At 54.4% G+C, this 285,395-nt stretch overlaps 3 protein-coding genes across 6 annotated transcripts; 1 reads left to right on the top strand and 2 right to left on the bottom strand.

Moving 5' to 3' along the window:
- Positions 1-45,300: 45,300 nt before the first annotated feature.
- Positions 45,301-47,923, bottom strand: LOC131480905 (tetra-peptide repeat homeobox protein 1-like). Its single transcript, XM_058667375.1, has 2 exons — positions 47,826-47,923; positions 45,301-45,964 (listed from the first exon to the last, which is right to left on the bottom strand). Exons 1-2 carry the CDS (start codon positions 47,921-47,923, stop codon positions 45,301-45,303), a joined length of 762 nt encoding a protein of 253 aa, XP_058523358.1.
- A 114,878-nt stretch (positions 47,924-162,801) lies between these two features.
- ID2 (inhibitor of DNA binding 2) lies at positions 162,802-204,894 on the top strand. Of its 3 annotated transcripts, XR_009246005.1 has the most exons (4): positions 162,803-163,192; positions 163,379-163,442; positions 163,800-163,866; positions 204,883-204,894. XR_009246005.1 is itself a non-coding variant. In XM_058668305.1 (3 exons), exons 1-2 carry the CDS (start codon positions 162,845-162,847, stop codon positions 163,433-163,435), a joined length of 405 nt encoding a protein of 134 aa, XP_058524288.1. In that variant the 5' UTR covers positions 162,802-162,844; the 3' UTR covers positions 163,436-163,442; positions 163,841-163,869. The 3 variants fall into 3 exon arrangements, 2 of the variants coding, with proteins under 2 accessions (XP_058524288.1, XP_004582646.1); XM_058668305.1 differs by lacking the exon at positions 204,883-204,894 and having other exon boundaries at positions 162,802-163,192; positions 163,841-163,869; XM_004582589.3 differs by lacking the exon at positions 204,883-204,894 and having other exon boundaries at positions 163,800-163,903.
- KIDINS220 (kinase D interacting substrate 220) lies at positions 184,482-267,140 on the bottom strand. Of its 2 annotated transcripts, none has more exons than XM_036498028.2 (29): positions 266,990-267,140; positions 264,986-265,084; positions 263,784-263,882; positions 262,386-262,484; positions 261,297-261,398; positions 257,008-257,106; positions 253,033-253,230; positions 249,985-250,083; positions 247,811-247,909; positions 247,357-247,455; positions 244,730-244,907; positions 244,028-244,192; positions 242,843-243,022; positions 241,511-241,676; positions 240,448-240,599; positions 239,640-239,929; positions 234,917-235,057; positions 233,737-233,980; positions 233,501-233,589; positions 230,558-230,702; positions 229,799-229,961; positions 205,550-205,728; positions 204,311-204,537; positions 201,683-201,796; positions 200,922-200,978; positions 191,243-191,371; positions 189,771-189,869; positions 188,326-188,562; positions 184,482-185,870 (listed from the first exon to the last, which is right to left on the bottom strand). In XM_036498028.2, exons 1-29 carry the CDS (start codon positions 267,095-267,097, stop codon positions 184,608-184,610), a joined length of 5,319 nt encoding a protein of 1,772 aa, XP_036353921.2. In that variant the 5' UTR covers positions 267,098-267,140; the 3' UTR covers positions 184,482-184,607. The 2 variants fall into 2 exon arrangements, with proteins under 2 accessions (XP_036353921.2, XP_004582647.2); XM_004582590.2 differs by having other exon boundaries at positions 261,297-261,395.
- Positions 267,141-285,395: the final 18,255 nt, after the last annotated feature.

Raw genomic sequence — 285,395 nt, 5'->3', positions numbered from 1 at the left:
ATTGGCCAGGTCCCCTGGAATCCACCTCACATGTGCTGGGCATGTTTCAGGTATATTATTTCCCTTCAGCTGGGGGTGCAGTGGTGCGGTCCCCATTCTGCTGAGTGCAAAGCCTGGGCTCTGTGCTGTAAGCCAAGACCTTTCCCCTCATCTTCTACTGTCTCATGACTTCCTCCTTCAAGTTCCAGAGCCCAGGCCTCAGGGACTCTGGCACAGGAAGCTGGGACGCAGGCGGCATGCCGGAGACATCATCTGAATCCAGAGGTCACTGCATAGCCCCAGCTTTTGGTCCTACCTTCCTTCCCGCCTCAATGCCTTTATTAAAGCAGTGATGATGGGTTCAAACAGTAGATTGACATGTGCCAGCCACAAACGCGTGAAGACCACATTGACTACTGCACATCTTCCCGGGTCCTGGACTGGCCGAGACGAGGTGCTGAAATGCCAGGTGTCGGTGTCCACACCAGGCCATGGAGGCATTGTCATTTCTTCGGTAAGCACGAGACCCGAATGCTCTTGATCCTGGGCAAGACTCAACGTCCCTGATCCAAAATGAGGCCAGATTCTAACTCAGATGGGAGCAGGGGCAGAGGAAATAGTTACAGACAACAAACTCAAAACCAGAAAGAAAATGAAGGCCAGCCACAGCAGCAAGCCTTGCAGTGGAATCCAGACACATCGCAGACCACTTTCTAAATGATGTCCCAGAAACGTATTCGAAGCCCAACTCACATCAGTGTCACTCACGCACGTTTGCAGAGAAGCTCGTTCCCCGTGACGCCCAGTGCAGCTCAGTGCTGGTGCTCAGTGCTCAGTGCTCAGTGCTCAGTGCTTCGTCTCATGAGCTGCTGCTGCTGCTGGAGGGACTGCCCAGCTTCTGAGACGAACTCCCCAGATGACATGTCTGATGTCGCAATCACAGAAACAGCCCAAACTCCACCTTACCACAGCGGTTGTGCAGCCTGAGTCATAGAGCAAACCAACTGAATTAAACCCACTCAACTTGACATTAGTGAAGGGCAGGCCCCCGGGAGAGGCCTGGCCCTCACACCACTTGATTAGCAGTCGGCAGAAAGTACAGGCGAGAGCGCGCACACCATGATGTTCCCGTTAGCATCTGTCTTTGCTAGCTGCTCTCACTTTCGGGTGGTTGGTTGGATGCAGCTGACACTTTCAGGATTCGGAAGAAATGTGCTAAGGGTAGAATCGCCAAGTCAGACTGCTCTATAACATTTGAATGGCTTCTACACTTACCTCATCCGGTCCTCCTAATTATTTTAGGGTTCTGAAACTAATGTGATCATGAAAATATTTTGTTCTTAACCTTCCTGAGAAAGAAAGAAAATGAATTGGATAACAGCCTTTGATGAGCACAGAAAAACAGACTGCATTCAGGAAATCATGGATAGAAAAAAAGCTGTAGCCTGTTTTCCCAAAATACTTTTCAAGTTCGTTGGGTAGTTTTTTCCTAATAGAAGAAATTTACTTTCTAGGATATTTTTAAAGATTTGTTTACATATTCAAAAGGTAGGGTTACAGACAGAGACCACAGAGGGAAGGAGAGAGAGAGAGAAGAGAAGAGAAGAGAAGAGAAGAGAAGAGAAGAGAAGAGAAGAGAAGAGAAGAGAAGAGAAGAGAAGAGAAGAGAAGAGAAGATCTTTCTTTCACTGGTTCCTCCTCTAAATGACCAGAACAGGGCTGGAGCAGCCAGAGCCAGGAGCCAGGAACTCCATCCAAGTCTCCTACACAGGTGACAAGAGTCCAGGTATTTGAACCATCTTCTGCCTTCCCAGGCACCTTGGCAGGTACCTGGATCAGCAGCAGAGCCACCAGGGGCCTGAACCTGCGCTGTGATGCAGACAGCAGCTCTTACTGAGAGGGTAAGGACTGACGCCTGCGTCTGAGAGCAGCAAGGGCCTGTTCTGTTGCTGGTTTTCCAATTAGACTTGTAGACACGTACAGGGAAACCTACAAACCTGTTTAAATCCACTTATTCTCATTAGGTGCGTGTAGATGTTTTAAGAAACAAATCAGAACAGAGCACACACAGTCATTTCTACAAACACCACACACAGTGGTTTGCTCTGAAAAGAACGGAAGGAGGGAAAGGAAATGAAACAGCAGCTGGAGAAGCAGAGAGAGAAGGCCAGGATGTGGCGGAGGGAAGGGGAGTGAAGCAGCCGGTTCAGCAGAATCAGCAGTGGGGGCACAGTGAGAACAGCCTCTAGGAAAGCGGTCCTGGGGCTTCAGATGGCCCAGCACAGCCAGAGCCCCTGAGCAGGGGCACCCCGGCCTGGAGAGAGCAGCCAGGCAGCCAGGCACAAACACGGGGCAATCGCCAGATCCCGACTTCCTCTGCCAGCGCAGGCGGGAGAAGACTGGGAGCAGACGGGTGGTTCCGGCCGACGGACATGTCTCAGTGTGACCGGGCACACAGCGGCCCACGTCCATGGGGTGCAGCGTCACGCAGGGTACTCGCATCAGGGGAGTGACATTTCCATCTCCTTGAACAGTTTTATTTCAGAAACCTCGAAACTCTTGCCATCCTTTATAAAACGGGCATCTCTGCTGCAAGGCTGCATGCTGTGTCATGCGTCGCTGGGAACCCCAGGCCTTCCTGCTGCGGGTAGTTTGTGCCCACTCCCTGACCTCTCGCACCCCCTCCCCTCTGCTCTTCCTGGCCTATTCTATTTCTCTCTCTATGAAATTTGTTTCTTTGCTTCCACATAAGGGTGAGATCACGAGAAATTTGTCCTCCTGTGCCTGGCTTACTTTACACCATGTCCTCCAGTTCCAGCCACAATGCTACAAATGACAGAATTCCATTCTTGTTGCTGAGTCACACTCCATTGTGTGCATGTAGCCACATTTTTCTTACCTATTCATCACTCAGTGGACACCATGAATGATTCCTTGATACACAGTTTCTCAATGTGATGTATTTAAAAGCAGGAATAGACAGGCGGAGACAGAGAGAGGTACAGGAACAGGGATCTTCTATCTGAGAGTTCACTTTGCGAAGGCACTGGGCCAAGCCTGCAGCAGGAGCCGGGAGCCCAGTCCAGGTCACACACAGGTGCTGTGAACCCGACTCCTGGAGAGTTCACCTGCAGTTAGCAAGAAGCTATAGAAGGAAGTGGAGCCAGGGCTCAAAGCCAGGCACTCTGAAATGGGTTGTGAGTCCCCAAGTGCAGTCTTGCCTGTTGCGCCAAATGCCCGCCCCACGTACATTTTTGATGAGGTCACACCAGCTGGATATGGGTAAAGGGATTTGGAGGATGTGCTTGGATGTAGAAGAGCAACTTGAAATTCTGAGACTGTTGCTCTAGAATAAGGTGCTGGCCCAGGCCAGGTCCAGGGTGGCAGCTTTGGAAATTGTGGTAACATCTGTATGGCAAAGACATAGCAACTATGCTAATGAGACAATGTAAGGGTGAAGGCAGCAGGTGGTCAGATGAATCCTATACTCAGGGCAAAGGCTCTAGGACAGCAGTGCCAGAAAGTGAAGGAAAAGCAAGCTTTGGGGAGTAGATGCAAGAGCAGAGCCGAGTTTGGTTTCATTATTTTTCATTGTAGGATGCCCATGTCAAGATAGTGTGCCTGTCAAAATGACCCTCCTTGGCATGGGAACGGGTGGGTCTGGCCATCCCATGCCTCCTCCTTTCCCAGAAGGGGTGAAGGAATGCAGGTGCTCCAATCCCTATTCTGCAGAACTGTCACCCTCAAATGGCACACTCAGGGGGCTGCCGCAGTGGGCAACCACACTGCTGAGAAGGTGCCCTCTCCCACACACCTGGGACACCTTCTCCCACAACATTCAGAGAATGAGGAACTGGGACGCTGGAACAGAACGTGGCTAAGCACAAGCTGAACTTAGCTTTCCAGAAACGTGCTGTGTCATTACACAGTCATTAATTAACAGTCTGGGCACCAGAATCAAGTAGCATCATGGCTAAGACCCCCTACTACATATCTATGATCCACTTTCTGAACTTACAACTCAGCAGGTAGCTGTGAAAATTGCGTATAATGCTGAACCAGGTCAAAGGTTACCTTGTGTCTTGTCTAACGCACAGCCAAGTTCATCGCCTTTGACTATTTTACAACTCCAAGTTGTAGAAAACCAATAGTCACAGACTCTTATCCATAACAATACAAACTATGTTTGGTGGTGAAGCCATTGGTCACTGGATTTTACAGCACCTGGAGAAGCCAAAGTTCCTGACTGTGTCTGGGGTGATGGGCATTTCAAACTCCCTTATGAAACAGTTGTAGCATCTAATGACTTAAATTAAAGCCTCAGTTATGGTTATGGGTGTTCGCTTATTTATTCTTTAACACATTTTTATTTGAAAGACAGACACAGACAGATGGAAAGCCAAGCAGATATCTTCCATCTGCTGGTTCACTCCCTGAATGCCAACAGCAGCCAGGGCTGGGCCTGGCCACAGCGGAAAAGCCCAGCGCTCAGCCTACATCTGCCGTGGGAATGGCAGAGACCTACTGTCCATTATCTATAAGAAAAGCTGTCAAGAGCCCAACAGAGGAATCCTCAGGAAGTTATTAGAAGCCGAGAGGTTGACTTGGGCTCAACCCAAGGCTTGCCCGCCATGGCTGAGCCCTGCCATGGGGGAAATGGTGGTGGAGCCTCTTTGTGTGAACTGAGACAACAGGCCTGTAGGTAAGAGGAGAACTCAGCAAGAGCCAGCAAAATAGCCCCCGGCAACTCCCACTACAGCTTTCACTTCCATAAGACCTGGAGTTGCACTTCTAGGTGGGCCCAGCGGTTGCAGCAGGAGACCCGAGGTGGTGGAGCTGTTGGGTGCGGTTCCCCATCAACGCCAGCCCCACCTGCCACTGTAGCAGTCCAGCAGAGGAACTTCAAGTGCAGACTTCACCTGGGCTGAAACTGACCTGAAGCAAGAAATGCCCATAAACCCCACCCCCCTTCCTGTAGGCCAAGGGCCCGGACCCCATGTTAGAGTCCCCTTATCCCCTTCGTGTTCCCAGTGCTACGGTCCTCAGCACTTCAACATGATAAACATTCCTGACCTAGGAATAGCAAACAAGAACTGAGCAGGAGCAAGGGCGTGGGCATGGGCAGGAAAGTGAGCCAGGAAGCAGAGAGAATGGATTTCTAGCCTCAGATTAATCATTAAATACTACAAGTGTGGGACATGGGGGAAAGTCGTGGCAGCCAGGAACACTGTGATATGAGCCCTGTCCACCCTGGAATTCTGCTGGGGGTCCACACCCCAACCATTCCCTGACACTCACAGCAAGGGGGTGATGCAGGAGGCACATTCTCACTCAGGTGTGGACAGCCTGAGCGTGTTGCTGCTGAAATGGAATGCAGCTGAATGCTGCACGGAGGAAGGCTACCAAGGCCGACTGTGGAGGGAAGAACAGGTGAACACACCAGCCATGGGAAACACGGGGTCACGGGCACAGCGTCCATGCATTCGTTCTCTCCCCAATCCCTGTGCTCCACTCCACCTGCCCCGTGATCCCCCGGCACCCATGAGCCAAATGGGTGATCTTACCAATCATTCTTTGGCAAGTAAGAAGGGTGAAGCCAAGAGATACGCAAGCAGCTCAAGGTCTCACACCTGGGTGTGTGCCATGGATCCTGACAGTGCAGTTCCAGCCTCCCAGCTCCAACACTGGCTGTCAGTCCTGCAACAACCCCTACACCAGGGTGTCTAGCAAACAAGGAAGGGAGGGAAGCAGGAACTGAACTGAAGGGATCTCCAACGCAAGCACATGGCCCAGGCTGGCTGCACCTGCTGGATCCGAGAACCACACAGCAGAGCAGGAGGCAGCGGTGAGCTCAGGGCAGGTTGGCGCTCACACTGTGACACCATGGTGTATTCCTGTGTAGCAGCATGCCTGCACCCAGGATACTTCTGCAGCACAGTGAGGCCATAGAGACTCAGAACTGAGCCAGGAGCTGCCAGCTCAAGTGCATGCCCTTTACCACTCACAGGACCTCAAGGGAAGACAAGGCAGAGGTCTCCGTAGCCGGATCTGTGGAGCTGCCCCGCCCGAGGGGTCCATGTCGCTGTGACGGCAGAAGCAGCCTCTCACACAAGCCACCTCCATGCACCCCTCCTGGAGAACTGCTCTTCCTTTCCCACAGCCTCCCATCAGAGCCTACCTAACCAGCTCCTGCTAGAGCTCATTTAGGCTTTAAAAACATCACTAAACACACGCCCTTGCCAGCTGTTCTGTGCCGCAGGAAATCGGGGTGCCCTTTACACTGGCATAGGGGAGCCCTAAGCACAAGCAGAATGAAACAACAGCTACCAGCCGAGGCCCCTAAGATGGCACCATCACCCATGTTCTGCAGTGACACACCACGCAGAAGCCAACGGCGTAGTTTGGGCAAAGCTGCTCAACATACTTACTGCTGCAAGATGCCACAGATTTCAGGGGCTCAAAGTAGTAGAGATTGGGAGAGGGCTGTCTTGCAAGCTTTGTCAACCCCATAAAAGGGGCTTTCGGGATCTATGGCTCTGTGTTGTTAGCAATCTTCATCGAAGTCTTTTTCTTTTACGACAAAAAGTATTGAATCTCGCCTTGCATAATAGCGGATGTTTGTGCAAAGCACAAAAACATGAGCCCCAAGTGGGGCATCGGTCCACATGTTCCCCCACCCAGCTGTGGGTGATGCCATCCCCAGAGAGAGTGGCTCATCTCATCAATCATTGGCTTTCATCCATCCCAAAGTAGAAAATACTTAAAACCCATCCTTACCGAATCCTGGAATGTGGAGCAGCTATGATGCTCAGATGCTAAATTCACTTCAGTTTGCCATGTAGCAGCATCTCCAGGGAGTTACACCTGAGAGCTGTTTACCTATAAAGGGAAGAAAAAAATACAGCATATCCCACTGATTTTTTTTAAAAACTCGTTTTATCTAACCCTGTGATTCTCAGCTAGGAGCAAGCCGGCTCCCCAGGAGCTACTGGCCACATCCTGTCACCTCCCAGTGGATGGGGGTGCCAGGGGAACCTAGGAGGACAGAGGTCAGCAGATACATAGATACACAGAGAGCAGGAGAGACAGCGATGAAGATCTTCCATCCATTGATTCACTTCCCAAGTGGCCAGAGCTGAACCAATCCAAGGCCAGGAGCCAGGAGCTTCTTCTGGGTTTCCCATGTGGGTGCAGGATCCCAGGGCTTTGGGTCATCCTTAACTGCTTTCCTAGGCCACAAGCAGGGAGCTGGATGAAAAGTGGGACTGCTGGGATTAGAACCAGTGCCATATGGGATCCTGGTTTGTTCAAGATGAGGGATTTAGCTGCTAGACTATTGCACCAGGCCCTAGGTTTTTTTTAAAAGTATTTTATTTTGGAAATCACAGAATGGAGAGACAGAGAGAGAGAGAGAGATGGGCAGAGATCTTCCATTTGCTGGTTCACTCCTCAGCAGGCCAGACCGAAGCCAGAGGTTGGGGGGCTTCTGGGGCTCCCACGTGGTGCAGGGCCTGAGCACCTGGGCCACCTGCTCTCCCAGGTGTGTTCTCAGGGAGCCGGATCAGAAGCAGAGCAGCTGGGACTCAGCCAGGGCTCTGGCTTAACCCAGAGAGCACAAGCTGGCGCCTCTTCCTCCCCCTCAGTCCCTGTCACCAGGCAGTCAGGTGCTAAGGGTGGAACTTGTGGGCACGGTGTGTGGGTCAGTCATCAGCAGTCATTCCGTCTACACTGGGCAGTGGAGCGGGGCATGGGTGAATGCAGAGCCTGACTGTTCTGGACTTGGCTGGTAACCTGCTCCAGAGCACAGGCTGGCAGTTTCCCATGCTACTGGATGGATCTCTGTCCCCAGGATATGGAGCAAAGATCCAGGCACCAGGTGGCAGAAACAGGATGAGATGGCGGCTCTTGTGCCAGCTGGCAACTGACAGTCCCAAGGGGCAAGGGCAGCCGAGAACCTCGGCTTTGCAAGAAGGGGTCTGCACATGTGGCATGGTGGGTGGCCTGGGTGCACAGGCAGCAGACAGCTCAGCACAGGGAAGGCTGTGTCAGACCAGGGCTGAGTGCCTCCCCTGGAGGCGGCCTGGCATTGAGAGACAGTGCCCGTGGCTTTTTGTGGCTGGGAGAGACAATCCCGTTCTTCCTTCAGGCCTGAATACCTGGAAGTCAGCATTCTTTCCCACAGGAGTGGCTGGTGGGGGGGTGATGGCTGGGGCCACGTGCGTTCTGTATGTGCATGGGCCACTCATATTTGAGTGGCTGGGGTTTTCAGTTCCAGGCGGCTGCAGTGGGCTTCGCAGGGAGTGAGATTATTGGGCTTTCATTCATGGATGCTAAGACACAAAGCCATGCACCTGTGTCCTGGAGAGCGCGCTGCCTGCGGGGGAAGCAGGGAGGAGCGGGCCCCAGGCAGCTGTGCAGTGAGCCTGGGACTTGGCCGTGGCTCTCTGGCTCCTTCCTGTCTTGGGCCAGCTCTCCTCTGAGGCTTCACCTTGTGCACCTGGGGTCTGTGACTGTTGCCGCAGTGGGGCTGAAGCTGCCCGCAGACACTCGGACTCTGCACTGAGCAGAGGGATGGTCTTGCTGCACCGTCAGACAGCCTGTGAGGAGCGTCCCAGGGCCATGCTCACGGCGGTGCGGGCACAGGAGGCAGAGGTAGTGGCCTCGGGCCTACAGGGACAGCTGTGTCCTACCATCAGAAAGCTCAGAGAAGCAGATTCCAACACCATGGTAGGTTCATCCTTTTTGTTGTGTGTCCAGAGCCCACCCACACCCCCTCCTGACCTTTCCACCTGCTCCATGGACTCCCCCATAACATCTATGGAGACAAGCCTCCATCTGCTCCTAGGAACTCGGTGACAGTTCAGACGGGGTGTCCATGACTCACCCAGCTGGCACCACTCTGCTTACGGCCCCTGGCCCTGACAGTGTAGGACAGTTGCTCTGAGTTGGGTTATGGATGGCAGGTGTGGCCCAGGACTATCGCCAACGGGCATCCTGTGCCCTGGCAGTCAGCCCCAAGCATCATGGCACCTGCATGTCAGGAAGTACTCAACATGCAGCAATTGAAGGAGCAGAGGCAGCAAAACCCAGCCCCCAGGCCCAGGGCTGCCCTGCTGCCCCTTCTCGGCAGATGCCCACGATCACCGAGAGCCAAGAGCCTCGCAGACAGACAGGGGAGGGTGGTGTGGAGCCATCTAGTAACCAGGAGGGTCCTGTTGCACAGGGCCAATCAAGGCTTCCTTTGCTAGAGTAGATACGGTGATGCTACGTGTCGTTCAGTCAGACCCAGGAGAGACAAGGCTGACGGGCCTCTCATTCCCTGAGCCAGCCAGGAACTGGGGCGTCAGACCGTCTTCCCACGGCCTGGGTTCAGGTGGGGCTCCACTCAGGGAAGATACGGAGCAACCAGGCGTACTTACAACAAGCCACTGGCGTCTTGGGTGTGTCCATTGCAGAGCACGCCAAGTGCGGCTCAGTGACAAGCACTCCCCGCACTGATTTAGGGGCCGTTAAAAAGACACAAAGAACCAATTGGTTTATTGAAGAAGTTAAAACGTTGAATTCAGATAGCCTTGCTACAAAGCAGACACTACCTACTTTATTGTAAAACTTTCTCAAAGCATTCCAGCTAAAATAATGTCACAAATACTATCCACCACACTGACACACAAAAATTAACGTAAAAATTAAGTGCATTTCTTAATTCTGAGGGAAAGAGACTGATTTCAGGTGGTGTCTAACTGGTAACAGACTCGGGATGCTCCCTGGCCTGGGCCCATGGCAAGGACCCAATCCTTGTGTTCAACACGGGACGCTGAGCTGCCCGTGAGGACCAGGGCCGCTGTCCCAGTGCCGGAGGACCTGCGTTCCTGCTGCAGGGAGTGCCAGGTAGCCATCATGCTCCATCCAGACAGTCACTGCAAGAATTTCCTGAGCCTCGAGACAGCTATTTCGAGTGAATTTCAGGCTTCTGTACCCCTCCCAGCTTAACCAGAGTCATGTGTGGTTGACTAAACCAGGGGATGCCCAGGGCTTGCCAGGGCCTTGAACCTGGTGACCAGGAAGCCTCTCCTGGACAGGCTTAGCATGTGAGCTGGCAGACAGAAGAAAAGACACCCCTCCCCAACAGGTGGGCGTCTCTCCCCCGTCAAGGCCTGGATAGAGCAAAGAGGAGGAAGTGTGAGTTTACAGCCGTCACCTCTTGCCACCTCACCCCGCCACAGCTCGTATGGATCCTGCCCGTGTGGCCTGGCTCACCCACCAGAGTTCAGTCTCCAGCTGACAGCGGGCAGAGCAGGCTCCGTGTCCTGAGCCCTCCCTGCAGGAAGCCTCTGCCCGGACAGGTACTTGGCCTGACAATGAAGGCATCTAGTAAGACGCCTACATGCCATACTGAGCACCTGGGTGCCATGCCTGGCTCTGTGCCCGAGCCCAGCTTCCTGCCAGCATGGACGCCGGGGGACGGACTGCAGCTCCAGGCTCCCGCTGCGGTCCTGGTCATGGCAAGCGTGTGGGCATTTAGGGAATGAGCTGGCAGGTGGGAGCGAGTGCTATCGCTCGCTCTCTCCCTCAAGTAGATTAAGTGTGTCTCTTCACATGTATGAGCTACAGGTAGATTACATCTACAACACCTGGGGCTCTGTTTCTGTGCCTCGGAATTTATGAAAAACAAGTGCCAAAGCCCCACTTGAATCATCAACGCAGAGCTGCGTCTGACTTCCGCCGTTTTCTTAAGTATTGATACCAGCGATGACATCAGTTCTGGTGGCAGCAGAAGGTCAAGCGCGTGCAACACCAAGGGTCAGGAAAGGCGGGTCAGAAGCAGAACCTTTCCCACTGTCCTCAGCGCCCCATAAGCCCTGAGGGGTCGGGCACCAAGCGCCTGCTTCTTCCTCTCCGGAGATGCCCCTGGAAGCCCCAGGGCCCTCCCAGTCAGCTCCTGTGACTGCCAGGGAGTTCCTGTGCTCATCCCAGCTGGACCCACCTGCCGGTCCGGGTCACCATGACCTTTCCTTGCTGTGGGTCACCACGAGAACAGTAGAAGGCTGAGGGGCGGAAACGCCGCCAGAAAAAGAGAGAAACGCAGAACCTCCTCGGCCTGTGAATCTGAGCAGGTGCCTTCACCTTCCCAAGAGCGTGAGCCGCAGGTGAAGGCCCGGAGAGAGATTATACCGGCCTGACTCAAAAATAAAAAAACATTGAAAACTTAAAAAAAAAAAAAAAAGCAGCAAACAATGGAAGCACACGGAGCCACAAAAAGCTGAGTCATTTTCGACAGAGTCCAGGCCAAGGAAGTCCCCTCCAGGGCCCTGAGGGTGCTGTTGGTCCCCGTGGCCTCCGAGTCGTCGCGGTGGGCCCCGGCCCGTCACAAGGACGTGCTGGTGGCCCCTGTCATGCAGAGGAGCGTGGGTCCTCCTGGTCTCAGCGGCATCGGGCTGCACCCTCCACACCGCGGGAGCCAGAAGCCACAGCGGCTGCAGGCAGGCCAGCCTCTGGAGAGCCAGGCGGCCAGGCGCTGCTGGAAAGCAACGCGGGCATTAGGTGAGCTTCATCCTCAGGCTTCTCTCTCAGCTCTAAAAACCCAAACACAGCGTCCCCGGAGCCAGAAAGTAAAACTCAGACTTGAATAGGATGTGAAACCAACACAGCAGGTGGCCTGTGCTGCACCGTGATGCGAAATGAAAGTGCAGAAAGTCCCAGCCCCAGCCGTGCCCTGGCCGCACAGGGTCCCCAGGCCGCCGGAACAGCTCCTCCCCGTGTTGTTAGCAACCATCGGCGGCACAATTCAAATACGTGACTCCGGGATGCTTTGAAAGTGCATCTGGGGTTCTTGCTGAGAGTTCTAAAATTTCCACGACGGCTGTGTGCTTCGGGTTTGGTGGCACTGGGGGAAGCTCTTGTCAAATCCATATTTGGAGCCCAAACTGCCTGTGTGAAAGACACATTTTTCCCCCTATTGTCAAGTAAAAATTCCAGGAGTGAAAAATTCTTGCATTGCATCCAGCAGCAACAGGTCTCCCCACAGAAAACATTTCCCTAATGAGCGGGAGAGTGGTGTTTACTTTGGAGATAAGCGGCAGAAACACTTCTGCCAGGAGCTTACTTTCCTCTCTTGGTTCCCAGGGTGAGAGTCCGACAATAGGAAACCAACAGTGACAGAACTTCTGTCCTAGGAACCAGGGGCACCCGTGTGACACCAGGCACCACCATTCCCCAGCATTCTGCAGTGTGACACACGCAGCATTTTACCAGAGAACTTGCCAAGCGTCTGACTGGAAACCATGGAAAAGGTCACACACCTGCAGCCAGACACACCGGCTGCCTGCACAGTGTGGAGCTCAGCTGCCATCTGCAGCTCCCATCGGAGCCAGAGCCCGGAGCAAGGTCCCAGAACGTTTGTGCCTGGGTCAGGGTCCACAGAGGCTGTGCAGCCCAAGAAGTGCAAAGGCAACCACAAACAGGGCTGGGCCAGTCGCCACTCCCCTCTGCCCTAAGACAAGAGGGAAGGTACAGCTGACAGGCTTAGGGGCAGAGCAGTGCAGTGGGCAGGGACACAGGAGGCTGGAGAGGTGACCCTCGGGGACAAGGAATCCTTACTAGACTGAACTGAACAGCAGGTGCTGGACTCAGCGTCTGCAGAGAAACAGGGTAGAGGCCTGGAGGTCCAAGGGCACAGGGCACCCAGGTACACAGTGAGGGTGCGCTCTGCTTTTGCCACTCGGAGGAAGGCTGCATGGGAGACATGAGGGGTGGCAGGGACCCCGAGGGAGGAGACATCATGGCAGGTGGGCTGCATGGATCCCCCGGCTGCCGAGGGAGGAGACATCATGGCAGGTGGGCTGCATGGATCCCCGGCTGCCGAGGGAGGAGACATCATGGCAGGTGGGCTGCATGGATCCCCGGCTGCCGAGGGAGGAGACATCATGGCAGGTGGGCTGCATGGATCCCCGGCTGCCAAGAAGCAGGAAACTGCAGAAAGGCAAAAAGCCCCCAGGATCCTCTCTCCTTTCCCTCAAATCACTTATTAAGTACCTACTAGTGCAAGTGTTTATGAAGCACCTACTGGGTGCAAGGCAGACACCGAGATGAGGTTCAGCTCTTGGCCTCCATCCAGGGCTTCAAGACGGGAAGCAAAGTGCGATGCCCCGGCACTTGCTGAGCAGAGGTGCGTGGGAGCCAGAGTCCTGCAGGGTGGAGGTGGGGCCCCAGCTCACCAGGACAGACTTGGGAGCCCAGAAATGGACGACAACCAGGTCAGAGCTTCCTTCCTTCCCTGGTGCCCTCCCAGGGGTCGGGGAGGTGGTGAGCAGGAAGCTCTGGGGTGCCACCAGACAGGAATTCCTGGAGACAGCCGGCACTGGGCACATCTTGGCCCAAGGGCTGCCACTTCTGGAGGACCCCCTTTCCTTCCACATTCACCACTCTCCTGAGCTTGCTGTGCCACCCAGGACTCATTGCTCAGCTGAGCTTTGCCCACACCGCCACTCTGGGGCATGAAGCTGGCGAGGCCAAGGGGTGGCACAGCGTCCTGCTCCAGCCTTCACAGATGGGGCTCCAGGCAGCGCCCAGCACTGAATGGGCGGCTGCATGCTTTGCCATGCGTGGTGGTTGCTTTACTGCTGCTAAGCGTTCCCAGCCTCACTCCCCACTTCTCTGTCATTTCTCAGCAGACACCCGAGTGTCCGTGGCACAGCTCTGCTCCCTCCTGGCAGCCTATTTGTCAGCCACCCTGGAGCTCCGACAGGTGCCTCCACATTTCAAACCCACAGGAAAGAGGGCCCATGCCCTGCTCTTAACCTTGCCCCCGCCCTCCTCCCTGAGGAGAGAACGGAGGAGCCACCAGCCTTCACCCCCAAGTTTAACTCAGCCGGCCAACTCAGCTCCAGCCCTCTGTCATCTGCACCCCCTCTCTCAGGGGCCAGCCTGCTGCCTCCTCTCTCTCACGCTGCCTTCAGGCTCCCATCTGAGCCTGCTGCCCCCAGGCTGCATTCCCCACCCCCACCAGCGGATGCCTGGGGAACGCTCACAGCTCAGCTGCCTTGCCTTTTGGCCCAGCTCCTGTAGCTCTGTCTCCACACTAGGCAAAAAGCAGCTTCCCAATACGATGCCTTGGAATTCATGATGGACAAGCAAACCTTCCACAGTTCCACCCTCAGAACCCGCTCTCAGGTCATTCTGAGTAGACGTCATGCCTGGACACAGCATCCCGGAAGCCTGTGTGGGTATCTCCTCACTTCTCCCTGCGGAGCCCTGCCCCAGGCCGAGGCAGGCACCCGGGCCAGGCTCCCCACCCACCTGCTGGCTGCCTGAGGTCAGGACTGGGCTGAGGCAGGCTTCCATCCAGGGCCTGCTGCCGGCCGGCACGCCAGCTCACACAGTCCCAGCAAGGGGACACTCAACAAGCACTTCCTGCTCCCTTTCGCCTTCGTGTCCATGGCACCTGCCACAGCCTGCTCTCCCTGTCTTGGGGGAACAGAACCTGCGGCTTCCCCCCTCCACCCCCACCCCACACCCCCTCTGCTTCCCGCCAGACCCTCCGCTGGGCTCGCAGAGCCCTGGAAGTCCGCACTGTGACAAAGACCTAGCATGACCAGCTAGGTGAGCACAGGGAAGGCCAGCCTGTCCCCCGCAGCCTCCAAAGCTGACAATGGAAGCATCCACGCAGCATCCACGCAGCACAGAACAGGGGAAACAGAGGCAGGAGAAGGGCCTGGGGCGCTGCAAGAGCGAGCCTGCCTGGAGAATGTGGGGAGACCGTGTTGGGAGGCTGCCACACAGGGACGCTTCCCAGTGCCACACAGGAGACACTCACAGCATGCATCGCCAGGCCTGGGGCTGAGCTGGGAACAGCAGCTGCACACTCCCGGGACAGGTGTGTGCCACTGCCCCAGCCAGCTCCACAAAGGCCAGTTTAAACCCCCTCACCAAGGAGGGCAGGAACCAGTAGTGGGGCAGTGCGTGGGCCTCCTCGGCTGTGCGACTGAGAGCTGACCAGGAGGAGCCAGCGCCTGAGGTGACCTGGAGGTAAGCACTTTGGTCCTTGTGCCAATGACGACTCTGAATGCGACTCTTTCCCGCCCAAGGGCTGGTGCAGCTTCACAAACACAGTCAATGCTCGGCAAAAACCAGGGGAAACCGGGCCCCTCTGGGGTAAAGTGTAAGCCATGGGTGCCAGGTGGGCTCTAAGCAGATGAGGAGACTTCCAAAAGCAATTATGGAAAAGTAAATTAAATATTGTTTATTCTGGCAAAAAATTGATATCTATGCTTTTGCTTTTTATTTTTTTCACAATACATAGTCCATGGACTTTTTTGAATTTTGTATTTTGTCCAAATCAGGAGATTTGGGCGGTGCCTTGGCCTGCCCCTCACCAATCCTGTGCTCCAGGAACAGCGTGGGGAGGTGAGGACGAGACAACAGCAGCGCCCGGGTGTTCAGGGGTGGCCACCTCCGGGCCTGAGGCTCTGCTTGTTCCCACCAGGGTCTCATAGCAGCCCTGCCGGGGCACACCTCACTTCCCTCCCCCTCCCCTTTTTAAAGATTTATTTAATTGTATTGTAAAGTCAGATATACACAGAGGAAGAGAGAGGAAGATCTTCCATCCGATGATTCACTCCCCAGCCAGCAGCAATGGCTGGAGCTGAACCAATCCGAAGCCAGATGCCCAGAGCCTCTTCCAGGTCTCCCACACAGGTGCAGGGTCCCAAGGCTTTAGGCCATCCTCAATTGCTTTCCCAGGACACAGGCAGGGAACTGGATGGGAAGCAGGACTGCCGGGATTAGAACTAGCACCCACATGGGATCCTTGCACATGCAAAGCAAGAACTTTAGCCACTAGGCTACTGCACCAGACCCTCCCTCTCCTTTTGGAAGAAACGCTGAAAATGGAAGCTGTGCTGCACACAGCCGGGCTTCCACACCCGGGAGTCCGGCCCACACGCCAGTCAGGCGACCCTGAGACAGGATGGGGAGGATCCGACACTGTGTGAGTGGAACGTGAAGTTCCCCGAGCCCGTTACTGCATGCGCAGTGGACTCCAGGGCTGCTCCCTCTGCTCTCAGTTCACTTCTGAGCCAAACCACCTGCAGAGACCTCAAGTCCAAGGCAGGCGCCCAGCACTGAGGCTGCCTGGGCCCGGGCTCCACCGCCAAGCACTGGCTCCACTGCTTAGCCCTGCGTCCAGTGGCTCCACTGCCAGCTCTCTGGGCAGCAGCAGTGCGGTCCCGGGGACCAGCCACGTCAGAGACGCAGCCCGAGTGCCCGCTGCCAGCTGCCCGAGTGCCCACTGCCAGCTGCCTGAGTGCCCGCTGCCAGCTGCGGGTCGGCCCAGTCCCGATCGCTATAGGCATTAGGGAGTGAACCAGCACGTGGGAGTCCTCTGTCCCTCGCTTGGTCACCCCAGTAAATAAAATGTTCAAAATTCAAAGATAGGGTGGCCATGATTTAATATTTTAATGATATTTATTTATTTATTTAAAAAGCAAGTGTGAGAGGGACAAAGTGAGGCGATTTTCCATCCACTCAGACCCTCCCCAAATGTCTGCAATCTCTGGGGCCAGGCCCGGAGCCCAGGAGCCCAGCAATCAACCGGGGTCTCCTACGTGGGTGGCAGCCGGCGTGCTGCGTGCCAGGGTGCCCCAGCAGGAAGCTGAATGACAAGAAGCAGATCCAGGGGCCAAAGCAGGGGCCACAACAGAAAGCCAGCAAGTGCTGCCGAAAGCAACACACCAAAGCAAGCAAACAAACAAACAAAAAGGAGTTGCTTGGCAGGAAGGTCTTCTGCTTGGTGGTCGGATTTCACTACTGAATCTTCCATCAAAACCCAAAGGTATAGAGCTGAGTCCTCTTGGCCCATCCTGAATTGCAACCCCGAGGAAGGAAGCTGACTCCCCGGCACTCCACCTGGCCCTCCACTGGCCATGACGCCACCCCGTGTCACTCCATGAGGTAGGTGACAAAAAAAAACCCTTAGTCAAGATGATCATGGGACAGGAGGGCTGTGCAAGCTGAACAGCAGGAAAGCCTGGGTGGGCCCTCCGTTCCCGGGAGACGCCCGGGTGGACCCTGAGCGGGCCCTCCGTTCCCGGGAGATGAGGCATCAGTGCATGTGCAAGGAGCAGGTTGCTGAGTGTTTCGGGGTGAGGATCTGGGGGGATGGAAGCTGTGGAGTCTGACCTCCAGTGGCTACCCTCCCCAAATCTACTCACCCATAAATGTTACTTTCACCACTTCTTCCCCAGGATGTGTCACATTTTAACCAAGTAAGCCTGTTCATGTGAATAAAAAATGGCAAGACATCAGAAATGGCTGAATTGCGATCATCAGTGCTAGGCTCAAGTTGAACTTCATCCAGCAACCACCATCCCACAGCAAGTTAAATATACACTATTCAGGAGCGGGTATCCAAATGTATCGAAGTAATTTCAACACATGCCAACTCACAAACAATTGTTACCAGAAGCAAGTCAATGTTAGATATTGAGTAGGGGTAGCTTGCTCAGGACTCCCAAAGGGCAACATTTGTGTCTGGGTTTGGCTATGGACCTCTGGTGAGGGCCCTAGGCTGTCCCAAATGTCCTCTGCATCCAGCAGGATCAGAGCGCAAAGGCAGCCCATAACCAGTCAGCATTCACATGAGTGACACAAGGTGCTGCTTACTTGAAGCTGAAGGCCCCAAAGCCTGCAGATGCCCCTCAAACAGTTGCTTGGTTCACCCTCTGCCCCACCCCATGGTCTGTTCCCTGGAGGAGGTGAGAACCTAGGTGGGGAGGCAAGACCAGCATGTAAGAGAACCAGATCGGAAAGTCTGCAGCGCGGAGACGCGCTCAAGGGGCGGGGCTGGAGCACAGCATACCAGGGCTCGGAGGGCTGGCGGCCTGCAGCCCTGGACGCCTGAGCTGGAGCACCTTGCCCTCCCAGCCACCTGTGCTGACCACAAAACTCCACCCCACGACCTTACCTGGACCCTTGGACTCCGAGCCATGAACTGCTCACAGCACCAGCACAGCTGCCGTTCACCTGCACACGCTCCCCTGTGCCATGCACGGCGGGTCCAGGTCCCATTGTCCTGTACTGAGCCTCTCTCTCCACAGCTATGCCCCGGGAGCCGCCAGTACCCCAGAGGCTCCTGGTCCATCATATGCTGTCAAGACAATCTTGTGGACTGACCGACTGCAGAAGCAATCAGGCGTATTCCTGTTTTCTTCCTTGCTGTGGAAATAGCCTGGCTTCCAGAAATTAAGCAGAAAATCAGGGCGGCCACATTTTTGCCCAGGATGCGTTCTATTTGGGGGTTTTGGTAGCTCTGCTGAATGTAACCATGATTCCTTTAAAAATTTTTACTTATTTATTTAAAAGTCAAAGTACAGAGAGAGGGAGAGAGAGAGGTCTTACATTCATGGTTAACTCTCCAAAGGACAAGAGCTTCTAGGTCTCCCTCAGGTACAGGGGCTCAGAAGCTTGTCCATCTTCCACTGCTTTTCCAGGTCATTAGCAGGGAGCTGGACCAGAAAATGGAGCACCCGGGATACAAACTGATGAGAGACGCCAGCAGTGAAGATGGCAGCTTCACTTGCTGTGCCACAGTAGCAGACATCATTCTGAAAGGCCAGGGTCACCAGGCGCTTCCAGAGGCTCGCCGTGTCCTAGAGCAGACAGCCCCCACCAAGTGCACAATGAGCTTTCCGTGCCCGGGACCCAGACCTGCAGTCGCTCTGCCTTCCCAAGATCTCCCTGCACTGTGTGCCTGCTCAGCGGCCCCTTCCACCTGCTGCCTCCTCCTGGCGCATCCGGCAGCATCCTCTCTGTGCTGACCACATTTCGGGGCTTCACTGCCTACTGGTAACCACAAGTTCATCTTCCTGAAAGAGTGGGTGGTTGATGAGTGAAGGGCCATGTTCTCCATGGGGCTCGCCCCAGGACTCCGACATGCAGCTGGTTGCCGAGCCCGCAAGCTCACACGATGAGCAAGCGCCTGAGGCAGAAGGATAGCTTCCGCGCTTTCTTGTGTCATCTCAGGGTTCTCAGCTCTCTGACTCCAACAGTCAGCTGAATGTGACTCTTTTCTGACCTGTTATAGTGTTTCCAGGGTCTGCACTGTTCCCCGACTTTGGCCAGATTTCAGCTGAGAATTCTCGTTAAACTCCCACATGACCTGTGCTTCCATGCACCGCCTCCTCAAAGAGCCCTGCGCAGCCAGCACAGGGTCAGCTGGAGTCACTGGGTTAGGAGGAAGAGGGCTGCTCTGGGCACTGCCTCCCACAGCCAAAGCCCTGCTGCCAGTTCTGTCCCAGGGCCAGGCGGTCTCAGCACACTGTCTCTCTGCCCTGCTTCCCTTCCTGCAGACAGGATCAGAAAGTGCTGGTGCTAGCACCGTGTGGCCCGTCAGAAGTGAATCCTGTCCTAAAAGGCAGATGGACTGCATCAAGGCCAGTGCCTCGGTTTGCAACAGCATCGCCACAGACGCTCACAGCCATGGCCCATGTAGGAGTCCCGGAGAGGAAACGCTATGTTCAGATGTCCCGGGGAGGAAATGCTACGTTCAGACGTGCACATTAGACTCGCTTGAAAAGCCAATCGGGTCAAGGTTCACGTTTACACAAAACCACACTTGCTCTGGACTACAGATGTTCCCAGCAAGCCCAGTGGGGGGAAAACCCTGAGAAAATGTGTCATGGTCATTCTCTTACTGCATACTCATCAGCCAGACAGCAGGCCAGGGACAATGCCACCAGCCAGCGCCTGCCTTCTACCAACATGCAGAGCTACGTGGGATTGACCAGATGGAGTGGAGACTCCTTCACTGAGAACCTTCCCAAAGCGGGAGCTGGGGGGTCCCCAGTGCCACCATGAGCTCCAGAGCGTTAGTCAAAACCCCATCCTTCCAGTCCTTCCACAAACACCCCTGGGGGGGGCACCATGTGCAAAGGCTGCCCTGGAGATGGCAACCTGGGGAGAGCCTGTTCCCCAGGAGCGGTGAGTCCCAGAGCCGGCTGAAGCACCACGTGACTCCAGGGGAGGGCAGGGAGGTGACCTTGACTGAGCTCTGCTTCTCTGAAGACCGGGACAGTGCGGATCCTGCTGCAAGAGCCTCTCACCACTGCCTCCGCACAGGAAGGACCTGCTGCCCTCACAGTCCACTCCAGCTGCCCCTTTCATGAGTCCCACCCTGGAAGGCACAGCAACTTCCAGAGCCTTCTGCCCTGCCCAATGCCAGGCAGGTCCTTGACGACAAAGCCACATGGTTCTGAGTAGAATTCCTCCCCACGCTTCAGGTCCCCTGTCTAGGAGCCACAACCATTTTTCTCTTCTTTCCTTTTTTAGATTTATTTATTTTTATTGGAAAGGCAGATTTAGAGAGAGAGAGAGAGAGAGAACAATCTTTCATTTGTTGATTCATTCCTAAGTGGCCACAATGGCCAGAGCTGAGCTGATCCAAAGCTGGGAGCCAGCAGCATCTTCCAGGTCTCCCACACGGGTGCAGGGTCCCAAGGCTTTGGGCCGTCCTCAACTGCTTTCCCAGGCCACAAGCAGGGAGCTGGATGGGAGCTGACATGAACCAGTGCCCATATGGATCCCAGCACATGTACCAGGCCAGGATTTAGCCAATGAGCCATTGTGCCGGGCCCAGCAAACGCCTTTCGTGCGGAGTTGCTTTCCTCCTGTCAGTCAGTCTGGTTCGTGCAATTAGTCGCAGCCTACAGCAGATTGTTTTTGTTTGTGGCCTTTTAAGGAAAGAGATTCTCCGGAGCTGTTGGAGAAGGTCACGTGGCACCTTTACACAGTGGAGGTGATGGAAGAGCGACTTTCAGCTGTTGATCCACAAGGCCACTCTTCCATCCGTCAGCAAAGCTCTGCAGCCCCACCCCACACCAAGACTGTTCACACTTTAAGTTAAAACTTCTGCGCCCTTTGAGAAGCTGGTCAAACACCAGCTCTGTTTTCACCTGCAACAGACATCAGCGATGGGGTCTCCCATCAACAGCTGTGATGGTGAGGACCCTATCAGAGGGACCCCAGGGCCAGGCGGCACCACAGAGACCAGCGAGCAGCCCCATGTTCACTGGGCACCTTGCCTGGGCAAGGCAGACAAAGGCTGCCACCATCGCTGGCAGCACATCCGCAGGTCTTGTCCTTGGAAACCACACTCCTGACACCGACCCCGCCCCTGCCACGCTCTTTCCTTCTTTCTCACAAGTCATTTCATCAACAAACTGCCAGTGGACAGAGAGAATCTAGAAAGCATTCTTTAGAGCGGTGCCCCTATTTTTGGCATCTCAGTTATGATGTTGATGGAGCTTACCCCCGCCCCATTTCCTCTCCAAGTATGTACTGTAAGGAAGCCACTTCTCCCAGTCGGAGCCTCATGATGCGTGAGTGGGGGCAGGAGGCCCAGACAGAACCCATGTAAGGCTGCAGCTGTGACTGAGATGCCAGCGCACATGCAGCTGCCTAGGGAGAGTGGGAGGACGGTCTGCCCCGTGCTTCAGGAACCAAAGCATCTCCCGGGACCCTCAAGGTTAGAGGAGGAAGTGAACTTGAACTCCGCCAGGGAACTGTGTGCTGAGATCCATGAATACTGAGTACCAATGCGCCTCAGCACAGGTGTGCCCTTCACAGATGCCTGAGTGCACACTGGTTCCCCGAGCAGGTGCACCAGAGAGCAGGGCTCTGGGCTGAAGGTGACACTGGCTTAAACTAACCTGGGACCTGTTTTTCTGGTTCAACAACCCAGAGCCGAGGTTTCCTGTAACTACCTCAGCCTTTCCCTTCTGATCTCCAGTTGGCAAGAACCATCCTGCACATCACGTGGAATAAGGAGATCCTAACACTGGAGGGACAGGGACTGAAACAGTGAGTTCCGGTTTGTCTCTTGGCAGATGCTCAACCCACGTGGCCAGGACAAGGGCAAAGGGGGCAGGGGGACAGGCGTGGAATAGGGACCAGCAGCCAGCAACCTGCCCTGGAGTGGGGGAAACCGGAACCAAACATTAGGTCTTACAGCCAGCGGTCCCTCACTGACACCCATGATCCAAGGCAGGAAGCAACTTCCCCCCTTCAGCAAAGAACAAACCACGGGGTGGGCACAGCGAGCCCGGCTCACTGGTGTGCCGCACCTCTGCACAGGTTGCTGGAGAAGGCCTAGGGGAGCTGTACTGCGTGCGCAAATCTCCCACAGAGCCTGAGGAACGCGGGGAAAGCCTCATCTGAGAAGAGAAGGAACTGCCACGGGTCCTTAAGAGACTCTTCTGGAAACAAACAAACAAAAACCCACAAGAAAACAGTCAGATTCAGCCTGGACTCCCAGTCGTGTGGCTTCTCAACTTGGAGGAGACACAGGAACCCCCAGGACCTGGGATTCCCTGATCACATCACCAGGTAAGAGACAGAATGGCCGTCAGCTGGAGCGTTAAATGGAGAATTTGTTTGTAGCAAAGCAGGTTTTCTCTCTGGTTGAAGTAACAGGAAGTCTGTAGCGCCGACGGCATGCCCGACTCTGCACGGGTACCTTCTCTGATCCTCACCACCAGCCCACTGACGGGCAGTATTTACATTTACCGAGAAGAAACAGTTCATAATGCGTCTCATCACTAAGCTGAGAAGCAGGGCTAAGCACCACTGACACGCTCTCTGGGCTGAGCGGTGGGCTTAGGGTACAGGATTCTCCTGCCACATTGGAGCCCTGGGGTCAGTGCCCGGATCTGGCTCTGGACTGCAGCCTCCCACCAACGCAGACCCGGGAAGTCACCGGGAAGGGCTGTGCTCTTGGCTGACTCCCCAGCCCCCACACTGGCTTGCACCCAGCCCCTGCCATCACGGGCACCCACTCCCCAACACTGTCAGCATTCAGGTGACTCAAATGCACAGGGGCCGGTGCTGTGACGCGGCAGCCACATGCAGTGCTGACATCCCGTCACGGTGCTGGTGTGAGTCTAGGCCGCTTCACTTCCATCCAGCTCCCTGCCCATGCGCCTGGGAAAGCAGTGGAGGACGACCTAAGTGCTGGAGCTCCTGTGGCCATGTGGGACACCTGGGAGAAGCTCCTGACTTCCAACAGACCTAGCCCCGGTCACTGAGGTCATTTAAGGATGAACCAACGGATGAAAGATCTGTGTATGCATCTCTCGCTCCCTCCCTTTCTCTTCCTCTCTCTCTCTCTCTCTGACTCTGCCTTTCAAATAAATAAAATAAAAAAATTTTTAAATATATACAAATGTCTACACAAACCCATGATGAAGAGCATTCCAACATTTTCACTGAAGACAAGTTGCTGTTGGTGTTACCAGCTGTGGTTCCCGGCTCTGTGGGTACCATGTCCCCAGAGGGCTCCCTACGGCCAGCCACCTGGGACCGCCTGGGCTGTCATCGTTCCTGAACTGCAGAGCTCCTCCCACGCTTTCTGCTGGGCCAATGTGGGAGGAATCCTGGAAAGTAGATCCCAGATGTGGATTCTTCCGGCTGCCTCAGGCTCCGGTCTGGCTGCACGAGGTCCTGAACCGGCTCATTGTTTGTCAGCTGGGAAAGGTCCCGACCAAGAAGCAAGGAGGAGGGCCCAGGACAGAGGGGACAGCTTACGGCCTCCCCAGGCTAACCACCGAGTGCTCTGCAAGTGTCCCTGTCGCTGCGAGGGGTTGTCTTTAAACACAGCCCTGGCTGTGCCGGCAACCCTTACCCACAAGGCTCTCAGGGAGCAGCAAGCAGCCTCACAACATGCTCCTCCTGCACAGGGGCCCTGATCACTGCTGGGACGGTGAGAAAGACAGGGAGGGGCACTGAGCTGAGAGCAAACAGGACCAGATTAACTTGCATTAAAAAGGTGTCGGAGTAACTAGCACCTCATGAATGTGATAGAAATGCTCATATTGCTCCCAAGTGGCCCCAAACTCTTTACACCCAACCCATGTGGGCAGCATTTCAGGAAACCCTCTGGGTGCAGGTCACACACACCCGTCCAGCTGGGGCAGCTAGCAGCCCGGCTGATGGCAGGGTTGCCAGCGTTCACAGGGGAGCTGGGTGGCTGCACGCAGTAGGACCATGACCAGGCCATCCTCTTCAGCTGGCAGGACAGTGGCCGTGCTGGAGCGGGGACCCCCGCGAAGCCCCCCAGCGCACCCCCCAGCTGCTCTCCAGCACAGACGCACATGCGCAAGGAGAGACTGCACCGTACACTGCGAGGTGAGGGCCTCGGAAGCTCCCCACAGGCAAGGGCCGGGGTGCAGCAGGGGGGTGCAGTGCTCCCAAGAAGGAAAGTCCCCCCGCTAACCCCCCAGAGGAAAGTGGGGACAAATGGGAATGAAGTGTAGGGGTGAGTGAAGAGGGGGGTCCCCGAGGTGGGGACAAATGGGAATGAAGTGTAGGGGGTGAGTGAGGAGGGGGGTCCCCGAGGTGGAAAAATGTTCCTCTGTGATTGTCCCCTCCACCTGCAGATGGGCTGACCCCACATGTTCACACACATGCACACAGACATATCCATGCTCACACATAAGCACGTGTGCATGCTTGTGTATGTACAGACACACATGCACACGCAGATACATATAAACAGATGTGCACATCTGTACACATGCTCAAACTCAGACACACATGTGTGCATGCACAAAATACACACTCACATACATGCTCCCATACACACATGGGCTTGCATGTGGAGGCGTGCACACACAGAGGCATACACACTAAATACGCGCATGTTCCCACATAAACACATGCGCATGCATATAGCAACATATGCACATACTCGCACATGCACACACACATACGCAGTCACACACATGCGCATACACAGAGCTTTGCCAGAGCCTGCCTGCAGTCAAAAGGCATCCTGGGTGTTCCCCTCGCACCTATGTGGCAAAGGTTTATGTAACCTGACCTGTGGAGGTGAGGCCACAGCCCCTGACCCCTGAGCCACCGCGGCATGTCCTCGGCTCTTGGGGGGAGACCTATAATGCAGAAGGAAAGACCCCCAAAACAGATGAATCCCACAGATATGCTGGGAACCGGGAACACCCGGAACCCACTGCAAGGCCCTGGGGGATGGGGGGCACCGGGGGAACACAACACAACAGGGAAGGAGATGGCAGAGCCACGAGGCAGCCACAGCAAGTCCCAAGGCAGGAGCCGAGCCAAGAGTCAAGGCAGCTGGCTGGAGGGAGGAGAGTTGGAGCTGGGCCCCGCACAGAGGGCAAGAAACTCCCCACAGCCCAAGAACTTGTCAGCATGTGCAGGCTGGAGGAGGGAGTGGAGGCTAGAAGGAGGGAGTGGAGGCTAGCGCAGGAGACACAGCCCTAGGGGGGTCACGGCTAGCTTGGGGGCGGATTCTGGGTCCAAAAGAGATCTGCAAGCAAGCAGGACACGCAAAGGAGAACTCTACTCAGAACGGAGCGACAGGCTCCACGGGCAGGTGAGCCTCCAGCTCGGCTCTGGGACCTGCTCCCCACAGGCCATGCTGCTTCATGAGGACTTTGTGTGGGCGCTGAGTTGGTTGTCTTACAGAGAACAAAGCTCATGCCAGTCCGGCGGTAGGCTCAATGACAGTCCCAAGTGACCAGCTTCCTAACTCCTAGAGCCTACGTGTGCTCCCCTATGTGCAGAAGTGAAGGCTACTGACCTGGGTAACCAGGCAGCTCCAGCAGCAGGCACTCAGGTGTCCCTCATGTCCCCAGGCAGAGGAGAACACAGTCCGTCCCCCAGGCAGAGATCAGAGCAAGGCAGCCATAGCCCGGAGGCTGAGCAGCGTGGGAGGGAGAGCAGCACTGCCCACAGCCTGACTTGCGCGATGCTCAGCTCGGCTCTCTGCCCTCCAGGGTGAGGGAGGCCAGGGCTCCCTCTTTCCAAGCCACGCAGTATCTGGAGGACGCTGCAGCTGCCATGGAAGCTCTGGGTCATCCTTCAACAGCTGCTAGTGGGACAGGCACGCGGCAGGCCAGCTCCTGCACCGTCAGCCTCTGGCTCGGGAGCACGAGGCAACAGCAGGCAAGGCCAGGCGGGTCCGAGGCTCGTACCCAGGTGCCAAACACTACTTGGCAGGGCAGTGGGAGCTGTTACAGGAGACACCAGCAGCCATTGGCAGGCTTCTCAGGGGCCAACAGACCATTCCCCCCCACCCCAACTTTGCTCACGGACCTAGAGGCGCTTGGCTCAGTGTGGTGTGCACAGCAGGGGCACGGGGCACTGAGGGACACTTGGTAAAATTAACTGACCCACTTTCTCTATAGCTACATGGTCACAGGCGCGCTGTTAAGCAGCCTGAGCCTAATCACCACATGAGTGGCCAAAGGAGCACTGAACATGGGGCTTGCAAAAGGGTCCTATGAAAGCCAGAATCATATCTCATTTATTTAAAAATACACAGCATTAAAATAATTTGATATTTTTTTTAATTGTATGACTGTTAAATTACTTTGTCTAGACAGGTACTTTCAAATCATTTAAGAGAAAAATTGCCTTTTGAAGATTTATATGAAAGACAACTTTGATATCTTGAAATAAACAATTGAAATTTCATGCATTTCTTAATTCACCCTTTAAAGAAAATGAACTGATATTCCATGTGCCTTGAAGGCAACTGCATTTGACTACTATGTGAAGAAAAAATGCAGGGAACTTTGAAATACAACAATAGAATCTGCTAGGTTGCTGAAATGAGGGCAGGAAGATTTAGGGTAAGCGTGGGACAACCCATGAGTTCTGTGAGTCTGATTTTATCCAGACTTCAAGCCCCACTGGTCCCTCGATGAGACCCGAAGTCAGGGCTGCGTCAGGGTGGACGCACACTCAGGGCTGACTGAGGGCGCATGGGGCAGGCCACACAGGGATAAGCCACAGGGCAGAGGCCTGACAGCCCAGCCAGGTCAGCCAGGATGTGACCAGAGCACGAAGGACAAGGCTATGGGCACTGGCTGAAGGAGAGGCCGGCCTTGGGGACCAGCTTGCGTCCAGGAAGCTCACCTTCCCACTGCTGGGTACCAGGAGGGTCCAGATCTCGAACATTTGCCCCTGCACCAGCCTTGGAGATGGAGCATCAGTCCCAACAGGAGTTCATGTATGTGCAGCCCCGCCCCATGCTCAAATCCTGACGCTCTTTGTCTGCAACATGTCTAATAACGGCCATGCATGAAACAGCCTCGTACTGTGCCCACATGCCCCTTGGGAACGGCCCAAGTCCTCAGGCCCCTGTACCCACGTGGGAGGCCCAGAAGAACTTGCTGACTCCTGGTTTCTGAGCAACCAAGCACTGGCTGCTGCAGTGAACCAGCAGATGGAAGACTCTGTCTCTCCCTCTCTTTCTGTGACTCTTCCATTCAAATGAATAAAATACATCCTGAAACATAGAAACAGTGAACGAACACAGGCATTGGCTTCTGCATCAACCCAGCAGCCACAGCCGCCACGCCTGCGAGCTTCTTTGCATGCCAGGACAGCTCTGCGGAGTTCTGTGTAGAGACTGCCTATAGGATGAGGAAATGAGCACCCCGGCGACATGAGGCTAACCAGGAGCCCTGCGAGGTGACGGGCTGGATACAGCTGGACCTCATGGGAAGGCGTGGACTGCTCACTGCCAGCACATGCATGCTTTGCTTGGCCATCACGTCTCACACACACTAACAAACGACCCTTGGGGTGGTGTGTAAGGCAAGAGGGGCAGATAGCGCAGGGACTCACCCACACCAGGCTTATTCCCAAAGTGGGGAAGGGCTCACTTCCGGAAAGCCCACGGCACAGAACCTGTTGGCTTATGTAGCACACAGTATGTGGGAGGCCTCCATGTCTGGGCTACGGTGGGGAGAGGCCAGGAGGGATGTGGGTGGGAGGGGCAGGCGTAGACTGGATTCTGGGGATAATGGAGAGGTGGGGCTAGTGGGCTGGCAGTCAAGGCCTCAGAGAAGGATGGTGGCAGGAAGGGGCCTGAAAGCTCAAGTTCGGCTCTAGGCACCCACAGAGCAGGGCCCCTGGGGAGCCGCCATCCTGGTCCCTGTCCTGAAGCCAGACACTTGCCAAGAGCAGAGGCTCAGTGGGCCCTGTCCTGGGCTATTGCCAAGCCACCACAACACAGCCGAGCAACGCCTGGGTGCCAGCTCACTCTCCCACGGCTGACTCTGGGCAGAGCTGATGTAACCCCAACATGAGGGAACTGAAGTGGTGTGCACCAGAAGCAGGGTGGGCACAGCCGAGCCACTAGGGTCATTCAGCCTCAGCCGGAAGGAGCCATTCTGGACACAGTGATGGACTTGGGGCACCCAGGAAGCCTCTGCTCACTCTGCACCTCCAAGCTAGGGCTTCCCCAAGAGGAGCAGTCGAGGGATTAAAGCAACTGCCCAATAACAAGCCCGACTGAAGCCCAGAGCCTCAGGCTGGTTTGTAAACCCTAACCACACTGAGACTGTGGACCTCAGGAGAGAATGAAGGAGAGCGTGGATATGCCCAGCAGGAAGGGCCGGCCCCTTACACGGCGAGTACGCATGTCAGCGGATTCCCCAGATAATGTCGAGGAGCACACATGCCCAGTTAGTCAGCAAAGCAAGGGGAAGGCCCAGACATTGTGCCCCACAGACTGCTGGGCACCAGACTGGAGACGACACTGGGGCCTGGGCCCCGGCAACCCAAGCCTGCACTCCTGAGAAAGTGGCTTGCATGGAGCCAGCCAGTTTAAAGCAAGATTTGGCTGTCCTCTATCCAGAGTGGCTCTCCCGGGCGCACAGACCCGAGAGGGGCTCTTCCTCAGTCCCTATAGGAAGTGTAAGTGCACCAGATCTGGGCCATTTGCAGAACTCCCTAGGGGGGGTCTTGGAGCAGGTGCTAAGAATAAGGAGAGCTTTCTGCAAAGGCCCCTTCCCCATGCATGTCAAAACAGAAAATAAATATAATAGCAGAGGGCACGCAGAGCTGACACCCACAGGACACAGCACACACCGTGGATGGCACCAACCTGGCCCCTCCAAATGCCCCAGACCCCAAGAGACATAAGAGACGCCCCCAGACTCCAGGTGGTCAGAGCCTGCTGGCACCTGTCTAGCTCTCCTAGAGCAGATAACCCCAGATGCCTGGGGAAAGGGGGTCCTGGGAATACACCCCCCGACCTGGGGAGTGCATTCTCTTCTGCTTGATCTGAATGGAGACCCAGAGTGGGCTTTGTTCACTGTGGGATTCTGGAGGGAAGTGGGGCAGGCGGGCAGGACCTAATGGAAGCACAGGATGGGCTGGGGGAGTGGACACTGTCAGCGCCCACTTCACCCATGAAAGCCCTGCCTTCGCTTTCATGGGACCTGTAAGTGAATGGGTCTGCCCATTCAGGTCTCACATAGTGAAAAGCAGACCAGGCTTCCTGCCTCACAGCTTTGTAGCACCCACCTGTCGCCACGCAGGAAGCTGCTGGCCACCACAATCAAGACACCGTCTTCCACTGGGAGAAGCCATCCTGCAGCTGGGCCATGACCCTGCTCTGTCCCCAGCAGGGAGAGCACATGGACTCAGTGGCAATGGGGTGCATGTTGGGTGACCACACCACCAATTCTGGACACACTGATCTAGACCCCTTAGATGCTCCTGCACGTCACCTTCCTGGGTCAAGTGTCCAACAGGCAATTTGGGCAGGGGCACCCTGTTCAGCAGGTGGAGCTTCAGGAGGGCAAAACTATTTATGCAAAAGTCTGGGACCAGGGAGAGCCACCCAGCATTCTCTCAGGAGTCCCCTGCCCTCTCCCCACACAAGCGGGAGCCATGGCTTTGGAGGAAGGACACCACAACCTTGGGGCAGGAAGGAGAGGAGGTACAGAGGGAGGTGGAAATTCATCCCCAGGGCCTTCCTCTCAGGGCTGTCTCCAGTGCATCTTGGGGATCTGCACAAAAGGCAAGTAGACCAGAGTGGTCCCAAGGAGCAGAGTGCCCTCAGCAGGCCCAGCACCCTGGGCCTACCTCTTCGTTTACCCTGGCTCTCAGGGACCCAACCAAAAGCACCAGGGGGCTTGAAATCCCTAGGAATTGGCCAAACACCAAGAGGACAGATGCAAAGCTAAGCTCTGAGAAAGCTGAGCCTTAGCAAAAGCAGAGTAGAGACCAGAGAGCGGGAAGCGAGAGTGGGGAAGCCAAGACGCTAAGGAGCATGGCAGCAGGTGACCGATCTCAACTCCCAGAGCACTTCAAACACTGCCGCAAAATGTGTATGATGAGAAAGCCAGGCACGATTTTTCCAGACATTTTTGCCACCAGGAGCTTTGATTCCATTTTCCCAAGAGCCTACGGGCATGCTCTCCTGCCTTCAGCCGGACTCCAAATGGGCTTGTGTTTGTGCCCCACCACAGCTCAGGACAAGCTTGGCAGCTGTGTCGCCCACATCCATAACCTCCCACTGCTGTGGGTCAGGAGTCCAGGTGGGCCTGGACAGCTGTGTGGCCCTGGGTCTCACACACAAGACTAAAGTCAAAGTGTCAAACAGCCAGGGCGTTTCTCTGGACCCGGGGAAGGGGTCCCCAGGGCAGATGGACATGCTGCTGGTGGCCAGAGACCTGAGTCACCCACATCCCTTGTCTCGTGGCTCCTCCATCTTGAAGCCAGTGGCTGCAGGCTGAGTCCTTGTCTTGTGTCACATGTCCTCCGTGTCCATTGTCAGTGTATCTCAACTTCCTGGAACTGCTGGGATTGCCTGGGTCCATGCAGGGGACAGTGGCACCACATTAAGGCCTGGCCTTCATCACATCTGGGCAGGCCTTTGGCTGTGGAGGCCAACTCCTGCCCCAGGCTCCTGGGTTTGGGGCTTAGAGGTCTCAGCAGGGAAGGACGGTGTAGGTAGAACAGGCCAGCAGCAGCTGGGCAGGGGCAAGAAGCAGGAAATGAGATGGAAGAGGGAGAAGTGCTTTGGCACTGGCCTCCAAACATTTACGCTGCTGTATAAGCACTAAGCTCTGGGGTGCAGCCCAGGCCTTCCAGTGCGCTCTGCTGCCTGCTCCCAACAATGAAAACAATCCAGTTAATGCCTCAATTCAGGCTGTGAGGCAACTCAGCAAGTTGCCCTAATTCTGCCTGATAAGTTGGTGAGAGCTCTGGGGATTTGGGGAAAGTAGCAACTGTAGGAGACCCCTGACCCTGCCGAGTTGTGCTCGGAAGAGCCACCTGTCGGCAGGAACGGCCCACGTGCCCCAAGCCTGCAGGCTGGGGGAGGGATCTGCGTGACAAGGTGACACACAAAGAAACCACATCAAGCACCTTCTCCCCAGCACAGGCTCCATTCATGAGGGCTCAAACGGAAAGCACGGTCATCCAAAAAATGAAAGGAACTATAAGGTCAAGGTAAAGAAACAGGACAGCTGACCCCGGGCAGAGAAGTGACTGTCCATACAGAAAGGGAACTGTTTAAAATGCCTTAGAGGGGTTAGAACCGCCTCACCTATCTACCTGAAAGGACCACACGGCTCTGCAAAGGGACCTACAGAGCAAGGAGGCAGGGGTTTGAATATGCAACATGCACTGCACACATTAAGAAAAGGTTGAACATTGCTGAAGTTCACGTCACACAGGCTAAGTCAACAACATTTCCAGTAACACTCGCCAGACAGACTCAACGAATGCGCAATAGGAAAGTTCCACAGAGAGCCCAGACACTGAGGGTCATCTAACCCACCTTCAGAAGCAGAAGACAACGACAACAGAGGGAGAAAAATGAGGAATTCCTACAGGGGAATAACCTCTGGAGACTTTCAACAAAGCACACACCACACGCTAAAATGGCTGGGTCACAGACCTAACCTGCACCTGCTGTAGACACCAATGAACAGGCTCTTGTCCTCACGCAAGAAAGAACTCAGACCTGAAACAGAGAGGAGTGGTCAACAGGCAGCGAGCTGCAGTGGGCGAGGGTCAGAGCACACAGGGCCTCTCCAGACAGAATCCCAGAGAGAGACAACGCGATCACTCAGACACCAGAAAGCCAGACGGAGAGCTGCTGGTGGGCAGGAGTGGGAGAGAGGGAGAGCCGAGCTCCTGAGGACGCAAGGTGACATGGTTCAATGGAGAGAAGCCGCTGGCAGGCAGGAGCGCACGGACAGCTGAGAGCAACAGCTTACACTTAGACTGGGGCTCCTACAGGAACGGGCTCCAGTTCTTCCCACTTCTCCCTGGACAGAGGGTTTGCTGGGTGGGAGGTAGGTTAACACCCTTCCCGAGGTCTCCCTACTCAGGGCTCTCAGAATGGGCAGCCCACCTGGCACCTGCCGGGCAGAGCAGCTTCCCCGGGCAGCCTTCTGCAGGGGGAGACTGGGTAACCCACTGGCTGCTGAGCAGAGATAACCCTCCTAGTGGCTCCTTGTGTGTTGGGGTGGGGGGAGTAGGGGAGGCTGGGGGCAGCTGTGATGCTCTCAGGGGCTGGGCAAGGTTTCTTGTATGTTGCAGGGCAGTGGGGGAGTCTGGGGGCAGCTGAGGCCCAGGCAGGACCCTGCCATGGTTTCCTTTCAGCACAATCTTGGTGCTTTCCTCCAACCCCGCACACACAGGCTGGCTGTTGATGTCCTCCCTAGCATACCCTGTAACATTGCAGAGCCCTGAGTCAGTCAAAGCAAAAAAGCCCAGAAGCCTCTAGAAGGCAAAAGTATTCCTAAAGGGACAAGAGCGAAGTCGGCCTCAGAATGGCCAGAACACAAGGGCACAGGGCAGCTGAAATGCGAAGGAAAGGCTACTTTGAAGCTAAAATTGTTTTCCAAACTATCAATCAAGTGGGACAGTGGAAAATGAAGATATTTTAAAAATTGGACAATGCAGGGAGTTTGATTTTCCATTATCCAAAAACAGCAGTGAGCAGTATATGCCCGTAATGTGCACGTCCCGGCTGGCCGTGTGTTCACTGCCTGGCTTGTCCTATCAACCCTACCACACCGCTGTTCCTCTGAGACCGCCGGTGGGGAGATGACGGCAGAGAAGCCACACTCTGGTGAAAAGAAAGGGGAACTCAAAGGGAGGAAGCACTCTAACACTAACGCACGGGGCCTGGCACAGTAGGCTACGAGGAACGTCCTCACCTTGCACAAGCCAGGATTCCATATGCATGCTGGTTCTAATCCCAGCAACCCCGCTTCCCATCCAGCTCCCTACTGTGTCCTGGGAAAGCAGTCGAGGACAGCCCAAAGCCTTGGGACCCTGCACTCACGTGGGAGACCCCAAGAAGGCTCCTGGCTCCTGGCTTTAGATCAACGCAGCTCCAGCTGTTGCAGGCACTTGGGAAATGAACCAGCAGCCAGAAGATGCTTCTCTCTTCGTCTCTCCTTTTCTCGGTATATCTGCCTGTCCAACAAAAATAAGTAAATTAAAAAAAAACTGTAACTCACAGGGAACCAAGATTGGTGATGAGGAATCTGTGAGATTGACAGAAAGCAATCACTGAACACATGCTATTAACAAGGAGTCTGCAAGGCTTGCTGTCCGTTGCCCTCTGTTGCTGGCCCTGAGAAAGGAAGCGTCAAACACAGGACTGTGGGGAAAGGTGAGGAGAGCTGTACACCAGGTGTGGCCCACAAGGAGAGCTGCATAGGGCTGGCATGGTCCACGTGGAAAGCTGTACACACCAGGTGTGGTCCACGAGGAGAGCTGTATAGGGCAGGCGTGGTCCACGTGGAAAGCTGTACACACCAGGTGTGGTCCACGAGGAGAGCTGTATAGGGCAGGCGTGGTCCACGTGGACTGTGCAAAGCAGGCATGGTCCACGTGGAGAGCTGTGCATGGTAGGCGTGGTCCACGTGGAGAGCTGTGTGTGGCAGGTGTGGTCCACGTGGAGAGCTGTGCAAAGCAGGCATGGCCCACAGGGAGAGCTGTGCGTGGCAGGCGTGGCCCACAGGGAGAGCTGTGCATGGCAGGCGTGGTCCACGTGGAGAGCTGTGCATGGCAGGCGTGGTCCACGTGGAGAGCTGTACGTGGCAGGCACACAGGTGGCCCTATGAAGAGCACAGCAGGAATTAGGGAAAGCAAAAACGCATGTGGTTCTGGACCCTTAAAGATTATCAAATATCACTGGACATTTGATCTTTTTAAGTAGTCAAATATAAATCCCATTTTTGAACTTTTTATAAAATAATGGATTCATAAAAGCATTATGAAACTGATTTATAGGGACTGACACTTTGGCACAGTGGGTTAAGCCCCGTTGCCATGACAGCATCCCAGATGAGCTCTAGTTGGAGCCCAGATTGTTCCAGTTGTGTGTTAACGCACTGAGACAGCAGCACATACCGGCTGCATCCATGTGGGCAACCCACATAAACCTGGCTCCTGGCTTCAACCCCACCCAGAGAACATTCGTGCTTTGAACCAGTGGTGGAACAGCTCACTCACTATCCATATATCTCTAATTCTTTAAAATAAAAATAAAACTTTAAAAAATAAAAAAGAAAGCCTACTCATTATAATTAAATACAAATATTTTGAATTCTGATGGTGTAAAATTGGTGACACGGCCAGCCAATTAGTAAAGAAAGGGAGAGTTACACCTGTGTTAACTTTCTCACCTTTAACGGAGAATCCACTAGTGATAACAAAAGTTGAAATATCCATTAAAATGGAAAACCGTCCAAAGTATGAGAAGAAAAACCCCAGTCTGGGAGTTTTCATGAGCTGATAAAGAAGTATTATCCAGAAAGTTCAAAGAGCTCTTAAAACTCAAAAACAAGAAAACGAACAACTCAGAACATAGATAAAAGATCTGAACAGGCGCTTCCCCCGTGGAAGAACACAGATGGCGAACACAAGAATGAAAAGGCACACTGGGTCCATGTGAGCTTGAAGACATCCAAACCACAGCGCCTCCCTCAGGACATCGAAGTTGATGAGTCGATACAGCCGTGTATCACTTAGGCTTTGGAGCCCTGCTGGGGCTACGCGGCAGCTGTCAACCTGCAAAGCAGACATGCAGGGTGAGACAAGGCATGCAACGCCCTTTGCCCTGGAAGGCTGACACACTGTGCCAAGCTGGCTGGCCGAGAACGTAAGATACGAACAACTCCACAGGAAATCACAGTGGTGAATGCTGGAAGCGTCACTGTTTGGGCCACAGGACTGTGGATCAGTAATCCACGGAGACATTTTTGTTTAGTATCCTTTTTGCTGTCTGGATTTTTTTGAACTGAATGTGCACATAGCGTTTAGTAATTTAAAAAAGCAATGTTTTAATCATCGGTAATTTTCCTGTTAGGGAAGCAAACAGCTGAGAGACGGTGTTCATGGAAATGTTCCTAAGAGCTTAATAATAGATGTCGATAATACAGCATTTCTAAAATAGAGAGTTTTTGAGTTGTGAAATGCCTTCAAGTTTCTCTCCAATTGCAACTCCCCTGAGGAGTTCCTCCGTCTCCCACTTCTCAGACGGACTACTAAGTTCAAATTAAAAAATCTTACCTGTAATTGAAGCCAGCTGCAACCTTTTTGACAAGGACTAATTGCTGGTAATGATTAAAGTGCTGTAAATTCACATGCCACAATTGTTTTAAATAGGAGAGCCTCACACAGCCTCCCCTGAAAAGAGCTGCTGACTTATCAAATCCTTCAGTCACCTGTTTGCCGTCATTTTCATGAGCTGATAACGTGTTTATTAGAGTCATAATGTGCAGGTGGGGGAATAAAGGTCTTGTTCAATGGCACTGAATTTCAGCTGACATTTCCACAGAGGGAACAGGCAGGGAACATGGGCTCTGCTTTGCAGGGAGACATGAGAAGGGCACATATGGACTGATGTTGAAGTCAAGGCAAATGATAAGTTAACCTTGGCTTAGCATCGATAGAGTGGGCATGATCCAAGGCCTGTGAAGCTGACCATTAGGCTTGCTGCAAATCATGGCGCCAGGACCCAGCAAAGCTGCACGGAGCTGGTCTGGGGTGCGCAGCCACTTTGTCCCAACCTCTGGTTGTGAGGAAAAGAGCAACTTGGTAGCCAGCATGCAAAAGTTAACCCAGGGCCTGGCATGGTGGCACCATGGGCATATCAAAGTGTGGGCTCCAGTCCCCGCTGCTCCGTTGCCAGTCCAACCCCTTACTGATGAGCCTAGTAAGAATGGGCGGATGGATTTCTGACCGGCCTGATCCGACTCCAGTGGTTGTGGCTGTTTGGGCAGCAGTCAAGGGGATGCAAGCTCCCCAGCTACTTTCCAACAGGTACAAGTGAAACTTGTTTCAAAAGACATTCACACACATTTGAGACTTTGCAGTTGTACCCTAAAGGGATCCTGGGGAAGTTTGCAGCTGTGAGGATTTTCAAAAGAATGCTGTTTATGATGGCGGGAAACTGAAGACAATCAAAAGAACTGGTCCTGTGGTGTGGACCCAGCCCTGGAACCTCAAAGAGGGCAAGGCAGTGTAGGCACAGGTGGTCCTAGCAAGCTTCAGCCGCGTGCTGACAAAGCACCCCGCGGGGTGACTGTGGACACAGGGGGAGCGGCTCCCGGCCTCCTTAAAAAAGACTTGGCCTCATGAAGATGGATTATCGAAGCGAAATGCTTCTCAGGGGAAGTGGTGGCCAGTGTCCCAGGGCTGGCTGGGTGGTAGACAGCCAGGGCCTGGGGCAGGAGAGGACTCGGGCTGCTGCCATTGCCCCTCGGTGACAGCTGGTCAGGCAGGTCGAAAGACAACCCACTCACCTAGTGACTCCCCATCCATCATCCTTCCACCTGCCTTTCGGCAACTTAAGAAATGTGACAGACCTGCATCCATAGTTTTCACTCTGTTAGTGTGTTCGAGGTTTTAACTCATTTCGGACTGAAAACACTTTTCCTAAGTGCCCATTGTCAAAGCACCAAGCCAAGCGCAAGCTCTGTGGAGCCCATCCCCCTCCTGTGTGTAACTGGCAGTGTCCTGTGTCTGCGTGAGTTCTAGCACAGGTGAGGTCGGCAGGTGCACAGGTGACACCCTCACAAAGCCACGCTCCCCAGGGGACTCTGATGGATAACCAAGTTTGACAGCCACTACTAGCAGATGACATTGGGTAATCTTGCAACAAACCTAGCCGAGTTTCAAGTGTGGCATCCTCCCGACATGGGTCTCCTATCCTAAGTGAACCAGCCAAACTTCCCAAGCTGTTCCACTGCTCAGGGAAGACAAATGCCTTCCTTCAGGGTGGACACGTGCATTTTCCCAGAATGAACTGTTTTTGCTGGTTTCAAACTTCTGTGCAAACCAGCAGAGCTGTGGCTCTGTAGTCCACGCCCCCGCTTGGCTCCACACGTCACCTGACATCCATCGTTTAGTCAGCCTCCCTTTCGCATCGTCTCTGCCTGATGCTGTTTCGGACCATGGAATGTCTGTCGCAGTCGCCAGAGAAAAGCACCTGCTCCCACAGGTGGGTCTGAGCACATCCTGGGGGGTCACCTGTGCCCTAACAGGTGCAAAGAAACCAGTCACTACACATTCACATCGCAGGAAGGACTCATACCCAAGGGGCGGCTTGGCACTTCAAAAACAGGTGATCTAAAAATGCCAGTTTTGTGGGGAGGGGGATTTCTGCACTCTTCGGTTATTGCCATCTGTATGACTCAGGCCTGGTAGGACCCAGACAGTTCACAGGTATTCACATCTCAACCATTCATTGGCACTAAGCACAAGCGTTCAATAGTTGGGACACCAGTGCAAACACAAAGCGGCAGGAGCTGCATGTCCACTGTGTTCTAGCATGTTCTTCACCTTGTGTGGGGACAATGCACACCCATAAGCCTGTTTTGAAACACGAAACTGTGTCCCAAGGACACACTTGCATCCTCGGAAGGCTATATACTTAATATCTGTCACTAGGGTCCAGAGTGCGGTGACCTTCCTGGGCCTGCTTCGTGCACACCCTTGCCCCGGGGGACCCCTTTGCGCTGGCAGTGAGCACTTGATGAAGCACACAGCTATTTTAAGAATGGAGAACCAAGGGTCAACCAGAGCGAGGCAGGAGCTAGTGCACTGAGACACAGGGCAGGAAGAGACAAAGTCACCTTGTCCTCCTGCCTGAGGGGCCTCTCGGGAGCTTCACGGACAGTGGGCATGCAAGAAGGCCAGAGCGGGGTTCCACGGGGCCCTCCTCTCCCCATGGGGCAAGGATTTCAGACCCGGTTTTAATTTTAGGGTCTTATAGAACTAGAACGCCAAGGGACACAGCAGGTCATTGAACCCAATGCTGCTTTATAAGTGAAACAGCAGAGGCCAGAGCAGTGACTGCAAGGGCGGATAAGGCCAGCACCAGAACTGAACCGCAGGGATTCTCATGATGTCTGACCTTCACCAAGAGCCCTCATGCCCTGGGAAAGAAGAGCAGGCGTCAGCGAGCCATCCTGGCCCACGGAGCTGAATGCCCAAGAAACAGCTCACCTGTTGTCACAATAACTGATGCTATTTCTGGTCTCATGTCTTCTTATGTGATACCATTAAAGCCCTAGGATCCTCACGCCAAGGTGATGGGGGCAGGGGAAGCCATGTGTGCACCCAGGCTCCATCACCACCTTCTGTATCCACCCGGGTGCTGTCGCTCCACCTGCCTCAGCCATCAGTGTGTATCATCGATCAAGCACTTGACCCATCAACTGCTGTGTCTTCCGGTCTTGCTCACACCCCTGCTTAGGAGTATCTTCAGGTGCCCCGGGCCCCTCTGGCTGCTGGTCAACATTTTCGCTCTGGCATGTTCAACCTGTGGATCGGAGTAAGCAACAGGGGGACCCTGTGCCCCAGGCATGCCCACCTAAACCACCAAAGAAGCACAGTCCCCTGCTGGGTCTGGGATACTGTGAACCAGGCTACTCACTCAGCCCCTGCCCATGGAATTTCAGGGGTAGCAAGAGGATTCTGTCTCGCTGGTGCTCCCTAGCACATCTGGGGTTCTGAGTTAACATTTTCCAAATGGCTGTTCACACCTCGTTTCTGTTTCAAAATCAAAAGCCAAGAGCTAGAACCAACCCTGACACACGGTGAGTAAAGCCCTAACTGTGATTCCATCAACCCATATGGGCACCAGTTCTAGTCCCAGCTGCTCCCCTTCCAATCCAACTCCTCGCTGGTGGCCTGGGAAAACAGCAGAGCAAGACCTAAGTGCTCAGGCCTCCTTCCCCATGTGGGAGACCCAGAAAAGAAGTTTCTGGGTCCCAGCTTCAGACCAGCCCACCAGTACCAGCCATCACAACCATTTAGGAGGTAAGCCAGCACATAGAGGATCTCTTAATCTCTCTTTCTCTCGCACTCCTTCTCTCTCTCTCTCTCTCTCACGCTCTTGCTCTTGCTCTTGCTTTTGCCACATCTACTTGAGCCCCATCTGCACCCCCTCGCCCGGACAGCTGGATACAGATGTCAACCGCAAAGAGAAATTGAGATGAGGCAGCAAATCGGCACCTTCATCCTCAGTCCATGAAGGATGCGTCAGCAATATTTCCTTTGACCCCCCAGGGCCCAGGGCAAAGGAACACAGTCTCACCCACTGACTTCCCCCGTCTGTACATGGCAAAACAATACCTACTCCTCAGCGTGCTTACACAGGCCGTAGAGGGAAGATGCGAGCCGGCAGGTGTTGCCCAATGGATTGGAGCCACTGTTGAAGCCCTTCTCTGGTACCATCATTAACAACCTTTCTAAAGATTGTAAATTTCCAATTGGAATCCTCTGGGCTTACCAGCTGACAGGTGCCAGCAAGGGGACACCAGGTCATCACCTGGGCCACTACATGCCACGTGGAGAAGAATGTGTTTGAGAGAAACCTGCCTTGATAAGATTATCTAGAAAATGTGAAAGATTGCTAACAGAAGCGATTTGACAAGGGCAGGAATGACTCAAGGCTAGCCCATTCCTGCTTCTAGATCAAAAGCAGCTCAGCCCACTCTCTTGTCAGCCACACAGTGGCCGCCCACAGCCCCTCCCAGCTCACCGTGCTGTGTCAGCACAGCTCCGGGGATCCCCGCAAGTCTCCTGAGTCCTCCCCCACCCTCAAGCTCCTGATTCAGAATCCCAGCCATAGAGGGCTTCAGGCAGGAGAAAGGATTTCAGAAGGCATTGCAAGAATTACACCTGAGAAGGAAGTACAAGTGAGAACAGGTGCAGCCCAGCAGGTGGCACGTGCACGCCTTGCTGGACACCAACAGCCCACCGTGCTGTCCGGCACCCACTCAGGCCAGAAACACATGGCAAAGCTTTGCCCAGTCCTCGGCTTCAGTTGGGTGTTCTGGAAATCTCCCTTGGGCAAGCCGTGCTACCCTCAGAGACCTGCCCTGAGCCATCACACTGACACGGTAGCTGTACTCACTCATATGTCAGAACCAGAGGACCCATGGTGTGTTGACCAACCATTTCCTGGAACTGCATCTGATGGAGGCCTGGAGCCAGCAAGCACTCACTGTATCCAGGCCAAAGCCTCTTGGAAAAATGTCCCCATTCAGAGACACCTCTGCAGGGTAAACAGTGGATGGCCCTAATGTTCAAAGCCGATTTCTTCTAGAATCCAACTCTCATCATTCCAAACAGTCTAAAGATCGAAGACGCGGTGAAGCTCACCAGTTAAGACCTAAGGGAACCCAAAAAGCATCTGCGAACTGCACAGTATACCTCAGCAAGTGGTTTCCATTTGGTCCAATAGTGAAACAGGTGAATCATATTTCTTCTCCTTAAAACAGGAACGAAAGGGAACAGGAGGGAAGGGAAGAGACCCAGTCACACACCTACAACTGCTCAGCCAAACAAGGGCAAGCTGAACTAAGAGCCCTCACTCCGCACTACTCTGCCCCCGGTTCTCCATCTACACCAATGCCAAGCACTTAGTCCTCACAGCTGGCACCGAAACTTGGCTCTCACAGCTGACTGTTGGCAAAGCCCAGCCCCAACCCAAACAGCACAGCTCCTGCATCCACACACTCCTTACACAGGTGACCCGGAAGCCGGAAAGGTCAGCACGGAGTCCTGCAGGACAGGGCACTTTGGGAGGCACAACAGTCATTCTACAGCTATCCCAAAGCCACACCCCTTCCAAGGCAGCAGCACCCAGTCCTCACACACAGCGCCCATCTGTCTTTCCTCGGTTCAGCGCTGCACCAAGCAAGGCACATGGAGTGGCCAAACCCCAGGTTACATGGCCCACCAGTGTGTCACTGACCGTCAACACCCACCCTTACCCAAGCCCTTGGGCTCCCTAGAAGGGAGCTGACTGGCCCAGGAAGTCAACGGCAATGGCCCCTGTGTCCCAGTTAACGCCCTCCCACTGAAGCCTCCCTCAATCTCTCTACCCATGGTAGGTGCCATTTGCACACAGCCCGCTGAGCCCAGGCACCCCAGCTACAGAGGCTACACCAAAACCAGGCCAACAGCACACCAGAAAAGCCCCGACTATGATCTGACCACAGCTGGCCCCCACCTAGTCTCCACATCTGAAGGCTGTCAGCCGCTGTCAGGACAGGGGGAGGAGCACAGGGGCAGCAGACAGTGTCTCAGGGCCACCCCATCCACAGAGGCATGGCAAGGGCGCCAGGCTGGGGAGAAGGCCCAGCCCCCAGCACTGTTCCCTGTCCCCAAGACAAGTTACCACGCTGGATGTAGGACAGCACCAGCCAGGGATGGAGCAGACAAATGCGCCCTGAAAGCAGGAGATAAGCTGTCAACAGGAACCCCAAATCTGATGACACCAGAAAGCACATCTCCAAGCTTTACTTCTAAGAAAACTTGTAACCGAAGAGCCTGCTTTTTATCTCAACCCAGATCTTCAAGAGCACATAATTGACATGGCCACCATCATGAGACACCAGGAGGGGCTCGGATGAAGACAGGCAGCTGACGGACAGGTGGTCAGCCCACACCTGCCTGCCAGTGACCCTAAGGGGAAATCTGTCCTGAGGCCAGGAAACAAGGACAGGCTCTGCCTGACCGGCACCCGCAGCACAAGCAGTGGGCAGTGGGCTCGTAGAGGTCATCCTGGGCCCAGGCCACCCTCCTGCAACACTGGCGACACCCAGTGTCCCTGGGAGGGGCTGTCCTCCAGCTGTCCAGGGTGTAGCGGGGTGTAGCGGGGCAGGGGCTCAACCCCCACCTTCCTCGAGCACAGGGCGGAAGCAGAACATCAGCAAAAAGATCAGAGTTCCAGGCCCAGCAGGAAACGTCAAAGAGCGAGCTCTCTTGATGAAGGCAACCAAGAGCATGAATCAGTGTGGTCTCCCAAGCTAAGCTCCTTCAAAGGCTCCCAGACGCAGGCCCCGCTGCGCGGATGCATCCGTGCACCTGCTGCCAGGCGCAGGCCCCTTCCACGGATGCACCTGCTCCCCGCCTTCGCCAGCAGTCAAGCTCCCACCACCCACGCCCCCTGCCCCTGTGCAAAACCAGAGGCGGAGGCGAGGCCTTGGCTGGCTTCTGAGGCAGAGGGCTCTCATCTCTCAAGGCAGACTTCATTCCGCGACTTCTTCGTGGCCGGGTCAGGCCACCTGACCTGACACAGGCTGTCGGGCAACAACCTGCCACAGCCTAGGGGTGGAGGCACCTAAGAAAAGGCAAAGCAGGATGCTCTGTGGATTTGCTGGGGATGTGGGCTCTTGGCCGAGAGCCTACCAGGTCTGCTGCCAGGTTGGGAAGCACCAAGTGCAGGGACTACACAGCCTCAGACCCCATCAGAGGGAAACTGAGTCACAAAACAGCAAGCGACAAAATTTCCAAGAACTCAGTCCCACAGAGTTTTAAAATGTACACTCTGGACTGACCTGGGTCCCTGGGTGGAGCACAGGCTCACACCTGCTGACCGGCTGTGAGAAACTGCTGGAGATGGCTCAGGAGAACCGGGGGTCAAAAGGTGGGAAGGGGCGGTGGCTGCCTCCCAGCTGCACCCACGCCTCAGGTGCCTGCAACACCTGCCAGGCAGCTGAGCACTCTCCCCACCCACGCCTGCCACACGCCCTGGGACCCGCAGTCCCAGCTCACAGCTGAGCCCAGCTCATAGTCCACATGGAGCAGGCAGGCGTGGGGAAGGAATGAGCCTGCTGGACAGGTCTGTGTGGCAAGCACGCAGCTGAGCCTCTGCAGGCCAGCTTTTCTCTTCCCCGAGCACGCGCAGGGATGTGTACTCAGTCACGCAGTCGGCATCAAAGGAGAGTGGAGAGAGGAGGATGAGGAGAGGCGTGTGGTCCTTGCCGTGCCCAGGGCGCTCAGGGAACACCCATGAGGCCAGCCTGGCCCCTGCTAACAGAGCCTGCCCACAGGAGCAGCCCCACCCCTCCCCAGCTGGACATGTGGACCAACAGGAACTGACAGTGCTCTTCCAAATGAGATTTTTCCAGCAGGCAAGCTTACCCATGATTTATCTCCTGCCTGCTTGTGAGAAATGGTCATCCTTTGCCACCTGCCGTGCTACACTCAGGATGAGTTTGTTGGGTCGCAGGTCCTTTCCAAGCTGTGCATGTGTGAGTTCTCCTGTTACCTGGCTGAGCTGAGCAAACACTTGTATTTCTCTTAAGACCTGAGAACAACTCTCATTTCTCCCCCCACCCCCTGCAGTCTGCCCTCTAAGCAAGTCCCCATGTGTCATGTAACACCAATGACAGGATCGGCCACCTGTGTCATGGCAACCCTGGAGAGCCGGGGGCACGGCCAGGTTTCTCTTTGCCTCTCATGGTGATACTGACCCCTACCGGAGTTCTTGTTCCCAGTCTTCGCACCCACACACACGCACTTAGGCATTGGGTGCGTCATATCCCAACAGCTCGCTGCTCCAAGTCATCAAAGTGCCCAACACACCACTGATACTAACAAAGCCAGCACGGCCAGCCAGGAGCTTGGGCTCGGCCTGCACACGTCCGGCTGCAGGCAGGGAAAGCCTCTTCCGCCCGCCCAAGTCTGCAAGTGCCCCAGCGCTCCTGGGCCTCCCCCTGCCCCCTGAAGACAAGCCCCGCTCTTCACGGGAGTCTGCAGCGTGCTGTGCCAACTGCCTGATCCTCAGCATAAGAATACATTAAACATGGGGCTGAAAAGACAACCAAAGCACTAATGGGGCTGGGATGAGAACATCGCCAGGGACATCACGAGGAGACCATCCCCCAGGACAGAGGCTGTAGAAGGAAGCACTGAAGAGGGGGTCCATCAGACAGGCTCCCCGCAGTGGCAGTGGTGTCCAAGAACAGCGTGACCTTTGCTCCCACTAGAGATCCAGACCATGGGCATCACTTGGGCCTTGATGGCAGGCACTGGCCAGGGTTGCTGGGCGGGGTGCTGTGCACGCTGGAGTTGCATACGGGACAGTAGTTGTTGCTGCCTCCCCAAGCACACTTCTTACAGCCAGTAGCACCGCTCCTCACCCCCTGCCCAGGTAACTGAAGATTCCCTCCACCCCTGCCATGAACAGCTACAGAGTGGTCCAAGTGGAAGCCAGACTAACCAAGCCGCATGCTCCATCTCCCAGACCCTGCTGGCTGGTCTGTAGGTGGGCTGTCGCCTTCATCTGGCTAAACAGGGTCCTTTAGACAAAGCCGGGCTGGGTGGGAGCTGTCGGGGTTCATGGTGAGTGAGTCACTTCTCTCATGCCCTGCCCAGCGACTGATGATTAATGGTGATAAGGAAGCAGGGAGGTGAGGAAGGAAGCTCTGTCATGCACATGTACGCCCACCTCATCACTAGAACCATCCCCTAAGTGTCAGGCAGAGCCACAGCCTCGCACACAAGCCCCACGACTCTCCAGAGACAATGCTTGTACGAGGGCATCTCCTGGCACTCCAGCCTCAGACCGGCACCAGCCTTGGTGTTAAGCCTTGAATGTTCTTTTCAGTTCTTGTGCCCATGAATGGTAGGTGCAAAATAACTAACGTGCGTCATCCTCGTTTTGCCTTTCATGGTTTCCCTGCACCGCTTTTCCTTTAACACCCCTTGATTTCCACGCCTTTCAGTTTCCCCTTGAACACCCCCGATTTCCACAACGTGCATACTCTGCATGCCACTGCTCCCTGTTTATTCGCAAACACCACTGTTCTTTAGGGAGTCTCTCTCTGAGTTCCTTATATTAGCACGAGCCACCCTGCTGGACTCTGGGAATGCCCACACATCCTGCACGTGACATTGGATGGTCCCCACTGTATGCCACAGTACGACCAATTGCGATGTAAGAGTTCGCCCGCCCAGGAGTGTGAAGTGCATCCACATCGCCGTGCGTTTAGCATCTGTCTCCTGACCTTCTCCATCTTCCCAGAAAGGATGAGCTTGTGAGACTCCCCACCAGACCCCCAGGCCCTGGCAGCTGCTGGTCAGCCTTCGGTCCCTCTGAATGGGACTGACGGCCCTAGATACCTCGCAGGACAGTCACGGCTAGTCTTTCACGGGTGGTTTGAAATGTTTGTGACAGTGTAGCTTCCTGTTCCTGGAACCAAGTTCCTGATGCCAACTGCCTCATCTCATGGGCCAGGACATCGATGAGGCTCCCGGAACGGCCCAGGGGAACGGTGGGACATCGATGAGGCTCCCGGAACGGCCCAGGGGAACGGTGGGACACCGATGAGGCTCCCGGAACGGCCCAGGGGAACGGTGGGACACCGATGAGGCTCCCGGAACGGCCCAGGGGAACGGTGGGACACCGATGAGGCTCCCGGAACGGCCCAGGGGAACGGTGGGACACCGATGAGGCTCCCGGAACGGCCCAGGGGAACGGTGGGACACCGATGAGGCTCCCGGAACGGCCCAGGGGAACGGTGGGACACCGATGAGGCTCCCGGAACGGCCCAGGGGAACGGTGGGACACCGATGAGGCTCCCGGAACGGCCCAGGGGAACGGTGGGACACCGATGAGGCTCCGGGAACGGCCCAGGGGAACGGTGGGACACCGATGAGGCTCCCGGAACGGCCCAGGGGAACGGTGGGACACCGATGAGGCTCCCGGAACGGCCCAGGGGAACGGTGGGACACCGATGAGGCTCCCGGAACGGCCCAGGGGAACGGTGGGACACCGATGAGGCTCCCGGAACGGCCCAGGGGAACGGTGGGACACCGATGAGGCTCCCGGAACGGCCCAGGGGAACGGTGGGACACCGATGAGGCTCCCAGAACGGTGGAGGAGCTGAGCCGGTGGAGGAGCTGAGCCGGTGGAGGAGCTGAGCAGCACCTGAGCAACTCACCTTCCACTGGAGCTTCACACGCAAGGATCTGTCCTTGGCAACCTAGGCACTGTCACCCATTGATCCATTCACCCTTGCAGAACTTAACCAGGGCTCTGAGTCCAGAAAGCAGCCGAGGAGGACCCTGAGCCATCCCTGCAGAACTTAGCTGGGCCTCTGAGCCCCCATGTGTGGTCCATGATCACAGCCAGCAGGCGGGAGCACAAAGAAGGGTGGGGCGGGAGTGCAAGGGCCCGGGTGCTGGGTCAGAGGCTGTGGGGAGAACTGTGCTGACTCACACTCACCAACCCACAGGAAACCACAGCGCACAAGCCAGCATGCCAACGTATTCACTTCTGGCTGAAACGCAACAGGAGCCCCGAAGCAACATGCACGCACCTCCTTCCAGCGAACGTTGGCTCCCTCTGGGCAAGCCTCACAGGAAGGCCTACTCGGAAGTTCTCTGGATGACCTCAGAGTGGGCAGGGAGAGCAGCTGGTGATGGCACTGAGCCCTGTGTCTCAGCCAGGCCAGCAGCAGGAGGGCAGCTGCCCCTGCAGAGCGCAGGCCCCTCCTGGCTGCCTCCCAGGCAGCTCCTTCTAAGTCACTGCCTGCCTTCAGACACCATCACCCGTGGATCCAACTGCATCCATGTGTGTGCAGAAGAGAGCCAGAGTCCCCGGCTCCTCCGGGTTGACTCAAACGTAACGCTTGAAATGAGAGCAGCCCAGGGTCCTGGGGGCTGCATCCGTAAGAGGCTGGATGAGGAAGGGACAGTCCGGCCTTGAGCACACACTTCAGTGTGGGATGACGGTGTCACCGGTGAAAGCTTCAAGCCACTGCACCTCCAGGCCATTCCACTTTCTTCTTGGTGTCCCACTGGGCCTCCAGACCTTTCTGCCCCTACTGGGGACATTCTGTCATCCTGGAATGGCTCCCGTGGTCCTCGGATGGTGGTGATCCTCAAGGCAGAACTGGTAGCCCTCCCTGACCCAGGCCACTCACACTTCCACGTGTGGCCTCTCCTTGCCAGCTGAACCTCTGTGCGCGGAGACATCCTCCCTGCCAGGACTTCAGAACAGAAAGAAATTCCACATGGCCGCATGCTGGGCAGCTCTTTGCAGGTGTTTGTGGGACAGAAGCAACAAAGCCCCAGCTTTGTCCTCAACCAGCCATGTGACCTCTCTTTGCCTTCCTCTCCGACTCTGCATATGGCGTGTTTCAGTGTTGGGGGAAGGCAGGAGAATACAAGTAATGACTTTAGTAAAACCGAGGACTGAGAACCACATTGTGCATCCAACGAGATGCAAGCACTCTGAACATGACTGCACGAGGCGGTCGGGTGAGGCGGGGACTCTGGAAGGCCTGCAGCGCGGCTTGGGCAGCGACTGCTCTGGGCACAGAAAGCCAGAGGAGGGGGCGCTGCCGCAAGGCCCCAGCACATGCCACTGAGCTGCCGTGCCTGCGGGCAGACCACTGACGGGAACCACCATAAACACGGACACTAATGTGAGCTCGCTGCGCCCCAGTACCCCTTGCAGACGGGGGTGGGACCGCCGTTCTGTTTTCAAGTCTGTTCCCACTAATGGTCGCTTCTTTTCTGATCTTCAGGTTCCTCTTTCTCTTCTCAGGGGTCCCTAAGCCAGGTTCCACACATGTAGAGAAGCTTCCAGGCTCCCTGGCTCCCCAAGAATGTGTCTTCTCTGACCTCATTTAGCTTGACTTTCAGAGGGCCCTGTAACGCCTCCCACATGACCTCTCTTATGCTTGCTGGTTGTACAGCGGGACGAAGATGTCTGCGCAAGCCCAGTGGGCACACAGAACCTTGATTCTGACATCTGTTTCACATGAGCCTGCTGGCTGAACTCTGGAGATGCGTTCCGTGAATGCCGCGAACCTCGGGGCCGCCGGTGCCACAGCATGACGGTCCTGTGGGATGGCCACAGCACGGGTGACAAGGCCGGCAGACTTCATACACACCCCAAGCGTCCAGAAAACCCAGAGCCGCCTCCCCGGGAGCAGCTCCCACATGACCAGCTCAGCCACTGGCCGCGCTACACAAGGCTCTTGCATCAACATGGTCAGCTAAGCAAGCGACAGCTGAAATGCAAAGCTCCTCAGTCTAGACTGGTGTCATATGTGCAGCGTGGCTGCCATGCAATTGCCATGAGAGCTGGCGGGGGACCTGTGAGGCCACGCGTCCCAGCCCTGGGGCCCAGCACCCACCATGCACCCCCACCCGAGGTGCCGAGGCCTCCCACCCACGCCCACTGCTGCCAGCAAAGCCACTTCCTTGCCCTCGAGGCACTGCAGGATCCACGTCCCCGCCCTTCTCGACTTTCATTTCTCATACCTTGTCTTGAGCCACATCCTCTGTGCTAGAAGCAGCTCCCACTTCCTGCTGGCCCCGCACCTCTGTGCACTTCCTCTCCCTGCCTGGGCTCTCTGCTTGCTGACACCTGATGGGGAAGCTGGCGCCTCAGGAGGTCCTTGAGAGCCCAGGCTGGGCCACAAGTACCTTCAAGAGGGCTGCCCCACTGCCAGCTCCAGTTTGGCGCTCACAGACCAGCTAGTTTCCTCCTGTGAGCAGCAGCAGGCTCCTCGTGGGGCTCCGGAGCCCTGACCCCGTGGGAGGAGGGCTGCTGTGGTCAGCTGTCCACCCCAAGCCCTGCCACCTGCTGGCTGTGGCCTGGGGCCTCATCTACGAGCCTCAGTGTAGCAGACCGATAAGACACAGTGCACAACATGGGGGGTAGACTGTGGCCATGCCAGCGCCGAGCTGCAGGAGAGAGGCCTGGCGGACTGAGCCCTTCTGATCTTAACGCATGCGCTTCAGAAAGTCGTACAAGATTGAAATTCATAATAAGGCTGTAGGAGTCACCGTGTCTAGACGATGTGCGTGAGGCCAGTGCTAAGCAGGCGTCACTCCTGGCCTTGCGCCCTGGGCTTCTGACTCCCCTGTCACTGCTGTTGGGGGGGTGTGGCTCAGTGCCAGCGGTGTTTCCTCCCAGTCCTACCCACGCTGTCTAGTGCCCCCAGCCCTCCTGGGGCTGTCCAGAAGAGGTCTCGAGGGCCACAGGTATGGTCAGGTCCTGCCCAGGATGATGCCCCAGGACACCTCTGGTTTTTCTTGAATCTACTTTGAGATCATTCTTCTTTGGGACATGGCCAGATCTGAATTCATGGAAAGAACAGTACAGAGCCAGGGAAAGTGGACACTCAGGTCCTGGCTGGCACCTGCCTGTCCATAGCGGGCTGCCCATGCATATCAAACACACCCAACTTCATGAGTCGTGATGGCACCGTGGAGGTCTTGTTCCCTTCCCTGGGCAGCTAGACACCCCACCAAGGCATTACAAGTGCTCATATCTGGCCAAAGGACAGTGTTCGGCTTTTTCGACTTCAAAAAATCTGTGGATCATCAAGCAAAACAGCCGCAGTACAGATCTTTTCATAACACAGCCAGAGATCTGTGCTTTGAGCAGGATGCTCCTGTCCCTTGGCCAGATGGATGAACGCAACCCCTGGCAAAGGCGGAGGAGGGTGCGTTCCCTGACCTCTCAGCCCAGCAGGTGTTGCCAGGTGAGAGAACAGCCCCTGAGACCAGAACCAAGGGGTGGGCACCCACAGGGGCCACACAAGCTGCCAAGGAAGCCCTGGGGAGTGCCCATCTGAGGGACGATCCTGGAGCAGGAACAAAGGCACTGTGCCCGCGTGGCTCCCTGCTCCCACGACCATCAGCTCTGTGGTCTAGGCCAGTTGACTTCTGTGTCTCTTCATTTGCTCACCTCCAGAGCAGAGTACCCAGCACCCACCCTACCAACACAGCAGAGAGAGGTGGCAAGGTGCCAGGGACGTGGCCACAGGCGCCCAGTGCAGGGCTGGCCTTGCCATCTCTGTGGTGAGGGCCTGAACGGGGAGCCAGCTGCAGAAAACCCCAAGGAGAAGTCCCAGTGCCCCAGGGAAACCCTGTGGCCCACAGCGGTGAGCCGAAGTGCCACCCTTCGCCTAGGGAACAGTGGTGGACTCAGGGGCCCCTGGAGAACTGTGCAAACCACCCCCCACCGCTGTGCCGTGCACGTCTTAGAGACAGTGGCTGTGCCGAGTCTCTCCCTTCCTGGCACTTCCAAACTCCAGGACCCTGAGAAGCCACGTTCAAGAAGGCTGTGAGCTGCCCAGATGTAGAGAAATCCTGGCCAGGCACAGTTAGCAGAACTGCTTACCCCAACCCCTCCCAGCGGGGGTTCTCAGAGGACTGACAGTCTCCATGACAACCGCTGATGTTCTGCTCACCTGGAATTCCCTCCCCCTTGCATTCCTCCCATCCCCGCAACTTGCAACTTGCTTGCAGTGCAGTGTCCAGGGACCAGGCCGCGTGAATCCCTGAGCAAAAGTCCCTCGGAACCAGCTCAGGCTGCTGGGGTGAGTAGCTCATTCCTGAAACCAGGTGCCCAGATGACAAACACTTCCCCTTCACCGTTGGGGTTTTTGTCAAGCAGGGCCTCCCGGGTCTGAGGTGCCGTGGGACCGTCAGACGCACTGAAACCAGAGCGGTGGTGTGGGCAGTTCTGGAGAAATGCGTGCCCAGAAAGTTCCTCTGATTCCACAAGCAGCCACTGTCTGTGACGGCAACGTGGTGGCACCACCTGAGGAAGCAGCTGCTTCTCTTGGGACTTTGGAAGCCCGACTTCCCTAAAAGCTGCCTGGTGTCCGCTGGTGCTATGGCACCTGGAAGCCCCTGGGGCTGTGCCGGGAAAGGCCTGGGAGCAGGAAAAGCCAACCAGACCCTCACGAGCTGTGCCTCTGGACTGAGGGGGGTGGCAACCAAGCTTTCCTCAGCCACTCAGCTCCGTGCCAGAAAAATGACAATGACAGGGATTGAAACCGAAGGCGGTGGAGGGACACAAGGTGCTGTAAGGGCACGAGGTCTGAGCTTGTAGCACACTTGGCAACCCGTCCCAGGGCTCTCCCCAAGGAGGAGACGGACAACAGCTTTGGAAATGCAGCTAAGCTTTGGCAAGGTGCAAAGTCTGGCATGAGCATGAGCTCCAGGATAAAAGAGCATTGCAGGAGGCGAGCCTCGAAATAACACTCCCCACCCCCCCAGAGCACCCCAACAAACGAATTTGCAGGAGACTTCCACCGTGCATCCACCCACCCAGCATTCACTCAGCCGGTACCTCCCGACTGCCTGGAGCCACGTGGGTAGCGCCAGGTCTGCCCACGTGGGAAAGTGTGTCACTCAGCAGTGCCGTGACTGCCTGTACCTCACGGATGCAAACCACCCCCCACGGGGAGCGATCCGTCCAGGAGGTGGCTCCCGCACAGAGAGGGGACACAGGGAGAGGTGCATGACCTTGGAGACCAGCAAGTGAGCCAGGGCAGCCTCACCACGGGGGCAGCCCTGACGTCCTGGGCCCCTCGGGAGACCTATGCCTGCTGACCAGGACGAAGAGCCAGCAGGGCTTGGACGAAGGACACCGCAGGCATTCCAAGTGAGGGCTGCTCCTTATTAACAAGACTTGGGTCCAAATCACCATGATTCCATCTGGTTCAGTTTGCACCATGGACCACAATCCCCTGCCATTTCAAAGCCAAAAAAAAAGGGCATTTATTTTCTTAACCATCTTCAAATGTGTTTCTGCATTTTGATGGATTAAGGAGTATTTACCAACACCTCCCATGTGCCATATCCTGTAGACACCTACAAGTACATCTTTAAAAATGGCAGCTGAGCAAGGGCATGAGGGTGGCGCAGCTGTCTGGCTGTCCTTCCCACCCCTGTCACTCTGGGACTCTACAAGAAGGTGCACTTTCCTCTCTGAGAAAAGACTCCGGCCCATCAACCTTCTCCCGGTTTGGAGTAAGGAGTCTGACCTTGAGGACACGTGTTGTTCACGGGAACAGAGGTGCACCATGCCCAATAGACAGACACACAGCCAATGCTGCAGGCTGGCCTCTGTAGCTCTTCCCGTGAGGGTCACTACAGAGCAGAAAAAGGAAAGTGGCCGCAGCCAGAGGCCAGCAGTCCATCCAGGAGGCCCACGCGCCACCACCCAGTGCAGCCAGCACCAAACTCACCTCACGTCTGCTGCTGGACCCCTCAGGAGCCTTAGGACCCCATACTCTGGACATCTCCATGACGACACACTGGTTCCCACCCCCAGTCCCCCTACACAGACACATACACACCGGCTCCCCTCGCCCAGCTCCCAACCTGTCCGTGTATGGCTTGGCACTCTTTGTTTAAGGGGACAGAGCAGGCAGCATGCCAAGATCACTGGTGCGTTCAGTGATTGAGAAATGCTTGCCATTTAAAGCCGTTTCACTTCCTGCCTGATACCACAAAGAAGCCTTTTAATTAAGTTAGCCTCTGCTTGCCTCAAAGCCACTGTGAGTCTGGCTGCTTCTGCCCATTTTCCATTCTCAAAGCCCGATACGATAAGGAAACATTTCGTTTCCATTGCTTGAAACAACTGTATTTCAAGTCCATCTACTGAGGACCATCCAGAGAGACATGGGGCAGGACTGGAGTTTATGGGGATGGCCAAGGCAGCCAGATACAACACGCAGCAGGCCCGGGTCTTCTCCCTGCTCACAGCAGGCCTGGCTCCCAGAGCAACCAGTCACCTTTAGCCAGCAGGTGCCCTGACACAGTCAGCCCGAAGCCTGGCAAACCACTTCTCCCGGCTATACTCATGAAGGGAAACACCATGAATGGCTCTGAGACCTCCAGGGTGGGGAGGTCAGATCGCCCAGACACAGTAGACACCAGGACCAGCACTGCCCCAGCCAGAACTTGGCCTTGCTAAGAAGAGGCCTCCACGTGGAACCCGACCAGCCTGAGGAATCACACAGGGAAGGCACAGGTGCGGGGTCGGCGGTGGGGCAGGCAGCCTGTGCGCACCTGGCTTGGCTCCAGCTGCAGCATGGGGTTGGATCTGCCTTCCCCTTTGCCTGGCAGTACTCCGGCAGGAAGTTTTTCAGATGCCAAGCCTTCCTCCTGCCCTCTGCAGAGAGGGGCCAAGGTCCACCTGCCTCACTGCCCACCCTCTGCCCTAGCCCGGCTGTCTCTGCAGTCGATGCTGGGCCTCTCCACTGACTTCCTCCTTCCTCCCCGCCCCAGCCCAGCATTCTGCAGAGCACAGTGAGATGTGTCTCCCTGCCCCATTGTGCCAGTGAGAACAAAGCTAAGGAGCAGGGTCTAGAAGACATCATTTTCTGAATCGAGCAGGACACACCAGGGCTCAAAATGTGCCCCTGCTGGTCGATCACCCCCTTGCTGCCTTGTGCTACCTGTGGGGGAGCACCCAGAAATTCCAGGTTAGCATGGACGTGCCTGAATGTGTGACCCTCCTGTAGGGAAAGGCAGACCCTTTAGTACCGAGAACAGCGTAGCCTGACCAACAGGCTCTCCCTGCAGCCCCTGCCACCTGCTGCTGCCACATGAGCCAGACCCACAGAAACTGCTCGTCCACAGCACAGGCAGTCCCAGGCCTCACCTGTGATTTCAGTGCCATCTCAAGGTGTCACTGTGTCCGTTTGAGAGGTGGGGACACTGAGGACTCAGAGGACTTTGAGCAGCCTTCTTCTTTGCACATAAACGTCGCCACAGAATATCGTGGTGGAGATCATACCAGGGCAGGCACTGCCAGCGGCGCCCAAGGCGCCTGGGGCACTCACCTGCTGAGCTCAGTGCCTGGGTTTCCCGATCAGGCTGATGCACGCCCTGGGAGGCAGGAGTACATCCCCGCCACTCAGCTGTGAGGTCCGGGTGCACTTCCTGGCCCTTGCCTTCAGCCTGGCAGTCCTGAGCTGGCATCTGGGAAGTGAACCAGAGTGTAAGATTGATCTCTCTCTTGTCTACGGCCATACCACCCAGAACACACCCGATCTCGGAAGCTAAGCAGGGTCGGGCCTGGTTAGTACTTGGATGGGAGATCTCTCTCTCTCTCTCTCTCTGCCTTTCAAATAAACTAAACAAATAATTCATTTTAAAACCATGGAGGATACTTTATTGCCATGCATATTAAATTACATTACAGATACAGTCACTTCAATCATTCATTGCTAAAGAAAGCATTCGCTCCTTCGCTGTGATGGATCTGCCTGCTGCCCACACAGCAAGGCCCTCGCACCCTCTCCAGCGCAAGCCCAGCTCTGCCCAGGTAGCGAGAGCCGCAAGTTCAGCATAGCTAGATCCCTCCGCAGCGCAGTGAGTCCTCATTGGTCAGCTGACGTGACGTTTTCCTTCCCCAGGCTGGTCCTGGGGAAGTGGAATTCTGGCTGGGCAGCTGAAAGAGGAAGGGCAAAGGAAATGTAGCGGCCCTGAACCAGCAGCCACCCGGCTGGGAGGAGCCTGCCGAGTCCAGGCAGGCCCGAGGGGCTGGGACTAAGGCCCCTACAGCTCCTCAGAGGCCTGGGCTACATCCCTTACACAGCTGCTGGGGTCACCCTAGTGGGTCTGCAGGTAGAGGAAGCCAGGCCTGTCTCCCTGGACAGCATTCCCGGAAGGACCAGCCTGGCCTGGAAACAGGTGCACTGTTGTTGGATGACCCCAGTGGAGCATGCAGCATGCCCCTCTGTTGACACCTAGGGTGTCCATCAACTCACATGTGGATTCTGCAGGACGGTGCCCTGAGTCAACAGGACCAGGTGTGTAAGTGGCCCTCAGGGTCCCATCCTTGGCCACACAGACATACCAGACCACAAAGGAAGCTAGGAGGCAGGGCCTGGGGCTGGGAAGCCACACAGGAGGCTGGGAGGCTGGGAGGCAGGACCTGGGGTTGGAGGAGCTCAGAAGGCTAGGAGGCTGGGGCTGGAAGAGCACATGGGAGGCTGGGAGGCAGGGCCTAGGGCTGGAGACCCGTGTTCATAACTGCTATGATTCCAAACAGCCACCGCCAGGCACCAGGTCCACGGCAGGACCCTCTGGGCACTGTGCCCAACACGCCAGAAACCCAGCTCCAGCAGAGGAGCTCCCCACCTCCCAACAGTGCAGGCACCCCGGTCTCCTTCCTCCCAGTTCCTTGGAGTCCCACCTGCATGCATCCGGGCACTTGGACTGGCCAGCTCTCCCCCTGATTCAGAAGGACTCCAAGTGTTCAGAGTAGCAGTGTCAGAACAAGAACACACCCAGACACTGGCACCGGGGAACCCTGTCTCCTGGAAGGACGGGCGGGAGTGCCCAGCTGCTCCCCAGGGTGGCTCAGCATCGCAGCGCTGTAGCTACAAGAACAGAGTGCACCACGCAGTCAGACTGAGCGTCTGGCAAGATTAATAATCATGCTTTAATTCACACTTCCCTAAAAATATAACTGCTTATCTAAAGAAAGCCTTTTGCTCTGTTCACAGAAATTAGCCAAGGAAAATGTATTTCTACTCCACAAGTATATCGAAGGTTCACAAATCTGGCTTTGCAGGAGAGAGACACAGAAATCAATATTTTGATTTATGAGAGTCAGAAATCAAGATATACTGTTTTCTTGGACGCTCAAACCTTAGCAAGATTCACACTGGTGAAGGTGACAAAATGATCCAACTCACCTGTTATCAACACACCCACCTCGTACCAGCCAGGACTAGGAATGGCTACTGACTCTCAGGTACGCGCTGTGTGGATGCCTCCGTGTGCTTATGCTAACACCTCTGTGATGTGGGCAGCATTTCTACCAGACGGGTGATTTTGTTAGATGCAGGAAGAACTCCTCACGTGAGCTTCCACCTCCTCCCAAATGCCGGAGTGAGCGGGAGGTAGGTGGCTCCCTCTTGCCCCCTCTCTGCCTGCGGGTAAAGAGCCACCACTCTGCACTCTGATTCTGCAGAACTGAAATCCTGTGCAGTCTCAGATTCCTCCCACAAGTGGGTTCATGTGACACTTGCCTGTCAGGCACTGGCTGGTCTTCCCCAATATGTCACCTATTGCTGAATCTCCCTCTTTTTAGGGTCAACTAGTATCCCCTGGCAATCACACACCTCTGTGGTATGTCGCCCAAAGTCAGGCATACAGTGAGTCCTCAAAGCCCCGTGTTCATGGCATTAACACAGTAGAAACGTAACCTGACTGTGATGCTTGGCTGGCAACCTTTGACAGTCATGTGGTTAGGCCACTGGGAAAGGGGTAGATTAGATGCTAGTGCTTTATATGGGAGACACAGACATATACAGATGCCCAGCTCTGTGCCAACCCCAGGACACTGCCAGCAAGAAGCCATTGGCAGATGTGAGCCCTTGCCAGTGCATCAAAGCGAGGAACCAACCTGAGTCTGTTTTTGGTGTGAAGTTAGCCTGGGCCAAGTATTTTGTTCTAATGAGCCACCCTCTTCAACACAGGCCAATACAATACGATTCCTCCATGCATCCATCTTTCGATGAACATTTGTGTGGGCTGTTTCTACATCCTGGCTATGCAGACGCTGTTATTAAGCCTACTTCACAGATCAGACCACCGAGTTCAGGCAGATCTCATGGTGTCAAACTGCTGCACATTTAAGCCTGATGGACATGCACCACATGTAAGCAAGAGGTGGAAAGTTGCTGGGCACGCCTTCTGTTCTGGGTGCTGGATCCAGCAGCCCACCTGAGAGGAGGCAGCCTGCAGACCTCACACCGCTTCCTGCCGTTCCCAGCCCGGGGCCCAACTCACAGGGCTGCCGCCCCCACCAGCCCAGGCCGGGGCCCAGGCTCCTGCATGAGTTTGTAAAACTCCTCTGAAAGTTCTGACTCTTCAACCCCAGGGAAGCAGGTGGATTCCTGCCACAGGCATCTTACTTTAAAATATATATATTTTTATTTGAAAGGCAGAGTTACAGACAAAGACAGAGTGTGTGAGAGAGATCTTCCATCCACTGATTCATTTCCCAAAAGGCTGGAGCTGGTCCTGTCTGAAGCCAGGAGCCAGGAGCTTTCTGTCAGTCTCTTATGTGGGTGTAGACACCCAAGCACCTGAGCCATCCTCTGCTAACATCCCAGGCACATTAGCAGGGAGCTAGTTTGGCAGTGGAGCAGCCTGGCACCCAAATGGGATGCCAGCACTACTCTACAGTGGCAGTCTCTCGGGCATCTTTCTTTCCTTGCCCACAGCTTCGTCCCGCCCTCAGGCTTGCAGGCTCAGCTCATGTCTGGCCGTCCAAGGTCACCAAAGGAGCTAGGACAAGCTGAAGCTGGATGGGCACTGGCAAATTCCTCCCTGCAGGCAAGAGGTCGGTGGGAGCAGGCAGGAGAGAGGCAGCTCAGAGGAGACACTGGTCCCGCTGAGGAAGCGCAGGGAGAAAGTACGACCCCCGTCCCCGTTAGAGACCAAGGCTGGGCTGGGGGTGGGAGGGAAGCAGAGGTGTGGCAGCTCCAGGCCTGGTGGCCTCAGAATGAACTCAGGTACCCAGGACTCCCGGCCTTCTCTTCTCCTTCCGGCTCCGAAGAGCATACAACATCCGGTGACAAATCGGTATAGATTTTTCATTCTAATTGGGAGGCTCACCCAGAGAGGCTGCGAGAGCCCAGACTATCAATCTTCCGGGTGAGTGTGACAGCAGAGTCACTCCACTCAAGACAGGGATAAATCAGTCGCTTGGCAGCCAGGCACAGGTCCCAGGAAGCCCCCACCCCAAGCACAGACCCTGCCTCGCCATCCCAGCCAAGAGCCCAGCGTGCAGTCAGCTCCTGGGGGCATGATTCAGTCACCTGTTCCCGGGTTCCCTTCCCTATTCCAGCAGCAGCCACAAGCATGCAGGTTAAAAACCTCAGCAATGAATTGGGGACAAGAGGAATTGAGAACTAGGTCAGCCCGTGGGGCGGGAGGCAGCGTGTGGTTTCGGGGTGCTGGAAAGCCCCGGGCCCAAGCTCAGCCCTGACTCACTGGCTCGCTGTGGAGCCACAGCTGCACGGCATCCGTGGATAGAGGATGGGCCCTCATGGGAAGGAGCTCAGGACCACGGAGACTGCTAGGACCACACACGTGGGAGAGGCAGCAGGGACACAGAGCTTGACAGTGCCTGCCTCTGCCCCTGACAAGCTGCTGGGCAGGGAGCAGGTGGGCATGGGGGAGACCCCCTCCCCAGAGATAGGGAGGCAGCAGTGTGCTCACAGACCAGTGGGCCCAGGACTGCAAAGCAGCAGGGAGCCAGGTGGGGCTGCTGGCTGGCTGTCTGCATCCCATTCTGGGGTACCTGATTGGCTTCCAGTTGCTCCCCTTCCTGCTCAGCTTTCTGCTAATCTGCATCCAAAGAGAGTGGGGCCTGCCACCCACATGGGGGACCCGGATGGAGCGCCCAGCTGCCCCTAGTCCAGCCCTGCTGCTGTGGGGTCTGGGGGTAGAGCAGAAGGTAGAAGGTACCTGTGTGTCTGTGTGTATCTGTGTGTCTCTAGCACTCTGCCGTTCAAATAAATAGGCTGGGACTGACAATGTTGTCTTGCAACATGAGGAGGAGGAGGAAGGCGACGGCCTGCCGGGAGACCCTGTACAGTGCCTGGGAGGCAGCACTGCCGCTGAAGGCAGCGGGACATTCTGGGTGTGTCCCTGGTGCCGGGAAACCTGCACAGATGCACGCTTCCAGAGGGGTTAAAGAGGAGACACCAGGTGTCCCCGGGCACAGGCGCTTAAGTAGGACTGGTCAGGGCGACTCAGACTGCCCCAAGACGGCGGATGGGGAGGGGGAGGGCGCTCGGCAATGCAGGATGACCGTGGCATCAAACAGCCCCAGCTCTGCATCCCAGCACCTGGCCTCTTTGCTTGGCATCATCTTCACAGTGCCTTACCCCAGGAATGGGGACTATCTCCACTTGTCAGGTGAGGAAACTGAGTTGCAAAGCAGTGTAAGGTACAGAGTTCGGAAATCCAATCTGAGACCATCCACTCCCAGGGCCCCCGCACCCCGGCCTGGTTTGGCCACCAGTGACCAGTCTGAGCAGGGAACAGGGTGGGCGCCAATCATGAGGAAGGAGGAGACAAATGGAAGACCTGAGCTGAGACGCCAGGGGAACATCTGTGGCAGTGGTGCCAGTGGGAGTCCCCTGTGAGATGGTCTGAGATTGTCACGCCGCACTAGTACAGTAACAGCAAGTCCCGTGCGGCGGTTGAAGCATGGCTGCTCTCACGTAACGACTGACTGTAATATTCCTTGCCACATCTGGCAACTGGCTCCTCTGTTGGCCAGGGCAGATCTGGGACTGCAGTCACCTGCTTTATGCATTCACAGATCAGCAAGGCGCTGGGCCGCACAATGGGCCATGTTTCCCACACAAGCAGCCCCAGGTCCTGTGGCACCTGGCTCACACATCTCCCTCTGTGAGAAGCTAAGTGAGCTTCACGTGCGACCAAGCCCGGGACAGCACCAGCAAACCCAGGGCTTAAAAAACAATCTTGAAATGTCAAGAAATAGAGAAAGACCTTCTGTCCACTGGTTTCTTCCCTAAATGGCTGCAACAGCCAGAGTCAGGCCAGGCCAAAGCTAGAAGCCTGGAATTTCTTCTGAATTTCCCACCTGGGTGGTAGGAACTCAAGTGCCTGGGCCATCTCCCAGGGCGCACGTCAGCAGGAAGTTGGCTGTAAAGGCGGGGATGGGGATGTCCCTGCGGCATGAGAGGTTTATGCGCCTGTTAGGACACCTGCATTCCTTACCAGAGTGGCAGTCTGAGTGACGGCTTCTTGCCCATGTGCCTAGGAAAGAAGCAGAACATGACCTATGTACTTGGGGCACTCGAACCCATGAGGCACACCCCATTGGAATTCTGGGTTCCTAGTTTTGGCCTGGCCCAACCAAAGCTCCTGCAGGTATATGTTAAGTAGACTGGCAGATAAAAGATCCTCTCTCTTTATGTTTCAAATAAACAAATGAATCTTCTGAGTCCAGCGTGTTGCCCAGCAGGTTAAGCTACCACCCACAGCACTGGCATCCCATGTTCTGCTGGTCTGAGTCCTGGCTGCTCCAATTCAACTATATAGCTCCCTGGGCCCAGTGCACTGGCCTAGCAGCGAGAGTCCTAGCCTTGAACTTACCAAGATCCCATGTGGGCACCGGTGCTAATCCCAGCAGCTCCACTTCCCAACCAACTCCCCGCTTGTGGCCTGAGAAAGCAGTCAAGGACGGCCAAAGCCTTGGGACCCTGCACCCGCTTGGGAGACGTGGAAGAAGTTCCTGGCTCCTGGCTTCAGATCAGCTCAGCTCCGGCCATTGCGGTCACTTGGGGAGTGAATCATTGGACGGAATTAAGCTGGGGTGGTCTGTGTGAGAGAATGAGGACCCCAACACGGAGCAGGAGCAAGATCATCGTCTCCATCACTGTCACCAAGCTTGAAGCCATCGGGAATCATCGGCAGCAAACGGAATAGAAACAGGCCACTGGTCAGCAAGTCCATCGTCTCAAAGGCCGCCAGGACACACACCACCAGGGCCGCCTGTGGGCAGGAGAGGGCGCAGTCGCCATCTCTTGTCCGGCCAGGCTGCACACAGCAGCCCTCACTGAGGACGGAATGGGCTCAGCGCCTCACTTAACAGAGCTCCCAGGTGGGGCCCAGAGAGACTCAGTGCTGGAGACGAGCTTTAGGCGGAGGTCTATTGAAGGAGAAATGCCGCACGATAGGAAAAGTGCCACTAAGTGTGTTCACAAAGTCACTACTCTGCTTCAATCATACATCAAGCAACCCTGGTTTTATTTTGGAAAAGAACGGTTTGAGCAATGCATTAGCAGCATGTCAGGAGAAGCCTGTGGGTTGGTCCCACCAAAATATCACCTGCCAGAGGCGAGTCCGTATGTACTGTGGCTGTTGTCCGTGCCTAACGCATGCCAGGGACCATGGCACGTGGCCAGCGGCTTTCCCCTCTGCCAGCTGCCCTGGTACTGTTTTAACTATTTCAGAGAAATCAGCTTGAGCAAGCAAAATGGAACTTTTAAAGGAGACAAGAAGTGGACTCTCAGACACACGACATCATTGCCCCGATTTCCTTGTTGGAAATATCAGATTTTATTTTAAGAAGGGTGTTTAATGAGGCAAAGGTGGTTCATGAAATTATTTCACTTCAAAAAAATCGTACTTTCTGCGAGATTTCACACACAGAACACACAGCCTCTAATTACTGCCTTTCGTGTTCCGAGAGGGAGCTTTTCTTCTGACCGACTAAGAACGCTCTTAGTGGAGGTAATTAGAGCGCAGGTGTCTGCGGTCAGGAGCACCAAAGGGCAGCGCCGAGGGCAACACTCGGGGTCCGGCTCCGAGAGCGGTGTGGGGGGTCAGGGGAAGCACTTCATCCTCACTGCTGTTCTCTGATCTTTGTTTTGAACTTGAGGCCAGGGGTGGGGAGAGAGAATGTAGAAATCAGTCCTTAGCTGGGTGAATTTCTCCACTTCCCAGAAAGCAAGAAAACAATTGTTTCCTGTAATTGGACAGTTTGATTAGAGGCAGGTGGTGCGGCGCCAAGGGAGCCGGAGCCACAGAGCCAATGTTGGCTTCAGGCACATTTCCTTTCCTTCTGCGCTCCAGCAGCACAACATGTAAATTGGCTCCGCCAAAGCCAACTATAAATTTAGTTCCCATTTCTCCAGCAAGCACCTGATCAGCAGCGAGGAGTCTGGGCAAATGGTGCCCAAGCGCAGCTCTGACACCATCACAGATAGCCCCAGATGCCCCGGGGCTCTCCTGTCAATCGCACTGCTCCATCTGCCACAGGACAGGGATTCCACAACAACCCTGGGGCAACCATGCCCTTGCCCTGCGCGTCTCCTCAGTCTCCAGGTTAACATGCCTGGGCTCACGCCGAATCATCTTGAGTTCATATCTGCTTTTGATAGATTTTAACATTATTTTAACAAGCTCTTCCATTCATCGGTTCCTTTCCAAGTGGCTGCAGAAGCCCAGGCCGGGCCGGGCCAGGCACCGGAGACTCCATTCGGACCTCGCACTGGGGTGGCAGGAGCCCAAGGACTTGGCGGTGGCGTCTGCTGCCTCCTGGGGTGCACGTTAGCAGGGAGCTGGAATTAGGACAGAGGCCCAACCCCAGGCACGCTGGTACTGGTGTGGGCGATGGGAGTCTTAACTGCTCCCATGTGGGAACTTGCTGATCAACACAGGTTACAGGCGTCAGACTTGAGGAAGGGCCCAGGCCAGAGGGCGGAATCAAGGCGAATCGCTGCTCACTGGCTGCTGCTTCCCCGCAGGGTCTCAGCCTTCTCCCTGTCTCCTGCTAGCCCCAGCTCGCTCACCTCACCCCCGAGAGCGGCTGACGAGGCGTATTCTGCTTTTGCAGGTGGAGCAGTTGGACCCAGAGACATCCCTTGCTTTTGGTAAGTCCAAAGTGAGGAAGCCTCAACTGGGTCAGGTACTAGCATCCCAGCCCACCACTGTGTGTATAAACCCTCCCTCCTGCAAACTGGGAATAGAAGACAATCATGCGTGAGAAATGGTGTGAAGAAAGACAGAAGGGAGTTACTATTATGATTGGATTTGTTATATTATTCATCATATTATTTTACTCTGTTTTATTATTAATTTCTTGTCATGTGCACTAATTTTTAAAAATGTGAATCTAGTTTTGAGCAAGAAGTTCAAACAACCTTTTCTAGGCCCAGATTAACAGCTGCAATCAGAGTCCCCTTCTCGGATAAATGCCATCCATCCCTCTGCCCGTCTGCCTAGAGCTGTGTCACACCAACAGATCCCACACCTGGCGGGTAGGGAGCCGTGGAATCACCACCTTTGCCTTTCACAGTGGCTCCGTGAAAGTCGGTGCCTCTGAGGCCCCTCGCTGAGCCAGTGGCTGCCCTCAGTTCCAATTCTTGACCTTAATCATGAAAAGCTCAGAATGGAAAAGCACAAGGCTCCAGGGCAAACAGTGACGCCCTGGAGCAGCCTGGATGATTTTACTCTGAACCGTGCTGGTGTGATACCGGGACGATTTCTGGCCCAGCCAGTTCAGAGAAAGAGCTCTCCTATTCGGGCTATTACCATCACCCCATGAACAGCCGCAGGGAGCTGTGAGCCCAATGTTTGCAGCTGGCGGGTGGGGACAGAGAAAGGACACGGACACCAATTCTGTGTACTTTTGGGGAAGGGATCACACACCGATGGGACCTGTTAGAAGGCAGATTGAGCTTGCACGAGAGCGCCAGTCAAAAGATAACTCAGACGTCTTGGTGTGGTGACAGAGCCAATGTTGTTGCAGAGGTGACTTGGCCTGGAACGGTGTGCTCCACGTACAAAGCGCAGGCAGCCCCACCACCACTACCCAGCAAGGGTGATCTCATTTGCCATGGATTTCAAGCTCACAGGCCAAGCAGAGAGAGAACACACAGGAATCAGGAAGCCGTTGCATGCTCTTGTCCAGCCGCACAGCCGCCTCTCTCTGCTGGACACAACCTGGCCACCCCAGGATGAGGCCGGCTGCAGACCTCAGCCGGAACTGGCTGACGCCGGGTGGTGCGTTCCTGTGCTGTGCCCGGGGTGTCCAGAAACAGCCTTGCAGACTTCAGCTCAGCAGCATGAAGCCACAAGCGCCCCGCTCTGCTCCCAGCAGTGCAGGCAACATGCCCTCTTTCTCCTGCTGGGCTGTGACACAGTCATGGGCAAGTGCAGCCTTAGCAAAGCCAATGCCACCTCCACTTCACATCACCTCCCTTTTCCTATAGGTAGTCAGCCTGACCCTCCCGTGTGTTTGTGTGTTTCTGGGGCTCAGGCTGCAGGAGCAGCTGAGGAGTGACATGCACCTGCTTGTGGCAGGACTTCCTGCAAGCCACAGTCAGCATCAGTCTCCCCAGTGGATAGGCAGTGCTAAGGTCAGGACTGCCAACGTCGGCCGCAGGAGGGACGAACTGTTGGTTGAACGTCCCTGAAAGCCCTGGTCCCTCTCAGGGCAGACCCAAGCCCTCCATCAGGGTAAAAAGAGAAGGTGAGAACACCTGGTACAGGGCTGGGAACACAAGGCACTGGGAGCCCATGAGCAGGGCGGCGAGCACAGAGCCCCTGCAGGGCCTTGGGGTACAGCCAGCAGCAGGTAAGCACAGCTATACTGCAAGTATCCCCAAAGGCCCCACTGCCCACCTCTGACACCCCAGGAGCCCCTGCTCAGGCTCACAGCACTTCTTGTCCCCCAGGAACTGAGCGCCCAGGGCGCATGTCCATGCCACTGAACCCTGGCTCCTCCACACCAGGCCAGCCTGTCTGATTCACCCAGCTGTGCACAAAAAGATAAAGACAGAGCTCCCGCTGGGTGCCCTGCAGGATCTGAGGATGAGGCTCCCACTGGCTGCCCAGGAGGATGGTAGCAGGGCAGCTGGGCTCCCACTGGGTGCCCTGCAGGACGTGAGGATGGTAGCAGGGTTCCCATTGGGTGTGCTGTAGGGCATGAGCATGGTGGCTGGGTTCCCACTGGGTGCCCTCTGGGACGTGAGCGTGGCAGCAGGGTTCCTACTGGGTGCCCTGTGGGATGTGAACAGGGCAGCTGGGCTCCCACTGGGTGCCCTGTGGGATGTGAACAGGGCAGCTGGGCTCCCACTGGGTGCCCTGCAGGATGTGAACAGGGCAGCTGGGCTCCCACTGGGTGCCCTGCGGGACGTGAACATGGCAGCAGGGTTATTACTGGGTGCCTTGCGGGACATGAGCGTGGTGGCTGGGCTCCCACTGGGTACCCTGTGTGATGTGAGCATGGTGGCAGGTGACATGAGCTGCTGGAGCAGCTCTGCAGCCAGACCCAGCCCAGTCCATGCTCCCCAGATGCCTGCATGACTTGGGCAGAGGTCAGATGGAGGGGGTGCCCCCAACACAGGCGAGCTCAGTTTGTTTTTCTGCTGGGCAATTTGCCTAGGGAACCAAGGGGTCATTTTGGGCTCTGATGTCTTCTTACCTTCTCCCAGGGTGTGGGGGGGGGAGTATCCCGTTTCAGTTGAATTTATTTCCATTTTTAACCTCTAGGGTCAATAACTCCTACCCATGTCTTACAAGCATCTCACCCACAAACGTGCAAAACGTCAATCCAATCAGGAGAGCTATCAGGGACCTGTTCCTCCTCGCTGCGCTTTTTTTTAAAAGATGGTGCTTATTCAGTTAACAGGTGGAGTCACAGAGAGAAAGGGAGAGATATTTATCCTCCACCCACTGCTTCACTTCCCAGTTGGCCACAATGGCCAGATCTGGACCCATCCAAAGCCAGGAGCCAGGAGCTGCTCTGGGTCTCCCACGTGGGAGCAGGGGCCCATGCACTTGGACCATTTCCACCGATGTCTCAGGCACATTAGCAGGAACCTGGATCAGAAATGGAGCAGCCAGGACTCCTACTGACAGCCCTCTAGGATGTGGGCACCACAGGCAGCAGTTTTACCCACTATACCAGAGGGACAGCAAGATGATATGGCCCATGTTTCTGACACACGATGTGTGACTGTGCAGAGAGGAGACAGCTTTGTGTCCTAGCGCCAGGCCACCTGGAAGTGGCATCCAGTGGCTAGTACCAGGCCCTTCATGTTTTCAGGCTACAGCCTGCCTGTGAAAGGGCATGTTCCCGTGCCTGGCTCCCAGCACATGGCTCCTGGGACTTGATGCTCTGCAAGCCCAGCACTGGCACAAGGAAGCCCCCAGCATGCCACAGCACTTGGTGCACACCCCTTTGCCTATGTGTGTGACATGCAGCACCCTGCATGCTCAAAAAACACCCAGGGTTGAATGGAAGACTGGGAGCGTGCATACATATATAGCAGGAAGTGCCAGCCACCACCCACACCTGCCTGCCTAGCCGAGCAAGGCAGCCACTGCTGCAGAAGCTCCCGAATCTGACGGAGATGAGAGAGCAAATGGCAAGCAGCAGCGGTCCACCTGCTGCACCCAGAAACAGCCTGCAGCTGCAGCCCACTCCAGTCCTTGCTCAAAGGGGGCTTAACAGTGACACTGATGTGACCCCAAGTGGCCTCTGTAGGAGCTGAGCCATTGCTCCCTAACACCTGCAAGCTATCCCCATTCTGGCCCAGAACCCCCAAGAGTAGGAGTCCCATCTGGTAACACAGAGAAATGCACAGATCGAAGAGGTGGGGAATGGGGAGAGAAAAGGGCAGAGAGACTGTACTGGAAGGTGTGTGCTGTGCACAGTCTTCCTCCCAGGGACCCCTGCCTGATGCTGATACCCCAGCCACAGGCCTGCGATGTCCCACCTGTGTCTCCAGGTGGTTCTGACCTTAGGCTATGCAACACGAGAAAGACTTGCTGCTCATTTTCCATTACTTCTTGACCGAATCCTTTAGCATACAGTGCACTAGAAGCCAAACAGTCAGGCGAGGGAAGCAAACCCGGTCACTCCTCCAGCCTGTGAGAAGCTGGAGATCAGACTGAAGCTGGTTGAGAAGGTGTGCAAGAGACCACACAGGGACAAAGGGCTGAACACCTGTGCACAGACACAAACCGGTCCAGGTGAGCACGCCTGTGCATAGATTCACACCGGTCCACAGGTGTGCACACTGAGTCCAGGTAAGCTCACTGAGTCAGGGGAGCACACTGAGTCAGGGGAGCACACTGAGTCCAGGGGAGCACACTGAGTCCCAGGCTAGTGCACACTGAGTCAGGGGAGCACATTGAGTCCAGGGGAGCACACTGAGTCAGAGGAGCACACTGAGCCTAGGGAGCACACTGAGTCAGGGGAGCACACTGAGTCAGGGGAGCACACTGAGTCCCAGGCTAGTGCACATGAGTCTCAGAATGGCACAGGCACAGGACGGCTTCCTCTCCGCAGGTGCCTTGGCTGCAAGGCCTGTCCCAGCCCTCATTCAGTTGATGCTCACAGCCCCACAGCTGCTGCTGCCACACCTGTCTCTGTGCAGAACCTTAGGTCCAGGGTCACTGCTTTTCCCAGATCAGCTGATAGGAAGTGACAGCACCATGTACTGGAGTCCAGTCCTCACGCTAGGCCTCTCACTTGAACCCCTCACTGGACTGCTGGGAGAATGGTTGGTCCGACAGATCGAAAGTTGATGGGCAGGTATCCCCCAATAACTCATACATGTATGTGACCTGTGAAGTTCCTTCTGGGGGCCACCTGGACAAGACGTCCCCGAACAGCACAGAATATGCCAGAAGCAGAAGTAGCTCACTTCCGGTTGTGCATGATGGCTTGGCTCTCCTGCTTTTCTGTTTTACTGTATTAACATAAAACACTGCTTGCTGAGACACAGTGTGCTTCAGGGTCCAGTCCTCCCTCCAGCCACCCACCCGCTCCCACATTTCCCCGGTGCCTGGCCGTGGGTGCCTCCCCAAGGGCCTTCCAGGTCCTGGAGCTCAGCCACATACCTCGTGGGGGCACTGAGGCCCTGGGCAGAGGCTGCCACCTTGCACGAGGATGGCTGGGAGTGGGTGAACAACCCCAGCAGGGGACGATGCAGTGCACACAGTAGGTGCCTCACTGATACGGGCTGTTATCTGTCCAATTCACTGAGCCCAGGTCCCCGTCGGCAAGCCTCTCTGGCCCAATCGCTGTGCTGAGTTTCCATCTGGCAAATGTCACAGAACCTGACTTTTATCACATCTCTTACAAGTGACTCTAGGACTGAGCACAATGTCCTAGGAGTTTTCAAGTGGCATGGACAGGACCTACAGGGTGACGGATGTCTACCCCCCAGGAGAGACCCAAAGCAGCCCTGCTGCTCTCGCCACAGCACACACTGCACCCTAAAGGCCGGGCTGGGCCTCTCAGAGCCAGGAGAGCTGGAAAACAGCACACAGCCCTTCCGTGGGACCCTGCACCCCAGTAGCTTGCTGCCCACTCTGTGTTCCTTGCTCTGGAACCTGCAGAAAGCTCAAGTGTGACTGGCACCATGGCCACAGTGTGACCTGGGCCATACCACACTCAGCAGGCAGGCAAGAGTGGCTGGCTGTTCCCACAGTTCCTGCAACAGCGAGCAAGGGTTGGAAGACGCCGATCCCAGAGCCGGGGTCCTCGTGCTCCAGCAGGAGCTCCAACAGGGCTGACACATCTGAGGCTGGCACCCTTGTCCGCCTTGGCTGCTTCCCACTTGAGTGTGACCCAGCCCGTGCCGGGCCAGGTCAGGAGGTGTGTCCGTGCCCAGGGTCGTATGGCCCGGGTGCTTTCCCCACCCACATCTATCACCTGCAACCACCTGCAAAGCCTCCACTGGGAGCACACAGTGCCCCAGGGGCCATCAGCTCTGCCCAGCAGCCCCACTCCAGCGGACGAGCTGCCCCCTGTACAAGGCCACGGCCACTCCCTTCTCTCGACTTTCTCTGAGCTTCACGATAAACCTCTGCACTTCCTTCTGGTCACATGTCCCTGCTCATGCCATGGGTCACAGTGAGGGTGTCCACATGGAGGCTGGCCTCCTGAGCACCAAGCCCAAGCCCCCAGGCTCCAGAGACCTCTCTAGCCCCAAGCCCACCTCAGGGTAACCCCAAGGCTGCAGCGCCCAGCTGGTTCCTTCAGACTGAATCTGCCTCTTCAAACCCCCTTCCCTCTGCCCTGCCCTGAGCGAGGTGCCTGCCACGCCCCAGCCCTCTGGAGGACACTGGACCAAAGACACAGACTCACAGCCTGATCCGCTCCCCAGCTACAACTCAGAAGGGGAGCGTACTCCACAATGCAGGAAGCCGGAACCCCAAAGTCTTGGTCTGAGTGTCGGCATGGGTGTGCCCATCGGGGCCAGTTCCCACACAGTGTAGGGGCCCACTCGGAATGCACCTGCAATATGCTTTGCAAGTATAATTATGCACAATAACCCAAATTAAGTTGCAGATAATTCTGGGACAATAGGTCTGCCCTGAAAGGTTGTATTTCCTGGTTCCTTAATGAGATAAGAGATGAACCCAGTGTATCTCTTTCAAAGGCTGAATGTGTCTTTCAGCCTTGTGCACTGAAACAAAAAAAAGTCCAACTGCATCAGAAGCCCTCAGGCTTTGCAGCCTAGTGCAGGTGGGTCTGCGCCCCGAGTGCAGGCTGCAGCTGCCCCGCTGCTGGCCCCGCTTGCCGCAGGGCAGGCCAGCCCGCCTCGTCCCCTGCTGTCCCCACAGGGCAGCTGGGCCACACTGATACCCTAGTTCCTCTTCCTCTTTCTGAGGAAGATTCTGATAAGGCAGACGCTGCCCCGGCTGGTGCCACTCACTCACCGCCTGCTGTGGGCCTCAGGTACCCACACAATGCCAGCCTGGCGTCCCAGCCTTCAGGACAGCCACATCCAGCTCCCGAGGCTCGGGAATTCAGCAGCCCACCCCTGCTGATTTGTGTGCTAAAAAGTTGCCTGTCTGGGACGCTGTGGCTAAATTCTGTAATAATACCAGAGTTTTCACCAAAAAGCATGATAGTGCTAACTGAGTTACACTGGGAACATGTTTGGGATAACGGCCGATTGTAGTTCGAATGGATGGGTAGTGGTGTCAGTGACATTGTTAGTGCTCTGCGTTCATTAGCATAATCACTCCACTGGTGAACAAGCGAAAGCATAAACATCGGTCTGTTAAGGAGACGGCGCAGGCAGAATGAGAGTGTTAAGCTTTGCACGTGAACAGGAATTTAGCTGTCCATGAGCACAGTACAGTAGAGAGTAGAAGTCGCCCCAAGTTGGCCTCTGAAGGCAGCCGCTGCAACCTACCAGTAACCTGCCCGCTGCCGTAGCCTCTGCGTGCCACACACCGCACGCAGGGAGTTCCGCAGCTCGTTCGGCCTGCACTCCTGGGAGGTGAGGGTGGTAGCCCCACGGAGAGAAGGTTGGTACACCTGAGGCTCCAGGTTCGTGCAGTGGCTTGTCCAGAGCTACCCAGCAGCACTCAAGGTCAGATGCTCCTCCCAGGTCTGGGGCTCCCCCTCCTCCAGCCATGCCCGCATCCTCCTGATCACCCCGAGGCCTGTGACTTTCAGAAGCCACAGAACACTCAGACAGAGTACCTTTGGTAGAAGTGGACCCAAGGGGCCTCGGGGCAGAGTGGGTACTGGCCTGGGACCCTGTCGCCTGGACCCCCAGGGACTCGAGCTGTGAGCAGCTGCTTCAGGCCATCGTTATTGCAGCTTCCGAGGTTGGGGGTCCAAGACCAAGGTAGTGGCTGGTGTGGCTGCTGGTGAATGAGCCCTTCCCAACCTGCAGACGGGTGCTCCTCCCTGCATCCCCCACAGCCGTTCTTGCAGAGAGTGAACAAAAAAGCTCTGGTGTCTTCCCATAGGACAGGAATCCTGTCTGACAGGGGTCCCTGGCGATCTTATTCAACATTAGCGATAGCCTCAAAGGGCCCATCTCCAAACTCAGCCACCTTGTGTGCCAGCCCTCAGCACGTGCGTTGACGGGGATGTGAACATGTTAACCACGGCACCCAGACGTGACTCGTCTGGCCCTGGCACACAGATGTGGTTCAATGCTGACAGTGCACAGTGAGAGGCAAAGACCAAACGGCAGCACAGTTCAGTTAGGTTTTGACAAAAGGCTCAGAATCCGCTGTGCTCTCTCCCCGTTCTCTGGTCTGGCTGTTGAACACCCCTCTCTGATCCGGCCATTAGATGTGCCCCTCCCCGACTCTGGCCCGGCTGCTGGAAGCACCTCCCCCTCGCCCAGCCACTGGACCTTCAAGGTACCAGCTCCATGGCAGGTGCCACCAGCAGCAGCTGGTTGGCTGCACAGCCATGCTGGGAGGCCAGCACATCGTGCCCATTTCCTGCGCTCAAAAACCAAGGCCCAGCTAGGAGCTGCAGCAGGATCTGCTGGAATCTGTCTCATCTGCTCTGCCAGCAAGCACCTCTCCTGCGTGAGACGTGTGTCAGACAGAGATGAGAACAAGGCTTGGCTCAGGTTTGTGAGAAAGACACGAAGCCACGTGCTAAGCAGAACAGGGGTGCTCAGTCTTCCAGGGGCTGGGAAGCAGGCAGCTGCTTCTTCCTTCTTTGGTTTGTTATTAACTTGTTCATCTGAGAGTTAGACAGACGGAACTCCTGTCTGACAACTAGTTTGTTAAGTGTCCAGAACAGCCAGATCTGGACTAGGCCAAAGCCAGGTGAGACCTCCATCCCACCTACATGGGTGACAGAGACCCAATTACTGGGGCTGTCACTGCTGCCTCCCAGGGTGCTGATCAACAGGGAGTTGGGAAGCAAATCTGAGAACTGAACACAGCACTTCCACATGGGAACCACGTGTCCCAAGAGGTGCCTTAGCTGCTGTTTCTGATGCCTACCCTTGGGAGGGCTTCCAGTGGTACGTCCCACAGTTAGAGGTGATCTGGGCAGGAGGGGACAGGCCAGCCTCAGTCGGGTGCTGTGCTCCCTTCTGCAGTATGGGAATACCAGGCAAGAGGTCAGGGTCCTGCCCCAGGAGGCCGTGGCCATGACCAAGGCAGGGAGCCCCATGGCCACAAGGTCAGGGTCCTGCCCCAGGAGGCCGTGGCCATGGCCGTGGCAGCGAGCCCCGTGGCATGAGGCCAAGAGATGTGCTCTCTGTCCTGATAGCTTTGAGGTGGAGAAGTGGGGAGGAGACAGGTCCTACACTGTAGGGGGTTCCTGAGAGGCACGGGTGGGGCTGGGAAAGAGCAGCCTGGGGGAGGCCGGCAGGGAAGGGGGACAGGATCAGAACAAGAGGCACGGGGTAAGAACCCAAACCCTGTGAGTGGTAGCAGGGAAGCCCGGAGGAACTGGGCAGCCGTGGGCCACAGCCAGGAGGATGGCTCCAGCCCCAAGCAGAGCAGCCAGCGGCTAACTTCAGGCCACTTGTCTCACCAGACCCCGGTTCTTTCCAGGCCAGCCGGCCCCATCAGCTGTCAGCCCCAGCGCCCCGGCAGAGCTGTTGTGGAGGTGGTCGGAGGCGGTACCCCTGAGGCATGGACATAGCGCACAGCGCAAGGCAGATGCTGCACGGCCAGGATCTGGGCTGGACACAATGCACACAGCCGAGCTCTTACCCTCAAGTTACACCAAACTTCCCCCAGAAGATGATTTAAGGACAAGTTGCCATTTGATTTCCCCTTATAGCCAAGCAGGGTTGGACTGCTGAAGCTCATGCCCTGTGTAGGGCACGCAGGGCGCTAGGGGGATTCTTGGGAGAGGTTGATCGGAAACAAATACAGTGAGAGGAATCATGAGCACCACGCCCTGGGGCACCAAGCATGCGGGCAGCCCAGGCGTGGGAGCTCCCCTCACCCTCTGCCCTGGAAGGCAAGCAGTGTCACCCCACTTTACACACGGCATACTGAGACTGCCCTCAGCCTGATTTGCAAAAGCTCCTGCGGTCTCCACGCTTTTGTCTGCATCTGACGAGAGAAGCGATTCGTGTCCCTTCTAGGAATCAGGAGCGCTGTGGCTGAAAGCATGTACAAACAGCCTCGGCTTGTGCCCGTGCTTGGGACGGACTGACTAATCGGGCAGTCCGCTGGAAACCTTCATGGGAAGACCTCAGTTCCTGCCAAAATGTCACTTCTCCCCCGGGCCCTTGTGGGGCAACCCCAGCAAACCCACAGAGGACAGAGACAGAGAGAGAAAAGACAAGAGAGATAGAGAGGCAGGGAGGTGGAGGCAGAGAGTGAGAGTGGAGGGCGGAGGGTGGGGAGGACACGCCAGCCCGGAGACCTTGTGCCCAGCCCTGCAGGCTTGACGGGCTGAGGCCAGGGGCACGCTCGAGGCTAAGGCGCCGCTGTGCAGCAAGAGCCCACACAGGGCTTGTTTCCTGCCTTCTAAATATACCCTGTGCTGACGCTATCACATCCCGTGCGTCAGGGGCAGCAGCGCCCTCGACGGCAGATGTGTCAGGAGCACCTCCGGCGAAGGAAGCTGCAGAAAGACAGCTGCAAGCATGGCAGGTTTGGGTCCTCCTCCTCCTCACTGTTCCTCTCCAAGCTCCGGTTCCTTCTCCAGGGTGCCTCCGCAGCCCAGCCCGGTGGGCAGCACGCTCTCTCGGAATGTTATCGGAGGAAACACTTAAGACCCAAGAACCAAACAAAGCCTTCCACACCTGCCACCCACCTGCTTCCTCCCGGTCCCCACCCTCCACCCATCCAGGTGTCCATTCAGATGCCCCAGCCCAGCAGGTCCCACAGGAAGCCCCAGGAGAGGGGCTTCGAGCGCCCCAGAGCTGTGCACAGTCCCCAGCCTTACCTGACTCTGTGTCTTAGGTCAGAAAGCCAGTGGCCCCCCCACAGGTGACTGAAGATGGAGAGAGTGATGGCCAGGAACCACGTAATGCAGCACCGGGCGCCACACCGGCCCCAGAGCCCAGTGCACTCAGCCCACCTCCATGGACAGCTGCATCAGCCCCGCCTGCCTTCTCACAATATGTCCCCAAGGACCCTCACCCATTCGGTCTTCCTAAGGCCACTTAAGCCTTGTCCCACCAGCCCCTGCTCCTGCGTCACCCGGCCTGGTCACATTTGGCTGTCATTGACTCAAAGATCTGTCCCCAGAGATGGAGTTATCTCGACCCCAGAATCACCTCCACCGGCGAGAGCCGGGCCCACAGCAGGTGATCGCTGAGGCTCCCTCGCTGTGCCAATGGCATCAGGACTCAGAGGGCGGGCAGGGGAGGGCCAGGGCCCGAGCTGCTGTGCCGTCACCTCAGGGGAGTAGAGATGCTGGTTCCACACACAGCCCTTGGGCCTCACAAGGCCAACGAGATAGTGCTTCCTGGGAAGCTGAGAGGAGCAGGTTGCCAGGGCCACACCCCTTGGAAGTGGTCAGTCGGGGTGCCAGCCCCCACAATGCCCCCCCAGTGTGCCACTGGGATTTAGTGTTAATCAAGAGAGTCACCTGTGATAACACACTTGGAGGGGATGCGGGTGCTTCCTCATCCCCTCCGTGACCACCCATGACTGTCCCTCACCTGCTGGACACCACCCCATCCTCCCCTCCACCCACTACTGCCCTGGAGCCACAGGGAAGCAGGGTGAGCCTCGGGTCTGGGGCAGGAGACAGGTTGAGGAGCACCCAGCCGGTGCTGCTGCCAGCACTGGGCCTGCAGCAGCAAGCACCAGCCTCAGCGGGCGCTGAGACAGTGAGGCGGGAGCAGGGTGGGAAGCGGGGCTGCTTGCTGAGCTCTCTGGTGCTGAAACTTGCTACAGGGGCCAGTGAGCCATGAGGGGCTTCGGCCTGCCCTCCCACGCTACCATCACTGCCTGCTCCTCTCTCCTGGGCTCTTGCCCCCGCTGGCCTGCCTGACCCTCAGGCCCATCACCTGCAGGCAGCACAGGGGACTTCTTTTGGTAAGAGAGGGACTTGTTCCCACTAGGCCTCCATAGCTGGCTGGGGCTCCTCCTCCTGAGGCCACCTTTGGCCCTGCCCACCCCAGAAATGCCTAGAGAGGCAGTGCCCCCATTGCGCTGGTCAGTGCACACACCATGGACCCATGCCCCAGGGTACGGGTGCTGGCTCTGCTGCCCCATGTGGGCATTCACTGTCTAAGGCAGGAGTCAGAAGGCATTGATTTCCACAACTCACATTCCCAAAAAGTGACACATCTAAATCAAGCTTTTCATGAAGAGGTAACTTTGTACAACTCTGCTCAGTCATCCAGCACCTGGCGGGATTGCACCCAGCTCTCTGGAACAATCCATTGCCCTCTCCCTGCTCTGAGATCAGCTGGGGAGCTTCCCCAAGGTCTTCTGCAACCAGGTTCTGGATGGTTCCAGTTTGCATGGACTGGATGCCTGGGGGAGGCAGAGAGCAGGAGCCCTGTCCACAGGATTGGCTCTGCTGTGGAAGCCACAGCTGGTAAGCGACAGCACAGGACCAGAGCCAGGCGTCCCCAGCCCCAGTGGCAGCCGTGGGAACCCATTCTCCATTGGAAGCAGACACATCAACAGCTTCCCACTCCCAGTCCAGTCTTAGCAGAAGCCTCTGAGCGAACAGTTCTCTCCGCGGCCAGGTTTAGATCCTTCCAGGGTGATCCAGAGACCTGGCCCACAGCCTGCTGCCTCCACCCTCCCCAATTCTATGAAGGACAAGTTCCCTGTATTCAAGCCCCTTCTGCTTGACGCACTCCCACTCGGAGCTCAGCTCGGTCACCTGCCCTCGCAGTTGCTGGGCAATGTGCAGGTTGTGTGAATCGTAGCTGAAAACCCTGCAGGGCTCTGGTATATCCGAACAAGTCCTCGTGTCCCCTCCTGCAGGGTCATCTTTGGTCAGTATCAAGGGACTTGGGGTGGCATCCACAGGCCCTTGGCCTTGCCTCCTCCTGACTCAGCCCACATGTCTAAGAGGACAGATGTCTGCCCACGGCCTGCCGTCAGTGGCAGCACCCTAGGAAGAGCAGACCCACATGTTCCAGTCATCTGATTCAGGCACTGATTTCAGATCTTCCCGTTTCCGCTTCGCCTGGTGCTGTCAGAGACCAGCGGCAGACTGGTTCGCAGACTCACCAGTCCCCATCAGCCTCTGAGGCAGAGCCAGAAGGGGCTTCCTGCCAAGTCGGTTTCAACACTGCTCACTGGGAGCTAAGGCAGTAGGAAAATCATGAACACACACTACAGTGAACACGTGGCAGACAGAGGCTGGCCTGGCCCACTCCCTGCCTCAGGCCATCGGGTTCCTGCAGCCAAAGTCAGCAGCCTACCCCCTGCCTGCCCAGCGTGCTGGCTGTGCCCTGGGGCTAGGCCACCCTTTCTGGATTAGGCCTAGGGATTGGGTTTGGTTTTGAAGTAACCGGGTTTCTCCACGGAAGGCATCATATGAACATGGCAGGACAAAGACAGAAGGATATTTCATCCAGAAGCAAGGCACGCTCCTGGGCCAGGTGGGCCTCAGCAGACAAGCAGGCCACACCCTCACAGCCCAGTCTTGCGCAGGGGAGCACAAAAACAAGAACTGACGCCGGCCTAAGTCTGGAACCCCCAGCCAACTTGCTCCTAGCCACCCATTCCTCCAGCCTGCCACACTTGGACCTGCAAGGACCAAGGCGCAAGGGAGGAGCCTGCAGAGCCCACCTGGTCCCCTGTTCTACAAAGAGACCAAGGTGCCAAGAGGTCAAAAAGGTCACCCAGGCACTTAATGATAGGGCTATGAATGCTCCAGCCGCCGCCACAGAGCACTTCCCATGAGCCAGGTGGGCATCCACGTGCCTTAAGCTTTGCAGCTCTCCTCTGAGACTCAGAGCGTGGTCCGCGCTGCACAGGGAATGGAAAACCAAGACAGACAGAGGTGGGTGCCAGCTGCACTGCACACAGCTGCGGAGGAACAACGCAAGTAAAACTCCCCTGAGGGCTGCCATGCCACACCCAAAATGAGAGTGAGACCCAGGGCAGGAGCAGAAGGCAGAGAGCCCGTCTGCAACAGGTGTGGTGATAATCAAGCAAGGAAAATGCAAACCAAGAGCCCACAACAGCTGTTCAGTGAGAGCGCCTTTCTCCCGCCGCGGGAAGGAGCTCAGAAACAGGACAGGTGCACTGTAGAGGCCACGGCAGGGGCGGAGGGCAGGGTATGGGACAGCTCCTAAGGTCACCATCACAGGGCAGTTCCCACTCACAACCCGGAGCCGCAAACAGATGCTCAGGCCACTTCCAGGCCCCTTCTGGGCTGCCCATGAGAGAGGTCAGACTGCCCGCCCCTCTGTGGGGCTGGGGATGGGCTGTGCCCAGACACCTGCTGCCCAGAGAGAAGGAAATGCAGGCAGCAAAGGGCTTCCTGGCAGAGTCCAGCAGCTCCGTCTAGCCAGGTGGGCAAGGGCCGCATCCACTGTGAGGTCATCGTGAGGCCCCTGGCTGAGCCCTGGCGGGAAGCTCAGCTCAGCCCATGCTGAGATCCCTCTGTGAAACACCTGCCCCATCCTCACCGCCACCATGCAGGTGGCTCCACACCTGCCAAGTCTGACAAGCTGTCCCTGTCACAGGCCAAAGCGATGCGGGATCCCACAGGGCACCCGTGACAGAAACCCCAGAGAAACCTAGCTGATGAAGACGGCCCCGGGTGGCACTCAGTGGCGACCGGCGTGTAACAGAGACACGAGGTGCTGATGACCGGGGGACCCTCCTGGCTCATTCGCAGTACCTCTGTCAGGGCACAGCCATTCTCAGCGAGAAGTTTCTAGCAGGTAAGTGCACTGACACAGCTTGCTGGCCTGTCCTTCTCAAGCACATGAAATGACAGGAGAGCTGCAAGGTGCCACGAACAAGGCCCTAAAGGAATCCAGGACTCAGAGCAGATGGGCTCTGGCCCTCAGTTCCACAGTGAGGCCAGCAGCCGTGGCACCGACAGAAGTTTAACCCACAGGCTCCCGGGAAAGTCAGAGGGCATTGCAGGGAATTCCAGAGAGCGGCCCTGAGCTGCTTTCCTCTGGTTCCAGATCTTCTGCAGACTGCAGTCAGCCCCAGCCTCTCCCACTGCCCTAACTTGGCTCAGATTCCCAATGGGTGTGAAAATGCAAAGTGGCCAGGGCCAGCCTTTCATCCCGCAGGGATCCCTTGTCCCACAGAGGTCCCAGGCCCTGCTCCTTGAGATGTGGCTGAACTCCCAGAGGTGGTCCAGCAGCCGCCAAGCCACAGGCAGGCAGGGCAGAGAAGGCAGGCATTACCGATGGGCAGGTTGGCCCACAGCCTGCAGGTCCCCAGATGCCATGTAGCACGCACCTGAGCAGCTAAGAGAAGAGGTGAGTGTAAACAGTGTCTGAAAAGGAAAATAGCTGTACAAACAGAGCGCTTGTTAACACAGGTGTTTACCGGTGGGAGCACCGCTGTCTCCCAGCGTCTCTGTGAGTCTCCGCTCACGGGGACTTTCCTGGGCAGTGGAGGCGCCAGGGTGGGTGGCACAGGGGGCAGAGGGTCCACATGGGTTTCACTCCCAGGAGGCCGGCGACCAGCATCGGCCAGCCCTGCTTGCACAGCCTTTCCCTGGCTGCACTTACCCAGGTGGTTTCCACCTACTCCAACAGGATCAGGCTGGTCCCCCACTTCCTGTTTGGCAAGGCTGCCCAGTGGGTGGCCACTTTGCTTTTCCCTTTGCTCTCCCTGAGGGAAGACACTCAGGACAAGCAGACACCTGACCCAGGTCACAGGGCTGGTAAGTAGAGAGCCTGCTGTCCAGGTACAGCTGGCATGCTGTGCAAAGCGGCCATGGGAAGGGTCCCCGTGCGTGCCCATGAAGACCTGGGCAGCACTGGTGAGTGCCTGTGAGCACAGCCAACGGAAGATGGCCTGAACCCTGGGCCTCCCGTCCCCACCCCACCGTGCGGGAAGCCGCGATGGTGGTCCAGGCTCCTGCTTTTGACCTGGCCTAGCTCCGGCTATTGCAGGCATTTGGGGCACTGAACCAGCAAATGGAAGCTCTCTCTCCCACTCCGCTCTGTGTCACTCCACCTTACAAAGAGAGAGGAGGGAACAAAGAGAATGATATTCCATCCGTGATTCATTCCTCAAAAGCTCACAGCAGCCAAAACAGGGCCAAGCTAAAGTCAGGAGCCCAGAACAGCATCGGGTCCCCTGTGCAGGTTCCAGAGACACCGGCACTGGAGCTGTCATCACATGCTGCCTCCCGGGCTCGCTTTAACAAGAGGCTGGAGTTGGAAGTGGAGCTCAGACGCAGCGCCAGGCACTCAGACGGGGGCTGCGGAATCGCCAGCAGAGCACGGCAGCTGCTCCGGACGCCCGTCCAGCATGTGGGAATTTCGGATTCCGCTGCTGGAAGCCGTGAAAGGTGACATGTCTCCAAAGGCTGGAATGCAGTCTAATTAGACCTTCTCTCATGCCGTTCTAATTACAGTGACCTCATCTTCTGATTGCAGAGCTGCCTCGGCGCTTGGCAGGCATCAGGGCACCAGGCTGGGTTCTCTCCCTGCCAGTCAGGAAGCTGTGAGCTTCTCACGGCTCTGCGAGCCATCACTGCCCCCCATCCAAGCTGCCCTCAAAGGCGACAACGAGAGGCAGGTGCAGGAGGGCAACAGACCGCCGGGTGTTGAGAACATGGGCCATGCCCAGAAACTTGTCGTTGGCACTAGGACACGGTTGTTTACCTTCCAGCCCCTTACCGGTCACCACCCACACACGTCGACATGTGGGCACACATGCACACTGCAGCCCACCCACCCACACAGCCAGTTACTAAGTACTAAGTACACCTTGGGCCCCTGTCTTTCTCCCCTGTGCCAGGATGCCGCAGGACACATACCAGGCCCTGTGCAGGTGGTGGCAGGGCAACCAATGGCCACCACTCCCCTGTCATGTGTCAGGACCTTTCCTGGCTCCCTCTGTCACCAACTCCTGTCTCCTTTCACAACACAGTGACATCCACGTCCATGAATAATCATGAACTGGAGCAAACGTTTAGCCATGTCAGGGGAGAGCACTCAGGGGAAGCCGCCTGGCCGTCGGAGGAGCTGGTGCCCATCAGCTGGAAGGCACAGCTAACTGGGTATGTCAGCAGTGGTGCCAAGGAGCCGAGAAGCCACTTTCACGGGATGGGCAGGAGGTAAATAGGTGTCTCCCACCCGCTACTCACACCAGAGTCAAGTTCAGAGCCAGGTTCTCTGAGCTACAGGAGATCCCGAGGGCCAGCCCTCTGCCTGCCTTCCAACCTTTCCCTCAGAAATCTTGAATCCTCCAGGGACGGACACTCCCTCCCTCCCTCGGCTTTGCGACAAGAGAGCAGACGCAACTGGGGCCTGGATGCCTCACAGGCCAGGGGCAAAACCCCTCTGCCTCCAGCCCACCCCTCCTCCACACTGTGCCCGCCTCCCTGGGGAAGGACTTTGGTGCCACTCAGCACCTAGGTGCTTCCGGGCTGCCCCAGCACCAGCCCTGAGCCTAGCCCTTCTGCTCCCCATGGCCCCTGCCGCTGCCTGCCCCACCAGATCTCCCCTGACGTTCTACCATGGCTCCTCACTGGGACCCTTCTTCTCCCCCTTTACTCCCCCACCCCCCAAATCCATTCTCTGAGCTGCCCCTCGACTAAACCTCCCAACCAACACTTCCAGCCACCTACCTCCCCACAGCAATGCCGTGTCTGCCTGTGCACTGCACTGCCCAGCAGGGAGCCTGGTACGCCACACTTGGCCTTGGCACCTGCTCCTGCGACTTCTCCAGCCATGGTGTGACTCACCCCAACCCCAGCCCACAGGTGCACATGTGGGCACCCAGGTACACACCTGTGTCCACGGGGGTTCCCTCTGTCCCTGTCTGCTGCCAGCAGCTCAGACCACTGACAGCCATGCCTATGGTGCACACAGACACAGGCGGGTGGGGGAAATGCATGAGTCATGGCAGTAGGCAGTGGCACCAAATGGCAGCAGCAGCCACTGAGTTCCTCCTGCCACATAGGCCAGTGTCACTGATGGGTGTCCTTGATGAAGAAGGGGACAGTACCAGTGACATCACGTCTCTAATTTTAATCACACAGTTTTGACCTCTGCCCCATGATGAAGTGAGAAGGACACACGAGCCTGGACGTGGCAGGTGCTGGAGGGAAGAGCTATCGGAGTTCATATGTGTTTGCGGGTTACAGGCTCAACTAGCCGCCACCATGCTCATGACCCGTCACTGTTACCTCACAACTGGCGAGTGCTCGCTCACAGACTAACAGAAGACAGCTGGTGTGTGGATCGCCCATGAGCGAAGCCTGAGATTCCAAGGGAAAATGAGCATTTGGGAAACCATGCGTGAGCATGGACTCGCCATGGCTCGTGTGAGGTGATGTAACGGAGGTGGCTGTGCACCTTGCAGGATGGCGGTCACCATGTGGGTCCTGCGAGTGCCCAATCACGTGCTCACTACTGCAGGGACCCCCACTCCAGCCCCTCGAGACCACAGTCCTCTATGTAACGAAGTATAGAACCACGCCACCCCAGGGTCTGGCTGTGGGAGACACGTGACTGCTCTGTGGGGTGTCTGCAGCAGCAGTGGGTGGACGGTGGGACCCACAGTCCTGGGTGGGTGCACACAGCCCAGCACAGCACGCCCTGAACGGCCCCTGGCCTCTGCGCTTGCCCAGGCTTCGGTTGCTGGAACCCAGCACAGCACTCACCGAAGCGTCTCCACCCACAGTGGAATGAGCAGCTGTGGGTGGCACAACTTCCTTCCAGGCCTGGGCTGTGAGTGTGAACAGTGACATCAGCCAGCGGGGGCAGGGTGTGGGGTGTGTCTGTGCCTCTGCACACAGCATGGCTGGAGGGCACCGTGAGTGACCCTGGACTTGCTCTGGGTGACGTTCTGCACACGTGGGGTGGCATGTTCACCGAATGTTGCCAGCTCCCTCCCTCCTGACGTGCCTGCCAGCTTTTGGCTGCGCACACAGTTCTTTAGATCCACCATAGTCACAGTTCAGCAAAGCACAGTGAGTCTGCAAGGTGGTAGATTCGTTCATCGGCTTGATTTACTCATGTCATGCCGTGAGCCCATGGAACACACACAGTTGGCGATCTGACCACTACAACACAGAAAGGCCTGAAGGAGCGCCGAGCTCGTCACCTGGCTCTCCGCTCGCTCGCTCATCTCAGCCGGAGCCAGCCCGGAAAGGGGCCGCAATGCTCCTCCACGGTCAGGTGTGGGGCTCCGACTTCACAGCCACTGCCATCCCAGTAGTGGCTGTGTCCCCCGCTTCATGCCACCACGCAGACACTCAGAGGCTAGCCGTGTCCACAGCCTACAGTCAGTGGCCAACAGGCAATGCTGTCATCATTGTCACTGCACTACGGGGTGTGTCTGTGTTGAGGTTACACTCTGCAGCGTCCGCCCCCAGTACACTGCGTCACACCCGCCCCATCCGCCACAGACTGAGTGAGGGTGGGGACTGCAGCCTTATGGGTGCTTGTCCTTTCTTCTGCCCCAGCCTCCTGCTGGTTCCGGGGGCTTCCTTCAGGGCCCTGCCTGTCTGGAAGGAGCTGTGCTCCCTAAACTAAAGCCCTGGTGTGGTGAGATGGACCAGTGACTCAGGAGTGGACCCCAGCAAGGGCCATGGGCAGAGCTCCTCACCCCTCTTCTCCTCCCCAGGACCCCAGCTCAGCAGCAGGAGGGAGGAGTCCCAGCACGCCCCCTCCACCAGCACTGTGCAAGGGAGGCCCTCGGCCTGGGTCCACGAGCGGCTGCTGAGGAGGTATGGTGGCCAGGGAGGGGGTCCCTAGCCAGGTCAGGCCCTTCACAGCCTTCCACCCCCAAAAGCCATGGCCTGCCCTGCTGAGATCCTCCCACACCTGCTACCCACGCCTCCCCAGGAGGACAGAGCCACCCTTGCAGGCTGCAGAGGACTCCCACACCGCTGACAACACAGCTCAGCCTGTATCACCTGATCTCTTGAGTTTCAAAATAGGAAGCCCTGGGTGTACCAACCAACCAGACGCTGCCCCTCTGGCCCGCCCCAGGCCGGAAGCAGCTGAGTCAGGCTATCCCGGAGGACGGGTCTGGGGAAGGTCCCCAAGTGGGTGGAAGGGGAGCCGGAGGCCAGGCCCCCAGCATCATCGTCTCCACCAGAGAACTGGGAACTGGAGCCCAACCGCCAGGGCCTGAGCGACTTGTTCCACTTTTGCTACCTCCCCACTTCCCCCCTTCTGTCATCACCCTTGTGCCCTGTGTGACTGCCGGGTGCCCCTGAGAGTGGCAAGGTGGCCTGCAGGGCCAGCGGATGGGTCTGAAAGCCCGCTTCTCCCTCTGCCCTTCTCTCCCACCCTTGTGCAAGCCCAGGAGGGACAACTCAGGTATAAATGCACAGATGGTACAACTGTGCCCCAGGGCCCAGGCCGGGGCCCGCACCAGCCCATAGGGGCCTGCCAGCTGGTCCCCTCTAATGTCAAGGTACTTGTTCTGCAGAGAGAACAGTGGCCATCAACAGCACCTCAGCCAAAGCTGATAGCCACGCACTCAGTACCCAGCCCACGGAAACCCTCACCCTCACCCACTCCTGGGTCTCAGCTGCAGGGACCAGGCTGGCTGGGGCAGAGAACCAGCTGAGACCTGCTGTCAGCATGCTATCAGACTGTGAGTGCCTAAGGGAGTCCTCTGAGAGTCCCCTGCTCGCCCCCCTCCAAGCCCCAACCTGCTCCCTCTGGGTGGGCAGTGGAGGCCCCACCCACTCCACCATGATCCAGTTCCGGTTTGAGAATGGAGAGCCTTGTTGGGTGGAGCCAACACCCTAGCCAGCATGCAGTAGGCTCCACCCACCTGTCCCTGCCCAGGAGGGTGAGACCAGCAGGTGCCCAGGCATCGAGCATCAGACACCTGACATGGCTGCCCAGGTCATCTTGAGAGCCAAGCTCCTTCACCTGCCCCAGCCATGCTGTGTTTTCCGCGAGGTGGCCCTGGCCTAACTCCAGCTCATCACTGCTTCTGGGTTTCCTGGAAAAACTTCAGCCTGGTGTTACAAAGTCATTCTCCTGTGTCCTTACCACCACCTATGCAAGACTCAGCCGCAGGCCCAGCCTCTCCCCGCACCCCGCACCCTGCAGTCTGTCATCCTGACACCTGCTTCCTAACCGGCACCCCATGGCCCCGGGCTGGTGGCTTGAGTGGCACCTCCTGGATACGGTGCCAGCTGGCCTGTAAGCTCACTCCTGACCCCAGCTCCTGGGGTGCGAGGCCACAGCTGCCCCAAGGTCACTCAAGCCCTCAGAGCTGAAGGCCCCGAGAAGGTTCTGCGGATGTGGGCCTCGCCTCCCAAGCCGCTGCTGCCTGCCTATGGAACTAAGGAGGGTGGAGCCCAGGCCGAGGGCGCCCCTCCTGCTCACCCCAACCAGCACCCCTTGAGCCGGGACCTCCACCCAGGGTCTCCTCTATTGCACCAGCCCCCACCTTGGGTAAGAGCATGCCAGTCAGGAAGGGCTTGGGCTCCTGGGCATTCCTGCCCCTGGGCAGTGGGAGAGGCGAGAGGTGCCTGAGTGGAGTGCCCGAGGGAGTAGGCGCAGAGGTGCAGGGCCGCAGAATTGGGATGGGACAAGGGATTGCAAATTCCACTTCTTAAAAGCAACCCAACTGCTTCTGTCTCCTGCTTTAACAGTCCCAACCTCGGGGCGAGTAAACGCCCTGACAGTATCCCTGCCAGTGAGCCCCTGCTAAATCCCCCCTCCTTCTCTCCTCCCCTCCCCCTTCCCACCGCCCTCTCCTGTCCACCCCCAGCCTGCCCATCACCCACAGGAGGCTGGATCTGGGGCCACTCTCCCCACCCTACCACCATCTACAAACACCGCCTTCATTCACTCGAGGACGAGGTGCCGGTACAGAGGTTAACTGTCTTTCCCTGACACGCTTTTACTGAATACATCTGGGTGACAAAATTAATTTCCTCATTAGCTATTTTTGAAAATGGAGCAAGCTGAGAGGGAGTTGGGGCAGGGAGACTGCCGGGCCCTGAGCTGCTCCAGCCGCGCCCAGGTCCTCCCCTGCCAGGCACTCACCAGCCTCACAGCCCAAGGTCGAGGGGCAGAGGGACATAGCTGGGCCTGAGCTTTCGGGGCTTTTCAGACCCAGGAGGTCCACTTGGCTGCCCCATGCCTGTCCTCCCTGCTGACCCAAGAGGCCTGTGTCCTGCGTGTGCACATGCCCATGGGGCTGCCCACAGTGGCCCCCAAGGAGTCCTCCCAGGGCCCTGCTCTGAAGAGAAGAGGAGCCATGAGCTGACACAGGCGCCCAGACTAGGACATCAGAGTGCCCACAACTTGAGCCACCTGCCAGGAAGGCAGCCGCTGGGGAGACCTACACCTGGTGTAGATGGGCGTTAGGCGGCTAAGGGTATTTACGCACCCCTTATGCTTAGCCTCTGCCAGCCCTGCTTTCCCCACGGGGGAGGGCAAGGCTGGCCCGCACCCCGCCAGCTCCTGCACCGAGGTCCCTCGCAGCCCCAAGCCTGGGGTGTTGAGCCTTTCCTTCCTCGGTAAGCCCCTCCAGGGTCTTACAGCACCAAGCTCCCTCAGCACCAAGACAACAAGAATGCTCAGCCAGAGCAGCACATCTGAATGCACCTGCTCCAGCCCTGTGATGTCTAGGCTGCCCGGCTATGGGCTACATCTCTGACCTCAGTGCACAGAGAAGGAAGCAGAAATCTGGGGGTGATGGGGGCGTGTCAGATGCTACGGCGAGGCATGCCAGGAAGGCAGGTGTCCAGAGGCCCCTTCCTTGGGCCACCCCAGCCCCCTGTGTCAGTCTCAGCTTCCTGGGTGACCCCAGCCCCTTCCTTTCTAGGAAACAGTCCTGGGACACAAAGTTGGAACTGGCTCAAAGACAAATCCTGAGTTTCCTGTTTCTTGATGCGGTGATGTCACCCAGGGACACTCCTGACCTGAACCAGAGGAACCTTCACTCTGCAGCAACTTCAGGAGCTGGAAAAACCAGACTGGGGAGCTTGGGGATGTGACCAGGCTCCTGGGATGGGGCGAAGCAGGCCCTGCCTGCCTGGGGCCTCTCCTTTCTCACGCCACACCCACGGAGGTAGCGGCCAGGGCAGAGGAGCCTGGAGATCAAATCTGTTTCCGGTCCTTCCCAGCTCAGGTTGTACTTGAGTGACAGCTCCTCCGGGAACCTCCTCCACCCCTCACCAGCCCCGCCCCTCCAGGAGCAGCTGGATGCAGTGCAAAGCTTGCAGCAGCTGGAGCTGTGCTGGGCCCTGCGCAGACAACCTGTCCCACCCAGCCCCAAAAGGGCTTCTCCACTGTCCCAAGGCTCTGTTACCAGCTGACCCTGGGATACCGCTGTCCCTTGAGGGGCAGCAAGAGGCGGATAGGGAAGTAGACAAAAGAAGGTTCCCTCCTGCTTCCCCAAAGCTGGCCCCAGGAGGAAGGGGGCACTAGGAAGGGGCCTGGGTGCCTTATACCACTGACACTGAGCCTGCAAAACTGGGTTCTGAAGATCGAAGAGGAATTTGCCAAACCCATCAGAGTGGGAGGCTTGCCAAGAGGGAGCCACCGCTGTGGAGTGGAGCCCAGCCAGCAAGGCAGGAAGAACAGCATGAGGTAGGAGAGGCCTTGGAGACAGGGCAGGGACAGAGACCGACTGCAGAGGCTCTCCTTGAAGCCAAGGCATGCTGCCGCTACAGAGATGCAAGGAGCAGAGAGTGCCTGCCAACACGGTCAGTTGGTTGAATTCTCACAGCCCAGGGCGGGTGGACGGCAAGTGGAAGATGCCCCTGCCACCGCAGAGCAACAGGTTCTCCTCCCACCAGCGGGGGCTTTCCCCAGGAGTTCCCAGGGAATCAAAAAGGCAGGGGCCAGCACTGTGGTGCAAGGGTAAGGCCTCCACCTGAGATGCTGGTATCCCATGTGGGCACTGGTTCCAGCTCCAGCAGCTCTGCTTCTGATGCAGCTCCCTGCCAACGTGCCTAGGAAAACCAACAGAGGATATCCACTCACTTGGCCCCTGGCACCCTCGTGGGAGACCCAGGCGGCATGCCGGCCTGGTCTAGCCCCTTGGGTATGGAATCAGTGGGTGGATGGGAGCACTCACTTGTTCTCTCTCTGTAACTGCCTTTCTAATGAATAAATCTCAAGAAAACAAAGAAAGAAAGCAGAAAATTAGACCATGCTACATTCTAGAAATAAGGAAACTGAGATGGGGAGTCTTGGGTCACATCCTCCTGTGCCAAGAATAGTCGCCGTCACCCTGGGAGCCCACCCGGACCACAGCCTGTGATGTGGGCAGCAGCTCTGCATAGCTTCCTGTAGATGCACCTGCTGGCCTGCGCGGCCTCCAACTCCAGCTCTGGTTTCCCCCAAGGCCCCTGTGTGGGACACCCCCTTCCTCCCAAGTCAACAGAGTGAATGGCTTGCTAAGAAACAGGTTTGAGTGAGACCAGAACTGTCCCATCAGTGGCTGGGAATTAGGTGGGGAGCAGGCAAGTGGGGAGACAGTGATATAGGGTGAAAATGGGGTATTGAGAATGACTGTAGTTTGGACCAATCTGGAGCCTCTCCAAGCCTCAGTGTTTTCACCTACGTAATGGGTTTACCAGCATCACCTTTTACACTTGTTGTGAGACCTGCATGAGATAATAGCGCAAAGTGCTTAGGTCAGAACGCACTAAACACAACGAAGATAATAATTAAGGCATCTGAGGGCACTGGAGAGTTACTACAGGGCCTTTAGCTGGCGGGGGACAGGACCAGCATCCTTCAGTCATTCCTAGGAATTCTTGGCATGTTCAGAAGCTCTTCCTTGAACATGGGATGCAGTTGGGAGTAACTTGGAGGAGCCGTGCACAATCCTGACACAAGTACTCCCTTCTCCATCATCGCCTCCAGGTGCGCGAAAGTCAGCCCAGTGTGGAGGCGCAAGTCCCCATGGGTTGGGAGCAAAACCACAGTGCTATGCCTTATTTTCTCCCTCTCCCAAAGCCACAAGGCCCGAGTACCAGAAATCCACAGCTGTCAATGATTCTGGCTCCTCGGAAGGGCAGCAAAAATGTCCCACCTCCCGCGCAGAGGGTCCAAGAGCCCATGGAGCATTTTTTGCCCACAGAGCAGCCCTGAGCTGGGCCAGACTGAAAAGCCTGGAAGAGGAGAGCTCACAGGTACAGGAGCTGGGACCTGGCTGTGCTGTGTGGGGCTCTGCCACCAGAGCCCGGGCCGAACTGCGTGGGCTTCCACCATGCAGGGCTACCCCAGGCCTCCCAGAGCACTGTGAAGTTTCTCTTGTCTTGGGTCTTGCACAAACCGTGTTCTTGCTGAGTCATTCACTCTATGCTGGATTGGAACAGGGCAGTGAGCCCCAAGAAGCAACTCGAAGGTGCAGGATAGAGGTGGCACAAGCCAACAGGTGCATTTGCAGGCCCTCCTGGCCACATCCCTGGGCCCGTCCCCTGCTGTGCTCCTGGCGGCTGGGCCCAAGTCCAATGGCAGAGCACGTCCTCACCAACCTTTGTTGCTGTGCCCACTGCCTCCAGTCTGCGCAGCTGGACTCCCAGCGCAGGTGTGGCTCAGAGCTCAGAGAGCAGGTCCAGAACGAGTCACTTCATTTCATGCTGCAGGCTCTTCCTCTGTCGTCGAACCCCACAGCCATTCATGGAAGAAACGTGGGGTGGTGCTTGTCACCCCAGAGCGACTCAGATGCACTCAAGGCCTGAGCCTCAGCAGGGTTCTTACGCTCCTGCTTGCACCTCCAAGGGGCACCACAGTCCCCGGGGAGCAGCCTCAGTGGCCGTGAGGAGCTCCGCATGCAGCTCCCGGCTTCCGCCTGGTCCATCCCCAGCTGCTGCCAGAGACAACAGGAAGTGAACCAGTGGGTGAGATTCTTTCTGTACACCTCTTTCTCCCCCTCCTGTTTTGCCTTGCAAATAAACAAACATGTTTTAAAATGCAAAGACACACACGGTTTTCTCCTTGGCAGGGCCATTTGCTATAGCAGGGGTTTTCCTCTTCACTTTTGGAAATGCCAGAAAGTGAAACGTGAAGTGCGACCGCCTCTCCTCACTGGGGACCCAGGAAGCTCACCCCGCCCCGCCCCATGAGCAGGCCCTCTCGCCTGGGGTTAGCGGACTTCTAGAAGCAAGACGTCATCGGTGTGGTTTGTGTGTTATCAAAGCAAAAGTATTGCTTGCATCGCACACACACACACACACACACACACACACACAGTGGCAGCTCTCCCCAGTTCGACTTCTCTGCCTGCACGCCCCCAGGCCTGAGTGGCACGCCCCTGCCCTCTCCTGGGGTCCGCACCCACCTTCTGGCCAGCCACAACCTGTGAATCACCAGCCCCCAGCCCCTTCCGCCCCAGTGAGCCAGAGCAGCTGGCAGGAAATGGTAAGAGCACTGACCACCGTGGGCACCACTGGGTTGGGGGCCGAAGTGGCACTCCCACACCCAAGGCCCCCACAGGCACCACCTGTTAGAGCCCCCTTGGCTGACCTACCAGGTACCAGGCAGCTACAGTGGGCAGTGGCATTGAGAGATGCAGCCACAGCCCCTGGAGGGACAAGAGCGGCCCTGGGACACTCAGTGCAAGGTGCCCAGCAGGCAGCTGGCCAGCCGCCGAGCAGCCCACTGCTGCACACCTGAGCCCCGCTCAGGAGGGAGAGGCCGTGACCAACCCCGCAGGGGAGCTGGGCCTCAGCCTCCCGTGGCCATAAGCAGCGTGGCCACGTCCTCCCCTGGGTCCCAGCCTCTGTGACTCACAGGAGCCAAAAGATAACACGGGACAGTAGTGGGCGGAACGGTGGGGAGTCTTGGCTGTTCCCTGGAGTCCTTGTTGTGCCCCATGCCATTATGACTGGACCCTAGGATCTGACTGTCCCCGTATGTTAGATGGGCAGAGGCCTGGGGTCAGGTCTATGTGGCCTGGGCTGCAGCCTGGACAGAGCAGGACTGCGGCCTACACATCACCTGCTGGGTCACATGTCCTCTGCTCTCACTCCCGGTGCCCAGGAGGGAGGCAGCAGGGCAGGCACCCAGCTCCCCTGCCAAGTGGTCAGGGAAAATCCATGTGACTTCACAGAGGCCTGGGGTGGACCCCACCCTGGATACTACCTCAGCAACCCAGTTAAGGACCCAAAGCAAACCTGGGGAACCTTCCAGGCAGCCTGGAGGTGGTGATCAAAGCTCTGAAGCTACCAGCTCCTCAGTGACAAGCAGCTGCCGCATCAGCACTTGAACTTGTAACTGAGCTGCCGTCCTGCCCGGGGGAGGGGACACCATGGGCTAGGCCAGGTTTCGGTGGTCCCTGGGCCAGAGGGCGAGGCACCTTCCGGTCTCCGAGGTGCACCTGCCACAGGCACTAGCTGGGGCCGAGCCTCGAGGAGTAGAACGGGGGTTCAGCTGGGCCTGACTCATGCCCGTTCCTGGAACTGTCTGAAGTGGGGAGGATGCTGTGGGCAGGCTCCAACTGCATCATCCTGGCTGGGGACACAGCAGATGGTCCTTCTGAAAAAAACACTTCCATGTGAGCTGAAAATAGCACAGCACTCACCCTCAGCTGAATGGGGAAATGGACGAGCCAGCCGTTCACGTGGGAGCGGGTGCCCTGGCCCCCCGCACAAGCCCCAGGCCTGGAAGGCAGAGGAGAGGGGCCTGGCCTCCATAGGCAGGGGGCAGAAACAGGTCTCCCTGCAGCCAGGAGACCTCTCTGCAGCCCCAGACATAACAGGTGGCAGAGAGGGACAATCATTATAGAGAAGGCGGGAAGCTGTGGGGGTGGCCAAAGGTACAGGGTCAGCTTCCTGGGCCTGGGAGCAATGGGGCAGCAAGGGACAGAGCTGCCCTGCAGACGCATGTGGCTGGAGGCAGATTCCTCTTTCTGTGCCTCTGTTTTCTTATCTGTGAAATGGAGCACATACAGCAGGGCAGTTCCCAGGGAGGCAACTCTCCAAGGCATGCAGCAGGCTGCCCTTCCTCAACCCGTCCTTGCTGGAGCCCTGTTCTAGGCCGGCTCTGGATGTCTGGCACCCTGCTGCGCACACTGAGAGGCCAGAGGATGCCAGGTACCTGGAGGCTGTGACTGCAGGTGGACGGGGCCCACCTGACAATGGGGGGCCAGGGCTCCTCTGGGAGATCCCCCCAGCCTCTCCCAAGCTTCCCCTGCCGCCCAGCTCCTGCTGTGCTCGGGCCTACTCTGCAGTCGCTGTGCAGGTGGCAGATGCCCCCATGTCCCATGTACCCCTAGCTGCAGCTCAGCTGCAGGCGGTGCTGGCGTCCAGCTGGGGCAACTGGCCCAGACCCCAGCAGATAGCTGCTGAGTGAGTTCACTCCAAGTGCCTGCCCCTTCACGCAGCCGATCCTGCGTTAGAGTTCATATACTCCCACCACAGCCAATGAGTAAGGCCCCACTCCACCACAGCACCGGGAAGGACTGCAGGTTCTTCAGCTCCAGGACTCTGCACTCCCAACTATGGCGACAAGCATCCTGCATTTACACTGATGCCGGGTGGGCCCCCAGGAGTTGCCTTGCCATAGGAACCAAGCAACAGGGACAGGTCCCAGCCACAGTGCGCACTCATTAGGTGAAGGTCAGCTGGAGGAGTGAGCTGTCTGCCAAAGCCACTGTCACAGGTAGTTTGTGCTGGTACCAGGGAAGCCATCTGCCCATGGACAGTGACCCTTGGCACTGACCCGGAGCTCTGCAGCTGCAGGTCTCTCTCTGCGGTCGGCCTCAGCTTTCTCTCTTGCTGCCCACAGGGATCTGTACAGCCCAGGAGGCAGTTGCCAGGCCACCACCAGGGCACTGAGGCCACTATAGTCATTGCCAGTATGGTAGCCTCACTGTGGACTCGCTGTTATTCTACATCCTCCAGCCCCATCCTCCAGCCCCCAACCACCCTAGGGGGTCCTTGCCAGCCAGCTGAAGCTTACATGCCCCTGAGCAGCCAGCCCCTCAGACCGGCCACCCCTTGCCTCATGCCTAGTGCCCAGCCCCACTCATATTGGGCTTCTTGTCTTGCACACCCACGGTAAAGCTTACACACAAGGCATGCCCAGAGACTAGCTCAGCAACAAAGAATAACACCAGGGCCCGGCACCGTGGCCTAGCAGCGAGAATCCTCGCCTTGCATGCACCAGGATCCCATATAGGCACTGGTTCTAATTCCAGCAGCCCCACTTCCCATCCAGCTCCCTGTTTGTGGCCTGAGAAAGCAGTCAAGGACAGCCTAAAGCCTTAGGACTCTGCACCTGCCTGGAACACCTGGAAGAGCTCCTGGCTCCTGGCTCAGGTCGGCACAGCACTGGCCATTGCAGTCACTTGGAGAGTAAATCATCGGACAGATGTTTCTCCCTGTCTCAAAAGAGGAAATTAAAACTGAGCAAGACACTCATTTTCATCAGAACTAGTCATCTTGACATGACCCGCGTTCACAGAAATTTCATATTTAAGAAAGAAAACCGTGCTTCCCCAAATCAAAATTGGCAGAGAGGTGGCCATGGTGGATATCCGTCCAAAGCTCTGTGCTATAGGACTTCACAGGGAGCTTCTCAGATCTGCTTCTGCACCCAGACCTGGCCATCGTGCAGCTGAGGCCAAGCTTTGCAGGAGAGACTCCAGCTCAGAGAAATGTGGAGACCTCTCAGGTCACTGTGACATGGCGTACAAGACATGGAGGGGCACTGTTTCTGAAAGATCAGCTGTCCTCTTGAGTCTGAAACAATTTCAGCTAATGTCTACCCAGGTCGACGACAACACACGAACTTCCACTTGTTTGGAAGAGCTAGGTCTCCTCACCTATTGGTTTCTTTGGCAACCCTGTGCCTCGGTTGTCAGACCGGCCCCGACGCAGGACTCTGCAGCCTCACTCCAGTGTTAGCTAGCTACCCAGCAAGCCGGGCAAGTCCTGGCCTTCACTTGGAAGCTTTGGTTTTCCCAGCAGTGACAGAGCTGTCTTAGACTAACAGGGATGATGGTTGCTGGACACCAGGCCTGAATCACCCTCCTGGCCCCACAGGTGGTCCTTTCCCTCACAGGGGAAGGTCACGTTCAGTGACATGGCCGTGAGGGCAGCCTGGAGTGGCAGTGCCCACACACCAGGTGTCTTCCTTCCTCCTGCCCCCACGTCCTCCTCCATGGCACAGGGACACTCTCACAGGCATTCCTCTCCTGGACCACACAGAAGTCTTAGCACCCATGATAGTCTCATCTGGTCAAGGACACGAGTACGGAACCACTGTGGCACTGTGACGATGGCCAAGAGGAACACAGCAGCTCCCAGAACGAGAGTCAGAGACCGGTGCCTATGAAACTGTGTCACATAATGCAATGTAATCAATAAAAAAATAAATAAAAAATAAAACATAAAAAAGAAAGCCAGCAACCCTGTGACTTTCCCTTGATGCCTGCTGGAGCGCTGGCGACAGCATCAGTCCAAATTGCAATGTCAGTTCAAATCCCGGCTGCTCCACTACCCTCCCAGCTCCCTGCTGATGGGCCTGGGAAAGCAGCCGAGGATGATCCAAGTGTATGGCCCTTTTGCCACGAGGAACATCACCCAGAGTGGGCACAACCAATGTGAAGGAAAGTGTCACTGAGTATATCCCACCAGACGTCATGAAGTCACAGCGCGCAGGAGAGAGCCACGGAAGACTCGCGAAACTAAAGGCGGTCAATGAAATGCTGACAGTAACTCCTTGCCTATGAAGAACTGCTCCAAGCGCAAGTGGATTAAGAACAATAGAAAGTGGCTGAATGGATTTTTCAAAAGCAAGATCCAACCAGATACTGTCTGTCACAGCCTCATTTTAGGCTTAGGGACACACATAAACTGAAAGTGAATGGACGGAAACATATTTCATACAAATCATAACCACAAGAATCAGGAGTAGCCATGTGTATTTCACACACAGAGATAAAAAAGCCGCTATATAGCGATAAAAGGCTCAATCCTGTAGGCAAACAGAACAATGATCGTACACATGGCCCTGACGGTTCCTTCGAATGGACAAATCCTCCAGAAAGAAACCCCATAAAGAGTGAGCAGACTGGAGCAAGGCAAAGGCCACCCACCAACGCTGCCCACGTCCTGACCTCTGCACAGCAGAAGGCACACGGAGCCGGCCTCAAACCATCTGAGATGCCGACTCCTCCCAAGCACCAGCTGACCCAGGGAAGGAAGTCACACAGCAGCAGCTGGGAACTGTCCAATGACACACTTTGCTTAAAAATTCAAAACGGAAATGAGGGACTATCCACCAACAAGCAAAAACAAAAATACAGCACCCCTGAGGCTTATGGGGTGCAGCAAAGCCTGGAGAGAGGGAAGTTTATAGTAATAGCTATCTCCATTGAGAAACAAGAAAGATCTCAAGTGAATTACCTCGCTTTACGCATCAACAAAACAACACACCAAGCCGAAAGTCAGTAGAAGAAATCATAAAAGTTGGAGCAGAAAATATTAAATGGAAAATGGGAGGAGGAAGGAGAAATCAACAAAATTAAGAGTTGAAATTTTAAAAAAAAACAAACGCAAAATCGGCAAACATTAGCTACACTGTCCTTGGAACGTACACAGATCACCCAGAGAGAAAACCGCCAGGAAGCCGGCAGACTGGACCAACAGGGCAGATCGGGAGGAAATGAGAGAACTCCCTCAAGCTAACAAGCCTTGTGGAGACAAGGAACAAAATGAATTGAAAACCTACTGAGTGGGGAAATATTGGCAAGTCATATTCATGTGTTGGACACAGACTTAACATTCAAAATATATAACCCAATAGCAAAAACAACAATGACCTGGCTAAAAAAAAAAGAATGGGCAAAGGGTTTCAAGGCACAGTTCTCGAAGCAAAACATAGAGAGAGCTGAGAGGTGTACACAGAGCTGTGCGCATGCCGGTCCTCGGGGAAGGCTGCTCGAAACCGCAGGGAGCCAACGTCTCCTAGCTGCTGGAGCGCAGTGAGAAGGGAGCTCCTATGTGCGCTGGTGGTGTGTAAATGAAGGCACTTGCTGAACAAAGCAATGTGGAGGTTTCTCAACAAATTAACAATAGGATTACCATGTGATCCAGTAAGCCCAGCTCCAGGTGTATGCTCACACGGGCAGTCATAGAACCCACCTACCTGCCCAGCATCATATGCACGGACGATGAAAACGCAGCATTGCTCAGCCTTCAAGGAAACGCTGTCATTCGCAGCCCCATGGACAAAGTTGATGGACATTCCAGCAAGTGAAATGAGCCAGGCACGCAGGAACCCACGCGCACGTGCATCTAATAGAGTTCGACTCAGGCTGGTGTTGGGCAGGCTAAGCCCCACCATGACGCCAGCATGCCATGTGCCTGCTCGTGCAGTTCCAGCTGTTCCACCTCTGATCCCTGCTATAGCACCTTAGAAAGCTGTGGAAGTGGCCCAAGTGCTTGGGACCCTGTAACCTGTGTGGCCATGTGGGAAATCCAGAGTTCCTGACTCCTGACGTCAATCTGGCCCAGCCTCAGCCACTGCAATCATTTGGGAAGTAGACCAGTGGATGGAAGATATGTGTGCTTCTGTATCCCCTCTCTATATGTATCTTCCAAATAAATAAACACACCTTTAAAAATAACAATAAATCGGAAGTTGCGGTCACAGCAGCAGAGAGCACAAAGTTGGTTCCAGGGGTTGGTAGGTAGGGATGCTGGACGGAGAGCCATCTGTCAAGTGTACAAAGCCCCCGTCCCCCAGGCTGAGTGGGCTCAGGGCTGCACGATGCAGTGTGGTGAGCCAGCTACTGCTGAGAGCCACACTTGGAGTTCACTACAATGGTGAGTCGTCTCTCCCCAGACAAGAAAAGCTGGCTAGCTGCAGCTGCATTGGTCTTGTCTGTCTCTGATCACAATGCCACAACTGGGTGAGCTATAAATAAAAGTGGTTTGTGGGCCAGTGTTGTGGCACAGGTTGAGCTGTCATTTCCAGAGCCTGCATGCCACTTCAGAGACCAATCCAATTCCCAGTTACTGCACTTCCTGCCAATGTGCCCAGGAAAGCAGAAGACAGAGCACTTGATTAGGCCCCTGCCGCTCCTGTGGGAGACCCCAACAGACTTCCTGGCTTCAGCGTGGCTCAAAGCTGGCTGTTGTAGCCTCTTGGAGAGTGAATGAGCTAAAAGCGGACCTCTCTCCCTCCTTCCCACCCTCCCTCCCTCCCTCTCTCCCTCTCTCCCTCTCTCTCTCTCTCTCTCTCAGTCTGCCTGTGTATAGTGAAGGCCTTCTTTCTGGCAGGATCCCACAGCAATGCAGGACAACACTCCTGTCGAGGGTTCAAGGCGAGGGCTCCACCCCATGGTGCTCTTAACCCAGTCACCTCCCAAAGGCCATGCCTCCCTAAACATCAGGCTGAGTTCCCACCCTTGGCGCCTTGCATGGACTTACAACGTGTCTCCAGCCACATCCAGACCCTGGCAGGGGCGAGGGAGAGGCTACCTGGCTTCAGCCTGGTCCAGCGATGGTCACTATGGCCATCTGGGGAGTGGACTAGTAGATGAATCTTTGTTTTAAAAAAAAAAGAAAAAAATTAAATGTTTTCAAAATCAAGCACAGACTATGTTCGATTTTGACGAAAAGACATTCAGGTGGAACTTCATCTGCGTTCGTAGTGTGGGAAGCAGCAAAGCAGTTAGCATTGCCAAACATGAAGGGCATTCACCAGCAGCAACGGCATCATGGGTTCTTTCCTGCTGATTAACGTGTGTGTCTTCCAAACCAAATGCTACAAACATGTGTCAATGCTATATTCTGGAACAACACGCATGTGAGGTTTCATCGCTCCAAGGCCTGGGAACTCAGACCATGGCTATCACCTGCAAAGGCCTCTGCATTCTGTCACCCACAGTATCCCAAAGCAGCTAAGAGTGGCTCTCTGTGTCCACTTGGTAGCTGGCGCAGGTGAACTGCTGGATGGCACAGCTAATGCCCTGGGCTCTCCCTCCCCCCAGGAAACCAAGGCAGGGGAGCAGAAAGCAGAGGGTGCCGACTTCAAGACAAGCAGGCTCCTCTCCAGCTGGACAGTCCCTGAACATGGTGCCTCCATGTCTCCAACAGCTCCTGCTGTGGCACCCTGGCGTGACTTGTTGGCTGGCATGGGGTGGCGTAGCTCTCAGGGGCCTGGCGGCTGTGCCCAGCATGCCCAGGTCATGCCCTCTTCTGCTGTTCTCTGCTCTCCTGACCTTGGCCATCCAAGGAGCTGTAGCCCCAGCTGCTTCCGAGACAACTTTCTGCTGACCTCGGTGAGTATCTGAGAGCTGTGGCTGCCCGCTCGTTTGCTTCAGGCCAGGAAGCAAATCACAGAGGCCTAGCTAACCAGCCATGGCCAGGCTGCTGGTCGGGACACGGACGGTCTTACTGGGCACAGATGAAGACGGCCAAGGCCTCGGAGTCACCCTCCTGGACCCCCCCAGCCCCACCCCTCTCTTCTTAAGGGCCACAAGTCCGATAGCTTCATGCACACCCTGGGGAGGGCACCTGCATTGAGCCTGCAGTGGTCCAGCCACAGGTCAGGTTTCCAGAACCACCCACTACGTCACCCTGTACTCCTCCCTGGAGGTGCACCCCCTTTCTGCATAGTCTCCTGATGGGATCCTGAGCATCCTTGGAGCTCCCTCCACCCCCACCTTCACCTCAGCCCCTGGCCCTGGCCACCCGAGCCTGTCCCAGACTCAGCCTGTATCTGGCTCTCACACAGTGGCAAACTCAGAGTTAGTTCCTAACTCAGCCTTTGGGGCCACTATGCACACAAATGATCCAAGGTTTAGGGCAGCATGTCCTGCTTCCCTGGGGAGCCAGATGCTTTTAGCTTTATCTCCCTACTTTAAAGATCTGGGCCTTGGGCCCGGCGGCGTGGCCTAGCGGCTTAAGTCCTCACCTTGAAAGCCCCGGAATCCCATATGGGCGCCAATTCTAATCCCGGCGCCTCCACTTCCCATCCAGCTCCCTGCTTGTGGCCTGGGAAAGCAGTCGAGGACGGCCCGAGGCTTTGGGACCCTGCACCCGCGTGGGAGACCCGGAAGAGGTTCCTGGTCCCGGCATCGGATCGGCGCATACCGGCCCGTTGCAGCTCACTTGGGGAGTGAAACATTGGACGGAGGATCTTCCTCTCTGTCTCTCCTCCTCTCTGTATATCCGGCTTTCCAATAACAATAAAATCTTAAAAAAAAAAAAAAAAAAGATCTGGGCCTTGTTCCCTTCTGAGTGGGTGTGGTCCCAGCTGAATGTCTTTCTTGGGCTGTGCAATCCACACAGTCACTCAGGGCAGAAAGCAGAGCCCACTCGGCAAAGCTGCATATGTGCAAGCAGAGGCCCCGTTCTGGGACCACACGGAGAACTCCTAGCAACACAGCTCAACTGTGAAGCTGCACTCCCCAACAGCCCCCGTTGCCAAGGTAGCCAGCCCACCTGCCATGGCCTCAGAGACAACACCCTATCACCCTGCACCTCTGGCATGCTCTCTTGGGATCTTGGGCCACTAGAAGATGTTTCCCCAGGAGGAGGTGGCCCCACCCCCACCTTCCTGCAGCAGCCTCTGGTGTGAGTCAGGACTGCCCCCACCACACTCCGTGTTGGCCCTATACCTGAGGCAGTCACACACAAGCCAGTCACCATGAAAACTGTAGCTGCCACACAGCCCGCTTGGCACGTGGGTCCCTGCTCCCAGACTCCCACCTGTCTGTTGTGGGTGACAAGAGCAGGAGCAAGCCTGTCAAGTGCATGGCCACACCTGCTCCGGTCTGGCTAGCTCACTTTTGCAATACCCCAAAAAGAAACACTGCTTTTCATCATGCCATGCACGGACGCGATAACTACCTTAGAGGGGGTGAAGTAATTCCCCGGTACTTCCAGGGAGACGTCAGCAAGTAGCCCTGGGCGGGGCAGCGAGGGAGGTCCCAAGGGGTGTGTGAACTGCTTCTCCCAGCCTCGGAAACACCTGGGCAGCCAGCCAGCCCTTCACATGGCCAAGTCCTGCCCAGATGCTGAATGCTTTGCAGCCTCTCCCAGCCTCCTCCCCAAGGAGCGCCCTCAGAAGGGTCGTCTCTGCTCAGCAGCACACAGGGTACCCCGCATGGCACCACCGGGCATGACACCACTGGGCATGGAAACCGTCTCAGCCTTCCTCCTGCTCTGCCTGGCAGGTGCCAGGTGGGCTGCCCATTCTGAGAGCCCTGAGTAGGGAGACCTCGGGAAGGGTGTTAACCTACCTCCCACCCAGCAAACCCTCTGTCCAGGGAGAAGTGGGAAGAACTGGAGCCCGTTCCTATAGGAGCCCCAGTCTAAGTGCAAGCTGTTGCTCTCAGCTGTCCGTGCGCTCCTGCCTGCCAGCGGCTTCTCTCCATTGAACCATGTCACCTTGCGTCCTCAGGAGCTCGGCTCTCCCTCTCTCCCACTCTCTTGCTCCCTCGTGCTCTCCCTCACTCTTTCGCTCTCTCTTCGTTCCATCAAGAGAGATGCCTGTCCATTCTCCCCAATGCCCCACTTCCCTGTGCCTTGCTGCCTTGCTGACCCTCCTTGTGACCCACTTCTGAGTTCTCTCTTGCATGAAGATGAGAAGCTGTGCCCCCATGTGAGCTAACAAGTGGAGGTGCACAGACTTGACCCACTCTCCTCCACCATGGCCTTGGGCAGCTCCCACTTCCCTCCAAACCCAAGAACCAGGAACCTGGGAGCCTCCCTCCTGACCAAGAAGCCTGCCCAGGCAGGGCAGCCCGATGGCACAGCAGTCGGTCCTGCTGGAATCCCACCTAGAAACTGTTCCGTGTGTTTGCAGAGGATGAAGCCTGGCTGTATAAGCATCACATGCAGATCCTGTTCAGGTGCAAGCTCTGACCTGCCAGGCCAGGCTGAACACCTGTCAGGTGATGGGGGTGCTGCAGTCCTCAGCCCCAGCTGTAGCAGTAAGGGGACCAGCTGGGTCCCTCGGCAGAGGAGACAAGATGCTCCCAGGACAGTCCAGGATTGTGCCAGCCACTGAACCTGTGCCACTCTCCCACTCCACGCCCACTGACAGCAGCAGGCAGGTCCTGGAATACGCTGGACACCGGCCAACGGAAACAGAACCAAGAGGCAGGGAGGTGCAGCTCATGAGAAACAGCACGTGCAGCAGAGGGCTCCAAGGGAAGAGCTCTGCTTGCAAAAGGCTCGTCCTTGACAGAGCCAGGCCAGATGGCCGCTCCTCGGCTGGCCATCAGGGCACAGGAAGCCCTCCGCCTGGCTCGCACAGCCCCACACAGTCTGAACCCCACCTGGCACAGAAACCTCCAGGCACCTGAAGGATGCTGCATGAGGGGCTGTGATGGTCCTTCACTGGACACTGTCCTCCTGGGCATCCCCATGAGAGTGTGTCTGAATGACAGTCAGCGGACTTTGAGGGACACAGGTGCCCCTGCAGATGTGGGCAGTCCTCAGCCGATCGGCAGGAGACCTGAACAGCTGAGGTTTACTCTGCCCTGAGCAAGCTGGGGCTGGGCCAGCAGGTGACCTGAGGCCACCCACGGCAGGCGCCGCCCCTCTCTGCCTCCTTCCTGGAGATTCTGGACTTGGCTGGGATCGTGTGCAGCTCATCCCCAGGTAAGCTCCGGGGTGCACGGATGGCTGGCTGCACAGACACGCACAAGTGTGGGGCAGCACCTATCTACCACGTAGAGGCACTTCCAGAAGCTGCTGGAAATGGAAAGAATAAGCATGTTTAGGAACCAAAAAATGCTGGAGAGAGAGAGAGACAGCGAGAGAGAGAGAGAGATAAATTTTTTTATAACCTGCCTTTCTACAGCCTTTCTCCTTTTGTGCGAACAGAAGTGCCCTCATGTGAGCACACACACGCATCCTGCAGGTCCTCTCTCTCACGAGGTCCTGGCTACCACTGGCACTGCTCACCTCAAGGTTCCCAGCTGGGCCCCACGCAGACAACAGCATACGTGGCTGTAGGCCGTAGGTGGAGCCACAGGTGCATCTCAAAGCTGGCAGGGGGCAGCTGTGCCTCCAGACACCCTGCCGGGCACCCATAGACTCCAAGCACCGCCAGGTGAACCCAAACAACATGCTCTAAGCATCGCCAGGGGCCCAGGGGGTTCTGGACGCTGCAACAGGAGCCAAAGCCCTAAAGAGTGGAGCTAGGAGAGGGAGGAAGAGGTGAGAGAGCCCGGGCATGGCTCCCAGGAGACAGGGTATCATGGGAAGCCACAAACCCTACAACTGGAGGACAGATCCAAGGAGCGGAAACCCAATATTTGACAACCTCAGTTGCAGACCAGCCATGTTTGGGAACAGAAAGTGGGAGGGGTCCCTGGGTCCTGCCTTGTGACTGTTCAGAGCAGGCAAGACCTCACACCTGCCCCCCACGGGCTGCAGGTGAGGCATGCTCCCAGGAGCCTCCCAGCCTGAACATGGGAAAGAACGGACTTCACCATCCCTGTATGCTGCCTGCAAAGCACCTTCCGCGGGCGGATTTCTGAAGACAGGGAGGCCCCGGGGCTCCCACCCCCGCCCCACCTGGCGCTGGGGTCTGTTGTCATAGTTGGCATCTTCAACGTCAAGGCAGAACACAGGAGCTCAGCTCCCAGCTGTACTCACTGTACCCACGGGCAAGACAGGAGCGCAGTGTGTGCAGGCGCAGGCGCACAGCAGATAATCCAGAAGCCAAGCTGCTGCACCCCCCTCCTGGCCCTACAGCCCGGAATGCTCCTGACACACAGTTCCTCTCCCTGTCGAAAGCTGAGTCCCCTTCCAACTCATACTCCAAGTGTCCCCCGCTCTGTGGAAGACCTCGAGTCTGCGGCGGCCATCCCGGGGGCCTGGGTCTGGGGTCAGGTACGGAGGTCCATAGCCCTGCAGCCAGGTGCTGCCCATCCATTCTGGGCTGGCATAGGCAGTGACCCCAGGGATGACATTCCCCAGCACTCAGGATTGCCACCGCACAGGCGACGGTGACTCCACACACCTGCTAAGCAGCACCACAAACCGTGCGCAGGTTTGGTTCCTTTGGCCTCTAAGGAGAGACACGGCTTTTTGCTGTGACAGGGTGCTGGCAGCCTAGCTGCTTCTCCTCCCTGTCAGCCCAAAACTGCTCAGGATGGATTACACAGCAGCAGCGGCAGCTGGGATAAGCCGGCGCCCTCTCCCTCCTCCTTGGTCTCCTGCTCGGCTCTGCCATCTGAAGAATAATATGATGTGGCCTGCAAAGGGCCGCATTGCCAGCCCCAGTCCCACACCATGTTGGCGCCCAGCCCCTGCCCAGGGTCTCCTCCAGTCTCAGGCTGGCCAGGAGAAAAGGGCAGTTTGGGGTCGTGCCTCCTGGGCACCGGTGCAAAGCCAAGTGTCTTGGGCCCTTCAGTCTCCGCAGGAAATACCTCAAGACATCTGTTTCTGCCAAGGTGTGACAATGTCCTGAGGTGCCACAGGCCAACACACACATTCCTGGGCCCCCACAGAACCAGACTGGACTGGGTGGAGCCAGGAGTCTGCACTTGCCCTCAGGACACGCTGGGCAGCTGCTGTGAAAAAAGGGTCTGTGTGTGGCCCCGACGTGACAGCCAGCGAAAGCCTATGCCAGCAGCTGCCAGTGACAGCATCTGTGTGTTCTGGAGCCACAGCCGGGCGGCCTTCTGCCCTTAGCAACCCCCAAACCCCTGCATCCCCCTTGACACACACCTGCTCGGAGACCCTGGGGCCACTGCACAAGTCCTGTTCCAGTACAGGGGGACACTGTTGGGCCCTGCCCGGCTTCCCCGCCTCCAGCCCGCCCGCCCCTTCTGCAGCCTCATCTTGCTCTTCACTGAGCCCCAAGAGGCCAGGGACGCAGTAAGTCAATGTTTGCTGAACAAACTCACCAATCTTACCCTGCTCTAGGATCTCACTCCCCTGTGCTAGGCCCCCGCCCCAAACACAGCCTGGTACAGCGCCAGGGCCCCTGGCTGGCTCGCAGTGTGGGGGCACTGCCTCTGGCTGGGTTGGCTGGTGTGGGGAGGGGAGGGCACTGGCCGCCTCTTTATGCAGTGGACACCTGCTGAAGCTCCAGGCTGGCTCAGGCACCCGCATGTCCAGGAGAGAGGTTAGGAGGATGGGGTCCCTGTCTGCAACCTCACAGGCAGCCGAGTCCCATGCTCATCTCTCCTGTTGTCCAGCTGCAGACCGTATCACACACATGTGTGCACACACATGAACCCTCTGACAGACAAGCAGGGAGGGCTTCTCCCAACCCAGAAAGACTTGCTGAGTGACCAAGGATAGAAGGAAGCCAGACTACAGCTGTGGTGGCCCCTGTAGGTCTGCCTGGTAAAAACTGACAACCCCAACAGCAGCGTGCGCTCTCAGTCACATGCAGACTGGTGACAAAGTCAAGATCATAGGGTCGTGCACAGTCAAGCTGGGAAGTACCGCCAGGTGCCTGTGTCTAGTCTATGATCCCACACCCTCCCCCCACCTCGGGGCCCAGGACCCACCTGCACATGGGCAGCCCCCTGGGCTGACCAGGCTCCCTGTGGGCTGTGCTGCTGCCTGGGGGGAAGTCCTGCAGAACACTGCTCAGCGAGGTGCCTGAGGCAGGTGTAAAGGCAACCACCCACCCAGATTAGCAGAGCCAGCAGAGTGGGACAATGCAACTGCTGCTTGAGCCAAGCACAGGCTCTCCCTGCCTCTGCCCAGAAATCCTGGACCACGCTGCTGCATGTCTGGACTTCAGTGCACTCACAGGTAAGAGGCCAGGACGGTGGTGACCACCAATGAGGAGGCACAGCCAAGGACTGCCTGGCCCTCCAGGACCCTCCTCCACTGGCTCAGTCCCCATGCCAGCCCCAGGGCCAGCGTTGGACTTCACCCAGGTCAGCAGGTGTCACCGAGGTCCAGGCCTCCCATCCCCTGCTCCCTGACCCTAGGTGGGCTCTCCTTCCAGCAAAACTGCCCAAGCAGCCGTGCCTACCTGGTGCCAGCATTCCTGGGTGGAGGTGTCTGGAAAGAACCGTGGAGGAGGGGCTGCCAGACAGAAAAGCCCCAGGTAATGTAAATGGAAACTCTAACCGCCAGCCCTGCACCTGGTGTTTTTGCATTTCCCAAGACTGGAGGGATGCTGTGCAGCTTGGCAAACTCTGGCTCCAGCCAGGGGCAGCCAGGAGGAAGCAAGCTACACCCCCATCACCCATGGAAGGACACCTGGCCTGTGGCCCCGAAGCCACCTCACCTGCCTGGCTGGGCATTGATTCACATCTGGTCCCTGGAATCTCCCGTGCCTTGGGCTTGGAGCCAATTGGGCTGCCCACACCCACAGGACCCTCCATGCCACATTCTGCAGGCTCACTCGGCTCCAGGCAGGAGAGGTGATGCCTCTTCCCTGTCCCCCGTCCCCTGTCCACATCCCTAGGGATCTGCAGCATCCTGGTTCCTGTGATGACAGCAATGAATATGTCCTAGCAAGTGGGGCTCAGACAGCTTCGGCCACTGGCTCAGCCAGGCCTCATTCCAAGGCTCTGCATTCCGGCCAAGCGCGGGAACTGCCGCCGCTGTGCGGTCTAGGCATCCTGTGACCAGGCCTCAGGCCCAAGCCCCGGCCCCGGGGAAGCCCCAGATGCACAAAAGAAAAGTTCCCTGGCCCTGACTTACAACCAGCAGGCAGGGTGCACCCAGCTCTGTGCAAATGACCAGAGCCCAATTTCCGCCCCAGCAGAGCCTGGGACCAGCTGTGTGTGCCACCTGACTGCCCTGTGCCACAGCAGGGACACAGCCAGGCAGGAATGGGCAGAGCACGGGCGGGCCCAGCAAGGGTGGCTGGAGCGGCATGGGTGCTGGCAGAAAAAGCACCAGTCCCCATCCAGTCTTCACCCAGAGGAGGCTCCAGGAGACAGCACAGCTTTCAGGGACATACACAGACAGCCTGCGGGACCCATGTGCCCAGGCCCTGCCCGAGTGGGTCTAACCAGCACCCCTCTATCCGCCCACCCAGAGCAGGTGGAGCAGAGTGACTCATTGCTCTGCTTGCCACTTCCCCAAGCCAGGCCCCGCCCCGGGGTGAGAGGAGCTGCTAAGCCTGAGCTACCAACCCTCTTGCCTGCGAGGAGGCAGGCCGGCCACAGCTTTCCCCTGGAAAGCCAGGACCAAGAGTTCTAAAAGCAAACACCAGCTGGAGGCTGTGCCAGAGGCCCCGCAACTGACAACCAGCAACTTGCAAGTGACTCACCTCAGAGCCCTCTCACACCTGTGCCCTGACCTTGGGGCCCTACATCTCCCTCTCTCCACTCTCAGCACCCACGTGGGTCCTCCCTCCTTCCACCAGCCGCCCAGCTCCCCTGCCCAGGGACCTGAGAGTGGATTGGATCAGAGCAGAGCATGCTTCTTCCCACCATCTCCACGGCTAAAGCTAATGAGTCACCAAATATTCCCAATGGTTACTGCCATCTGAATGAAGAGGGTTGGCAGTGGGCACACGGTCATGTATGATGGCTCAGCGGCTCTTCAAGCGGCTCCAAGCTGGGTCCGCTGGCACATACCTGTCTCTGACCCTGACAGAAAAGAGAGATCTGACTGCTGTACCTGCTCGGCCAAACACCACTGTGGTTAGCGGTCGCCGACTGTGCTGCATCCCAGTCCAGAGCGCCCAGGCTCCGCGGCCAGCTCCGGTCCCTGGCCCCAGCCTCCGGCTAACAGGAGCAGCGGTGCAGGTGCAGAGAGTGAGCAGGTCTCTGCTACCCACGTGGGAGACCTGCATTGCATTCCAGCTCCAGCTTCAACCTGGCCCAGCCCAGCCTACAACTGCTGTGGGCATTTGAGATGTGAACCAGTGATTCAAAGGCCTCTCTATCGCTCCAACAAATAACTAACATAAAAATTTTAAAAGTCACATGTATCTTCTATTATGCACACATTGCACATAGCATATGAACTTCATATATATAATATGCATATGTATATACACATCATGTAGATAGCACACTCACCTGTGCATCTACACAGCAATCAACCACACACAAAGCACACACATGTGACCACATGTACTTGACATGAACACTTGCATGTATGCGCACACAGCTCACACACCATGCAGTCCACACATGTATGCACATCCATCATAAATATATGCACACAAACACACTCACACACTCACACCACACCACATATACATGCCATGCACACACACACACCACACCATGTATAACCATTATGCACACATACATGCACACACCTTACACAGGTAACCCTTGCACACGCATCTGTACTCATACACACGGGGTACATCCAAGACCCCAGGATGTCTTCACCCACAGCTCCAGCACGCAGCTGCCCCAGGTCTCTAAGCTCTTACCTGGGGGGGCATTTCTCTGTGGCAGCAGAGGAGGGGAGGGGTACAGGAAGATCTTGGCCCCTCAGGAGGCCCAGGGACCCCAGGATCACCCCCAGAGAGTCCAAGACTGGCTGTGGGGCTTCAGACCGGTCACTCACCCCCAGAGAGTCCAAGACTGGCTGTGGGGCTTCAGACCGGTCACTCACCGTCTGAGGGATCTGGGGCCATCCTTTACAGGGTCCTGAGGCAATGCCCTCCAAGGGGTTTCCCTTCGGGTCTAGATCTCACGGTCACCCCTGCCTCCCAACCCCACCCCTCCCCACTCTCGCCTTATTTGAATGAATGCCAGGAACTCACTGCCTGGGACTCCCCAGGCACTTCCTCTCTGGGCGTGGCTTAGGGCCTCCCACTGTCCTGGCAGCCTGGCCCAGGGAAGTGCAGCTACAGGATTGCCATCAAGTCCACGTGGGGAATTCTGGGCACCGCCCCTCCGGCTGCAGGGGCGAGCCTGCTTTCCCAGGCAATGACTCGTGAAGTGTTATGACAACATTATGCGGCCGTCCTCATCCGCTATGTGTCAGGAAAGGGTTCTGTGTGTGCAGGCCGACCGTGTATACGGACATGAAAGATCATGTGCCCGCGTGGACAGCTCCCTGCGTACACATGCATGCATGTATGGACAAATGCACACATGCCTTTAAGAGCCCCTATTTGCACCGGACTGTCACATACCAAAACTGCTCAGACATTCTGGAACAAATTTAACTTTATTGCTTTTTAAAACAAAATGAGTAAAGGGGGAAAGTAAACAGAAGCAGTCCCCCTTCACCCCCCTTACAAGTGGCTTTGATTATACATGGACAATTTTGGAGTTGCCCATATGTACAGAGCATAAAAGTGATGTTTGATTTTTGCATATAATGTGGAATGATTTGATCGCTTAATCTGTCACCTCAAATATTTGACATTTTTGCGATAAGAAACTTGGAGACGCTCAGTGAAACTGCAATGCCTAAACACCCAATCCTGGCTAGAGTCGCCCCGCGGGACCACAGACCTCAAACCAGCAAACTGGCTCCCACCTGCCTGGGATGCTGCACCTGTCAGCATCTCCTGACTTTCCGGCGTAGGTGCCTGTACCCTAGCTCTCCACACTTCAGGGCCAGTGTGTGAGGCTCTCCATGGAGGGGAACCAGTATGGGTTGCACACCTCTGTGCCTGGGGACTACGCCCCCTTGCATGGAAGTGGCCCTCAGGCCCCCAGGTGGCCCAGAACTGGCGGAACTGCAGGGGACTGCTGTGGCACTGCCCCTGCCTCCCCGGATTGGCACAGAAGGGCATGCCAGAAAGGGAAGAGCAACCCCTCCTGCACGGCCTTCCACATGTCTGCTGGCCCTGTCCGAGGAACAGTGGGTGGGCAGGGTTCAGGTCGTTCGCAGGCCCATGGATCGCCTCCCAGCAACACCAGGGCTGCAGACCATGTCCAGAAATCTCAAAAGGAGTGGCAATCAAGACAACCTCCTTCATGGTCAATAACACAGAAACAAACTTACTAGCTGATGTTTCAGGCTTTTTTGTTTTGTTTTGTTTCCAGAAAAAGAGTTTGCCCAAGGACAGAGAACCCAGCCCTCCCAGGACCGTTCAGAAGAAATGTTGCACAGTGTACCCATGCTGAGGCTACAGTGAAACAATCCACTCCTGGGCATGGGTCCATCCGAGCTAGGGAGATCCAGAGAGGACAGCGGGGACATGGGGTTGGAGGCTCCACCATCAGGACCCCACATGGACCCCCAGGACCCCAGGGGACCTCATGACACAGCCAGACTTGGCAGTTGGATGGCTTCAGCCAAGCTGGGACCCTCTCCTTCCTAGTGGTCTGGGAGCAGGACAGGGGCCCGGCAAAGCTCGTGGCAAGTGGCCCATCACCAGAATAGCACGTGACTCCAATCTGCAGAACATTTAGCACTCAGTATCCCAGAAAGCACCCAAAGATGGCGGTGTTTCCCGGGGCACCCTGAAGCCCGGAGATCCAGGCAAGCCGGCTGCCGGGGCCTGTAGGACAGAGCCCACAGGGAGCCTGGCTTTGATCAGTGACTGGCTGGCCCACTGCCTGCGGAGGTTGGCCGCTGCGATAAATTACATGCAGCGCCTGCCCTTTGCCCAGGCCTTCAGGCGCTTGCTCCGTCTCATGACGGGTTAATGGGTTAAGGATTTTTAATTTTAGAAACCACTGCCAACAGTGGAACAGCACCCCCTGGCTCCGTGTCCCGCGCCTGAGGGAGACGGTCTCTCCAGGCACGGGAACCCATTCAAGCCATCCTGCGCCCACCACTGCTGCAGAGGAAATATTAATGAAAGGTTACCTTTGCAGCCTTCGGAGACAGTCATCACATTCGCCCCCTCTCTGTCATAAAGCTGCACCTTGCTGGGCAGAGGAGTTAACACCGCCAAGCCCTGTGGAGAGAGAGGCAGCTTCAAAGCCGAGACAGGAGCCATGCCCACATGGGAAGCAGCCTGTGGGCAACTTCAAAAGAGCAGGATTCCACACTCAAGGCCAGGATGGGCTCTCAAGGTCATTCCCAGCTGGGGCTCTGTCCAAGGCTGGCCCTGCTGTCAGGGCACAGGACATCCAGCAGAAGCACAGAGCCATCACCTGCCTCCTACAGCCCCACCGTGCCTGCCCAGGCCCCTAGGCCCTCAACCACTGCGCCTGCACAGGCCCCGCAGGCCCTCACTGTCCTCCCAGGTGGGGATGCTGCCATGCAGGGCGGCGGGGTCCCAGGGCCAGGAGTGAGTACCCAGCTTCCCAGGCAATGGCCATGGTGAGATGGAAAAGAACAGCCTGGGAATGGCACCAGGGGGACATGGGCCAAAGACCAGGTGGGACAAGCGGGCAGCACAGGGGTGGAGGACATGGGCTGAGACTGGGTGAAGCAGGTGGGCAGTGCGGGCTCTCCCTCCCCTGTGGGATCCGGAGAGGACCTCACTGGGTGGATTTTGCTGGGGTTGTGATCCCGTAGGCTTCCTACACCATGGCAGGTTCTCAACCAACTTCACTGCAAAACTCCGCAATTCAGCAAAGTGGAATTGAAAAAAAAAGTGGTAACCTGAAAGAGACTCAGTGGTCAGGAAGGAGGAAATTCATGAACCTGGGCTTTCAGGGGGGTGGGAGCAGCACCCCGACTGCCCTTTGGGGGTGAGCAGCGGTTGCACACCCCCTGTTGCTAAGGTCAACACTGCTGGCTGCTGAGCAGCAGGAAAGCAGATGGCTGAGGATACCCGTGCCTCCAGACCACAGGCTACAGCTGTGAGGACTCCAGGGTGCCAGCCAAGCAGGCAGGGACTGCAGCAGCTACACCCATCCTACCGTCTCAGGAGCTCTGGACAAGGTGGGACCCCAGCACAAGGGCACCCCTGCACCAAGCCAGGCACAGGCCCAGAGCTTGTACAGAAGCTGGAGGCCTTCCGGGAGGTGGCGAGGGTGGCATCTTCGCAGCTGTGAACGTGTCCTTCCGGCCCTGCAGGCCTATGGGGCTGCCTTATCAGATCACCCTGTGCCTTGAGGGCACCCTGGCAGGAAGCAGGGATAACGCCAAGGCCAGGGGCACTGCAGGGGAGGGAGGCAGAGCTGGGGCCCCAGCTGACTCATGTTGGCCATGGACACCTGTAAGTGTGTCACAAAAGCCATGCCAGCCCTGAGCGCCCTGTAGGGGAGGGGGAAGGGGCAGGAAGCCCGTGGCCTTCAGTGGCCATCGGGACCCCCACCCTGGCCTCGGGCCCATGCCAGGGGCTCCTTCCTGGTTCACTTGCTGCTGGAATCAAACCCTGCAGGCAATCCTAGGCCCAGTCCTGTGACCTCAATGTATGAGCTGCTGTTTCCTCCACAGCCCTGCTAGGGGGTGGCAGAATGATAGGGCAAGCTGGTCCCCAAGGTGACACTCTGTGGCTGCAATTCCCTTTGGTCTCCCTTGCCTTGGAATGGGGACACCCAGGTGACAGGGAGGTCCCATCCTCCATGCCTCATCTGCTGCCACCTGCAGAGAGCAGGACGCAGGGGCACCTGTGCCGACACGCCAGGACCCAAGGAGGCCCATCCCCCCGAGCTGCCAGTGCCCACTGAGCTGACACTCCCTTTCCGCATCCTGTCCTTGGCCTCCAAGCCCTTCCCAGGAGGACTCCCAGGAGGAGGAGGGACAGACAACACCAGCCACAGGCAGGAGCAGGCTGGGCACAGCGGCCTGTACAAAAGCTCTACCTCGAGGTCCCCCTACAGGACCCCCAAGACCCTCACTGGCCCTCAAGGATCTGCCTCAGGGTTGTCAGCAAGTGGGGGAAAGGCAGACACTACGGGCCCCTCAAACAAGGCACTGGGAGGTACCCTCTGGAAAGGGGCAAGCCAGGGCGGGGCTCCTGGTGGCGGGGCTCCTGGTGGCAGGGCCTCTGGGCCTTGACCTTGGACAGGGGCCCTGCACATACCCAGCACCCAGGCCAGGAGGCCACAAGCTTCTTCCAAGAGGCAGATCCCCCCACCCCTCCTGCTGGTCAACAGAGCCCATTTTTTCGGGAATGTTGAGAAACTCAGCAGCTGCCCATCACATCACTCCCAGAGAGGAAGGAGGCCCCTCCCCATCACAGGTGCCAGCAGCAGGGAACCCAGGAAGCTGGACTCAGGGCTGCAGTCTGTCGGGAAGCCCTGCAAACCCCAGCCACCAGGAGCTGGGAACACTCCAGGGCCTGGGGTGCAGGCACCTAGGAGCCCAGGGCCCAAGGGGAGAAGCAGCTGGGCACCCAGGTGGGAGGAGACGCCCACCTTCCTGCCAAGGAGCAGTGACCCTGAGGCCTGCACCTGTTCAGCGGGGATCAGAGGAGACAGGAATCCTGCACTCCCAGAAAGTTGTGCCACAGACACTCAGAGATCCCTCCACGGAGGTGCCAGGCCCGCACCAGGAGTTCCCCAAGGACGCAGACGCCAGACGGTGACCCAGCTAGGTCTAGACAAAGGTGCCAGGCCTTGGCCTACCCTACCTTGGGCATAGCCTGGGGGTGCAAAGGAGAGAAAGGCCACAAGAGGGGGTGTGGCTTCTTGCAGGGAACTCCAGGTGGGGTTGCGTGGGAATGTGCTGCCCAGCCCCGGCCACACTGCTGACCCCCGGCTTGCCCAGGGCTTGGTTTGAGGAAGTTGGGGTTGGAACTCCAGGCTGGAGTCCTCCTTGCTAAGTTCCCCTTGCAGACTTCAGACACAAAGAGGAAGTTTCACACAGGTTGCTCTCTCCTGCTGGGCTCGCCAGCAGGTTCCCCTTCTGGGTCCCCCACCCCCACGGGCTCCGTGGCAGAGGGTGGGATAAGCTGGGAGCAGGGAAGAGGCTTGGGGTGAGCCCCACCCTCCACAGCAGTGGGGAGGGGTCCTTCACCTGTGCCCCTTCACTCATCCCATTTCCCTCCCCATTTGACATCACTCTGGTCTCCCAACACCCAGGGGTCAAGACCACCTCTCCCTGCTGAAGTGTATGTCCTGGCTGGGCCTGCATAGGACCTTTCTGCCTTCAACGCCTGGCCCCCAACAAGCCTGTCCCCTCCTTCATGGTCTGCGCTCACATCTAATCCCGCTGGTGAGCCCGTCAGCTTCTAGCACATGACTATGTGAAGAGGTGGCTCACCATGAGTGGAGAAGGGGCCGGGGTGCACAGCAGCACCAGGCAACAGGGTAGCCGTATTGTCTGAGTCTTCAGTATGCCCAGGGCTGTTCCTGCTCTTCCAGGCAGGCCCATGACCACTTGGCTGGCCCACCAGCACACAGGGTGGGTCACCTCACCAAGAACCCCTAAGGGTAAAGTGCCTGGCACTCACAGTCATTGGCAAAGTGCAGCCACCTTTTGCATGGAAGGTACAAGACCAGGACCCCAACCTTGTGTGTGGCCTGCATCCCTGTGGCAGCCTGCAGAGACAGCAGCCGGGGTCAGGAGTGTCTCATGGGGCATGGGCCACAACCTGCCTGGCTCCGAGAGGGACCCACAAGACCCAGACTGGCTCACACCCACGCTGCCAGGTGCTCTCGGGCACCAAGAACAATGCCCCAGCCTTTCCCTGAGGAAACAGAAGCACGACTGGGCATGGGGACCTGTGAAAGTCTGGGTTTTCTGGGGCCTTTTTGCTGTGTTCTAGGATCCCTTTTCAACGTTCGTACTCAAACCACACAGAAACGTCCAAACTTTCCTTTTCAGCCTCTGGGGGTCAGCGCCACTGCGTGAGAATTCAGGTGCTTGATGTTTGAGATGCCGTCCTGCTCCCACAGGGTCAAGCAAGAAGACCCCACTCCAGGGCACATAGCAAGCCCTGCACCCCCAAATGGCAGCACCCCCGGAGCCTTGGGCACCTCTGAGACACATGCCTCAAGCCGGACCCCTCCCTCCCCACTACAAGTGTCCAGCTTCCCAAGCAGGGAACTCCCACGAGCCACCGGGGAGAGCAGAGCTGCTGCTGAGCAAAGAAACAGTAGCTGGCAAGCAGGGTGCGGCATCCATCCAGGGGCCCCAGGGGCTCTGCCTGCCTCTTCCTAAGGTTGAACTCATGCTTGACCCTCAGGGAAGGGGAGGTCAGGGTGAACGGGGCTCCACCAAAGAGATCCCAGTGCCAGGTGCCAGAAGAAGGACCCAGGCTAGGACCCAGGAGCCCAAGCTGTTGGCATGTAACAAAGCAGCTCCCAGTTGATGCCCACAGCTCACAGTGCAAGGGAGGCTCAGGGTAGGCACGGGGCTGAAGCTGGTGGGCGACCCACACCAGCCAGAGAACATGACATGTGGCCGCCCAGGGAAGGCGCCACCTTAGTGCAGTAACATCCTTGCAGCCCCCAGACACTCCAGAGGAGAGAAATAGAAAGCCATCCGGGGTCTCCCTCATTTCCTCCCTCTCCCTCCCCCAAAACCAGGTCCATCTTCCTCTGAACAGCAGCCTTCGTACTCATTCCTGAGGGATCTCACGGCTGTTCGGCCCGGCACAGCTGGGGACACTCAGCACAAAGCGGCCGCACCAAGCCAGTCACTCTCACAACAGTGACAGTGTGCTCTGAGCCCAGCCGTGCGGCTCCAGGGTCTGTCTTCCCCCAAACTGGCCCACATCTGGCTCCGGCTGCTTCCAAGGAGGCGTGAGGAAAGCGAGGGTAGCACAATATCTTCTGGACCCTGTGAAGCCGTGCACTTGGCGGCTTCCAAGGTCAGTGGTCAGAGCTCCAGGGCAAGCGGGTCATCAACACCCACTTCACAGGCTCACACGCCCATGCCTGCAGGAGCTGGGACCAACGCACCCTGCAGCTCCTGAACGAGCTGCTGGACAGCCACTGGGTCAGCTGGGCAACACACTCAGCCAGCAGGCTCGCCCCGTGAGCTTCATGCAGGCATCCTGGGACTCATGACCCCTCATTACGGTGGCCAGAGAGGCTGCCTGCACATGGCAGACAGGGTTCAAGGCAGGTCGGAACACTCACACAGCTTTCAGCTTCCACAAACCAGAGAGGGTGCCCCTCTACGGCCCCTAAAAGGGCCATGTGAGAGCATTGCCCTCGTGTATGTGCGTGGGTGTGTGTGTGTGCATGGGTGTGTATGTGTGGACACAGACTCACACGTACAGCGCAGGCTGCCACAGGTTTTGCAGTAAGCAGCCACCTATGCAGGTCTTCACCTGCCCTCCCCCCGCGCCCCGACCTTGTGGTTTCCAGCAGGCTCAGAGGGAGCCATCGCCCAGGTGCGTCTCGAGCCTTCCAGGTGGTTCTCTGTTGAGTTCCAGCACTGTCATAAAGTCATGAAGACGTCACCTGTGTGGCAGATCTTGCTGTTTGCAAAGTTTTTGTCTTGTGAATGAAAACAGGTTCATGTGACTACCCGGGTAAATCGCCGCACGATTTGAATCAAGTGCCCATGAAGCAGGCTTCCCCTTGCTGGTGGCCGGGATGAAACCAGTGCCGAATAAACTGAATTGTTGACCAATTTGGTTTTCACGATGGACCATGAGAGGCTGGGTTTGTTGTAGGCAGGGTTGACTGGTTTATTTATTTACTTGGAAGGCAGAATTACACAAAGAGAAAAGGAAAAACAGAGAGAAGTTCATGGAGCCAGGCCAAAGCCAGGACCAGAAGCTTCTTCCTGATCTCCCACACGGGTGCAGGGTCCCAAGCGCTTGGGCCGCCCTCTGCTGCTTTCCCACGCACATTAGCAAGAGCTGGGTTGGAAGTGGAGCAGCCAGGACTGGAATCAGCACTCAAAGGGGATGCTAACACTGCAGATGGCAGCTTAACTCACCCTCTGGCCCGGCGCCAGCCCTGGCAGGCTCGGCTGCAAGGGAAGCTCTCTCAGGCCCACAGCAGCCACAGTCACTCGGACAAGCGAGCCTCTGGCCCCTCTCCCACCACAGGCACTGCCCCAGGGAGACCACTGTCAACACTACCTCCCCGAAACTGCCATCTAGAAACACAGGCCAGCATCTTTCAGCAAGAGGTAACCGTGAGCAGCTTTCTAATGTCGAGTTACAGATGGAAGGCAGGGGGCGAGAGAGAGGAAGAGGAGGAGACAGAGATCCTTCATCTGCTGGCTCACCCCTTAAATGGCTGCAGCACCAGGGGCTGTGGAGACTACAGCCAGGAACCAGGAACTGCAGCCATGTCTCCCACGAGGGTGGCCCAAGCGCTGGAATGTCTGCTACTTTCATGTTAGCAGGGAGTGGTTCTGAAATGGAGCAGCCGGGATGTGAACAGACAGCCACATGGGATGCTGGTACACGTGGCAGTTCCCACTGCACCACAGTGCTGGCCCCTGGGCTTGGATCTAACACATGTTTGGGCACGCTTTCTGTGCAGAGTCTGCCTCATGTGTGCAAACAGCTAAGATTCCTTACACACAGGCAGTGCCCTTTCCAGTTGTCGCAGTCACAGATCTCACCGCACACGGCTTTGCTTCCCCTGGTACCATGCATCTGCCGGGCGTGTGGGGCTGGACATGCATGCACCTGTGACACTGATGGGTGAGGACAAGCTCTTTCCACACAATGTGAGCCTGGACCAATCCCGGGGCCTTGCAGCCCCATCCCGTCACACCCTGCTCACTGCTGCAGAGACAGCGTTGCCTCTGCCTATGCAATTGGTTTAAAAAGCACCTGGATCTGGCTGCATTTATGAGGCAGGAAAGCCGAACACATTTTCCTGTATTCGCAAGAGGCTGGACTGAGGCCAAGATTCAGAGGAGTGAAGTGACTTTTTGAAATGTTGTTGGGTTGTAGCTGCCACCTGCCACGCCACCATCCACTTCATGTCCCAACTGCTCCACTTCCGATTCAGCTTCCTGCTAGGATGCCTGGGAAGGCAGTGCAGGACAGCCCAAATGCACCCACATAGGAAACCAGAAAAAACTCTTGACTTCAGCCTGGCCCATTCCTGACTATTCTGGCCTCTTAAAGAATGTAAAGGGGGATGGACAATCTCTCTCTGTCTCTCCCACTCTCTCTCTATAACTCTGCCTTTAAAAATAACAAATAAATACTTTTTTCTAAAAAAAAAAAAAGCTGCCATCAATAAAGCAATCAGTGGGCCCGGCGGCGTGGCCTAGCGGCTAAAGTCCTCGCCTTGAAAGCCCCGGGATCCCATATGGGTGCCGGTTCTAATCCTGGCAGCTCCACTTCCCATCCAGCTCCCTGCTTGTGGCCTGGGAAGGCAGTTGAGGACGGCCCAATGCATTGGGACACTGCACCTGCGTGGGAGACCCAGAAGAGGTTCCAGGTTCCCGGCATCAGATCGGCGCGCATCGGCCCGTTGCGGCTCACTTGGGGAGTGAATCATCGGATGGAAGATCTTCCTCTCTGTCTCTCCTCCTCTGTGCATATCTGGCTGTAATAAAATGAATAAATCTTTAAAAAAAAATAAAATAAAATAAATAAAGCAATCAGCTGCACCTCACACCAGCCCCACAGGAGTGACTCCCTAGGGAGCACAACAAACATGAAGAACTTGCTGTTAAGGCCCACATGCTCTCTGCCAAGTTCACCTGCCAGCAACCTGGAAAGCTGAGCTGCCTTGCTCAATGGTGGATGGAGTAGGTCATGCCTCTGGCCTCACATTGTTTCCCGGAGAGAGGGGGCTGCCACCGGGCACCAGCTCACCCTGGCGAGGCCACGCCTGGGGATGCTGGGGACAGGTGTGTGCTGGAATCTCTGACCCTTAGCCCTACCAAATGAAATTTATCTCTATCTGTCTTGCTTCTCTTGCTTTTGATTCTAATCTTTCATTTGCTGTGGCTTCCAACAGGCCACCCACTCACGTGGCTCCAGCCTCAACACACCATGGCTGCGTGATCACCAGTGTGGGGTCAGGGGTCACCCATGAGCCCTGTAACTGCCCTTCCCAAGGTCACCGGGGCTTCCTTGCCACCTTCTGATTACAGAGCCATCTAACCTTGCATGGCCTTTACAAGCCATCTCAGCCCCACCTTCCCCTCTGTAAATTACAAAATTCAAGATCTGCTTGTGTTCTCCAAAGATACAAGTTTTTCTTTAATTTGAGTTCCTTTTTTTTTTTTTTACTTTTGCACAACTAATGTTATTTGGGAATTCAGAAGCAGCTCCACAAATGAGTCCGACACGCTAAAAACTACGAACATCCTCCAAAGCTACAGAAACCTTAGATGAGTGATCTGGATGAGGGGATGGTCCGTGCTGACATCAAACGTCCACGCAAACAAAGGGAAAACATATACACTAGATGACAACCAAATTCAAACTGTCACGCGCCAAAGCACACCATCAAGAGAGTGGAAAGACAGAATGAGAAAATGTACCAGAAAGGGTCTGGCATCCAGAATGTTTGAAGAACGCTTACAGTTCAACAAGACAAAAGGCAAAGGTACATGTGAGCACCTCCCGGGGAAGGCGGAAGTCAGGGTGGGAAGAGGGCAGTGCCCTCGGTCATCAGGCAAGGTGAGGCCTCCCTGGGTGCCTCTGGACGCCCCACAGATGGCTGAAGCCGGGATGGTGGGCAATGAGGACGGCTTGGGAGACGCAGAGCAAACACGGTCCTCACAGCATGGCTGCTGAGAATGAAGTCGATGCGGCCACTTGGGAAACCATGTGACCAACAACGTCACACTGGGAACACCCCCAAGAAGACAAAACTTGCACACAACTACATGAATACCTCACTCATGAACAGAACGTGGAAGCAGGGCCCAGCCCGCAGGGCCAGCATCCCCTGTTGGAGCACCAGTTCAAGTCCCTTCTGCTCTGCTTCCACTAACGTGCCTGGCAGAGCAGTAGAAGGTAACTTGAGCGTTCGGACCCCTGCTACCCTGTTGTGAGGGACGTGGATGGAGATCCAGGCTCCTGACCTCAGCCTGGCCCAGCCCCGCCACTGGGCCATTCGAGGAGTGAGCCAGCAGATGGAACATCTGTCTCTCCCTCTGCCTGTAATCTGTTTTTCAAGTCAATCTTAAAAAAAAAAAAAAAGTGGAAGCAACCAAACACGTAGCAACTGAAGAGTGAGTCATCGAGACACGATCCGTCCACACAGCTGAGTACAGCCTGCCTCTAGCAGGAGGGACTAACCCAGATGCCCCCTAAAACCACGATGCCAGGCACCCAAGGCCAGAAGCAAAAGGCGGTAAGTGACTGAAGTCATGTGGAGTGTCTCGAAGGGGCAAATCCAAAGAAACAGGAAGCAGACGAGGGACAGCCAGGAGTGGCAGAAGGACGAGGGGACTGGGAGGGGCTGTGTGGGTCCAGGGACTCTTTCTGGGTAATGAGAACATTCTAGAATTAGACAGCGGCTGTGTCACACCTTCAGGCACATCATAAAGTCCAGGTCATGGTCCGTTTCACAGTGGGACATTTTATGAAGGGTGAATTATGTCTCCATTTTACAATTCTGACAGACACACATGAGTAAGCCATGACGTGTCACGCCATGCACGTTAGCTTAAACCCAGATGGCGAGAACCCGGTGTGACCAGCCAGTCCCGTGTGAGGAGGTGGCCTCTGCCGGAGGGACAGAGCTGGCCCAGGTCACTGACGGCAGGGCTCAGGAGGCTGGTGACTCCAGGGAGAGGTCTGTCCTGGCTCTAGGTGACCAAATCTACAAAGACGTGCACGCAAAGGGGCATTGCTAGATGAAGCTTGCTATTATTACCATTGTTTCTTTATGTATTGTTGATAGTTTACCATGAACCTAACAGATTGAGTCATGTGGGCACAAGTGCAGCCACGGCAGCTCCCTGGGGATCCCGCTGCTGCCCCACTCCACCAGGCTCTGTGTCCACTCCCGGTCCCTGTGCCTCTCCAGACATTGTTTCCCACTGCCCGGGGACAGGTGCACACACGGCCTGCATTCTGAAGCCACCAGGCATTGGCTCCTGCAATCCACATGTGTCACACCAGCACTGGCCCAGGGCCCCGAGGGACAACACAAGGACACCAGGGCAGGATGCAGGCCCACTTCGCCCCACCTGCTATTGCATGTAACACAGAGAACATTCTAGGTGGTGGTCATCTCACCCCTGAGATAACATCAGAAAAACCAGAGGGCCAGAGGCCCCCAGAGACAAGGGGGACATGGACACTCCTGTGTCCAGCTCTCCAATCAAAACAGGGGTCCTGTACCAGCAGCATCCTTAGTTCCAGGGGGGCCAGCAGACAACCTGGGCCACTCTGCCCCAACAGGGCACTCCGCGCCCTGCTCTGGTACTACGCTGGAACCCACTTGAGTGTGACAGCAAGAGCACCAGGTGCTCCTTCTGCAGCAGTGCCCAGTGCCAGCCTAGCCCAGACTCACGTGAGTCCAGTAGATGTAGGAACACATCCACCAAGTCTAGGCCATGGGCTCAGCAATGGCTCAGCAACAACTGAACACATGAAAATGGGCTGAGGTCAAAAGACACCAGATGCTGTTCCAAAGCACTTACTCTTTCACTTGACAGAGCAAGAGCCATCTTTCATCCACTGGCTCATTCTCCCAGCGGCTGCAATGCTTGAGGCTGGACCAGATGAAACGTGAGAGCCAGGAGCTCTGTCCGATCTGCCAGGTGGATGGCAGCGACCTAAGCACTTGGGCCATGAGCTGCTGCCTTCCCAGGCCATCAGCAGGGAGCGAGATGGGACGAGCAATAGCCAGGACATGGAACAGTGCCCAGGGAGGGGGCCGGCATCGCACTGCGTGGTTTAACTGCACCCCACCACCAGGTCCCCTTACACAGCAGTGCTTGTGAGGAGGGTCCTGGCACCCCCGGGACTCAGCATCCTCGCCTGTCAGGGGAAAGCACTGCAACCCAGGGTCCCCTGTCCTCATCCTCCTGGACTGCCTGCCCAGTCACCCACTGCAGGCGCTCCGAGCTGCAAGGATGCGGTGGGAAGTTGAAGTGGCCCAGCTGAGGCCCTCACCTCTCAGTAAGGGTTAGCCTGGCCCCCAGACAGCTCTTTGCCTTGTTTCTTACAAATAAAAAGCAAAACTCCACCCCCAAATTAATCTCTCAGATTGACAGTCCAAAGCAGGTGTTCCCTAGAATGATATGTACATTGGTACAGGTGAATCAGGGGCCACCAATGCCACACCTGCCATGGGTGTGGTCACATGGCAGCCCCATGGCTAAGGGTCAGCAGGCTTAGGGGCTAGAGGAAGGGCATGGGAGTGGTACCCATCCCAGACAGCCAGAGACCCCAAGTGCCAAGCCCCGTTCTCCAGTTCCTGCTGTATGGCTCTTGGCGTCCACGGCACAGGGGGCAGCCATGCGCTGTTTCCAAGGAAACCCAAAGAAGCCTCAGATCTCAAAGTTGGACCTTTGGACCCGCCCAAGGCCTGCATAAGACCCCGACCCTGCCAAGTGGGACTGCAGGTGGGACTGGAAATCCAGGCCATCAGAACAGCTGACGGCTTTGTGTGCCTGCTGAACAACGCCATAAGTCCCCAAAGGCCCTCAGTCCCAGTGGCAGCATCCTCGCTTAAGCCTGGCCCAGGCCCTGGCCTGAGAGTGGCAGTGGAGGGGCGGCCAGGCCTCTGGGAGGATCCAAGGGGGGTGCAGGTAAAGTCGTTCATGAGGAAGCAACACAGCCTGGGCTGGCCCCCAGGGCGGCCCCGGTCCCCTCTGTGGGTGCTGCAGCCTGCCAGCCTCACAGAGCCCCTGAGGGGAGGAGATGCCGTCCCTGTTTTCCAGGTCAACAGAGGCTGAGGCAGGCGGGGTTACCAGCAGCCAAGTGGCAGTGTCCTGCCTGCCCAGCACCCTGGAGTCCACGCTGTGGGCTCCCCGTGAGGGAAACAGATCCAGGCACACTCCCAGAGATGGCGTAAGAGAGAACTCTGAGGATCACCCTTCCTTTTGGATTTGGATGCTGAGAGTTTTAGAGTCCACCAAGGAGGGGCTGCCCCTGGTCCGGGCAGGGCTGCCTCTGGCCCTGGCCTTGCTCTCCTACATTCATGAGTCCTGGCCATGCTGTGCCCTGCAGTGGCTGCCAGGGATACGCCTGTCCTCCGGCCCTTCCTCCAGCCACTCACAGCCACTCAGCAGTCACCTCTGCTGAGCCCTTCCTCAGCACCAGGCTTGGGGGCAGAATGCAGACACCACGGCCTGGGGTGCTAGAGCTCACAGACTAGCCAGCAAGTGGAGACAGCCAGTTATGCCATGGCTGAGTCAGGGTGCCCAGTGTCACCCTGCACGCTGAGGCAGCACCGTGGGGTGCACTGACTGGTCTCAAGTGTCTGTTGGTCAACCTCCTTCCAGATGCTCTGGGGCACTGCACGGACTGTTTCCTGTGGCACCCAGGGATTCTGAGAGCCAGCAGAAGTGGGGCTGGGACCAAGCCGGCTGCCTCTGCACCCCCTGGCAGTGCTGTGATGTCCCTGCAAGTGTGCCTCTGGTTGTCCCACGCTGGCTTATTGGGGCTCGGTCTTTCCAAGTGCCTCTCACTAGAATTACGCAGCAAGAGAACGCCTTTGTTCAGATTTTAAAACACAGATGGCTTCCTTGCTGGGGTGTGTGGTTAGGGACCTCAGTTCCCAACGTGTGAGGCAAGCCAGAGAGTCTATTTCCCAGACGTGCTCCAGCAGCGAGGCCGCGGCAGCCGCTTGCAATCCAGCGCACACTGCAGGCCAGTGGCCTTGAACACCGAAAGCCCCGTGTTGCCCAGGTGGCCAGAGCAGTATATCTGTCTGAAGTGATGCCTTTATGAGGGTGTCGAGGAGTTTGGAAGCTGTAAAGGCAGGGTGGGCTTGTTTGAGCCCTCCAGGCTGCTGATAAGGAAACTCAGACCCTGAGAGGTGAGGTCTCGTCCAAGGCCACAGAGGATGCAGGGCGGGGAGTGACCAGCGCCTCAGCCTGGCTGCCCACGGCTGAGCCGTGTCGCTGTAACACGCATGTGCCGAAGGCCAAAGCAAGGGGCTGCCTTCGGAGACGGGACCTCTAGGGAGGTGAAGAGGTTAGGATGAGGTCACTTGGGTGGGTGGCCAGTCTCCACCTGAGACACGGAGGGCAAGGAGGGGGGTATGTACCAAACACAGAGAAAGGCCTCAGAAGGGGCCCACCTGGTGACGTTAGGAGCCGAACCCAGCCCCCTCCCCACCCAGCACCTGAGGCTGTGTTAAGGCAGCTTCCGGGCCCTGGTCTGCTTCCCTGAGATGAGGTGGCCCCTGGGGAGCGGGAGTCTAAAAAACCTCACCTTCACATGAAGATCAGCGGGCGAAGCACTCGCCACCTCGGGCGCACACCTGGAGCCGTCGCTTCTCACAGCAAGATCAAGCTCACGTGTTTGAGCCAAATCCAGAAAGCGGCTCCCGAACCCACTGTCTTGCTTCTCAAGTTGCAGGAACGGAGGAGCGAAGACAGAGTAGGGGCCTGCTCAAGCAGTCACAGCTGGAAGTGGCAGAATGAGAAAACTGGCTCCACGTGCTCCTGACGGACCCCAGAGAGGACAGACCTGGCACACGCAGGTTCAGATGGACATGGAGTTGAAGCGCTACCCACAACAGGGGTGCCCACCCGTCCCCCGTGCCTCAGTTTCCTTACATTGTTAGTACATTGTTAAGCAGAAATCCCCCCAAGATCCCCCATGGGATGGTTGTGAGAAGCCATTGAGCACACATACAGAAAGCCAGTTCCCCACAAAGCAGTTACAATCACACACCAAGGGCCGGCCATGCTCCCTGGGGGCTGTCCCTGGCAGGCAGGCTTCAGCTGGCCAGGGAGGAGACAGCACCCCAGGGTCACATACGGCTCAGGGAGGCCTTGCATGGAGTTGGGTACAACCAGAGAGAAGGCACATTGGGTGGGGTGGTGAGCAGGACAGCACCCCCACCAGCTTCATCCCCAGAGCCAGGGAGCAGGCTGAGGCCCTGACGGGTTTAGCATGAGGCTGTGTGCTCAGATGCACAGTGGCTCCTGAAGCCGAGAGCAGAGTGACGGGGCCAGGAGCTCCCAGGACCTACACATGCGAAACCTCCCTAACAGACAGCTGAGAGACGGGGGCTGGGCTCTGTCCCGAGGGATGGCACAGGACTGAAACAGCCTCCTGGCAGGCAGACCTCAGGCAGGAGCTTCCTCTCATGCAGGCCCTGACGCTGTGAGCTTTAGGTAGACGCAGCTGAAACGTACTGCACAGCTGCCTGGAGAAAGTGGCTTCAAGACAAGCCGGGCTCATGCCTGTCTGTCACCACAGCAGGGAGGGCGGGTCTGATCAAGGCCCACAAGTACACCCAGGCCATGGCCAAGGGGACCTGAGATCCCACAGCAGACACAAGCCCATCCGTTGGGCAAGGCCTGGTACAGAAGGGAGGTGGGAGCTGGGAGACTTAGGAGCCAAAGAAGACAGAAGTGTGGCCCAGAGAAGGGCAGGGAGTAGACAGCACTGGGAAGACAGGAGGGGCACTGAGCGCCAAGGAGTACAGAGCAGGGCGCGAGCAGCGGCGGGAACCCCAGACTGCCAGGGCCTGCCCAGGGTCATCACATCCCTCTAACCCTCCAGGAGGCTCTCACTTCCCTGGTAGCATTTGGGCACTGCAGTTTCAGAGAGACCATAAAGCCCCTTAGCCAGGCTCAGGAGGGGCCTAGTAGGCATAGCAGGCAGGCCAAACTGGGCATGGAGGACAGAGCATGATGTGGCAACGGCACGGGAGGTGCAATGAGGCGAGGTCTGAACAGCTGCCTCGCTCCCCGCGAGAGTGAGTCAATGGTTGGACAGGTGCCTCATCTCCCATGGGAGAGGCTCAGCATCAGACAGGTGCCTCACTCCAAGCGGAAGAGCCTGGAAGGTTGCCCGAGGACCTCAGAGGAAAGTCCTGCCTGCTATTGGGATTAGCACGTAATGTGCAGGGCAGGGCCCTGGGGCCAGCCCACCCTGTGCACTGCGGCCTCCTCAGGTCCTGGAGCACGGTGTCTGTCCTGCCCCGCTCCCTTCTCAGATTCCACAACTGCCCTTCCTATGGCCACCATGATTATGTGGCCTTGTAGCAACACCTCTGCTCCTGGGACGACAGACAGCCAGGTGGAGCAGATGGGGTGACCAGAGCTGAGTTGGGGTCTCCATGACACCTGCTGGGAAGGAAGGACCAGAGCTGAGTGAGCCTTGCCAGCTCCCCGCCATCAGCAAGCCTGGCTCAGACCATAGCACCGCGATTCCTCCTGCTGGATCGTGAAAACTCGGCGAGGTGGACATCTCTTCCAGCGTGTCTTCCAAACAACCCTGGAATCCAGCTGCGAGAGGGTCCCCAGGGCAGTAGGTGGAGGAGGCCAAGACATCTGTTGGGGTGCAGCAGCTGGGACACAAACTAGTACCCTGACACTAAATGTCGGCACGGCAAGCTGTTGCTTAACCCAGTGAACCGCAAGGCTAGCTCCCAAGGTCGGATTCTTTTTTTTTTTTAAGATTTATTTATTTTTATTGGAAAGGCAGATTTACAGAAAGAAGAAGATACAGGGCCCGGCGGCATGGCCTAGCGGCTACAGTCCTCACCTTGAATGCCCCGGGGTCCCATATAGGCACCGGTTCTAATCCCGGCAGCTCCACTTCCCATCCAGCTCCCTGCTTGTGGCCTGGGAAAGCAGTCGAGGACGGCCCAAAGCTTTGGGATCCTGCATCCACGTGGGAGACCCGGAAGAGGTTCCTGGTTCCCGGCTTCGGATCGGCACGCACCGGCCGTTGTGGCTCACTTGGGGAGTGAATCATCAGACAGAAGATCTTCCTCTCTGTCTCTCCTCCTCTCTGTATATCTGACTTTGTAATAAAATAAATAAATTAAAAAAAAAGAATACCAAGGAATGCCCTAGAGTTTGAAACTTTAAAAAAAAAAAGAAGAAGAAGAAGAAGATACAGAGAGAAAGGTCTTCCATTCACTGGTCCGCTCCCCAAATGGCTGCAATTACAGGAGCTGAGCTGATCCTAAGCCAGGAGCCAGGAACTTCTTCTGGGTCTCCCACGCGGGTGCAGGGTCCCAAGGCTTTAGGCCGTCTTCCGCTGCTTTCCCAGGCCACAAGCGGGGAGCTGGATGGGAAGTGGAGCAGCTGGAACACAAATCATTGCCCATATGGGATCCCGGTGCCTGCGAGGCGAAGATTCAGCCTTTGAACCATCACGTCAGGTCCCCAAGGTCAGATTCTTGAGCCACACACTCAAAATGGGTCAGTGGCCAGGAGTGGAAGCCAAGGGGAGGGCCCAGCCTACTGGGGAAACATTCCTGCGGGCCTCCAGGAGCACAGGCAGAGCTCCCTGGTTTTGGGAGCCGAGGAGTATCACAGCAGGTGTAAGGTGAGAGTGAGGGCCTGGACACAGCTGGAAGTAGCAGGAGCTGGAGGGCCACAGTCCGCAGGGTGGGGGGCAGGGGGCAGGGCACCTCCCCTCTGTAGATGGGGCCTCCAGGCACAGCTGCCCACACAGCCAAGCCCTACACCCTCACTTGCACTCCCCCAGCCACAGACAATAGACACCCCCAACCCAAAAACCTGTCCTGCTGGCTGCCCCTGCCCTACATAAGGCTCAGTGGGGAAACCCCTCCCCACACCCAGGGGACAGATACAGGGGACACCAGTGACCCTGAACAAGACACACTCCAGTGAAGTATGACCTTGGCTTAGCTAATTATACCCACAACGACCTTACGTCCAAATAAGGTCACGCCCAGAGGAACCCGGGTTAGGGCTCACTGTGCCTCCTAGGCTCCAAGCTTCTAGCCCTCCGAGGGCTGTGGGCCAGGCCTCTGCCCTTCTGCCATCGCCAGCGGACACCTGAAACCCTGTGCTCCAAACACAGACGCACAGGAGTTCTCGAGTTGTGGGATGCCAGACTAGGTTGCAGGCCAAGGTGATACCGGCCATTAGGGCCACAGAGGCTTGGCACAAGTGTGACCCCACCTGCCAACCCAAGCCCCTCCTCCCGACTATCTCCCCCAAAGAGGGACGAGGGTATCCTTCCTGGTGAACCCCAGCCCACTTGGGGGAAAAGAGCCAAGACCCCCAAGGGGGGAGCACTGTCTTCTACCATGATGGCCTCAGTCAGCCATCTGATTTCTATTTTTGTAAATTACTATTTACTTGTATTTCTACTTGAAAGAGAGATTTTGTGTCCACTGGTTTATTCCCCAGATGTCTACAGCAACCTGAACAGGACCATCTTCAACACTGTGCCAAACACCTGCCCAACACAGACCATCTGAGACACCATCCAGCAGGTCCAGCCAGCTTCCTAGAGCCCCTCCTAACCGTGAGCCAGGGCCCTGGGGTCTCAGATGTCTAAGGACAGCCCGTGGTGAGAGAGACAGTCACCAGAACGTCAGCTTGGAGGAGGCCAACGAGGCCCAGGGAAGAAACCCCAGAGAACCAGAATGTGTCCCAAGTGTGCCCAGATGGACAAGAAGACAGGACATCCATGAACTTGCTTGTTTTGAGCAGGAAAGGCGTTGAGAGAGCAAAGGAAGCCCCCATGGGGTTAAATGTAGTGTCATAGGGAGAGTTCACTAGGAACGCTGAAAGATCAAGCAAAAATATTCTGAAAAGAAAGGGAAGTGTTTGCTCAGGAAGAGCAAAATGTGGAAACAGAGTTCCTGGTGGGCCAGGCCAGAAGAAAACCCTGGGGAAGCCAAAGACATGGATGTGAACCTGCTGGCCCCAGCACGCATCGGACGCAAGCATGAGCCAGGCAACCTATGCCCGCTGTGGGATTTAAGCATGAGCCAGGCAACCCATGCCCGCTGTGGGGTTTAAGAACAATAAGGGCAGAAGCAGATCTGCACATTGCCAGAGAAGCCCAAACAGGGTCCCCGGGAGGACCAGGAACCGCCGGTTCTGACTCCCAGACCAAAGCCTGGGTGCTGGACCGCAGCAAGCAAAACTCTAGAGGGACAAAGCAGTTCCAGGCCAGGCAGCTCTGAGGGTGAGGGGAGACAGCATTCAACAGCCCATGAGTCTCGGGGAGCTACCGGAAAACCCTCTTTCTCAAAGCCAGAATGAAGGCGGTGACTGGCACAGCCACAAAGACGCCCCTGGGACACCCACATCGGAACACCCAGGTTCAAGTCCACTTCTACTTTGGATTCCAGCTTCCCGATGACCTGCGCCTGGGGAGGCAGCCGGGACTGCTCAAGGGCCTGGGCCCCTGCCACGCACGTGGGAGACCCGGATGGTGCGCCTGGCCCAGTCCCAGCATTGGGCAAATGAACCAGCAAAAGGGAACACTCTCTCCCCTTCTTTGCCTCTGCCTTTCCAATAAAACAAAAATAACTGAATAAACAGAACAGAAACCATGAAAAGAAGCACTCGATGTCCCTGGGTGTTCTATCACCCCCTACAATGGAGTCTGAAGAAGCAAAACCAGCGTTTTTCCTTTCATACACTTCCTGATTCACCGTCATCTGACTGACGGGTACTCGCTCTAGGAGCCACAACAATGAACCCATTCAAAGCCCTCTGGAATTCCTGGAGGCCAGTGTTAACCCCACACTCGCTTTCAGCTGGGAATGAAAGGCCTGTGCATCCCACTTGCTTGCTCTCTGTGCACAGATCGTGTGTGTGGCTTGCGTTCCGTTTCCACTATTTTTGTTACAACAGGCAGAAGAAATGATCACACGGTCTCCTTCCCGTCCCCCCCCAGTCCAGCTACCGGCTCACCTGCCTCCTCTAACCAGCAGTATAAGAGCAAGCGAGCGAAGAAACGGATGCAGCAGACCCGAACACCTGTATCTCCTCGTGCCTCCTACCCTCAATTCCCCACCACAGTTACTGATGCCACAGAGCCCTAGAGGAGCAGAGACACGAGTAGACCATCAGAGCGGACCCAGACAAGGGACCAAGAGACCAGAAGGAGCCAGAAGGGAATGGCACAGCTTGTCATTCAAGGTTGACTTATTCATTTGACAGAGTTAGAGAGAGAGATTGGTTAATTCTCCAAAGGACTGCAACATCCGGGGCCAGGCCAGGCCTAAACCAGGAGCCAGAAGTTACATCACGGTCTCCCACATGGTTGCAGGGGCCCAAGCACTTGGGCCATCTTCTGCTGCTTTCCCAGGCATGTTAACAGGAAGCTAGATCAGGAGTGGAGCAGCTGGGACTTGAACCAGTGCCCATGTAAGATGTTGGTATTGCAGGGAGGCCATAACACCCACCAGCTCCCTGCAGTGTAGTTTTTCTAAATAACTCCCCAAAATCTATAGAAAAGGAGCTACTGTGAAGATTGCAAAGTAATGATAAAAATTCCATTTCCGAGGCCACATTCCGGGCATGCTTCAATATTCACCTCATTTCTTCCTCCCTATGCTAACTGGGAGTGAAATCAATACTCACTGATCCACTAGGCCTTCCCTTTATTGCCAGTCTCTGGGAGGCTGATGTCTTGTCTGGCTTCTTCCTTCTCCTCCACACACAGACAGGTAAACTGAGGCCCAGGACAAGCAGTGGTTGGCCCAGGACCTGAGCAGGCCAGAGAGGGCTCAGGCCTGCTTTGCAGCCACTTGTGCTGTCTCCAAGGAGCTGAGCCACCCCAAGACCCTCTGAGTAGCCAGTCCCAAGTGAGTGACAGTGGCCACCCTCACGCCTCACAGTTCAGATGGGGTGGGCCTTTGGCAGTGTGGGTGCTTCCTGTACCCCCTCTTGGATGGGGTGGGCTTTGGCAACATGGGTGCTTCCTGCATCCGCTCTCAGATGGGATGGGCCTTTGGCAGTGTGGGTGCTTCCTGTACCCCCTCTCGGATGGGTGAGCCTCTGGTAGCGTAGGTGCTGTCTACACCCGCTCTCAGATGGGTGGGCCTTTGGCAGCGTAGGTGCTGTCTGCACCCACTCTCAGATGGGTGGGCCTTTGGCAGCGTAGGTACTGCCTTACCCCCTCTTGGATGGGTGGGCCTTTGGCAGTGTGGGTGCTGCCTGTACCCCCTCTTGGATGGGTGGGCCTTTGGTAGCGTAGGTGCTGCCTGTACCCCCTCTTGGATGGGTGGGCCTTTGGTAGCATGGGTGTTGCCTACATCTCTTCTCAAAGTGCCTGTTCTGGGTCCCCCAGCTCTACTCCAGCTCCAGCTTCCTGCTAGTGTACTCCCTGGCACGCAGCACTGGGGGCTCAAGCACTGGTCCCGGCTACCCACACACAACACTTAGATTGGGTTTCAGGCTCCCAGCTCTGGCCTGGCCCAGCTGTGGCTGTTGCAGGCATGTCATAGGAACTAAACCAGATGGAAGGCAATCTCTCCTCCTCTGCCTTTCAATAATTAATTACTATATTTTTAAATTATTTCATTCAAAAGCATAAGCTTCATCTTGAAAAGACTCAGAGCTGCCTCTTCCTGAACCTTGGCAGCTTTTCACCCAGCGTGACCTCACAGAAGCCCCCCAACACCAACTGTAATAACCACTGCCACTTCCCCATCGAGTCCCTTGGTACCAGAAGCCTGGAATGCAGGCTCAGCCCTGGACCTGCAGCCCCCAGCCCCGACAGCCACTCCCACATCTCTTCCACCTTCCTGCCAGCTGCCTGCAGCCAGCCCAGATCACCCCCGCCTTCCTCCTCTGTCCTTGCGCTGGAGCCCCAGCCCAACTTGGCGGGCCTCCCCCCTCTCTCCCTCCACCTGCAGAGCCCAGGACAGACACTAACCCTCATCTGGAATGCCCTCTGGAACATCATCCCTTCCACCAGTTCACCTGCAGGAAGGTGAGAGCTCTCGACCTCGGCACCCCAAGGTTGCAGCCCCACAGTCCCCTAAGCTTCTCCTCTTGCTGTGCCTGAATTCCTTGTGTATCCCCGGCAGATCAGGCCCTGTCCCCTCCTTCCCAGTTATGCCCCAGGCCTGACATGTGCTCCCCGCTCTGCCTTCAACCTCGAGGCCACTGGGTACTCACTTGGACCTCAGCTAAGGGACCACTCTCACCAACTCCCCTTGGACTTGCCAAGCCAGCCTCAGGAAATGCTCCCTGGCCACACCCATCCAGTGTGCAAATGCCAGCTTGCTCTCTGCTGCATCCTCAGCCCTGGCCTCGCCCACCCCAGGGCAGGCCAGATGCCCCTCAGTCCAGTGACGTGCCCGATCAGAACACAACTTCCTGGTCACTGTTGTAGTCTTCACGAAGTCCCCTGTAGCAGCAGGCCGGGTTCCAGGGGACCCTGGGCAGAGGCAAAAGCAGCACCTGCCATTCCCTTGTCCACCAGGAAGCTGGGTATCCCCTGCAGGGCGCAGCCACCAGCTGTAGCCCGTGCCCAGAGGCGTGGGGACGCCTTGGCCTGACAGCTCGTGGTCACACCCAATGTCACCTAAGAGATGCTCCTCTGCCTGGCTCCTCACCCTCGCTCCCTGGGGTGGTGGGACAGAGAGCAGACAACCCCAGGGGGACATGGTATACCTTCACTGGCCTTTGGCTCCTAAGCCTTTAGGGTGATGAAGTGCTCCGCCCAGGGCTGGCTCCTGGCTGGGAGTTGTCTAAGACAGGGGCAATGTTCTGGGGTCTTCCCTGCAGATGGAGAAACGGCCACCTTTCCAATGTTCTGAAACCAACAGAGTTTCAGAAAAAGATCTGCCATTCCTGGGGTTGGTGTCTGCCTTTCAAAGTCAAGCCTAAGGCCCAATATCCCCCCATTCATCCACCAGAGAGACTGGTTGCAAAGCAACCCTCTAGGGGAAGGGGAAATGGACAATAAGCTATAAGCTTAGCACAGGATGAGTTACACAGTAGGTTAAAGGTCCCAGGATCACGGAGGTGGGGAACTGTAGTTGGGGGGCACGCTGAGCAGCCAGCAGCACTCGTGGAGGGACAAGGTTAGAGCAGCAAGGAGGTGGGAAGGGGGAACTGAGGCAGCACAGGGGCCTGTGGCCCCTGGACATCGATTCTGCCCGGAACCCCAACTCTGGCCTGGGCAGCCCCTGGCACCAGGGAGGGAAGCAGGAGCTGGCCAGGGCCAGCAGCCGAGATCCTGTCTCACCTGCCCTCCAGGACCTAGCTCCACCCACATCCACGCTGTACCCCAGCCATCCTGCAGTTGGTCCATTCCCTCACCTAGTCCCTTCCCACAGTGGTTCCGCAGCCAGGTCTGGGTCTGGGTCCGGCTCCTCCAAGCATGCAGAGAAACACGGCCTTTTTGCCCCACACACCCGACAGCCTACAGGGCTGGTGCAGGCAGCTGGGGCCACCCCAGGAAGCGAGGGAGCTTGGGGAGGAAATGGCTGCTGGGATGGACCACAAACACACAGGCAAGAAGGGAAACAACCCAAAGCATCCAAAAGAGGAACCGACTCCGGTTCTGTTCCCCCAAATGCTGTCCCCATGTCCCCACAGGCCGCAGACACTCAGCATGGACCCTGTGGACCACCAGTGACGTCAAAGGGTTCTCTCTTCAGACAAATCCTCCCCCAGACTCCCACAAAAGGCAGAGTGAAACAGGTCCCATCGGTGAAAACAGCATGTTTGGAAGCCGGCTGGAGGCCAGGGCTCCCAGCCCAGAGCACCCCAGGGCTCCCACAGCCCATGGGCACCACACACATGGGGCAGCTGCTGCGGGCCTGGGAGAGGGACAGGCCCAGCAGGAGACGGCTACAGGCTGCTGGCAGGAGGAGTGTGAATGTGAGTGTGCTGGTATGTGTGTGTGTCCGTGTGTGTCTCTGGATGTGTGTCCGTATGTGCCTGCATGTGGACATGTCTGTGTGTGTGTGCCTGTGTGTGAGACACAGGGTGAGACTACAGTACAATTGCACTTGACAAACTTCGTAAAAATGTGGTTTGTGAAAAAACTATGCCTGGGTTTCAAAGCTGTCTTTGAATTTCCTTTCCCCACCCACTTGCTGGAGTACCCTCGGAAGGAGAGTGAGGGGGTGAGAGGGAGAGACCTGGAGACCTCAGTCAATATGTAACTCAACTCTACAGCTAAGTACACAGGCCAGAGTCAGGGCCACTTCAACACAACCATAAAACTAGAAGATAAATAGGAAATCCCCAAACGACAGGGATTTTCTGGGTAGGGTGTGGTGCTATGAAGGCAGAGCCAGCTAAGCCAAGCCTGCCGAGACTCAAGAAGCCCCATCAAACAGAGGGGGGCCCCATAAACCCTCCAGCAGGGCCTGGCTCCTGGGGTCAGGGCCAGGTCCCCACCGCTGAGCCTCCTGGGAAAGGGTCCCCAGGGGTTCAGGAGCCATCCTCCATGCCATCCTTATGCCAGCCTTGTCCGGAGGGACCACAGCCAGGCCCATCAGCGATGGGTCAGTGTCCCAAGGAGTTGAATCCAGGCCTCTAGCAGGGGTCCCCATGAGGGGGCTGCCAGCAAGCCAGACCCTGGATTTGAGGGGGAGTGCCTTGTGCACCCCCCTACGCTCTCCTGAAGCACCCTGACCTCCCGGCAAGCAAGGCCAGGGAGGGTTGGGTCCCCAGCCTCAGTGCCACCCCCACAAGGTACCAAGGAAGGGCTGTGCCCCAGGTCTACACTGCAACCACACTCTGCCCAGCAGCAGGGCTGAGCACCACCGGAGCTCCACCCTGTGACTCCAAGAGCTGCTGCCATTCCTGCTCACTGGCCCCTGTCCAGACAGCGAGATGACCAGGAAGAACCCCATCCCACGGGGGGCGGGGGGCCCAGGGAGGTGCAGCTCTGCAGGGGCCCCAGGGCTGAGGGACCAAGCCCCTACTCTATGTGCTGCAGGAGCACTGCACTTTCCCAACCCCAGGAGCTGCCCCAGGCCCAGTGCCCCTCAGGCCCATGCACCAGTGCCCATTACTGCAGTCACCAACAAAGCTGGCTCACCTTGGGCTGAAGCCGCCTCGGATGGAGGGACTCCTCCTACTGCCAGTGTGTGCCTGGGACCTCCCCACCCAGCTCCAATGCAGGGGACGTGCCTGGGACCGGGCAGAGGTCCGGGACAAAGCAGGCTTCAGAGTGCACTGGCAGAAGTGGGAGACACAACAGGACAGGGGCTGGGGAGACAGTTTCTGAGGACAGCAGCAGAGTGATGGGAGGTAGCTCTGCCCCACGCACCTGCCCCAGCAAGGACCGACAGGAAACCTGAGCAAAGGAATCTTGCCACTGGCCACGAAATCCTGACTGTATTTTACCCCAAGGTAAGGGAAGTAGATACGTTCACTCCCAGGAACACACATGCAGTTTATAGCGACTCTGTGTGTGAGTTATCCTTTGATTTGAAGTCTACTTCCCACAGTGCTGAGTGACCACTGTTGTGCGTTGCCATGGCACTGGAGGGACAAGCTGGCCACCCGAGGAGGCTCGGGCCAGGATTCACTCACAGCAGAGCAGCAAACTGCTCAGGGATGTGCTGCAGGCACGGGGCCTGCGTCCATCCCTTGACTTCTAAATCCCCAGATCATGTTTTCTAGAAACATCCACTTTACAGTGACAGAACTCACTAAGCTCTGTCCAGAACCAGTGACTTCTCCTTCCAGAGCCTGCGGATACACAGGGGCCCACCACAGGGAGCCTGGGAGGGGTCTCCAGGAACACAGAAACCTTGGGCGAAGGGCTCAGCATTGAGACCCTTCCCAGGGGTGCGGGAGATGGACCACTCTCCCAGGACCTGCCCCCAAACCAGAGGCCTCCCACAAACCAGAGCGCCCCAAGCGCTCTTTGCAAGCCCCGGGCTTGTGATCCCTCCCAGCCAGGCAGACCTCTCCGGGTCAGCAGGAGTCTCCAAAGGGCCTCCCCTCACCACACCACCCTGGCTGCGGGATGGGGGCCCTGCACCCCGCTCAGATGCGCAGCTTCTGGGGTGTAGGCCCTCCTGTCTCCTGGCAGACATGGAGAGGACGGCACACAGCCCCTAGCCCTCCTCTGGGTGCCCAGGAAGAAGGAACACACGAGAGAACGGGGAAGGACCAGGAGCAGGTCCTCCTGCTTCAGACCCCCCCCCCCCCACCGCTCAGCCCTGGGTTCACATCACAGCTCTCTCTGCCTGCTGCTCACTGTGGCCTCCTGGGCTGCACCCAGGACCTTCCCTCTTGTTCAGCTCCCACCACCCCACTAGGCCTTGTTTTAGGGTCTCCCACTGAACAGAAGGCATGCTCCTCCCTCTGCCAGCCCCACACGTGCCTCCAGGACGCCACACTCGGCTCAGCAGAGCAGTCTCAGGGCCAACGGGAGGGCAATGGTGAGACCCCTGGGCTGCCAGGCAGGTGGGACTGGCCCCAGAACCTCATCTCAAACCCCCTGCTGCTGTGGCTGGCTCGGGTACACACAGGACCATCCCCCAAACCTGCCACCTGTGGTACTGACTGTCCATGCCTGCTGCAGCTGGTGACCGCCAACCTCAGTGGTGCCTCCCTGGGCCCCAGCCAGCCCAGGCAGGGGCTGTATTCCTTCTAGAAACTCCAGGGAGTTGGGGCGGGGAGGGGGGCTCTACTGCCTCCTCTTCCTCAGACCCTGTGTCCGGCAGGGTCAGCAAGTCCCACTGGGACACCAGCGTCTTGGCTCTGCTTCCGGGTGTCATGGTCCTGGTGACAGTACCCAGCTCACCCTCCTCCGAGCACCCCATACTCAGTCACGCCTAAGGCCCCGGCCACAGGAGCTTCTAAGGTCTTAGGTCAGCCTGCAGACTCCTGGGGCCGCCATTCTGCCCACCACAGGCTGGGGCGCTCAGGGACCAGGACACCCCAGATGCACTGCTTGCAGACCTGAGACAGAGCGTGGGGCAGGACACAGCAGTGCCCAGACAGGAAGCCTAAGGTTGCATGGGGAAGGACAGGGCCGGAGCAGTGACAGGGCATCTGTGCCCAGGGATCCAGCTTCCCACTACAGAACCCGGCATGTTCCACCACCGAGGCACCAGGCGTCCACTCCACCCTGCACAGCCCGTGGAGCAGCCTCCTGAGTCATCAGTGGCAACAGGTCCCAAGGGAACCCGCCAGGTGCTGGGGCCACAGGCACAGCCAGGACAGGGTCTGGGCCTTCAGCACCCTGCCCAGATCATGCCCTCTGGGAAAGTCTGTGCTGCAGGCTGGGGGTGGGGTCCTGGGGCTTCCTCCCGGCACCACCTCCCTTCCCAGCTGCAGAGCCTCACACCCTCTCTGAGCCTCAGGTGCCCCACTAGCACCAGAGACTGGAGGCTCCACCCGGCCCGAGCTCTGGCCGGGGCTGGCCCTTCCACCCCTCACTTCTCCAGCCGAGAGTCAAGCCAGATCGATTTTCCCAATCAGCCGCTCTCATTTCCGGCCTTGGCAGCTCCCGACACTATCGTGCCTTGTTGTGCAGGGCCCCCGGCTTCCTGCGGCCTTCCCGTGGGGGCCGCATACCGACAGGGCGTGAGGTCAGCCCCGGCCGGCGCCAGCCACGTCCTGGTGCAAATGGCTTAATTATTAACTCTTCCCCCGTGCATGTGCTGGCCTCCTCCGCGTTCACCAGATACCAACCCCTTCATCTGCTTTGGCATAACTCGACCGCCCACTCGGCAAGGGCACCAGCGTGCCTGGCGCCTGAGTCACTGCCCAGTGTGGGGCATCCCGGCCAGCCGCAATGCATGGTCACAGCGCCTGTGCCAGCCTCGCCTGCCTGCTCCCCTCCTCCCCACGCCTGACCTGCCCCTCCCCGTGCCCCTTCACTCTGGAGCCCTGGGTCCCATAAGGAAGTTGATGGTTGTCTTCCCTCTTCTGGACACACCATGGCTGTCACAGGGGAAGGCCATTTCCTTCCCCCTGGTCTAGTCCCTGAGCAGCGCATATATTTTGTTTAAATATATAGATGTTTATTTAGAAAGTCAGAGTCACAGAGAGAGAGAGAGAAATCTTCCATCCTACACTGACTCACTGTCTAGATGACCACAACGGCTAGGGCCGAGCTGGTCTGAAGCCAGGAGCTCCATCTGGGTCTCCCACGTGGGTAAAGGCCCAAGCATTGGGACCATCTTCCACTGTTTCCCCGACCGTGAACAGGGAGCTGGACCGGAAGTGGAGCAGCCGGGACTTGAACCAGTGCCCACATGGAATGCTGGTGTTACAGGTGGTGGCAGCTTTAGTTGCTACGCCACAAAGAGCTCCCCCATCTCTGCACCTTTGCCACTCCTGCTGGGCCAAAGCCGCCCACCTCACTGCATGTGGCACCAACGTGCCAGCCCCTGGCTGCAGCCTGGGCATGTGGGCACTCCCCAGTCCCGGGCACAGCACATGCTGCTGGCTGCAGTCAGCGCCACCGCCAACCTGCACAGGCACCCCCTCTACCCACAGAACTCCCACCCCTCCTTCCTTCAGGTCCTGCTCAAGCCCATCCTAGGTCTTCCTAGTGCTGGAGCTCCTGGACCAGCCTCTGGCTCAGGGCAGGCAGTGTCTACTGCCCAGCTCCACGGGTTTCCCAGCATGGAAGGAGCCCAGGACCAAGGCAAGGCCAGCATTTGGTGTGATCCCTGGGGGCTGTGGGAGCAGTCACCCAAGATCAAGGTGTTTCACATCCAATGTCAAGGGCAAGGTGTCAGTGGGGCGTGCTCCCTCTGAGGCGCTGGGCAAGGAACCTTCCTGCCGTCTCCTTGGCTCCTGGTGGGCTGCAGCCCCTGGTACTCCATGGCCTGAGGGGGTCTTCTCTCTGAGCCTCTGCCACTACCCCCACCACCAGGTGTTCCCTGTGCCCTGGGCAGGGGTCTCCCCTAACTTGATGTGGGCTACAGAGACCCCACATACAACGCAGGGGCAGGGTGAGAACCAGAACTGGCCAGCGAACAGTGGACCCTGGACAAGTCGCGCCATCTGCCCGACTGTGGGTGTTCTGGTCTTCAAGCGGCATCCCTCCCAGGGAGGCCATGAGGCACAATGAAGCCCTCAGCGGGCAGGTGCGCCCCAAGCATCCTGTCACACACCTGACCGCCTTGTCTGTGGCTGTGCAGTGACGCATACGTGTGTTTTGTCTTTAAGGAAGCAGTGACAAACTCACCACTAATAATCAATCACTGTTACCTGCAGATTCACCAGCTGGCCCTAGGCACTGGTGACTCTGAGCTCCGTGCACCAACACGCAGTCCACAGTGGGCGTCCCTTCTCTTGGTCTGGGCAGCCTGGAGCAGCAGGGCTAGGGTCCGACTGTCAAGGCCTGGGTCCCACCATCTCAGCACTACTAGCCTATTTTCTGTCCCTCGGGATGACTGCAAGGGTGACACGGAGAGCCAGTGTGCTTGGTGGCACATGTGTTAATTGGCTCTCAGCTCTTTTAAGCAACTCCAATGTGGCACACTGTGTCAGACCTGAGAGTTCATGGAGAAGGAAGGCATAAAGGTTGTGCACGCTTTCCACAAACCACGAGCTGTCCTGCGGGCTTGTTTGCACTGTTGAGACTGGCCAACAAAGGAGAGACCACAGCATGCACCCACAGGCACCTCTGGGCCAACAGAGGCTCCGCTCAACACAGCAGCTGCTGGCTGAGGTCCCCCAGCCCTGGTTTCCGGTCAGCTCCTGAGAGCACACTGAAGGCCACAGAGCCCCAGGGGACTGACCAGACCTGGTCCCTAGGGCCCTCGCCTCCCAATGCCTGTCTCCGTGCAGATCCTGGTGCTCGGGTGGCTGACCTCAGCCTGTATCTAACGAATGCCCATCAGACCACCTGTGTGCTGCAGCTGCCGGATGAGGCACCTCTGCCAGGAACCCGTGTCTCTGAGTGCGGTCCCATGGCCAACCTGGGTCCTCCAACATCCATCATCCATCACATGAAATCACAGACAGGGTGAGAAGTGAGAGGGAGGAAGGACACGGGAACCACCCTCTTAGGAGCAACTGACATCACTCGTGACGTGTCTGTCCCTGGTCCACAGCGTGTGAGCTATCTGTAGGCTAGGCTGAGTCAGCAGCAAGAGCTCACCCCAGGTCCCCCACACAGCTTCAATTGCTGGAACCATTGCTACTGCCTCCCAGGGTTCCCCCGGCAGGTGGCTGGAGTCGGGAGTGGCAGCCAGAGATCGTGGCTGGGCGCTCCCATGCAGGACTGCCTGGTGGAATGCCCTAATGGGCATTTGTTTCATTTTGCTGATATAGGAATTCTTCCGTCCTCATTGCTGCTCTTTATTCTCAGCACACAGTTGGAGGCGAAGAACAAACGTTTGCCCGCAGCAGGTCTGGCATGGACAGGCAGGGCAACGAACCCTGGCAATGTCCCCACACCCCAGGGTCACCACTTCCCACACTGAAGCAGTCTTCAGCCAAGCCCCCAGCCCCTGACGGGACCTGAGTGTGGGCGCGGGGCCTGTCGGTGACGGCGCATGTTCCAGATTTAATTTTTCTTTTTTGGTTTAGGAGAGACGGAGAGAGCGCCCATCCGCTGCTTCACTTCCAAATGCCCACAGCTGCCAAGGCTGATGCAGTGTCAGCAGAGCCCAGAACACAACCAGGTCTCCCTCGCAGGTGACAGGCTGTCCTGCAGCCCAGGGCAGGCGGCAGAAGCTGATCAGAGAGCGAGTGGAGACGCGAGACAGTCAGATGGCCCGGGCGCTGTCCCTGGTTCTCCCAACAGCCGTGGGGAACAGCAAATGTACTCATATGGGCATCAAATGTACTCATATGGGCATCATACTTAGCTGTGCGAGTGGAAGGTAAACACGCAGGCTGTGTTGCAGACCAGACGCCATATATGCAATGAGCTCTCCTACAGGTGCACATGGCCAGGGGCCTCCTCACATCGGCACACGGACACAAGACAACAATGACACTTGCAATTGGAGTGGTTACTGTGTCCTGCAGCGTCGACAGGACACAGTCCCCACAAGATCTACCCAGGAAAGGCTGCGTCCACTCTGGGTTTCTGAAGCCTGCCCACATCCCACATCGTCTCTACCCTCCCCACTAATGCTTTTCAGCGCCCCCTGCTAACACTGGATTTGGTGAACACCACCCCCTCTGCGGGGGTGGCTGCAGGGAACCCCGGAAGGCAGGCAGACTGGGCCCCCTCTGCACCCATCCTCTAGGAGCTCTGAAGGCCATGGCAAACACAGGAGGTAACTTAAGCCGCTTTCTGATAAGCTCCCTCCAGGCTGCCTCCTTCGCTCTCTTGCCGGGCTTTGAACTCTGCACAAAACCCCTCCTTCCCTCCCACAGGCCAGCGGGTCAGCGCTGCTGCTGCTGTCACACTTCCAGGTGTTTATAATGGAGCCTTTCTCTGCTCCCCCGCCCCCTCCCCCCGCCAGCAGGTGACGTCACTGGCTGGAGGATTCAGCCTGCTCTTCGCTAGGTGGCTCAAGAGCGGCCAACGTACCCACACACGTGACGGCTTAGGAGAGATACTGATGCCCACGTGTGTGGCCCAGGCCTGGCAGCACAGGTTGGGAAGCCAGAGGGCACTGCCGGGCACTGGGATCTCCCTGCCCTCCTGCCTGCCGCGTTTCCAACAAACACTGGGAGGTTCGATGGCTGCAGCAGGCCAGGAATCCCAGCCCTGCCAGTAGGAAGCAGCGAGGCACAGGAGGGCCACTCCAGGTCACTCCTCGAGGCCACGCCTCCTCCACCAGCGCAGGGCCTCCTGTGCATGCAGATGAGGGGTCCCAAACTCACCAGCAATGGAATGAAAGGATGATGTATATTTCCCATAAACTTCCAAAGCTCCGTTCTGTTTGTTACCCCAAATACACAAGACGCACTCCCACAAAGTGACAGGAGGTGACCCCAGGGGCACTGCAGAAGCAGTCCCTCGGGGTCAGCTGCCAGAGTGACCCTGGCCTTCAGAATCTCTCCCACTCCACACCCAGATCAGCCAGAGGAGGCCAAGCCACAGGGGCCATGCTGGTGCAGCCACTGGTTCCTCTGGGCCTTAGCTCCCCAGCTCCTCGGCTGTACTCATCACCCCATCCACAGGGTCACCACGGCCCCTTAGGTACCATCTCCCTCTGTTGCCACAACATCCACTGGGGAATATTCAGTGCCATAGTCCTGTCTTTAAAAACCAAACAGAAATTTCCTGTACGCTGACGCAAAATGGAATTCATGTTTATCCAAGGGGCTGTAAAATCCCACCACGCAGCCCACCACGGTGCGCCCTGTTCGCTCATCATGGATCTCCGGTCATGTGCCTTATGGCTTTCTGGCCTTAGCGCCACTTTGTTAACAGGCCTTGAAGGCATGTTGTCCAGGTCACTGCCGAAGATCGCCGAGAAAGAGGACATGATGCAGGAGACATTCCTTCCCCTTTAAAATCTGGAATGCAGGGGTCGCAGAAAAGTGGAGCATGGGGGAGGGGTGTGCCCTGGCTGGCTGCCGTTCTGAGGCCTCTGTGCCAACGTCCTTTGCTGCTTCAGCAACAGAACAGCTTCTCTTGATTAACAAGAAAAGGTTTTGTTGGGATCAGCCGCCGGTTCCCACCATCACTATGCAAACACCCCCTACCCACGGCACTCCCATGCCTCATTAACATTCGATCAAGGCACCTGCCATTAAGCATGGCAAGAAAAACCCTTCTTGGTGGGTAAAATCCACTTCATCCTCTCCCGTGACATCTGTTCTAACTTTTACTAAGGAAAGGGAAAAACCAGACAATGCCCAGAGACCTTTGGTGTACAGGACTCAGCCTCGGCCACTGCTCCAAGCCCCACCGAGAGCCTGGGCAGGGCGCTAGGCGACTTTCCGGCACACCAGAGAAGCCAGGAACGAATTGTGAGCCTGCCACTCCAGTGTGCGACTGTCCCTCTTCATGCTCTCGCAGGGAAATAGGCAACCAGCTTCTAAACCTCACAAAACCAAGACCTTTCAACCTGCATGTAAACACACACACACATGATTACAGCTCATCTCTCATGCTCTCAAAGCTAACGTGGCTTTAGTGGGAGGAGCAAGCGGAGGCAAACTCAGGCCACCGAACTCATCCATGGCAGCACAGGGCAGAGTCCCAGCCTCTTGCCACCATCCCGGCTACCTGCTCGCGCAGGGAGTCCCTTACTTTGGGAAGCAAAGCAGAAGTCCGATTCCCAACTGTTCCCCCGCACTGCTCAGGCAGATGCAGACTCCGTACGCATTCAAGGCAGCTGCCATGCTAAACCACCCCAGCAGACACGGTGACGAAGTCACCCAGAGGCTATGTGGAAAGACCTGAGCGGATTCCACAACACCACCACTTCTGGGTGTTTCAGAGCTGGCATAGATCATGGCTCCCAGCCCGGACACACGCAGGGTAGGGAGCTCACGCAGGCTGGGGCTGGCCGCCCTGGCCCAGTGCCCGGCTCCTGGGGTCCGACCTGCCTTAGCACTCCCACACCATGCACCCGCAAGTTTTGGTCGGTTGTTTCCGGGTGCTGACAGCAGACCAAAGAGTTCGACTATCGCCCAACTCCTGAGTGCACCTGGACTGGACTTAAACTGACGGCCCAGGTCAATCAAAGGTTTCTAGGGGACACCACAGAGGCAGGGAGATATGGGGAAGGGTCGCACAGTGTCCACAGCCCACGCGCACTCTGCCCCAGTTCTACAACTTCATCAGAGCTGACACAACCTGCTGTCGCCTCACCTGACAGTGCACTCTGTCACAGTCACTGCCTGGCAAATACTGGAGGGTCACCCTAGCCAGGCCTGACTCGGTCAAGGTGGCACAGGGCCAGCCCCAACCTCTGCTTGAGCTCTCAGCAGAACACTGGCAGCCAGGCCCATGACTGCAACTGCCTCCCTACGCTCTTGACCACCACCCTCTGCCCCGTTTCCCCTCCAGCTGGGCTTCCCAGCAACCCTCCTGCTGTCCCACCAGGCCCTCTAGGGTACCACCTGCATCAAGCTCCGGCCGCTGCTGCCCACACTCACAGCCTCAGGGCCCATGGAGGCCTTCCCTGAGAGCCCTCCTCCCAGCTCCTTTCACACCCCCTTGTCTTTAGAATCCACAGCAGCAAGACCCCTCCCCTGGGCCCAAGCTTGCTCAGCCCCACACACCCCTTTGCTGGCCAGCTGAGAGCATTCTCATGTCCAAGTCCCGAGGCCCAGCCATCCCAGAGGGCCCCAACACCCACACATGTGCACCAACAACAAGGCATGTGTGTCCAGGACTGACATGGGCCGGGGCGTCCAGGGGCCTCAGCTCAGCACCCTGTTGCCATCCTTTCTCTGTGCCCATGCTCCCGAGCCAAGGACCTCAGGGGAAGGGCCGAGCAAACACACCTGGGCCTATCCAAGGTTCCAAGGTTCAGAAGTCCCTGGCTGTTTTGACCCGACCCCGACCTGACTTTTGACCAAACAAAAGCAGCTGGCCTGCACTATGGGGATGTTAGAAGCACAACCTCCAAAGTCCGCCTCAAGGCTTCTGGGGGCCACAGCTCTCCCCTGCCCCAGGGTTCCTTCTGCTTTTTATCCATTCTGCCCCAGAAAGTATGTGCTGCAGAGCCCACCCCCTCCCAAAAGTCAAGGCAGCATGATTCCCACAGGTGCCCAGGGACCCCTCACGGCCATGGGGAAAGCTGGCCCAGGTGCCTGCAGCCTTGCACCCACGACAGGCAGCAGCAGAGGCAGGCTGAGTCCCTACACAGATGCCAGAGACGGTCAGACTAAGTCCCTTGAGCCCTGTCTGTCCCTTCATCTAAAGTGCCCTCGCCCTGTCTTCTGGGAGCAGATCAGCCTCTGTTGACGTTAACTCACTGGAATGAGGGTGTGATTCAGCTAGCCACAGGGTTCTGATTTCTGGACCCATAAAGCCACTGCTTCTCCCACAGGTAACACCTCATGGTCAGGGTCAACTCCAAGGTTTTCTTCTAAGGGAACTCCAGACTGGGGTGGAAAGTAACTCCTATCTGACATAGCCCCAGATTGGCTCAAGCCCATCAAGATTCCCCCGTGGAAGGACTCAAAGTGGACGACAACAAAGCCCATCCAGAGTGCAGCCCTCCTTCCTCACCCAGACCACGCCCGCGAGGTGCCCGTGGCCTTGGCCACGCCCACGAGGTGCCTGTGGCCTTGGCACCCTGGGTCTTGGGGGCAGTTGACTACACAGCAGGAAGTGACTCGCTTGGGCCCAATTCATCTGCAAGGACTCAGCTCACCAGAGCTTCTGCTTCTGTTACCTGCTCTCCGGACTGCTATGCCCACCCCGCTGGGTGCCCACTTGGGGCTGCCCTGCTCATCCAGCCTGCAGGAGCTGAGTGTGCTGTGCCTCCCTGTGAAGCCTGCTCCTCGCCCTCAACGACCCCAGCAGAGAGTCGGTAAAAGTGGCACAGAGCCACTGTGGCCGGAGCTTCAGCAGGTCCACCCCGATCGACTTCCTGTTCCTTTGACTTGAGATTAGCATGGGGCGGAAGTGTATGACTATGTGTTGCCTGTTTGTGTATATGCTCATATAAGTGAGTACACGTGTGTGCAGTGAGTGCATGTGTGTATATGACTTGCATGAGTGCATTGTGTATACACGCATGTGTTGTACATGTGTTTGTGTGTGGACATGTGCTGAGATGTGTATAGACTGCATGTTTGTGGATATACATGTAAGTGTATGTGCAGGATGTGTTTCTACATGACTACACGACGAGATGTATATGATCATATGACGAGGTGTGTTTGCATGTATGTGTGTAAATGTGCGTTACATGTATATACAACTGTATGAGTAAGTGTATGTGAGTGGGTACAGTGTAAGTGTGCATAAGTGCATAATTGTGTGTGCCAAGGAAGACTGTGTGAGTGTACATGTTGTGTACATGTTGTGTACATGCTATGTATGTGAATGTGTGTGGAATGTGCATAGGGCTCTGCGCAGCACATGTGTAGCTGTGTGGCTGTATCCACGTGTCTGTAGCTGTGTGTCAGAGTACGTGTGTGTAAGTGTTGTATATATGAACATGTGAGAGAATGTGCATAGGGCTCTGCGCATGTACGCATGTGGCTGTGTGACTGTACATGTGTGCCTATGACTGTGTGTGCAGGTACTCACACAGACCACTGGAGAGCCACTTGGTGACACACACGCCTCTCTCAGCATCTCTTTCCTGTCACACCCCTCCATCCAGTGCCCGCAACGCCCCTCGTTCCTCTGGGCCCCTGGCCTCGGGGCCTCCCGCCTGGACTGCCTCCTCCTCCCTGCAGTCCGGCATTGCCACGTGTCTGACAGCTCATTTCCAGTCAGACCCCACATCTGCTCACCAAAGCTTGCCAGAGCCCTGCAGGGCAGTCGCCCGCACAGCCTCCCGACGTAGCCATTAGGCTTCCTGTTGTGACCTGCCCACGTGTGCCCATAGTGCACACAGCAAGGCCACCGTAGTGTCCAGTGACGCTGTGGTCATCATGGGGTGGACGCCCCAGCCACATGCCCAGAAACCCTTGCAAGCCCTAAGCGTTGCCTGCACCCAGCTGTGACGACATGGAAAACTGTACCAGGCAGGAGGGCGAGGCTGGCACCGAGGCACACAAGGGCATGGGCAACACAGGTGGGCATCCTTGGAGCAAGGACACAGAGAAGCAGGGAGCTACAGAGCAGCAAAGGGAAAGCAGGCCAAAGGACTAGGTTGCAAGGCAGCTGTGTGGGGGCACTCCCCAAAGGGGGTTCCCCTGCAAACAACGGCCCCAAGCACTAAGGGCACAGGCAGGCAGGGAGTACAGAACGTAGCAAGCTGCCAGAAACCTGCCATGCAAACCACACTTCATTCGCTGTTAAAGAAACTCTAATGGATTTTTAGAAGCCACTCTGGGGCAAAAATATGGCAGCTTTGGCTCAAAGGAGGCCACACAGACCTGGAATGGAGGAAGGAACAGCAGGTGTGTGTGCGCAGACGCGTGTTGGGGGAGACCTGAGCCCAGGGGAAGTCACGGATGTACAGGGCAGACAAGGGCGGGACAGCGCTGGACAGCAGGAGGCCAACTGACAAAGAGGGGTCCAGGGCTTCTCCCACCCACACACACACACACACACACACACACACACGGAGCCGTGCGAGGGGGCCTACGCTCCACATGCATGTCGGAGCATCACCTTCGGCACAGGTCAGACAGGAAACCTGCCGCCCACTCCTCCCCTGGCTCTCACGCACACGCACTAGCAAAATGCAACTTTCTGATTCTTCAGGGTTATGGCTGTTTGTGCACTTGTTTCTCTTTTGGTTTTTATCGACATCATTTGCTTTCTTGCTGGGGAAAACGAGGGCTAGCACAAGTTCAAGCTGTCCCTAAAACCCTACAGCCTCCGGTCTGGGCACAAAGGGCAGGTGCACACAGGGCACGGTACAGGCCGGCCTAGCCCAGGGGTGAGTCCCCGGATGCATCCTGCCAGAACTGTGCAGCCACCCTGCAAGGGGCGGGGCCTCGCAGAAGTTGGACAACTCCACCTGGGTAAACTAGTGCTTATCACACGAAGGTGTGGGGAGGTGGGGGCTGAATGAATCAGGCAATTAACATTACCGTGGATTTCGGAGGAAAGCAAGGAGGCCGACCTGGATGGTCCAGTCCTTGCCCTGAAAGCCCAGCAGACCAGATGCCAGCGTCAGAGCCCAGTTCTCGGCGACTCCACACTGGCCCCCTCCGTGCTGCCCAGCGCTGACCTGGGAGCCAGTGGCGGGCAAGGTGCCCTCTCTCCTCGCATGACTGACTCCCCCTTCACTCCTCGAGATAAAGATCATCTGGGCTGAAGTTTCCGACTCCGGGATCTCAGCCAAGGCATGAGCTTCTCAGAGGTTAAAGATGACTTTCCAGTGCTTCCAGGGGGGCTCCAGTTGAAGTTAATTATTTCAAAAATGCTTAAGGGTCAAAATGGGTATCTCCATCCGAACAAATCCACTGTCTGTCTACAGGCCTGCGGGGTCCACAGGATTGCCAAGAGCTAGGGTGGAGGCTGCCCTGAGGCTGCAAGGGGAGGATGGCGCCTTCTGCTTGCCAGGGATCCCCGGGGACCCAGCCGCAGCCACCGCAGCTGGCCACGCGTGGGAGCTGACAGAACCGCCCGCTAACCCAAGCGAGCCAAGGCCCCACGGCTGGCCAGTCAAAGCCCACAGGTGCCCACCAGAGCGGAACAGAAGGCAAAAGTACAGCGATGAAAGGTTGTATCTGTTCCCTGAATTCAGACCTGCTGTAGCCCGCAGGGCGGAGGTAAAGATTTAGACAAAAGTCAGCCTGTTCTACCCTGAGGCAGGAGGCGCTGAGACCTAGGAGTGAACAATGCCGCTGTGCAGTGGTCCTTTTGGCCCTCCAGATCTTCCTTAGGCCACGGGCTGGGCAGATGCAGGGTCCCCCTCCATGCCCACTCTGACGACCTGGCCTCCTCCCTTCTCCCTCCATGCAGGCTCCCAGGATGTGCGTAGCGTAAGCCCTACCATGCCTCCTGGGAACTCCTGTCCCCAGGGTGGTGTCATGCTCTGGGTCCCAGCCCGAAATGCCACTCTCAGTGCCCATCCTAAAAGCAAGGCCAGGCACTGGTGCTGGTGTGGCAACTCTAGGCACCACCTGCAATGCAGCTCCACTTCTGATCCAGCCCCCTGCTCACCCACCTGGGGAAAAGCAGTAACAGATGGCCTGAGTGTCTGGGTCCCCGCTGCCCAGGTGGCAGACATGGGTGAAGCCCTGGGTTTCTAACTTCGCCCTGGCTCAGCCCTGGCCATGGCAGCCATTTGGGGAGCAGCCAACAGGTGGAAGATATCTAACTCTGACTTTCAAAGAAATAAATTTTTAAAAATAAACAGAAGCAAGAGCAGGTGGGTGGGGCTCTACAGCATCCTAACCAATGCCCTCCAGCCCTCTCCCCTTGAAGCATCACTACTGTAACTATAACACCTGCCCAGTGCTGTAACACCAGATCCCATGCCCTGTGCTCCCCAGGCGTTGGGGAGGGCACCCCAGGCTCACCTCTCTGCAAGCTCCCCACACTGCCCTGCAGAATGCCCCTAGTCCCCTTCCCGTCCCCCTCCCTCTGCCCGTTTCCTGTGCTGCGTGCTGAGAGCACCAAGGTGAACACTGAGCGAATGGTGACTGAGCACGTCCACCTGGCAGTGGGCATCCAGTCACTGTCACATCCCAGAAGACATCCACAGTGGCCTCTCACGCAGGCTCTGAGGTCTGCCCCCACCCCAGGCCTCCCGCACCCTGCCTCCGCCCACTCCTCAGGGAGACTGGGGGCTGTTTCCCAGGAACTGTGACCTGGGGCAGAGGGCCTTGAAATAGCCCTGCTGTAGTTCCTCCTCTCCTGGGATGAGGGAGCGCTGGGTAGCTCCACGCAGACAGACTGAGCCTGCAATGGCGGGCCTAGTCCCTTAGCTGTCCCTCAGCCCAGGGCCCTCTGCCTCCCGATCCTCCTTCAAAGGGGGCATGTCCACAGCACTCCAGAGAGCAGGGAAGGGCTGGCTCTCTCCCATGTGGTGGAAGATCCACAAGACTGGGCCAGCAACGTCACCCTCCCAGAGCACATTCTCTATGTCCAAGTCCCCGTTCCCGCAGGTGACTCTGGAAAGTTGATCGTCCTAGGAGGACATGTTTGCAAGCACAGCACACCACGGCCAAGAGGCTCGCTGAACGCTCGGTCACAGGAGCCACTCCCACAGCACCTGCAGCCCTGCAAACCAAGCCAGGGAGCTGCCAGGGAACACTGGCACCGCTTCCATCTTGGAAAGCCACAAGGTAGTCACCTAAGTTGCTCTGCCCCCGCCTCCCGCATCTGAGGATACCACAAATTCAGCCTGGCTCCATGTCTGTCCCTGCTCCGGGCCAGCTGTGGTCCACAGGCACACACAGCCAGATCTGAGAGCCGCACGCACGTTCTCAAACCCAAGACAGGAGCACTACAGATGCAGAATTGGTATCAGTGAAATGAGCCCAACACAACTGTGGCTTCAGGATCCAGAGAAAGACATCTTAGTCCAAGCATGCGGTGTTTCATGAAAAATCCTGGATGAAACACATTGTACATGAATTTAAAATTCACATTTGCACCCAACATGCTTGTCTTTTAATTCCTTTTTCCACTAACTTTTTGAAGACCCCTTCACATATCCAGGTCTGAAGCCACAGCTGTCTGTGTTCTTGCTTGTGTCCCTGGAAGACACTGTGAGGTAGAAATACCCTGGAGAGATGAAGGAGAAATAGATTCCATTGACTCATAGCTATTCTGGAAGCTTCTGTGGTTGCTGGTCACTGTGGAGACAAGCAACGATGAGAAAGGACCACACAGCAGCTGGCTGGCGGGACAGGACACTACGCGTGACTCTGACACCTATGCTCAGGACCAGAACACCCCGGGGAGGCAGCGTGAAAGCCACCAAGGGCCCAGGCGGAAGTTAACCATGCCTACTCACCTGGGCAGTGTACACTAACCTCTGCAGTACACGCTAACCTGGGTGGCATATGCTAACCTGGGTGGTACACACTAACCTGGATGGTACACACTAACCTGGGTGGTACACGCTAACCTGGGTGATGTATGCTAACCTGGGTGGTCCACGCTAACCTGGGTGGTATATGCTAACCTGGGTGGTACACACTAACCTGGGTGGTACACGCTAACCTGGGTGGTATATGCTAACCTAGGTGATATATGCTAACCTGGGTGGTCCACGCTAACCTGGGTGGTATATGCTAACCTGGGTGGTATATGCTAACCTGGGTGGTACACGCTAACCTGGGTGATATATGCTAACCTGGGTGATATATGCTAACCTGGGTGGTACACACTAACCTGGGTGATATATGCTAACCTGGGTGGTCCACGCTAACCTGGGTGGTACACGCTAACCTGGGTGGTACACACTAACCTGGGTGGTACACGCTAACCTGGGTGGTACACGCTAACCTGGGTGATATATGCTAACCTGGGTGGTACACACTAACCTCTGCAGTACACGTTAACCTGGGTGGCATATGCTAACCTGGGTGGTACACACTAACCTGGGTGGTACACGCTAACCTGGGTGATACACGCTAACCTGGGTGATATATGCTAACCTGGGTGATATATGCTAACCTGGGTGGTATATGCTAACCTGGGTGGTCCACGCTAACCTGGGTGGTACACGCTAACCTGGGTGATATATGCTAACCTGGGTGGTACACGCTAACCTGGGTGGTATATGCTAACCTGGGTGGTATATGCTAACCTGGGTGATATATGCTAACCTGGGTGGTACACGCTAACCTGGGTGGTATATGCTAACCTGGGTGGTATATGCTAACCTGGGTGGTACACACTAACCTCTGCAGTACACGCTAACCTGGGTGGCATATGCTAACCTGGGTGGTACACGCTAACCTGGGTGGTATATGCTAACCTGGGTGGTATATGCTAACCTGGGTGGTACACACTAACCTGGGTGGTATATGCTAGCCTGGGTGGTACACGCTAACCTGGGAGGTACACATGGAGGCACTAGGTCCACTAACTGCCTGTGAGGGTCGATCAGTGTAGCAGCGATTTTGAAAGTCTGCCCAGCTGTCAAGATGGACCCCAGCATTGTTCCTAGTTGACCCTGGTGGTTCATGGTGGCCACTCTGTGTTCTCATGAATACACTGGAAAGCTTTTAACACCAATCCTGATCCCCCAACCGTGCTCATGTGTGTTGCGGGGTGCAGGTGTGTGCACTGCCGGTATTGTGTGCCTCTGTCCACCCCTCTGACCTTGCTCTGCCACATGGGGGGAGAGTGAAGCAGACTGAAGATGTCCCCTGAGGGTGACAGCTGAGGGAAACAGGGGGCAAAGCACCCCCAAGTTCTGCCCTCCTTCCCACCTCCACCTCCAGCAGCCCCTGGAAGAAGACGAGAAAAGAGGTGGCTGGAGAGCGGGGTGCCCGAGGCAGGTGGAGAAGGGCACCCGGGGGCCTGGAGCTGCCCACTGCCACCCTCGACTGGCCATCACCCGGGCCCTGATTCCTCCCGCTCCTTCTGCAGGCCAGCCCCAGCCTCCACCACAGGGAGAGGGCACTGGGCATGCCCTTCTTTGAAAGACAGATTTGTTCGAACACCCATCTGCTGGTTCACTCCCTGAATTTCACAAGACTGAAGTCGGGTCAGACCAAAACCAGGACACCATCCTGGTCTCCCACGGGACAGAACAGACCCAACAACACCTGGGCTATCTTTTGCGACCTCCAAGGCTCATTCGTAGGAAACCAAGGCAGAAATCAATCCCGAGCCCTCCAGTATGGGGTGTGGGTGTCCAGGTTAGCATGTACCACCCAGGCAGCAGCTCAACCAGCAGCCCAGGGAGGTGTTAGCCGGATCACAGCTCCTGAGGGTGCCTCCAGGACACCACACCACAGCCTCAGTAGCTTCAGTGTGTGCATAGATGGTCCCCTCGTGCTGCCTCAGAATCCAGTGGCTCCCACGAGGGCAGACATGGGGCCAGCCTGAGGTTCAGATGCAGGGGTCAGACAGCGGGCCCAAGAAGCAGCATTTCTCCCAGCTTTCCTGCGGACAGGCATTCCCACCCTCACACATCGAGAAGATCCCCAAAGACAGGTCGTGCTGGTCCCGGATTCTGTGAGGAAGCCCCTGCCCTGGACCGCCACGGTCCCTGTCCTTGTGGACAGCTTCAGCAAGGCAGCCCTGCCCAAGCAGGCTCAGGTGCCAGGACACGGGCAGAGGGACGGGTGCAGGCCGCCTTAGGGGACAGAGGACGTTTCAGGGGAGATGGCACTTGAGACCTGAAAGACAAAGAGTCAACAAGGCAGTGAGAGCAAGGATAAAGTGTGTCCCTGTGTGCAGCCAGCAGGTGTGGCCAGCGTCGTGGGAGAGGAACAGGCAGTGGAAGCTGAGGCTAGAGAGCTGGCCAGGCTGTACCTGCTGGGCTCCGGGCCAGCCCTGGCCTGGGCATCATCCGGGTGGCCTGGCCGAACACCTTGGCCGCCGGCCACCTGCCAGAGGGGGAGGGGCTGACCTTGTCCAGGTCAGGGGCGACTGTCCCAGGATCCTGCACTGAGAAGGAAGGGGGTGAGGGGCAGGGGGGGACACAAGAGCCGGCGTGTCTCTTTTCTCCAGAAGCAAACTTAGAGGAGGCATTGTCAGTTAAAGAATAAACAACGAAATGTAACTCTACCACTATGCTGCCAAAAAAGCAGGACTCACGGGGTTCCTCCAGGTCCCTGCAGGACCGGATAAACTTGGAGTCACGGTGGGGCAGGTTCTGCAGGCTGGGTTTAGCCTCAGATGTTCGCTGTTCCCTGCACTTCCCAGGGCACACCTGGGCCTTCTTGGGACCCTGTGTTGCCGATTGGGGACCAGGGACCCTGCAGACCTCTTCATTAACCTCTTCATTAAACTCAAGCGTCGCAACTGGACCTTGAGGCTGGGACGCACTGGCAGCCAGCTTGCCCGGCGTGCCTTCACTCACTCCTGCCGCATGCCTCCCTGCACTGGGCACTCCTGAGGTGGGTGGGGCAGCATGACTGAGGGAGATCACCTTGCCTGCCTGCCTGCCAGGCCAGCCGGTGGACAGGGGTCCAAGTGAGGCCCTGCCTCCAAGTGTCTCCACTCTCTGAGGCCTGGCTAGGCCCCCAAGATAATCAAGACACTTGAAAGCTCATCCAGCCCCGCCCTGTGCTCTGTGACTCACAGCCCCACATCTTACCGAGGTGAAACGCACTGACCGCACCAGCTGACACCCAGCCCCGCAGGCCAGGAGGCCAGCTTGCCCTCGATGGGATCCGATGAGCAACCAACTCCCAGGAACACTCCTGACCCTGGAGGTCAGCCTCACCCACGGCTGGACACAGTGGGGACGAGGGGCTCACAGCAGGATTACAGCATTCAAATGTCCTTTACGGGGCCGGGGTTTGGTGCGTCAGAGTACATGGCGCAAGTCCCAGCTCTGCTCCCAGGGCAGTTCGTTGCTGCTGCACACACGCACGCACACACACACACACACACACACACACACACGCCAGGATTCCCCAGCAGACAGCTCCAGTACTGTGGCCCCTGCTACCCACATGGAGACCCACACCCAGTTACGGGCTCCTGGCCGCCGCAGGCATGCAGTGGATGACAGGCCTATTTCTCTCTACCTTCTCAAATATAGTAAAAATAAATCAGTATAATAAATGTAATCGCACAGGCGGAGGCCGCCACGTGTGAGTGGCTGTGCCGTCCTTCTGAAACAGCCAGAGTGACGTCAGCTAAAGAAGTAAGAGGAAGGAAAAGCAGGCAAGGGGTCACTACACTTGGACGCCGGAATGAATGGTGGCCTCCCTGCAAGTCAGGCTGACACGGCCACAGCGGCGGTCACCCCGACAAACAGCCACTTGCTTCCTGTCTGTGCTTTAACGCACAGGGCCATGCCACTCAGTCCGTCTCCACCAAGAGGCGCTCACCATCCCCCACTCACCTGGGACCAGCATGGGGCACCCGCTCACCACCCCCCACCCTCCCACCAGTCAGTACAGGGCACCCGCTCACCATCCCCCACCCTCCCACCAGTCAGTACGGGCACCCGCTCACCATCCCCACTCAGGACCAGCATGGGGCACCCGCTCACCATCCCCCACCCTCCCACCAGTCAGTACAGGGCACCCGCTCACCATCCCCACTCAGGACCAGCATGGGGCACCCGCTCACCATCCCCCACCCTCCCACCAGTCAGTACGGGCACCTGCTCACCATCCCCACTCAGGACCCGTGGGGCACCCGCTCACCATCCTTCCTGGGAGGCCAGAACAGGGAAGTCATTAAAAATGGTCTGGCAGGTACAATGCCCTCAGGGCTTCTTGCAGGGCTAAGAGGAAAGCAGAGCTAAGAGGGACCAAGACTGGGTTGGATCCAAGCGCCTAGTGGAATTTCAGGCTTTCTCTGCAGCATGCCTTCCATGTTCTCAGATCCTGTGCCCACACACACAGCCACCCCTTAGTGCCACACGCATGGGCTTGGTACATGCTGTAACATGGATCTGCCCACCTCCCCAAGGGCCAGGAGCTCCCTGAGCAGACCATAGCCCAAACTCTGCAGCTCTGTTTTCACCCACATGGCAGGCACTGATGCCCTCCACTTCCAGAAAATTCCACCTAGGAACTTGACTCATACCTACTGTGGGTGTCCCCTGTCAGTGCTGAGGGGGCTGGGCTGGTACCAGGGGACCCCGTCACACAGAGCGATCGGTGCAGTTCTCCTGGTTATCCCAAGGACAGGCCCCTTGAACCCACATCTGGCCCCTGAGCTCACTGGCCCTTCCACCTTCTGCCACAGCCTGAGCCCCCCCCCCCCGGCTGTGGCCTCCTGACCTCGACCCCCCAGCCTCCAGCCCCAGGAGCCACTGTCAGCCTCTTCACTTCATAAATGATGCAGCTGATGCTGGCACTCTGTACAGCAACAGGAAGCAGACCCAGGTGACCATTCTGGTATGACAGAGAGCCAGAAGGCCTGCAGCCACCCACAGTGACTGTGGCAGCAATCATGCTCATGCCATGCCCGCGACTAGCATCCCTGGGTCCAGGACAGGCCGTCATCATGGTCCACTCTTCTGGGAATGTCACTTCTGGGCACAGCATCCCCCACCCACCTGCCCCTGGCAGGATTCCCAGCGCTCCAAGTCCTCCCTGGCCTCGTTGTTGTCAGACTGCTGCATCTTGATCTTTGCCCACTTGCTGCTCCAGGGCTGGGTCCCCCACATGGGTGAAGGGGTCCAAGCACTTGTCTCTTCCGCTGTGAATTTCCTGGCCGTCAGCAGGGAGCTGACTCAGAAGCGGAACAGATGGGACTTTGAACCGGCGCCCATATGGGATGCTGGTTATGACTTAACCAGGCATGCCACAACGTCAGCTCCACCAGGACTGCACCATTGTGAACCAAACCCTAACCACTGTCTGCAAGTCTGATACCATCTGGTTGCCACAATCCCAGCCCACACCTGCCTGGGGCTCACCACACCCCCTGCCTCTTGCGTGTGCCAAGAATTCACCAGGCACTCAGGCCGAGGAATGCTCACCCTGGATGTCACCCCTTCCACAACTGCAGCTCCCCAGGTACTCTTAAGGCCCTCTCCTCACCTCCTCGGCTCAAAGGCCCCCTTGTGAGTGCAGCCTTCCTGGAGGGTGCTGCGCCCTGGATCTGCACCGCTCGCTCCCGAGCCTTGCTCATGGCCACCCACTGGGACGCTATGCAATTCACACGCCCTCAACCTGCCTCCCCCGGCTCTTCTCCCAGGGGCCTGGTACCCCGGGGATGGGAGGGCTCTGCCACTCGTGCTAGTGTTGCCAGATGCTTTCTAAGCTCCCACCAGTGCCTGCTGCAAAGGAGGCAGCTGCAGTTCCGGAGCCTGCAGTCCGTTCTCTGCTCCAGCTGGAGGTAAGAGCAGAGGGACTGTCCGCTTTAAGACCAGCCATGTGGGCTCACTGACCTGTTTTCATTAGACTGTGTGCGGGTTCATTAGTACGTGCCAACATGAATAACAAGATGACGACAAGTGGCTTCCTCCAGGCCTGCCCTGGCTGTCACTTGGGTGGGACGACAGACACACAGTGTGTTGTCTCCACGGCCAGGCTCCTTCCCTTATCTTCCAGGGGCCAGCCCCTCCTGGGGACACAGCCAAAGCCAGGTGCTTAAGTTCCCCCTGCTGCCCAAGCCAGGGGTCCTCCAACTGCCTTCCCTAGAATATCCCCACAGACCCAGGCAGGGCCTAAGAACTCAAGTGCTCTGCAGGGGTGGGCACCAGCGCAGCAGCTGGCTGCTTGTGATGCCCTTATCCAGCCGCAGAATGTCTGGTTCAAGTCCCAGCTCCTTCACTTCCGACCGCACTTTCTGCTGCTGTGGACCCCGGGAGGCAGGAGGGCCGGTGAGGAAACTCAGGGTCCCAGGGCCCAAAACTAAGAACAGGTGCCCTGTTCTGACTAGGCACTAGCAGGGAGCAAACAGTTCAGGGATCTCCGAGCCCCTTCCTCATCTCCAGCCCCTGTGGAAAAGCTCCACACAGTCCCCTCTGGAAATCTCACATGGATGGTAGTCATTGCTGGGATGGGGGCAGCACCTGCTCGGGAGTCAACCCAAAGTTAACATGCAGCATGGAGGAGTGCTGGCTTGCCGGCCTCAGAGCCCGGCACCGCTTTGGCAAGCTCGCTGGCCACTTGCTTGCCACTTCAACATCGACCCACCTGAGCTCTGCAGAGCTGAGAGGGGTCCCTGAGGGGCTGTCAGGAGAGGCTCCCTGGGCTGTTCCAGCCCTGTAAGACCCCAGAGCAGAATTCCTACATTCCGCAGCCTGACAGCAGCATGGAGTCCTTGGTTCTGGCAGCGGTGACGTCCTCCTCCCCCACCCCCACCTTGCTATCTGAACCTGCCAGCGCTCAGCTGCCTGTGTCTTCACAACTGTCATGGCCCTGTCATAAGGGGCTGCGGCCGCGATCACAGCGGCAGCTGAGAAAGTTCTAGATCCAGCAGACAAAATACGGGGCCATTCACTGTCCCTATAACACTGACAGGCTTTACTCTTCATGTATCTATCCCAAATGCAGAGACCAAGAGATTTTTTTATCCACTGTTTCATGACCCCAAATAACTTTCAGCTGCTGCAGCTTGGCCAAAGTCAGAAGCCAAAACCTGAACCTGGAAGATGGTGCAGTGACACCGGCAGCCCCAATAGGCACCAGTTCAGGGTCCGGTTGCTTCACCTCCAATCCAGCCCGCTAGTGATGTGCCCAGAAAAGCAGCAAAGGTTGACCAAGTGCCTGAGACCCACAAGAAACTCCAGGCCTCTTGATTTCCTGGCTCAGGCCCTGCCCATTGAGGTCATCTGGGGAACGGACCAGTGGACGGACGATCTCTTCCTTTCTCTCTCCGTGTGTGTGTGTGTGTGTGCGCGCGCATGCGTGCGTGGCGGGTACAGAGCGCCCCATGCCTGAGACGTTACCTGTTGCCTCCAGGGTGCCCTTTTTAGGAACCTGCAGTTACGAGCAGAACCAGAACTCCAACCGAGGCCTTGGCCCAGGGATGAGAACTTGGCTGTCCCCACATGCCAGTCTCAACAGCTTTCTTGTAGTTAACACTGAGCACACACATGCTTCCAACACTGGCAACACTTGGCAGCAGGAGGCAGGTCCTGCCCACGGTCCCATTCCACCTGCCACCCCTGCCAAGTCTGGGGACTCTTGGGACTCAGGGATCGGACGAGCACTCTGGGAAAACCCCCAGGGAAAGTTCTGTGGCTCAGAGCATCAGTGGCAGCAAGTCGTGGGATGGGGTCAGCACACACCTCTCCTGCATATAGGCCACGCCCCACAACCACAGCAGAGCCAGGGGCTGAGAGATGGGGTCTGCTCTGCCCGCCTTGGCGGCTGCTCCCTGGCACTACCAGCCCTTGGCTTGGAAGAAGGACGTCCTATGCTGGAACCCCCAAAGCCCCACCTGACCACCTCCTCAGATCCGGCCCGGCCACTCTCTGAGATGGGGTGCCGGGGTCCCCACACACAACCAAGTCTCCGTAGCATCCTGAGGAAAGGCAGCCGTGGGCAAGGCACTTCCAGGATGCAGGCTGCTGCAGCTCTGCCTACCCCCAGGCCTGGCACAGGAGCTCTTGTTGGCGGAGGAAGACGAAGCCTGCATTCAGACGCAAAGCAATCAGCGCTCCGAGGGCAGCAGTCAGTGGGATGCACCACAGGACATCTGCTGCCCCAGAAGAAAGGGGTCAGCCTCGTGGCACAGTGTGTCAAGCTACCACTAGCAATGCCACATCCCAGAGGGGCGCCAGTTAAGAGTCCTTGGTGCTGCGATTCAGTTCCAGTTCCCTGCTAACATGCCTGGGAAGGCAGCAGTGTTGGGAGACCAAGGTGAAGCTCCAGGCTCCAGCCCCACGCCTGGCTGCTGCAGCCACGGATGGTGAGCTAGCAGACGGAAGATCCACCCCCCTCCACCCCTTATCTCGCTCTTTCTAACTCTATCTCTTCCTCTCTCTCTACAAAGTTTTCAGAACAAGAAATAAAGCTCTACTAAATATCCAAGATCACACCACAGTGAACACACAAGATCCAAGATCACACCACAGTGAACACACAAGATTGTAGTGAGAAACTTGAATTCTCCCGTTTCTCTTGTGGAAATCACTTCAGCTATCACTGTAACAAAGCCCCACTGTGCGACGCGCCCAGCGCCGGGAAAGAATGCCACAGCCCAATCCGTAAAAACAACGCAGGTGGCCTTTAGGCCAGAAGACCGCAGGCAGTCACACGCTTCCCCGCCCGTCTAGCAGAAAGACAGACGGTCGGAGAGGGTTACAGAGGAAGAAGAGTCAGGAAGAGCGGTGCGAGGGAGATTTAAACTAAAGTGGGGGGTTGCTTCCACCCTTCACTGATGGAGTGGTCATTTCACTGCCTCAGGTGGCTGTCAGAATTCAATCCTTCCAGGTTGCAGCCTCAGGTGGCTGTCAGAATTCAGTCCTTCCGGGTTGCAGCCTGAGGTTGGGCTGGAAGCAAGCTCCGCCCTCCTCTGGTTACCAGGGCATCCATCAACCACAAAACTTACTGGCTTAGGAGAATCATTTTGGGGACTGCCATCCCAGCTGCTCTAGTTCTGACCCAGCTCCATGCTAACGGCCTGGGAAGGTAGTGGAAGATGGCCCACAGGGACCCTGCAGCCACCCGGGAGACCCAGAAGCAGCTCCTGGCTGCTGGCTCCCATCTGGCCCAGCTCTGGCCATTTGGAAAGTGAACTAGCAGGTGGAAGATTCTCTCTCTCTTTCAAATAAAAATAATCTTTTTTAAAAACTCATTTTTGGCTATTTATTTGAAAGCCAGAGTTACAGAGAGAGGGGCAGCAATCCACAAGAGCCAGGAGCCGGGGGCATGGGTGCCAGGGGCGCGAGTCGCTGAGTCTCCCAGGCACACTGGCAGAGCAGAAGCAGAGCAGATGGCACAGGAGCCAAGCAGTGGCATGACCCACTGCACCACAATCCTCACCCCAAAACAACAGCAGTGGGCTCTAGTGGGTTGGTGTGTGTGTGTGTGTGTGTGTGTGTGGTTAGCTGTGGCAGAAGCCAAGGTCACCTCACTGGGCTAGACATTCCAGTGTCGTGCTTCCCTGCAGGCGCATAGCTGGGAGGAATGGGTGGTGGGGTAGGTCTCTCCTTGAGTCCTCTATTCCTGCTGCCAGCTTGTCCTTCCAGGCCTCCCTGGCCTGCACCGCCCACCCTGGGTCCCAGCTTGTCCCTCCAGGCCTCCCTGGCCTGCACCGCCCACCCTGGGTCCCAGCCGCAGCATCTCTGCCTCAAGACTTCAAGGATTCTGACACCGTTGCTTCTTCTACCACAGGGTCAGCCCAGGACACCCTGGAGCCTGGGCATCCACCCACTAGTGTTAACTGGGCAATGCCCTATCTCCCCACAGCGGAGATCTCAGAGATGGCTGAGCGACACCTGTGACACTAATTACCTACCCCCCAGCACTGCCCCTGCCCAAAAATGTCCAGGTTTCAACCACAATGTCACTCATCCCGAGCCAGGATAGCACTGTAGGAAGAGATGACAACACACACTGGAGCCACGTGACAGCAGCTTTGCAGCAGGGTTCGCCAAGGTCCGCAACGGGCAGGTGTGCACCTGCCGGGCTGAGCTGGACAGCTGAGAAAACAACTTTCTCTCTCAGTGAAGGCCCAGAAAGCCCAAAGAGGATCCAGAACTGAAAAAACACAGCAACCAAAGCACAGAATCGAGTCGCGGGCTCAAGAGCCAGCAGCCAGCAGTACTCACAGCATCCCCTGTGCAAGGACTGCTGCAGGGCTGCCCCGTGGGCCGAAAAAGCTGGGCCAAGGCACCTGCAAACTCCCGGAGAAGGGCTCCAGGAGGAGCCGAGCGCTCCAGCCAGGTCAGCGCTGCAAACCCTCACAGCCAGACACAGCACAGCCAACAGTCACACGCAGATGGCAAACCACGAGGCAAGGCACCTCCACTTGCTGGGATCCGTAGGGGAACCATGGTGGACCCTGCACTGCTGTTGCAGCCGAAGAACTGAGAGGATCTGTGGCCAACAGACCCGCCCTCAATGACCCTGATAAGACTGCCTAGGAAGGAAATGAAGCTGGCAGGGGGCCGTGTGGACGGAGGAGGGCACCAACAAAGGAGAAGGGAAGGTGTGGACACAGATGCAAGGTTCCTTCCCCGTTCCTTCTGACCCAACAGCCTGGAAGCCCCTGGACTTATGCACTTATTATCGGGGCCTCCTGAGCGGTGGGCCCTGCTGGGAGCTTACCCTGCCACACAGCCACACCTGGGAGAGGTGGGCATGGCAACGCAGGTGTGAGACCTCCTAAAACCTGGGCCACCGCAGGGCAGAGGAGGGTGAGGGCCCCACAGCTGGCCCCTCCGGCCCCCAGCAGCAGCAGTGTTGGCCTGGAGCCAGGGAAAAGGGGTCACACAGCCTGGTGGCCAGCAGGGTGTTGTCCCCGAAGGGGCGGGCCTCAGTGTCTGCTTCCATGAAATGGGGACATTGGCCTTTGGGTCAAGGTGGAGGGCAAAGGCCTGTAGGGTGCAGCAGCTCGTAACCGGCCATTCTGTGCAACCGGAGTGTCTACCAGGCCGTTGACCAGGACGGCCCTCTCCCACGCTTTGCTCCTTTCCGTGGAAAGTCTCCGCGCAAAGTCTCCATGCAGTCTGGCATGCAGCTTGGGACCAAATGCGCCGCCTCCCCGTCCTTGTGTCCCAGCTGTCCGCACTGGCAGTGGTGGGCAGACCACCACAGAACTGACCCAACCCCGCACGGTTCCCACTCGGCCTAGTCCCCACCACCCGCGGAGTCCCCACTGGTCATCTCCTGCAGGACAGCGCCCGTGGTCAGGATGCGTGCGACACAAGCGTGGCTGAGCCTACCACCCTTCCAGCAAGCCCTCCCTTCCAGCAAGCTCTTTGAAGACAAGTTAGGGCAGTAAGGACCCGCCTCCAGGGCCCACGGACAGGGCGCGCGGGGCACGCACGTGGTGCTAGGCGGCGGCTTCCTCCTCACTGAAGTCACAGACTTGGCTCGCCACGGCGGGACCAGCGCGCAAACGCGGCTGGAGCCAAAAAGGAAAAGAAAAAAAAAAGTAAGCAAAGTGCACACAATGTGTTTCTTGTTAGGGATTCGCACGCTGGGGACTGGGGTTTTGCTTTGGGGGCCGCATTATAATACGAAGACGCATTCTGATCCCGGCCAAGCCCGCCCTCTTCGTCGGCTGCTGCGGGTTCCCACGGGCGCCGGCGGGCGGGCAGCCGGGCCAGCACGGCCAGGGGTCCCCGCGGCAGTGACCCGGGCTCCCTGCGGAGGCCGAATCCGCAACACGCGCCCGGGTGTAGGGGGAGGTGGAGAAGGGGGTAGCAACGCAGACTCTGTGACGCCTGCTCGCGGGCGGCCCAAGATTGTTTTCCAAGTCCTTATCTCTCACTCAAGTTAATTTTCTGTTTTAATGTGGTGACCGGAACGAAAGTCAAGGGGCAAATCCTAGGTGAAGAGCCAGTTGGGGTGTCTCGTGGCCCTGGGAACACAGAATGTCCTGGCGCGCGCTCCGAACTTAGCTTTCTTTAAACAGAGCTGACAAGCGATGTCCCCCAAGACCACCGCGAGCGTCTGAGTGTCCCGTGAGGAGGGACCCAGGGGCGCGCGGCCGGGGGCGGGGTCGCCGCCAGCGCCTGGCCAGGGGCGTTCTTAGCCCTGTGCAAGGCTACGTGCCAAGCAGCCAGACAGGTCGCCAGCAATACCCAAGGGCAGAAAGACAAACATCCCCTTGTTTGCTTTCTGTGGCTTCGCTCCTTTTCTTTCCCTCGCTTTGCCCCTCGTCTGAGGCCCGTTTTAAACCCAAATTCGGTTATCTGGTTTCTGGGCAAGGGCTCCCCCTTTGCCAAGGCACTGAATAAACAAGAACAAAACTTGGACTCCTTATGAAAGCCAGATGCTGCTTTCCTCGAAAACTTAAACTCTAGGGAGCCTAAAAATGGGGGCACGGAACTCGTGCGCCCCCACACTCGTCCCCACCTCCTCCTGCCGCACCCGACCTCAACTTCTCGGGAGCTGGGACATTCCCGCCACCACCGCCCAGTGGCTCCTCTCCGGGACCCACAAAAACCAGCGCGAATGACACTAAATCACAAGGGTATCCGCCAAATTTCCCCCTGAGAGCTGGGACCGACCCAGGCGGCGTCCCCAGGCCAACTGCGAAGCTCCTGGCCTCTGGCCGCTCTCAGCCGGACAGATCTGGGCCGGGGTTCAGCCCAGTCGCCGAGGACGCACGGGGGGCGGGGTGTCGTTCTGGAAATCTGGGGCGGGGGTTGGAGCGGTGGTGGGCAACCTCCCAGCGGTCCAAGCAGGGTGGCAGTAGGACCCAGGGCTCGGGTAGAAAAGGGGACAAGGAACGGGCATTTCCAGGAGGCACACAAGGTCACTCAACCCGGTGAACAGCTTGTGGGACCCTTCTGGCCCTGCACTAGTTAAGTGACCTCCCATCCGCCCTTCCCTCGCGCCAGCCTCACCCTGGGCGCTCCAGTTACAAAAGCAAATAAAACCCAGCAAAATGTTTCGCTTTGGCAAGCTCCCGACCACATTACATCTCCTTTCGCCAAAGGAACTCTCCCTCTCCCGCTTTAACCCCCAGCCCCCAAGCCTCGCCCCCAAGCTCTTTTCTCTTTTGGGTCCTCCTTCTGGTCCCCTAAACCAAAAAACTGAAGCCGCACAGCCGCTGCAGGTGCGCGTGGGCCGGCGGCCGCACGGGGCGAGCCCGGGACGCCAGGGCATTGATCAGCTGAGCGCGAGCGCTGAGTGACGGCGCGGTTGCCATGGCAGCCGCCTGAGCGGCGCCACGAGGACACGGCTGCGGGGCGGCGTGAACGGGCGGCGTCACGCGCCTGGCGCCAGCGAGTCTGCTCCGGGGCTGCGGCTCCGGCTCCGCCACGGCCCGGCCCGCGCGCCGCCGCCCATTCATCACCTGTCAGAGGCCACGTGGGGGTGGGGAGGTGTCCCGGACCGAAGGGACACAGCTGCGAGCACCAAACTGCGGGGAGAAAGGCGCGCGCACCCCCCAGCACCAGATGTGCGGGGCGGGCCTGGAGACGCGGCCCTGCGCCGGGACTGCAGGGCGGCCTGGGCGGAGCTGCTTCTGATTACCTAGCGGGGCCCGGCGCGCGGAGGGCGCCCAGCGTCGGGAGGAGACGCGCGCGGCTTCCCGCGCAGGTCTGTGCCTTGAGTGGGGGGCGTACCCTCGTGGGAGCCCCGGGCACGCACCCCACCCCCGCCAGAAGTTCCTCGCGCCTTCCCGGCACCCGGCGCTTCCTACAGCCCGGAGCATTTGAACTTGAGTGGCCGCAAGTGCCGGCCCGCCTTCGCCCCTGGCCACATTTTGAAGTGCCCTTTCACCCGCCAGGCGAGTACTCGGCCACGGAGTCCTCCCCTCCCGCCCCCAGGCAGCTTCGTGCTGAGCTTAGCGAGACCTACCAGGAGTAGCGCAAGCCTTTCCCCCTCCAATCATTAACTTATACAGCCTCCTAATCCCCTTAAAATGAGCCTAAATGAATGCACAACCGAGCAGCTTGCCAGGGGACTGGAAGGCGACCCGCTCAGCGGGCACACTGCAGCCGGAAAGCCTGCGCCGTCTTTAGCTGTTTTACTACACCAGGGCGCGGACGTCGCGCGGCGGGGGACAATGTCCCGATTCCCAGGTGGCAATCTGAGGGCCCCCAAGGGGTTTGCTGACGTTGGCTAGTCCCGTGCAGTTGTCCCAGGGAGACCGTCGCGAACCCAAGCAGTGCCAGTGCACAATCTGTTCCGCCGCGGCGCGCGCGACCCAGACGCACGCTCGCCGTGCGGGGCTGGGCTGGGACCCGGGCGCAGCGTCCTGGGAGGCAGAGGGGAGGGACTCCGACCCGAGTGGCCGGCTGAGTGTTTGGGAAGCGACAGGCACCACCCGTGGGGCACAAGGTCTTCATGTGGCCACCGGGCCCACTGGAGGAGGAATCATTCATTGGAGGGGAGCGCGGGGTTCCCCGCGGGAAGCTTGGCTTCCTGTCCCTTGCTGCCCGCTTTCTCGGCGCTACACGGAGGGCCCCGTGGATTTTACACTCCCCGTTGCATCTTAATTCGGAGCTTGAGTAAATAGCCGGGCACTTTCAGCTACACTTAAGGAAGGCGTTCATTGAAAGACTGGGACAGCAAATCCCAATACCCTTCCTCCCCTTAAAAACCGCGGGAACAGGCCAGGACTAAAGCTGACAGCACACCAAAGTGAAAGGCCCGCTGCCCCGAGCCAAGCGACACCTGTCAGTCAGGCGCGGGGCGCACGCAGCCCTCCAGGTCCCTGCGCGCGGCAGGTGCAGCCCTCCCCAGGATTCCCGACCCGCGGGGTCCAGACCGTGGGCCCGCACGGGAGCCGAGGAGAGCCCGGCGCGAGGTGCGCGCGGCCTCGGGTGGGGACCCCCTCGCTCGCGCCCCCCGGAGGCCTCGGGCGGGCGGGCCGGAGATGGGAGCGTACATGGCCGTGTGGGCGGGATTTTGGGGGGGGGGGGGGGTCTCCAGGCTTTTTCTTATCTTAAAAAGGAACTGCTTTTGCCAGCGTAGGTGCTGAGTGGTGAACGTCTGCGCCTTCTCACGTTGCCCTCCGACGCTCCTGGGCGCTCCTTGGCCCTGCTGCCCGCGGGCTGCAGGCCACCGCGGCCTTGCCCCGCACCGGGACCCACTCGCCCGCGTCGCTGGGACTCCCAGGGCTCCCGCGAGCTGCAAGGTGTGCGCGGGCAGGGCCGTAGAGCGGGGTTACGCGCGCGCGCGGGGACGGAGCCGCCCGCGCCTGGAATGCGGGGCCGTGGCCCGCGCCCCGCGCCTACCCTACTCTATTTACCACCAGCTGGGCGCGCCCCGCCCACCCCGCGGGGATTGGCTGCCAACGCGGAAGGACCCCGCGCCCGCGCCCGCCAGTGGGAGCGCGCGCTCGGCCTGATGGACACGCCGCTCTCCGCCAATGGGGACGGGAGGCAGGCCGCTGGCGTGGCGCCGGCGAGCGCGGATAAAAGCCGCCCCGCCGGGCTCCGGCTTCATTCTGCCGAGCGCGGTGCGGCTCGCGGGCAACTCTGCAGGCGGCGGCGGCCTGAGCCCCGGGCAGCCCCAGCGTCTCCCTCGGCGTCTCCTCCCCGCGCGCTCAGCATGAAGGCCTTCAGCCCCGTGAGGTCGGTGAGGAGGAGCAGCCTGTCGGACCACGGGCTGGGCATCTCCCGGAGCAAGACCCCGGTGGACGACCCCATGAGCCTGCTGTACAACATGAACGACTGCTACTCCAAGCTCAAGGAGCTGGTGCCCAGCATCCCGCAGAACAGAAAGGTGAGCAAGATGGAAATCCTGCAGCACGTCATCGACTACATCCTGGACCTGCAGCTCGCCCTGGACTCGCACCCCGCCATCGTCAGCCGGCACCACCAGCGGCCGGCGCAGAGCCCCGCGGCGCGGCCGCCGCTGACCACGCTCAACGCGGACATCAGCATCCTGTCCCTGCAGGTGAGGCCCGCGCCCCCGCCGCGCGCTAACTTTACCTTCCGAGCCGCGCGTGACACCGCTGCGAACTTGGGGCGTGTGCGTGCGCGTCGGAGCGTGTTGGGTGCAACTTGGCGGGTTTGCGCGGGTGCAGGGAGCGGGGGTCCCTTCTCCCGTCGGTGGTCCCTAACGGGCTGCGTCTCTCCCCAGGCTTCCGAGTTCCCCTCCGAGTTCATGTCAGACGGCAGCAAAGCGCTCTGCGGCTGAGCACCCGGTGAGTGCGCGCGCGGTCTGCGCGTGTGGCTGCGGGACGCTGGCCTGGGGACGCCTTCGCTGCAAGCGGTTGACGGCACCGAGCGTTAAAATAGAAGCTCCGGGGGCAGCGGCCGGGGAGGGCTGCGTGGCCGCGGCGGGGGCTGGCACCGCGGAGCCGGCGCCGACTCCCGGCGTGTGTGGGAGCCAGACTTGCCTGCCCGCTAACCCGAGGGCTGTTTCCAATCAGGCTGGCGCCTGGGGTGGGGGGCCCCGCCGCGGAGAGGCCGGCTTGCCCGGCGCCAGACCGCCCACCGGCCCCGGCCCCCGCGGGTCCCTGGCGCTCACGGGCACGCCCGTCTCTGCCCGTCTTTTGCAGGTGTGTCTGAGTCGCTTCCCTCTTTCCTTTGCACAACACAGACCCACAGGACCTTGGAAGGCGCCGACTTGTCAACCATTTCGCAAGGAGGACAAGTGGAGTGGACTTTCTCAGAAAAAAAAAGAAATGGAAGGAGCAGCAGGAGTGCCGTCTTCCCGGGGTGTCCTCTGGCCAGGACTGTCAGCCTCATTATTTATGAAAAGACTTGTCAGCCCTTTCCGTAGGTGGACGGCGTAGCTTCTTTCTAGTCCCACCGTGGCGAGCGGAGAACCTTGGCCTTCGAGGGGCTGCCCCCCCCCCCCCCAGCTGTGCAGACTTTGCCTTTCTGGAAAGGCAGAGCGTGAACCCCAGCAGGAATCGGTGTGGAGTTCTGAGAGCAAGTCTCTGGGTCAGAGGTTGCCTTTTGGACCTAAGCCGACTGGATGCTGTGTATATGTTTATATATATCTATATCTATGGAGTGAGATCTCGCGAACTCTCATGAGAGTGTGCCTGTATAGTGGCAGAGACGCGTGTCTCTGCGTCAAAATGGCTAAACTTTTTATAAAAGTTTGGTTGTAAACTTCACCGTTTTCTACGAAATAAATACCGTGTGTTTATGGAGTGGTGCCTGCTTTGGTGGTGTGTGTGTTTTACTGATGCTATGTTCTAAACACAAATGCATTTCAAGTTCCTGTAGACTCTGTACCATGATAATAAAACGTATCTCCAAGTCCACACCAGAATTCCGAATGGTTTCTAAGCCGTCCGTCGCTCCCACCTGCATCCCGACCCAAACCTGGAGCTTGGCTCCAGCCAACCCCGCCCGGTCCTTGAAGGCGGCCTGGGTACCTAGAGATGAGCCCTCCGCCTCCTCGGGGCTGTGACTCCGCCAGGGACACAGGCCGACCCGTGCCTTGTGCAGCCCCCCGGGCTGGGTGCCACTGCGCCTTGGCCCAGGAGCCAGCAGTCACGGTGCCTACGCGCGGCCGACTCGGGCTTTTCCCGCCACCTGCGCCACACCTGGGTCGCCCTTCACTCTTGACCGCGCGAGGCTGTCGGGGCCGGGATGGGGGAGGCGACCGCGTTCCACCGTCCCCAAGCAGGACCACCCCGGGCGCTTGGCGCACAGCCGCGTCCGCAGCGCCGTGCACCTGCGCTGGGGTCTCGCCGCCAAGTGGGAGGGCGCTCGGGGCGGGCCAGCGGGGAGTCCACCTGGGGCCCCTTCCCGGGCCGCCGCAGGTGCTGCAGTGGCGCCGCCGAGTCTGCTCCACCGGCGGGGGGCGGCGGCGCCGAGTCCTTATCCGGACTCCATCGGGGGTCCGGGATGGCTGCGGGCTCCGAGCCGAGCCCTGCGGGCTGCCGTGATCTGTGTGGGAAGCGGGGCCTGGTTCCGTCGGCGGCTGCGGGCACTGCCCTGCCCGCCTGGCCCCGCCCTGGTGGTGTGCGGTGTGCGGCGCGCGGCGGGGACGGCCGGTGCCTGCCCGAGTCCCGCGCTTCCTGGCCGGCCCGGCGGTAGGGGCCGGGCGCCACCTGCGGGCGGGCTCGAGGACTGCGCCCAGGGACCCGAGGGCGAGCCTGGGCACGGAGGCAGGTGTCCCGGGTGGGCGTGCGGGTCAGCCTGCACCGGACCCCACACTGTGCGGAGAGTCAGCCTGCCGGAGAGTCACCCGGAGCTTTCCCTGCTTACCTCCCGCAGTATTTAATTAGTGTTTCTGAGCCTGTGAAGACAGGTTGAAAGAATGAGGGGAGCCCAGAGGCCACTTTTCTCCTTTCAGGTCCCAGTTAAAAACAGAGTTTGCATCCGCTCTGGAGCACGCACGGTAAGCCAGTTCTGAGGACCCCTTCGGTTGCATGGCCTTGGGGTCAGCTTGGTATTGTTTTTGTTTCATGATTTGGAAGTGTTTGGTAAGATACCTGTTGCCTTTCTGTACTATTTTCCTTTGGTGGATTTTTCTGGTACAGAGGTAACCATGCATCTCTGTTGGCCAGTATTTTGAAACTCATCTTATTGTACAGCCTTTAAATATATCTATAGATGATAGATAGATAGATAGATAGATAGATAGATAGATAGATAGATAGATAAATGCCAAGAGCTTCCTCTGGTCTTTCCCATATGGATGCAGAACCCAAGGACTTGGACCATCCTCCGCTGCTTTCTCTGGCCATAAGCGGGGATCTGGGTCAGACGTGGACTGCGTGGACTAGAATTGGCACGCCCTGAGGACCTGAGGACCTGAGGCTAGGGCTGGAACAAACGGCGCCTTGGAACCGTGTCCGCCCAGATCCACACATACGCATCAACTGTTGGGTTAGGGACACAGTGACGGTGAGGGTGGGCTGGGACCGGGCAGTGCCCGCGGTTGGCCTGGCGGTGGTGGACACAGCCCCCCGGGAATGAGAGGACCATCGTCAGGGCAGACCGCCCAGCACTCGCACGACGGCAGAGTGCAGGAAGCTAGGAGCCAGCAGAGAACAGGGACAGGAGACGGTCTGCGCTGACCCGGAGTGAAGGTCACACACAAGAACGAGGAACCCCACAGAGCCAGAAGCCACCGAGCAGGAGAGAGCGGTGTCCCAAAGCACGCAGGGCAGCCTTGGTCCAGGCAGCTGTGGCCATCCAGCAGTTTATAAAACCAGGCAGAAAAGCTGCTGGAAAGCGTTGGAGGGAGGCAGAGCTTGCTTTGCCAGCCTGAAGCCGCGGCTTCCTGAGCTCTCCCGCCCCGCCACGGGCTTCCCTGGCCCTCACCCACGACTGTCTCAGGCACGTTGGCAGGGAGTGGACCGGAAGTGGAGCAGCCAGACCTGGAACTGGCATTCATCGGGATGCTGGCGGCCGGAGGCAGGCAGCTCAGCTCGCCGTGCCACGATCCCTCCCCCCCACGCCCCAGAGGATATATTCTGTGGACAAAAGGGCTGCAAGGGAATCATTGATTTCATTTTGTTGTCGTATTATCAGCAAGTGTGTGCATTGTGATTTTATTCCATGATATGGCTGTTGTAGGATAAGCAAAGAAGTAGAAGTACGAAGATTAAGACCCAAGGTTTTCCAGTTAAGAGACACGAAAGTTTCAAGTGTGAAGTGAAGGGAGTAAAAACCGTGGGATCTGGTCATTTGAAGTGGAAGCATTCACTGACATTTGTTTGGTTAGCTTTCCACTGGAATGCCGGGAGCGGGGGCCACAGCCAGCCATAACTCCCGGCCTTTGGGGTTTTCTGGGGGAGGAGACTGGACTGAGACCACGGCAAGCAAAGCCAACAGAGGGGCTCCTGGTGGGTACGTGCAGCGCCCCACGACCCGTCCAACGGATGGACGGCAGTGAAGACCCGGATGTGACGGACAGGTCTTGCTGGGATGGCTAATCCTGCACAGGACACTTTCCTGACAGCTGAGGACAGCAGGGCTGGGCCGCGTGGCACAGAGGAATAAGGAGGCAGCAAGGCAATGTGCGTGGGGCGAAAGCCCCGGGGAGCGCTGGAGGAGAGATGACATCCCGTACATCATGACGTCATGATGCCCTCAGGAAAGAGAAGGGGGGAGGTGGCACAGAGCTGCTGAGTGACAGGCGCTGCGGGGTGGTCTGTGCACCTGTCATGTGCGTGTGTGTATGTGTGTGTCCCTGGCGAGTGCTGGAGTGTGTGTGTGTGTGTGTGTTGGAGGTGTCACTGGAGTCTGGATGTGATCTGCCCATGCTTAAGTTCGGGGGCACACGTCCCCAGTGCCGAGGTCTGGATGTCCTCTGTGCGTGCTGCCCCTGAGGGATGAGGGGAGCAAGATCCATGGTTTGCAGTTTGCCCCTCAGGGGCCCATGTACTTGGTGCCCGTCCCAAGGGTGGTGGCCCTGTTGAGGAGCCTTCCTTTGTGCAGGGCATTTCCTCCTGGTCCCTGGTGGCTTTTCGGGGTAAGGACTTGGGGACCAGCCTGAGTCTGGCCTCTTGGCCTCCCACCTGGCCTGAACACAGCCCCACAGCTGCCCTATGCATCCTAGCCGACCTTCTGAGCTTGCAAACCTGACGGCAGCAGAAGTCAGCAGCCCACCTGGGGCATCTCATCGTGGCCAGTGGACGAGTGAGGAATCGGGCATCCCTTTGCCCAGCGGTCTCACTCTGCTGGATGCCCACCCTGCCCTCCCGCGTGCCTGCGTCTCTCGCTTGCTCTGCCTTCGCACAGCTGACACAGGTGCACCTCTGGGCTTCTCACCGTGTGGCTCAGAACACGTCCAGGCATCCTTCCTGTGCCTCCTCTACTCCCCGCTGCTGCCCAGAGCAGAAGGAACAGCGTGCCCTCCCCAGAGATGTGCTGGTACGGGCCAGTTCTCTGCCACGAAGAGACCGTGCTGTTTTGCAAATACCATCTCCTTTACACACCAGGTTCTGGTGAGATGCCACGCTGCCAGCCTCTGCGATGTCCCGCGGAAGCAGAACGGGCAGTGGGGAGGGCGAGGCCCTTGGAGGCGTCCTCACTTTCTCGGAGTTTGCCAAAACCTCGCCTCCAGAGCTCAGCAAAAATGTCAGCTGAAAGTTTAATTCTCTAAAGGAAGATTTAAAAAAATTTTTAAAAACCTCAAGTTTAAATTTAATCCAAACTGATTGAGCTGATTTCCTGTTAAAGTGCCCAGATTTGTCCAGCCCGGGCACGTGCTTGATGGGACGTCGGCCTCTATCCTCCCACACACCCTGTCCCAGGTCGGGAGTGACACACCAGACTGGCTCAGCACGCGTGACAGCCGCAGCGGCCGTGAGGGAAGGAGTCCATGCCGCTAGAACCAGCGCCAAGTCCTCAGGCTGGAAAGCCAGGGTCGAAACACGAGCACCCCGCCCAGCAAGCTCGCTTGTCTGCAGCTTCAGTTACTGGCAATTCACCTGAAAACGCTGGGTGAAAAATTCCAGAAACAACGATGGATGTGTTTCACCTAACAGTTGCGATAGTACACTTTGTTGTGACTGCTTCATTTCGTCCATGGTTACTGTGGTCACTCTGCCTATGCCTGACTTACAAGCTGCACTGTAACGTACGCGTGCGCCTGAGAAACGTGGCCTGCACATGAGGCAGGTGCCGGTAGGCTCCAGGGAGCTCAGATCCTGTCCTGCATGCATGGGCAGGGCTCTCGTGTGCCATTCTTTGCGTGGCATATCCTGTTGTCTGTGGCTGCTCTGTAAGGAGATACTTCTGCCCACTTGCCACCGTGTCAACAGGGACACGTTCCTTTGGCAGTGAATTCACTCATGGTGTGCCAGTTGTCTCCTGGGCACCAAGTTGCATCAGAGCCAGGGCAGAGCAGACACCGTTGCAAACGCAACCCCTGGGGAGCTGGGCCAGGGACACTACGCTGTTGTATCTTGCGGGTGGTGGGAGCCAACCAGAATTGTCAAGGCAGGGAGGGGGAGATGGTGGCGCAGGCCCAGTCTCCCAGCTGCAGCCCCTCTCCCAGCGCTGGCCTGGGTGCCATGCACGGCTGGCCTGGGGCAGCTCTGGTTGAGGAAGGCCAGGAAGAGTGTGGGAGAGCAGCTCCCAGCCTGAGATAGGAGCAGGGAACCCCTTTGCTGCTCAGATCCCCCAAAACCTCAGATCCCCCGCACACCTCTTCCCAGCGGCCTTGCCATAGAAGGGGGGCCACAGCTTGAAGGCAGTGCCCCGCGGGACAGCCATGGGCCGCAGCCCCTGCCTCAGGTTCCAGACTGGAGCCCAAGGGAGCCAGATGACCACGTGGTGGGCAGAGTGGCCCCAGGGGTGTCCCCCTTCCCCCAGAGCTGTGCGTCCCCCACATGAGGACTTTGCTTCTGGGCTCAGACTGGAGGCGGACGTCTCTGAAGGCAGGGCCCTTTTCCCAGGGTGATGGGGGAGAGGCCTCCAAAGATGCAGGGAGGGACCCTCAGAGGCTGGGAAAGGGGGGGAACCTCAAGAAGCAAAACCAGCCCGTCTCCCAGGAGACGTGGTACAACTGAGGGCCTCCCCAGGAAGTGGAGTCAAGCCCACTAACAGAAGTCAGCGAGGGGACGCCACGAGGCCAGGTCTCGGCCACGCCTAGGGAGTCCCAGCAGCTGAGACGCAATGGGATTTTAGACCTTCCTGTGGCATCACGAGTTACCCCAAACATAGTCACTTACAACAGAGCATACAGGATGTGGGACGGTGCAGGGGCCGGGGGTCTCACCTGAGCCCCCAGGCTGGGATCTGCTCAGCTCGCTTGCCGGTTGCTGCAGCCCCAGCCTTCTCCAGCGGCGCCATAAATTGTCAGCTCCTGGACGCAGGGCCTCACCTCAGGTGGCTCAAATCAGGACAAATCTGAGGGAGAGAGCGCTACCATTGTCACACACAGACTCACCTGGGACAACGGGAGTGGGTTCTGCCAGGATAGCTGGGACCCTCTCGGGGGTGGGCTGCACTAACACAGGTATTTTTTTATTAAAATCTTCGGGTTGTGGGTGAAGTTTGGACTAGGGCCAGGCGAGGGGGTCCTAGTTCTTTTACCACAGGTGGAAATGAGTCTGGACCCCAGCAGGTGCCATCTCCCAGGGGGCCCAGCAGGTGGAGCTGCCCCTTTGCAAAACGCTGGCTCCTCCCAGCCTCCCCTGCGTTCCCCGTTCCGCCCCACATGGAGACAGTTGGTGGAAATGGCATGGGTAATTCTGGCGTGGAGCTCCCCCTCCAACTCCTCCACTCCCCACCCGCAGCGAATGCAGCTTTGCCACTAGAAGTCTCAATTTAGGAATGACGGGAGCATTTGCTCCTGCCGCTGAAATGTCAGCTGTCCATGGTGTCTGCGACTGTTTTTTGGTTGTAGCTAAGATATTCCACATGTACTTGCTAGGCCACAATCAGCTTAGCCTGTGAGCCAGGGAGAATAGCCTATTAGTTGCAAGGTATCACAGAGCATCATAAGTCATTAGATCTTTCTGCTTCTCCCAAATGTGACTGCCGGCTGATTGACAGGCCCACCCCAAAACCCAGTGACCACACAGTGGCATCTCGCTACCTCTGCAATGGCCGGGAAGAACGCCACCCTATCTGGAAAACTCACATTTCATTATATTCCACATAACTTGCATTCTTCATTGTCAGGAAGAACAGACTGATTTCATGCTCTCTATCAGCCACGCCCAAGCTCTCCCGGCCCGTGCAGGGGCACACGCACTGGCGGACAGGATGTGCACCGTCTGCCAGGAAGATCCCGCTGGTGCCTGCCTGGGGACGAGCATTCCCGCACTTGAGGGTAGTCTGTGGGTGGGCCGGCTGGTGGGAGCGGAGGGGTTCTGAGCCGCTACTGTAGTTCCTGTTTGCACCTGAGGCCACACCAGCTCACCACAGAGAGCGCGTGTGAAGGAAAACTCATTCCGCTTGTCCCTGTCTGTTCCACATCTGTCAATCAAGTGAAGACACCTGACATAGAGCCCTGCCTTCTGCGCCTGCCCCGGGAGTGGAGGGGGGCGCAGGCAGTGGGCTCTCGGATCCTCCTTCCGGCTGCAGCCCCTCCCCTCCCCTGGACCCTGTTCCCCACTCCCACCCCCAGAATCTCCCAGGCACGGGGCGGAGCATCCGTCCGTCTCCGGCCTTGGTGGGATCTATCTGCAGGACAGGTGCTTCTGGTCTTGCTGGACTCGTGTTCCCTGCTGCTGCTACCCTCCGTTTGAGCCTCCTCAGGCTTGCAAGGGCAGGACCTGGAGCAGCTCTCCCAAGGGCGACAGGAAGCCAGTGGCCAGCCCTGCCTCTCAGGGGGCCAGGAGAAGAGGCCCTGCGAGGGGGACAGGTGTGCTGTGGCCAAGCTCTAGAGTCCTTGGGCCAAATGCTGCCCCTGGCAGGGAGCGTCTGTCTGCTTTTCCCCGTGGCAGTTTGAGTTCTCTGGGATTTTGCAGAGGTACTCGCGGCTTCACACTCCCCTCCAGAGCCATGCCGACCCCACGGAGAGACGGGACCAGGAACAGGCTGGGCCTCACGGCGTCTGGGGAGTGAATCAGTGAAAAGCACAAACTCTCTCTCCGTCACTTTCTTTCCCCTCCCTTATTTCCAGTGTGTCTTTTGAATAAAACAAGAAAAAAATCTATAATTTGATGGAAGAATGGAATTAAAAGATAAGTTTATCTTTTTCGTGAACTTCTTGAAGTACCAATATATAAATATATAGGGACTTATATATTACATATATCTGGAATCACAAGGAATTCCTCACTGATGCTTCTGTTTTTAAAGATCTGTTCATCCATTTGGAAAGCAGAGCTCCCCTGCATTCTGGAGTTCACTTCCTACATGGCCCCAGGCTAGAGCTGGGCCGGGCTGCAGCCGGGAACTCCATCCGGGTTCCCAGGGTGGTGCCTTGGGTCCAAGCACTTGAGCAGTTTGCCGTTGCCTCCCAGGCACCTTAGCAGGGAGCAGGATCAGGAGTGGAGCAGCCGAGGTGCGAACCCGTGTCCATGCAGGATGCGGTGTCCCAGTCCCTGACTTCACCTAGGGTGCCACCACACTGGCCCACTTGCTCTGTGTGTAACCGTGAGCACACCGTGGCGGGGGGACTGTGCAGAGGTCCCTGAATGTGGGACCCGAAGACCAGGGAGACAAGTCCCCGAATGAGCCAAGGGCTGAGTCCGGGCTGCCTGGGGTGTCGCCCCTGCTGTGTTTGTGCACACAAGCAAGCAGGACAGCAGCTTGGGCAGAGCAGTGGTACCTGGTTCCAGGCTGGCAAGGGCACAGGAGCACCGCATCGGACGTCACCCACCATGGTTTCTCAAGGACAACAGGACATCAGTGCAGAGGCCTTGTCCCTCAGCTTCCCCACCTCTGGGAGTGGCAGGGGGAGGGCCCCAAGTCTGCCATCATCCGCAGGCCCCTGCCTGTCTGCCTGGCCCCACGAAGTTTCCAGAAACTAGCAATCTCTGTCCTCCCACACGACAACATTGGTAGAATGCCTTTTCTCTTACACACTTCACATTTTGTCAAAATTGGAGCCACAGACAAAGCTGGTTGTAGTACAAAAACAGCCTCATAGAATTGGGGTGTTCAGCCTGGGGTGGGGGTTCCTGGCCTGTGACCCTGCCCTAGCCCACCTGTGCCCTCTGCTTGGGCTCCAGCCAGAGCTTTAGACCCAATCCTGTCACTTTCCACAGTGCCTAGGTGTGCCCCAGCTCTGCCCCTGTAGACCCCAGGCTCAGCGTCCCCCAACTCCCACCCCAGGGTGAGGGGCGCTGGCCACGTCACTGGGTGAGCTCTCCCTCAGGGTGGGGGTGAGGGGTGAGGGGCGCTGGTCACGTCACTGGGTGAGCTCTCCCTCAGGGTGGGGGTGAGGGGTGAGGGGCGCTGGCCACGTCACTGGGTGAGCTCTCCCTCAGGGTGGGGGTGAGGGGTGAGGGGCGCTGGCCACGTCACTGGGTGAGCTCTCCCTCAGGGTGGGGGTGAGGGGTGAGGGGCGCTGGTCACGTCACTGGGTGAGCTCTCCCTCAGGGTGGGGGTGAGGGGTGAGGGGCGCTGGCCACGTCACTGGGTGAGCTCTCCCTCAGGGTGGGGGTGAGGGGTGAGGGGCGCTGGCCACGTCACTGGGTGAGCTCTCCCTCAGGGTGGGGGTGAGGGGTGAGGGGCGCTGGCCACGTCACTGGGTGAGCTCTCCCTCAGGGTGGGGGTGAGGGGTGAGGGGCGCTGGCCACGTCACTGGGTGAGCTCTCCCTCAGGGTGGGGGTGAGGGGTGAGGGGCGCTGGCCACGTCACTGGGTGAGCTCTCCCTCAGGGTGGGGGTGAGGGGTGAGGGGCGCTGGCCACGTCACTGGGTGAGCTCTCCCTCAGGGTGGGGGTGAGGGGTGAGGGGCGCTGGCCACGTCACTGGGTGAGCTCTCCCTCAGGGTGGGGGTGAGGGGTGAGGGGCGCTGGCCACGTCACTGGGTGAGCTCTCCCTCAGGGTGGGGGTGAGGGGTGAGGGGCGCTGGCCACGTCACTGGGTGAGCTCTCCTTCCGGTGTTTCTCTCCAGGCCTTTGCTGTCAGGGTCTTGTCCTCAGGAGCCACACCTGCCTTGACAATATTTGAGGGACACAGAGAAGGGAAGAGATGAAGTGAGAGTTTCTGTCACCCCTGCGCCCCTCTCCACAACACACCCACCTGGAGAGCACCCCAGGGTGCCCCCCATAGTCCTGGGCTAGCCCAGCCTCCCCAGAATAGAAACACCAAATCCCACCACTGGGGCTTCAGCCTCACTTACAGGGGACATTTCAGGGTCCCCCAGGACTTCACCTTCGGGACAAACACAGCACGGAACACTGAGGCTTGCACATGCCCGAAAGGGAGGTGGCCAGGGCAGGGCTGCGCGCCTGCGCTCTGAGCCACGAGGTGTTCCCAGGCCCACTGCGTCCCTGAGAGAGCCCAGAAGGGGGCGCTGTGAGAGTTCACCTGTTACTCCCCATCTCTGTGCCTGCATGTCCCCAGACGGACGGACGACACTGACTGTGAGCTTAGCAGCCATGTCCTCTACCCCGTGCTGCCAGACCCAAGTGCTAAGGACGGCTCAGGCAGTGCCTGGAAACCCAGGGGAGCCTGGCTGGCTCAAGGTCGGTGACGAGCATCATTTGAAAAATCCCTGTCCACAGCCTGAGGCTCATGATGAAGGCCAGCAGGCTGCGGGTCCTGCCTCTGCCCCTTCCCTGTGCCCCACAGAGCTCAGCAGTGCACACCTGAGCCCTGCTCTGTGTCTGCGCCTCTCACTTCTTACATCTGCCTCCTGCCCTCTGCCATCTCCCAGTCCCAGTCAGTGCCAGCAAGCACCACACCCACACCACCTGGGTCCCAAGGGGGCAAATCAAGGCTGTGCCCGGGGCCTGCATGCCCTCAGGCTCTCTGGAGCTCTCATCACCTGGACACTTGTTCTCAGCTCGCCACGGAGTCTCTGGTGATCAGAACCGCCTCCTGCTTGTCAGTCTGCCTCTCGCCAGCCTCTCCTGCCCTTGAAGGCCCGGGAGCAGAGCAGCCACAGCACCCTCCTTGCTGTGGGGGCACACTTGGCTGCACCTTGGTCTATGGCAACTCCCTGCTTTCCTCTCCTTCAGCTAGAGTTGGTCCACCAGGAGAGCTTCCCAGTGTCTAGCAGCAGTTGGTCTGCCTGTGCCCTTAGTCCTTGTGAGTCAATGGCCACGCGAGGCTGGGCAGGACAGGCACACGATGTGGCTGTTGGTTCAGAGCCCTCCCAGGCAAACCAGGGACTCGGCCAGCTGACTGTTCCCAACCGTGAAGAAAGCTCTTGTCTTTGAGGACGGATTTAGGCAGTGACACCATCTCAGTTCTGTCTTTAGCGGTTGATTTTGTTTTTAAATAAAGGCAGAAATAGAGTTACACAAATTCAAACAGCGCGGCCCTGTGCTGGTTCAATCTCCAGATCTCCACAATAGCCAGGCCGGAGCCAGAAGCCTTAACTCAACCGAGCTCAGCCCTGTGGGCAGTGGAATCCAGCTGCCTGGGCCTGCTGCCCCCCAGGGTATGCAGCGGCAGGAGACTGATCCACCACGGCACTGGGGCTGCAGCCCAGACAGCCGGATGGGGGTGTGGGCACCCCGACATCCTCCAGCGTCCCAGGATTGTTCATGGCAGGTTGGAGTCACTGGAGTTCGCAGGAGCCACATGGAGAGGACAGCCTCTGGTGAGGCCAGGCCCTGTGCAGGCTCTTCTGAGGAACACGGCCCAAGTGTTCCTTGGGCTGATGACTCCCGGGACAGGATGTATTTGGAAGCAACTGTATGTTATTGTCTTTGCCGGGGTGAGCAGGTCGCATGGTGTACATGGAAAGTTCCAGGTTGTATGGTGGATTTTCTAAGCTTGCCAAGCCAGTGATGCAGCCTGTGCCTTGCACCTGCTCAGCTGCTCCTGGAGCAGGTGGAGGGAGGGAGGAAGTGCTGGGCCAGCGCAGCCTGGTCACGTGGGGACTTCAACAATGCCACGGCATCCAAGGAACAAGACCAAGTACTGCTGGCGATGGCGATGTGGGCTTGTTTGGGGATCTTGAGAACAGTGCCATTTAAAAATTTTTGTTATTGATCTAAAAAAGAACAGATTTCATGTGCCCCACAGGTGCAGTTCTAAGGAGAGAACAGTGGGGTTCTCCAGGGCAAATTGAGCCCCTCATTCCTGGTCACAGAGTGCCACCTTCTGTCACCCATGATGGTTCCTCAGGGCCAGTTTTCTTTGAAGAACTGAAACACCTGCTCAGCCTCAGGCCTCAGCAGCTGGCTGCAGGTGTGGACGCCCGGAGGGGTGTGTGTGAGGGTGGGGAGCACGCTGGCGTGGACAGCGTCAGCTGAAAGCTGCGTGTACACGGGAGCAACCCGGGCTTGCCAGGCTTCCTTATCCACGGGAGGTCACTGGCCGTCTGTCATGCACGGTGACTGGGAGTCCCTGCCATGCAGAAGGGAAGCGGTCAGGACAGAGTGTGTGCCTGCTGGGGCTCAGTGGCTGCTGTGTGCTGCAGGCAGGTGCTGTGTGGCAGGGCCATGTTCAAGTGGACAGAGTGGGAGCTAGCTGCTGAGTGACCCGCAGGTGGAGGCAGGGAGGGAGACAAAAGGCACACTCATGGTTCCTGTGATCACCATGGTACCCAGGCAGCTGCATTGCAGGAGAGGTGCCAGCCTCTCACCATGGTGACATGGAGGCCTGGGCACAGCCACCTCCACCATGCCCACCACATTCTCAGAGCCTTGACTCACACCTGTCCCCACCTCACATTCTTCCAGACATGGAACACAATTCTAGACACTCCCTTGTAGGCTGCAGGCACATGTCTGCATGGCCTCAATGCACACCCCTAATGCTACTCTTACAGAAGGGCTCAGGGCCTCCTGGCACCCTGTCTCCAGCTTGTGGGATAGACCCTAGTGAGCATCTGTGGGTTGGTGTGCATTCGCCAGCGTCTGTGCCCACACACAGAAGCAGGACACCCAGGGGCTCACAGGCTAAGACCTCCCTCCAGGGGCCACCCTGAACGTGTCTCCAACACCTGCTCAGTGGCCCAGCCAATCATGGGTCTTCCTCTCTATAAGCCTGCAGGCTGTCCTTGCCAAGGCCTAAGCCCAGAGCTGTGCACATGGAGGGCTAAGAACCAGGAAAACCTGACCCCGGGACTGAGACATGTCTGAGTTTCTGGTCTCAGCACTCACATAAGCAGATGGCACAGGAGGTCTGGGTGTCCCCCATTGCAAACCTGCTAGCAAAGTGAGCAGCAAACAGGAGCAGGGCAGCCTGAGCGGGCGTGCAGGCTATTGGGTAGGGGGGAAGCCTGACCAGGGACTGCAGGCTGCTACAGGAGCAGGGCAGCCTGACCGGGGGTGTAGGTTGTTGGGTGTGGGGCAGCCTGACCGGGGGTGCAGGCTGCTGGGTGAGGAGACACCTGCTCCAGGACCTGCTTTCATACTTCCGGTCTGTTCCTGTCCTTTCAGCCTCTTACAGCTCCCACACCAATCCAACAAAGCATTTGATCAGATCAACCATCTTACAACCTAAGACTGAAACCTGCGGTCACGTGCACCACACCCAGCCTGGCAGGTCATTCTGTTTGTGCAGCTGACAGTGCTCAGCTTAGGAGGTCCTGCCTGGAGGGATGGGGTGGCCAGGCACAGGAATGCAGACACATGAGCACTGGAGCTGTGCCCTGCCACAAGCTGCCTGTGCACCTGATGTGGCCCACGGCAAGAGTGGGGCGCAGGGAGGTGAGAAAGCCCGGGAGTGAATCATTTCCAGTAGCCCTTCCACAACTCAAGGAATGGAAACCCCCCGAGGAGACAGTGGCTGTTGGGGGAAGTGGAGCAGGCAGTGCAATGGGCACTGCCCAAGCCACAGGACTGGGACTCAGAAAACCAAGGTGGGTGTCTGCTTCTACTCTGCAGTTGGGCAGCCTCGAGGTGCAGGGGGATCTCCGCTCTGCAATGTTCTGACCAGAAAGAAAGGCCATGATGGCATGGCTTTAGAGGACAGTTACACAAATCAAGCGCATCACTGCTACGCACACCAGCAGCCCGGCTTGTCACCTGTCACCTGGGGCTGACAGCAGGGTGTCTGTGGAGGTAACTGGGGTGCAGGAACTCACCCACATGAGGTGTCTGGCTCAGAGTCAGCAGCCCTCCCTAGGGAATGGTGGTGGTGCTCTGAGATGCCACCAGGCATCTCCACCTGACCTGCCTGCCGGCTCTCAGCCTTGCTGACTGGGGAGTGGCAGTGATGGTTTTCAATAAGGAACGGCACTGCTAACGCTGATTAAGCACGGGCAGGGACGCACACAGTGATGTTTAGGGTCGTGATTGCACACCGAACCTTGATAACCAACTCAGGAAGGGACCCGGTAACTGTAGGATTGAGGGAAAGATGGAAGCCTGCCACGGCAGCCACAGGCCGAGCTGGTGACCTCGCCGGCGTGGGGATAATGACCAGCATCAAAGAAAGATGAGAGATGTTTAGCCAAACCTGGAATGCTGCCTCAACAGCTAGCAGAACCTAAGATGATGGTTTTCTTTGTAAGTCAAGACTTTCTCTCTACACGTAAAATTCCCTCAGCGATAGATTTCTGAGAGATTCGCTCTGTAAGATCCTAAACCCTAGTTCAGAACATGTGGACTAGGACTGAGTGCTGGTAAATTAAATAAAACTGAAAAGCTGAAGTTGACCTGGATCCTGGGGCGATAAGGGCCGACTCACCCCTGCCTGGGAAATGATGAGTGTCCAATCCAGACACGGCGTTTGGGGGCCGCTCTGCCTGGGCCTGGATCCTCACACTGCCACTTCGCCGTCTGTGGGTGTGAGGCTCTGGGGACTTGAGGACAACAGCGACTACTCCAGGAGGCTGTCATAGAGACACTCTTAGTTCATTTACATGTATTCCTACAGTTACACGAGAAAACCGGAATTAAAAGATTACTTTGTGGGCCCGGCGGCGTGGCCTAGCAGCTAAAGTCCTCGCCTTGAAAGCCCCGGGATCCCATATGGGCGCCGGTTCTAATCCCGGCAGCTCCACTTCCCATCCAGCTCCCTGCTTGTGGCCTGGGAAAGCAGTCGAGGACGGCCCAATGCATTGGGACACTGCACCCGCGTGGGAGACCCGGAGGAGGTTCCAGGTTCCCGGCTTCGGATCGGTGCGCACCGGCCCGTTGCAGCTCACTTGGGGAGTGAATCATCGGACAGAAGATCTTCCTCTCTGTCTCTCCTCCTCTCTGTGTATCTGGCTGTAATAAAATGAATAAATCTTTAAAAAAAAAAAAAAAGATTACTTTGTGCAAAAATGTTGACATTATTTCATATTATGTATTTCTCCTGATTTCCTAAAGATCGTTCTTCTTTGAAGACCACTAACCAGAGCTGAGACGCACCCAAACCGTGCTGACCCTCACCACAGTCTCATCGTAGTGCTACGTCACCGGCTAGAGCTCACGGAACACAAGACTCACTAGTTAGGGAAACGTCGTCTCTGTGGCTTCCAAGAAAATGAACACCGAGCCATTTTAATGACAGTTATGTTCCTTAACAAGATGAGTGACGTCACAAAGGACGCGACAAAGGCCCCGAGGTACACAGGCAGGCTTTTGGCACCAAGCCCACCCCTGCCCTGCACAGTGACATGGCTCAGGCCCCGTGCTAAGGCTCCATCAGCTAATTCTCTGCCTTGCACACACCAGGATCCCACATGGGCGCTGGTTCATGTCCTAGCTGCTCCACTTCCCATCCAGCTCCCTGCTTGTGGCCTGGGAAAGCAGTGCAAGATGGCCCAAAGCCTTGGGATCATGTACCCATGTAGTTGACCTGAAAGAAGCTCCTGGCTTTGGATCGGCTCAGTCATTGCAGACACTTGGGGAGAGAACCAGTGGATGGAAGAGCTTTCGGTATCTCCTTCTCTCTGTAAGCCTGCCTTTCCAATAAAAATAAATTTTTTTTGCCTAATGGCCCAGCTCATCAAAACAGGCTGTGACCCACCATTCCTGGGAGTTTTTAAAGACACTGTTTAGAAAGGACCCTGGAAGCACCGACAGAAAAGCTGCGAGGCAGGCAGTAACGGGGTGCCAGTCAAGGCGGAGTGGGGCTGGGCCAGCACGCTGACCCAACGTGCCCTGGCACAGGAGTGGGCTGTGCCTCCTACACGTGTGAGCTTTGTGGTACCGGCTCCCAACCTGGCTCCCCCAGCCAGCTACAGCTCATTCACTCAGCAGCAGCTACAAGGCTCTCACTCAAGGCTGTGGAAGAAGCATGTCGGCTCCTCGCTCCATTTCCCACGGGTGTCTCTGTGGGGCCCGGTGCTGGAGGGCAGTCCACGATCATCTCAGGCTCAGAGCTCGCCTCTCCACTGTGAGGCAGCTCTCTCCCTGTGAGGACTGCTCTACCACAAGACAGGAGGCGCCCTGACAGCCGAAACATCACTCCAGACACAAGACTGAAAGGAACTCGGGAAAAAAGGGCGTGGGGGGAAGGAAGAACTTAAAAAGGAAAATCATTTTTTTCAAAATCCAAAGTGTTTAATTTGCAGTAAATAAAACAACACGCAGCCTGCACGCTCCAACAGCTGCAGGGGGTGGGTGTCGGGAATCAGGACACTTTCGGAAATCATTTTTCTTAGACGTCTGACTGTAACTACCGAAGGTCAGACTGGGCAGCGCGTCTGCACACTTCCTGCTGCCCCTCCGGGCTTCCGCCTCAGGTGTTGCGGAAGGAACCTGTCAATGGCTCTTAAATTCTGCAGCGGCGCAGAACCAAGGAGGGGGCACACGTGAGCCAGTCTCTTCTGCAGCCATCATACAGCAGGGGTTCTGCCCGCAGCCATGCCCACAAACGGTGTCTTCTTCACCCCTTGACTGCCAGCAGGGCACCAGATTGGCAGGAGGAACGAGAAAGAAATACAGCTTGGGTCTATGAACAGGGTACTAAGACCTAGAGCCCCGTTGCCTTGGAAGAAAATGAGGTAAATCAGTATAAGGTAGGATAAAGTTGCAAGCGATAGGCTAATGAAAACTACAGGGATTATTCCAAAAAGCTTCTTAATTTGAATAATTCAGAGCATATACTACCCCCTTTCAAACGTAACATTTCACTTATTCAAGGTCCAATTACTGGGTTGGCCATGCTACTCTGTTATGCTAAAGCCCAGCGACCTGAAGAGGACTGGCATACCCATCAGCAGTTACACAGTTAGCAACAGCAGCTGGCCCGGGTGGACCAGCGGCTTCGGGGCAGGCTTGCTGGGCAGCTGCAGTTCACAGCGCACTTCACAGGAGGAACAGCGCACTGACCCCGTGCCACGCCAGGCATCAAGGCTTGCTAACGGAAGTGGGTCTTCACTCCAGTCAGCTTCAGCTTCGGACCCACCTTCCAGGCTCCTCCCAGGAGTTCAATCTCTGACCTCCGAGCTTTCAGCTTTGACACATGGCTCCCCCAGGCCACAGTGTGCCCCAGCACCCTCTCGCAGTAGTCACCAGGGGGACCCCCGCACTCTGCCATGTGCTGTGCTGCTGAATGCCACTTGAGCATGAAGCTAGGGACAAACCTACTGTCAGCCAAGGGGCCACTGTACCTGCTCTGCCTTCTGGAACAACCCAACTGTTCTTAGAAATTGCTTATTTCCCAAAACACACCACGAAGTGGAGATGCAGGAGGGGGCACTAAAGTGAGCGTTTCGCCCGCAGCATAATGCGCAGCCCCATCCCCGGCAGCGCCAGGCCAGGCTGGGACTTGCTACTCAGCACACAGATGCGACTGTGGTAGCGGTGTGCTGCTGGCCATCGCTGGCCAAGCTGCCTCCTCACCCCTGCTTGGCCAATAGCGAGAAGGCAGGCTCTCCAATGGATGAGGACTGGTTTCTCTAGTTGATCTTGTAAGCTATGTTTTTACATACCTCCGTTTATACTGGCTCCTCGGAAGATCTATCTATCTCAAAGGCAGCGTGTTCTCCCTAGGCACGAAAGGGTTCACAATTATGTAAGAGTTTAGATTCTCTCCTTCATCAGCTCTACCAGGGATTCTCAACCTTTGTGAAGAGAGGAGCACTCAACAGACTCCCTGCTGCAAAGCTCCAAGCTTCCATGCACTGCCATTGCCATGAGTCAGAGGCAGGGCAGGGCAGGGCGGGCGATGGCCTAGGCACCAGCAACACCGTCACTCCTGCAGCCCAGGGTCTGTATGTCTGCAGGAGCAGGTGACTAGTCCAGAAGTCTCCCCGAAGCCGCCCTCGAGGACTTGCCAAGGAGGCTCCCTGTACTGCTCCTTCCCTCCTGCCCCGAAGTGGCTCATGCACTCAACAACAGGAGACAGCTGCGCAGCTCCCTTCCGCTGGTGGTTACTGTGACTTAGGAGCTGCCAGCGTTTCTGGGACTTTTAAACTCTGGAATATTTCTAAAGAGGCTGAGAATTCCTGGTGTAGCCAAAAATTACACGAAGTCTTAAAACCTTTTTTAAGTTTAGCATTGTAGCCAGAAAAAATGATTACAAACATATTATAGTACTACAGCATGTAAATTATTAAAAGGTTCTCAAGTTGAGAACTGTAGCAAGAATCCAAAATCCCTTGGCTAGGCAATTACAATGATTCTGACTACTATGTGAGTAAAATGACATGAAGACCAATTTTCTTCTTAATATTGAAGCCACTGGTTCTGGGTGTCTGAGCTGCCCAGCATGGGCCAACTGGGCCTCCGATACCAGCTTTGTGCAGAGAACTCAGCTTAAAGCCCCCGGGGCCTTGGCCCACTGACCCAGGCTCCGGACACGGGCCCCACACCAGGGGCCGAGGGCAACACCTCACAGGCCACAGTGCTCACACAGCCCCTGCTCTGGCCCCAGGGGCAGGTACAGGCTTTGGGCTCCACCCGGTGCTCAGCAGGGACTGCACGTGTGAGAACCAGACCAGGCTGCTGTCGTGAATGGACAGCAATATGTGCGGGCACAGATTCAGAGGGGGGTGTGACCCCACAAGCCAGCTGACTCATCGACTTCTGTGTCGGTACGGAAAAGCTGGCTTTCCCAGAACATTCCTCAAAAGTTGGCATCCTCCAAGAATCTGGGCGACCGAGTTCTGCAGCCACAAACAAACACTGCCCAGGGCTCCTGGGCACGGGGCATCACAGCTGCACCAGGCAGGCCCCTCGGAGCCGCCTCCCTCAGGCGACCAGCAGCGGCAGGCCAGAGCCAGCCCAGAAGTCTGCAAGAAGCTTCAGACAAACAACAAAGAAACACCCAACATCTTACTGTTCATCACAAGCGGAATCATCATCACCGTAGTGAATAAACATTCCTAAGTCAGAGAGCATGCATTTTTATTATTTCTTCAATCGAGACACATAATGCTTCAGCAGTGATTTCGCAGTATGAAGAATGTGTTCACCAATGATATCAACCTGCCATTACACGGCGAAGCAGGACAGAGCACGGCCTCTGGAACGGGGACCAATTACACAGTGCTCCAAACTCAGGAGCATTATCAGCACTAAAATGCTAACGCTTCAATATGGCAATTATAGACTGCCTTTTTCAATTACTGAAAACATTTATGAAAGATCACGCAGAATAAACACCTAATGAAAATGCTAGATTGCACTCAGCTATCCACACAAGGAAATGCAGAGGAGCACCTACAGCAGCGCTAGCCAGCCAAGCAAGTAATGTATTCCACCTGATTCCACCTGCTCACAGAGGGCCCTCGAGGACAGACATCGCCAGTGGAATGCTGCATGTGGGGCTCACACACCTACTGTCTCAGCGGCCACAGCCCTGGGGCCTTGGGGAGACTGTCCATCTCACACTACCTACATGAGCTACACTACAAATAACACACTTTTTCAATGCACAGTGGCAGGAACAGTTCCAGTGTACACAGTAATAAGTATGATCTCCTTCATTCTGCTAACGCTAAATGAAAAACACAAAGTCTTGCGGCTTCATCAGTTTGAACTAGTTTTTGCTATCACTTTGTTTCATGTTTTAAACATTTGTTTCAAAAAGTTTTTCCTTCCTTAGGCCCTGCTCCCTCCTCAGGACAGCAAGATGACAAGCAGGTGTGGGAGCCAATGGTTCTGGTTTGTCCTAATCACTTCCTGGCCATGCGTCAGTGGCCCCTGCCCTTGCTGCCGGAACCAGTTCCTCACTGACTCACTCCCACAAACATTACTGCCATTTAGGACCCACGTCCCACAGTTCTAGAGACAGAAAGCATTGTTTTTTTTTCCTCTCTTGTGGCTAAGCCCACTTAGCAAAGTTGGACACTCCATTTTATAAAGCTGCAGGAGAGACGTGGTGGCTCGCTGGGCCAGGTGAGCACCGCAGGAAGCCAGGGCAGCCAGAGCTGGGATCCAGAGACAAGAGTAGCCAGGGAGGGGTAGGCGGACACGAGGGCCATCCCCCACCTGCCTTCCTACCGACCACGCTGGGTCCTGCTCACTGTCATCTCTGGTTTTAGGAACATTCTGCGTATTAAAATTTAAAACAGCTTTGATAAGCAACATGCCCATCATCTGTGACCACTTCCAGTTTCTGGGGGACTCCAGAACCTATGAATTCTGGCCTCAATTAAACCCTACATCATCAAGTCTTCTATCTCTCAGCAGGAACCGCCCCACTAAAGGGGCCTCTGGTCTTGTAATTACTGGGCAGATGAAGCCCCTTAATTGGGACATTTCCGAACTGCCTTTGCTTTTAGATCTCCTCTGTTTTAGGGTATCACTCGTCAGGGAGAGGTCTGGCTAGAGAGGCAGGTTTGAGGCCTCCTCAGGAAGACACCAGGCTGGCGAAGCCTCACGGCCACTAGCGCACTGCACACATCTCTCTGTGGGGATGACACACACACGGGTGGCGTGTGGGTTCTGGATCTGGGACGACGCTGCCAGGAGGGGGCCTGTTCTTCTTACAGAATGCTCTCTCTCTCTTCGCCAAAGCCTGTGCTCTCCGGAGAGGCGGCGGCGTGTAGCTCCGAGGCCTCCTTGGACAGCCTGCTGTAGCTCGCACGCTGGCCCCGCTTATGTGCCACGCCTTTGAGATTTTCATTCTGAATAGCGGTGGGGTTGGGACCAGAACTGGGCCTCAGAATGACCGGCACGGTCTCCCTAATCCCCTCCATTTCGTCAAAATTCTGGTTGGCTCGGGTAGTCGGGGTGCTGTTGTTGTTCAGAGTCACGGTACTGGGCGTTCGGTTCAGATTGTATGCCTTCTGGCACGTTGGCCAGTTCTCTTCGGGGCTGCTGGCAATCAAGCTGCATTCTGAGGGGCTTTTCTTGTCTTCGGAGCAAATGGACATGCGGGCCAGGCCCGGGTCCTGCAGGCTGCTCAGGCTGTGCGGCATGCCCCGCCCGGCGCTGCGCCCGTCGTCCTCGAGCTCGATGAGGTTGGCCCTCCCCAGCTGGCCGTCGTCAGCCGCATCATTGTGCAGAGAGTGGTTGGGGGAGCTCTCGTTGGAGCGCACGCCGGAATCGGAAGAGTCCTTCTTGTCCAGCAGGGCATCGGACAAGTACTCCTTGGCCTTGATGAAGGTGCGGCCTGGCTCGGCGCCGTGTTCCGGGGACCTGGCCGCCCGCTCTGCCCTCCCTGCCACAGACGCGTCCTTGTCGTCCCTCAGCAGGGGGGTCTTGTCTGACTCCTCTGGCCCGGACTCATCCTCGTCGCTCGGCAGCTTCTGGTAGCGCAGGCCACCTCCCTTCAGCTTCAGGTCTGTCTGGAAGAGACTGGATCTCTCCGAGGCCTTCTTGCCTGGCAGCAGCTTGCTGCCTGACTGATCCGACTTCTCGTCCTCCTCTGTGATGGGGTCCAGGGGCGAGGCGTCGCTGGTGGACACCCCCGAGGAGGAGTAGTCGAGGACGTCAGCCCGCTTCAGGAGGAAGGCCTTCCTCCCATCCTCCTGTCTGGGCTCACTCTCCTTGCCTTTCTCTTGTTCTAGGTTGGAATGGATTGAGCCCCCGGAGGAGCTCTGCCCCAGGTAGGACATGCTATGCGGAGACGACCTGCCACTCAGTGTGGTGGACCCCGGGCCCCCTTCCAGCTGGGACATCTGAGCGATATACTCGCGGTAGGCGTCTCTATACTCAGCCTGCACCTTATCGGTCAGCTTTGAAATTTCGATGCTGGAATCCTGGGAGTTGAGGCTCGAGAGACTTGGGGTTCTGCGAGTCTGGGACTGTGAAGACAGGGAGAGAACAGAGCACTCTCAGAATTGCAACAAGCTCCAAGAAAAAGATACAAAAACAGCACAGAAAACATGCACACTGACAAGTTCAAGTTACTGAAACATCCAGTTCATTTACAAGGACTCCGTGTAGCTTAACAAGTGCTGTGAACTCATCAGAATTCCATTATTCGAAAGGTTTATGTAAATTTAAATTTTTTTAAAAAATAATTATTCATTGTTATTGGAAAGGCAGATTTAAAGAGAGAAGACACAGAGAGAGAGTGAACCATCTGCTGGTTCACTCCCCAAGTAGGCCACAACAGCCAAGCTAAGACTGATCCCAAACCAGGAGCCTCTTACGGGTCTCCCACGTGGGTGCAGAGACCCAAGGCCTTGGGCCATCCTTGACTGCTTTCCCAGACCCTAAGCAAGGAGCTGGATGGGAAGTGGAGCAGCCAGGACATGAACCGGCACCTCTATGGGACCCCAGCACACACAAGACGAGGACTTTAGCTACTAGGCTACTGTGCTGGGCCCTCACATAAATTTTAATGAAATTAGTTTTGTGGTCAAAATGTAAAAGTCTAAAGGTTCATTAAAAAGGATTCTCAACATGTGCATTTATAACTATAAATATTTAGCTTTTATTTAAGGCAAAAATCACCATCAATCCTATTCACTGAGAAATGAATGCATCACCCCTGGAAGGCAGAGACACAGCTCAGAACCCAAGAAGGGCGAAAGCAGCCTCACACCAACTCGGCTGGCAGCAAGTTGCTCTCAAACTTCGACTCAGGGAAGAAAATAGACTCAGCGCCATCAGCAGGCAAATGAGGGGCTCCAAGAGGAGCATGGGAAAAAAGGGGAACCCTCAGGGAGCAGAGACACAAGGCACGAGGCCACCAAGAGGGCACGGCGTGGAGAAATGGGGCACTCATAAAGGTGATGTCAGGCGTGAAGGTTGGAGGTGAAAACTCCTTCAGATCCCAGAAAAACTAACAAATGAGGAGTGGAAACACAGATGAAGGGTCTCAGAAGGGCGAGAGCAAAGCATGAAGACCAGACACAGCAGCAGGCTGGGCTCTCCTCCCAGTGTCCCTGCGATGGCTCAGGCACCATGGACGGCCTGGGAGCGCCTTCGAGAACCCACGGGGCGGGGGCCTTCTCCCCTCACGTTCCCAAGGGGGCCCAGGCACGTCCAGAGCCCAGCAGGAGGCAGGGAAGCAAAGGGATTTGTCAGACAAAACCACTGTCATGAAATTTTGTCTGGAAAAAATGAGAGGACTTCAAAAATTCATGGAACAGGAGCAATCTTTTACAACTTCTCTAAAGCCCCCTGTAGTCGTTTTCATAAAACAGGGTTTGGGCAGCTTGTTTAACTAAATGAACAAATATTCAGAAAGCACTTCCATCTTCATCCATAACACAGTGAACTTGGTAGCAACACTGCTGTTCACAGAAGCTCTCTTGGAGTCTTTAGGGTCGTGGTCAGTGTGGAAAGGGGTCCTGAGTGGACAGAGTCTGGAGCTACGGCACAGCCAGTTCGCAGAGGGGCCACTCCACCATGTCCGCTGGTCTCAGGGCCTTGGCCGCTGGCTCCCAGCTCACTGTCACTCCTTGTCCCCTCTCATGTCTTGCTTTGGCTTCTGTGCCTGTGTCTCACCTGCCCTTCCTCTTCTGAAGGCACCTCCAGGACCTGAGCCGAGCCTCAGCAGGCTAGGCTTGCTGCACCCGCACCCCACAGTGAGTGCTGGCCAAGTCCCAGCTCATCTGCTCCAGTCCAGCTCCCTGCTAATGCATCTGGAAAGGGAGAAGGAAGCGGCCCACGTCCTCGGACCCCTGCTGCCCACACGGGAGACTGGCCGAAGCCTCAGGTTCCTGGAAGCAGCCTTAGCCCAGCCCTGGCCTTGTGGCCAACTGGGAAGTGACCAGCAGTGGAAGATCTTGCTCCTTCCCCCTCTCTCAGTGTGTGTGTGTGTGTGTGTGTGTGTGTGTGTCCCTCTATCATTCAGCCTTTCATATAAATAAATCTGAATGACAGGAAGAAACAAGCAAACAAATACAGAAAGAATCTAGGAAGGGTGTGTATGACTGAGAAGCCAAAATCCAGCGCTCAGCAGAACGAGCAGACAGTTTCCAGGGAAGTTCACTCAGCCAGGGTCAAGGACAGTCACATGAGAGCAGCAAGAGAAAAGCCAGCCTGCACCTAACTGCCAGGCCAAATTCCCATCCACCCACCAGGCCGCAGCCCTCTTTCCTGGTTGGCATAGCTCTTTCTCCTTGCCTTGCTGGCTATCCCTGTCCCTGCCCCGGGGAACACAGCTCCCTGAGAGCCCGCGCCCCTGCTGAGTCCACGCAGGCACAGCGTGCGTCTCCATGACACCTGGGGTGAGGCTGCAGCAAAGCATCCTTAGCCCAAGCAGCCCTGCGAGCTGAGTGACAGGACTGTGCCTGCAGTACCCACCTGCCAGCTCAGGTGACCGTGGCGCGGGGCCCCCTCGTCCAGGCCCAGGGTGTTCAGCTCCTCAAAGCTGAAGTTGAGTGTGTAGGGGGCCTGGCTGGCCAGCTCGGTGTGAGGCAGCTCGTTGTGTGAGGAGCGACGGGCAGGCTCACCATGGGCCACAGAGCCGCCGGCATTCTCGCCAAGAAAACGTGGGTCTTCAGGGACCACCTGGCTTTCTGCATTTCTCATCTCCAGTATCTTAACAGAAGGGAAGAATCATAACCACCTACACTGACAAATCAGATCTTAGATGCTTTACAAATGGTTTTAAAAGATCACACTTGACAAAGCTATCTGTTAGAAGCAAGCACACACTTCCGAGAGACTTTCCAGCGCATTCACACATTTGCTTATCTCTCCTTTCGACTCTTACTACAGGCAGCAGTGGGAGTCTTATTCATATTCATCACATTCCTTTAAACTAACTTGAGAACAAAACAAAATGCAGTTAGTGTGTATCTAATCAAACCAGAGCTGGGGCGGAGTTGGTGTAGGGAGAGGACTTACCCAGGAAGCCTCACCATAGGGCAGAGGGCAAGGGTGCTCGGGCAGCCCTGGACTCGGCTTGGAGGCCAGCAGGGACAAGGCAGCACTCCAAGCGCAGAGTGGGGCAGGCTTAGCGGCCAGTGAGACCTTCCGAGACCGCCACGCCTCCAGTGGATGGAACAAGAAGTGCCCAGCCGTTCCTAGCCGGCTGAGACCATTCTCCTACACAAGGAGAGGTCAGGGAGCACTTACAATCCCAAGACCCCTCCTCCAACCTCTGGCCTCTCTCCCTCTCTCCTTTCCAGAGGCCCCCCACCTCCTGGCTCTCTCCTGGGAGGGGCTTTCCCCTTCCCTCTCCTTTCTACACTCACCTGTCACTTCCCAAATAAAACTTCTCTGCCTGCAACTGGTTCCCAGCTCTTTATTTCTGTGCTGAGCTGAGCAAAGAACCCACTGAGCTGTTCTGGGAACAGATGCGCCAACAGGAAGCACAAGTGCCAGGAACCTCACTGGCAGCAGCTCAGGGCCACCAACCACCAGGAGGATGGGGCACGCACAAGGGCTCCTGTGAGAGCTGGGTGATGCCGGCCCAGGAGGGACACCAGCAAAGACCCAGGCCCAGGGGTCGATGGGGCTGGGAAGGCTCTTCAAGTGAAACCAGGAAGAACTGGCGGGGACGTCCCCCCGGCTTCCTGAGTGCGATGCCCACAAAGGCTAAGGGTGACGAGCGCTGTTGCGTCTACTCTCCATCAACAGGCTTGGGCACAAAGGCCAAATGCAGCAATTAAACTCTTTTTTCGTAAACATAAAAAAGTGTCATATGTATCAGTACTTATTGGTACCAGTCTGTACAAGATTACAGGTTATTTTAAATGTTACAATAAAATACTGTAACTATAATAACATTATAAATTTCTTACTGTGCTTCGGAAAAGGTGCCAGTCTCCGAAATTCATATTCATCTCTTTCTTTAGTTCATCAATGTTACATTGAGCTAATACACGACCATTTATGTTTGCCTGGGTAAAGTAAAAGCAAAAACACAAAGTGTGAATATTTGGACTTGTAGTGATTTAGAAAGTGTACTTACATTTAGTGTTAGAAAAGTGAACTGGAGACCAGCCCCAGAAACACCGCCCCGCTACTTGCAGGGCACCTGTCTCGTCACAAGCAACACGCCATGCCTCTGCTTTCTAACCTTGGCCAGCGGAGCCAAGGCCCTGGTCCTGCCAGGAGCGCCGGGCCCTGAGGCCAGTGGATAGACCTGCTCCACCTGCTAGGTGACAGCATCCAGCAGCAGGAGTGCCTGCTCACTGACTCCCAGGTTACTGAGCCCACACAAAATGCACAGCACCCCCAGGTCCCCAGGGCTTCTTCTTAAATAAGAAAACTAGTCTTTCTGCTACTAGCAATGAGTGCTGGCTGAGTTTAGAAAGAGAAAATTTTATGTCATTACTTGCAGTAAATTTTCGGAATATTACGGTGAAGGTCGGCAGAGCCCCAGCTGTGGCAATGGAAGCCAGGGTCAGCAGGAGGACAGCAGGGTGCTCCTGGATGCCAAGTGGCTACAAGGCGTTTCTGCAGGAGAGGTCACCCCGTCCCCTCCATACACACAGCAGACAGTTGCTGCAGGAGGACAGCGGGGCAGTGCTGGCGTGCAGACAGGGACACACAGGGACCATCAGTGTGAGGAAACGGCCACGACCTGAAACCATGACTTAACGCTGACACTGACATGGTAACATGGCGCCTGGCCAACCTCAGAAGCGTGCCAACCTCAGAGGCCTACTGGGAGTGTTCCATTTCACCCCAGCACCGGAGAAGTGCAGCTCAGTGGACAATCCACTGACAGGCGGCCTGGCAGAACTGTCCAGTGTCACGGTCACCACGAGAACTACAAGGACAGGGTCTCAGAAGAAACACAAGTCCACTAGTGCATCAGCTCCACATACCCAAGGAGGTCATCCACAGGACAGAAAAGAAGACCTGTATGACACAAAGATGAGCTTTCTGGGGAAAAGCAGCAAGCTTGATTTACTTTGATAATTATGACATTATATCAGTGTTACAACGAAAGAAAATGTAACGCCCAAGAAAGGCCGTCCCACCTCCTCTGCTCCCCACTGGACACACGCCCAGGCCCCTCGAACCTGAACTTCTCCCTGTTTGCTTACTGTAGGGTCCTTTCCTCAAAAACAGCACTGCAAGAGCTGCTTCTGTTTCTTACACACTTACAAATTCAGAGGCAACAAAGCGATTTTACATATAAGACTGAAAAACTCAGTTTCCGTTAGAGCCTTCCCGTTCCAGCAGAGACCCCCTTGGCAGTCCCGAAGAGGCGGCTCGGTGCCCCCTCGCCCTCGCCCTGGGCAGCCCACGGGGGAACCAGCACCTTTCTGATGGTCGTGCAGTACTGAGGCACCAGGCTCTGGTCCAGGCCCTCAATTTGCTTCAGTTTCTCACACACGGCCTCCACGTTCATCGCGTGCAACGCCGCCGCTCCCGAGGCAGGGCCACATCCCTGGGCAAGGCACGAAGAGCACACGTAAGCCAAACTCACAAGTCACATCATGGAAATAAAAACAAATGTGCAGTGTGGCAAGGAAACGCCATTAGGGGAGATCTAGCGACTGCGACATCTTACTAGTAGCTTCTACGTATCTTAGAGTGATCAAACACACTCTTCTAAGATAGAACATTCCAGAAACCAAACCTGCACCCACTTCTCAAATGTTTACAGCAGGATCTCAAGAGAGAAGGCGGCTGCCACTAAGAAGAGGAGACAGAGGGAACATGACTGCTGTCTACATTACAGGAAGACAAAAGGTAAATCTATGAGGTTATATTTGAGCGCCTACGTTACTCAGGAAGCTTTAATGGGTCAAATGTTATAGCCAAGGCATTAGAACTCTCCCTTTACAAGCTGTACAATGTCACTACAAAACCATTATATTACTTTTTTAAACATGTGAAAGTAAAATGCACCCTATTAAAATTTGTTCTGAACGACAGATAAACCCCTGCATTGTTGGGAGACACCTCAGTGGCAGTGGGATGGACTTCTGAGGGTACTGGAGAGACTGGAGAGAACAGTGGGGGGGATGAGGCGGAGGGGAAACCCCAATGCCTATTAAGTTGTGTCCTAAAACAAAGATTAAAAAAAAAAAAAAGAAAAATGTGTTTCATTTAAATAACTCAAAACAATAAATAAGCCTAGTGTTTAAAAGAAAAACATTCCCGGAGTAAGGTAGAATGTTCAGGAAAGCCCTGCCCGTGCTCATGGACACACACGTCTCAGTTACGCCTGAGATCCAGCGAGGCTGTGAGGGGCGCACTGCGAGGGAGAGCGCCCCGGGGGCTCGACGGCACAGAGACCAGGGCCGGTGCCCAGCTGCACCAGCTCCCTGACTCAGTTGCTCTCAGAACTTTCTAATTTCCTTGCTCCAGCTGTCTGTTTTTAAAATGTTATGAAAACTAGGACTGCAGTAAAGAGACAACAAAGCAACTACCATGAAGGTAACGTTCCAAACAAACTAATCAAGTGATAACTAAACTGCTTATATCCTCGAGGTCACCTACATTTGTAATACATCTATTGTAGACCACCACACAGCCAAAAACGGCTGCTGGACATTTCTTGAAGCAGGAAGGATTCCCTGCTGAGTGATACGTAAATATACGCACAGACTACCCCTGCAGCACACGTCCATGATACACTCCTGAAGACAAACAGCTGTGGCAGGAGGACAGTGGACGGACAGTTCAAGTGGGAACTGAGGGAGAGGAATTCGTGCCAAGGTTACAGACGTAACACACACAGGTGCGCAAGAAACCCCGGGGAGTGCTGCACCAAGCACACTCACAGCTTTTCATTGTATATCAACTTAAAACACCCCACAGACTACATGGCCCAGGGTTCAACTGCTTAAAGACACTAACAGCAAAACACTGATCTTTCCATAATTCATTTTCATCTCTTCATACATAGTACCACTTTCTGTCTAGATAAGTATATCCAATACTAAAAGTGTCCATTAGCCATGGTGTACTGTGCAAATGCTTTGGGAGAATTTTAAATAACCATGCTGGTTTTACCTTTTAATTGAGATGAAGTGCACAGGCCACGTGCTTCTCCCATTTCAAGTGCCAAGCTCAGTGACTCCAAGAGCCTCCCCACCATCACCCCAAAAACAGCCCCTGCCACACCAGCGCCGCTCGCCTGCCCTTCTCCAGCCCCAGCTCCTGGGCCCACTGTCTACCTCTGCAGATTCATCTTCTCTGGACATTTGTCTCACTTTCTGTGTCTAGTCTCTCACTGGCTGTATACCGTATTCAAGATCCATTCATGTAGTAACACGAGTCAGTACCTCACTCAGTACCGAGTGATGCTTATCTTCTAAGCGATAATGTGGACACCTCCATGTCTCCTTGCTCCAATGTGTTTAGACCATCACAGGAGAGGGGCAGGCGCTGGGCCTCTCGGTTAGGACCCACGTCCCACACTGGAGAAGCCGGGTCACGTTCCTGCTCCTGCGGCCCCCGGGAGCAAGCAGGGAAGCTAAGGGAATGGGCGCAGTCTGGGATCTCCCAGCAGGCAGCGTCAGCCTCCAACCACCTCTGCACTTAGACAGCTAGGCAGCGAACTAGCATGTGGGTCGGCCGTTTCTTTCTCTCCCTCAAATAAATACTTGCTCAAAACCCATAAAGGAACAATTTGGCCAATAAAATAATCATGGGGTTGCAATGCATATATATGCATATGCAATATTCATAATTAGTAAATAATTGGATAAGTAAATGAACTAGGAAGAAAACCCAACTTTGCATTATAAGTATTCTTAAACTGGAATAAATTTATAAATGTAGAAAGGGAAGAGAAAATTACTGTTACACAAACACTACAGTAACAGTGGTGTCTGCAGATCCACTGATGCACACCGAATTTAAAGGAAAAGCAAAACTGGCTATTTTCAGAGTTTCAAAGCATCTTCTCCAGATAGTCACTAAAACAGAAAAAAATGGCCCTCACTGTGTTGAGACCCGGCAGTTGGAGCTTTGCCAAGTGCCCACGTGAGTATCTCCAGCCGGGAAGGGAACGGGCACCAGCAAGCCCCTCACCCGATGCCTGCGCAGGGCAGGGCGGCATGCCTGTGGCTTTCTGATGTCAACCAAAAAAAATTGTCAAGTTACGTTTCTGCTTTTGGTAATTATACTACGGTTAATAAAGATGTCACCAATAAGAAAATGCAGTATTTACCTTTCTATAGGCCTAAAATTACTTTTAAAATAAAAAGTTCTTTTAAAACTCCCCCAAAGAATTCTATTTTTGAGTATACAGGAAAGAGCAACTATAGATGACCAAATTAAATCTTGTCAATTTAAGGTGAAAAACAGAAAATATTAAAGCGTATGTTATTTCCGTAGAGAATCTGAGAATTCAGCAACAAAATTGTGCTTAGAAAGGTATTATCCTTTTCTTTTAACAGAAAAGCATTACTTTCAGGAGTCTTTAAAACTTTCACATTTTACCAGTCAGAATAACTACCTCATTAGGGAATAGGCAGAATATACAAGTTAATTTATATATGTCCATATATACACACACATATCAGTGACTTTTGAAAGCTTCAGAAGGACACACACACACACACACACAAACAAAGGTTCCTAAATTTTATCCAAAATACAGTCTAAGCACTGTCTGTGTGTGCACAGAACTTCATCAACGTGCTTGTCCAAGTGGAAAGGGCGTGACAATCCCGACAGGCCTTTTGTAAAACAGCCATGCACAATGAGGTTATTCTGAAACCAAATGAACCCTAACTAAAATACTGATTTGGGGGGTAACATCAAGAAATGCAGAGAGTGCAAGAGTGATACGGGAACAGCAAGGAGAAACCATGATCAGCAGGTAAACTCAAAAAGTGATACTCTGAGAACAGTCTAATCTAAAACACTGGCCATGCATTCTTACTTGAAATTTACCTATTATCAAGAACACATCATTTCAGTACAGTGGTCTTCTACGTCAGAACCAATTAAGAAGAAACACTAACTCAGAAAACTAAATGCAGAAAATGTTAGTTTAAGTTATTAAACTTCAAAATGCAGAATTTCCCCAGGCTGTAAAACATAACACAACATGCAGCCTTCCGTGAGAAAACTGTTCTCACTTTACATTGAAATTAGATGGAAACTACGCTCTGGAACATTCTCGTCTTTGATAAGCTCAGACTCGCTCAGCCAGAGACACGGGCCATGCGGAGCTGAACCACTACTTAGCGGAGACCCAGGCACTGCACGAGCCGAGTCAGGCACAGCCGAGCACGGAGCTGCCTCCGGCCGCTTCTAGTGATCTAACAGGGACAGCGAGCTCGGGGCTCCTGCACCTGGCGGTGAGCCCAGAGTCACCTGGCTTGGAGGAGAAGCACAACAGAAGAAAGGACACAGTGTGGAATGAAGCATCAAGTGAGCATCATATTTCCCAGCAGATTCTGCCACTTCCCTCACTTCTCCAACTGTGAACAATCTATCCCAGCAGGATCTCTCTCTCTCTCTCTCTCTCACACACACACACACACGGACTGGAGTCTAATTTCATTCCTGTGTGCTTGGTAGTTATAACTGTACTCTCAAAATTAGTATTTTTTCCTGTTAAAAGACTAAGTAATGGGCCATACACTCAATAGGAAAACCAGGCAAATCAAACTGGTATGAAATGTTAAGAATCCTAACACACACAAATCTAAAATTAAATTTAAAACATTAATTACTTGATAGTATATCTTATGATATCATAAGATAAAATATCTAATCCTACTACAGCCCATGTTAAAAAATACACTTTGAAATTTGATTAAAGTCCTCGCCTTGCACGCACCTGGATCCCAAACAGGCACCAGTTCGTGTCCTGGCTGCTCCACTTCCCTTCCAGCTCCCTGCTTGTGGCCTGGGCAAGCAGAAGAGGACGGCCCAAAGCCTTGGGACTCTGCACCCACATGGGAGACCCAGAACAGGTTCCTGGCTCCTGGGTTGGGATTGCAAACATCTGGGAAGTGAACAGGTAGAAGTAGTTCTGACTCTCCTTCTTCCTCTGTAACTCTACCTTTCCAATTAAAAAAATAAATAAAATCTTTTTTTTTTAAGATTTATTTCTTTTTATTGAAGGGCGGATATACAGAGAGGAAGATCTTCCATCTGATGGTCCACTCCCCAAGTGACTGCAACGGCTGCAGCTGAGCCAATCCGAAGCCAAGAGCCAAGAGCTCTTCCGGGTCTCCCACGCAGGTGCAGGGTCCCAAGGCTTTGGGCCATCCTCGACTGCTTGCCCAGGCCACAAGCAGGGAGCTGGATGGGAAGTGGAGCTTCCGGGATTAGAACCAGTGACCATATGGGATCCCGGGCATGCAAGGCGAGGACTTTAGCCATTACGCTATCGTGCCAGGCCCAATAAATAAAATCTTTAAAAATTTTTGTTTAAATAAAAAAAATCTTAAAATCACTTTGTAGAAAAAAATCTCTGAAAATCTTATAACTCATGAAATCATTAATGTAATGGAGGAAAAAACAATTGAAGATTGTAATTAACATAATTTTAATGATGTACAGTTTTTAAATTTTTTAAACAATGATTGGCACCAACTATGCTGCTGTGCTTAGATTGGTGTCGGAGATTCCTAACCTACAGATGACAGTGCCGTATGGAGACAACCTACAACACCATTCCGACATGACAAGAGAGAGGGCAGGACTTTCCCGTCCAACGTCAGACATCTCACAGCACATTCAGCATCAGGAGAACTCCATGGGACCTCGCTCTTAGTTCACACTATCAACTTCTGATTAATAAGGTTTTTAAAGCTAATATTTTATATGGATGTATCTGTGGAAGTCTACAGAAATATAAACAAAAGAAATACAATGAAATTACAGTTTACTACAAAACACAAAAGAAGACTATTGTTAATCAGTTGGGAATTTGTAACTTATTCTACCATAAACATTTTATTACCTAAGTCTAAGTTGGCAAATAAGATTTAACATTACATTTTTAAAGGCCATCTTAAAAAAAAAAAAAAAAAAGACCTAAGGGCTGGTGTTGTGGCACAATGGGTTAAGCCTCCACCTTCAGTGCCAGCATCTCAGATGACCACCAGTTCAAATCCCAGCTGCTCCATTCTGATCCAGCTACTGGTCCCGGGAAGGCACTGGACGATGGGCCGAGCACTGGGGAGATGCAGAACGGAGCTCGTGGCTTCAGCCTGACTCAGCGCTGCCTGCTGTAGCCATCTGGGGAGCAGACCATCTCTCAAAGACCTCTCTCTCTAACTCTGCCTTTCAAATAAATGAATAAATCTTCTTAAAAATGTGTTACTGGCCAAAGTAACTGAGGAATCTGGGAGAGCGACAGGGAGCGTCGGCCCCGAGCCCGAGGCAGCCCACCGCTCGACATCTGCAGCTCCTTCCCCACGGCATCGCCACCTGCCTTGTCCACGTCTTCCCCTGAACACAGGGAGACAGCTTGGCTTGTTCACACACGTGTTTGCCAACAGGCTGCAAGGCTAACCCAGTGGTGGAGATAGAAACGACCTGCAGGGGGCCCCCTTTGACTTTAGATGCTCACTTGTGGCTTGGCTCCCGTGTCAGCAAACCGAGGTCTTGATTTTAATGTAACTCAGTAACTTTCATCGATCTTCAAGGTAACAGCACACAGGAGATCATGTGGTGTATTAACAGTGCCTTTGCAAATCTGCAGTTGTTGACAATGCCATGTGCTGGTTATTGTCATGTCTTTTCAACAAGGTACAGCTGCCTCGGGGTCAGTGCTGTGGCAGAGAGCTGAGAGAACTGACCGTGCTGGTGCCAGCCTTCAGCCCACAGCCAGCGAAGGCAGGTCGACCAGTGCTGCCCCTGCTCGGACCCCGTGCCTCCTGTGCCAGCGAATGCTTGCTGGGCCAAGGGACCACCACAGAGACACTAGAAGTACTCAACATCAAGTCATTCAACGAAAGGGACAAGAAACGCTCTATCATTTTGTCCTTTGGGAGAAAAAAAAAGGTGCTTTTTAATGAGTCACAGCTGGCAGCAGCAGTAGTTTGTTTTACGTTAGAAGACCAGACACCACCGAGGGGAGCCGGACCACCAGGGGCCCCAGAGTAGGCTCCCTCCGAATGCTGTGGAGTCGTCTGGCTGGCACTGCTTCCAAGGAGCTGGACTGAACTAAGGGAGAAGCACCAGGGAAATCGCCCCGGGAAGCTTCCAGATTGCGAAGTTCTGTCACGCTGTGCAGTGACGCTTCAGGGTCCCCGATACCGTCTCGTGACCTCACAGCCGTCTCGGTTGGAGCGAAGCACTCCATTAGCCACACACTGCTCAGAACATTCTCCCGCGGCTGAGCCGCCAAACAATCTAGACGTGCTTCGGGATGCTGAGACAATCAGCAAACAGACATGCTTTCAGGCTTAGGAAACAAGAGCTGAAAAGGTGGGAGTCAGCAGATGGACGTGAACAAGGTACATCACTGACTTCAGGATCTCTAAGAGCAGTTCTGCCCCTCAATCTCCACAGCTGCATGCATTCTGGCCTCTGGGTGGCTCACAGTAAGGTACAGGAACTATTTAAAGTACTGAGGCTAAGTGCTCCTGGTCTGCTTCTTCCATAGCAGAAGGCTGGGACTCACAGCAACGCAGTGAGTGCCCAAGGCCGGGGGGCTCTGCCCCAAGGTGGTCTTCACTCAGACCAGTAGGGATGACAGCATGCTTGGTGCCTGACACAGAGAAATAATGCTGTGAGGTGCTACTTCCAAATCTGGCACGCAGGCTGTGTGCCTCAGGTCAGCTGCACCCACTTCATCCACGCCACGAGGAAACAGGCCAGGAGCCTCAGAAGAGAAGGCAAGGCCACGGTGGGGCCAGAGGCCTGCTGCTCCGGGCACCCTGAGCCGCAGCTCCGAGGCGCCTCCCTCATGACACTCTCCTGGGCGGATACCTATCCTGCTTCGCACAGAGGTGCCAGGAGCACACCCCGATCTCGCACTAACATTTCTGCGTGGATTTACAACGCTGGGTATAGATTTCTCCCCAGTTAGAAAATTAAAGGAAAGAGCTGGAAGGGAGCATCTCACCAATTCTCCCCTTTGTGAAACACTTGGATATATCTATAATTTATCTTATCAACTGGATTTCACAAGCTATAATCAGCAAGGCTCCTTAATCTGAAAAAGCCAGATTATTTTCACAAGGACTTGATCTACAAAGTTTACAAAATCTTCACAGAAAATTCTCACAATTTAAAAAAAAAAAAACAAAAAGATGGGATGGCCCATGTTTAAAAAACTCCATAGCTGGTTACCCATTTATGAACTCCCTTTTTAGTTTTTTGTTTGTTTCTATGATGACATGACAGTTTGTCCATGTTCCTGATTTATCACGGACAGGAGGGCGAACAGGTGCAGACTCGGCTTCAGGGTTTCCCGGGAGTACAGGAAGGCCCTGCTGCCCCGAGGACTCTCGCCTGGCCTGCCATGGAGTCCCCCAGTGTCCTACGTGCGCCTCCCCCACATTTCCACCACTGCTCTCACGGCTTGAACCAAGCATCTACTGACTTCTAACCTACAAACACAGCTTATGTGCTACTGGCATGTTAATTTCTTAAAAGTAAAAGAAAACTGGGAAGCATGTATTGCTCACTCAATCACAAAACTATCTTTTAATATTTTTTAGAAAAACAGTGAATAGTAATTTCACTAAACAAAAGCAAGCACCTTTATTCTTTGTTACTGAGTTTCTAAACACATCTCAGGAACTGCATCATTTCCCCTTCCCCAAAAACTGCTTCAAAACTTGCTGATCCCCCGTCCCTGGTTCGACAGCACCTGCAGCATCCTGAGCTCTAAGTGTCTCCCTTCAAACTCGAGCTGGGCAGCAGCAGCTACGTCAGCACATTCGTGGCAGTGAGCCCTCCAGTTCTTCAGATATCCGGCTTGCATAAAAAACTGGCTAAAAAATTTTAGCTTAAAAATTGCATTGCTCGTACGAATTTGCGTATGGGAGGTTCTCTGTCTAGCCGAAGTCATTCTGGTACACAGCGTGACGACCCAGCAACACCTGAACCCATTGTTAACTGTTTACACTGCAAGTGGCCCATCACTCAACCACGTCAGAGGAAATGCTCACGACTTAAGAATCTCAACCCTTCAATGAAGACACAAAATGAATCCTTTTTCTCTTGTTAACTTCAAGGAAGTTTATGCTAGAAACAGTTTTTTTCAAATTAAAAACTATGGATAAACTTAGGATGTATCAATCCCCCACAGTAACTAATGCTGTACCACTTCTCAGCATAACTCTAGCTTAAGCCAATTGTTTTTACATGTTGTGCAGATAAAATAAAAGAAGTGAGGACATGGTGTTTATCCTTCACATTGGCTGCTCGAATGTAGCTTTAAAGCTCAATCGCTGCACAAAGTGACATGCCCAACAATTCTTTCTGAACGAATCTATGTCCAGATGGTGGCACACAAAAAGGTTGAAATAACCACCTCAGCTTGCTGATCTCGCCATGTGCTTTCCTAGAAATTTCATTTTAATAAATACACAGAAAACAAAAGTAGCCCTGCACCGTGCCACTGAGTCATCGCCAGCTCTGCACGGAGCGACACTCATCTGCTCCCATCGTGTTTCTGGTCTCAAGGGGCACAGGGCCAGCTCTTACACACGTGGGCTCTTACAGTCAGTCTCAACCACAGCCTTTGTCAAAACGGAGCTGACCGTCATGTCTAATCTCACCAACACTCCCAATGATGCTGGAAAAATCCCTGCCTTACCAGAAAACGAGAAAGGTCCCACCTCTCATTGAGAAAAGGGAAAAGCAGGAGAAGCAAGGGGGGTTAGGGTTACATGTTAGCTTTTTAACTCATTTATGAGCTGCAATCATTAGCGCCCAGCTGCTCTCCACTAGCCGCCAGCACACCGCAAAGGCAGAGTTAGCGCACGGCTGTCAGCCTGTTAAGCCAGTCATTACTGCTGCAGAAGCACGCGAGGCAGCTTCACACCACGACACTACTCCATTACCCGCGAGGGGTCTGCGGGCACAGCCTGCCCCTCGGCAGCATCCTCCTTGATAACCTCCTAGCAACACAGAACAGAGAGTGTGTGAGAAGGGGAGGAGAGCCAGACCACCAGCAAGCAGGAGCACGCAGCGCCCGCGCGGCCTCCTGCCAGCCGTGGGGCCTTCACACATGGCCAGACAGAAGCAGCACTGTCCGTCGGTAGTTTGTCTCCTAATTTATCAGAATATTTTCACAGAATTGCTTTTCTTAAGTGAAACGAAGCTGATCACCAAGCAATCCACAATACTGGGCACAAACGCACTTTGTCAGGTTCGCTTCAGCAGCATATCAGAGTCATTTTCCTCGTCCTCCTTAACTCGTGCCATTACACTGGAGTGCCCTTTAGATAGTCTTTCTTTTTTATACCATAGTACTAACATAAATATGTATGCAATATAATATATGTATATATTTTTCAAACAGTATCAGAAATTAGCAGATACAAAGTTTAGTGTTAGAAAGTTTTGGAAACAGACATTACTCTCAGCCAGAACCTCTGCTTTTAGAAATGCGACATTTATTGCTGGCTAGCAGTCATTGCCTTCCACCAAAATTCACCAGAAATGAAAATAAAATACATCTTATGTTAGCAATCATTTCTATTTCTTAAAACTGTTTATAAAATAAATTGCACTCTTACTACCGAAAACAAATGACCAAACTTGTAATGCTCCTTATGTTTGCTATGAGATTAAGATTTGAGATACCCCTTTTTATACTTACTAGGCCATTGTTCTGATCCCTGGGCAAACTCGCTTTTACGGATGAGCGGGAGATGAGGTGTTGGGAACTGCCAGGGTAATACCTTGGCGTGTAAAGGTAGGGGGCAAAGAATGGCTATGGAAAAACACGTAACAAAACAGGGCATGAACAATTACAGAAATCAAAGCATAATGAGATTTATCAAATGAAACCAGCCAAACATGACCCCAAAACTGTTAACGCAAATGGGAAAACAAGAAGAATGCCTCTGTCGTATTCTACCACAAACCCAAACTTAGGACATACTACTTCTACCTTTATGTTGTTCATTAATATAAACATTAAAACAGAGTTCTGCACCCTACCATTGGACTTACGAGGTGATCTTCACACGCTTACAGGATTATTACGCATCAGGCTCTAAGTGATTTCCATTATTAACTCACTATTTCTCCAAAGATTCGACTTTAAAGAGTAAACTGAGATCTTAGGACCCTATTGCTTAACAAACCCTCCCCCCCAAAAAACAATTAGTTGAAATAGGATGTGGTCTCCCACTGCCCACCCCATCTCCCCATCCCTGCCAAAAACAGGCTGGATGGTATAAACACTGCTGTTTGCAGGAATAATGTTATTCTGAGTTCCCGGAGTTTATACCTTACATGTCAGTGGTATTATCATAAATAAGCAACTATACTTCTCATAACTATTGTTCACAAAATTTCAAATGATTGCATTTATTTGTAGCAGATTTACATAATTAGGTGACAGCTAATTATATCCGATTATATTAAAACCCAATCAGCTGGAGCCAGTGTTGTGAGGCGGCAAGTCACAGCATGCCTGGGACACATGGATCTCATTCTGGAGTAGAGCTCGTGTCCAGGCTACCCTAGTTGGAGCCAGCTCCCTGCTCTGCCCCGCGTGGCCGGGGATGACGGCTCGAGTGCTTCGGTCCCTGACCCAGAGGAAGTTCCTTGCCCCTGCCTTCAGTTTGGCCCAGCAGTCTCTGAAGAGTCAGCCAGCAGATGAAATCTCTCTCGTCTCCTTCTCATTGTACCTTCAAATAAGTGTACATTTTTAAAAGTAAGAAAGCACTGAAACTATTTCTAAAATAACTTACTGAACTTCATTATACTAAGGTAACGCCTTCCCCTATCATTTTTACTTGTTACAGGTCGAAAAAATTATTCTGCTTTAAGACCAAAAGTTTCAAATACCTATAGAAAGAAAATCAATTAACATAAAAACAAGAAAAAAAATTATAAAAGTTTTTACAAAGATAAAGTACCACGATAGCACTAACATACTGCTATCCATAAAATCGGTGAACATGAAATCTCAGCCCAGTTTGTTGTTTTTTTAATACATTTCTTGGCTCAAAACTTGCACTGGTGTCAGTTGAGGTGTTGTATGTGAGCACACAGCAGATTCCTATAAGAGAAAGCCTGCGTCTCCCGCTGCCCACCACAGGAGGAAGGCTGCTGGTCACAGTCCTCGGGCAGCGTGCCTGCTGCACCTAGGAACAACACGGCCTACACCTTCCAGACCTGCGCGTCAGACGGAAATTCAGAAGCTGCATTTACACTCCCTTGGCTCTCTCCCCTTTCCCCACAACCCTGATGTGGCTTCAACGGGCACTGACCACAGAGGGAGGCAACAGGAATAAACTGATGGATCTTACAGTGCAGTTGCAAAAAGCACATTAGAGCTCATGCTGCATGTTCCTCCAGAAAATATCAGTTAAAAGTGAACCTAGGTAAGTTGCAGTCTAAACCCAACGGGATCTGAATCACTGGGATTAATATGCTCTGTCTTTTCACTAGAAAATGTGAGTGTCTGGGGCTGGGATGGTGACACGCCTAAGGGCTGGTTTGAGTCAAGAGTTCCAGTGTGAGTGGTGGCTACTGGCTGATCCAGCCTGCAGCTGATGTGCCTGGACAAGCAGCAGAGGACAGCCTCAGGCTTCGGCCCCTGCTACCATTTCTGGGAAACCAGAATGGAGTTCCTGGTTCCTGGCACTGGCTTGGCTCTGGCTTGGCCCAGGCACAGGCATTGTGGCCACTGAGAAAGTGAACCAGCAGATGGAAAAGTAATCTTTTTCTTTCTTCTTTCTCTTTCCTCTCTCTCCACCCTACCCTGCCTTTAAAAGACAAAACAACAAAAAGTTGTCATGTTATACTAAGCAAAAAATTATGCCTGACAATTTGAAATAAAAACCTAAAAACAAGCAACTGTGACACTGGCAGTAACCTGATTACCACAAGCAATATTATCCTTTGGTTACCTCACATTTAAATGATATAAATCATATTAAACATAGGAATACTTAATTACTGTAGGAATTGAAGCTTATCACTATTTCAAATGTCAACATAAAAATCCTATACAAGAGATAACTAAAAGAACACTTGTTGATAAATAAACAGAAATTGATTTCTTTAAAAGAGGCTGTCACTGCTGGCCCTGGCAAGTTCACTTTCCGATCAAGGAAATAAATAAAAGTAAACACCATCTCTAGTATTCAAATCTAGAAACTGCACATTTTTTCCTATTTTAAACCCAAAGTACAGTTTTGAGATGGTGACAGGGACAGACCCCCAAGCGACGTCTGTGGTGTCAAGTCTGACGAGCTCAGCTCCCACTTACCCTGTTGTAGAACGGGTGCTGGGGGCCCGTGAGGCCGCTGTAGTAGCTGCTGTGCGGCTGCGGGGAGACCACCCCGCCAGCAAAGGGCCCATTGAAGGAGGCAGAGGACGAGCAGACCGACGCAGCCTGACTGTACCCGGAGGGCGCCCGCGGGGCAGCTTCGTGGAGAGGGAGCGGGGGATACGCCAGTCCTCCAATATTGATCTGTTCTCTCGCGGCACGAACATCTGGATGATTCCATCATATTCCAGGAGGCAAAAGAAACAGGACACTGGGGGTCAGTACAAGCACCACTTCCTGTGTTAGTGACTGCTCAGAAACAGCTGTATCCCTCAGGCCAGGGACCAGCCGAGACTGAAGAAGTAGCCAGGAAACCTCGAACACTGCACAGGCCTGTTCGCGACAGACACCCAACTACTCTGCGTCAAAACTTCCAACACACCAGGATTCTCTCCTTCAGTCACCGCAACTATTAGTTTTTTCCTTCCTTAGTAACGATTTGTTCATTTCTGACTTTTTGAAAATTCTGATGATCCATAAGGTGCTACCAAACCGCTAACTTTTTAAGTCATACTTGTCAAGCAGTACCAGAGACAGCATCTAGTAAGACTGGCCACACTATGAGACCCATTCAAGAGCCACAATAAGGCTCCAAGACAAAATCCACCTTGGACACGAGCCTTCTGACAGGAACCAGGAGGAAGCGCACAGGCATGGTTAAATGATCTTGTCTAACGTCTGGAAAACTCAGAGGAGCTTGGCACAGCCTCATCGCACAACAGCGGCTGCACGTGCGTGTGCGTCTGCCATGGGATCTCAGGAACTTCATTTGCTCCAAAACCTTAACATCTCCACAGTCAAGTTCTTGTTCACATATTTAAGCTAAATTATAGAAAGTAATATAAAGGTCTTCTTCCTCCTATCAATTAAGGACAGAAGACTGGTAAGAAGAGCTTGCAGCGGACTGGTGTCTTTAAGTCACAACTATGATAGCAGAGATTTCGTTCCAAAGCCCCACAGTCAGAGTTGTGGGACTAGGGGTTGAGAACATTCTACAGTGAGCTTGGCAGTAAGAATTTTTTAACATTACCAAAAGGATTCAAGATTCCTAATCCCTACTCATTTATTCTCCTGAGCAGTACCTGGGTCCGTATTTCTTGGTTTTCCATGGAAACATATGGCCAAGTTAGAAACAGCAAGTGGCCCGAGGAGCTCCGAGCAGCGGATGTCAGCACTCACCCGCGATGATCTCCCGCAGCTTGGGGTCCAGGTTCACAGTGCAGGGCAGGAAGGTTTTCACATCTCGAGACACAAGGACCGGGGTCCTTGAGGACAAAAATACTTCAAAATTTCTTATGTCACTGTCAATTTCAAGCAGTGGCTCAACATCTTTAGTCGTTGGAATATTCTTTGATACTCTTCAAGGAATAAACAACAAACGAAAAAGGTCACTGATGTCACTATTTTAGAAAGATGAATTCTACAGGTAACAGAAATGATGCTATTTATACAAACATTTTAAACACTTCACTCTTATTCCAAAACAAGTTCTCAGAAACCAAAGAAAGAAAAGAAACCAAAGTGGTCTTGTTAAAAACCACTAAATTAAAATGAATGTGTTTACACTGCCTTTGGCCAAAGGCAGGAAGCGAACTGGGAGAGAGAAAGCAGAAACACCCCCACACCAGGTATCCCAGGTAAGTCTCTTCCCAGTGAGGGCGAAACCACGAGCTCTCCACAGAGGAGCACAGGGCGCGGGCAGCACAGAAACAGCTGTCCCGAGTCACACAGCTGGAAGGCAAGAGAGGTCTCTGCTTCCAGGTCTTTCACAAAGAAAATAAATACAAATTTTATCTTAAAATGTACTTACTAAATTCTCAGGCTGAACTAATAAAATTGTTACTTCTGTAGGTCAGAAATAAATCTCTTTAGCTAAAAGTATAACCTCTGATGAAAGAAATCATCAAAGACACAAAAAAATACAGACGATATCCCTTGTTCATGGATTAAAGAATTAGTATTGTTAGAAGAGCCACACTGCTTAGGGCAAGCCTCAGACGCTGTGCAAGCTCTACAAAATACCAACGACATGCATTACAGAGAAAGCACACTCCGAAAATTCATGAAGAGCCACAAAAAATAACAGAACAAAGCAATCCTGAGCAAATAAAATAATCTGGTTTCAAAGCATACTATAGTGCTGTAGTCATTGTAACAACACGGCACCGGTATAAAAATCAAAGTTCTGTAGACTAGAACAGAGAACCTAAAACTGAATTGATACATACACAGTTGAGTGATTTTTTTAAAAAAGATTTGTTTGTTTGTTTGTTTGTTTGTTTTAAAGGCAGAGAGACAGAGAGATCTTCCACCTGCTGGTTCACTCCTCAAATGGCCACAACAGCCAGGGCTGTCAGGCCAGAAGCCAGGAACTCCATCCTGACAGCCAACTGATTTTGCCAAAAATGCTGAGCACATACACTGGAAAAGGATAGTCTTTTCAATAAATGGCGAACTAGATATACACACATGGAAGAATACAATTAGATCCCCATGTCTCATCACATGAAAACCCAACCCCATGTGAGTCAAAACCTCACTAAGCAGCTCAAATTTGATCATGTTTAAAGAAGAGAAATGATTATCACCCTTTTTCATCAATACACTATAAGCACATATCAAAATGTTACACTGTAGCCCTAAATATGTACACTTAACAATTAATAAAAAAAATTTAAAGGAGAAACTTCTAGAAGTGATGGCTATGTTCACTTTCCAGCCTGTAATGGTTTTGCAGGAATCGCCATGCATCGAAACTTGTGAAATAGTACAATTTATACATGGCAGTGTGCTGTGTACTCATGCCACCCACACGCCTCACTTCCCGACCAAGCCAGCGGTACAACAGCTTCCGAGGAGCGTGACATGTTCGCAGCCTTCCAGATGGGAAACTGGAGCCTAACACCAGCATCTGCCACGTTGTTTCTTAGGGACCGGAACTTAAAGCTCAGACCACACACATGCCTGGGAGTCAAATATGAAATATCACCTCAAGGCAAAGCCAGAGAGCAAAATCAGCAAATAAGCACTTAACAGGGTGCTGGAGAGAACAGAACACAAGCAAGGGTGTCTGCATGGTGTTCAAGAGGGCCCTCTACACACACAGAGGCAGGAAACTGAGACACTCCGGTGGGATGACCGTAATGAATTGATACTGAAACTGGTGATTAAAAATATTTTAACTGAAATGGAAAAGCTGAAGAACTGGACAGCATCATTGCTACAAGTGTGAAAACCACCTGAGCCTGCACAGTAGAGTGAGCTCATCAACAGCTGAACTCCCAAAACACCAGGGGCTTAGTACAAAACACAAGCAAGTCCCTGGAACAGACCTGGGCAGCGCCGATGCCAGTTCTGCGGAGTGGCCCTGGGACAGTGCTCTCCGTGAGAGCCCACACTGCTGCTCGCCAGCACAATGGCTGCTGTGGCCTTCCAGGTTGGAACCACTCTCCTTTCCTCTGCAGCTCAGTACATCAAACTTTTCACTCAAAGAGATACTTATGTAAATGATAAGCTTTGGGCAGTGGGCCAGCAAAATCATATGGGCCTTTATTTTTCAGATATTTTTCCAAAGGCTATTAGCATTTTAAGAATTTAAGTAACTTTACTTTTCAATTAAGAGTGAATTTAAATTTCTAGTATTATGAATCATATGAATTAAGACTGCCAGCAGTTAAATGGCCCATGGAGAGCATTATAAAACCTCAGCATCAAGGAGCTCCCAGGAAGTTCAAATGAGACTTCTTTGGATGCTACCAAGCATAGATGTTGTCCATGCCAACATCAACGTAAGTTACAAGCATTTTGATTATAAATGACAGTGGCTTAAAGAAAAGTCCATATGGGGCCCGGCGGCGTGGTCTAGCGGCTAAAGTCCTCGCCTTGAAAGCCCCGGGATCCCATATGGGCGCCGGTTCTAATCCCGGCAGCTCCACTTCCCATCCAGCTCCCTGCTTGTGGCCTGGGAAGGCAGTTGAGGACGGCCCAATGCTTTGGGACACTGCACCCGCGTGGGAGACCCGGAAGAGGTTCCAGGTTCCCGGCATCGGATCGGCGCGCATCGGCCCGTTGCGGCTCACTTGGGGAGTGAATCATCGGACGGAAGATCTTCCTGTCTCTCCTCCTCTGTGTATATCTGGCTGTAATAAAATGAATAAATCTTTAAAAAAAAAAAAAAAAAAAAAAGAAAAGTCCATATGAATTCCTTGGCAGAAATTACATAAGCCATTCGTATTATTTCCATTCAAAAAGTTACAAAGATTTCTATTTTAAATTAAAATATAAGCAGTTCTTACAGTATAACTTATGAAGAGGGCATTATTTATCATCCTTTAGTAGTTGCCAAATAACATTATTTAGTAGGACTTTAAAATCAAGATAAATTTTCCTTAAATATTTTAAATGGAAAAACAAATACCTTGGAATTTTTTAAAAATTTATTTATTTTTATTGGAAAGTCAGATATACAGAGAGAAGGAAAGACAGAGAGGAAGATCTTCTGTCCAATGGTTCACTCCCCAAGCGGCCGCAATGGCCGGAACTGAGCCAATCTGAAGCCAGGAGCCTGGAGCCTCTTCTGGGTCTCCCATGCGGGTGCAGGGTCCCAAGACTTTGGGCCATAAGCAGGGAGCTGGATGGGAAGCAGAGCTGCCAGGATTAGAACTGGAGCCCATATGGGATCCTGGTACATGCAAAGCGAGGAACTCAACCACCATGCCATCTCGCCGGGCCCAGTACCCTAGAATTTTAAATGTTAAAATAAATTTTACTGCTAGCAGAACCAACTATTTTCTACTGTTGAGTGCCTACATATCAAACACCACCCCACGAGAACACTCTGGAGATTCTGGGAAGCAGAAGGAACACACAGAAAAAACTCACTAAGATTGGAGCGTGGGAAAGAATGGATCAAATGGCATTCATTTGTAAGCCCACTATCCTCCAGGGAAAGATAACAACAAACCCTTAACAACCTCAAGAGCTAGCTAGAATCCTCCAGGGAAAGATAACAACAAACCCTTAACAACCTCAAGAGGTAACTAGAATGTTCCCTTTCGTCTTCACCCATTCTTTACACTTAGGGCAACTTTCCCCTTTAGGAAATCTCCCTGGAGACCAGCTTATATTTCTTTATAACAAGCTGCCAGGGCATTTTATTATTATTATTTTTAAATTGGAAAGTCAGATTTACAGAGAAGGAGACACAGAGAGGAAGATCTTCTATCCACTGGTTCACTCCCTAAGTAGCCACAAAGACCAGAGCTGAGCCAATCTGAAGCCAGGAGCCTGGAGCTTCTTCCGGGTCTCCCACATGGTTGCAGGGCCCTCTACTGCTGCTTCTCCAGGCCACAAGCAGGGAACCGGAAGGGAAGCAGAGCAGCGGGATACAAACAGGCACCCATGTGGGATCCCAGCACATGCAAGGCAAAGACTTTAGCTACTAGGCTACTGCACCAGGCCCAACAGAATGATTTCCTTATCATCCATCTTTTCCTCCAGACTATAAATCCTACTGGCATGGGGATCAACTTGTTTTGTTCTCCATTGCTATTTCCGGTCCCTAGCACAGGGACTATTACTCAATAACAATTTGTTAATCAAATAAACTACACAAAACATGATCTTCCTGAAGAATTAGGATGAAATAATTTTCACTTTAATAATCCTTTCTGATGCTAAGAAAAATGAAAGAGTAGGTCTATGCCTTTTGACTTAATTTGCCATACGTGGTGTGAGGTAGGGATCCAACTTCATTCTTTCAGGGACGGGGGTATCTGGTTGTCTCAGCATCATTTGTTTAAAGACCACCTTCTCCCCATCAAGTTGACTTTGCATTTCTAACCCTAACCCTACTTGCCAGACTCTTCTCTCCCTGCACTGGAGTCATGCCTGTCCTTGGGCTAGTGCCATGCTGTTTTGATGACCTCCATCTTGTAACATGCTCTGAAGCAGGAAGTGTGGGTCCTCCAACTTTGCTGTTCTTTTTCAAGATTGGGTATGTCAGGTAAATTGCCATTTCATGTGAATCTGAGGATCAGTCTTCCGCTCTGTGGAATTCTGACTGGGACCCACACTAAATCTGTAGATCATAGAGGTAGTATTCACATTCTAATACTTAGTCTGCTTACCCATGAACAGAATGGTTTCTCTAATTTATAAGCAATACTTACTAGTTTTCAGTACACATATCTTCAACCTATTTGATCACATTTGTGCTTATTTATTTAGATAATTATTGCAAATACAACCACATTCTTAACTCCCTTTCAACTCACTCACTGCTTGTGTCTAGGTCCACAATTGATTCCTCTGTGTCATTCTATGCCTTGAAAATTTTGATAAATGTATCAGCTCTACTAGCTTTCTTGTGGGTTCCCTGGGATCATTCTGTTGATAGCATCATGCTCTCTGTGATTTCAGACAACACTACTAACTTCCTTTGTTTTTCTTGTCTAACTGTGCTGGCTAGGACTGGAAGCACCATGCCGCACAGCAATGGCAGGCTTGGGAGTCTCGGTCAACTTAAGCTACTCTAACAGTGTCAGAAACCAGGTGAGTTCAACAGTGAGCATTTATTCTCCATTACCCACGAAGCTGGAGGCGTTTGGACTCTGCTGAAGGTCCTCTTCTTACCCTGCAGGGCTTCATGCTGTGTCCTCCCTCATGTGATAGAGAATGACAATAGTTCCCTGGTCTCTTCTTAGAAGGACACTTATCACTTCCTGAGAATACCACTCTAAGGACCCCGTGTCAATCCAATTATTTCCTGAAGTCCCAATCCCAAATAACATCGTGTTGGAGTCAGGGCTTCAACACTCAGGTTTCTGCAGCCTCTGCGGTGGTGCCTTCGCCTTGCCCGTCCCAGGCAGGGGATGCGCACCTTCGGCCACTGAGGGTGATGGCGGCTGCAGGTGTTTCACAGATGTTCTTTACCCACACTCTAAGTCCCTTCTACTCCTACTCCTCAGTTTTTATTAAGAAAGCAAAGCTAGCAAACGTCCTTTCTATTCTCTTGTAAGTACTCTCTAGTATAATTTCTGTAACATTGGTATTAGTATCCCCATTTTTTAAATTTTAATGATTGGCAGTATGAAGCACAACGGAGTCCAAAGGGCTAGTGATGTAATCTGAATTTCAGAGGAACAGAAGTGAAGACTGTCTCATCTGTTCTTTAACATATCAGTTAACCACTTAACCATTCCAATGCTTCCCAGGGTGCACATCAGAAACAGCTGTGGAACTCAATCCCAGAGACCCCCCACATGCGATGTGGGTATCCCAAGTAGATTGGCTGTGCCATAGCACCCCCTCCATGCATGTATTTTTTTCCCATTAATTGTTTTTATTTTTTGATGATTTTTACATAGTTGATTAGGGTGAAAAGGGTTAAGAAAGGTGAGTGACATCACCACTTCCACATTGTCTTTTTTTCCTTCCTGTATCTGGGGGAGGGGAGCAGACAAGGCCTCCCAAACACCTCTCCAGCCCCTCAACAGCACCCCAGAGTCCCCAACGTGGGGCATGCTCTGAGGGTCCTGCTCAAGAGGTTTTGATAGTTTAACAGTTCTGAATTACTGCCAGTCTCATCACTCCAAGCATGATGAAATCTCTCCAGAATCCACTGGTTGACATAGTCCACCTCAGAGTCTCCGTTTGCCCAGATATTCACTGCCAACACTTGGCTGGGATAGTTGATCAACGTGTTCTGTCCTTGGTCCTGTACCAGGTGTTGTCGGCAGACTCCAATGTACTGCCACGTTCTCAATGTGCACCTGGATATGCCTAGACAGAGCACCAATACTCTAACACACTGAGGAGGCCCAGCTCTGACACATGCACTCTACGGTCAGACCATGGAACCTGCAATTCTCTCCATGGTTGGGGTTCTGAGTCCAGCAGTTCAGCTGTGGGGATCCCCAAAGAAACTTCGTCTGAGGTGATCCCAGACCTGATTCCTGTGTGTGCTTGCCAATACAGGGTTTGGCACAGTCTGTCACCCCAATCAGCTTATGCACATGCTGGTGGTTGCAACTGCTGGGTCAGTTCTACCTCCAGCCCTGTCTTCTACACAAACCAATGGGTACTGCAGCCAAGGCTGATCCTGCCCACCACATATTCAGCCTTCACATACACCAGTGGGAGCTGCAGCCTAGTCGAAGCGACCCACAACAACCCCCACCAGCCCCCCCCCCCGCCCTAGTTCCCAAGCTTGCCAATATGTACAGGAGACCTGTCCAGTCTGTCCCACAACATCCCATTCAGCTCTTACACATGTCAGTGGGCCCTGAATCCTAGTTCAACCCAACCAGCCCTGTTATCCAGCCCAAACATGTACCACTCTCTGTCTAACCATGCCTATCCCAGTCCTGGTTCTCATGCTCACCAGTCAGAGTGAGGTGCCCAAGAGGGAGGGTGTCCAAGAGGAGGTGCCCACTGTTTCCCTACCACGCCCACTCCAATTCCAGGATCTTGCATACTTCAGGTGGTTCTGCAGTTTAACTTGACAGAATTTGTACCCCATGCTAGCATCTGCCAGCTGATGCTGTGGCAAAGCCCAACCAAGCCTCACCCACCCTGGCTTATACATACACCAGAAGGAACAGTCAGCCCAGCCTGGCATTTCCTTAATCCAGCTCACATGAAGCCACCAGGTGTTGTAGCCCTACCCGGCCTGGTCTGCCCCCATCCTAACTCATGCTCTCCAGTGGGAGTGGCTGTCCAGCAGGGGAGCCCTCCACAGCTCCCTACTGGCGTCACCCCCTCCCTTCCTGTGTGTCTGTGTGCTGGTTGGGTGCTATGACCCACTCTGGCATGGCCTGACTCACCCCTCAACATTAGCCAGTGGCTGCTATAGACTGGCTGGGCCTGGCCCACACCCAATTCCAGCTCACACTGGTGGGGGGCTATAGCTAGCCTAGCCCAGCTGGCCCCTAATCATGGTCCTCATGTGAACTAACTTGTGTTGCGACCCAACCTGGCCCGACCCACACGCCAGCAGGTGATGTGAACTGGCCCAGCTTGGTTCGTTCCTGGCCTGTGCCAAATGTATGCTGGTGGGTGCCATTCCCTGGCCTGGTCTGGGCTGTTCCCTATTGTGGTTCCTACACTCACCTGCAGGGACTGTGTCCCAACAGAGGAGTTGCCCAAGCCCCTCCATTAGAACTTCTTCCAGTGTCAGATCTTGTGCCCATCAGTGGGTCCATGAGCCAGCCCTACTTAGTCCACCTCCTGTCTTGGCAGGAACAGTGGCCTTTCCTGACAGGCCTTCATCCATCCAGTTTTTACAGTTGGGTGCTACAGCCCAGCCAAGCCTGGTCCACACCCAGACACAGTTCACTCATGATTCAGCAAGGACAGAGACCTAGCCCAGCCTGTCCTATACCTTCCCTGGTTCTCCAGAGCACCAGATGGTGCTGGAGTCTAGCCCAGTCTGGCACACCCCAGACTCAGTCCGCACTTGTGCTGAGGAACACTGCAGCCATGTCCAGATCAGAACACAGCCCCCACTCTGGTCCTCATACTCACTAGCGGAAACCACAACCAAGCCAGGGCATCCCCTTTGCTCCCCAACCAGGCCTGATCCCAGCCACAGATCTCGCACATGTCAGCGGTCGCTCTGACTCAGCTTGGCATAGCCCCCCACCTGTCTTGGCCTTTGTCTTTAGATGCTGTAGTCTGGCCTGACCCAGCCTGCCCCCAGTCCCAACTCTTGCTGGCGGGTGCTGGAACCTGGCCCTGCTCAGTCTGCTCCCATCCCTGGCTCATGCATCCAGTAGGTGTGACAGCCTAGCCCGGCATGACCTGCGCTGCAGTCTGGCTTCTGCACTTGCTGGTGAGCTAAAGCCCTGCCCAGTCCACCCCCTTCCAAAACCAACCCACACATTTCATGCATGTAGTTAAGTGATCCTGCCAGCATGGCCCTTGCCGCCCAACCCCACAGGGGGTCTGAGGCTTTTATATACTTAGTGCCCTCCCAACATGAACTTCAGTGGCAGGAAGAGCAGTCATGGTTTATGGACACCTGTGATCTGCAAACAGTGTGCATTTCCCTGTTCCGTCTAATCTGAGTTACAATCCAAATTTCCCAGGTTCTGAACATACTGGAAAAAAAAAATTGAAAAAAGTCTGCTATGATTAAAAAGTGCCTGTGTGGGGCCAGCACTGTGGCATGGCAGTTAATGCCACTACTTACATTGCTGGCATCCAGCACGCCAGCTGTTCCACTTCCCATCTAGCTCCCCGTCAGTGCACCTGGACAAAGAGCAGAAGATGGTCCCAGTGCTGGCCCTGCCCCCACAGGAAAGATCTGGAAGACTGTGGCTCCTGGCGTCAGTCCGGCCCAGCCCCCAGCTGTGGCAGTAACCTGTGTGTGTCACTCCCTCTCTGCCTTTCAAATACACACATCTTTATTTTAAAAAGAGAGTGTGTGCCTATTTGTCTTTACCAAATCCTTAAACAGACCCCGGCCTTGGCAGTGACACATTCTTGCCTTCAGCTCCACCACCATCACCCTCAGTTTTTCCAGTCTTTCTAAAGCAACAATTTTCGGTTTCACTGCCTCTGTTACACCAGGCTCTGTTTTCTTCACCTCCATTTTCTTGTTTCTTTCCTGCTGCTAAATTTTAAAAAACAAAAGAATTTTATTTTAAAGTCAGAGGGAGAGGGAAAGAAAGAAATTCCTTTTACTAGTTCACTTCCCACAAGCCCACAGCTGCCAGCGTTGGCCCACGCCAAAGCCGGGCGCCCCCTCCAAGTCTCCCACCTGGGGCAGGGATCCCCACGCGCTGGCCATCCTAGCTTTACCCAAGGCCAGTAGCAGCCAGCTGGACTACAAGTAGAGTGGCCAGGAACAAACCGAAACCCACAAAAGACGCTGCTCTGACAGGAGGCAGCTTTACCTGCTACGCCAATGCGGCCCTGCTAGCTTTAATTTGCCCTTCTAGTTCCTGCAGGTATAATTAAAAACCGTTCTTCATTTATAAAGTAGGCACTTAACAGCCACGAATTTCCCTCTCAGCACTACCTTTGCTACATCCTGTAAGTTTTAATCATCCCTGAGATTCTTACAAATGTGCCTTGATAGCTATTTAATTATTCCACGAGTCACTTTTCATGAACTATTGGGAAGTGGGTTAGCCTAGGGGCTCAGAGAGCACAGCTTCCCTGCAACAGGTAAGCAGCACGGTGAGAAGGCTGCAGGCCCCTTTCAAGCACAGCAGACTCACCGTGCACACAGCATCTCTCAGGGCGGGGAGCGGGGGTCTGGACACGCACAGCCCAGAGGCAGGCCCTCACCAAGCTCACTGAACACAGTTTAGAGGCGATGCCTGCAGGAGCCACACTAGGGAGCAACAAAGCCTGCTCACCCTCAGCAGCCAGCTACAGAATCACAACACACTGCCCGTGGATCTGCTCCAGGTTTTCAAAAACACATCTGCAGGTAGTTAATGTGAACCACTGTACCTGTTCTTACATGTTTAAGGGTAGTCTAATGAGGGTTAAATAATGCAAGCTGGAAACTATTTATCTAAATTGCCACAGAAACCAAGTATAAAGCTAACCTGTTTCACTCTTTGACTTACTAGAAGAGCTTTCTATGCTTAAAAAACTCTAAAACAAACAAAAAACCCCTTCCCACTGTGGGATGAAGGAGCTGGCCAAACCAGCACAGCCCAAGGTTACTTCTCTCACCAACCAGGGACAGTCTGTTGTTTGAAGCATAGAAAAGGGTCCAGTAAGTACACTCAGCAGGACGCCAGCACCCCCACAGCTTGTCTCCCAGCAGTCAAGCTCCAGCCAGACTCCAGCTCCCCAACTCCTGCAGCAGAGGCACCCCTAAAGCCCACTCGCCCCTCCCGGCGGGGCAGTTCTCTGCTGGCACTGTCATGGTCATACATTTCGGCTGTGCGCGCTTCATGCATAAATACGCTCCAACACGGAGAGGTCAATGAGGACCAGAAATAATGGGCAAAACCTTATGATCATGAGATTCATTTGTAATAACTTTTAAAGCATTTAATCACCTGACATAAAAGAATTCACACACAAACAGAAATGAGGAAGACTACAATGTTGGTGCAGCTGGGGTGGGCCGAGCTGCAACTGGAAGGGGCGGACTGGGCAGGGCCAAGCAAACCTTAACTCACAAGGAAGAACAGAAATCAGGATGGAGCACAGGCCATGCTGAGCTAGGCTCTTACACCAACTGGTCTGAATGAGCCAGGGATACTAGGCCACAGCATCTAAGGCAAAGGCCAAGACAGGTGAGGGACTATGCCAAGCTGGTCAGAGCAACCACTGGCAGGCGTGCGATTTAGGGTTGGGCACAGGCCGGGCTGGGAGCTAAGAAGACACCCTAACTGGGTTGGGGTTCCCACTGGTGAGTGCGGGGCTGGAGTGAGGGCTGCATTCTGGTCTGGACATGGCTGCAGTCTCCCCTGGCACAAGTGTAGACTGGGACTGGACACACCAGGCTAGGCTAGACTCCAGCACATCTGGTGCTCTGGAGGACCAGGGTAGATGTAGGATGGACTAGGCTAGGTCTCTGCCCCTACTGAGCCGTGTGTGAGCTGTGTCTGGGTGTGGACGAGCCTTGGCTGGGCTGAAACATCCAAAAGTAAGAACCGGAATGGATTGAAGGCCAGTCAGGAAAGGCCACTGTTCCTGCCAGGACAGGAGGTGGACTAAGTAGGGCTGGCTCATGGACCCACTGATGGGCACGATATCTGACACTGGGAGAGGTTCTGATGGAGGAGCCTGGGCAACTCCTCTGTCGGGACACAGTCCCTGCAGGTGAGTGTAGGAACCACAATAGGGAACAGCCCAGACCAGGCCAGAGAAAGGTACCCACCAGCATACTTTGGCATAGGTTGGGGGCAGACCAGGCTGAACCAGTTCACATCACCTGCTGGCAAATCTGAGCAGCAGAACAGAGTGTGGGTCGGGCCGGGTATGGTCACAACACACACCAGTGCACATTACGGCTGGGATTGGATGTCTGCTGGGCTAGGCTAGACTATAACCCTCACCAGCATCAGCTGGAATTGGGCGTGGGCCAGGCCGGGTCAGGCTACAGCAGCCACTGGCAAATGCCAAGGTGAGGTGGGCCATACCAGACTGGGCCTCAGCACCCAACCAGCACACATCAGAACCAAGGAGGGAGGGGGCGAAGCTGGTAAGGGGGCTGTGGAGGGCTCCCCTGCTAGACAGCCACGACCACTGGAGACATGAACTGGGGTGGGGTAGACCAGACCAGCCAGGGCTACAATACCTGGTAGCCTCATGTGAGCTAGAGCAGGGAAAAGCCAGGCTGGGCTGACTGTTCTGACTGGTGCAAGCGTAAATCAGAGTGGCTGAGGGCTGGTGGAGCTTTGCCGCAGCATCAGCTAGCAGATGCTGGCACATGCTGGCACAGGGTGCAAATTCTGTCAAGTTAAACTGCAGAACCAAGTGAAGAGTGCATAATCCTGGAGTTGGAGTGGCCTAGGAGGAAAATCTTGGGCACCTCACTCTTGGGTTACCACAACCACTGAAGAGCATGCAAACCAAGATCGGGGCAGGGGTGGCTAGACAGAACAGCACCTGCCAGTATGTGTGTGGGCTGGATAATACGGCTGGTTGGGTTGCACTAGGCTTCAATGCCCATTGACATGTATGAGAGCCAAATGGGATATGGGACAGACTGAACAAGTCTGCGGTACATACTGGCAAGCATGGGAACCAGGGTAGGGAACAGGCCTGGTGGGGGTTTGGGGGAGTCACCCCAACTAGGCTGCAGTTCCCACTGGTTTATGTGAGAGCCGAGTATGAAGTGGGCAGGATCAGACTGGACTGCAACACCCATCAGTTCGCGTGGAAGACAGGGCTGGAAACAGAACTAATCCAGCAATTGTAACCACCAACATGTGCATAAGCTGACTGGGGCGATGGACTGTGCCAGACCCTGTATTGGCAAGCACACATAAGAATCAGGTCGGGGATCACCTCAAAGTTTCTCTGAAGATCCCTCCAACAGAACTGCTGATCTCAGAACCCCAACCATGAAGAGTCTATGTCAGCCAGTGGATTCTGAAGAGATTTCATCGGGCTTCAAGTGGCGAGATTGGCAGCAATTCAGAACTGTTGAATTATCAAAACTGCATGAGCAGGACCCTCGGAGCGTACCTCACATGGGGGACCTGGGATGGGTGGGAGGCTGGGTGGGATTTTTCACTTTATTTCTTCTCTTACCCCAGATACAGAAAAAAATAAGAATATTAATGTGGAAACAACGGTCTTACCCACTTTCCTGTAGCCCTTGACCCTTTGTGTCCTAATCAAAAAATTACCAAAATAAAAGAACTAAATAAAAAAAAAGAAAAAGAAAAAAAGCGTGCTGGTGCAGCAAGCTAAGCGGCCTGTGGCAGCGCAGCCATCCCCCGTGAGCCCCAGCCGCGTCCCAGCTCCACTAGCGTGCCCAGGAAGGCAGCACACGCCCAGGTACTTGGCACCCATGTGACCCGAACGGAGTTCTGAACTCCTGACCTGGACCTGGCCCCGTCCTGACCCTTGCAGCCCTCTGGGAGTGACCCAGGACCCAGGCTGCGGGACATTCTCCCTCTCTGCCGCCGTCACTCTGCCTTAGAAAGAAAAGGATCACAGAAATACAGTTGTGGGAGCGGGGCTCAGGGGAAGGTGAGGGGAGGGAGAAGGGATGGGAATCCAGAGGCAGGGAGAAGGGCCGGGCAGCCAGGCCACACGGCCCAATTTGCCAGTGTTTTCAACTGCCTGGGAAACTAGCGGCTACAAGATGTCTCCCTTGCAGCTGCTGAGTCAACTCACCACCCAGCCACACGCTGACTGCCTTCTAGTAGACGCCATCTTGAGAAAGCCAGTCTGTATGAAACGCAACCTGGCTGCGTCATGTGCCCACCCTAACAGACTTCCCCAAATTCTGGGAAAGGCTGTAACGCTGGAAGGCAGTGGGGCCACTGGTACAGGACACGGTAAAGGCGTGTCAGAGCTGGGCACCTGCTACTTCCGGGTCTCCAGGGGCAGAAGGACGGCCCGAGGGAGGTTCGAGAGCTGCTTCCCAAAGCAAGGCAGCAAAGCCCCAGCCACCAGAACCCAGAGGTGGCCCCTCTGTGCCCAGGCAGCTTTCCTGCTTCATGTAACAGTGGCTTCTCTGGAGCGTGATTGCACTAGCTTGGGATTACAGTCTGTAACCACGGGGATTGGGAAGGACCAACAAGTAAAGGTCAAAGAGGTATTACTCGGCTCAGCTACAGCACCGGCGAGGCAGTGTCTTCCCTCGCGGGGACTGCACGCGAACTTCTCTCTCCCAACATCCCATGAGGTCTTTCAAATGACAAAATGGAGGCTCAGCAAGGTTAAGCAGTGGCACGGCACTGCCATGGGCATGGCTGGCAGAGCTCCCACCAGGACCATGGGCACGGCTCCACATCCTTGTACCGCCAGCACATCACACACTCCGAATGAACAAAAAGGGAGGCCACGGTGTGACATGCCAGGAAGGCAGTCCACAGGCACGCCTGGCTGACCAGTCCTCCTGGCTGGAGCCTCGGGACTTCTCTGCAGCTTTAAAATCAAGCCTCTCTACCTTCATGCACACAGGCAAATTTATTCCTGATTTAAAAACCAAAGCAAACACAGGGCAGCATTTCTCTGTCCACACAACGATAAAGGCAGGTGCAGCGCAGCCTAAGCACAGAGCACAGAAACAGCAGCAACTCGCAGACGGACCAGGCTGCGGGCTGGGCCACACGGACAGCCTGCGGGCCGGACCACACGGACAGCCTGTGGGCCGGGCCACACGGACCAGCCTGCGGGCCGGGCCACACGGACCAGCCTGCGGGCCGGACCACACGGACAGCCTGCGGGCCGGGCCACACGGACCAGCCTGCGGGCCGGGCCACACGGACAGCCTGCGGGCCGGGCCAGACGGACCAGCCTGCGGGCCGGGCCACACGGACAGCCTGCGGGCCGGGCCAGACGGTGCTGGCGCTGCAGCAAGCTCCGGGAGGCGCACAGCTGCGGCGAGGACTGGCCGGCGCCTGTGAAGTGATATTCCTCATGAATCTTCCACATCTCTGGAGTGGATTAATTAAAAACATCCTGCCACTGCAAAAAATGTTTAAACATTCCTAATATTTTCTATATCTTACCAGAACTAACTGGAGAAACAAGTGTAAGCATATTTAAACTGTAATCACAACTTGTCCTTTTTAAAGATTTATTTACTTATTTTTTGACAAGGAGAGAGACAGGATCTTCCATTTGCAGTTCACTCCCCACGGGGCCACAAGAACCAGGGCTGGTCCAGGACAAAGCCAGGGTTCCAGGGCTCCAGCTGGGTCTCGCGGGAGCCCAGGGCCGCTGCCTCCCCACACGCATGGCAGGCGGCTGGATCGCAGGTGGAGCTGCTAGGGGATCTGAACTGTCCTTCTGACACATAATGTGGTGGCATAGGTGACAAAGCTGGCCAGTGATCCTTTTTTAAATTCTAACTCATTCAAAAAAATTAACTCTTCTTTTTAATACAAATACTCTTCAGGATGGCTAATTTTTATCACTATAACTGAACATGTTAAAAATCTTACCATCTGAGTGAATTATTTATATTAATCGTTTTATTAAAGGGTTCTGTGAAGAATTTCTTTCAAACAAGGAAGCACATGCTGCGCAGTAGCGCCCCCCAGGGACCAGGCAGGAGAACAGGAGGCCGCCTCGCAGCTGCGGCAGCCCCCGCACGCCCCCGCACGTCCTCCGGCAGGTCTCACCCTGCGCACACACACCTCAACTTCCACACTGCTCAGGAGTTCGTACGTTCAAACCCAAATACAAATTTGTAATCAGATCAAAATAAAACTCTTCTTTTACGTACTTTCCCCAAAAGTTAATCTAACAACTGTCCTGTGAAGTTTTTTTTTTCATGGAAATCCCCAACTGATCTCTATTTTTCCTTGTTCTTGTTATTAAAAAAAGAAGAAAAGCATTGCCTCTTAAGACAAAGCCAAATGCATGAGCATCGTTTGCAGTGAAATACTCCCACCTTGTGGACTCCCTGAGTATTGCTATCAGAAGTCACATTGGTAACAGTTTTACTCTACATAATTTCACCTCATCTCAGCACTTTAACAGGCATTTTGGCAGTGTGATACTTAGTTTTTCCTCTTTCAAAAAGGCTTAACATGCTAATTTAAAATTCTTTTTTATAAAGATTTATTTATTTTTATTACAAAGTAAGATATACAGAGAGGAGGAGAAACAGAGAAGAAGATCCTCCATCCAATGATTCACTCCCCAAGTGAGCGCAATGGCCAGTGCTGCACCAATCCGAAGCCGGGAACCAGGAACCTCTTCCGGGTCTCCCACATGGGTGCAGGGTCCCAAAGCCTTGGGCCGTCCCCGACTGCCCCCCCAGGTCACAAGCAGGGAGCTGGATGGTAAGTGGAGCCACCGGGATTAGAACCGGAGGCCACATGGGATCCCAGAGCGCTCAAGGCGAGGACTTCAGCCGCAAGGCCACGCCGCCGGACCCATAATTTAAAATTCTTAATTCACAAATCTTTATTTTAAAAAACTCTAGGAAAGGGCTCGGCAGCGTGGCCCAGTGGCTAAGGTCCTCGCCTTGATCCCATATGGCCGCTGGTTCTAATCCCGGCAGCTCCACTTCCTCTCTATCTCTCCTCCTCTCAGTATATCTGACTTTGTAATAAAAAATAAATCTTTAAAAAAAAAAAACTCTAGGAAAAAACTTAGCTACCTTTAGGCATATCTAATTTTTTTTCAGTAAGTTTGAACCCTTTAATAGATTTCTTTTTAAAATTGTAAATATATAGGCTTGGTGTGGTAGCCTAGTGACTAAGGTCTTCGCCTTGCACACGCCAGGATCCCATAAGGACACCAGTTCTGATCCCAGCTGTCCCACTTCCCATCCAGCTCCCTGCCTGTAGCCTAGGAAAACAGTCGAGGACGGCCCAAAAAACCTTGGGATCCTGCACCCGCATGGGAGACCCAGAAGCTCCTGGCTTCAGATTGGCTCAGCTCTGGCTGTTGTAGTAGCTTGGGGAGGGAATCAACAGACGGAAGACCTTCTTCTCTGTCTCTCCTTCTCTCTGTATATCTGACTTCGCAATAAGAGTGAATAAATCTTAAAAAAAAAAAATGTAAATATACATAAGACTCTTAAACAGTGTAAGACAATGTAACAAAAAATCGTATTTTCTTATGTACTCAACATAGTTTTTATACAGTAAAATACATTTCATAGAAGTAAAGCCAATTGTTTCCAAACAGTTTTAATTAAAACATCTGAGTTTTACATGTTGACACTGGAAAAACATAACTTTGAAAACTTAAGATTTTTTTGTTCTACAATAGCATAAGATACTAAAAATGGCACTGCAGTTTTAAATACTGACAAAATGTTTTTTAAAACAATTTTATTTTATTAAAAGCAAAATAAAAGTTGCTGAAACATCTACCTAGAGAAGTTACAGATGCTTGTCAGATATAAAACGGTACAACAGATGCATCAACTATCACAGATTTCATTTTGAAGTTTCCTCTACAAAATCTACTTTAGCAACTGGGCACAATTATAACTGAATAAAGCATTTATTTAAGCTTTTAGTTAATAAGAAACCTGCATATTTTCATAGACATGATAAAGTTGGTGACCTACAAAGATTTCTACCAAATGTGACATTTCCAGCAATTCATAATAAATCCTTCCAAATGTTCCTGGGTGTATCAACAGAAAAGCAAGTAAGACATTATCTGGAAATGAAAATAAACCAGGGGTTGGTGTTATTTGCTGGGATCGAGTTCTACCTCCTTCTGCAATCCTGCACCCAAGGAATGTGCCAGCAGGCTATGGCCCCAGTGCTCGGGCCCACCATCCCAGAGACCCAGACAAAGCATTCACGCTTCCAGCTCTGGGCTAGCCAAGCCCCAGTGGTCACAGGCCTTGAATGAGAAAATCACCAGTGAATGGAAGGCCTCTCTGTCTCTCTCTCTTTTAGATTAAAAAAAAAATTAAATCTAGAACAACACAGAGTGTCTACCCACCAAAGGATGAAGCATTTGGCCAGTTTCTTCAAGGATAAGTGAGGTTTCTCATCCGCCACCCCCTCCCCCACGCCTGGCTTAACCCAAGCTTCTTCATCGGATAGAAATACTATCCGCCCAGTTGCTATGTGTACACAGGGATCCACGAGGTCTCCGAAAGTCACAGTGTGTGTAGTTCACACTCTCATTCAGGAGACAAACAGGAAAGCCAACACTTCTAACAGGGCAGTCATGGCAAGTGTGGTACAGGAGCCCCGTAGGACACGTGGAACGGAACCTTGGCGGGCAGAGAGGGGCTCCCCGAGACGGCTTAGGAGCACCACGAGAACGAGGCAGAGCAGGGCTACAGGGCACGTGAAGCCAGGGAACCCCAATATACAGATTCTGGCCAGTGACCTTGGGGAACAGAGATCAGGACCCCACTCTGTACTCCTACAAACCACAGCGTTATCCCCGAAGCAAGCCAGGAGCTGCTCCCCCGCCCACAGCATCTTCCTCGGCTAGCAGGCCCCAAGTGTGCCTTGGCCCCAAGATGTGACCATTGGGCAGTCATGCTATTGTTAAGGTCAAAGCCAGCAGTTTTTAAAATGATCCCAAAAGCGGACTATCAGTTTATCATTTTATTCAAAAATAAGACTGCAATGGCCTTAACAAAGTATCAGCACAGGCCACACATGGGGACATCGGTGCTCTGAATCCCAGGGTGTCCAGGGTGAGGACCTTCCTTGGGGACCCTTGACCTCCTGCGAGCAGGACACAGCAGAGGCTCCTTCTGGCAGGGAAGGGCGCAGGCGCCCACTCCCCATTACTGTGTCTTCCCTGAGGGACAGCCAACCACCTGCACTTCTCACACAACCTCATCTTCCCACCCCTTCCCAGCAGAATCTCAAAATCAGACAGCTTAGCTTGGCCAAGTTTGCATAACCAAATGCTAGGCACTGGAGCAGCAGAGAAATGCAAACACGTGTGGCCAGACTTAGCAAGCAACTCCACTTCCCCGGGGGGGAAAGGGGGACAGGCCACGGCCTTCAGCCGGGCAGCCCGACCAGCCGTCCCTCCAGCCCCACTGCTGCTCCTCCCCCGTGCACTCCAGGTAATTTTGGGGGAAGGGGCTCCTCCAAGCCTTCACACAGCCCTTCCCTTCCCAGCAGCAAGTGCCCGGTGAATCCCTCACTTACTGTGCAAACTGCACTCCCCGACTCTCCCTCTTCCCAAGGCAACGCTGCCCAGATGCACTCAGAGGACAGTACACGTGTTGCCCATCGCCAGCCACGCCCTGGAGAAGGTCAAGGTGCTCGGAGAGCTGGCTCCCCCGGCTCTGTTCACACAGACAGCATCTGATCCACACCAGGCGTTCACTGACTCCTCTAAGGAAATGGACTCACCGTAAGCCTTCTCTCATAAACAACCAAACAACCCAGGTTGACATCTTTCTCTTTCTTTTCTTCTAGTAACAAAGACGACAATTTAAAGACTTGCTGCAATGAACTGGAAAAAAAAAAACTGTACCTTTTACCTTCATCATCAGAAATATGAGGTTTCCAATTAATGCATTAACAATGAATAAAAAATAAACAGTTCAAAACCAGAGATGTGCACTTAATTGCCAACACTGCATATGACTTCAGGGATATTTACCAAGAGTTTTACAGGCGCACTCTTCACATTAAACTTGGAAAATAATCCAGTGTTACTTGTTTTTATCCTGATAAAATATGTTTTTTACTACAGGCTACATAATCTTTATTTCAGAACAAACCCACTTCGGTTCATCTTTTACATGGAAATTATCTTGTGTTTGCACGAACAGCTAACTCTTCAAAAAGAAAAAAACATTGATAAAAGACTGCACCTTCATATTCAGGGAAAGTGTGTTTGATACAACAACAATTACAAATAAGATGGTAATAAATCTTGAATGGTGACAGCACCCATACCCGCAGGGAGGTCACAGAGCGTCACGAAGACCCAGCAAGCAGGGCAGGCCTGGACCCAGCGACGGAGAAGCTGCTGGGCTTCCCGCGGCCAATCCCACCACCTGGGCTTCACACCAGCTCCAGCCCCAATCCCAACTTCCTGCTAACGTGCACCATGGTAGGCTCAAGGAGTTCAATCCTTGACATCCACGGAGAAAACCCAGATGGAGTTCTGGAAGCCTGGCCTGTGCCTGGTCCACTCCAGCTGTGCGGGAGAGAGAAGGGAGCAGCAGATAGAAAAATCTTTCTCTGCCTGTCAGTGCCTGCCTGTTTATGTCTATCTTTTAAATACGAAATAAATATAAAAAATTACCAGCCAAATCAAACATGCAACAATGTTTGGAATAAATATGTCCAGTATCTTAAAATTAGGACTGTCAGTACAAAGGGTATATTCTACAAAGCAACTTTGTTTACTTGTCTAATGTCCAATTCTTCATGCTATCCCAGTCCACAACTTTGGTCCACATGCAAAGAAACAATCTAGGCCAAAAGACGGGCAGGCAGATTGTGAACTAACCATCACTAACAACCTGAGGCCAGGAGGAAGGAGTTCAGGGAGAGCAGTGAGACACACGAGCTTACGGGAGCAGCGGCGCTCGTCACGGTAACGCCAGAAGAGTATCCTCAGATGGAATGTTCTGAGCATACGAAAAACATCAATGTACGAAAAATGTCAACCAATGCACAGAAATACCACTGTCTGAACAGTTTTAAGATACCAGACAGCACTACATAAATAATAAATTAGACAGCCATAACTTTTATTCACAGCTACTTCAATGAAATGAAACATGACTATCATTCTTAAGTTCCCTGAAAATTTGCTCAATTGTTTTGAAAAAAAAAAAATTCAAAATATAGCAAAAGAAGCTGTTCTGTTATCCTCACCACAAACCGATTCTGACCAAGTCATCCACGTGCAGGCTTCTTGAGTAACGCCAAAACACACATTCAAAACGTTATCTTCACAGAACCTACGCATCTTTTAAAACCTCTATCACTGCTCAAAATGCTTAACATATCAAAATAAAGCTTTATACTAAGATATTTCAACGGTTATCTCTAATGCTGTAATAAAAAGTAGATAAAATTTTTTATCTGTAGTTTCATTTTACTCCTTTTCTTCTCCCTAAATGTATGTTAACAAAAAAAACCCACAAATGATCTAGACAAAAGCTTTTAACTCAACACATAATTGCAAGAAAATTACAATAATTGTACCAATTAAAATAATCTTGAATGAACAGTATGTCATCGTAATGTTCCTATGGCATCTAGAGGGATCTACTTAATTAGCTGGGATTGCTTTCCAGTGTTAGTATCAAATGTCATTTGTTAAAAGTTGAACAATTTAGAAAATAATTTAACAAACCAATTTTACCAAACATCAAGAACCAACATTTTCTTTTTCAGCTGAATAAAGCAAGCAGATGTGTCATCAAATTGCTATAAAAATAAATGAGGCTTTTTACAGATTAAAAAAATAAATTTTATGACTAGCATTAAAAATACTATTTTCTGATTGTTTTTACCAAATCAGACTTCTTTAATAAAGTAAATGAATATCAATTATATACTGCTGCTTTTTTGTCAGCTGTAAATAAAACTTTTTATTATTCAAATGTCAAGTAATAGCACCAAAGAACCCAACTGTGGTGAACTAAAAAGGATCGCTCGTCTACTCCAACACATGCCAATGTCGGGCTTTTCAATAGTTTGATCAAACAGTTTGTCATCTTGTAGTTTCCATTCCAAGTCATGTTAAGTCACGTTCTTACAAATTTTCAAGAGTTCTTGCTCCAGTGCCTTTTCTCTTCCTTGGACTAGCAAGCAGTGTAGACACACAAGGCATACTGTCACTCAAGGGAACAGCACCTGCGGGCCACCTGAAACCAACCCTCGCACGGATGGCAAGCCCAGTGAGCAGCGTAGACCAGAGCAATGGACAACAGTTACCATGTCCTCCTGAAGCCTGCAATATAGAACACTTCATGTTTACTTAAAGTATTCTCCTATAAAAGCTAATTATTTGGGTGCTGGTGCTACAGTTCAACCGGCTATTCCTCTGCCTCGCAGCGCTGATATGCCCTAAGGACTGCTCCACTTCCCACCCAGCTCCCAGCCTGTGGCCTGGGAAAGCATTGGAGAACAGGCCAAAGCCTGGGGACATGCACCCACGTGGGAGACCCAGAAGAAGCTCCTGGCTCCTGGCTTCAGATCGGCTCAGCCTGGGGAGTGAGTTGCCATGTTATCAGGAGACCAAACTGGAGGAAAGGTACATGGGTGCTCTTGGCACTCTCATTCGGACAGCTTTTCAATAAGCGGACAGCTTTTCAATAAGCGTGAAAGTATTTTCAAATAGAAAAGTTAAATATGCAAGCTCCTCCTGAAAAACCATGATTTTGTACGTGTGCCTGTCTTCACCCACCTTCCTGGCCAGCCCCTGCATCCCACACAAGTGTGAAGACCAGCTACACACACTGTGACTCCTACAAACAACCAGCCTCAAGACGCGCTGATCAAGAGTCACCAGGAGGAGACAGGCCACTCACAGGGCCGCAGGAAAGTCCTGGGCCCTTCTTGCCCCAATTTCTTCCAGAACATCAAACGGTTAGATGGCCAGTGTCTACAGCAAGGCCTACACGCAGCCAGTGCTTAACAAAACTCAAATACAGGGTTGTCTGCGGGGCCTTTCAACTCTCTGGTTTATTCCGGCATCCCTCCTTGTCCTGCTTTCCTTTCTCCTCCCCACTGCTTTCCAGAACAAGCAGGGCCGACCCTGGAACTCCCGTGCCCAGTCCCCAGCGACACACTGCACTGTGACCCAGTGTGCAGGGTGGGGCGGCAGCTGGCTGCAGCCCCACCCCAGACCCACCCCAGAGGCACCCCAAAGGCAGACATGCACCAGCTACCTGACTGTCCCTTAAAGAAATGAACAAGGCCCAAGGCGGTAACTTTATGTTAAACAGGGAAAACTGATGTTTTCATTGAAGTTGCAGAAAAGCCATACAGACTGTTAGGATTAATGAGAATAATTTGTATTATGTCTCTTAAATGACAAACACACTAACATGCTAACATCAGTTTCTTAGGTACCTCTGACAGTGCTGTAGCTCGGACAGGCCTGCGCACTCTGGGACGTGTGGAGACACCTGTGTGTGAACGTGGATGCGGGCCGACGTGCCCCACCCCCTGCCAGTGCCAACACTGCTCCCAGCCCGCGGCCTCCCATCCCGGACTGCAGGAGGCTAATGTGCAAACCAGGGATAACAACACAGCTGTGAGTGACAGTTCAACACCGTGGGCCACAACAGCACCAGCACAGACAGTGCACGCAGCAGGACAGACCGGCTCCATAAGAGCTGGAGGACAGCGGGACAATCCTGGAACTGTCCGAACCTCAGCCCTCCTTGTTTCGAGCCACGCACACCACCTCTCTTCGACCTGTGGCAATTCCAGGGGTACTAACGCATCTGCTGACCCCGAGGGAGAAAGGGGAAGGCATCATGGGAAAATCAATTCCACGAAATCCACAACCATGTTCCGAGAGAACCGCACTACACTCCATGACACCAGCCTGGCAGCAGGAGAGCCCGGGGGTCTAACGCGGCCTCCAGCGACTCCAGCCGTTCCTTACAGCCTCTCTTCATGCTACTTGAAGGCTTCCCTACTTCAAACCCAGTTGGCCTCCTAAATAAAAGCTTATCTTTTTCTTAGACATTTTTATTTACAAGCAAAAAACAGCAACAAAAAATTTTCATGAATAAATGAGACCAAAGACCTACCACTTATGACTAACAGGGCTTTCGGTCTAAGCGTGCCATGTGAAGAACAAACCCCACCACACTGATACAAATCACTCTGAAAAGGTAGTCACTGAACAGTAACCGTGCTCTCCAAGTAAGCGTTCAGAATTACACAGCACCTGTGCTGCGCTATACATGTTTATTCAGGAAATCAGATTTCATTTTTAACTACACATACTCAAGACCAGATGAAATCGTACCCAGTCTCCACAGGTCAGTGGGAGTGGGCCGCAGCAGGCATCGGGGCATCTCCTTACCACACAAGCAGCAGAGCCCAGGAAGAGCTCGAGTGTGCACACCAACCAACAGCCATCCCCAAGACTGAGCCCAGCGCTTAGCCAGAAGTTAAAACCCATACATGGAAAGCTGACATGCCCAAGGGAAGAACCACCTGCCTTAGCATGTGAACTAAGTGATAAATACACTGTTAGACTTAACATTTCATTTAAACATTTGGGAAATGAACCAGCAGATGGAAGAAGCTTTCTGTGTCACTCAGCCTTTCAAAGACATAAAGACATCTTAAAAAACAATAAATTCAACCCAAGGTTAAAGCAGAAAGCTCCAGATACCTTTCGTATATGGTTTTCAGCGTCATCTGATCAGGCACCCCTTCAGTTTCTTCCAAATAGAGAATGAGCCAGGACGTCCGGTAGGGCCACTGCTCCGTCAGGTTGATCCAGCTGGCAAGTCTGTCCCAGTTGAAACTGATTTGATTGGCTCTCAGTAATCGGCCTTGATGAAGAGAGAGCATTTCAAAATTCATAGATGCGTAACTGCATAGTGAAATATGTAGTAGAGTTGCAAATAATTTCCCTCTAACCTTCAAAATTTTGTCATTTTAAGTCATACCAATAGAAATTCAAATCTAGTATTGATGTGGCATCCAAAATCTGAAGACCTACATTATAAAGCTTCTGGGGCTCAAACAACTGTTCAGTTCAAGGTCAAGTTTCTATTTGGCTTGTTACTGATGAGCTACACTACCTTCCTCCTACACATTCAGGCACAAATCAGAACCTCACTGTCACAGGGCTCAACACCGCCTACAATGACACAAATCGTCCACTCGCCCTGACGAGCCCTAGGCCTCTCCAGTACTGTCAGCTGGGACCCTCCAACCAGGGATGTTCAGCCAGGGGGGTCTTACAAATACTCCCAAATCCACAAAGCTCCAAACTCGGAACCACCTCTGGTTCCAATTAAATGAGGATTCTCCAGCCGTGCTGACTTCAACCGACACCCTGAACCAACACGAAGTTAGACACAGCTACTTGCTGCTGAAATTAGACGTGCTGTGCCAAGGGTCAAGCTCGCTCTCTACCAGTCACCTGTCACAGAAACGATGTTCAGCAGCCTCCGCATGGTCTGAGGACTGATGTCACTGAACCAGTCCTCAGTGACCAGCAGCTTCGTGAGGTCGAAGGACATCTGCCGGGTGATGGTCCGCTGCATCTGCCGCCTCCGGTAAGTGTCCTGCAATGGCAATGGTGATGACAATGAACTCACACCCCACGCCTGAGAACCTGAGGCTTGGTAAGCTGTTACTGAACGCTTTCAACAAAATATCCAAAATTGCAGACACAGAGGAAGACGAAACAGCACTAAAGCATTACTGTCACCATGTGAGGCCGACAAGTTAAGAGCAGTTAGAAATGTCAGTGCCGGGCCGGGCGCCGTGGCCTAGCAGCTAAAGTTCTCGCCTTGAACGCCCCGGGATCCCATATGGGCGCCGGTTCTAATCCCGGCAGCCCAACCAGCTCCCTGCTTGTGGCCTGGGAAAGCAGTCGAGGACGGCCCAATGCATTGGGACCCTGCACCCGTGTGGGAGACCTGGAAGAGGTTCCAGGTTCCCGGCTTTGGATCGGCACAGCACCGGCTGTTGCAGTCACTTGGGGAATGAATCATCGGAAGCAAGATCTTCCTCTCTGTCTCTCCTCCTCTGTGTATATCTGACTTTGTAATAAAATAAATAAATCTTAAAAAAAAAAAAGAAAGAAATGTCAGTGCCAAGTGCCGTGACTTGGCTCCAAACACGCTCTGCATGACATCAGTGTAACCACAGAAAGCTCAGTGCCTTTAATATTCCAGCTAGGTAGACTGTGTAAACAGTACTCTACCCAAACTCTACGTAGGCTTTGGGTTTCCAGAAACCCTAAAATAAAGTGGACAAACCCTGCCTGCTTTTCTGGACGCAGCATTTGATTTTCAAGTTATGTAACAATGTATGGCCACTATGTCAAAAGCATAAGCTACTCTGTCTTCACATCGCCATCACAGGCATCTTTTCAAAAGTTATTTAAAAAGCAGAAAGCAACAGAGATGTACACACAGCTCTTCCACCTGCTGGTTCACAGTCCAGGCTGAGTCAGCTGGGCCAGGCTGGGCCAGGCTAGACCAGGCTGAGCTGGGCTGGACCGGGCTGGGTGGGTTAAGGAATTCCATCCCATAACAGGAGGCACAGCCAAAACAAGTGCGGGGGCCCCTTCTCGGGTCCTGAAGCAAGGGAAAGGTGAAGGCATCTGTGGGCTGCCCGAGACATTCCCCCAGGAAAGAAACCTAGCATGGCAAATCCTACACTCCTCTGAACGTAATGCTGTCAACTGCCATTCAGGACGGGTGTTTGGGGCAGCACTTCAGATGCCACTCGGCAAGTCCACACTCCCTCTGGGAGTGCCCGAGTTCAGGCCCCAGCCCCACTCGATCCTAGTGTCCTGCTAATGTGCACCCTGGGTGGCAGCAGGTAATGGCTCACATGGGAGACCACACCGAGTTCTGGGCTTCCGGTTTGGGCCTGGTCCACCCCAGCGAGGCAAATATTTGGGGAGTAAACCAGCAGATGGAAGATCTCTCTGTAGCTGTCTCTTTCTGCAGTTTCACTTTAAAAAAAAAAAAAAGATAGTAAACAGTTTTAAACTGTCATTCATCATATCAACTTTGTATTTACAATTATAAAATCAAATTTTACTAAAGATACCTTTTTTGAAAAATTTATCTGAAAGGCACAGAGACTGACCAACAGCATAAGCTCTTCCAGTGGCCTTGTTCACTCCCCAAACGCCCCCGTGGCCAGGCCGGTGCAGGCCAGTCAGGAGCCTGGGAACGCAACAGGTACCCGAGTGGCCAGGACAGCAGGCACCTGAGGCCTCCCGGGGTACACACTGGCAGGAAGCTGGAGTCAGAGTAGGGCTGGGACTCGAACCCAGGCACACCAATACGGGATACGTCACCTGTACCTGCTGAGCCAAACATCAGCCCTGGCACACAGTTCTTAAGAAATAAAATATCCAAAGTCAGTGATAGCAAAGCAGAAAAAAAGATAATGCCAATGCTATTCCAAGGTAGTTGTCACTGAGCAGCACAATCCTAACCCCCCAGCAGGTGGCTTCACCTACCTTACCTACCTGAACACACACCGACAGGCTGGCAGACAACCAGCATGTTAGAAGAGAAACAAGGAAGCCGGGAAGGGCACCAGATCATCAGAGGGATGCACACTCTGAATCCTACTCACCGAGGAGTGAGGAGAGCTGACAGGAGGACCATGCTGGGACTCCCAGTGCACGCCGGGACTCACCACAGCACAACAAACTCCCAGGGCAAACCATTTTTTCCCTATGGCTGTGGTAGCACCAGGCGCAGACAGGATGTGATGTGGATGGGCTGCAGACTCTCCCCTTGGGGATGCCCACTCACTCAGCCTGGGGCCGGGCAGCACGTGGACTGAAGACAGGCTGGGAGGGCTGGGACTCCCACACACCATGAGGCTGCTATGGCCCCATGAGCAGGCATTCCCTGCAACCTGAAGCTGGAGGGAAACTCAGTAATGCTTATTTGACAAGTTCATGTAATCCTAACACTGATCAGATGGCATTGCCTTAATTTTACCTGAATAACTGCAATGCATACGTGTAGCTCCAGGGACTGGAGCTCTGTGGCGGGTTAAGCTACCGCAGGCAATGAAGGCACCCCACACCAAGAGTGCTGTTTTGAGTCCTGGCTGCTCCATTTCCAGTCTAGTGCCTTGCTAATACTCCAGGCAAGGAGGCAAAGAACCTACGCACCATCACCCTTTTGGGAGAGCTGGATGGAATTCCTGGCTCCTGACTTCAGCCTGGCCCTGCGCGAGGCTGGTCATCTAGGGAATACACCAGCAGACAGAAGCTCTCTCTCTCCTCTCCCCATCTCTGTCACTCTGCCTTTCAAATAAACACATAAAATAATAAAATAAACCTTAAATAAAAAAATACCACTCAAATCACACAGCATTTTACCCGTCTATTGAGGGCGGTCTTGCTGCCGAGTTTTGTCAGCTCTCCAAGGCTGTTCTGTGAAACTCTTCTGTCAATATCTTCTTGCATCCCTTAAAGAATGGATCAAGAGAGCACCATTTGCACTACAATTCTGTTGTATACAACAGTTCAACAAAAACAAAATACCGGGAATGTTTCAAATTACACTGCAGATCAGCTACTTCAAACCGACAGCAAGGTGGGAGCCTGGTCTTTACCTGTGGGGTCCAGACACGGAATGTCCCCATTTGTTGTTGAGTTCACAAGGAACTTCCTGGCACTGCTGAGGCCACGACTGTTGAGGAAGACAGGCAAATGAACGATGTTGCGCATGTAGTCGTGTCCATTGATGTTGGAGTCACGGAGCACGCTATTGAGGTTCTGGTTAATTGCCTTGATAATGATATGCGGGTCACTTGCAAAAATGGCAATGAATGGGCCTTTTGAAAACAGAACTCGGACCTGTGACAGAAGCAATGATTAGCTGTGGCATAAAATTTAAATTATTTGAAATAGGGAGATGTCCCCCCAAAATGTGTGCTCCCCTGTGGGGACCATAAGGTGCTACTTTTCTTTAATCAAACTGCATTCCAAATGAAAACAACGTTTATTAATGATTCGATCTGAATCTACAGCCACCTGCCAGTGCCAAAACCTACACACTATACCTTCCTTAAGACATCGACAAGTTGTAGAAGAGCACAGGGCAGGAGAGCAAGGTTCTGGCCGCATGGGCCTCTGCCCCAGGCATGGAGCCCTGCTTGGAACCGCCCTCGGGAGAGCCACCCATGCATGCACTGTCACAGAAACTGCTGGCGGCTCTCAGAGTCTCACCCCACAACATCCAGGAAATACTTCGCTGCTTTGTCCACGCTGCCATTCAGCTAAAATTACTTAAATCTCTTTGTGACAAAACATTTACTCTTGCTATGTTTCCACATTTACAAAAAGTTTTTAAAGGCATAATCACAGGAGAGACAAGTAAAATTCAGATCAGAAAGGCCAGCTCCCCACTCTGCAGTATCTGAGGTTGGGCACCCTCTGCTGGCCACACAGCAGCCAGGCCAGCTCTCCTCTCTGCAGTATCTGAAGCTGGGCACCCTATGCTGGCCGCAGAGCAGCCAGGCCAGCTCTCCTCTCTGCAGTATCTGAAGCTGGGCACCCTCTGCTGGCCGCACAGCAGCCAGGCCAGCTCCCCACTCTGCAGTATCTGAAGCTGGGCACCCTCTGCTGGCCGCACAGCAGCCAGGCCAGCTCTCCTCTCTGCAGTATCTGAAGCTGGGCACCCTCTGCTGGCCGCACAGCAGCCAGGCCAGCTCCCCACTCTGCAGTATCTGAAGCTGGGCACCCTCTGCTGGCCGCACAGCAGCAGGCGGGAGTTCCAAGATTCAAACGCACCGTGTCCAGCATCTGGAGGACCTTGTCCTGCTCACACGCGTCCAAGCCATCAATGATCACCACAAGCCTCGTCTGATTCTGCGTGAAGCTGTCGATGGTTTTCGCCATCCTGGCCATCAATTCCACTTCCCACTTGAGAACCTGCAAAGAGAAGCATGCAGAAAGCCCCAAGATGAGAAAGCCATCCAGCAGGAAGGGAACGAAACTGCAGTCCATCTCTGCTGTGACTCCACTCCCGGCTGCAGCGGCTGCATTGCAGCCCACAAAGGGACTGCACCGCAGCTCCCAGGACGTGGTGGCACCCACATCTCAAAGCACAAACCGTACTCAGCGACTTGCCACGTGTCAGGTTCCTGGATATGAATGACAATGTGAAGGCCTAACGCTCTGACAGGGTCCTTGTTCCAAGTAGGGGCTGCAGATCGCTACAAAGGCCCTTTTAGTTTACAAGGACATTCCCATTTTACAGGCACTGGTGGTTCAATTCACTATCTTCTCTTCCAACACATCTGCTTACTTTACTCAAGCTCTAGAGGAGCCTATACTAACAGGTAATAACCTACTACCTGTGGAAAAATCTGCTCACACTCTTGAGCATTCTTTAAAAGTATATTTTATAAAACATGCTATTGTCACAACATATTTTTCATTTCAAACATGTATTTCCACATGAAGAAATCTGGACTAAAACTAGAAGTAACTGTGGATACGTTATTACTGTGAAGTGCATGTATAACCTCTGAAAGAGACAGCACCACTTGGAAGTGGAATGACTGCTTGAAACTGAGTTCTGATTTGTTAGAACAGTGTACGGCAAACTCTAGAGTGACCACTAAAAAACCTGAAAACAAGGGATAATTAATATGCTAAAAAAGATCAGAAAACAAAATCTTATCAAAATCTTTCATTCAATCCACAAAAGGCACAGAAATAAAGCACAAGAGCAACAAAGAGAAACAGCGAGAAAACAAGAGTACTGGGCATGGCAGGTCCCACTCCATCTAGAGTAAACACCACCCAGGAAGTGAGCAGTCTAAACACATTAACGCATAGTAACTGTCAGAACGGCTCTGACTGTAGGCTGCCTACAAGAAACCCACTTCAAATACAAAGACAGAGATAGATTAAACATAAATAGATGAGAAAGATACGCCACACTAACATCAACCAATAGAGTAGGAATAGTTACATTATTTTCAGAAGGACTTTGAAGAAGTTCTAGATAGGCCCTGTGTATATTTCACACTAAGACTCTAACCAAGGACATATAGATGGCAGATAAACACATGCAGGATGCTCCACACTATGTATCACCAACAAAATGCAATCCAATGGGTGCTGCAGCCCAGCCCAGGCATGCCCAATTCACACTCGGCCCTCACATACCACAGGGGGAACTGCAGCCTGGTCAGAGCGACCCCCAGTAACCCCCCACTGGACTAGCCCCCCAGCTCTGGTTCCTGTGCCTGCCAGCATGTGCGGTGAATTGATTTGCCCCATATCCCATTGGGATCTCATATATAATTGGGTATTGAAGCCTAACTCAGCCCAACCGGCTCCATCCTCCAGCCCACACTCATGCCAGTGGCTGCTACTGCCTGTCTAACCAGGCCCGCCCCAGTCCTGGTTTTCATGCTCACCAATGGGAGTTGCAGCCAATCAGAGAGGTGCCCACTCCCTGCCCCGGATACTGCACTCCCCAGGTGGTTCTACAGTCTAGCTTGACAGGACTTTCCTCCAGTCCCAGCACTTGCCAGTTGATGCTGCAGCAAAGCCCAACCTGACTGCCCTTATTCTGGCTCATGCCTGTACCAGTGGATGTAACTGGATACCCCAGCCTGGCTCTATCCCTAACCCAGTTACCATGTATGCCAACAGGTGTTGTAGGCCTGCCCAGCCTGTCTGCTCCCAGTTCCAGCTCTCACACTCTCCAGCCTGAGCAGTGGCCCAGCAGCGCAGTCCCCACTACTCCCCTACCAGGCTCACCCTCTTGCCCCAGTCTCACGTGTGCTGGTAGGTGCATGGGTCTAGTCTAATGTAGCCTGTCTCACCTCAGCATTTGCTGGTGGGTGCTACAGCCTAGCCCAGCCTGATCTGCCCCTGTTCCAGCTTGCACTGGCTGGGGCTGCTGCCCAACCCGGTGCAGTTAGTCCCCAGTCCCAGCCCTAATGTGAACTGGCTGGTGAGGCGGCCAGACCTAGCTTGTCCCACACCCAATCCCGCTTCTCAGATCTGCCAGTGGGTGTCATGAACTGGTCCAGCCAGGCCCGCCCCTATGCCTGAGCCACACGTATGCCGGCAGGTACTGTAACCTGGTCTGCTCTGAGACGCTCCTTGCTTTGGAGACTGCACCCAACAAAGTAGTTTCCCAAGTTCCTCTATCAAGTCTCCTCTCAGTGGCAGATCTTGCACATTGATGGGTCCTTAGTCCGGACTGACTTAGTCCACCTCCTGTCCTGGCAGGAACAGTGGTCTTGCCCAACTGGACCATACCCAACCTGGTTCTTTATTGTTGCATGTTACAGCCCAGCCAGTCCTGGTCCATGCCCCAACACAGTTCTCACGTGACCCAGTGGGAGCCAAAACCTAGCCCAGTCAGTCCTACACCCACTCTGGCTCTCACAAGCACCAACAGATGCTGGAGTGTAATCCAGTCTAGCGGGCCCCAGACCCTGCCCAAACCCATGTCCAGGGAGACTGTAGCCATGTCAAGTCAGAACACCACCCCCATTCTGGCTCTCGAGTTCACCAGTACCTAGTCGGGGCATCCCCTTAGCTCCTCAATCAAGCCTATTCCCAGCCCCAGATCTTACACATGCCACTGGTTGCTCTGACTCAGTTCTGCATAGCCCATCCCGGTCTTAAGCTCTGCCATCAGATGCTGCAGCCTGGCCTAACCTGGCCCGTCCTCAGTCCCAACTCTCACTGCTAAGTGCTACAGCCTGGCCCTGCCCAGTCCGCTCCCATGGCCAACTCATGCCAACCAGCAAGGGTGATAGTCTAGCCTGCATGCCCTGCTATCCAGCCTGGTTCCTGTACTACCAGTGAGCCTTTAAGGTTGGCCTAGCCCTGCATGGTCCACCCTCTTCCAAAAACACCCCACACACGTGTGGACAGGTGGATATGCTCTGCTCGGTCTTACCAGCACCCAGGTCTGAGTCACATGCTCACCAGCAGGAGCAATGGCCCAGCAGGGGAGTTTCCCTAGTTCCCCCACAGATGAGAGATCTTTGTTTCTCCTGCTTTATGTAAATATGCCCTTTCAATAAAAGTAATAAATCTCAAGAAAAAAAAAGGTATAGCCACTCCAGAAGATAATTCGGTGGTTTCCAATCAAATACCTACATACTCTCATCACATGCTTCATGGTATTTTTAAATAAGATGTATCTATTTTTATTGGAAATGTAGATTTACAGAGAAGGAGAGACAAATCTTCCATCTGTCTGCTAGTACACTCCCCAAGAGGCCACAACGGCCGGAGCTATGCTGATCCAAAGCCAAGAGCTTCTTCCAGTTTCTCACATAAGTCCCAAGGCTTTGGGCTGTCTTCCATTGCTTTCCCAGGTCACAGGCAGGGAGCTGGATGGGAAGTGGGGCAGCCAGGACACAAACCGGCACCCATATGGGATCCCAGCACATGTAAGGTGAGGACTTAGCCACTAGGCTACTGGGGGTATTTACCCAAAGAGCTGAAGCTTAAACTCTGGTTTCTCCTCAGATCGCAAAAATCTTTCACCTTTTACAAAAAGATGAAGCTTCACGCTCACAGAGAAATGTGCTCATGGATGTGCACATCGACTTTTCCCATAATTGTCACAACTTGGGGGCAACAAAGATGTCCTTTAATAAGTGAATGGATGCATGATCCGAGGCACACCCAGACAGTGGAATATCAGCACTCAAAGAAATGAGTTTATAAGCTATAACAGGAATGAAAGGAGCTTAGATGTACTCTTCTGTAAGCGAAAGAATCTGAAACAGCAACTGCAGTAGATGACACTTGGGGAGAGGTGGAGCTAGAGGCGATGAGGGCAGTGGTTGCGGGGTCGGCGGGAGGGACGGCTGAGGGAGAGGAGGCAGAGGATTCAGGAAGGGAGCACTGCTGTCTGATGCCACAGTGACAGGCACACAGCATGCTTGTCTAGAACGCACCCTACTGTAGACCACGGAGCGCATGTGCAGGGTTCTGATGACCGGGCTGTACCCAGGCAGCGGCAGAGGACAGGTGAGATTTTTCTGCACTTTCCTCCCAATTGTGCTGTAAACTTGCTTTAAATACTGCCTCCGGAGCAGACAGAGTGGCAGCAGAGCCGCTGCCCTCCCACACTGCGGTACCCAGCTGCACGCCTCACTGCAGCCTACCAGCGCAGAGCCTGGGAGGCGGCCACGACGGCGCCCCTGCTCCCCCGCAGCCGGGAGATGGCAGACCGGCGCCCGAGCTGCCAGCTCCGGCAAAGCCCTGCGCTCGGCATTGCGGGTGTCTGGGGAGCAAACCGGAAGAGCAGACTGTGCTCTCTCTCTCTCTCTCTCTCTCACTTGTCTGTCTGCTGCTCAAACAAAAAGAATTTTTTAAAAGTCTTTAATAAATAAATAGCAAATGAGACTAAATGTATAGTGGCACTTGGACAACACCCCCTGTAACAGCCCGGCGACAGTGAGCGGCGACGTGGCAGCGGCAGCCGAACCACACGACAACGCTTTCCACCCCCAGGAGCGCTCACCTTCATGAAGCCTTCACTCTTCAGTTTGTGCAGTCGGGAGGCGGCGTGGTGCAGGCGCTTCCTCTGCGAGTTCAGGAGCGAGTCCAGCACTTGCCACCACGTCCGGCAGTTGAGCACCAAGGCCAGGCCCACCACAGACGCCATGGCGATGAGCACCGCGTTCACTGTCAGGTGTTTCTGGTCAACTCTGAACACAGCCAGAAGAGTGATTCCAGCAATGATGCAGCCAAAGATGAAAAGGAAGATGACGAAAGATGGAAGGCAACACGTTTTCTTCCATTTCTTTTTACCTGTAACACAACAAATGACTTCAGGGATCCAGAAAGTCCTAAACCTAAGCCTCAGACTCTGATGAATAGCATTCAAGTTATATTTTCTTTAAAAAATCTTACTTTATCTATTTTATTCTTTTTTACAGATTCATTTATTATTATTGGAGAGGCAAATTTACGGAGGGGAGAGACAAAGACCTTCCATCCCTTGGGATCACTCCCCAGATGGTCACCACAGCCGGAGCTGAGCCGATCTGAGCCATCTGAGCCTCCTGCGGGTCTTGCACGCAGGTGCAGGGTCCCAAGGCTTTGGGCCATCCTACACGCCTTTCTTGGGTTACAAGGCAGGGAGCTGGATTGGAAGTGGAACAACCAGTACAAAAACCAGTGCCCATATGGGATGCTGACACTTGCAGAGGAAGGATAAGCCAATTGAGCTATCACATTGACCCCCAAGACATGCTTTCATGAAAATAAACTGAACATTCAGCCCATCCTCCAGCCCTCCACACACAGGAGAAGGAAGGAAATCCTACCCTGAGTCTCTTCGGTCTTGAATACTCGAAAAAGCCGAGTGGCCAAAAAGCCGAACTCCCTCTCACAAGCGTCTGACAGGGTGGCGATCATTTCCGCCAGCGAGGTTTCTCCGCCCACGCTGGACAGCCGGTTGTAATCGGTGAACAGAAAGCTGCAGCAAGGGGCAGAGGACACAGCGCTCCATCTCCAGCACCACGCAACGCACACGTGCAGCTCCCGCACACACCCTGCACCTTCTCACGCCTCCTTCAAAAGCAAGGTTTCGAAACTCCAAGAGAGCAAAGGAACTTGTAACTGTCTTACTGCCAACACCCTTTTTCGGGAATTCGTGAAACGGATAAAGCTGCCACCTACACCATCAGCAATCCTATGTGAACCCAGACCCATGTCCCGGCAGCTCCACTTCCGGTCCAGCTCTCCACAACTGTACCTGGGAAAGCAGCAAAAGATAACCCAAGCCCTTGGTCCCCTGCACCCACATGGAAAACCCAGATGAAGTTCCTGGTTCTTGGCCTCAGCCTGGCCCAGCCCTCACTGGCATGGCCATGCAGCGAGTGAACCAGCAGATGGAAGATAATCTATTTATCTCTCTTCCCTGCCACACCCCTCTCCATCTCTCCTCTAACTCTATAAATAAGTAAATCCATTTTATTTATTATAAAGTTCAAGGTACTTTTTTTTTAACATGATGAATTATACAAAACAATTTTATAAAATTTTCTTTATTTATTGAAAGGCAGAGTGACAAATTCTGTTGATTCACTCCCCAAACGGCTGCAAGGGTTGGGCCTGAGCTATGCTGAAGCCAGGAGCCTGGAACCTCGTCCAGGTCTCCCATGTGGCTGGCATCTTCAAGTTCCTCCCCGGACACAGCAGCATGGAACTGGACTGAACGTGGAGCAGCCAGAACTCCAACGGGCACTCTGACAATGGGATGTTGGCCTCGCAAGTGGCAGTTTAATCAGGTGCACCACAATGCCAGCCCCACTATAAATTATTTGACGTAAAAAATACTTTGCTTAATCATGTTAGAAATTACCTCTGTCAAACAGACCAACTTACCGAACAGGTAAAGCTTTAGTGGTCTGCTCTGGCAGTTCTGGCGGATTCACAAACATGAGTTTGAAGAGGAGCTCCAAATAGCCAATATGTCTCGCCAGTCTGGTACTGAGCACCCAGGCCCAATTCCAGCTTTCTCCTTCTCTTCGTCCACCAAAGTAAACGACAACTGAAATTGATAAGCACATTTTAATCAGTCAGTAGCTTCTTATCTCTAAACAGTCAAAAATTCAGTAATGACAGCAAAGCTTATGTAACTTTTCATGGTCCCACTGACTTCCCAGGTTCTCCGCATTTCTCAGTTAGCCTACACTAACACATCCAAAGGTCTGCGAAAAGCGGAAAGTAAACAGAACAAAGCACGGCTTTAAAAAGCACAATCAGAAGGATGACACCTTACACGAACACGGCTTCTCGTCCAGGTTCAAGTGCCAAGGACTTTGCCGGCAGCCTCTTCCGGACCTCTCACACAGATGCAGGGTCCCAAGGCTGCAGGCCATCTCTGCTGCTACCCCAGGCCACAGCATGGAGCTGGAAGGGAAGTGCAGCAACTGGGATATGAACCAGCACCCATATGGGATCCCGGCACATGCAAGGCGACAACTTTCGCCACTAGGCTACCACGTAGGGCCAAGGAACTGAATTTTTAAACTTTGATTTTAGATCAAATAAAAATTACAGTTATGATTGCCATCCTTAAGGGCACACCACCAGAGATGACTGAGAAGCCCTCTTTAAAAAATACTTAAGGACCCAGAGCAATGGCTCTGTAGCTGAATCCTCGCCTTACACATGCCGGTATCCCATACAGGTGCTTGTTTGTGTCCCAGCTGCTCCACTTCCCATCCAGCTCTCTGCTTGTGGCCTGGGAAAGCAGTAGAGGATGGCCCAAAGCCTTGGGAGATCTGCAACTACGTGGGAGATCTGGAAGAAGCTTCTGGCTCCTGGCTTCAGGTCAACTCAGCTCCAACCTTTGCGACCATTTAGGGAGTGAACCAGCAGATAAAAAAATCTTTCTCTATGTCTCACCTTCTTTCCATAGATCTGTTCTGCCTTTCCAATAAAAATTAATATTTTTAAAAATAATAAAATACTTAAATTCAAACCACTGATTTTCATACAAGAGTATTTCAAACATTTTGAGGAATTTTGAATTAAAAGGTAAGCTTAAATCAATGCCAAAAGATTTAGACACCTATGCAATATTTTTTATAAGTTGTTGCCATGAATTTTTGGAGACCCCTCTTACAGAAGGATAAGAGTAAACAACAGTCCTGCTTCAATAGTAACACATTTTTCTGCATTTATGAGAAAACGTAAAAATACAAGACTTACTAAAGAATATATATAAGAGAGCCAAGAAGCTCAGGGACACTGCGATCCCCAGATTGAGGTCGACTGTGAAAGCGAAGAGCAAGCCAAGCCCTCCGCACAGCAGCAGGGTCAGAAACACGACGAGCCACGAAAACTGAAACAGAGGCGCAATCTGCTGCCCCGCAAAAGCCTTCATTTCATCTGAAAAAGAAAGCAGCATGAAAACCTCCTCCCGTTTCAAGAAATACAGCTGTTAACTCCATTCGCAAGGTCCACCTTTTCATTACAAACACTGGCTGAATGAATGCTAACCACGCGGCTGCTGAACCATTTCACCCAAGGTTCTCCTTCAGCCAACACAGACGTCTCAGGCCCCACGGGCACAGCCACCCCTGGGGTCCTCACCCTCCTGCTTCACACTGCAGGTGCACAGAACCCTCTCAGCTGCCTCTAACAGAGTTCAGAAGCCAAGGCCAAAGCCTGGGTTCAGCACTAGTTCCAACTGTGAGAGTGACCGATTCCTCCAGCGGTCAATCTGACTAGGCCTTGCTAACATTCACTTTTTGTGACTTGTATTACAGAAATACCAATGTATTCTCTCACTGGGCGACAATAAAAATAATGCAAACCCCTTCTCACCAGCGTTCTCCAGTTCCCCCAGCCCTGTCACTGCAATCACTGTTTTTAAAGGTGTGCTGAGCCCAACGGGGGACTTGGAGAAACCTTACAGGCAGGGCCGGGTTCTGTCCCTGAAGAATGAGGATGCTGTGAACGAACCAATGGTGCCCTGGGTGCGGGGGGGACCACGGGGACATTGCCACGCTCCCCTGCTGAAGGCAGCCACTCTGGAAGAGCAGAGTGTTCTTCCAGGAGCAAGCAGGCCTCCCACCTACAGCATCAAGTGAGCACTCAAGACAGAGCTGGGAGGTGGGCCACACAGATGGCCAAACTCAGGGAGGGCTGGAAGGTCTCCCTCTCAGGTTGTCACATGCTGCTCGCCACACAACTGGCTCTGACTCCGAAGGAGAACTCGCCTGCCCAAAGGGACCAACCAGAGGGGTGCAAAGCCCTAACGAATGTGTTTCAGTAAACCATGTGACATTCTTCCATGAGCCTCTTCCTCTCTTCAAGAAACACACATGCACACGTGCAAACACACGCAGAAAACCTTGTTATATACATACTTTGTAGAAACACGCTCTTTACCTTCAAGTTTCTTGAGTAGGAAAGACTTCCCACTTCCCCACTGGGCGTACAAGCCCACACAGATCGGGGGCTGCATGGTAGGCTCACTGAGAATATCTGCGAGGGCGCTGCTGTACAAATCATAGCCAAGCATGTCACCATCCGTTTCAGTAGGAGACAAGTGTCCTGCAATCAGAAACACATCATATCCTCCCACTGAACAGTGGTCACAGAACAGCCAGCACATCTGGCTGGCGTATCAGTCACGAGGTTGTTGCGAAGGGGACAGCTGACGGGCAGGGAGCCCGGGAAGAGAGACGAGGCTGTAATGAGTGCAGAACACGACCTGGGCTGGGGAAGCAGAAATGCTCAGCTCACGCTCCAACACACAGCTCGTGTGTAGCCAAGAGCACAAAGATGGCCTGGGGAACACTATGGAGAAAGACTTTTGGGAAAGTAGGTGAGGCTTTTACAAGTCTTAAAACTTGCCTGACGACTCCGAATGTACTTAATTTGGAATGCTACAATGCAGTGCAAAACAGCTCCAGACAGGAAGACGACTTTCTACAGCAAACCAAAGCTTTGCTCAACTTTCACATTCTGCAGTGCAAGTGAAAAACGCTTCCTTTGTCACCCCACGGCTGCCTCCTTCTCTGATTTTTGTATTTTTAAACAGAACAGATGTTATTAAGAAGCTCAGTCAGAAGTAAACCCAACACTCACTGGCTCCGAAGATCTGAGTTAAGATGCTTTTCTGATGGCTGCAGTCAATGTTGTATGGAGTCTCGCCCGCTTTGTTGGGCCTATAGAGCAGCCGCCCGTCCTTAGGATTTCGTAAAAGCAGTTCTGCCAGTCTCCGACTTCTCCCACGAATGGCAATGTGCAATGGAGTATCTCCTTTCTGTAAATAATGACTAGAAATTAGAACTTTGGTATTTTTAAAGATAAAACAATCTTCATTCTTCTAAGGTAACACTATTTTCCATGTGAAGTACATACATAATGCCTTTGGTGTCTCCTCAGAATCTGCCTGCAGCTCCTCACCCCAGGACTTCCTGGCCAGCACCTTCCACGGCTCTAGACAAGAGCTCATTTCTGCACTCTACTCCCTGGACGAGGAGAATCAACAGGCTTTTCCACACAGCTGCCCCAAGCCGTGATCTACTTCCTGATTCTCCACCACCCAAGCATTTCTTGTCTGAGGATATCAACCGCATTCCTGAATTTTCTTTCCCACCTTTTCCTCAGCTGTCCTCCGCCGTCATGGCCTCAGTGTGGGGGCTCTGCATCCTCCAGCTCTGGCTCCTCGCCCTCGAGCCTGCCCTCCCCTGACCACTACACACCCTCTCTCTTCACCTCTTTTCCTGACCACACAGCTACTTTCTTTCCTGCTGGAATCTCCAACCACATCACATAGACAATGCAAATGAGAACTGCGAAGTGTTTTCCCATTCATTACTTTACAAATGCTTCTGAAGACAGCCCGAGACAGCAAATTAGATCCCCTTCTCATAGTGCTTTCTAACTAAATGAAAATGCTCTTCCTATGGCTTCCATAGAACAGTCCCTACTTTTCCTCCTCTTTCTCGTCTAATGTCCCTTCCTAGATCCCAATGCAGCACAACGACCAGGCATGGAGCTCTCTGCAGAGCCAAGTCCCTCTGCAGCGTACTGGGAAGGACATAAAGGTGGAAGATCAAACGGTCCCTGCCCTCAAACACCTCACACTGTAACAGGAACAGGTGGATAAACATCCACACTTGTAGAGCAGAACACCAGCACACACCCCACGGGAGGCAGGTGCAGCCCTCCGCTGTCCACCAGCACACACCCCACGGGAGGCAGGTGCAGCCCTCCGCTGTCCACCAGCACACACCCCACGGGAGGCAGGTGCAGCCCTCCGCTGTCCACCAGCACACACCCCACGGGAGGCAGGTGCAGCCTTCAGCTCTCATTTTTGTCACGCAGAGCAGCTCAGTCACAACCATGCAACTGCCATCCCTGCCATTAGCGATCACACTTCAGCCCCATCTCATTTCTCCCCCACTCTAGTCCCACACTTCCCAATGCCCTCTGATCACAGCATCCTGAATGTACATTCAGACATTTGTACAAAACTAAACCAGGCTGCACTGTATTTCCACTTCTATCCCAAACTGTCAGAAGGTAAAATGCGTTTCTGTCAAACACAAGACATTAATATACTGCTTTTATGCTGGAGATAACCATAAAAAGCATAAAAAGAGATAGGCTGCCTAATCCTCTCTATCACGCTGCCTTCCCATAAATAAATTAAAACTTCACAAACAAGGGAAAACACGGGGGCCAGTGTGGTGGTGTCTCAGGCAAATCCTCTGCTGCACCGTTGACGTTCACTCCCACATGGCCACTGGTTCACGTCCCGGCTGCTCCACTTCCCTTCCAGCTCCCTGCCTGTGGCCTGGGAAGGCAGCAGAGGATGGCTCAGATCCTTGGGTCCCTGCACCCAGTGGGAGACCTGCAGGGTGCTCCTGACCTCTGACTTTGGATCGGCTCAGCTCCGACTGTTGTGATTATTTAGGGAGTGAACCAGCAGATAGAAAATCTCGCTCCATCTCTCTCTCTCTCTCAATCTGCCCTTCATATAAAAATAAATATGTCTTCTTTAAGACAGAAAAAAACCAGAGATCCCAGGGTTTGTGTTTAATTGCCATGTAAGTAGCAGACGGATAACCCTCAGTCTATCATGAATAAAGAAAGTTTAAGTCATTTGCTTCATATGCTTTCAGAGACAGTTATTTGCAACACTCTTCCTTCATACATAAGTCAATTCATTCTTCAAGGGGGGGATCAACTTTAAGCACAAAAAGAAATTAACAAAGACAAGGAATCAATTCTATGTGAAGTAATAAGTAACTGAGAGTCACTGTGTCACGGGACGTTTCTCTAAAACAACAGCAGGGGCACGTGGCCAACACTCTGCCTGCTGCTGCTGAGCTGACCACCAGCGCCAGCCTGCCGGGAACCTCCCTGTGCCTCGCCCAGCCCGCTGAGCTGACCACCAGCACCAGCCTGCCGGGAGCCTCCCTGTGCCTTGCCCAGCTCCTCCCCAGGAGCCGATGCTCCACCTTGAGGACGTCCTGCTTGCGTGGGGCCGGAGGCACTCCCCATGACCGGCATGAGCGACAGAAGGAAAACCAACAGCAGCTCCGTTAAGAGCACCCAGGGCTGCCCACCCCCCAGCACACTGCTGGAACCCCACTGAAACCCCTAGACAGGGCCAGCAACACCCCTCCCCACACAAAAAGGAGTCAGGTCCCAGGAAGGGCAGACAGATGCAGTCAGTAGGAGCTCTTGACCGGGCGACCTACCTTATCCACAGCCGACACCTTCGCCCCTTTGTCCAGCAGCAGCTCCACGACTTCAATATTTCTCATCTTGGTGGCCTTGATAAGGGGTGTTTCACCATCCTGGGGACACAGGGAAGGAGAGTTACCACAGCAACATCTACACTGCTACCACATGTCACACAAACACACAGATCGAGAAATACGACTCTAGTAATAAGTCTATAATTCAAATGTTCCCAAGAAAACATTGCTTAAAAACTAGTAAGAAAAGTGTCTTTCATTTCACAATCACTCATCAGAATCAAAGTCGGGTTTTTATCCGTTAGGCAGCTGGGGGTGTACCCCCTCTGCTCAAAGGCAGCACGCCCCAGCCAAGCTGCTGCTGTGCGCACGTGTAGAACATCACCAACGACACCAACCACAGCAAGCACATCCAGCACGCAGCACTGCTGGCACGGCAGAAGCGTCACGGTACCTTTGTGCATATTTCAGTATCAGGGTTGCACTGCAAGATATCTCGCACCATTGTGGCATTTCCTTTCTCAACAGCCCAGTACAGAGCAGTCTTATTATCCTAGATAGTTAAAAAAAAATCAGTAATAATTTTAAATAAGATATATGCTAAAAACTGCTACATGCGGATATACAACACCATTAATGTTTCTGCCATAAGCATTCCAAGATGACGGACCTCTAACCTGTCTTAGATTTACCCTTGAGAAATCCCACAGAAAGGAAGCTGGGGCTGATTCCTGTTATCTGACTGCTCTAGTAGCAATTCCACATCATTAAGGAAGCAAGCTAGACTTCTGAAGTTTCAGGGACATGTGCCAGACTAGAAATAATCAACAGACAGTTCTCTGGAAAAGGCTCTTAAACATCCTGACCCAGGAATTCTCATCTGTAATATGGAATAAATACCCCTGTGGAGTTTTGCTAATGCTAATGAGTTTATGTCCCCAAACACAAGGCAATGTAACTGTTATAAACTTTAAATTTCTTAATCTCCATTCTCCTGACACTGTCTACTGTCTTAACCAGGCCCTTCATATCCTATCTAGCTGAAAAAAAAATCCATCTACACAGACCTGGAAAGCAGAACTGCAAAAAAATAAAAACTGATTAAAATAGAGAACGGACCGACCCAGAGTAGCAGGTGGAAGCCTAACTAGGTGTGATCTAGAAACCATCTTTTAGTGACATTGTGACTTGATCCAGAAGAGAAGGCTGCCTGCCTGTGCCACCGCCTTGCACTGCCTATACCCCCGCATCCTCACAGGAGCTCCCTGCTTCTAGAAACTGTCCAACTTCCTTCTCAGGAAGGCCACCTCTTCCTTGTCCATTTCCATCTTGGTTCTTGCCTGAGCGACCCCAACTCCACTGCCAAAATGAGCTATTTCACTGGCCACAGAACAGTCTTTGATTTCCCATTTTCTCAAATATTCTCATCATGCTCCACTCCCTTGCCGCTGATCCCCAGCCTTCCTCCCCTCCGCCTCTCTAGCCAAGCTGTCTTCAAGCTCAGACCCTTTGAGAAGCCTTCGTAACACCCTCGCTCTCCCACGTCAAGACTCTGTCACCTGGACCCTTCCTCTAGGCAATCACACACTGTCTGACAAAAACAAACTCAAACTCTGGAACTAAATACATGCTTTTTAATGTAAAGGTCCCATGCTGATTTCTCCATAGCATTTGGCATGTTATTTACAAGTTTGATTCCAATATGGACTTGAATGTAAAAAATTTATAGCTAAATATAGGGTCTGGCTTGATAGCGTAGTGGTTAAAATCCTCACCATGCACGCGCCAGGATCCCATATGGGCGCCGGTTCTAATCCCGGCTGCTCCACTTCCCATCCAGCTCCCTGCTTATGGCCTGGGAAAGCAATGAAGGACAGCCCAAAGCCTTAGGACCCTGCACCCGCGTGGGAGACCTGGAAGACCTCCTGTTCCTGGCTTCAGATTGGCTCAGCTCCAGCCGTTGAGGCTGTTTGGGGAGTAAATTTTTGGACGGAAGATCTTCCTCTGTCTCTCCTCCTCTCTGTATATCTGGCTTTCCAATAAAAATAAATCTTTTAACAAAATTTATAGCTAAATATAAAAAACAACTGAGCAGAAATGCATTCTCTCTGTGTACTGTCCAAATGGGCTACCCTGAACAGCTTGCTTTAATCCAAAGTTCCAGATGTATTAATTAGACTCACAACTTTGGACAAGGCCTTTATATAAAATCAATCCTTTCTATGTCTCTGGAAGTCTTGGTGCTACCAAGCAGTCCCAGGAAAGGCAGGCAGAATGGGGGAAAAACAAGCAGGAAATAAAACAGAAATTAAACAAGAACAGTGGAGGAGAGTCTCGACGAAGCAAACGGAGAACACGCTGACGGAGACAAACAGGCACCGTGCGGCCGTGGCACCTGCGCAGAGCAGCACAAATCACCCGGAACGGCTTACTTCTGTCAACGTCTAACATGAATACAGAAACTTACAATAACGGAAGTGAATAACAGTGTCCTCCGTAAATCCCTCAGGGTTTACAGGCTTATCTCCACAGGCAAGTTGGCATAATGACATTCCAGTGGGTGAACACACACAACGGACCAGACATAACAACCCACCACCAAAGGACAGCTACTGTACTCACACATACCTGTCCTCTAATGTCAATGTCAGCGTACTTCTGGAGAAGTGCACGAACAATCTCCACGTGCCCACCTCTGACAGCACCAATCAACACAGTGTCTCCACTCTAAACAAAGAAATAAAAAAAAACTGACGTGAACAAATAAGCTGTTGAGACTGTTTATTAAAATATAAATTTTCTATTTTCTAACTCCTTAGGAAGACTAGATTTCTAAGAGAAAATTTTAAATGAATTATATTAACACTTGATATTAATCACCTTCAGTGTAAAAGACAGAGGATTTTATTCCTCAAGAAGGGAAATTTCAAAAGATTATCCAGAACAAGAATCTATTCTCAGGCCCAGCATAGTAGCCTAGTGGCTAAAGTCCTCGCCTTGCACGCACCAGGATCCCATATGGACACTGGTTCTAGTCCTAGCCGCTCCACTTCCCATCCAGCTCCCTTGTGGCCTGGGAAAGCAGAGGATGGCCCAAAGCCTTGGGACCCTGCACCCACAGGACCCAGACGAGGCTCCTGGCTTTGGATCAGTTCAGCTCTACCCATTAAGGCCACTTGGGAAGTGAACCAGCAGATGAAATATCTTTTTTTCTGTCTCTCTTCTATAAATCTGACTTTCCAACAAAAATAAATAAATCTTTTTCAAAAAACGATTTTCCATGAAGGTAAATTTATACTGAAAATATAAATCAAATACAATAATTCTGGGCCCAGCGCCGTGGCCTAGCAGCTAAACTCGCCTTGAATGCACCAGGATCCCATATGGGCGCCGGTTCTAATCCTGGCAGATCCACTTCCCATCCAGCTCCCTGCTTGTGGCCTGGGAAAGCAGTTGAGGACGGCCCAATGCATTGGGACCCTGCACCTGTGTGGGAGACCCAGAAGAGGTTCCAGGTTCCCGGCATCGGATCGGTGCAGCACTGGCCATTGCAGTCACTTGGGGAGTGAATCATTGGACGCAAGATCTTCCTCTCTGTCTCTCCTCCTCTCTGTATATCTGACTTTGCAATAAAAATAAATAAACCTTTAAAAAAAATACAATAATTCTGTGTTTCCTAATGATCAAGTGAATATTTGCAAATTAGATAATAAAAACTCTTGCAATAACACCACTTGCCAACAGCTGTGGATTTAAAAACAGGAGCTATGGAGCTAAAGCTCTCAGTACACCTGAAGCCACATTTAACCAAGACAGAAGCATGGCTCCAAGGCAGGCACCCACAAATACTCCAGTCCACTGGGCAGTCCCAGGCCAGTGGTCCAGGACTGACTCATTCCCTGGTAAACGACTCAAACTTTTTTCCCCTAACTTATGAGGATGTCTCTTGGTCCTGGTACTATATTCACCAGCAGCAATTACTTTTACTTGTATCTTCCTGATTTCAAACACTAGAAATGGCTATTTTGGCAACAGGCATAAACATCATTATGCACTGCCCAGTTTTCATAGGCATGGAGGTTGGACGGCCCTCAAGCTCAGCTCCGAGGGGTCCAACATGCCCTACATCAAGGTGCAGGTGCACCAGAACACCTGGTCCCAGTCCCGGCTACTCCTGATGGAGGTGCCTGCTAACACCCCTGGAGAGGCAGCAGGGGGCAGGCAGCAATCATCCTTCGGACAAGGGCAGGCCTCAGGTGGCTGTAAGCAAAGAATGCATGTGAGCGCCACTGCTCTAAGATGACTCTAAGAACTAGAGGCATCATGGAACCAGTTCCAGTGTTCCTGCTTCAATGATAAGGGGTGACAAGAAGAGAAGAAAAGTGGATGGATAAATAAATAGCAAATTCTCTCTTTTTAAGATTTATTTATTTTGGGCCCGGTGTGACAGCGTAATGGTTAAGGTCCTCGCCTTGAACACACCCGAATCCCAGATGGGCGCCGGTTCTAATCCCGGCAGCCCCACTTCCCATCCAGCTCCCTGCTTGTGGCCTGGGAAAGCAGTTGAGGACGGCCCAAAGCCTTGGGACCCTGCACCCGTGTGGTTGACACAGAAAGAAGTTCCTGGCTCCTGGCTTAGGATCAGCACAACACTAGCCATTGCAGCCACTTGGGGAGTGAATCATCAGATGGAAGATCTTCTTCTCTGTCTCTCCTCCTCTATGTACATCTGCCTTTCAAATAAAATAAATAAATCTTTTAAAAAAAGATTTATTTATTTTGCTTGAAAGTTAGAATTACAGAGAAAGAGGAGAGACAGAGAAATCTTTCATCTGCTGGGTTCACTCCCCAGATGGTCTCACAGCCAGAGCTGAGCTGGGCTGGTTTGCTTCCAGCTCTTCCACGTGACCCAAAGACTTGGGACACCCTCAGCTGTTTTCTCAGGACATTAACAGGGAGCTGGAGCAGAAGTGGAGCAGCTGGGACATGAACTGATGCCCATATGGGCGCTGACTTAACCTGCTATACCACAATCCCAAAGCCAGAATTTTGAAACTCTGAAGTTGAACGGCAGGACCTGCACCTCTGGAACGGTGAGTAGCCATCAGCTCCAGAAGGAGATGACAAGGGTAGGGACAGCCTAATGCAACGGACCAGGTTTGCAGTAACAAAACTATCCAACAAAAAGGCATTTTTCAAAAAGATTAATTTTGGGGGTCCAGGACATGGTATAGTGCATTTAACCTCCACCTGTGGTGCTGGCATTCCCTAAGGACACCAGTTCAAGGCCTAGCTGCTTCACTTTCGGTTCAGCTCCCTGCTGATGGGCCTGGGAAAGCAGGGGAGGGCGGCCCAGGTCTTTGGACTCTGGACCCACATGAGAAAACCAGAGGAAGCTCCTGGCCCTGTTCTGGCCCAGCTCCAGCGCTTGTGGCCATCTGGGGTGAATCAGCAGGCACAAGATCTCTGTCTCTTCTCTCTGTAACTCTGCCTTTCAAATAAAAATACACACGTCCTTTTTAAAAAGATTCATTTTTAATTTTACTGTCAAGGTAGGCATTAATCTTGCTCTCTTAACACAAGTGTAGGTCACATGGAGACTCTGGACAGCAGCTGACAGCAGCTAAGAGAATCCTGAATGGCCTCGGCAGTTCGGGCCCGGGCCCGTTGACCTACCCTGTCAGGTATGTTCACATATGTGCCGGCGTCCAGCAGGTCCTGGACGATCTCCGTGTGCCCCTCCTTGGACGCGATCATCAGTGCTGTATTCCCGTCCTTGTCTGTTAAGTTCACGTTCGGGTTCCTCTTCAGAATTTCTTTCACTGACTGTGTGTACCCTCCTTTTACCGCCACAATCAGTGCAGTCATTGAATTCTAGAAAACAGGAACCCATTAGCATATCTTGGAAAACACAGGGTTCAAGCCACAGCGAACACGTAATGTCTCTAAAGAGGTGGACCATCATGAACAAAATGCCAATATAAACAATCAATGAAATATAATTACATTTCAAAATAACAATATAAACAAATGAAAATGGACAGCAGTCGTGTTTTTATTTTTGAAGCTGCTTTCATTGAGCTGAGCCATCAGGACTACTCAGTTCTTTAGACGGTGTTGGACTCAACAGTAAACAAGCTCTCCCATTAACACGCTGAATTACAGCAAAACAGCTGATAGGAAGACTCAAAATTGAACACCTTATAAACCAATACAGCCTAAAGTGAAATCAAACAAGAAACCTTTGCAGTAAAATCTGCAGAAAAAACTAAAACAAAACAATGATTTCATGGCTGTAGGACAGTTAGTTCAAAGAAATGTACCAGGGAGGAGCAAAGGAAGGCGAGACATAGCCTTATACTCCTAAAATCATATCTATGAAATACAGGAAGTCTGTTCCCTCTACATAAATTTTAAAAAGAAAACAGCTATAGGGTATGTCAAGTAAAGTCTAATGTATGCTCCTTTATAGTGATCTATAAAACTAAAATTTGTAAAGCTGTTTTATTTTAGGTTGTTCAGTAATCACCTGTGAAAGAATGTGGCTCATTATCAAAGCTGCCTCTAGGCTCATTGTTATATTGTTCCTTGAGATTTAAATTTACATTTGGATGTCATGAATCCCCATCATTGATCAAAACCTTAATTCTCTCAGGAATTCAAATGACACAGCCTATTCAAAGCTCCATGCAGTCCTGCAGTCCTTGTCACAGAGATAAGCCTCTCCACCGGCCACCCCATCTGGAAAGAAGGTCCACCACAGGGCTGGCAGCTGTGGGTGCCCCAAGATGTGCCCTGGCACCATGGAACAGGAAGCCAGAATACACCCAGCAGGGCGGTGGCAATTAGGGCCTCTGCCAGCAAGGAAAACAGGAGGCAGGGCTGGGTCATGCCAAGCATTAGTCAATATGATTGGTCAAATACTCTTATTTGTTCGCAGTCACAGTGCAGTAGCATCTCAGAGGTCTTTACAAACCATTTCAAACAACAGAATAATTAGGTAAAGAGTCTGTGTTCACTAGCTCTTAAGCATAAATGTCATTTCCTTTAACTTTATTCTGATGTGCCTGAAGGAGAAGCACTAAGGCCTGACTGCTGACCACCAAGATGGACTTAACCAATACATAAGCCTTCCAGGTTTTAACAGCTGATTTATGATTTTGAATTTGTTTATTAAATAGGGGAAATGAGGCACCATTTTAAATACAAAAAAAAAAAAAAACCACTTTTTTTTAAAGAAAAAACTTTAGGGGCCAGCATTTGTGAGCCACATTAAGCTGCTGCTCCCATCTGGGAGCACCAGTTCAAGCCCTGGCTGCTCCACTTGTCACCCAGCTCCCTGTTAGCGTGCCTGGCAAGGCAGCAGACGACGACCCAGTGCTGCCGCTGCCACCAACATGGTAGATCCAGAGCAGCACCCGGCCCTGCTTCACACTGGCCCAGTTTCAGCCCTTACACCCATTTGGAGAGTGAACTAGCAGATGGCAGAGTTCTCTCTGTCACTCTGCCTTTCAAATAAGCAGACAAATCTCGAAAAGAAGGAAGGCAGATAAAGAAGAAATTTAAATGGAACTTTTTTCCATAAGTAATATCCTTTTTATTATTGTTCTTTTTAAAGTGTCTTTGTGCCGGAGTCCAGCTCCAGCCTGGGTTTCGGAACTCGGGAAGGGTGCATGGATGAGGCGCAGAAAGAAAGAGACGGACCACTAGGATTCCATGATGATAGTGGACACGGCAATAAAGCCATCTGCTTTATTTATACAGAATCAGTTAAATTCTGGCTCAGACTTTCCAGTCATGGTCAAGTGGGTGTTTCTAAGAACAACCCTGCCATCTGCTTTATCCAAAAATAATAGAAATTCCTGCTACCATTCTTACCCTACAACCTAATCTTGTATCACAAAGAAAAGGAGAACCTAAAGGTTAAGGAAAGAATGGAATCCTAAATACAGGTCCCTTGATTAGCATAAGGTCAATGGAGACAACCAAGACAGTAGGAATAATAGAAGGCCCTTTTGTAAGACATTATTATTGACATTAACCTCCAAGCTCACATTGTGTAAAAAGCCAGTCTCACCGTAGCAAAAATGCCTGGACAGATTAGAATTCTTCCGCTGAGCCGGCATAGTAGGCACAGCGAATGTCCAAGCGAAAAGCACCGACACACGGAGACCATGGTGGTGGTAGAAGTGCTGGGAGCCGTCTGCTCCTAAGCCTCCTTATTACATATTATCTCCTCTTCCCCCCAAGCCCATTAACGGGACAATAGGACCTCAATGAGTCTGCAAAGGCCAGGTGCTACTGCCGTAGGCCTGATTCCTGAGTGCTCAGCTAAAGCAATGTAAATCAGCTCCACAGCCCACAACATCTTTGTATTTATTAATTTACTTGACGTGCAAAAAGAGAGCCAGAGAGCCTATTCTTTGGTTCATTTCCTAACTGCCCAACGCAGCCTGGGCGGGAGCCAGGGCCAGGAATCCAGTCCTCCCCGATGGATCCAGACCTCCCCGACAGGTGACAAAGCCGGAAGCAAGAGCCGTCACCCACCAGCTCCCAGGACACACACCAACAGGAAGCTGGAATCCGAAGTGAGCCAGGACCTGAATTAGGCACTGGAGTATCCCAAGCAGCAGCTTAACCATGAGGTTAAACATTCACTCCACAACTGATATTAAAAACTATCTGATTTGGGCCCTAGTAGGGTAGCTTAGTGGCTCGGTCCTCATTTTGCCAGGATCCCATATGGGTGCCAGTTGCAGTCCCAGCTGCTCCACTTTCCCTCCAGCTCCCTGCCTGTGGCTTGAGAAGGCATTCAAGGACAACCCAAAGCCATGGGACCCTGCACCCGCGTGGGAGACCTGGAAGAAGTCCCTGGCTCCTGGCTTCAGGTTGGCTCAGCTCCTTACTAAGCATATAGTTTTAACATTAAATATTTAATTAAATACATACTAGTATTAAAGTTTATACTAAGAAAAAAAATGTTTCCTTGGGCCCAGTACAATAGCCTAGGGGCTACAGTCCTCACCTTGCACACACCAGGATCCCAGATGGGTACCGTTCTAAACCCAGCAGCCCTGCTTCCCATCCAGCTCCCTGCTTGTGGCTTGAGAAAGCAGTCGAAGGTAGCCCAAAGCCTTGGGACCCTGAACCCGTGTGGGAGACCCGGAAGAAACTCCTGTCTCCTGGCTTCGGATCGGCGCAGCACCAGCCGTTGCAGTCACTTGGGGAGTGAATCAGCAAACAGATCTTCCTCTCTGTCTCTCCTCCTCTGTATATCTGACTTTCCAATAAAAATAAATAAATCTTGAAAAAAAAACTCTCTCTTTAGGGTTTCAGCCTGTCAAAATGTATGCTCACTTGCAAAAGATCCTTAAAAGCACATTTTTACAATAGTTCATAATTTAAATATATTTGTAATACTCTTTAAGATAATAGAAACTGCTTGTTTTCCTAAATGGACATCACTTAAGAAATGGAGGAAAATCTTCCTAGGAACATAACCAAAAAAAACACTGTTTCTCTTTAACCAAAATTATCTATACCATTACATCTCTATTTATATATAGGTGCATATACATTATTGTTTATCTCTAATTATAAAAACATCTCTAGTATTATTACCCACATTTAATATTTTAGAAAGATACTCACAGCTCCTTCTTGATCCACATCAGCTCCCATGGCCAACAAATGTCTTACACATTCCAAATGGCCCTTCCGCGCAGCCCAGACCAAGGGGGTGGTGCCGTACTGTTAACACACAGGAAAGTCCCATGATCATCACAGCATACTCAAAACTGGCTCTGACAGGAATTTTATAAAGCAAATCACACAATCACCTTCTCAGATAACCATCTATACCAAGCATAATTTTAATCCTAGACAAATCCCATGTCCCCCACTTTATTTCTCCTGCACAAATGACTTACCACTGCGTAAAATGTCTTTTGCCTGGCTTGATTTAGCTTTCATGATCACAGCAATTTCTCTGGCCTGCAGTCAAGCAGCCACTCTTCTTCAGCATGCGTTCACGTTGATTTTCGAGTCGGCTGATAAGCAGCAGCCCACGTCTGCCCTCCCCAGAAGTTCACCCAGCAGCACCTTCTCCTGGAGTGCTGGTGAGCGCACTACGGAGCACCCATCACTCAGGCAGGACAGGCCTGGGGTCATGGCAACTTAGAGACCCATGAATACCCACACGACCAGGAAGTGCATGGGAGCCCATGGGCAGAAATTAACATGTATGAACTTCTACTCTCTACAAAGCCCTGTGCAACAAACTTTCAGTGTGGAAAGTGTGCTGTAATTCTGTGTGGTTCAAACAGCCACTAACACGAACACGATTAAGTGTTTGAAATGTAGTGGGTGGGACTGGGGACTACATTTCTGCTTTTATTTAATTTTAATTAACTTGAGCCTAAATAGCCACATATGACTAGCAGCTACTGAATTGAGTATCACCGCCCAATGTCCCAAGGCTGCCAACATGGCACACAGGGCAGAGCCAGGTAGAGCAGGAAGATGACAAGGCCTAGGCAGTAGGCACAGCAGGCACTGCCACTGCCTCCAGGCGGGAAGGCACACGGAACAAGGCAGCTGGGAGAGGCTTCCCTGGCACACGCTGTGTCTCCAGGCCCCCAAGTTGATGCTCTTTTCACACTCACCATCCGTGTGAAGCCCAGGTCTACAGACATAACCGTTGGCTTTTCCTTTTCTTTCTGTAAGTTCTGCTGTCTGACCCTTCTGATTTTCAGTTCACGTAGCACTTCTCAGAGCTCCCCAGATTCCCTTCCCTTGGGACGCCCTCCAGATAATGAATGAGCCCTCTGTCCCTGGCGCCCATCACTGTTGACTTGGTTACAAACCCACACCCCTACGTGACTGTGAGAACCAGCTCTGTGCAAGTGCCCTGTTCCCAGCAGCCACTCTGCACCTCTCCTCTCTGGCAGGTCACCCTTATTTCCTAGCACTCCAATCCCTCAAAATCAAGTGTCTGAAACTGACCACACAGCCCCTTTTCTTTCTTTCTCTGCTCATTCACTCCCCAAATGGCCACAAAGGCTGGAGCTAGGCCATCTGAAAACAGCAGCCAGGAGCCAGGAGCTTCATTCAGGTTACCCACACGAGTGCTGGGGCCCAAGTACTAGGGCCATCTTTCATTGCTTTCCCAGGCACGTTAGCAGGGAGCTGGAGCAGAAGTGGAGCAGCCAGGACTTGAACTGGTGCCCATATGAGAGTTCAACACCACAGGAGGCGGCTTTATCCACTATGTCCTTCATTAAAGATGAGTTCCCAGGGCCAGGCTTCTATGCATTCGGATTAGCCCACAGCTTGGGACAGCCAAATCCCGTTTCAGAGTGCCTGGATTCAAGTCTCGGCTTCACTTGGATCCATTACTGTGCACCCTGGCACTTAGCAGACGCTGCCTCCACGATCTGGGTCCCTGCCACCCTCATGTGAGACCAGCACGGAGTTCCAGGCTCCTGGTTTTTGGTCTTGCCTAACCCTGGACATTGCGGGATTCTGATGAGGAAACCAACAGATACAGGACCTGTCTCTCACAGTCATTCAAATAAGTAAGATTCAATTAATTAACATAAAAACCTATTACTATCAGCAATTAAAAAAAAACCTCTCAGTGTTTGCTCGACCCCACGGGAGGGACACTGTTAAACACCCATTTTTCTCCAGCACCACTGAGCTAACCTGCTACTCAACTGCATTCCTCTGCTCTGCACTCAGCCCTAGAGATTGCCAGGGTCCACAGGGAAGACACTCAGCCTGCAGTGAGGGTTCAGGTCTACCCGCACCTGGCCTCACTGACCACTCAGCACAGCTCTGCCACACAGGGCTCTCAGTACCACCCCAGTAGATGCAAGGCCTCTGGCTCCTATTTGCCCACACGGAATACAATCTCCATGGATATAAATTCTGCTCGTCCTTCAAGGTCTGGATGAAGTCAGTTGTGTCAAATATCCACTGGCTGTTCGCCTGCCAGTGAATTCCTCCAGCTCCTACTCCAAAGCCATCTGATCCGGCCCTCGCACTTCCCAGTGCCCTGCCTATGTACTTCTGTGAACAGAGACCTTTGCTTCTTTGTTCTCGCATCCTGTGCATTAAGAACAGGCTCGCACTGCACACGTAGGTACTAAGCGTCTTCCCAACATGCCCGAGTGACAGAACAGATCACATAACATCTGATTCTGGAGGGACTTGAATGCCAAGTTATATATAATTTTTCCATGGCCCGAAAGGACAGAATAAAGATTCATGACATAGTGTTTTGAAATCAGAAACATCAACAGAAAGCAGGACATCCATTTTAGACACACCTCAGCTTCAAAGAGTCAGTCCGAATTAGCCAACAGTACAAAATGCGATGCTGCTCAGTGTCACAACACGAATACATACACAGCCCTGCTGACGTCCTCAGTGAGCTGCTGCTCAGTGTCACAACACGAACACATGCACAGCCCTGCTGACGTCCTCAGTGAGCTGCTGCTCAGTGTCACAACACGAACACATGCACAGCTCTGCTGACGCCCTCAGTGAGCTGCTGCTCAGTGTCACAACACGAACACATGCACAGCCCTGCTGACGCCCTCAGTGAGCTGCTGCTCAGTGTCACAACACGAACACATGCACAGCCCTGCTGACGCCCCTCAGTGAGCTGTTGCTTTATGCAATACTCTGCCAACGGAACATTAAACACATGGAGTTCAAAACCATGCCCATCCTCAGTGCGCTCCCACCTGACAGCACTACGCATCCATATGAGAGTTCTCCAGAGTAAGGCATGCATGACTTTCGGCATCCCCAGAAGGTTAAGAGATACTGCTTTCCTAAAGAAATGTATACTTACATTCTAGCCCAGTTACAAAAACTAAATCCTAATAGTCATTACTCTACAGTTAGCCATGTTGCTATTCATCTGAAAGGAGCATAATTACCCCCAACAATGCCAAAACACCTAACAGAAACAACGGAGCTGCGAAATGTGCGTGTCTCCATGAAGCATATTCTCCAGCATAAGAAAGGCGTGGGGATCAGTCATTACAAGGCTGTTAACAGGGGTGCGCACCAATGGACCAGGCGGGGCTCTGACAGCAACAGGGACTTGGCAGGGAACGAACGGCACACCTCGGACCAGGCAGAGGGCATAGTAACCTCCCCAGCCAGGGGTGCTGAGTAAACACAGAGACAGAGCTCTCAGAAGGCTGGACAAGCAGCGACATCCAAAAGCACGCACAGGGTACAAGGCAAGAAATGACAAGAACAGACCCCGGGAGGCCACAGCCAGCCAGGAAGCCGAGCTGCATCCCCCTGCAGTGAAAACCAACACAGCTCTGCCAGAACAAGAAGGAGCAAGACCAGCAAGTAGGGGGTGCTGAGGACTCACAGACGCACAGCACGACGTTCCAGGGAGCTCTCCGCAAGTTATGACAACAAATTAGCTGTCTCTGACAAGTGCGGAAACTGAGGCCGGCCAGAAGGGCTTAGGCCACAGCACAGGAAGAGGAGCTGGAAACCTACCAGCCACCAGGGGGCGTCCGAGGAGTATGGGGCCCAGGGAGAGGAGAAGGGAAGGAGAGGTAAGAGATGGTGTTTCACACAGGAGAACAAAACCTGAAGTTCAGAAAAGTCATGCTTGCAAAAGAAGGCAGCAGGACTGAAGATGGAGAAAGAGCCCCTACAGAAAAGTTCAAATGACAAGGAATCCAGCTCTCTGCCTGTTTGCTTAGGCATGACAAGTGTGACATTAAGGACACTCAGCACACAATGGACATCAGGGATCCCGCTATGAGATAGAAATTTGTATTGATCATGTTCACACATAACACAGGCCACCACAGGGCAGTCCCAGGAGATCACCGCAAAGTAGAACCTACACAAGGAGTGGACACGACGCCCACGAGAACCTGCAGCCTCTGCCAACGTACCTTGTCAGAGCAGTTGACTTTCGCCCCATTCTGCAGTAACAGATGCACTATATCGGCATGGCCTCTTCCCGCTGCCCAAATGATGGGGTAAACACTGTACTGCTGGGATGAACCGGGAGAGGGGGAGGAAGGGGGGAGGAGGGAGAGGAGGAGGGGGAGGAGGAGGGGGAGGAGGGGGGAGGAGGGGGAGGAGGAGGGAGAGGAGGAGGGGGAGGAGGGGGGAAGGAGGGGGAGGAGGAGGGAGAGGAAGAGGGGGAGGAGGGAGAGGAGGAGGGGGAGGAGGAGGGGGAGGAGGGGGGAGGAGGGGGAGGAGGAGGGGGAGGAGGGGGGAGGAGGGGGGAGGAAAAGGGGGAGGAGGGAGAGGAGGAGGGGGAGGAAGGGGGGAGGAGGGGGGAGGAGGGGGGAGGAGGGGGGGAGGAGGAGGGGGAGGAGGAGGAGGAGGAGGAGGGGAAGGAGGAGGGAGAGGAGGAGGGGGAGGAGGGGGGAGGAGGGGGGAGGAAAAGGGGGAGGAGGAGAGGGAGGAGGAGGAGAGGAAGAAGAGGAAGAGAGGGGAAGGATAAACCCAGTTAGGTCCATGTTCACCATACACATTGGCAAAGGTAGGAGTGACACAAAGTAATGGTTTCTAAAAGTATGTTACACACCACATCTCAAAAACAGAAAGATCTCTGGCAACAGGCAAGCTCTTAACCTTAACCCAACATGTCCTACGAACATACTTACTTTCAGACTCAATACATATCATGTATTATCTAGCCAACAGGCAAGGGTACTAGGGAAATAAGATTAATAACAAAAACAACAGAAAAAAAGGCAAGGGTATTTTGATACATGTCTCTTTAAAACAATTTTCAGATCATGGATGTAAAGTCATAAAAATTAAGATGGCTTACATTTTCGTGGATAAAAAATGAGAAATAAACAGAACAGAAAAAAAGCCTCAGTTTGTCTTGACACCACCTTCTAATAACAGGTCTAACCAGATCTAGAAAGTTTCTGTCCACCGTGAAATTAAGTACAATTGGCCTTAAGCATTTCCTAAGAAAGTGTGCCACGCGCATACCAAACGAGTCCTGCATTAACGCTTACCAGACCAGTGACGCTGGGATTGGCTCCGTAGGAAAGCAGCAACTCCACGACCTCGGTCCGGCCTTTATAGCAGGCCCACATGAGAGCTGTCCACCCGCCCTAGAGAGAGGAACCGGCAGGGAGGGAGCTCAAACCGGGGCCCTGCTCCAAGTCCACCTGCCCTGATGAAGCTGCTCCCGGGAACACCTGCCTTCACACCACTGACTCGAGACAGTAATACCACGCGGTTTCAAATTCCCAGTGTTCCCGGGAACACACGTGGCCACTCCAAAGCTTGTACTCTGTCAGCACAATGAGACGGGCAGCCTTGCTGCTCCACACACCAATGACAGGAGAAAGCCTAGGGAACGGGCAGCCTGGCCTCCAAGCTGCTCAGCAGCAGAGTCACTCACTTTGGACAAAGACCCACTTCTTCCGGTCTCATTTTTCTCAACTCTACATTCAGAACCAAACGAGGCTCCAGACCACAGGACTGTTCCGAGAGTCCACTGGGTGACTGGCCAGTCACAGAAAAGTGTCCAAAGTGACTCACTCCTCTGGCAGATGGGCACAGCGCCTTTTATGGGACGCCGAGCATAGCAACCCCCTGTGTGTCATTCACGTGTGAGCAGGACGGCACCAACCACCTGGCTCGCATGACGCTCTGCCGAAGTGGCTGACGTCATCACTGTCTCTCCCTAAACTGTTACTGTAGTCCACTGACGCTTCTTTTGGGCAACAGAAAGGTTACATATGACAATCCGTGTCCTCCTATAAAAGTGAGTGAGTGTGTCACTCTGTCAAGCTTTGAAGACAAAGGTTACAGAGCTGACACCCTGTGTAAATCCCAGGGGCAAGCTGCACGCCCTTGGCCTAGGCGCAGCCTGGGCTCAGCCCCACGGCTCCACAGAGCAAGGCAGATCAGACCCTCCCACATGGCAAACCTGACTCACAGAGGTAAGCCAGACACCACCGCTCTCTCCACTGTCGTTCTGACCAAATATCACAACCTAATAACAGCTACAAGATACCAGCTTACGACATCTTATTAAACTTGGAATGTACACAGTCTGAAAATTACAACTCTAAATAAATGACAATATATATTTCTAAAACTATGCAGATTTATTCTTAAAGCCCTGTCTATAGGAAACTATTTTCTCAATTTTCTAAACACACTGATGTTGGTTGAGTTGTTCTTCAAGAATATTTCAGAATTTTAAACTCAGAAATAAACTAAAAATGATGACTTCCAAAAGAACTTCCAAAAGAGCGATTTTCTAACATCTGGGCTTGAAAGCACCTGAAACTTACTGCAGTACCCCAGGCTAAATCCTAAAAACATGGCCCTACCTCGTCCATAAACACGAGACTCTTGGCAAGGACACGGCTGATGAGCACGTTCCAGAAGGCACGTACCATGTCACGGTGCTCCAGGTTCACCCCGCACTTGAGCAGCTCCTCCACGATGTGCACGTGCCCTTCCTTGGATGCGGATATAAGTGCTGTCCAGTTATCCTTGAACACACACACAAGCACGTCATTCCCAAGGAAGCAGACACGGGTTGGCGTTGACCTACCCAATGACCCTACCACCCTGACAGGCCTGAGCACTCCACTCCTGCAGAGCCGCAGCAGGCTCTTCCTCCTGACGACACCACCTCGGGGCTCATCAGTCTCCCAGCCCAATTTCTGATCACACACTGCACGTCCAAGGAAGCAGAGCGCATCCCCACAAGCCTCAAAGCTAACCCTGCGGCTGGCAAGCCTGCTGGTCAGTGGCGGGCCTGGATCCTACAGCCCACGCAGCCAGTTAGCAACTGCAGGATACAGAACCTGTCCCCTTGCCAGCTTACCTAAAGGATGCACACACTCTATTCAAACTGCCACTCATGAGTATAACTGAACTCAAATAATTACTCAATTAAAAAAAGGGGGGGGCCAGGCGTGACACAGTAGCTTAGTGACTAAAGTCCTCACCTTGCTCCCTGCTTGTGGCCTGGGAAAGCAGTCGAGGACGGCCTAAAGCCTTGGGACCCTGCGCCCACGTGGGAGACCCAGAAGCTCTAGGCTTCATATCAGCTCAGCTCCTGCCACTGCGCCCACTTGGGGAGTGAATCAATGGACAGAATATCTTCCTCCCTGACTCTGCTTCTCTCTGTATAGCTGACTTTGCAATAAAGATAAATATTTAAAGAAGAGAAAAGCCACTGTGTGACCTTGAAAGCAATTCCAAAATCCCAGGGAAACTGGAGGCAATGTAACCTCCCCAAATGGTGACTTCTGCCTCACGGGATGCCAGGAAGGGCCGCATCTTCCACCCCGGAGCAAACTCAGACACTGAGGACGAGTTATTGTGACAGGGATTTACTCAGCGACATAGCTCCTGCGGGGTACTTGCGGGCAGTAGACCATTTACCCACAGTGCTCTCCGGTCAGCCACTGTCAACAACACATACATGAAGAGTCAAGACCCTTAAAAATGTGTTTACTCTGTTAGAAACAAGGATAAGATATCAGGCCCAGAAGAGCCATACCTAACAGTATCATTTGTAGTGTTTGGCTTTTAAATCACTTCTAGAAGCAGAGACAAATGCCAAGCTCATTGTTTCCACACATACCAAGTCTTCCAGGTTGCAGTTGGCCCCATTCTTGATCAGCTCCTTCACTATCTCCAAATTGCCCTGCTCGGCAGCCAGCATCAACGGGGTCTGGCCACACTGCGGGAGAAAAGACATGGAGGACTGACCCAAGCCTGGATCCCCACGGAACAGCCCTGCTCACCACGCCACACTCGCATTTTCATGAAGCTACAAGAAATACCCGTTATGTTTCCACAATTCTGGGATTTAGTAACATCTTTGAACCTCAAGTTCTGGCTTTCTAATAAATTAACAGTCAAAAATAAAATTTTTCAAAATTCCCATAATACTAACAATCTGTTTTGGCCCTGAAAATTCATTCAAAAATTAGTAAGCATGCATAATACTAGCATCTTGGAAGTGATTAACATAATGCAAATAAAGTCTCCGAATATCTATTTCAACTAAACTCTCTTACAGGCATAACATGACATACAATGCTTTTTTAATCACACATTTATGTTTTATCTAAAGTAGTTAGAGAAAAGAAAAATATAAATAATACCAGTAGTATGCATAATACTCACATATGCAACTTCAGTTATATTTTAACTTTTTTGTATTATTATTTCAAAGGCAGAGAGGGAAAAAGATCTTCCATCTGCTGATTCAGTTCCACATGGCCCTCCAGCTAGGCTGGGCTCCAGCTGAACCCAGGAGCACAGGACTCCCTCTGTCGCCCACACTGGGGACAGGGACCCAGCCACCTGAGCCCTCCCCCCCGCCCTCGCCTCTCAGGGCGCACACTGGCAGGAAGCTGAATGGGAAGTGAAGGTGGATTCCAACACCCTGCTCACATCATAGGTTTCTGAAGTCATCCTTATAATTTTAACACACAATTAAACCAGCTTTTTGCAGCCTTCATGCCACACATGGTCCCTTTGCCCTGGGGAGGGGAGCAGGGTCCGGGCAGCTGCAGCCGGGGGTCACCTCCACAGCAAGCCCCTCTGCAGGGCAGTTACAACCACCGCAGTCCCCATAAATGCCACATGGTGCAGCTGATTAGGAAGCACTAGGCTAGAGAGTGGCAAGATGCTAACTATAACTGATACTAATTCATAACATAATTACATGTTATATGATATTATATACTACAATTTTATTATATAATGTATATTATATTGTTTTATTACCATAATATAATACTAACTATTAATACTACATTTATAAAAACATACTAAGGTCTATGAGAAAAATGTACACAAAAATTGAGTTCAACTACACAAATACTTCATAACTACTCAGTGTGTATATCAACTTTGGGGAGGATATTTAATTTTTTTAATTATCAATCGTACTTCAGTCCTTTGCTTCAAACCCTTCAGTGTTTTCCAGTGTTCCTGGAAAAGGGTCCAAATCCTGACCAAAGCCAACAGAAGCCCTGTATGATGGAGCGAAGAGACAGGCTGCCCCTCTACCCATCTGGGCCACTCCCATCCCACATATATTTGAGCTTTCCTATCTACAGGAATCCTTGTCTGTAATTTTAATGTAAATTTTATTTGTATGATTTACAATAGACTATATCCTTCCTTCCCTACAGACTCTAAGCCCCATGCGGAAAGGAGATGGTTCATTAATGTGTTGAATTCTGTGCCCCAGGTACTCAAGTGCTTGCTCAGGGTCGGTGTTGTGGCACAGCACATAACGCTGCTAGCTGCAGTGCCATCACCCCACATCTGAGTTCCAGCTGTTCCACTTCCAACCCAGCTCTCTGCTAAAAGTCTGGGGAAAACACCAGAAGGTGGCCCAAGTGTATGGCTGTAAGCCTGCTTCTCAGGGGTCTTACAAGGAAGCCGGGACAGAAGCAACTTGACACAGCTCTCCAATGCAGGCTGCATGTGTCTAGCAGCAGCCTAAACTGCCCGTTGGGCCATAAAGGCACTGAGTGCCCCCGAAGCCCCCACCCCGACCCGGCACCAGGCCGACAACTTGCCCGCTGTGGCAGAGCAGCTCACCCGCCCTCCAGAAGGCAGGCCTCACCTCATTTGTCTCATCCACGTCTTTGCACTTCTCCAGAAGGGCTTTCAGAGCAGGAATGTTCTCCTCTTCCACGTAGTTTATGATACTCTGGGATATCAGAACCGACATCTTCACGGAGAGCTGTGGTTGGTCTTATCTCAACACCTCTTAAAGGCAAATTAGACAAAATACACATCATCTGTGGCTAGAAGAAAAACCCAAGCCACTATCAAAGCCATTACCATTCTTAACCTTAAAGCAAGGTACCCCCGCTTCCGGGCTGAGCCCAGCCGTGAGGACGCCGAGCACATGTCCTGTCCCAACCTCACAGCCGTCCGCCCGGGCGGATTTCCCCAAAACCTCTTGCTCCTAACATCTACACTCAATCCATGAGCAAACTTTTCTGGCTCGACCTGCAAATGCATCTCACACCTGCTTACTGTGCTGCCTCCATCACCAGCTTCCTTACTGCTCATTCCTACCTCCACGCTGCCTGCCCTACAGCAGACCCACAATGGAAGGGGAGGGATCTTTCCAAAGTGTAAAGCTGATCACAGCTACCAGAGGCTGGGCTGTAGGGTGGGCAGGCAAGGGGGGTGTGGCCAGAGGGGACGAAGCCTCACTCAGACAGGAGAGACAGGTTCTGCTGATCAGCTGGACACCAAGATGACCACATGTCCTAACAACATATTTCAAAACTGTTAGAAGAGTGGATTTGAAATGTTATCTCTCTCACACACACACTCACAGTGAGGATATGTCAATTGTTCCGACTGATCATCTCACACCTTATGTATGAATGCGAACAGGCTGGCGCCCACACATGCGCAGCAGGCTAGGAGGCTGCCTGCAATGCCGGCATTCCACAGGAGCATCAGCTCCAGTCCCAGGTGCTCCAATTCCAATCCGGCTGCTGTGCCTGGGAAAGCAGTGGAAGACGGTCCAAGTGCTTGACCCTGCACTCATGTGGGAGACCCTGAGAGGTTCCTGTCTCCTGGGTTCAGCCTGACCCAGCTCTGGCAGTTACAGCCATTTGAGGGTAAGCCAGCAGAGGGAAGCCCACACCCATTTGTTGCACTCTCTCTCTCTGTCCACACGTATGCAGTGTCTGTAACTTTACCTTTCAAACAAATAAATGAAATCTTTTTCAAAAAAAAACCTCATACTGTACCTACAGTCAATCAAAAATTAAAACCTGAGCCAGCACAGTGGCATGGGAGGCTACCTCTCCACCTGCAAGCACAGGCATCCCACACGGGCTTCATTCCTGGCTGCTGCACCTCCCATCCAGCTGTGCTATGGCCTGGGAAGGCAGTGGAAGATGACTCGAGTCCTTGGGCCCTGCACCTGCATAGGAGAGCCGGAAGAAGCTCCTGACTCCAAGCTGGGGATTAATCCAACTCTGAGCATTACAGATCTCTCTCTCTTACTCTCACTCTCTCTAACCCTGCCTTCTAAATTAAAAAATTAAAAAAAAAAACTTTTTCAAAAATTAAAATGTTAAGAGCCATCAGAACTACCTGGACAGCTATACAGCCCCATGCTCCGCACCCCTCCCTGCCCGGCCCGGGACTGTGACTTGGGTCTGAGTGGGCCCCAGTATCTGCAGGCTGAAGAACCACACGTGAACGCGACTGTGTCAGACTGCAGCCCTTTCTGCTCAAAGCCCCAATGGCTTCTCAAGCCCTCAAAATCAAAACAAAGGCTTGGGCCCAGTGCAATAGCCTAGTAGCCAGTCCTCGCCTCACATGCAGCGGGATCCCATACAGGCGCTAGTTCATGTCCCGGCTGCTCCACTTCCCTTTTAACTGTCTGCCTGTGTCTAGGAAAGCAGCTGAGGATGTTTCAAGCCCTTGGGACCCAGAACCAGTGTGGGAGATCCAGAAGAGGCTCCTAGCTCCTGGTTTCAGATCAGCACAGCTCCAGCCACTATGGCTACTTGGGGAGTGAATCAACGGACCAAAGATCTTCCTCTCTGTATATCCAACTTTCCAATAAAAATAAAAATAATCTTTAAAAGTAAATAAATAAATATAATTTACCAAAAAAAAAGGCTTTCCCCTTCACCGAGCGGACTCAAGTGGCACAACCTGGCACCTCCATTACACGTGTAATGTCACACCTCGCCCTCAGCAGCTCGCTGCGTGACCACGCCAAGCACTGCCCCATCTGGGCCTCTCCCTGCCTTGTCTGTCAGCAAACTTAACCTGGCCTGCGACGTGAAGACAGCAAGAAGCTTGCATGTGCCACACAGCAGCCCCGAGCACCCAGGCCCTTCCTGTCCCCGGCCTCCACTGCGCCAGGAGCACCATGGTGTTTGCTGCAGTCTCTGCCACAGCTGGAATATACACCGGGAACCGCATTAGATTCAGCTGAATTGGGGCCCGGCGGCGTGGCCTAGCGGCTAAAGTCCTCACCTTGAAAGCCCCGGGATCCCAGATGGGCGCCGGTTCTAATCCTGGCAGCTCCACTTCCCATCCAGCTCCCTGCTTGTGGCCTGGGAAAGCAGTTGAGGACGGCCCAAAGCTTTGGAACCCTGCACCCATGTGGGAGACCTGGAAAAGATTCCAGGTTCCCGGCTTCGGATCGGCGCGCACCGGCCCGTTGCGGCTCACTTGGGGAGTGAATCATCGGACGGAAGATCTTCCTCTCTGTCTCTCCTCCTCTCTGTATATCCGGCTTTCCAATAATAATAAATCTTTAAAAAAAAAAAGATTCAGCTGGATGTCCAAACATGAGTAAGCAAACAGACTCCATCAGGAACTTGCACCATATATTGATGCAAACTCAAAACTGACCTAATTACACTGTCCAATAGCACAAAACCTCCAAAAGAAAACAGCCGCAATGCGCTTGGATTACGAATTTTGTCAATGTAACTCTAAAAGTGGTTCATAAAAAAAGGGAAACTGATAAATCAGTTCATCACAATTAAAAACTGCTACTCTTAACAAAATGGCCGAGGACTCATACAGAACTGCTTTTCCCTCCATTTCCTGCACCTCTGGGCAGGAAGGCCTGCCCCCACCTGCACTGGGGAGTGAGTGTTCACAGACAGACAGGAACGGCGGCTGCGCATGTGCTGCTCCTGGGCCTCCACCCGCCAGGCAGGCGACAGAGTGCAAGTGCTGCGCTGCTGGGTCTCCAGCGAGAACTGAGGCTAGACTGAAGCCGGACCGCCCTGAGACCTCCAGGGCCTTGGGAGAAGCTCAACAGGGCTTCCGCACCTAAGAGGGGAGCCTGGCTTAGGGCTCAGAGTGCACAGAGTATTTTATTATGCAGTTCCATTTGCATGACATCTTGGAAGAGGACAACCACAGGGACAGAACACAGACCACCGCTGGGATCTAAGGCAGAGGAATGTGAGGCGCACAACGGGGTGCAGCAGAGTTTGGGGAGTTTGTGGATGTTCTATCTTCACTATGAGAGCACTCACACGACACAATAGACACAACTGCACACTTCACAAAGGAGAATTTTAATATATAGAAATTATACAAATGATAATGATGAAATAATATTCAGTCATCAAAATATTTCCCAAAAAACAGTACAGAGTGGCCAACACCCACATGGAACCTCTGGTTCAAGCCCCAGCCATGGAAAGCAGCGCAAGACAGCTCAGGTGCTGGGACCCCTGTCACCTGCATAGGACACTTGGACCATCCTCTGCTGCCTTCACAGCCACATTAGCAGGGAGCTAGAGCAGAAGTGGAGCAGCCAGGACTTGAACAGGTGCCCCATGAGTGCTGGCACTGAAGGCAGCAGCTTGACCCACTACTTCACAGCTCCAGACTCCTACGTTTCTGTGATACCGTGAGTTAAGTATCCCCCAGCGACACCAGTACCCCGCATGAGCATTGGTGGAAGGGCCGGCTGTGTTCCTCCGACAGGGAGAAAGGCCTAAGACGGCCCTGGCACCCCTGTGGGAGAGCCAGCGGAGTTCCTGACCTCAGCCCGGCCCACTCCTGTCACCGCACACACTCTCCCTCTCTTTCAAACGAATAAATCACTAATTTTAAACCTATCCCAAGTCCCCCATGGCCATCCCGGGCTCAAAGCTCCAAGCTGTCCTCTTACTCACAACGGAAACGCAAACGCTCATCCTGGACACAGGGCTGCTCTTTCCTCCCCCTCCTGCCTTGCCAGGAGCTCCTCCCTGACCTTGGCAACGCTCAGTTGCACCGAGCTGCTGGCCAGCTCTCACCAGACATAAGCATCCACCGGTCCCACCACCAGGGCCCAGCTGCCACGTTGCGTTGTTCTAGATAGTGCTTAACATCGCCAGGCAGCAAGTCCCTCAGCTTCCACCTTCAAGGCCCAGCTCAGGGGTTACCTCTCCTGGGTCCCACTCTGGACAGCTATCCTTCATGGACACTTTAAGAAATTACAGTAAATTCTTGGGCTTGGCAGCGTGGCCTAGTGGCTAAGGTCCTCGCCTTGATCCCATATGGCTGCTGGTTCTAATCCCAGCAGCTCCACTTCCTCTCTGTCTCTCCTCCTCTCAGTATATCTGACTTTGTAATAAAAATGGAATAAATCTTTAAAAAAAAAAAAGAAATTACAGTAAATTCTCACAATTATGAATTTCCTATGAAATTTCTACAAATCGAACCTCAGCTTTTCATCTTTAGAAACTGAAGGCTTGGTCACGTCAATAAATGGTCGTGGCATTAACTAGGATATAATCACACAAGCTATTTGCAACCTAAGACCTCACTTTACAAGTAGCAAGCCTGAGTGAGAAATACAAGAGAACCCTTAATACTACTCTTAGGTTCTACACATTAGAAATTACTTCAAAACACAAATGCAAATGTCTGCCAAAGCCTTTACTTGGATCATAGAGTTCTGTCCCCACAGTATTACACAGAACTGCGCCAAATGCATCAAACAAAAGTGGTTACGGCATCAACTTCCAAAACAAGACTGAAAACCCTAACCTTTCAAATCTCAGCCGTCGCTCCCTCACTGGCACGTGGCTCGGATAAACATGACCTTCATGTACTATAGGCACAGGAAGGTTGGCGCTCTTTCCTGACGACAGTGTTAAGTAGAACATATTAATAAAAAGGTTAAATCTTATAAATTGAAACTGTTTTGCCTTAAACTACCCAAAAGATGTCCTCTGAACTACTCCATTATCTTCTGTGTCATATAATTATATGAAAGCACATGCACTCCTACACAGCTATAACCCAGTTGGATTTAGCAGCAGTTTATCAGCAACCTATAATTTGCCAAGCTACGTGCTATGGGTTAGCACAGACAAGCTGAGGCAGCCATGACTCCTGCGCTGTGCGAGCCTCTCTGAGAGGCAGGGGCAGCAGGCACAGAGCGGACCTGACACACCCGAGGGGCCGGGACTGAACATCTTGACTTCACACACAGCTTGTCAGGAAAAGTACCTCGGTCAGCTTTGCCAACTGTTTGACATGATCTACTGTGAATTCTGCTCGTTCGCACTCCCCGACCCTTGCTTCTCCAGCAAGCTTGTGTGTGCTCGCAAACCGCATCTGGCCCCAGCCCGTCCCTCTGGGTTTTAATGACTTGGCGGCCAGGGGTGCAGGCAGGCAGGCAGGTGGTGGTGATGATGACGCTGGGCAGCACCCCGCACAGAACCCTGCCAGCCTTGGGCGACGCCTCATCGTGCCCTCACCTGAGACACCCTCTCAGGAGAGCCACACTGAACACACTTAAACATCTGCAGTCTTATTTTTCAGCAATCTCGTAAATCAATGACAGCACTACTTTTCATTTTACGACATAACAGGTTTGTATTCACCAGGTAACGAGCCTCAAACAATGTGAAAGGCCAGGATCACAGTGACCCTGCCCTAGTGACAGGGTGAGCTGAAGCTAGTCTGAGGCAGGAAGTACCAGAGGAAGCCCAAGCACGGTCAGTTCCGGAGCAGCGTCAGCACTCCAGCACAGAAGCGGGCTCGACCCCTCGAGGAGGGGTGGGCATGTATGTTTGGAAACGAACACACGACATGCAAGAAAAAGTGCTGAGTGAGCGCACTGCACGCCAGAGACAGTAACAGATGTGGGACAGTAACTTAGAAGGGAGAGCGCGAAGGCCAGAGAGGAACCTTTCCGAGGACTGTCTCCCCGTGTTCCCACGTCCCCAGAACCCACCATAACTAGCACAAGTGCAGACCGACAGCACAGGCACACTACGCACACACTCATGTAGACACGCATGCACATGTGTGCGTACACAGGTACTTGTGCATAGTCATATGTACGTACACATATACTCACACACGAATACAGTCACATGCACACACATACACAGGTACTATACATGCATGTATACAGCCACATGTGCTCACACACATACATGCACACGTCTCCTTCATCAGGCCTGCCTTCAGCCACGCCCAGTGATGTGCACCCCACTGGTGATCACGCACCTGGTACAAAGATAGGCTGGGCCAGGCACATTCCTGCGCGGGTCCCTGGGAGCCCTGGGTACAATCACAGCCTTGAGAGAGCTGCTCAGTAGATGGAGAACTGACAGGAAGACAGACAAAAGGTGCTCCTGAGCTCTGGACACAGGCAGGTGCCTGTGGTTCTGACGTGTTCTTTTAGTTTCCTAACTCTCCTTTTCCCTCAGGTTACTTGCATTCTAAACCCTAATCACAGCAGCCGAGAAAGCCAAGAAACTGACATCCTGGGCCAAAGCTGCAAGAAGGGAGTGGCACACTCTACAGGATGCTAGAGAAATCAATCTCCTGGGATCTCACAGCCATCAGAACCAGCAAGTCAGCTTGCCCACAAGAGAGGGACCCCCGAGGAAGGAGGGGAGAGACAATGGGGGCTGAGTGGAGGAGGAACAAACAGCAATAACAGATCGCGGAGGAGTAGATGCGAGGACAGGTGGCTGGAGAGGTCGCCACCAGCAAAGCCAAGCCTTTCCTCCGGCCAGCACCCAGCCTGGGAGCACTGGGTTGCGGGGAGCTGAATTCCGAGGACTGGAGCAATGGACCCAGTCACGGGAAGCCCACTTCCCCAGTGTGTATAACAGGTTTTCTCAGACCTGCCCGCATCAGTAAGCCTGCTGAATGCACACGGCACACGTCCCCGCAGACCTGGGGTGGGGCCCGAATCGGACATTGTCACAAGATTTCGGGGTAACCAGTCCTCGCTGGGAAGGCGAGAGAACAAACAGCACGGCTCCTGGGGTCGGCAGGCTCTGCACCCCGCGCCTCTGCACCGCACCCCTACCTCGGGCCGCGAGGTCCCCAGGGGCCCAGGTGCGGCTTCAGCCTTCACAGCAACCGGACCTCACCAAACCGAAGGCAGGCAGTCCACGGCCAGCGCGCACGGCGGCCCACGGGAGCGGGGAGGCCCGCCCGGGCCCGAGAGGGAAAGCCGGGGGAAAAGCCGCCCCGAGGCTGCCCGAGCCCCGCCGCCCTGGCCTGCGCGCCCCGGGGCCGCCCCGCCGACGCCCGTTCGCCCCTCAGCCCCGCGGCCCTCCCAGGCCCCCGCCCGGCCCCCGGCCCCCGGCCCCGCTCACCGTATCGTCTCGCAGCGTGGCCTCAGAGGACCAGGCCCGCGGCCAGGGCGGGACGGGCTCGGCCGCCAGCCGCGTCACAGGACGCGAAGCCAACAGACCGCGGCTTGAAGCTCGGCTCCCTCACCACACCCAGCGGCCATTTTCCTCCTTCTTCGCGAACTGACAGGTCACGTGGGCGCTGGCGGGGCGGGGCGGCGTGTGGCCACGCCCCCTCGGGCCGGGCGAGCCTGACCGGGCCTGACCGGGCCTGACCGGGCGGCCTGGGGCTCCCGGGACGCGCAGCCCACTCGGGGGAGGCGACTCCCGCCCCGCGCCGCCCCCTCCCTCAGCTTCCAAAGGCCCGGCTGACAAGGGCCGCCATGTTTTTTTTTTGCTGTCATTGTCACTCTCCTTATTGTCCATTGATCATCCCTGTTCACCTTCAGGACCAGGCTTAGCTAGAGGACTAAGCCGCCATTATACCGTCAGGGGACACTGCAGTCGCTGCAAACGCCTTCCCGGTCGCCCGGTCGCCCTGTCCCCATGCCTGTACATTGACACACCAGACCTTCCAAGCAAGGCCGCCTCCCGTGTCGTCCCCCACCTCAGCTTCCCTCAGCCTCCCCCATTTCCTCCTCCCAAGTCAGTCCCACCCGGACCCTCCCCAACCTCCACTTCTCTGCTCCTCAGCCTTCTTCTCCCCTCCCCCTCCCTTGCCCACCTTGCAGAAGGTGCCTCCCGCTGGCCAGCTGCGAACGGCTCTGGACAGCTCCGGGTCAGCCTCCACCGCCCTGTCGCCTGCTCCCCCGGGGCTCCCTGACCACGGGAGCTGCCAATTGCTCCTCCCCAGGTTCCAGCACGCTTCAGCTGGCCACAGGGCTGGGCCCCTGTGCTCCCCCGCCTGGCGTGGCTGACCCTGTGCTTTACAGCCACTCAAAAGGCCTTGCCCTTACCTGCCAGGTGCCGTGGGGTTCTTTGCTCAGCTCAGTACAGAAACAAAAAGCTGAGAAGCAAGTGCCAGTGCATCCAAAGCTTTGCTGAAGCGCCCCGCTGGAGAGGTGACCCGGTGTGGTGCTGCGGCACCGCCTCAGCTTGGAGGAAGGCTTTTCACCTGACTGAGGAGCAAGGGAAGCAGCAACCGGGGTGGCCAGAGAGTGGTTGTTGGGAAGGAAAGAGCTGTGGCTGGTTTTCCAGAGGGCAGCACTCAACAAGGGGTTCCCACCACTCCCCACCCCCACCTTTACTGAGCCGGCCTCACTTGCTGCCTCCCCTGCCAACACAGGACATCAGAAGTCACGGTGCCCTGCCCATCACCTGACTCATCCCCCTGGTCAGTCTTCCTGTTCAGTTGATTGATGGGGGGGCGGGACTTGAGCTAACTGGTGTCTGAGAGGTGGGGGGAGGTCTCTAGGTCCTGGGGTGCTTAACCTCAGAGGGAATTTCTGCTGAGGCAGCAGCTTCCCTCTGGCTGTACACCTGCTCCACTGTGGCCGGCCTTGCCCAGCTGCCATGCTAACAGGTGCTGACCTAAGAGCCCCCAGCCTATAAGGCAGAGTCAACACCTCACCTTCCCAAACACAGCTGCTGTGGGTAAAAGCAGACTCATACAGCCGTCCCCACTGGGGTGCTGCAGGCCTGATGCCAAGGGACAGCTAGTCCTCCCTGGTTTGAGGTCCCCTCTTGCGGGAGCCTCCAGTCTGTCCCTCTAGCTGGGCACACAGGGCCTGTTGACCCCTCTGCACACCTGAGGGCTTGCTGCATGACCTGCTACAGCAGCCCAGCACCTGGCCTGAGCAAGAACTGCCCAAAATCTGTCCTCCTGGCCACCTCATCGGCGTTCCTCCCACTGCTCCCCAGCCACTGCTTCCCAGCCACTGCTGATGAAATCACACCCCAGGAGGTTCCGGAAATGCCAAGGCCGGGCCGCTGTCAGCTTGGACTGTCCACAGCCTGTACCAGAGGCCCTCGTTTCAAATCCCCAGATTTGCCATCCATCCCAATCTCCTATGGATGCACACCCAGGAGAAGCAGGTGGTATCTCAAGTTCTTGGCTCCCCACAACCCACGTGGGAAACCTGAATTGCATGTCAGGATCCTAAAACCCAGCCCAGTCCCAGGTGGTGTGTTTGGGGAGACAACCAGCACATGCAAGATTCTCTCTCTCTCTCTCTCAACCTGCCTTTCCCTCGAACTCTTAAATAATTTCAAACGTAATTCCTAATAATTAAGACTGGCTGCCAGAGCTGGGAATGTGGATTTTAAACCTCCTCTGCCAACTGATTCTAACAAAAGCAACACTTGTCAGACTTGGTGGGGGTTCCCAGGGTGTCTAAACCCATGATTTCAAGGACCAATACAAATCTGAGAACCCCTAGAGGCCAGCAGGTGTCCTTGCTTCAAGGGACCACTGACTGTGACACAGTGGGCTGGCAGGACTTGGGTCCCCAACATAATGACGTCTCAAGAGTCGGCTAGACACTGCGCAGCTTTCTGCACTATGGCTGTGGACAGAGCAAGACCCTGGAGTGTGGGTGCCAGCTTAGGGGGCCAGCATTGTTGAAAATAATGGCCTGCCCTATTATGTCCACTTTGAGAAGGGCTGCACCTAGCCCACCACACCCCTGTAGCCTCCCTGAGCCTCTGCCTCCAGGATATCTAGTTCTGTAGGATTGCTCAGTTAGGGCACCTGCCAGTCCTGGAGCCCAGGAGGCAGACTTAGCCTCAGCCCTACACCAGATTCGGCCACCAGGTGTGAGCCACACTGGGGATCGTGAGCCTAGAATCCTAGCAGAAGGGGGCGGTTCTGGGTAAATCGCTCTACAAATCCCAATTTGGGGAGGTCCAGATATTGGGCCCCTCTCCCACAGGAAAGCCCTCCCCACTCCCCGGCCACCAGCCTCAGCACAAGTTGTGAGCCGTGCGTCAAGGGCAGTGTGAGTGTGGGCAAGAACGGCGAGGCCGGACGAGCAGACACTGGCCTGGAGGAAGAACTAGAAACCCTTTCTCCCATGAGCCTGCCTTTCAGTGGAAAGGAGGAGGGGCAGGATGGACTGAGCGACCAGCTCCAGGCCAAGGATGGGGGTGGCGCAGCCCACCCAGCTCCCGTCAGCTCTGAGCTGGGCCCTCGCCTGGTATTTACTACTGAGGGGATAGCTTTTAGTAACCAAAGTGATCCAAAACATTGTGACAAGGACGAGATAACCTCGAAGCAGGAAGCAGACATGCCATCAAGGGTATTACATACTGCATTGCAATCTCCTGTCCAAAACAACGGTAGGAAAATTGCAGTTTCTTTAAGAAAAAGATTTATTTGAAAAGCAAAGTGATGTAGGAAGAGAGATTTCCCACCTGTAGGTTCATTCTCCAAATGACAGAAACCAGTAGAGGCTGGGCCAGAGCCCAGCCAGGAGCCTCGCCCGGGCCTCCCATGCGGGCGGCGAGGCCCAGAGCCCAGCCAGGAGCCTCACCCGGGCCTCCCATGCGGGCGGCGAGGGCCAGAGCCCAGCCAGGAGTGGGTGGGTGGCAAGGGCCTAAGCGCTTGAGCCATCCTCCGCTGCTTGCCAGGCACATCAGCAGGGAGCCGGATCAGAGAGGCAGTAGCTGGAACTTGAACCAGTATGGGTTTCCCGTGTCTCAGGTGGCAGCCTAACCAACTGAACCTACCCCATACGTGACTATTTTGCTAAAAGCCTTTGATTCCTGTCAAACGCAGGACTCCCCTTAAATCCTGCACCAACAACACAGAAGGGCTGTCTCTCCTTTGTGGGCCACAGCCCTCCCTGCCTGGTCTTTGGTCTTTTTGGGTTCGTACAGCTTGCCAACATCAGTCTGGTAAACACCTCTTCATACATCCTCAGGGTTTTGCTCCAGAAAAAAATGACTCTGAGCACTTTAAGAGCCTGGCTTCTCCCCTTGTCATGTGGTTTTCTGTAAAGGAAAAACAGCAGTTATCTTTGCCTCCTCCCCACCCTCCCCGTGCACACTGTAATTTATCCGGCCTTTCCTCTTTTCCAGAGGTGCCAGCACATCATGGGGGATGGGCTCCACAGTCTCACCAGATTTTCCATAGAAATCTCAAGATATTTTGCACACTCTGATTCATCAGGACCAACTTGAAGAGACATTAAAAATGTTCTGAAGAGCTAGCTCCCCTAATTTCACCACTCAGAATTCCAGAGTTTCATAAACAGAGACTTGAAACCTACTTTACTGTTTGAACCCTGTTAGTGAAATGTCCACTGTTGGGAAGGGGAAAAACGGGGTAACGGGGCCAACCCTGAGCTGGCAGTTTCTGCCTTGGCTAGTGGATCATGTCTTTGAAGCCTTTCTATCCTGGAAGACTATGGGTTACTGTCTGTGCCATCCGCAAGACACACCTGGGATCTGCTAGTTGCTAGATGTTTTTAAATTTTACCTAAGACCTTCATCACAAAGTGTAGTTTCATTGTATCATATATTTTTTAGAAACTTATTTATGTAAAGGCAGAGTTACAGAGGAGAGACAGAAAATTTTTCATCCACTGGTTTACTCTCCAAGTGGCCACAACGGCCAGAGCTGAGCTGATCCGAAGCCAAGAGACAGGGGCTTCCTCCGGGTCTCCCACATGGGTGTCCTTGTTTTCCCAGGCCACAAGCAGGGAGCTGGATGGGAAGTGGAGCAGCTGGGACAGGGAATCAGTGCCCATATGGGATCTTGGCACATGCAAGGTGAGGATTTAACCACTGGGCCATCTGACCAGACTCATAAATATTTTTAGATCCCAGGATAGATGTGCTTAGTGACAGACCAGGAGTCTCCTAGTGTGAGCTCAGCCTCCACTCACATCCCTGTCCATCACCCACAGTCACAATCCCAACTATATGCAGGGTGCTTGGGGGGGAGCATGGGCCTCTGCAACATCCACTGACTCCAGAATCTGCAGTCCTCTCTGTGGGCTCAGCACACTGTGGGCACCAGGGACACACACAGGAGAAAGCTGGCCAGCTTTCGAGTCCACACGGGAGACCACTAGGAAACATCTAATCAAGCAGCAAGTGACACTGGAGTGGCTGGGGCAAGAAAGAGGATGTGGCATGTGGGGGTTTAAGGAGAGCAGGACGAAGGCCAAAGAAGGAAGAGGGGCTGAGGAAGGAGGGACATGAGCAGGATGGAGTTCCAGCATGGGGCCACACTGGACATGGCCCGGGTGGCTGCAGCTGCCAGCACGGAGGCTGGGAGGAACAGATGAGCTCCGCAGTCAGGTGGAAAACACTGGGTTTATTGCAACAGAGGCAGGAGCCGCAAGGGGGTGCTGACGCAGAAGAGTCATGACTCACCAATTAGAAACGCGTTCTGCCTTCTGCGTGAAGAAATGAATGACTGAGGGGAACGCAAGAGACGCAGGAAAACTGCTCAGGGGGCACTCAGTGTCACAGAAGCAGATGTGGGGGCAGCCCAGACAAGCGTGACACAGACCCAAAGGGTCTGGCACCGGTTGCCCAATATGGGAAGGGCTCAGGGATCCCATATGGGCACCAGTGCATGTCCCAGCTGCCCACTTCCCCTCCAGCTCCCTGCCTATGGCCTGGGAAAGCAGTTGAGGATGGCCCAACGCCTTGGGACCCTGCACCCACGTGGGAGACCTGGAGGAGGCTTCTGGCTCCTGGCTGTGGATTGGTTCGGCTCCTGCCACTGCGGCCACTTGGGGAGTGAACCAGCGGATGGAAGATCTTTCCCTCTGTTTCTCCTTCTGTGTGTAAATCTCTTTCCAATAAAAACTAATAAGTAAATAAACTAACTAAATAAGGAGGATGGCTCCTGTTGAGTGAATACCGCATTATCCTTTAAAGGTTTGCCACCTATAGAAACACAGAGACAGAGTCACAGCCCACCCTTCCACAAGCACACACAGATCCCATGAGCAGCCCTGTGCCTGCAGACAGAAGCCAGCAGCAACAGCTCAGGGAGTGCGCCTGTGGCTAAAGCTGCGAGTCTAAGTCAGCGAAGCCAGCACGCAGTCGGAATGTTTTCTCTAGTCTCCTGTTGCAGACTGAATTGGCATTCATCTCCCAAAACTCATGCAGCTGTTCCACTGTGCCGCTCCGGCCTTTGCCCCCTGCCTGGATGTGGACAGATGCCTTGCTGGGCACTACGATGATCATGCAGCACAGAGTGCTGGAGGTGAGAAGGTGGCAGAGTGGCAGCCGTCTAAGGGAGGAAGGGCACAGTGGCAGGAGGGCATGGCCTGCCACTGCTCCTACAGCCAGAGGCTGGTGTATAAAGCAACCTTTCCGTCCTCAGACTTGCCAAATTTTAAGTGGAGGACTCCATCTTTGTATCTTTATATCTGGGCAAGACGATCTCTCCTGTTAAACTATATTCAATAGAAAAATATTGTGCGACTCCCATCTGAGAGACACTAGCCAAAACCCCTGATCTGTTGACCTTCCTGTCAAGGTCAACAACAAGGGGATCTGAAACACTGCTGCCACCAAGAGTAGCCCGAGAGAGCAGGTAGGTTAGACACAAGCGCAGACCAAGGGCACAGCAGCAGGGGTGCTGCCACAGCAGGTGCGAGCCTGAGACGAGACCAGTGGGATGATGAGGCTGAGGTGGCAGAGAGCAGGACGGGGCAATGCAGGCTCCAGGGAGCAGCCCAGCGAAGAGCCTGTCCATTGGCAGCCTGGGCAGCTTGGGGGTCAAAGCATTGCAGGGTTGCAGGTCAGGAACCCGAGGGGCCCACACACCAGCAGATTCTTGCACATAGGTATTGAAGTGACCCAGGAGACCCCAGATCCTAACACCTCTCAGCCGGGCGTGGCCCAGGGAACTGCAGAGAGCCCCAGCAGGGAGGCAGGGCACATGTCTGACCACCAGGACATCTACACTGAGGTACTTGGGGAAGACAGGATGTGGGGCCTGCCCTGCAGGCCAAGGGAGGAGGGGGTTTGCCAGCATGCCCTGGCACACAGGACCACGAGAGAAGAGCAGTGGCCCCAGCAGAAGCTGGCTTTGCAGGTCAGCAGCGGGCAAAGAGCAGAGTGTTTCCAAAAACTGACCAGGTGGCCCAAGTTCCCAGTAGTAGCTATTGTTGAATAACAGTGTGTCACTTCCACAGTGGACCAGAAGACGTACTGTGCAGAGCTCTGTGTGGGGAAAGCCAAGATGAAGACAGCTGAATGAGCAAGCACGGGTGGATTCAAGAGTCTGCCTCGGATACAGCAAGGAAATCCAACACAACCTCTGGGACAGCTTTAGGTTGGAACTGGTTAGCCACCCAGCCAGAACCACCCTCGCTGGCTTCAAACACCCACACAGCACAGGGCTTTGGCTGAGTGGCCCATACTGGAGTGGACTGAATACTCATTTCCAACTTCTGACTCCAGCTTCCTGCTAATGTGTGTCCTGGGAAGTAACAGCTGATGGCTCAGATATCTGGAGCCCCGCCACTTGTCGAGTTCAATCAGCCAAAGTAGGGTAAACCAGTGCATGGGCCCTGGCACAACCACGCTATCAAACACACAGTGACTCCTGTGTAGACAAACACCTACTCCCACTGTGTTTCAGGAGCTTCATTCCGAGTGGAATGGAGAGCCAGAAGCACATGGGCATCAGTGTGCCACTCCCCAGCTTCTCGTGACCTGTTCCTGCGGGCACAGCCTGACTCAGAGTCGGATGACCGTCGGCAGCCTGCCGCCTCATGCTGCTGCTAACTGAATCCACTGTCAACTTTATTGTTCTGCATAGAAGCTTACATCTTGATTAATGCTATGTCCCCTCCAAAGAAAATGATTTTCAAGATGTCACCAACCCTCACATTGTCCTACAGTCTACAGATTCCATTTGAAATTCCAGTGAAAATTTATTTTCTGGGGCCGGCACCATGGTGTAGTGAGATAAGCCTCTACTTATGGCATAAATATCCCACTTAGGCACCAGTTCATGTTCCAGCTACTCCATTGCCAATCCAGCTCCCAGAGCAGCAGGTGACCCAAATCCCTGGGCACCTGTCACTGACATGGATGACCCAGAAGAAGCTCCAAGCTTCTGGTTCAACACCACCCATGTCAGCTACTGGGAGCAAATGAACAAATAAGCCCTCTCTGTTTCTTCTTTCAAATAAAAATAAGTAAACCTCAAATTTTTTCTCTTCTGTTCTTATGGCCAGAGAGGACACAGGGTCACACATCAGGGAGGTGGCACACGCATGGCCTGCCCACCCCCAGGTCTCTGACTTGAGGCACACGGAATCATAAGATACGGATCACAAGGACAGCCTCAAGCTTTGCAAGCAGAATATGTAGGTTTGCTATAGGATGCTCTGGGTTAGCGGTGCTTGCAAGTGCTGCAGGTGTTTCCAGCAGGCAGGCATGCGGGCCTTAGCGTGCCGTCCCGTGATGGACTTGTGGACCATCTGAACCCGACATGGCACTGTGACATCAGCTCAGTTCGATGGTATCTGGTAAGTTGCTCTGTACTAAAGGACATGCTTGGAATACTTTGTTAACTCGTTATTGAAGGGGTGGGCACTTGGCATGGGGTTGAGACATCACCTGGGATGCCCATATATGGTGTTTGCTTCAAACCACTGCCCATGCCAGCCTCCTGCTAACAAACACCTTGGCAGGCTGCAGATGGCTTGAGCCATTGGTTCCTGCCAGCCACCTGAGACCCAGACGGAGTCCCTGGGTCCTGGCTTCAGTTTGACCCAGTCTCAGCTGTTGTGGGGAGTGGGCATGTGGGGAGTGAACCAGCAAATGGAAGATCTCTCCCCCTCTGCCTTGTAAGTAAAATGTGAGAAAATGGTAGTTTTATTTCCTTCTGGTAGTATTCTCGTTCTACTTGGGAGGAACCGCTAGAGGGAAACAGATTGCTGACACAGAACCTGTGGACCTCACACTTCAGGAAATCCTCCTTAGCCAATGTGAAAGGCAGTGGCAGCACCAAGGGGACCAAGATCTGCACCTGCAAGTTCACTCCCCAATGGTCGCTGGCTGGGCCAGGCCCAAACTGGCAGTCTGCAACTCCAGCCAGGTCTCCTACGTGGGTGGCAGGGGCCCAGGGACGTGGACCATCAACCCAGGTGCATTAGCAGGGAGCTGGACCAGAAGCAGATGCTGGAACTCAAGCCAATGCTCCAGTGTGTGGGCTGGTGTCGTAGCTGACAGGTGGCTGAACCCGCTGTGCCACAATGCCGGCTTCAGGACATTCTTGATGCAGCTTTTCTGGATCCTTCCAACCTCTCTCCCAGTGCATGGAGGAGCAGCTGCCTTAGGCTCCTCCAGATCTACCTCATGATGTATGGGTGCTTGTGTCTCTAGAAAAGTGGGGGTGAAACACAGGGCAATCACTGCTCAGATCCACAGACCTGGGGAACTGGAACATGCCTGTTATGCACGGGGGTACCAAAGCTATTGCCTCAGGCTATGCCAGCTCATGGTCATGGTCTACCTCAGCATGGCTGAGTCCCCAAATGGGGCTATTTAACCCCGACATGATACCCTCACGAGCCTGTTCATGCGCCCTCCACCTCCCACCACTACATGGCTCACAGTAGGACTCCCATGTTCTTGGGGCTCTGTCGCCGAGGTGCAGCTGCGTGCTCCAGCAGCAGTCCCAGCTTGCCTCCCAAAGCCAGACCCTGAGCCAGCAAGCATGCCGGGAGCAGGAAGGCCCGCAGGCCTCCAAGGGCAGTCGGGAAGGAACCCTACCGGATGACCTTCCACGGTGCTTGCGACACACACTTGTCCTTTCCAATCATGCTTTAGCCAGCTCAACAGCCAGTGACTCTCAGAGCTTGACTGCCATGCTGGGTGACCTTTCTATTTAAAAAGGACTGTTCATTCTCAAAACTGGCCCAGCATTCAGTTCTACAGATGGGCTCAGTGTCTGAAATAAGCAAACGTACACATATATATTTTTAAACTACTCTTTAATCAGCTTTAAAGACACAGGGATTAGAAAAAACTCACATTTGCATGTAAGTTAAAAACACCTTTAAAACCCAGCAAGAAGCCACCAAACTCGAAACGAGTGCTTCTGAAATGGTCGTGGCACAGCCAAGCGGACCCAGCGGCCACTGGATTCACCTACAACAGAACTAATTTTTGCAGACCTGTTGAAAAATAACACTTCTTTTAAAAAAATATTCTGAAATAATCAAAACCAAAAGCACGGAACGCCACACTGTACTCTTGCTCAGGCAGCGGGTCTCTCATCCCACCCAGGTGAATGAGAGAAGTCAGGCAGGCTGGGATGAGACCGCACACACGGGGAGCTCCACCTGCTGCGCCAGTCCCTCCCCTTCCGGCTGTGAGGGGCACTCGCAGGGCGCCTGCACCGCAGCACTGCGATCACCACTTCTTCCTTGTGATGGACAGCCAGAAGGAAACGCACTTCCTAACAGACCCCTGCTCACAGATCCCAGAGGGCTTCTGCGCGGGACACGGGCTCATTCTGAACTCAGTGGCAAGCTCCCTACAGCCCTGCCAGCTCCTTCCTGGAGAGGACAGGGGAGCACGCTGACACACGCACGTCTCAAAGAGGATCGCCCACAACAGGGACTGCCATTCAGGCCATGGCAGCAGCCACTTCCTCCCACTCAGGAGTCAGCCTGGCGCTCTGCGTCTGCCATCACCTTTTGGCTCGGCATGTCTGCATCTTACTACTGCAAACGGGGCAAATGAGGCCCAGATCATGGGACCACAGCGCGAGCTGCGGACAGTGGACGTGAGGACCTCCACGTGGTTACTGCCGGAGCACGGCATCTTGGGAGATGCAGACATTTGCTTTATAAAAGTTGTAAGCAAAGCAGAGTGCGAACCTGTTCTCAAGGCAAGATCAATTGGCTTAAAAACGTGTCTTCAGGTTCTGTTTCACAACGTTTTGTCCACCAGCAACCTACAGGGCTTATCAAGTGCTTTATTGGGGTTTACACAACATTAAAA

The sequence above is a fragment of the Ochotona princeps genome, chromosome 8 (assembly GCF_030435755.1).
Source record: "Ochotona princeps isolate mOchPri1 chromosome 8, mOchPri1.hap1, whole genome shotgun sequence".
NCBI lineage: Eukaryota > Metazoa > Chordata > Mammalia > Lagomorpha > Ochotonidae > Ochotona > Ochotona princeps.
The sequence above is the reverse complement of the archived record's forward strand: the minus strand, read 5'-3'. Positions and strand labels throughout refer to the sequence as shown.

What these genes read in the sequence shown, in the direction of transcription:
- KIDINS220 (XM_036498028.2), bottom strand. Translation starts at nt 267,097, where the DNA reads ATGTCGGTTCTGATATCCCAGAGTATCATAAACTACGTGGAAGAGGAG. An exon ending in ACTAAAGCTTTACCTGTTCG is followed by an intron (nt 240,600 to 241,510) that starts GTAAGTTGGTCT and finishes CCCTTGCTGCAG; the next exon opens with CTTTCTGTTCACCGATTACA. An exon ending in GGCACCTTTTCCGAAGCACA is followed by an intron (nt 188,563 to 189,770) that starts GTAAGAAATTTA and finishes CCTTCTGTTAAG; the next exon opens with ATACTGGAGATGAGAAATGC.
- LOC131480905 (XM_058667375.1), bottom strand. Translation starts at nt 47,923, where the DNA reads ATGCTGTGGCACCGGCGGCCCCGAGGTTCGCGGCATTCACGGAACGCA. An exon ending in AAACAGATGTCAGAATCAAG is followed by an intron (nt 45,965 to 47,825) that starts GTTCTGTGTGCC and finishes CCACCGGCTCAG; the next exon opens with CTCCTCCACCGTTCTGGGAG.
- ID2 (XM_004582589.3), top strand. Translation starts at nt 162,845, where the DNA reads ATGAAGGCCTTCAGCCCCGTGAGGTCGGTGAGGAGGAGCAGCCTGTCG. An exon ending in TCAGCATCCTGTCCCTGCAG is followed by an intron (nt 163,193 to 163,378) that starts GTGAGGCCCGCG and finishes GTCTCTCCCCAG; the next exon opens with GCTTCCGAGTTCCCCTCCGA.